We start from the raw sequence: 285348 nt of genomic DNA on the forward strand, positions 1-285348 counted from the left end.
CTTGGAAAATGATTAGATCAAGAGGGCAGAGCCCTCCTGAATATGATTAGTGCTCCTACAAGCCCTGGGGAGCTGTCTTGTCCCTTCCACCACATAGACACAATGAGAAGATCCAATAAGACTTTGGCCCTTCTCAGGCATTGAATCTGCTAGTGCCTTGGTCTTTTTTTTTTTTTTTTTTTTAAGAGAGAGAGAGAGAGAATTTTTTAATATTTATTTTTAGTTTTTGGCAGACACAACATCTTTGTTTATATGTGGTGCTGAGGATCGAACCCGGGCCGCACACATGCCAGGCGAGCGTGCTACCGCTTGAGCCACATCCCCAGCCCCTAGTGCCTTGATCTTTAACTTCCAGCTTCCGGAACTATAAGAAATAAATTTCTGTTGTTTATAAGCAACCCAGCATATGGTATTTTGTTATAGTAGCTGGAAGGGAATAAGATAGTTGGTACTTTACTATATTTGTTGACTTTCTCCCATGTTTTAAATGGCTGTTATTTGTAACAATGATATAGCATTTTCCCTCAACACTACGATGAACAGCTGGGGATATGCACTTTGTGTGTGTTGGGGGAAATTTGCCAGAAGTGGAATTTTAGGGTTAAAGGTATGTATGTTAAGGTTAATAAGTACGGGGGCTGTGGTTGTAGCTCAGTGGTAGAGCACTAGCATGTGAGGCACTGGGTTCGATTCTCAGCACCACATAAAAAAAAATTTAATATGTATGGTTGAGCCAGGTGGTGAACGCCTGTAATCCTAGCAGCTTGGGAGGCAGGAGGATCAAGAGTTCGAGGGCAGGGCTGGGGATGTGTCTCAAGCGGTAGTGCGCTCACTTGGCATGTGTGCGGCCCGGGTTCGATCCTCAGCACCACATACAAACAAAGATGTTGTGTCTGCCAAAAACTAAAAAATAAATAAATAAATAAAATATTAAAAATTCTCTTTCTCTCTTTAAAAAAAAAAAAAGAGTTCAAGGGCAGCCTCAGCAACTTAGTGAGGCCCTGTCTCTAAATAAAATATTAAAATAGAAAAGGGTGGTACTGGGGATGTGGCTCAGTGGTTTAATCCCTGATAAAAGGAAGGAAAAAAAGGAAGAAAAAAGATTCATATGTATGAATAAAATACCCTCCAGCAAGATGGTACTTGTCATACACTCCTGCTAGTGGTACATAAGTGCTATTTACTCATGTTCTCAATAAAGTTAGATAGAATTTTTATTTTTGGCATCAGTGATTGCCCCAGGGGTGCTCTACTGCTGAGCCACATACCCAACACCTTTAATTTTTTTTTGAGATAGGTCTTATTAAGTTGCTTTGGGTCCTCACTAAGCTGCTAAGGCTAGTCTCAAACTTGTGATCTTCCTGCCTCAGACTCCCAAGTCACTGGAATTATAGGCCTGGGCCACCAAACGCAACTATACTATTTTTTAGTTTGAACAATTTCATGGATGTACTGGTTTCCTAGGGCTACTGTAATGGATTATCACAAACTAGGTGACTGAAAACAACAGAAATTTATTATTTCACAGTTCTGGAGGCTAGAAGTCTAAAATCAAGGTGTCAGTAGGGCCATGTTCCCTCCAACGTCTTAGGACAAGAATCTTCCTTTGCCATTTTCCCTGCTCACGGTGTTTGCTGACAATCTTTGGCCAAAGGTGGCATAATTCCTTCTCTATCTCCATATTTAGATGTATCTTTAGGTGATTTTTTTCCTTCTTTTTTGTTTTATTTCTTCTTTTGGCACTGGGGATTAAACCCAGGGGTGTTTTACCACTGAATTATAGCCCCAGCCCTTTTTATTTTTTATTTTGAGACAGGGTCTTCTTGGGTTGCCAAGGCTGACCTCAAACTTGTGGTTCTCCTGCCTCAGCCTCCTGAGTCACTGGGATTACAGGCATGTATTACCATACCTGTGGCATCCGTGGCTTTCATATAAGGACACCAGTCATTGAATTGAAAGCCTATCCCAATGGTATGACCTCATCTTAACTTATTACATCTGCAAAAACCCTATTTCCAAAAAGGTCACGTTTTAAGTTTCTAGGTAGACCTGAATTTTGGCAGGACATGGTTCTTCTAGGACAATACATAAAACAGGGTTAATTATAATTTTAGTGTTCATCTCTTATTGAAAGAGCACACACACTACAGTAGCCTAGAAATGCTGGTGACAAATAATGGGGCATATTATGGATATACTTGCTGGTTGGGCTGAGTCTAGGAATGTGCCCCACTTGAAAGCTCATCATTATCTACTGTAGAATAACAGAATAATGCCGCAGTCTGGCTGGGCACAAAATAACCGAGCCACCACAAAGCCTTGTAGATTCAAACAGCAACTCTTTATTCCCGAACTCTCACCGACACTCTACCCACACTTCCCGTGAACATCCTGCCCCCTGCCCCCCCCTCGCCAATTCTCTCAGAACCCCTCGAGAACTCAACTGGGAACGGGTGCCTGAGGCAGCAGGATCTCCCCTAATCCCAGCAGGATCAGCAGGATCCGCCCTAATCCTGGAGCCGCCCTATTCCCAGCAGGATCCACCCTAATCCCTGAGCAGTCACCTTTCAACCCAAAATGCCATGCGTCATTCCTACTTGGTTATGGCTCTCAGCAGAATAACTCTTCAAACATGTTCATTGCTTTGTTTTTTACCAGCACACTACCAGACACTTTGGGCAAAGTAGCAATCTTCCATGTCCAGAATTATACTCTTCATGATGCCAAAATCACTTTTTATTTTTCTTGGTACGGGGGAACCAAGGAACCAAGGAACACTCTTACCATATAAGAGCTACTCCCCAGACCTCTTTTAAAATTTTGAGATAGGGTCTTCTTAAGTTGCTGAGGCTGACCTCAAACTTGTAATTCTTCTGCCTCAGCCTCAAAAGTTGCTGGGATTACAGGCCTGCACCACAGTGCTGGTACTGAATTCATTCTTAAAAGTCAGACTAGAGCTGGGGATATTAGTTCAATGGTGGAGCATTTGCCTAGCATGTGTGAGGCCCTGGGTTTTACCCCCTGTGCTGCAGAAAATAAATGAAATCTTAGACAAGGCTCTATTTCAGGTCATGATTTGAACCCAGAGCTGTACCATCTCTGGCAGGACAATTTCTCTAGGCCTATACCTCATGAAAATATGCCTTAGGTAGAACAAATATTTCTAGGATCTCTTCTACCTCTGTATGGGTGGAGATTTGAATGTTCTTCCATCAGAGAAGATTCTGGATGATCTAGCTCTGTCTGGTTAAATCACTCCAGATTCAGGGTGGTAGACACTTACCAGGTCAGTCATTTTCCTTCCCAGATATAAAAACAGGGAGTTCTACACTTTCCAGTGTTCTCCACGGCCACCCCAAACCAGAGTGCTCAGTTTTCAAGGTCTCTTTATAGCCATGAGCTTTAACTAACAGCAGGGCATTGGCCTCCTAGGTAGACGCTTCTCTCCCACCTGCTTCCAATGTAATCATCCCGCCCTACCAGAGTGAGGTTTTTAATAAAACAGAACTTATTGCTCCCTTGCTTAAGCCATTTTCAGTTTAATTTTTACAAAATCCAGAATCTTCACTGACACGTCAGGTCCTGAATGATCACTTCCAATCACCTTCAGCCTCCCAGGCTTAAGTAAATCCATTCCTCAATATGGTGCCTTCAAACCTGCTACTTCCTGTTTTGCCTCCAATACCCACTTAAGTGACTCAGCCTTATCACCTCCAGGTCTCGGCTCAGTTACAATGCACTGTTCCCCAACCTTTGCCCCAGTCTGTAATCATGTAGGATGGCATTTATACTACCTCGTCCTGTGGGAATTCAAGCCCCACAGTGCTACTTTCCCCAAACCTCCTGCTAGCACAGTGGCTACCCAAACTTTTGAATTAATGACCAGATGATGTTCTTGAATTCCCCTTCCTTACATTCCTATTGCTCCAGGTTTCAAGCAGAATGCTCAGGTTTTTCTAGTCCTTAGCAACCTTGTCTCTGCCAGCAGTTTCCTCCAACTACCAGCATCTATAACTTCCCCAGCTCCATTAAAGTACTTTAAAACTCACAAAACCCACATGCAATAGGTATTTGTATTATCTCAATTTTAAAGATAAGTTCAGCAAGGTCAAGTGCGTGCCACTGGTCCACACAGCTAGAACTGCTGGAGTGGAATTCAAACCCAACTAAGCATTCTAATAAATTGAACTCCTCAGTGGAACTTTGACAGGAGGCCCTGCCCCAGCAGCTTACCAAGAAATTCAGCAAAAGGCAGAAGGCAGACTAAAGACTGAGGCAGGTTTGGCTAAAGGCCCCAAGGCCAATCTCTATTCCCCCAGAGGCCATAGTGCTTCCTATAGCCAAGAGAGTAAGGTCACCTCTGTGAAACTTAAGAATGTAACTAACAGTTTTGAGACCCAATGTTGAAGGTAATATCTCCAACTCAGGCTGTTCTGAAAACCAGAATTCTTTGGAAGTTAATGGAAAACTCCACGTGGAGGAGTACGTGGTGGAGTCTGTCCTTTAGGTATTTGTAGAGGGCTTTAACTGACAAGTAAAGATCAGGTAAACAAAGCACCCAGTGCAGAAGCAAGTCTCAAGGATAATTTACATTTATTTGCGGATGACTCTAAACACACTTCAAACCCGGCAGAAGTTAGAGTCTGTTTGTTAGGTGGAGCCATTTCTTGCCAACAGCTACCAGCGGTCCCTGAAGAATACTTGAAAATCATCTTCAGGCTGAGGCCCCAGTTCTGGGCAAACAGCTGGTGGGTGGATCTGGTCCTTTCATTTCCTTGGAGGTGAGAAACTACTCTTTGTTCTCGTACTTGTGCTTGATATGTTTCCACAGTTTCTGCATTTAAAAGACAAGAACCATAAACTGTAACCTGTGCTCTCACATTTTACAACTACTCCACAAACTAAGCAACTAAAACAAACTTGAGAGAAACCAGTTTCATGGTCTGATTAAAAATGTGCAGCTGTGGTGGGCAGAATGGAAGCAACACTAGGTTTGACACACAACTCTAAATATTTATAAAATACTTTGAAGCTGGAATGGACAATCCTACTTTTACAGGGAATGGAAACACATATTAAGAGAATGGCTCCGAAGAACACAATTATTAAGAAACAGCTTGGAAGCCAGGTGTGGTGGCACGTGCCTGTAATCCCAATGGCTCAGGAGGCTGAAGCAGGATGATTGCAAGTTCAAAGCCAGCCTCAGCAACTTAGCGAGACCCTATCTCAAAATAAAAAATAAAAAAAGGTCCGGCATGTGGCTCAGTGGGTTTAAATGCTGTGGGTTCAAACCGTGGTTTAAAAAAAAAGGCCTAAAAGATGTCTCCATTCTTTGACTCCCAGGTACTACTGTCCTACGTGCACAGTTCCCAAATGTTTTACATTAAGTTTTGTTTACTCAACCTAAACTGAGATCATCATTCTTTTTTTTTTTTTTTTTTTTTTGAGACAGAGAGAGGGAGAGAGAGAATTTTTAATATTTATTTTTTAGTTTTTGGCGGACACAACATCTTTGTATGTGGTGCTGAGGATGGAACCTGGGCCGCACAAAGCCAGGCAAGCACGCTACCCCTTGAGCCACATCCCCAGCCCCGAGATTATCATTCTTAAAAGCACAGGAAAATAGGTGGGTTGGGCTGGGGATGTGGCTCAAGTGGTAGCCTGGCATGCGTGTGGCCCGGGTTCGATCCTCAGCACCACATACAAACAAAGATGTTGTGTCTGCCAAAAACTAAATATTAAAAAAAAAAAAAAACCTCTCTTAAAAAAAAAAAAAAAAAAAAAAAAAAAAGAAGAAAAGAAAATAGGTGGGTTATGACAGCATACTTAGATGCCTTTCCAGATCAGTGGGGAGGACCTATGGAAATGCTTACAACAGAACACTTGCCTAGCATGTGCCAGTCACTGGGTTTGATCCTCAGCACCACATAAAAATAAAATAAAAGTATTGTGTCCAACCATAATTGAAATAAATTAGTCTTTTCTTTTCTTTCTTTTTTTTTTAATGATGGGGCAGCAGCAACACTTTCATGTGGGCAGGAAGTTGTCCTGGCCTTGGGCAGTTTGGCATTGGTGGACAGAGCCTTCCTAGACTGTAGACGCATACAGCCTCAAATTAAAAACACAGGGAAATGGTGAACAGGACTATCTGCACCAGGCCTTTTCCAGTACAGTCACAATTTGATGATATAAAACATGCACAGAACCTAGCACAGCGCCTGGTACACAGCAAATCTAAAAAGGTATTGTGGTTGCTTTCTTGTTTCCTTACTTTCTAAGTAATGAATGCTGTTTTTCCAGTGGTACCACCTATCAGGCACTGACACTAGATCTATATTCCCTGAGGTAGTTACTATTATGATCTCTATTTTAGATTAAACTAAAGCTCAGAGAAGTTAAGTAACTTAATAGTACCGTTATTAAGTGACAAGGCCCAGTACTCCCAGATAGGCTCTTTTATTTTTCCTAGCCTCCACTCTTTTTTTTTCTTTCTCCACATTTTTTTTAATTAGTGCACTATAGTTGTACATAATGGTGGGATTTGTTATTATATTTTCGTATATGCACACAATTTAAGAATATAATATGGCCAATATTGCTCCCCAGCTAGGCCCTACTTTTAGTCATAAATACCACGTTGCCGGCGTGGCACACCTTGGGAACTGAAAGAGCAATCCTTTAAAGGTCAACCACGGTGTCTAAGATGTCCTGTTCACGATTGTTTCAATCTGCTGTTGACACTTTCAGGAGACAAGGGTCCGGGTTCCAGCTCGGAACTGCAAATGACTTACTGGCGGTGGGGTCCTAGTAAATCCTTCGCTCTAATCTGGTTTTAGTTTTATGCAAACGGACGTGTAGGCACGTGAGGTGGGACATTATCAATACTTGCAACCCCTGCAAAATGGGGTCTATGGATTTCATTCATCGTTTTAGGATTCACACCAAACCAAGCGGGGGGATATCAGTCTCTCGGCAAAAGACGCCTATGGTTTGCCCTTCTCCAGGTGAAGACAGACTGAGCCCCGTCCCAACTCCACTCCCACCGTCACCCCTCAGCGGACCCAAGGTCAGCATGGCTCAAACCCTCACCCCCTCGTTGATGTGCTCGTAGATCGCGTCCGCGCCTTGATCGAAGGCGCGCTCGAAGAACACAGCGCCCACCGCGATGGTGAGAGCGAAAGTGGAAGTCCTGCGGAACAGCAGGGAATACAACTTCGCAGTAAGCGCCGGGGCCGCCATGTTTCCTCACAGCCGAACTCGAGCCACCGCGCCTGCGCTGAGGCCGACCTCGCTCTCCAAAGGCCTCCACATGCAACGCTTTCTGGGATTTGTGGTTCCTATGAATAGACATGCTCGTCGTTTTGAACCATGGAGGTAACTAACAAAATGCACAGGAGAAAAAATATCTCATGAAATTCAGATCCTTATAGCCCAAATTTGATAACATTTAATACTCAGTTTTTTTCCCAGTCCTTCCTTGATGCTTGAATATTTTAAACTACAACTCCCAGAAGCCCTCGTGTTCCCCACCTCCTCTCACTCTGTCTCGGCTTGACTTCCCGAAGCTTTCTGGGAAGGGTAGGCCCAAGGAAGGACTACGAATACCATCAAGCAGTGCGCGACTCGAGGGCATTGGAGGAGGAGCCCGCAGCCGTCCAGCCCCGCGGAGCGAGGTACCTTCTTTGGCTGGACGTGAGGGGCGAGATCTAGTTAGTCTCTTTCCCCAGCTAGAAGGCTCTTGCTCTTGCATTTAAATCTGGGCGTCCCGCCATTTCCTGGCATGGGGAGGGGTAAAAAGTCTAAGGGAACTGAGCTTCCGGGACCCCATCTGTCTCTCCGCCACTGCCTGCCCCAAGTGCAGGCCTAGAGCTGGCGAAAGTCCTTAGGGTCTTGGGGCCGAGCTGTTCAGCCTGGCCTCAGGGGAAGGAAGGACTCGAATGCGCTTTCTCTTCTCACTTCTGGGCTTCGAATCCAAGAATGCAGGCGACCTGGGACTAGAAAGAGCTTCTTCGGAGTAGAAAGAACAGGGCTTTGGGGGTAAAGTGTATTTCTCAAACGTTTTCCGCCGTGAAGAAGGCCCTGAGCTAGGGGCGCTCAATCTACTTTGTATAGGCAGATGGGGAGGGGACAGTTAACAAAATAGTGCTTTGAAAAACAAGAGAATGGATGTTTAAGGTAGTAGTGGTGGTGGGAGTTTTGCCTGGGTGGCTGCCTCGAGGGTGACAGTTGACAAGAGTCCTGAATGATTATAGTAGAGGGTCAAACAGGAAAATGTTGGTGCAAAGGCCCTGGGGTGACTGCAGTCCTGGGATGTTTTAAAGAAAATAGGATAGACTGTGAAGAGGTAGGCTGGAATCAGCTCAGTTTAGCCTTGCAACCCATGGTACGAAGTCTTATTTTTTTTTCTTACTTGCATTAACAAACCATTGAAGGGTTTTAAACAAGAATGCTGCAAGATTTAATTTATATTTTAATGTCATCGTTCTGGATGCTCTAGGGAGAATGAATGAAGAGGGGAAATTATTGCTGGGGATCAGTTGAAGGATGATGATGATTTAGATTAGGTTGTGGATTAGAGAAACCATCCGACTTTTTATTATTTTAGGGAATAGGGCAGACAGAACAACTGGTAGATGTGTGCAGGAAAGAGAAATGGAATTTTGACCACAAAATGACTTAAAAATCAATGGGAATGATCTTAAGTTCTGCTTTAACCACATTCCGTTTATATCGGAAGTGGAGATGTCACAGGTGAGTGGAGATCTGTCTCTCTGAAGTTTAGAGACATATGAGCCTGAGATAGGAGCCATCAGGATGGAGGGGCATTCAAAACCATGGACCAGACTTCAAGCCTGGCCCTGGCTCTTACTAGTGACCTTAATCAGGTCTGGACTTCTGGCCCTATTTAATTCATCTGTAAAGAGCAACAGTTAATTGGCCCATGCCTATATTCCCAGTTACTCTGGAGGCTGAGGCAAGAAGATCACAAGTTGTAGGACAGCCTGGGCAAATTAGCAAAACCCTGTCTCAAAATCAAAACTGAAAAGGGCTGGGAATATATCTCAGTGATGGTGGTATAGTGCCTCTGGACTCAATCCCCATGGGATTGAGTCGGGGAAGTAACTGTAATCCCTGGTTAGGTGAAGTATGAAATGCTCTACATCTGGGATGAGTTATCATTAAAGTGTTATTTACTATTTGCAACGCATCCTGGTAACTCCTTGGGGCAGAAAGTAGTGAGCCTGAAGGAAAAGATTACTTACTTCTTGCTAATCACCTGCAACAAACAAACCTGGCTGATGGACAGTTCAGAGGCAATTATTTTAGGTGGGATGAATAGGGAAGAACACAGGGAGTGAAAGATATGGCTTATTCTCCTTTTTTAATTTTTTTTTATCTTTTAAACTGAAATTCTCATTTTGGAATAACAATTTTTATTTATTTATTTATTTTTTAATTTTTATTTTTTTATTTTTTTTTTATATTTATTTTTTAGTTCTCAGCGGACACAACATCTTTGTTGGTATGTGGTGCTGAGGATCGAACCCAGGCCGCACGCATGCCAGGCGAGCGCGCTACCGCTTGAGCCATATCCCCAGCCCCAATTTATTTATTTTTTGATACTGGAGATTTAATCCAGGTGCACTTTCACCACTGAGCTACGTTCTCAGCCCTTTTTAATTTTTATTTTGAGATAAGGCCTCGCTGAGTTTCTGAGGCTGGCCTTGAACTTGCAATCTTCCTGTCTCAGCCTCCCTAGTCACTGGGATCACAGGCATGCACCACCAGGCCCGGCAGAATAACAGGTTTGTTTTTTGGTACTGGGGATTGAACTCAGGGGCACTCAACCACTGAGCCACATCCCCAGCCCTATTTTGTATTTTATTTAGAGACAGGGTCTCACTGAGTTGCTTAGCGCCTCACCGTTGCTGAGGCTGGCTTTGAACCCATGATTCTCCTGTCTCAGCCTCCAGAGCTGCTTGGGTTACAGGCATGTGCCACTGCACCTGGCCAGAATAACAGTTTTTAAAAACCTAATTATCTTTAAGCCTTCACTTTCAACTTAGGAATTATTATTCTGTACATAAATCTAGAAAAGTAAGAAAAATGGCCTTCACTTTTCCTTTGATGTTTGATCTCAAGTTTAACAAACTAAATTCCTTTAAACACTCAGCCCTATTTGCAGCTTAATTACATTCCCTTAAACATTTTAACTCCATTTATAAATTTAATATATTTGATTTTCTTTTTAAGCACTTAGATGTATAACCTAACAAGCTCAATATCCCCGAGGATACGTGGTTACTAGAAAATCTGATTAATTAAACTTATAAACATACTGAATTTCAAGTTCTTGTAAACAATTTAATACTTTTTACAGACTTAGTAAAATTCTCTTGTCAGTGGCTTTTGTCTGTCTAAAAAATATAGGCTCTTTGTCTGACATGAACTCAGAATATGGGGGGCTTCCTTAACTAACCTTTGTAGCATCCTGGGTGATTCTAATAGTCAGTCAGTGTTCCAATTATTGCTAACCTCTCAAACTAAAATCACAAGTCTAATATCAATTATTGACATATATTATATCAATTACTTAACTGTACATTTTAACTTTTATATCTTAAATCAGAATCACAATGCTTATCTGTTAAATATTTAATGTCAAATTCTTTTCAATATTACTGATACTTTTTTTTTTTTGTATTAGGAGATCGAACCTGGGGTGCTTTACCACTGAGCTACATCCCCACATCTTCAGCCCTTTTTATTTTTTGAAACAGAGTCTTGCTAAGTTGCTGAGGCTGACCTTGAACTTGTGATTCTCCTCTCTCAGCCTCCTGAGTTACTGAAATTTCAGGTGTTCACCACCATGCCAAGCAATGTTACAGATACTTTTGGTCCTGGGGATTGAACCCAGGGGTGCTTAACTACTGAGCCACATCCCCAGCTCCGCCCTCCTTTTTAAAATTTGAGACACAGTCTCACTATGTTTCTTAGGGCTTAGTAAGTTGCTGAAGCTAGCCTTGAACTTGGAATCCTCCTGCCTCAGTCTCCCAAGTCATTGGAATTACAGTCATACACCACCTAAATACCAAGTACATGCTGATTTTTACTAGACTTAGTTCAGGAACCTTAGTACAGTGAACTTGATTTACTCTTCCACCTCTGTTTTCAATTCAGAACTTTTCTGGAGTATATGACAAGACACTTATCCAGTAGAAAATAATTTCTTACTCTGTAAGTTGTGCTTTGCATCTAATTGAGATAACCATTTCAGTGAGCTGAGTTCATTTGTAATCAGACTGATTTCTGTCTGCTGGGACACAAATCCAGGGCTGGAGATGTTTACTGGGAATGACTCCCCACCATAGACTGCCTTTGGGAGTCAAGGGGAGATTCTTTCTACAGGGTTTTCTTTCTTAGAAGATCCTTACTAGGGGTACTAGACTTACTAGTTAAAATGCACATTTCTGAGTCCCCTTCCAGATCTGTTAATTCAGGATTTCTGAGGGCTTGACCCTTACCCAGGAGAAATGTGGTGGGGATTAAGCCCAGGGCCTCATGCATGCTAGGAAGCACTCTACTGATGAGCTACATGCCCATCCCTGAAGACTTCATTTTTAAAATGGTTCCCCCCTGGGAGACATGGAAAATTTTGAGCAGGGGTGATTTAAGAGAGTTGATCTGATGCAACCCAGGTGGGTAAACTGAGGAAGCTGGTCCAGATGTGAAGGGGTGGGATTTGACTTGGACAGCAGGAACAGTGGTAACAGAGGGTCAGATGGTATTTGAAGCCCAGACTGGGAGCAGAAGAAGGAGGATACAAGGCAGTCCATGTATCTCTTTTAGAAGTCTCTTCCAGACTATTTTTATCTTTCCTATTTGGAAACTGAGCTCCTGGGACCTGTAACTATTTAATGAGAAACTCTTGTCTTCAGCCTGTAGTCCCTGGAGCCCAGATTTGGACTCAGCCAACTTTTCACTGGGCCTTGGGGCATGCTAGGCCAGGTTGAGTTGGAATATCAGGGCTTACCCTGTCAGTTTTCAGCCAGAAGCCGAGGGAACTGTCTATTCTGTCCCTTTCAACCACCAAACCTAACTGATTTATTTAGGCAAATCAGGTCCCTGGAACCATCCCTGGCAGTCTCCTGAGGGAGGGAGAAGGAATAGGATTTATTCTTGCCTTTTAGATTTCTCATGTGTGTGTATGTGTGTGTGTGTGTGTGTGTGTGTGTGTGTGTGTGTTGCTGGGGATCAAAGCCAGGGCTTCATACATATTAGGCAAGAGCTCTCCCACTGAGCCACATCCCCAGCATCCACATTTTTTAAGGGATTTCTGATTTTAAAGCAATACAACTAAATGTAGAAACTGCTTAGAAAAATGGAAAAACACAAAATGAAAAAAAAAAAAAAGATCCACATGTAATCCTATTACCCAGACATAAGCACAGTAAATATTGTGTCTGTTCTAGTCTTTGTATATATGGGAAGAGGAGTCTTTCTCCTTAAAACAGTAGTATCATTATACATACTTATGTGATAATGAGCCATTTTATTTATTTATTGCTTTCATTTAACAATATAGAATGAACAATTGTTTAAATGAAGAAATATTTCCTTTGACTTGATTTTTTTTTTTGAAGTACTAGAGATTGAACTTAGGGTGCTGTATCACTGAGCTATATCCCCAGCCCTTTTTATTTTTTATTCTGAGACAGGGTCTCTTTAAGTTGACCAGGTTGGCCTCAAATTTCCTGTTCTCCTGCCTCACACTCCAGTCATTGGGACTGTTGGCATGTGCCACTGTGCCTGGCTTTTGCCTTTTTAATAGCTGTATGGGGTATCATTGAACTGATTGGCCCATACCCTGCTCTTTTTTTTTAATATTTATTTTTTAGCTATATATAGATGGACACAACACAATGCCTTTATTTTTATGTGGTACTGAGGATAGAACCCAGGTCCCACCCATCCTAGGTGAGCACTCTACCACTGAGCCACAATCCCAGCCCACCATACCCTACTCTTGATCCTTGCCAAATGTGAGCTTTCTATGGCCACAATTTTTTTTTTCAGGGTAAGATGAGAATAACAACAGAATTGACATCTCAGGCTTTGTGTACATCATCATTAAACCCTTGTCCCCACCTCATGCAAGACTGAGCAGTGGCTAAGTGCCTAGCATTTAGTGAGCAGTGGATAACTTCTCTTCCTATTGCTGTACATTAGATTTCTGTTTTAGGATAAATTACATTTGTTCTGATCATTGGGGTACAGATTGAGTATCCCTTATCCAAAATACTTGAGGCCAGAAGCATTTCATATTTCAGAATCTTTCAGATTTTGGATTATTTGCATAAACTTTAACAGTTGAGCATCCCTAATCTGAAAACCTGAAATATGAAACTTTTTGAGCATCATGTCAGTTCTCCAAGTTTTGAATTTTGGAGCATTTTGGATTTCAGGTTTTCATATTTGGGATACTCAATCTGTACCCAAGAATTTTGTGATTGTTTCTGACCATTCCTCTCCACATGGGCCTCACCATAGGGCTGCTTACCATGTGGCAGCTGATGTCCCCTAGGTGAAGTGATCAGAGAAGGACACTGAGAAGGAAGTTGCAGTGTCTTAGAGGAATTGGATACAGGTGCTCACTTGGTACTACTGGGCACAAAGTGGTACCAAGTGAGCCTACTACGGGTATCAGGGATGTATCTGTCTGCTACCCCCAGCACATAGTCGGTCTACATTTTTGTGAGAGCAAGGCCTCTGTGGTGAGATGTGAACCATTATCTGGCAGAGATAAAGTACTGAGCAAATGTTTGACTGGTCAATGAATGAATGAAAAGGGACCCGTGGAACCTTGGGGTTGTGCGTGTGGGAGTGGGGACAGGGGCCTCCTTTGACTTGACTTAGGGGTGTTTTGGGATATGGAGCTCTTTGTTCCTGTAGCTGCCACAGATCTTAATTTTTTCATTCATTTATACCACTGTATTGGTTATCTCCTGCCACATAACAAATTACCCCAAAACTTAATGACTTAAAACAACAAACATTTATTTCCTGCTGTTTCTCAGGATCAGGAATTTGGGAGGGTCTTCAAGCTTTCTCACTATTATACTCAGCCTTTTTATTGCTGTGACCAAAAGACATGATATGAAGAATTTTAGAGGAGGAAAAGTTTGGGGCACACAGCTTTAGCAGTCTCAGTCTGTAGACGACCAGCTCCATTGCTCTGGGCCCAAGATGAGGCAGAACAGCAGCATGGTGGGAGAATGTGAAGGAGGAAAGCAGCTCAGGACATGAGAGTCAGGAAGCAGAGAGTGAGCTCCACTCAATAACAACAAAATATGAGTCCCAAATGCACACCCCCAGTCATCTACCTCCTCCAGCTACACACTACTGCCTACAGTTATTACTCAGTTAATCCACTTAAGTGGATTAGCACAGTGATGAGATTAAGGCTTTCATAAGCCAGTTATTTTACCTCTGAACTTTTTGCACTAACACATGAGCTTTTGGGGGACACCTCATAACCTGAACTATAACACTCAGCTGTTGGCAGGGGTCTCAGTTCTCTCCACATGGGCCTCACCATAGGGCTGCTTACTATGTGGCAGCTGACGTCCTCTAGATAAAAGTGATCAGAGAAAGACACTGAGAAGGAAGCTGCAGTGTGTTTTATAACCTGCCCATGGAAATGGCGTACCATCACCTCTCTTCTCTAGCTCACACAGACTAACCTCTGATGCAGCTCTTGAGGGATCATACAAAGTGGAAAAATCAGGAAGGAGGATCCCTGGGGGCCATGGAGCCTGGCTCCCATCTCCACAAATGCACAGTGAGCACTATTTGTGTGCCAGAAACTGTGCTCAGCACCCAGCACTCATGACTGAGTGCTCATAGTCATCTTTTAGAATAGCATTATTACTCCTGTCTTCCAGATGAGATGCAAAGGGTGATTAGGTTGTTGAGATTTATACAGTCAGTGTCAGGGATGAAATTCAGACCTGGGTTGGTTGATACTGCTTGACTTATGGTGGGGTTACCTCCTGATACATCCATTGTAAATTGAAAATATGGTAAATCAAAAATGCATTTAAAGTGCTGGGAGTGTGGCTCAAGGTTAGAGCACTTGCCAAGCATTCATGAGCCTCTGGGTTCAATCCCCAGCACCATACACCCCCCCCCCAAATGCATTTGATACAGCTAACCTACCAAGCCTCCCAACTTAGCACAGTATATTGTGTAGAGTCAGGTCGTTTCCTGTTGTGCCAGCAGCACTGACTGGGAGCTGTGGTGCACCGCTGGAGCCCAGCGTCGTACTGCATTATAAAGTCAAAAATCCAAAGCTGAACCATTGTAAGTTGAGGACTATCTGTGTTTAAGGAAAAATAACTTCCTAGGCTAGACCAGGGTGGTCTGCATGACTTCAGGAGACTGTCACCCTCTCTGTTTTCCAGTCTGTCATCTGCCACCGTAGTCTAGCATTGCTTGGAGGATTTTGGAATCAGCCTGCTTAGATCCCGGCCCTATCCCAGACCTGCTGAGTTTGAAATTTCTGTGGGTGGGGCTCCCACTACCTTAGACTGCTATGAATAAGATGAAGCACCTCACCCCAAAATGGGCAGGAAGCAAACATCCAAACAAGGTCAGAATGAGAAAGCTGTGTAGTTGCAGTTAAACACTGGGACATCTGAAGGATGCCCCTAACATATGGGAGCTCCTGTCAGGAAAGACATCTGCATTTTCTTGGCACTTCTGTTGGAGCAGGGGCCCGAGCAGGCTGTTGGTGGGCCACCCCCACAGGGCAATTCTGTTGCCATCAAACTCCAGACAGCAGACATACGTGGCACCGGGACATTTCCGTGCTCCTAGTGGGTGTGCAATAAAGCTGTCCTCTGGCTGTGGTTTACTGTTTACCTGGACTCTGGTGGTGCCATAATTAGAAGAAATGACAGGTGAGCTTGAGGGCAGCATGTGGTGAGCACAAGTCCAGGATAATTACAGTGTGCATCCCAGCGCCTGGCCAAGGCCAAGCTGTTGGCTTATTTTAGCCCTGTGCCAAAGCCAGCTCTGTCCCTGAGATGCACACAATGAAGTGAACCAAGAGAATGATGAAGTACAAATGTTTGCCCTGCAGCAGCCTCATAGTGGGGCAGGAAGAGAATGGGCTCTGGGGTCCGCCAGACCCAAGAATGAATGTTGGCTCTGGGTGCCTTGACAGTGGGGCCTCCAGCATGTACCTTTGCGACATTGTGGTGAAGACTCCAAGAGATGGAATGGGGGGTTCTCAGCATTGCTAACCCAGAATTCAAGAGAAGACATTAGTACTGGTACAAGCATCATTGTTATTTTTTTTTCTTTAAAAATGTATAAATTAGCAATTTTATTGAGGTAAACTTATACATTCCAAGAAATGATCTGGCTCTGAAGCAGGATATTCAAACTGCCTAGACTTTTATATCATTTCAAAAACATTATATAAAATATTTCAAGTGACACTTTATAAAATTATAAATATAAATCACATATAAATTAAATCTCATATTTAAATTATCAATAAATTAAAAATAATTAAAATAGTGTCCTAACGCTCATACTGTCAGTTCTTCGTAGAGAACAAGATAAGGTAGGTACCCAGTGGACAGGACATGTTTTCTGACCATAGGAAGCAATACCCATGAACCAATAAGCTTAGATGCCCACTATGCTTTCCGAACAGCTCTCAGGGTGAACTGCAGGAAATCCTCAAAGTTGCTCAAGATGAGTTGCATGGTCATGACCTTCTGCCAATCATTCTGTGACTCCAGTTTTGCCAACAGGTTGATATTTGCAGTTGGGCTAGGGAAGACTATTTTATTGGGATCCTTCACCTCTTGTTTCAGAATCTCAATCAGGGCTTTGGAACTGAACTGCACATGTTCAGCTCTGTCCCTGTTATTGCCTTCCTGAAACTTGTTCCGGATGTACCTCAGGTAGACCTGAAACTCCAGAAGCCCAGAGGTGATTCGCACAAGGCAGTTGTCCCGATTGTATCCAGTTTGGAAGCATCCATCTTTTTCAGTCATCTTTGGAAGGTTCAGATTGTTTTCGGACACTGCCACATGGCTCCTGATACAGGTCTCCTCATTCTTGCACAGCTCTTTTCTCATTTCCAAGACTTCCTTAATGAGGTAGGAAATCTGTCCTGCGGTTTTTCCAGAAGAGGCACGTGTTGGTTTATTTCGAGTGACACTATTCTCTCCATCTCCTCTCTTCAGTTCTGAGGCGGGGAAGGCAGTGGCCACCACTAGGAGCAGCCCCAAGGAGGCAATTGAGAAGAACTTCATGGCTGTTCCTGGAGGGCAGATGGAGCTCTCTTTCTTTCCTGGTGGGCTCAAGAGCTGAATGTGTCGCATCATTGTTATTGACACTACTTTTTACCATTATTTTGTATCTCTCCTGCCCATGGCTGTGAGTAGATTATAAGTATTTCTGAGGCTGTTTCCTTATCTGCAAAAAGGACCCCACGCTGTCTACTCAGAGGACTTGATGAGGATTAAACAAATCTGAAGTGATTTCCCCTCACCTCACCTCCAGTCTCTTTTCTTCCCTATTCTTCCCCTCAGTGTCTCAAATAGTAGGTCATCATTTCTTTGAGTCTAGAGGGCTGAAATCAGGTGCCAGGAGATAGCCAAATGAGGATTAAGTCAGTAGACCAGGTTCCATGGGCAACGGCACAGTGGAGCAGGCCAGGGCTCTGGTGGACACAGACGTCCTGTGAGATGAAGCTAGGTGGCAGTGAGAGAACTTCGGGGCTTTCCTTGTCTCTCCTGCGTGCTCCTCATCTTTATACCCAGATGGTTGAGAAGAGGGCCTGGGAAGTACTGGCATTGAGCAGAGTGGGAGTCCTTAACTTTTGCAGGCTGCTTGCTCCTTCATTCCACAAGCAGCAGGGGGCCCTGGAGTAGGCCAGGCCCTGTTCCAGGTGCTGGGGAGCAGCGGTCGGATAGACAGCTCTGCCCATGAGAAGCCTGTGTGCTAGTGGAGGAAGCAGGTCCTCAGGACAGTGATCAGCATGTGAGGAGACATGCTATAGAAAACAGCCAGGTGTAAGAGGGGCCAGGGGCCTGTGGCGTGGACTTTGCAGTTATGTTTTCCTGCCTTCCATATTTTTGTTTTGAGAAAGGGTCTTCGTAAGTTTCCCTGGTGTCCTTGCTCTTGTGATCCTCCTGCCTCAGCATTCCAAGTAGCTGGGATTATAGTTGTGCACCATGGTACCCTGCTGATCACAGTTTTAAATTGGCGTCAGGGTGTGCTTACCAAGTAGGTGAGGGAATGAATACCTGGGTGATACCATAAAACGAAGTAGTTTGGGGGAACATAGGACTTTGCACATGCTAGGCAAGGGCTCTACCACTCAGCTCTAGCCCTACATCTCCATTCTCGAGCACTTACTGTATGTTGTTGCTTTATATCCATGGTCCTTTCTGTCAAAACACTGAGATTTTTTTCATCATTATTCCCTAAGCAATATAGTACAACAACCATTTTCATGGCTTTTACATTGTATTAGGTATTATAAATATTCTAGAGATGATTTAAAGTATGTGGAAAAAATTGTGTAGGTTATATGCAAATATACCATTTTATACAAGGGTCTAGAACATCAAAGGATTTTGATATCCATGAGGGTCCTGAAACCAATCCCTTATGGATACTGAAGGATGACAGTGACCTTGGTAAATTCTCTGCAGCTGTGGGATCCTTGTTTTATAACCAAAGACAGACTCAAAGACATGAAATAACTTTCAGAGATCACATAAGTGTAAATGGCAGAACTGGAATTCAAATCCAGACCTATGTGACCCCAGAGAGTTATCCTGCTCGCATCCCTGTGCCTCTTGGCTATGAGGAGCCAGCTCTGGCACCTGGCAAAGCTCTGGGAAGTCAGCAAATGTTGTCTCAGCCATAGACCTGTCCCTGGAAGTGAGTTGGTGGCACCACCTGTGTTCCCAGTGGGAAAGTGGGGCTGGATCATTCTGTGTTCTAGACAGGGGACAGGGGCTTGCTCACATGCTGCTAAACACACCACCCTCAGAGGATGAGGATGAATCATAGCAGAGGAGGCCAGCTTAGTCAGCACTCCCTGCTGGTATTTGGGCCCCACCACCTAGAGATGCTTCAGCTGTCCCCCTCCATCCCTGTCCCTGGACCCTTACTCAGGGTCCCTGGCCCCCACTCAGGGCTGCAGTGTGGTAGTATTGGTTGTCTTGTGCAGACACCTGGCTAGCAGGTGAGTTGGAGCTGAAATTGGCCAACATTCTGTTTGTTAAGGTATGCAGCTGGCAAGACACTGTGTCTGTCGAAAGGCTTCTGCAGGTCGCACCTTTTCCTAATGTGCACTAAAGCGGGAGGCAGTTGGCAGTTGGTCTAGAAGTTGGTGCTTAGGGCGGTGACCTTGCAGAAGCCAATTCCTGCCCAGGAATTGGGCTTTGGGCACATGACTATGGGGACAAGCTCATGAGGTAAGTGGGAAACACTGGCCCCCAGTGCCATCTGCAGGCAGAGGGGTTCTACAGAGCTATTGTGCAGGGCAGGGGACTGGGCCTACCATGTTTCAGTTCCATTTCTGCCTCTTGTGCTGTGGGCTTTGGGGGACTCACTTCCCCTCTCCTGGCTTCCCTTTCCTCATTTGTAATGTGGACCAGCTGGCCCCAGAGGTCAGTTGGGCACTGACATTCAGTTTCTTGTCTGAGCCTTTGTTTTCTGGAAGCCAATAATAAAGATGGTGATGGCCAACATTCCTTGAGCATCTCTAATGGACTCAGCTCTGTGCATGCACGTGGATGATCTGATCCTCACAGCAACCCCTTGAGGAGTATGACTATCATAGCATTAACTGAGGCCAGAAGTTAAATAATGATCAAGATCACCAAATTACAAAGCAGGATTTAAGCCCTGAGGTTGACTCCAGAGCCCAGCCCTTATTCCTTGCCTCATGCAACCTAGCTGTATGAGGCCATATAATTGCAGGGCCTTGTGCTCAATGCTGTCCCCAGCTGGGACAAGTGGGCAAAAGGCACTATCATGGGCATGTTCTCATCTGATCAGTGGATATTAGAAATGCAGAGGTCCTTAGAGATCACCAGCCAGCCTCTTGCCACTTTACACATAGTGCAGCTAAGGCCCAGAGAGGGCAAGTGATGGACACAGTCTCACCTGGCAGAGCTGGAACTACAATGTGGGGTCCTGTAGACCTATAGACCTGACCAGGATGGCCAGACATTTGCCTGTGGCCTCAATTTCCTGGTGAGTTGGGGTTTGGGATAGTTAGTTAGATGGCATGAACAGACCTTCCCACCCTGAAGCTTTCTTTGCTCTTCCTATACATGTGACCCAGGGAACTTCACAGCACATCTCTGAACCTGAGTTTTCCCATTCGTAAGTAGGTTTATAATATATACCTCTTAGAATTCAAAGAGCCAGCATGGTCCTGGGGGTGTAGTGAGTGAATAATGAAGGAAAACTGCCATTGGTCTGATTTGTTGGAGGAGACTTGGATTGAATGGTTAGGAGTGTGGGCCTTGCTGCCTGGTTATAAGCCCAGCTCAGATGCTTTCTAGTGGTGTGATCTTGACCAAGTCACTTCACATCTTGGAGTCTCTATGCCCTCATCTGAAAAGGCATCATAGGTCCTATTCCCACAGGTTATCCTGAGGATCAAATGAGATGATGTATATATTTCTTAGCATGGTGCTAGAGCATAGTAGGTGCTCAATAAACTACTAACTCTAACAATAGTTTAACACTTATTGAATACTTGCTAGTCAATTAGTGGTCTTTGTTATTTTATTTATTTAGTGGTGCTGGGGATCAATCCCAGGGCCTTGCACATGCTAGTCAAATGCTCTATAGCTGAGCTACATCCCCAGCCTTTATAATCCATTCGCATTAATAAACTTCTCTGTACACTTCTGAAATAATCAGATCATTTAGACCCACTGCCTCATATTCTCACAGTGAAATAGAGTCCTAGAGAGAACAGTGACTTGCCCAAGGTTACACAGCCAGCTTCTCAGTGCCTTGTGTGGTCCAGCTCAGTCTGCTTCAGAGCCATTGTTTGAGTCAGTCTCCCAGAGGGACACTCCCCTCCTCCGCTCCCTTCCCCATTATTCTCCAGAATCAGCTGCTCCTTGGAGCTTCAAGCTCCATGAATGGTTTGGTTAAGCACTGGGCCGTTAAGCGTTCATCTCTTACAATTTCAATCCAATTCCTATAAGTTTATTGGCAAGACGGAATGTATTAGAGCTGCCAAATTTAATATATCAAGTCCGCATGTCTGAGATGTGGTTTCTCAGCAGTAATGGGAGAAGAGAGATTTTATACGTTTTCATTTGGAATGACTGGCTGTTCCTGATCCCATTACAGCCCCTGACTTAATGGCTGCTGCCCCTGTCTGCTGCAGGAGCAACTTTTTCCATCAACCTGCTTGGCTGTCTGGACTGCCCAGAATGCTTGTTTGTCTCTGCATCTATCCCTAGTCTTTTCTTCCCAAGAAGCATTCCCCCATCTGTCCCCTCTACCTCCCCACTCATCCGTCTGCTCTGTGGCTCAGGTCCCAGCTTCATCCTTATTTGCCAGGTCCTGGGAATCTGGGATTTTGGCTGCCAGCCTGGGTAGCCACCTTCTGACCTCAGGGAAATCATTTCCTATACTCCTTTGGGCCTCAGAAGCCTGCTTTGTTAAGTGAGGGACCAGATCCCAGATTGAGGGACTGTTCTAGGCTCAGCCTTTGCACGTCCCACTTGACAGCCTCAAGTAGACACATCCTCCCTCTGATCTTGTGACATCAAGCTGGAGGACCCAAACACTGGGCATGAAAGCCATAGAATTGCCACCCACCATGGGCTGCAGATCTCCTGGAAAGGAATGGCAGCTGTGGTCACAATGACAGGGTTTTTATGTTTGGTTTGGTTTGGTTTGGTTTGGTACTAGAGATTGAACTCGGTGCTTAACCACTGAGCTACATTCCCAGCCCTTTTTGTGTTTTATTTAGAGACAGAGTCTCAGTGAGTTTCTCAGGGTCTTGCTAAGTTGCTACTGCTGGCTTTGAACTTGTCATTCTGCTGCCTCAGCCTACTAAGCTGCTGGGATTACAGGCATGTGCTGTTGCACCCGGCTTCCCTCAGTCCTTTGATCTTTGCTCAAATGCTATCTTTTTGACAATCTACAGTAATCACTTTATTTAAAATTGCAGAACTCTCCCCTTAGCTGTCTCCATTCCCAGCTTGATTTTTCCTCATAGCACTTATCGCCTTTGAAATAATAAATTACTTGTTATCGTTTATTGTCTTCCTCTCCCGACAAGAATATAAATCCATGAAGGCAGATATATTTTTGCTTTATTTATTGCTGGGGCCCCAGCACCTAAAATAGTACTTGATACAGAGTAGGCAATCAAGTATTTGTGGAATAAATGAGTTAATTTTCATTTTTCCTTTGGGACAACCAGAGATTCAAGAGAGGAAGAGAGATTTGTCTGAGGTCACATAGCTGGTCAAAAGAATGCAAATGCAAGTCCCCTAAAATCATGTTCCTGGGTGTCCTTTAAGCCAGAGAGCTTAGGCAGCAGAGGCTAATAGCTTCCCAAGAAGATTACTGAATTCTTAGGTGGCAGGTCCTCATTCAGTCCCAAAGGGAAATGAGAACATTGTAAGGTCTTAAGACCCCTCTGTTGGCTGGGCATAGTAAACCCAGAAGGCTGAGGCAGGAGGATCACAAGTTCAAAGCTAGCCAGCAAAAAAAAAAAAAAAAAAAAGGACCAAGGAAGCAAGTATGGCAGGCAGACATCACAGGGAGAGCATCCAGGCCAAGGGGACAGCAGATACAAACCCATGTGCCTGGAGGCAGCCATGTTCCTGGCTTGTGTGAGGGGCAGGGAGAAGACCCATGGGGCCAGCATGGAGAAAACCAGAACAAGGAGATCAGAAGTCAGAGGTGTGCTAGGGATGAGGGAGGCTGGCCAGAGGGTATAAAGTGGGGGTCCTCCAGCTTAGCTATATATTAGAATTACCTGGGAGCTTAAAAAAAAATACTAAAGCCAGGCATGGTGGTGCATGCCCTATAATCCCAGCAACTCAAGGGGCTGAGGCAGGAGGATAGCAGTTTGAGACCAGCCTCAGCAATTTAGCAAAGCCCTGAGCAATTTAGTGAGATCCTGTCTCAAAATTTAAAAAAATAATAAAAAGGGCTGGTGATGTGGCTCAGTGATTAAGCATCCCTGGGTTCAGTTCAATCCCTAGTACCAAAAAATAAAATGAAATAAATAAAAAATACTAAAGTCTGGGGCTTACCTTCTGAGGTTCTAGTTGTTTGTTGTTATTGTTTTTGTGGTTAGGGATTGAACTTGGTGCTGTACCACTGAGCTGCATCTCCAGCCTTTTTTTTTTTTTTTTTAAGAGAGAGAGAGAGAGAATTTTTTTAATATTTATTTTTTAGTTCTCGGCGGACACAACATCTTTGTTGGTATGTGGTGCTGAGGATCGAACCCGGGCCGTACGCATGCCAGGCGAGCGCGCTACCGCTTGAGCCACATCCCCAGCCCCTCTCCAGCCTTTTTTGAGACAGAGTCTCACAAAGTTGCCAAGGCTGGCCTTGAAGTAGCAATCCTCCTGCCTCAGCCTCTGAGTAGCTGGAATTACAGGTGCTATACCCGGTTCTGTTTTAATTGGCTGAGGTTGGAGGCTGGGCATCAGAATTAAAAGATCCCTCTAGAACTAGACGTGTTAGCTCTAGAAGTTTCTCATGGTACAAGGCACCTTAAGAAAAGCTTGGCTCAGGCCTGACCCTCAGGGAGTGCTCAGTCAGGGGCCCTGTCCCCAGAGCTCTGACCTCTGGCCTTTTCTCCAAAGGTCTGACCAAGAGCTTTGTGACTTTCCAGGCAGCCTCAGCACCTGGTGTAGGCGGCCATGGGGAAGCGGTACTTCTGCGACTACTGTGACCGGTCCTTCCAGGACAATCTCCACAACCGAAAGAAGCACCTGAATGGGCTGCAGCACCTCAAGGCCAAGAAGGTGTGGTACGACATGTTCCGAGGTGGGTGATGCGGGCTCTGTGGCCAGGCTGCTGGAGCTCGCATGCTGATCCCTCCAACCATTAGGTTAGCACCATGGTGGGTCAGTCTGGGCTCTTTGAGGATCCAAAAGAGGAAGGTGTTGGGCCTGGTAGCACACGCTTGTAATCCCAGCAGCTCAGGAGACCAAGGCAGGAGGATCATGGATTCAAAGCCAGCTTTAGCAAAAAGTAGGCACTAAGCAACTCAATGAGATCCTGTCTCAAAATAAAATAAAAAATAGGTTCAATCCCCAGTATAAAAAAAAAAGAGAGAGAGAGAGAGAGGGGAAGGGGCTGGGGTGTATGTAGTTCAGTGATAGAGTACATGCTAAGGAAAAAAAAAATAGAAACAGTACCCAAAAAAAAGGAGAGAGCCCCAGAGACTGAGAGGCAATCCAAAATGGAAGGTCCCTTCGCCGATGACCTTGACTGAGGGCTCTGTGCTTCACCCACAGTGGAACATCCTTGGGATACAGATAACAGACAGGCTTCTCCAAGGAGGTGATGTTTGAGCCAGCAGCTGAAATAGGGCCAGCCATGTCATTTGGGGCCAAGGATATGCAAAGAAGACTCTGAAACAGGTAGCCATGAGCAAAGCATCGGATGCCCTGGGAGGAGAGGGTATAGACAGTGATGCGGAGAATGGTAGGGGCCAAAGCTGGGTATGGGCAGGGACTACATCCTTCAGATCTGTGGAGGCCACAGCAAGGAGGTTGCACTGTCCTGAGGGCAGAAGGCAGCTTCTGAAGAGCTTTCGACAGATGTGACGTGGCCAGGCCTACATTTGCCAGCAAGAACTCTGTGTGGGGTAAACAGTGTGGTGCAGGAAGAGTCTGTTGAATGATTGGCTGGAGGGAGGAATGAATAACCCAACTGCTGCGGTGGGGGTGGGGACTCTTGCAAAGCAGGTGTGACTGAAGTGAAAGAGCTCTGGTCAGAAGCATCCATCATGGCCTAGCCCCCAGGATGCCTGTGGATGGGAGTTATGCTGCTACATAGCTGTCACTAGATGTGCACATCAAGGAATGGTCAGGGAGGGGCCAGAGTGTGGCCAGGGAGGAGCTGAGCTGAAAGGAGAGGAAGCTTGGTGATGCAGCAGAGGTGCTTGGACAGGTAGGGAGCAGTTTTCTAGGACAGGGCTCAGAGCCTGGGAGGAACAAACTGAGTTCAGGTGGCCAAGGAGAAAGGGGAAGGGAGACAGAAGGACTTCTCTGTTCTGAGACTCAAAATTCACTAGAAGGGAGTGAGCCTTTATTGAGTACCTGCTACATGCTGTGCTTGCTATGGTTTGTCATTTACTTCTCAGTGACTCTCTTAGGCACTTAGAGACCTTTAAATAAATAAGGCTAGTTGGTCATGGTAACAGTGATCTCCCTACCCTACTGGGTTTGGGTGAATAAAGACTAGGCATGGTTTTTGTTTTTGTTTTTTTGTTTTCTTTTTTGAGTACTGGAAATGAAACCCATGGCCTTGCATGTGTTAGGCAAGTACTTTCCCACTGAGCTACATACCTAGCTATCCCCTTTTTAATTTTTTTATTTTGAGACAGGGTCTCACCAAGTTGCCTGGGCTGGCTTGAATTTCTGCCTCAGCCTCCCAAGTTGCTGAGATTACTGCATGTGCTACCACACCTGGCTTAGGCATAGTATTTTTTATTTCTTGGTACTGGGGATTGAATTCAGGGGCGTTTAACCACTAAGCCACATCCCCAGCCCTATTTTGTATTTTATTTAGAAACAGGGTCTCACTGATTTGCTTAGCGCCTCACTTTTGCTGAGGCTGGCTTTGAACTCGTGGTCCTCCTGCCTCAGCCTCCCGAGCCACTGGGATTACAGGTGTGTGCCACCAGACCCGGCACTTAGATTTTATTTGGAGACAGGGTCTGGTTGAGTTGCTTAAGACCTCACTAAGTTGCTGAGACGACTGGCTTTGAACTTTCCATCCTCCTGCCTCAGCCTCCCGAGTCTTGGGATTATAGGTGTGCGCCACCACACCTGGCTTAGGCTTAGTGTTTTTAAAGCTCTCCTAGGGCTGGTGATATAGCTCAGTTGGCAGAGTGCTTGCCTTACATGCACAAGGCCCTGGGTTCAATCCCCAGCACCATTAAAAAAAAAAAAAAAAAAAAAAAAGCGTTTTCCAGATGCTCCCTATTTCAGGCAAAGAAACTGAGGCTTCTAGGTTTTGGGAGGAAGGTGGCCAACAAGGCTGCTCAGCAGGGCCAGCACAGCTGTGATTGGGAGGGTTTGGGAATAGAGACAGATGGGGAATTTCAGGGCAGTGGGGGCTCCTAGCTGTCTGAGAAATCTCTGATCCTGACATCAGGCTCCCTGTCTTCCAAACCCAGTGAGGGGCTGTGCTTTGGCCTTAGCTAGGCCAAGATCACCTTGGCGTTTGCTCCTTATCCCAGACGCTCAGCCAATAATAGCTGGGCCCTGGAGTCCAGAAATAATGGGTAGAAGTCCTTGTGTTCCTTACAGAAAAAATGAAAAGGCAGGTGCTGTAGTCCCTTTCTTAGGGCTCTTGCATTCCCATCAACCTCTCACATGCCCAGCCACTTCTAGTCCTTAGAACAGCTGTGCAGGGAACTGGGCATGGTAGCACATGCCTATAATCATAGCAGCTCAGGAGGCTGAGGCAGGAGGATTGTGAGTTCAAAGCCAGCCTCAGCAACTTAGTGAGGCCCTCAGCAACTTAGTGAGACCCTGTCTCAAAACAAAAAATAAAAAGGGCTGTGGCTCAGTGGTAAAGCTCTTCTGGGTTTGATCCCCAGGACCAGAAAACAAAACAAAACAAAACAAAACAAATCAGCTCTGCTAGCGGGGCTGGCGGCCTGAGTTTCCTCACTTACAGATGATGAATTTAAAATCCAGACCATTGGGGCTGGGGTTTTGGCTCAGTGGTGGAGCACCTGCTTAACGTGTGTGAGACACTGGATTTGATTCTCAGCACTGCATATAAATAAATAAAGGAACATTGACAACTAAAACAAAATTTTTAAAAATTTAGACCAGTGGATTGCCTTACTCATTGTCCCCAGGTGCTGGTGGCCAAGCTGGCACATGAGCTGTCTTCTTGTTCAAAAGGTTTCCCTATGCCTGCACTTACCCTGAGCAACTGGTTCTCAGCTCCCAGCTTCATGGCCTTTGACAAATTCCAAGGGCCTCAGAGTGGCTGATGATCCATGGGTCACAGTCAGGACAAACACAGGGCCTGGAGCTAGGCTGCCTGGGTTCAGTCCCAAGTTGTGAATCACTAACAGTGTAGCCCTAATTTTGTCACATGTAAAACAGCCATAGCAACAGTACCCACCTCCCAGGGATGTGATACAGGCTCAGTAATCCCATGATGACTGTTCTGCACATTAGGGTTTATGCTAAGTAGGAATGATGCTTTTGTATCCTTAGAAGGAGTGGCCTCAGGCCTTTTATCTGATGGGCACATTTATTCAGCCAGTGCTCAATGAGTACTTGCCTGTCCTTAGTCACCAGACAGGCTCTGAAGATTCAAAGATGGATAAAACAGGCCCTTCTAAGTGACCTCCCACTCACTCACAATAGTGTGTCCTGCCTGAGTTTCCATGTTCTGCTGGCCTCTCCCTCCTGGCTCTGGCCACATTGATCACTGCATGTACTGTTCTTTCTGTGGGCATGTCCTTCCTTCGGTCCTCCCCATCCCAAGATAGTTCCTTTGTCCCAGAACTAAACTCGGGCAATAAATCCTCAGGGATGCCCTTCCCATGCCCTAGGCCAGGTCAGGTCATTTGTTCGTTTTCAGTGTTTACCCCATTTATATCCACATGGATTACTGTGGCTATTGGACTGAAGGAAGGACCCGCTCTGACTTGATCTCCACTTAAATCCTCATCCTGGCATAGTGCCTGGCACACAGGATGTGCTTTGTGAACATTTGATAGATGAATGCCTAAATGACTAGGTAGATAAACATGGGGCACCAGGGGCAGCTGTTAATTTTGGGAGATGGAGTGAGAAGGACCAACAGGTCAGATCACAAGGAGCCTTGAACACCATGTGGAAGAACAGGGGCCTCTTTGTGCAGAGGGTAGGCTGGGTTTTCTTAATCCTAGGTGCACTTTAGAGGTACCCAGGAGCTTTTTTTTCAGGGGAGGGTACTAGGGATTCAACCCAGGGTCACTTGGCCATTGAGCCACATCCCCAGCCCTATTTTGTAATTTATTTAGAGACAGGGTTTCACTGAGTTGCTTAGGGCTTCACTAAGTTGCTGAAGCTGGCTTTGAACTTGTGATCCTTCTGCCTCCGCCTCCTGAGCCACTAGAATTATAGGTGTGCACCACCCTGCCTGACCCCAGGAGCTTTTAACAATTGTGATGCTCCTCCGTGCTGATGAATTAAAGCAGAACCTGAGAAGGGCAGGTGCAGGTGTCCATGTACTTTAATAGTTGCATGGTGATCCTAAAGCATGTCAGAGTTGAGAACCACTGGCCAGCAGCACCACAGAATAGAACTCTTCTACACTGAGCCACCTAGCCAGTGCCTCTTGTCTGGGACTTAGGCTCAGTCCTCCTGCCTCCCTCAGTGGTACTAGCCTCAGGGAGGTCCTAGGAAACATCCACATAATCCCACCAGCTCAGCTTCCCCAGGAACGACAGGCAGGTCAGGCCATGGTGTCTCTAGCTCTAGTGGTTGAACTGAGCCTGACAAGCCTGGTGCTAATGGATGGACCCTTCTCCACATTGCTGGCTTCACTCATGGCTCTGCCAGGCCCCCTGGAGTGAATCCTGCTGTAACCAACTCCCAGCCCCTAGCAGATCCTCTCCCTTCCCAGCCACCAGCTGCCCTGAAGGGAGGCATTCCCCATTACTGGGCCATTTATCGAGGCATCAGGAAATCAGCAGCCACATGGAAAGAACAAAGGCTCTAGATTTCCACATACCAGGGTTCAAACCTGGTGCTGCCACTTTCTGATCATGTACCCTTGGGAAGGTCATTTTCCTGTCTGAACCTCAATATTACCCCTCTGCAGAATGGGGACATTAGTACTGTAAAGTGGATTCATGAGGAGAAAATAAGAATTATTGCCATTTCTGAGCACCCTCTTACCACCTTTCAGTACCAAGCTGAGGAACAAGATCTTTGGAGAGCATTCAGTATAGCAGCTGAGAACATGGCTGCTAAGCCAAATAATAATTTGTCAGGCTATTTGCAACCAGGGGGCCATAAAACTATGTCCTGTTAACTGACAGTCCCTAAAATGATGAATTCATCTGCCAGGTCAAGTTTTTACAGAGAAGAGCAATAAAATTATTTAAAAACTTCTAAATTTTATTAGGGAATAAAGAGAAGATGGAGATAATACATGAGACATATGACACTCTTGAATGGGGAGACGAAATAATGTCTACATGTCAGTTCTCACTTGGTTAACCTATGTTTTGATTAAAGTTCCCTAAAATTTCTAGAAGTTGTTCTGAGAAAGCCAGTTATTGCTGTTTTTTGTGGTGCTGGGAATCAAACTCATGGCCCCACATATGCTAAGCAAACATTCTGCTGCTGATCTACATTCCCAGCCCTAAGATGTTCTGAAACTTGAAAAATGATTTTTTTAAAAAAATATTTATTTATTTTTTAGTTATTGGCGGACACAACATCTTTGTTTGTATGTGGTGCTGGAGGATCGAACCCGGGCCGCACGCATGCCAGGCAAGCGCGCTACCGCTTGAGCCACATCCCCAGCCCGAAAAATGATTTTTTAAAAAAATTTTTTTAGTTGTAGATGAACACAATATCTTTATTTTATTTATTTGTTTTTATGTGGTGCTGAGGATCGAACCCAGTGCCTCACGCATGTGATGCAAGTGCTCTACCAGTGAGCCACAACCCCCAGCCCCTTCAAAAATGATTTTATATGGAAATAAAAGAGCTTTTTTTCCCCTTCCCCTCTGTTTGGTTGGGGAAAAAGAAAATTCCCTATGTGAGTCCATTGTGCAGTCAAAATCAAATACCTTTGACCTAAAACCTATTTCTTGACTTTGGCTGGCCCTAGGTGAGGTGAGGGATGGAGGTCACCCTGGATCCCACTGCCAAGCATCCCCCTCTATGGTCAACCAAAGCAATGCTCCTCCATGTGTGGGGAGCTCTTTTCTTCCCTCAGTTCCCTGAGACTCTACCTCCCTCCTTGGCGGAGCCATCTGAACCCAGTCCCTTTCTTCTCTTATAGATGCAGCTGCCATCTTGCTGGATGAGCAGAACAAGCGGCCCTGCAGGAAGTTCCTGTTGACAGGTAAAGTGCTCTGCTGGTTTGGGTCCCCTCAGGGACCAAGAATACCTTGTCTGGCTTGTGTGTGTGGATCTCTGTAGAGTATCCTCTCCAACTCTGGACACCATCCTGAGTCCACTTTGCAGCCCGGCTTCAGCTGACCAGTCAGTCAGGGCCTCCCCATGGTTTGGAATTTGGGTCTTTCCCTGGTCTAGTCCTCAGCTTTTCAGAAGTATTGATTTGACTGCTCAGTACTCATCTCACAAAGACAACTGTACTTCAAAGAGATACAGACCTTAGTAAGCAAAGGCAGCAAAGACAGATGAAAGTAAGGGTAGGAAAAATAAGACAAGCCAGGAGAATAATTAGTCTCCATGTTTGCTCTTGAGGTCTGTGTACTAGAAAGTTTGGCCCTGAGCTTCCTGGAAGCCAAGGCAAAGAGGAAAACCACAGTGGTTTGTAAGGGAACTTAGCCCTGGGGAGAGGTACTGTGGGTGAGCTAGGGAAGCTGGATGAAAGGCCGTGTTCTTCTCAGAAAATGGTGTTGCCCCCCCAAATAGTCACCAGGCCTGCAGATCAGGAGCTCTCCCATAGACTTGGCTTTGAGGTACATTTGACACTGAGAGGTTACACTGATGTAGGATACCACCATGCTCCTGTTATTTCCAGACACTTTGGTTTCCTTGTTTGAGCCTGGAAAAACCACCCAAACTTTGGTTCCTCCATAGCAAAGGTGCTGCTGAGGACTTTTTTTTTAGAGAAAGAGAAAATTTTTATTTTAGTTTTCGGTGGACACAACATCTTTGTTGGTATGTGGTGCTGAGGATCAAACCCGGGCCGCACGCATGCCAGGCGAGCGCTCTACCGCTTGAGCCACATCCCCAGCCCCTGAGGTCTTTTTTTTAATAGATTTTTGTTGTTGTTGTTATAGATGGACACAATACCTTTATTTTATTTGTTTTTTATTTTTATGTGGTCCCTGGGGATCAAACTCAGTGCCTCACACATGCTGGGCAAGCACTCTACCACTGAGCCACAATTCCGGTCCCTGCTGAGGTCTTTTGGAGGAGCAGTCCAGCTGCTCATGCAAGCCAGGCGGGCGGGTGGGGCTTCAGGTAGGGGCACAGCATGTGCAACAGCCTGGCATGGAGGAGAAAGCGTGTTCTTTCAGGAACCCACATGTAATTCAAGGAGGTGGGGAGGAGGGGTTGGTGATGAGAGACAGCCTGCAGAGATCTGTGCAGCCCAGTCCTGACTCACTTTGATCAGATTTGGTCCACCAGGACTGCTGAGTGAGAGTGGGACCAGAGACCCTAAAACCTTGTTTCTAAAAGGTCAGAACCCGTCATCAGGGTGCCCTCAGCCTGTAATAGGTGCCCTTCTTGAATGGCAAGTAACTCTGTCTTCTTGTTGCAGGCCAGTGTGACTTTGGCTCCAACTGCAGATTTTCCCACATGTCAGAGCGAGACCTGCAAGAGCTGAGCATCCAGGTGGAGGGTGCGTCTGGGCAGGGGCCCTATGCAGGGCGGGAATGGAGTGCGGGCAAGAGATGTGGGATCTGTGACTGGGGAAACTGCTCTGCACCTCCCCTTCTGTCCCTCAGTAGAAGCCATCATGTGGGGCAGACCAAGGTCTGCTCAGGGTGATAGGGAGTCCCCAGTTCCACAATGTGAGGTGGGCGTCAGAGACACAGCTGTGTCTTCTGAAAGTGAAAAATTTATGGCTCCCGCCTGGGAGCTCTGAAAGTGCCCCACTGCCCACACACTAACCCGGCAGGTGTGGTGGGTCCCTCCCTCTCCCCCTCCATCAGGCACCATAGGAATCCCTATTCAACACTTGGCAGATCCCCTTTAGTGCACTTGGGCAAGGGGAATGAAGAAAGCACTTTTTACTCCCTCAGGATCCTCATAGCCTAGTGACTTCTGGAGGGGCAGGGCAATTTCAGCTTCTGTAGAAACAGGCCTGTGAGCCATTGGGCAGCTCAATGCTGGCTTTCCAATTACAGAACAAGGAGGTTCCCTCTTAGAGGGCTTTTTTTGGGGAGGGGGAGTAAGAGGTATTTTTTGGCAGGATAGGGGGTACCAGGGATTGAACTCAGGGGCAGTCAATCGCTGAGCCACATCCCCAGCCCTATTTTATATTTTATTTAGAGACAGGGTCTCACTGAGTTGCTTAGTGCCTTATTGTGGTTAAGGCTGGCTTTGAACTTGCAATCCTCCTGCCTCAGCCTCCCAAGATGCTGGGATTACAGGTGTGTGCCACTGCACCTGGCCCTCTTAGACATCTTAACTGATCTCCTATGGCCCCTTCATTGAACAGATGAAGAAACCAAGGCCAATACTCAGACCTCAGACCATAGGACCCTGAGAGAGCCCCACAGTGAGTTAGAGACTGACTCTGGGTCTCCCAGGAGGCTGCTATCCATTCTTCTCTCTCTGGCTGCCTTAGGGAGCTCTTGAATGCCTGGGGCACTTTGATCTTTGTCCTCATCCCTTGTTAGGCTTCACTTCCCTCTGCCCAGTTGGACCCTATGGGCTCTATGCCCTCCCCTGGAGAGCCAGTACAACAGCTCTGGCACTGACACCGGGTTTCCAGGAGCTCTCTCTGGGTGGAAGTGAGGCCTCAAGGCACCAGCCAGCAAGTCCTGGCAGTGCTGATGTCTCCAGCTCCCCATGCGCCACAGGCTCTCAGGGAATGGTTAGCTTGTGGTGGGGAGCTCAGGCTGAGATCATATCTAGTAGAGATGGAGATAGGGTGAGGCCCAAGGAGGCTGGCATTGTGGATGGTCTTGGCTCTTCCACATCCTCTGTAACCTTGGCACATGGCTTGACCTCTTGGAGACAGTGTCCTGACCTGTCAAACGTGATGATGCCCCAGGCAATGATGCCCTGTGCAGTGAGCCCAGGGCCAGCCCCCAAGTGTTGTCATGCCATGAGTTTGTTTTCCTCTGGCCCATGGCCCATCCCAGACCACTTGGAGATAGACCCCATCACCCTCTCACACCCAGGTTGTATGAACTCAGACCATTTGTTTCCTGGCTTTAGTTCAATGGCAGTGTTTTTTTGTACAACATTATATGAGAAGAAAAACCAGAAAACTGAGGCTCATGCCTTGTCTGGAGACCTGGCAGGTGGCAGAACCAAGACTCAACCTTGTTCTACTGCCGATTTTGACCCCTTGCACCTGAGATTTGAACCCCTCCTGAGGGCTAGGCTCTTTATACTCATTGTCCTGTTTCCAGCTCCCCAAAGCTTGGGAGGCAGCCGTCGCTATCTCCCTTCAATGGGGAGCAGAGCCAGGCCTGTAGCACCAGGTCATGGGATGCAGATAGGCTCAAGCAGTAGGGGCAGTAAAGGGACAAGCCAGCAGCAGTGCTCCTGGCCTACCAGCCTGCATTTCTCTGGAAGATTGCTGTGGCATCCCAGGACTTCCCCCGAGCTGGCCAGTTGCTGTTACTTTGCGGGAGGGTGGGGTTCAGGCAGGCAGAATTGTGCCCCTCATCTTCCTTTTGTCTCCCTATTTCCCACAGAGGAGAGGCGGGCCAGGGAGTGGCCTCTGGACACCCCCGAGCTCCCTGAGGGCCACCTGGAGGACTGGCTGGAGAAGAGAGCCAAGCGACTGAGCTCAACCCCGAGCAGCAGGTATAGACTCCCAGGTGTTTCTGTGCTGCTGGGGGCAAGACCCCAGGCAGCCTGTCCTTTGGTCTTTTGCTAAAATTGAGGAATCTCCATGAACTTCCTAAATTCAAAGGCCATGGTTAGACTCTTCCCCTACCCTCCTCCAGAGATCCCTATGAGTAGGGCTACAGTGGAGGGTCTTGGGTCCCCAGGCACTGGCCAGAGGGGGTATACATTTAAAGGTACCTGTCCTTGGTCCCCACCTTTTATGTCTCATCCCCCTCTGGCAGTGTGTGCTGGTGGGAGGGGAAGTGTTGGCCAGGTTGACTCTACAGCACTAAGTCCATTGCTAGAGAGATGGACTTGAGCTGTGGTGGCCAAGCTCCCAGTGGTCCATCATCCACTGCCTGTCCCAGGGCCCCACAGATGGGAAACTGAGGCTCATGGAGACGTTCAACTTGCTCAAGGGCACACAGCTAGGAATAGGCAGAGCAGGGACTGTACAGGGGCTGACAACATCATTCTCCCACGCCTCCCTAAGGGGGAGTGGCCTGAGCACTCAGAATGCTCAAAAATGGACAGGAACTTCTCATACAGGGAGCATGCTGGGCCAGGGGCCCTCAAATGTGGGCTGCATGCCATCTCAGACCCTCCCCTCTCAGACACAGCCCACACTATACATTAACACAGAGAAGCACAGAGATAGGCAGGAGCTTCCGCAGCCACCTAGCATCACAGCCAAAGTCCAGGGCTCCTGAGCTCCCCGCTGCCAGTAATGGAGAGGGGGAGGAAATGGGAGGAAGAGAGGGTACAAAAGGGGACCAAGGGGTGTGCTTGTGAGCTGCACATGACTGTGTGCAAGTTGCCCTACCCTGGGCCACCTTGATTCCCCATCTTGCAGTAGCACTTCAGGCCCTAGTTGCTCTGTGGTATGGTCTCATGGGATGACAACCTGACCTGAGCCAAGAGGGTCTGGTCAGAGAAGTCCATGGACTTCCCTCGGGGCTGTGCCAGAAGGTGAAGGCAAATTTCTGGGTCCAGTTGAAAGAGATGATTAAGGTCTTTTAAAGTTAATTTTGTATTTTACCTTTATTCTAAATATGTGCCCAGTATATCCCTACCTTAAAACTATATAGTTGGACAAAACTCAAATGTTGGAGTATGCCATCCCTGCCTTTTGGACCTGTCTGAAGGGATTGTGACTTTGGTCATCTGGGTGCCCCCTGTTGTTACCAGCCATCTTCCAGGGATCCAGATCCTGAATGCCAAGTTACTTCTGCTCATGTGGTGGAGGGCTGGTCTGACTAGGGAGTTCTGGGGATCCCCATTTTCCTGAGATCACTTCAGTTCAGTCTCTGCTCTGCACCACTCTTTGGAACTGGTCCCATATGAATGAGTTCCTCCCAACCTCATGTTGTCCTGGCCACTTACAGCCCTGCTTTTGCCCTGTGGTGTCTCCTGGGAGTGAGTTATACCCTGAATACCTCTTAGGGCTGTGAGGAGGATCCAGGAAGACCCTGTGGTCTACAGTCTAGCTGGATTAGAGCTGCTAATATGGCAGTAGCAGTTTTTGGAATGGTGCCTACAACTGGAACCTGCCTTGGGCTCTGGGGAGCAGGGTCTAAACTGCTCTGCCAGGTCACTTTTCCTCTGGCCAATCAACCTGGGCACTTCCAAGAGATCTGCTTTCTCCACAAACATTCTCTGCCCCTTCCCCACCTGTTCACCTGCCTCCTGAAGGCTTCAAGCCAATATGAATCATTCTTTGGGCAGAACAGACCTGTACAACCTTAAGAAAAAAGAGTTGTTGGAAAGGAGGTGACCTTTTATTCTTGCTGTTGCCATTGCTACCTTGGTCTCCCATAGTCCTCTCCCTGCAGGGTAGTTTTGGGAAACATGACACCTCTGCTCATCGGGGCTGTGCTTCTGCGTCCATGAACCCCTCCTGTGGGGTTGTAGGGAATTAGATTCCAGCCTCTGGGTTGTCCTATTGTGGCTCTCCTAGCTGGCCATAACAGCCCTCTCCTAGGTCTCTCCCCTCCCCTGAGCTCTTCCAGTTCATTCTCCATATTACAGCCCCAGACAGCTTCCAAAACACACTCTGGCCCTGGGCCTCCCCTGCTTAACCCCTCCCAAGTCCACCTCCACTTTGGGAGGGCCTGGATTCTACAACCTAGTTCACAGGGCCTATGGGAATCTAACTGCTGGCTACCAGACTCATGGGGTCACCTGATCACCTGTCATACTTAGCCTGTCAGTCACAGTGGACACTTTAGCAGCCTCTTAGATGGACAGTCATTTGTGATTTCTGGGAACCCCATGCATGCGGTTTCCTCTGCCTAAAACTGCCTCTGCCAACCCCACCAGCCTGTGAGCTTTAGCACTCTAAGACGTGGCCCCTTCTAGCCCCAGCTCCCCTTCACAATCTTGAGCAAGTGTGGGTGTCCCCAGGGCATGGTGACTACATGTGTGTGCATTTAGGGGAGCAGTGTGGCCAGCCTAGATGCCTGTTACCTGAGTATTAATGTGTGGGGACCAGTCTGAGGACTTTAGGTAGCCCCCTTTTCCTCTTTGGGTTTCTGTTTCCTTCCTGGGGAACAGATGGCTGCCTGACCCACCTGGGACCACATAGACCTACAGACTGAGCAGAACCCCACAACACACAGTGAGCTGAGCCAACTTTCCTTGTCAACATGGTGCACGGAGGCTCTTGAAGGTGCAGCCTGGTGGCATTTTTGCTCATTCCCTCAACAGACTGACCCTGAGGGATCTGCCAAGAGCAGACAGTGGCAGAGGGAGGGAGCAGCTGGCCTTAGACACACAGACTAATCCCCAACCAGTTCAGTGCTCGGCCCTGCTTCCCATTGTTGGCTCTTCTGATTGTGACTTTATCCCTCTTAATCTCCCCTACATACCCCTTTCTGGGCCACAGCTACTGTTCTGGCCCATCCACCTCCATAAGACTCTATTTCCTTTTGGTAAGGACCACAGCTGGGGATTTGCCAGGGAGCTGCTTCTGTCCTTACACACAGGGCAAACAGGCCATGCTGGAAGCCTCAAGTAGAGTCCTACCCCATGTACCTGTGTCTGTCTACTCTGTGCCAGGGCTGCAGGTATGGGCTGTAAGGCCCAGGGCCTGGCACATCTGGGACCCTAGCAAGGCTTCAGTATCTGTGAGCAGACTCGGGGGTTGCCCTTTCTCTGTTGGGTGCCTCAGGGCAGGCAGGGACACTGGACTGAGCCTTGAACCCAGTAGCTGGATCCCAGCTGCCTGGAAATGTGCCCTATTTGCTAGAGGAAGGGCCTGAGGCTTAGAGGCTGGGGCTTCCCAGGATCACACCCCTTGGGGAGCTCTACTGTCACTGTGACTCCATAGAGAGCCCCAGCTCCCGCAGTTGTGGCCTCCTCCACCCTCAACCTTCTATTTATGAAATTTCCCCAGCACCATAAATCATGTCAAGAGCTGCTTTCTGTGCTTTCCAGCAGGCGGAAGCCCATTGAGTAGGGGATGTCCCTGTTCCTCTCACAATGGGAATCCTAGAGGCTGCAGTTAGGGCTCCCAGAAGTCCTTGATCCTGTACTATCAGGCCCAGAGAAGGGTAAGCTGAGTGGGTGGGGAGAGGCAAACTCTCAGGGCTGCTGAGCACAGCCGCCCACCCCTGCCTCTACCTCGGAGGCCTGAGACCTGTCCTGACCTCTCACAGAAAACCCAGGCCCTTCTCTTTCTGCAGAGGGCTGGCCACTGGGCCCCCAAGCCTGTTAGAAGCTTCCAGGGTTCACCTTTCATGAAGGTTAGGGCATGGGGTGGGGTGTGGCTAGAACAAAGGCAACTGAAGGGGCAGGGAGAAATGTCTGAATTGCATTCTAGCCCTTCGTCCTCCATCCCCTGCGTCACCTGGACAAGTGAGGACTCCTTGCACCTCTCAGTTGTCTCATCTGTCTCATGTGAGATTCTTGAGTTCTTTCTAGGCCCTGGTCTCTGGTCCACAATAGTGCCTAGTCTGTAAGAGTTTTTGGTATAGCTGAATAACTGTGTCATTCAGCACACAGTTACTGTGTCGCCTCTGCATGTCAGGCCTGGCTCTGGGCACTGGGGTAAAAAAATGCCATTCCTACCCCAGTCTTTACCCTCTGAGCACTGCAAGCCCGAGGAGACAATACACGAGCTCCCAGGTGAATTCAAAGTGCTTTGTAGCCTGAGGGAGGTCCGGTATGGACAAGTCTGAATGTGGCATAGTTGAAAGGGTGGGGGGAGGCTGCCTCCGTCTCAGTCAGCTCCTGTAGGTTAGGGTACCACAGTTTGGGCACAGAAGATGCCTTTCCATCGATGGCACTTCCCATGGGCCCTGGGGTGGTGGTTTGGGAGAGGTGAATGTTAAGGACATGAGTAGCATGAGAAATGAGGCTTTTTAAAACATTTTAGACAATATTTTTTTCGGATTTCAAAGGCTTGCGTGCTTGCAAAACTTTTGGAAAGTATAAAGAAGTAAAAAAAACCACCCATAATTGCACCACTCAGATAGAACCAGTTAACATTTTGCTGTGTCTTCCAGGTTTTTTTATGCATTTATATATGTTATATATCTTTAAACAAAAATAGTATCATGCTATATACATTATTTTATAAGCTGCTTTTTTCCCTACTCACATAGTATGTCTCTCCTCATCAGTGCATATATGTCTGCCTAATTTTTACACAGGCTGCATAGCATCATTCTTCACTGGACGTGCATATGTATTTAATCAGTCCCCCACAGGTGGACACTAAGGTTATTTTTGTTTTTCTCAAAGCCATTCTTGTAGCTCAATATCTACCTACAACCTCACTGTTTCCTTGGGCTCAGTTCCTGGAGAGGAGGTTGCTGCCTCTAAGGGTCTGTGTGTTTTCAAGTCTCTGTTTCCAGAAGGGCCATGCAGGCAGTTGACCCTCCCTAGCCAGGGTGGTGGGAGGGAGAGCTGGATCTGGGCTGTGCTCCAACCCAGGCCTCAGTTGCACCTGCTCTAATTCTCTTTCTCCTTCTTTCCAGGGCTGAACCCATCAGAGCCACTGTCTTCCAGTACCCCATAGGCTGGCCGCCGGTCCAGGAGCTGCCTCCATCCCTGAGGGCACCCCCACCCGGGGGGTGGCCCCTGCAGCCAAGAGTGCAGTGGGGTTGAGCCCCTTGCCCCTGCTACCTGGTCAGCGCTTATCTGTCATAATAAAGACAATTGCTCCTACTGGGGAGGCCGAGCCCTCTGCCTGTTATGTCCCCAGAGCCTCTGAGACTGTAGGCCTGGTCTCCCCAAGCCTCAAAAGTCCCCCATACCAGCTGCAGACCTAGTCCCAGTCTGTGCTGGGCAGCTTCACCCTCTGCTTCACCCACCCGCCCTTCTGGAATGTCTTGAGAAGACGGAGAAAACTTGCAGGTGTATATAAAGAAAGCCTCCCTTGGTTTGGCTGTGCTTCCCTAAACCCGTGTTCTCAGCTCCTCCTTCCAACCCTTTCCAGGGGACAGGCAGGGCTGGGATGAGACAAGGTCCAGGGTGATCTGTCCTCTCTGCCCTTCTTCAACAGAGACCAGCAGAGGCTCAGTTCAGCCAGGCAAAGGGTGTGCCAGTGTGGCTCCCTCGTCGCCCAGGTGATAAGTGGCCCCAAGGCTGGGGAGAGGAGCGCAAGGACTCCATCTGCCATCCCAGCCCTAGCAGAATTTGCAGCCCCTGCATCTTCCCATGCTGAGCTAGTGCCACAGGTTTGGGATGGCATATTTGGGGCAGGGACAGGAGCTGGGTCTCTGGCCTTGAGGGTGCAGAAGAATGGAGGGAGGAGGGGGCAGAAGGCGGGCCCTGGGTTTGGGAGAATAGCTTGGTCACACCTCCTGGCACTGACAGAGTTGAACTATGCCAGCTCCTCCACCCAAGGGCTGGCCCAGGGGCCCTCCCAAGGTCTGCCAGGAGGAGTACTCAGGCCAATGGGGAGATCACACAGGCTGCTCAGGCCAGTTGAGGCCTCCTGGCCCTAGCTCTGTTCCCTTCCTAAGCTGGACTACAGCTCTGACTTCTGTGCTGGGGACCAGGATACCCTTGGTCACTGGGCCTTTGCTAGGATGGGTTGGGGGCAGAAATTCAGGGGCCTCAGGGCCATCTCAGATGCCCCATCCTACCATGAGCTTGTGCCCTTCCTGAAAATCCCTGAGGAAAACCTGAGGCCAAATCTGTCCCTCTGAGCCTCAGGCTCCTCACCTGTGAAATGGGCAGGCTCAGGCCCTAGCAGGTACATGGGGGAGGAGGGCTAGTTTGGGTCAGAGGAAAGGACTCAAGAGACCCAGCTTTGTTTCCTTCTCTAGAGGAGCTTTCTGCCCCCACCTCCTCCACCCTGCCCACAGCTCTGGAAAACCTCAGGGATTAGAGCTGCGGTAGGCAGGTGCCCTCTCTGGGCACAAAGACCACAGCAGTGGCTGGGTCCTGGGGTTCCTGTACAAGGCCCTCATTTCCCAGGAGCCCCTGGACAGCAGGAAGAGTTAGCGCTACATACAGGCTAGGTAGGGGTACGGGCATGGTGTAGGGGCCGGGGGCCGTCCTCAGGGCCACCACCAGGTTCTCCGCAGCCTAGCCACAGCTCCATGCAAGGGCCATGGGGTGAGAGGGGTGGGGGTCACCAGATGTCCAGGCCCCGAAATACACAGGATATTGGTCCAGAGCCAGCTGAGGGAGAAGGGCTGCAGGTGGTGGTGGGTGGGAGTGGGCCCAGCACTGCACGTGCCAGACCAGGTGCCCAGGTGGCACTTATTTCATGCCGCTGCGCAGCACCTGGTTGGCTGCAATGAGCATGACGCTGATGATGAAGGCAATGGCGAAGGCGCAGATCAGACTCTTGCGGACACATGTCTGGCGGATCTGCTGGTTGGAGCAGGCTGTGGCCACCCACGGGGAGCACCAGGGAGCAGAGAGAAGGAGACACAAATCGGTAGAATCAGAAGCTGCCTACACTTTGGCACGCAGTCTCAACCCATGGGAACACAGGGACACAAAGCTTGGGACACACAGGAAACCACCCCCCACCCCGCCAGCCCACTCTGCAAACCCCTGGTATGTCCTTCTGCTCAAGTGGCTGAGCTGTCCCAGGGGCCTGTCACTCACTTTCCACATCCACAGGGCACTCCTCGGCTGTGCCCAGGTGACTCTCCTCCTCTGTCATGATGATGTTCTCTATGTCCTTCATGGACAGGTGCTCACAGAAGGTGTCGTAGAGCAGCCGCTTCAGCTCATCCACCGTCAGCTTCTGCATGTCGCACTTGGGGCAGGAGGAGGAACAGTGCTCTGGCCACCACCCCACCCAACACCCTGCAGTCACAAAAGCCCAAGGACGGTCCTCCAGATTCTGAAGGACTGGAAACTCTTGCTTCATTCCTGCGGCATCCTTGACCGACACCTGCCTCTCCCAGTGAGCCCATGGCTCCCCAATAGAGACATGCAGCGGACAGAAGCCTGGAGTGGTCATCTCCCCTTTACAAACCCCTGAGTCTCCAAAGCCCTGAGTCCCAACCAACCAGGACATACCTTCCAGAAGACAGTGTCAAAGTCAGTGCCATGGAACTTCTCTGGGATCCCCGAGGTGGAAAGCTTGGGTCCCAGGAGGGTCACAAACTCCTCAAAATCTACCTGGCCATCACCTAGAGTGGGCACAGGTCCAATCAGATTGTCAGGCTGAAACCTACCTGGGGCGGGCAGGGCAGTTCCTGCCCTCCTTTGGGAGTTGGGATGGAGTCCTGGCATATCAGGCAAGTGCCCTTTTTAAGTCTTGAGTCAATTTCAGGGGCACCTAACATGCCACGCTCTGGGCTAATATGGAGACCACCAAGTGTGATGAGGCCCCACGGGGGAGGGTGGAGGTGGAGAGCAGCAGGTGGCCCCAGAGTTCACTCAGTTTACACAAAACCACCCAGGGCTCCCCAGCACCCTGTTGCTGACCAGGGCAGGTACAGGGCCAGACATCGCCTCCACCATACAGGCAGGAAATGAGGCTCAGGAGGGGGTGACCTGCTCTCTTGAGGTCTCTGGTGGGATGAAGCAGAGGGGACTTGGCATTATTGGTCTTTCTCATGAATTTTTCCTTAATAAAATGTCAAGTGGTAAAAACAACTCAATGATTTTGTTTGGGATGGTGGAAGCTGGGGATATATTTATTATAAACTCTCAATTTTCCACATTTCTCAGTCTACAGAGATGAGAAGAGCAGTCTTTGAGCCCTGCATGTGGCTAGGGCTATCTGGCCTCGATTCTCCAGGGTGAGAAATGGGGCCAGATCTGGCTACAACCTGCAACAGACTTTGGGGTAGCTTGGAGAAGGGGAAACAAGAGGCCCAGGGTAGACTAAGCCTCAGTGACTCAGGCCCCAGACCCTCCCCCATCCCTGGGGCCCAGGTGAAAGGGCCAGTGCTCACCATCCATGTCCAGCCGTTGGATGATAACCTCCAGCTCCACCTCGTTGGGCATGTAGCCCAGGGAGCGCATGGCCGTACCCAGCTCCTGCTTGGAGATGAAGCCATTGCCATCACGGTCAAACACCTTGAAGGCCTCGCGGATCTCTGTGGGGGGAGCAGAGCAGTCTGGAACCTCAACCCTGACCCCAACAGCCCCCTTGTCAGACCCCTGGGATCCAACCAAACCAAAATCTGCAGATCTGGTGAGAAACAGTCACAGGATGGACCAAGGGTTCACTAGTGGTACTGTATTCTGGGGTCTCTGGGCAGGCCCAGCCAGGCTGCAAAGGAGTACCTGGCCCTTTGCGGTGACTGTCCCCTGGAGTCTGAGCATGCCAGGCTCCCAGAGCCTCTCCTGATGAGCTCACGACGCCCCCGTGTGGTAGGTACAGGGAGGATGCCAGGCTTGCCAGGCCAGGGCTTCTCCTCTCATTCCCACCCCTTCCATCTCTCTCTCTCCTTCATCCCCACCTCCTGAGCTTCCTCCCAAGACTCAGCTCCTTAACAGTGGCCAGCACTCACTAATGACAGCCACATGAGGCGGCAGCAGCTCCAGCTAATGGGCTCCCAGCTGGGCACATACTGCCTACCAGTTTCGGGGAAGACAGAGGTGGGGTGGAGGGGCCCCACCAGGCTCATGCTAGATCCGATGTGGGAGTCTCCTCCCCATTGCACAGAGGGAAAAACTGAGGCCTGAGAACCTGGATCACTTAGTTGGGGAACAACACACTTGCAGAGTATGACCTTGGACCGGCCTCAGTCTCACCCATAGCAAAATGGGTGGAATTATGTGGGGATGACATCCAGGAACCATGAATGAGGTCCTAATTTCTCACCTTTGTTCCTCCTCTGCTTCTTTAATTATCACAGCCCCAAAGGGCCCCTCTGGGGGACAAATCTCAGTCCACTAGCTCCAGTTCCCTGGAGGTCTTTCTTCACTTAGCAGCCTGCTGGTCTTTGCCTAAATTGTCCCATGGGTGGGTTTTCAGCATGCAGAGTTGAACTCCTTAGAGACACAGGAATGCCCCGTGCTCCCCACCTAGACACTGAGTCCTGAAGAGGCTGGGCAGCCAGCTTCCGGACAGGCTGATCCAGGACTTAATGCCGGGGTCTGTGAATCCTAAAACTGCTTTAAGAATCCTACACTTTGGGGTTATTCCTTGGTCTCTGGGGGACAGGGGAGCCCAGCTCAGCCTATTGGTTCTACCACAGACCAGGAGCCATGGCTTACAGCCAGATGGTTTGAGCTGAGGTTAGAGTCTCACAAGTATGTCTGAGACAAATACAGGGAAGCCCCTCGAGTTGCCTAGGTACATTTCAAGGAAAGCTGAGAATCTGGAGCTAGGGAAACGGCTGAGCTGAGAGATTTGGGCCAGGCCCAGGGTTTCTGCAAACTTTAGACTCTGGAAACTCTAGGCCAACTCCCACCAAGCATTTTCCTAAGCCACCAAGGAAGCAGTGTGCTCCCCCTGACCAGAGCGTGTAACAGGCATGGCACCCACAAGGCTCACTCTGAAGAGCCTGGGAGTCTCTGGGTAGAGATGGGGCAAATACGCACACACACAAACACACATGGGTTTCTGGCCAGTGCCAACCCAGCCCTAGGCTCTGGCCATTCCAAGTACTGAACTCTAGCCCCCAGGGGCCCCTCTCAGGCCTGGACATCAGCACTGCTCTATCTCCAGGAATATGCAGCTCCTTTTACCTGGAACGCTCTTCCTCTCCCTATTGCTACCTCCCATGCAGCCCCAGTTCTCAGCCTGGACAGTCCATCTCCCTGATGCCCTCCCTGCCCCTGCCTGACCTTGGCTCTCCTCTGGGGCCCCACAGACCTGCTCTTCCCCCACACTGAATGGTGAACTATGACTGCTGTAACGGCAGGGATCGGGGGAATCTTAGTCATGACTTATCCCCGTGACCTGAGACAGGGCCTGTCACTCAAGCATAAACATTTGCTGGATGAATGACGAAACTGAATAACTGATGTGGGGACCCACCCACAGGGGCACACAGAGAAAGCAGCTGAGCAGAAGTTCATGTACCGCACCGCTCGACGTGAGGCCGTCACTCGGAGCCTGCTAACAGTCAGCAATCGGAAGAAGCAGGAAGGGAGGCTGAGGAGGCTGCCTGTCCCCTTGCCCAGCCTTCCAAGGGCAGCACCCTCACCCACCCTGTGAGCCATCCACAGAAGAGGGAAATGGAGCAAAGGCAGAGGTGGAGGACCACCCTCGGGCCGCTGACCCAGAGACTTGATTGGGGCAGGGGGACCCAGCATCGGGTACCACGTTTCTCCAAGTCTTTGGTCTCCCCCTCTCTACAGGCTTCTTTGGGCATCTCAGGGTGGGCTGGCAAAGCCCTGGACACTGAAAGTTGCAGAGGCAGCCCCCTTCATCCCTCCCGTGAGCTGAGTTCCCGGATGTTCCTTCCACCTTGCCAGAGCTGCTTCAACTGGAACCCAACTCCTTTCCCTGGAGACCCTGAGGAAAGGCACCACACAGGAGCAGAGGCAGTGGAAGGAAGGCAGGCGGACAAGAGGCTTTGAGGCAGCCCAGCAGGTCCCAGGGCCATGACTGACCTCCCAAGGCCACTAGGTAAATCCACAGCCTTCCACCTCCCCATCCACGTGTCTCTTCACGCACCCTTCACTGCACAACCAGTTCGTACCACAGTCCGGGAGCCCCGCCACCCTAAGCCCCTGTGCCCACACAGACCCAGTTCAGGCTCCACCTTCCTTGGTCAGGGAGGCATCCTGATATCACACAGACCCAGGTTCAAAACCCAACCTCCTCTACCCTGGCTGGGTGACCTTGAGTTTGCTCACCTGTACAATGGGACTTTCTGGGATGATTAAGCAAGAAAATCAAGCGTGTAAGTGCTGGCCAGGCCTGGCTGTAAATCAGACTGTCCCAGATGGTAGAGCCAGAAGGAGAGGGAGAACTTGGGATGCCAGGCTGGTCTGCCCACTGCTGGGGCCAGGACCCAAGGCCTGGGCTTAGGTTCTGGCTCTGCTGTTCCGAGCCAGGTGACTTGGGCAAGGCACTTCCCTCTCAGAGCCTCAGGTGCCTAGTCTGTGAAATGGGGATGAGACTCCTGCCTGACAGCTGAGGCCTGGCCTCTGTGTGTGTAGGGGGCGGAATAAGGAGTAGGTGGTCCCTGAGAGGCATAGATGTCATGACTCCCAGTCACTGTGTGCCATCAACATATCACAGCCCAGCACATTTCCCCGAAAGCCTTGCTCCCTTCCTGCCGCATGAGGCCAGGGTAAACCTGCTGTGCTCCATCTTGGCATGGGGATGCCTGGCTCAGGAATGGACTGGCAGGGCCACCGGGTTTCCAGGCTAACATTGTACCCCACCTGACACCCCAGGCTAACATCCCCCAGCCCCCTCCCTAACCTGTAGAGTTATGTCAGGGCCTGAGTCCCTAGCAGGCCCCAAAGGCCACCAGCGCTCTGTCAAGAGAGCCCGAGTCCAGAGAAGGGGCACGGAATGGAGGTCACTGGAAGGGGCAGTGTCCATCCTCTGCAGAGGCTGTCAGTTCCGCGGCATTGGCCCTGCGCCCCACCTCTTCAGCCTCCCTGAGTTTTTCGCCTGTGCAGAGGCGGCTGCTGGGCTCAGGTTGCAGGGACCAGAGGCAGAAAGGAGACTACCCAGGCTCCTCCTCCCCAGAAGGTCCCCACTTGGCCATTCTCAATGCAGTCTTCACTGTCTTCCTGGACAACCCCAAAACCCAGGTGGCCATCTCCCTGCCTACATACTCTTTTCTCCTGTCTCTGGCCAGAAAGGGTGATGGCTTGCAGCTATTTCATTCCCACCCTCAGGTGCTCAAGCCCACTGATGCCTTGGGACCCCTGGAGGCCTCTGCTGTGGGTGCCTGGCAGAACGGGGGTGCTTCGCAGCCATAGTGTGTCATACAGAGGGAATGAGACGGAGCTCTTCCCATTCCCTCAGTGGGGCTGCGTAGGCCCCAGGCCAGCTCTGCCCAGCCATGCCCCTACCCTATCAACTGCCATCCAGAGTTCCCCAGGGCCACAGGTTCCCAAGTGCCTCTGCCAGACCTAGCCCCCCAGCTTGCCTTCCTCACCCAGTTTCTTGAACACCCTACAGCCCCGCCTCACGGACACTACACACTCCAGGCTTATATTCCTCCAGCGTCCCCTCTTCAATCTCCCCGGCTGTGATGGTGGGACCCCTGACACGCTGCCAGGCCTTGTCCTGCGTACTTTCAATGCATCCTCTACCTGCAGGACCCCCCGGGAGAGCAATACCAACCCCTTCCTTACATACAGGGAAACCGAGGCTGAGAGAAGCAAGAGATTGTCCAAGGTCACTCCATGAGCAGAGGGTTCAGAAATCTGAACTTAGCTTTATCTGGCTGGGAAGCCTTCATCCTAAGGCTGCCCTCCCCATCTCCTTTCCTCCTCTTCCTCCCCACGCAGACTGACTGCCCCCTGGATTTCAGTGAAGGCAGGCACAAACGGCAGTGTTTCATCCCAGTCTGCCTGGCTCCCTCTTTCTGGCACATGTGGCTCCCCCACGAAGGGCCTCCTCCCAGCCAAGGGCCTGGGTCTTATCCATACAGTCCCAGGGAAGGAGCACCAGTGGAGCACTAAAGAGGCAGCAGAAAAGGGATCGGTGCCAGGGATGGCCACTCTTTTTACCCTGCCCTGGCATTCAAGGACCCCTGCAAGGAGCCTAGGACCTTCGAGGGCTTCTGAGGTTCCTGCAGCGGAGAAGAGGGTCAGTCAGTCTTTGTGTCTTCATCTGTAGATGCCCGCAGGCCAGGAGATGGCCCAGAGCCACCCTGGTATCTGCTGGTCCCATGCCCTCCACCCGATGGCTTCAGGGAGGTCCCTGCCCTTCAGGTGCCCCCTGCACTAGGGCCCCTCTGCTGGCCCAGGAGAAGGGGGCGGGAGAGAAGCAGGGAGTGTGTTTGGTGTGATGGTGACTAACGCCGCTGGGCTCCTGCCAACATGTCGTCTAGGTGGCCCAAGGGGAGCCTGCAGCCTCCTTGCCCCTGGACTGCCCACCCTGTGGCCCACTCACCCCTGCATCCCAGCCGGCTCTCTGATTCTCTCAGAGCATGCACTCCAGGATTGAGGATCAGGGAAGGAGGGACCCAATGAGGCTTAGAGCTGGGGTGCCAGGGTCATGTTGGAGGTGCTTGGAGCAAGGGAAGGGAATGAGGTAGAAGCTGCCTGGGGTGTGGGGAAGCATGTGGCCCCCTGTTTGAGTCACCAGGAGGAAATGACCAGGATGGGGGTCTCTGGAGGGGGAAACGGACAGGAGGTCTGGTTGGCCCAAGGCAGGAGGGAATGAAGATGGGAAAAAGATAGCCTATGCCCCTTCCCTTGCCTCTTGCCCCTCATCATGCCCCCTTCTTTTCCCAGGCCCTAGAGGAAGCTCTGAACCATGGGCTTTGGTCTAGAGAGGGTGGGACTTGGGCTTTGGGAATGAATGATAAGGACAGGGCAGGGAAACCAGTGTCCCTCCATCTGTCCTGCCTGCACCAGAGCTCAGACCTGGTCTCCAAAGCTTTCCTAGAACCCAAGGGTTTGTGTGGGCTGTTGGTGAGGAGCAGGTGGCTCCTGGTCTTGTGGTGCAGTGAGTGTGATGATGTCTGCCTTCTCTGGATCTTCCCCAGACCCAGTCTGACTCCCCAAAGATCTGCCCCATTCCAGCTTAGGGACCTGGAGGGAACTCCCTTCATGGCTTCCCACCACCATCCCTAACTGCACTGTTCCCTAGGTTGTACATTAATCGGCCCTAATGAGACCCCAGATCTGAGAGACCCTTCAACCCAAGATACCCAGAGAGGCTCATCCTTGAGGTGATCTCAGCCCCTCCCCCAGCAGCAGACAAGCAGATCCTAAGAGGCCAAGACTCCCATCAGCCAAGAGCCCCCAACTCCACTCCATATGGGGCACCAGGAGGTCTGGGGGAGGGGAATCATGAGCACCTCCCCCCACCTCAGCAGAGAAAGAGTTGGGCAGGCCCTAGGGGTCTTACTGCTCCCCAGAACACTCTTTCTGAGGACCCCAGCTGCGGTCGCCTGTTCTGATTTCTTCTAGACAGTTGCCTGCGGTCCCCATTCATGTCTGAGAGGCCGAGGGACTGGGGTAACGGGCAGGTTTGGGTCCTTGCCTCTCTGCCTTTCCCTTCTAAGCTTGGCTATCGCGACTGAGCCGCCCAATCCGGCCACTTGTTGTCGCCACCGCCTCCCCGGCCGCCTTCCGGGCGCTCCGGGCTGGGGGGTCCCCGCAGAGCTGAGGGGAAGGGGCTACCGCCTCAGAAGGGGCTGGGGGAAGCCCCACAACCCGCAAGAGCAGGGCAGTCGCCCTCTCCCCTTCTCCGGCTGCCCAAGCAGATTGGATTTTTAAAGCGACACGAGCGGAATGTCAATGCGAGCGCAGAGCCACGGGCGGGCGCCGCGGAGGGGATCGGGATGCGGGTACTCTGGCCCGGCCAGCGCGGGGGGCGTAGCTCGGACTCCCACCCCAGTCCACCGCGTTGCCGCACCGTCACCGCGGGCTGCGCGGCCCGGTGACCCTGCTGCGGGGCCCGGCAAGTTTCCGCAGCGCAGGGGACCACGCGGCCAGGGGCTGGGCCGCCCCTCCGCCTCGGCTACCCTCACCGCGGCGCCCAGGGGTGCGAACCGATCCTGCCTCCCGCGCAGCTGCTCGCTGGAGCGGTCCACTTGGTTGCCGGTACCTGCGGACAGCCCCCCGCCCCGCTGCGCCCCTCGCCGGCGCTTCACCTGGGCGCACAGGTAGGAGGGCCGGCGGGCAGGGGTCCCGACGGGGCACTCACTCACCCTCCAGCTCGTCCTCAGGGATGTCCACGGGGCGCTGCTCCGACAGCAGGTTGGGCACGGTGTAGATGCCCCGGTACATCAACGCCGCCGTCACCGGGTGGAACGGCATCTTGGAGGCTCCGCGCCCGCCCGCCCGCCGCAAACTTTGAGGCCGGGGCTCATGGGCCGCCGGTGGCCCCCGGGGCGGCTGGAGCGGGCGGGGCGCGCGGCTGCGGAGGACGGCGGCGCGAGGCTAGGGGCGCCCCTCCGGGGGCCTAACGCCCCCGCGCCCCGGGCCGCCGGGCCATGCCGCCCCCTCCCTCCTCGGGCTCCCAGCCGGGGCCCCGCAGGGGCGGCGGGGGCGGCGCCGCTCCGGCCTCTCGGCTCCGGCCGCCGCGCGCTGCGCCCGCCGCGCCCGCTCCTCAGTGCCCCGCGCGCTCCGCGCTGTTCGCCGCTTGCTCGTCCGCTCGCCGGCGCGGCCGCCCGGCCAGCCGCTCCGGCTCTCGCCGCCTCTCCTGCTCGCTCGCTCGCTCGCTCTGTGCCGCGCTAGCTGCGCTCCCCGCCTCCCCCGCCCGCCGCCTGCCCGCCCCCTCCGCGCTCCCCCCTCCCGCCCCTGCCCGCCGCCGGCCCCTGAGCGGCCGCCCCAAGCCCTCCCGGGCTCCATCCTCCCCTCGGCCCCGGATTCTCCTTTTTCCCGTAGGTCTCCCTCAGATTTCTCGTCTCCCACACCTCACATTCGCAGCCACCAGGACCAGGATGGGGGTGAATTAGGATGGGGCCCTTCCTTCGAACCCCTTGACCCACCTTCCCCCACAGTCCCTGCCCCCCTCCCCCAGGAGCTGAGACCTGGAAACTGAGGACCAGAGATCCAGAAAGGTGAGGTTAGTCCCAGATGCCTGGTTCCTCAAGAAGTAGCCTGGTGTTGGTGCCAGGAGAAGCTCAAGGTAGGGAAACTGAGGCTGAGAGAAGGACGTTGACCAAGGTCATAGAATGTGGGCAGCAGGCAGGAGAAGGGGACAGGTCTGGGGCAGGTTTCCTTGTCCTGTGGTTGACATTAGCAGCTGACCTTGTTCCCCAGAATGGGGCCCCAGTCCTGGATCCTCCCCAGCTTCTGTCACTCCATTTGCAAATGGGGAGCCCTGATCTGTCTCATGGCCTCAGGGCCAGGGAGGGACAGAGATGGGGCCTCGAGCCTGTGGGGTCTGGTGTGAGGGCCTGTGTGTTCAGGTGGCTGCAAGTCACACCTAATGTGCATGCAGGGCTTCCCTAGGCCCAGAGCATGTGTGCGTGTGGGGGTGGGGGTGGGGGTGGGGGGTGGCAAGTGTTTGAGGGAGCAGCATGTGCATGCGTATATCTTTTTTCTCAAAGTGTACATGTGCCACCGAGTGTTCGTACATGTGTTTTCCATCTACGTTTAGATGGATGAGTGTTAGGAGTGTTGGTCACTTGTGTATGCCATGGTTATGAACTAGCAGGGGAGGGGGAAGGGGCAAGAGCCTATGGGAAGGTGGGGCCAGATGTGCAAGTCCTTGGGCTGGGAGAGCCCTGGGTGTATACAGGATGATGACCTTCTGACCTGGGTTGGCCTCAGTCTAGGTCTTATCTGTGAAGCCCCCAGCAGAACTATCTCCCTGCCCCCTTGGGTCCAATCAGCCAAAGGCCCCAGCAGGAAAGCTGATTGCCATAGCCCTGCCCGGCCCTGCCCTTCCCAAGCTGATTAAATTTTTCTGCTTGTTTCTGCTTTTGTCGCTGATTAATCATATCCCTGTCTCCAGGCCTGGAGAGAGGGGACTCAGTAAGCCAGTCCTGGGCCTCAGCACTTCTTGGGCTACTCCAGTAGCACCCACAACCTGCAGAGGATCCAGGAAAGACCCCAGCTGTCCATCTATCTGTCTCCCCAGGCATATGGGGGGAGACCCTGTTAAGACCTGGGGCTGGAGGTGTGAGAGGCCCCACAAAGTCCCCACCCCAAAGCTCTCCTCTCCCACCTGTTCCATTGTCTGACTGTCCACCTATACAACTGAATGCTTGAGCTCCTTTGGGGTTTCTGATGCAGCAGAGAGGGGAGGAAGAAAGAATTCAGACCTGGCTCCTCCCTCTGCTTCCTCTTTGCCATAGTACTTTAATCATGCCCCTTAACCTCCTAGGGCTTCAGTTTGCCCACCTGTGAAATGAGAGTGGCAATGCCACCCTCAGGCAGCAATGAGGATGAACAAATTAAAAAAAAATATGAGTGCCTTCCTCCATCTCTTGGGAGTTTCTTATTAGAATGAACCCCCCAGGAATATGAATTAATAATAATTATAGCATTGAGTATTGATTGAGAGCATGAGCTGCAGTAGTACTCAGTTTGCTGAGTGTCCAGGCTGCCCTGGCCCAGCCAGCCAGTTGGAAATTGGGCTGAGGGAGGGCTGAGGGGCTGGCAGGAAACTCAGCTCCCGGCAACTCCCTGGGAGGCTGCTGCAGAGCACGTTGGCACTCGCCTGATGGAGGGGCAGCTCCCCCTGAGTCCTCTGCAGCTCCTGGCTTTGCCACCCGGGTGGGGAATTTTCAAAAAGAAGGGACAGAAAAAGTCCCTGAGTGAATCAAGCACAAATCAAGTGAGCCTCCCGAGGATGGCCAGGCCCTGTGAGTCTGTCCTAAGGGAGGATCTGGATATCCATGGAGACATGAGCCTCCCCCCAGATTTTGGCCTTGGTCTGTCTGGTCTAAGGGGTCTGACTGTCTGTCCTGTGACCAGGGTACTCCCCGAGGCCATCTCCTTCCAGGCCAAAAGTGCATGGCTTGCTGGGGATTATAGCTCTAACTCTGTGGTGCACCCCACTATTTGGGCCATCTTTGTCATCCCAGTCCCCTGGTGACTCAGTCCCTGTCCTCTCGCCTGATGCAAAGCCATAGCCCATGATGCTGGCTTTCCACACAGTGGGGGCTGCTGGTCAGCACCACACCTCCACATGCCACAGCTGTATCTGTTCCTCTTTCTGACTCCTTGGGGAATACATGGGACACCCTCGGGCTGTGCATGGGACTGTCCAGCCCCCATTATCATGCCTTGCCCCCGTTCACAGGCAAGGACATGTCTGCTGAGGGAGCCGAAAGGACCAGGTTGGGCTATACAGCCACAGGCAGAGCTGGGGGATTGGAGTCCAGGTCAGACACAGGGACTTCAGGGAGCAGGCTGGGTCATGCTGATCTCTCTGTGCTCTCCCAGGCTCAGCTGGAGCCCTGCTGCCTCTGGGAACCACTGTTGACCTCCTCAGCCCTCCGCTGCTGTGTACCAAGGTTCATTGGGCAGACCCTGGGTGCCAGGCCCTACATCTCAGGCCAGAACTCAGAGGATAGAGCTGCTTCCACCTGGACTCACAAAGCAAGGGTCAGAGGGCTGAGCAGTATCGCAAGACTGGAGTTCATGTGCTCTGCTGAAAGGCTGGGGGAGGTGTTTTTAGAGAGAAACATGGTGGCAGGATTTGAAAAGTCTCTGGACGAGGAGTCGGGAGGCAGTGAGTGTCATGAGCAGTCAGAGCTCTACATGGAGAAGCAGAGCTTTCTGTGTGACCTCTCTGAGTCTCAGTTTACTCATCTATTCAATGGGAATGCATCTAGCCCTTGAATGAACAATAAGATCCTGCATGTAAAGTGCTCAGAACACAGAATCTGGTGGCTCTTATTACAAATCTGATACCCAGGGAGAGGAACCAGAGTGGGCAAAAGCTCAGAAGGGCCGGGTCTGGGTCTGCATCCTCCGGGGTCTCCCATTCCCCATAGCTGGCACAGGGCTGAACTGAGCTTGGGAAGATGATCTGTTGAATGAATGAATGAGACAATGAATGGAATGATTGTTCACCCACCCGCCCTGCGGCAGGGCAGTCTTGTCCTCTCCTCTACACGTCATGGGAGCAGATGGCATGATTTCAGGGTGTGAATTATGTCTGTCGCTCCCCCATCTGGGGAAGGTGCTGCCGCTGTCACACTGCACTCCCTGGGTGCCCACCGGAAGATGTGCGGGCCTTGGGCCTCCCCAAGAAGAGGCTCAATGGACCTCACCTACTAATCTTTGGCTCAGGGGGCTAGAGATAACAGGAAAGGTGATCCACTGAAACCTGTGACTCTGGGTTTCCCCAAGTGGCAGAAAGGCAAGGGGGAATTACAGTGTCCAGAGACCAAACTCCTTTCTCCAAGGACCGGCCTGGTCCTTATCCTCCCGAGACTGGGATCTTCCCCCCAGGACACTGGAACTTTCTCTCCTCAAGACCAGCACAGGCCCCTCCTAGACCTCTCATCCCACACCAGCATCTTGCCACCTGTGTTCAGCACCAGGGAGAGCTCCCAGAAGAACCCAGGGTCCTTCAGGGGAAGATGATATAGCAGAGGGCCCTTGGACAGCCTGCCAAAGAGATCCATGAACCCACTGTCCAGAGGAGGAAATCAAAGTGGAGGGCGGGTAAGCACCAAGTCCAAGGTCATGCCTAGACCACTGACTGCAGCGCTGCCCGAACCAAGGGGCCTGCTGGGAGAGAAGGTCCTGGGAGATGAGGAGGTACAGGTGGCAGGGAGGGGGTGTCCAGTGACAGCAGAGGCTCTGGCCTCTGCTCCTTGGCTGGAGAACAATATTGTTCCAAGAACCCGCTGGGGACAGTGTCTGGAGGTGAATAAAATATTCATCGTCCAGGCAAACTCATGCAATCACTTGATGAATAATGGAATTTATGAACTTGCAGATGCAGGCTGGGGCCGAGAGAGGGTGTAGTCCAGAATCTGGGGCTCCTGTCTGCTCTGGTCCCTGCCTTTTTCTGGCCACCCTCTCTGAGCCCTCAGAGGCCCAGCTCCTAAAGGTGGTGGGAGTGTACAGAAGAGCAGGGAACAAAGTCCATATTTGGAAACAGGGCAAAGAGGACAAGCCCTTAAAGTCCTTCTCCTTGAGAAGCAACTTGGGGATAGGAAAAGAGCACAGAAGGTAGAGTGATTGGGCTGAAGCCTGACTCCTGTCCCTAGCCTCGTGCCTTGAGTGTGTCACCTGTCCTGGCCTCAGTTTTCTCTCCTGTAAAATGGGGTTGATGCTGCCGTCACGCAGCCTGCTGAACAGATCTGCCGAGATGATGAAGTTCACAGTGCCAGGGCTGCTGTCCCTGAGCCTGGTCCTTCTGAACCTCCCTCAGTGGCCTCTAGATTTCCCCCAAGCCTAGGAGTGATCTCACTTGGCTGCCCTGGGTGGAGCTGGAAAACAGGGGAGATGTGTGGCCCCAGAAGTGGTGAAGCTTCAGACTCTCCAGGCAGGGTTTGACACCCATAACTGGAAAAACCCAGACCAGTTCATCCAGGCACAGCTCCTTCTCTGAGATTCTGCTCCCACTGGTTTTCCCAGGATTTCACACATACTAGGAAAACTCTCTAACACTGAACTACGTCCTCTAGACCTTTTTAAATTTTTTATTTCGAGGCAGAGTCTCACTAAGTTGCCCAGGCTGGCCTCTAACTTGGTGATTCTCCTGCCTCAGCCTCCCAAGTAGCTAAAATTACAGACATACGCACCCCTACTCCCAGCTGGGCAAGACCCTTTCTTCCTTCCTTCCTTCCTTCCTTCCTTCCTTCCTTCCTTCCTTCCTTCCTTCCTTCCTTTCTTTCATTTGTTTATTTATACATACCAGGGATTGAACCCAGGGCCGCTTAACCACTGAGCAACATCCCCAGCCCTTTCTTAGTTTTTATTTCGAGACAGGATCTCACTAAGTTGCTTAGGGTCCCTCTAAGTTGCTGAGGCTTTGAACTTGTGATCTTCCTGTCTCAGCCTCCATAGCTATTGGAATTACAGGCATGTGCCAATGTGCCCAACCAAGATCATTTTTTTTTTTTTGGATTGAACCCAGGGTCTCTCCACCACTGAGCCACACCCCCAGCCCTATTCTGTATTTTATTTAGAGACAGGGTCTCACTGAATTGCTTAGTGCCTCGCTTTTTGCCGAGGTTGGCTTTGAACTTGTGATCCTCCCATCTCAGCCTCCCGAACCACTAGGATTACAGGCTTGTGCCACCATGCCCAGCCCAAGAAAATTCTTAATAGCTCCCTAGGAGCACTGAGGGCCAGCCAGAGTGAGAAGCCATGCTCTAGACAAAGAGGGCCTGCGGGGGTGGGAACTGAGGCTGGGCAGAGGTGAGAAGAGGTTGGGGGTGTCCTGCCTAAGAAACAACAGAGGTCCTTGTCCCTGATATTTTTTAAGTTTTAGTGTTTCCCTCTGGGAAGTGGGAGCCTATACCTGGAGTCTGGTCAGGCTACAGGATGGGAGGTTGCCCCAGGGATCAGAACCCTAAATAGATGAGACGGGGACCATGGTTACCACTGCCCTAGTCCTTGCTCCAGGCTTGCTTCCTAAGTGACAGCTGTGGCAGCTGGTGAGAGTTGAGGCGCGAGACGGCTCCTAATTGCTCTGGGTTCCCTAGATTCCTGCCTTAGTCTGTTGCCTCTGATGAGAAGCTGGACTGTCTGCCCAGGTCAGCCTCTCCCCCAAAGGACACCCCATCTCCAGCCAGCCCAGGCGCCCTAGCCTAGGGTGATGGATCGCCTCTCCTAACCAGGATCCTGACACCCTGGATCAGGGTGAGGCTGGGACCCCCTCCTCTCCAGATCTCTTTGTGGGATATAAAGGGCTTGTGTGTGAGCTCAGAGGCTGAAAAACGCAGAACAGTGAGGTGGGCTCTGTGGCCTCATGTGGCAACCCTGTCCACACTTGTGGCCACATCTGGGCAAATTGGACGTCTGAGATTCTGGGAACCTCCCCAAGGTATAAGGGAACCTGGAACCCATTTCTTAGGGTGAGCACCAAAAGAATAAGGCACAAAGGCACTGAACCCGGGATCCAGGACTGCACAGACAGACCTGCAGTGTCTCACGATGCCACAGACCCCTGCCCTCAGCAGAACCCCCTTGGGCTAGGTTTTCAAGTTGGCTGCATTTCCAGTTCCAGCTGACCAGACTCCCACCCTGTGGGCCCTGCCCCTCTTGTTTTCTGGAAGCATCTAGAAATGGTTGGAGAGCATGAGACTGAGCATTCATTCCAAGTTCTTTTTTAGAAGGTCCAGGCTCCGGAGGCAGCCTGTTTGTACACCACCAGGGAGTGGCCAGTACTGGTCAGGGCCCTGAGGTTTGCCTTTGTGCTCAAAGATCTCCGCTGCTTTGAGACCAAGCACTGAGGGCCTCTAAAGGGGCACCTGCTTGTCACCTGGGAGAGGAACAGTGCTAATCTGTGCCTGCTCATCAATCAGAGTGACACCTCCCCTCCAAGCTGCGGGATATCATGTGAGGTTGCCACCTTGAGCCTGTGGGCAGAGAGGGCTGTGATGATAGAGAGAGGGACAGGAGGAGTGGGGGACAGGATTTCAGATGAGGAATCTCCACTTCTTTATTTTTATTTTTTAGGTACCAGGGATTGAACCCAGGGGCCCTTAACCACTGAGCCTCATCTCCAGCCTTTTTAAATATTTTATTTAGAGACAGGGTCTCACTGAATTGTTTAGGGCCTTGCTAAATTGCTGAGGCTGGCTTTAAACTCACGATCCTCCTGCCTCAGCCTCCTGAGCTGCTGGGATGACAGGTGTGCACCACTGCACTGGACAGGAACCTCCACTTCTCATCCTAAGACTCAGTTGCTTAGATTAACCTGGCACTGAGACTGGGACATAGATGGATAGTTTTGTCCAGGGGGAATGCGGGAGAGGTCTGGGCTGGAGACACCTCCCAGGGAGGGGCTAGGCTAGAGGAGCACCTCAGCCCTCTGCCACCACCAATTCTATGGAGAACTGGACTATAATCCTTCAAAGTCCTCAATGGTGGACGGAGGAATGTCCCCTGGGGCCAAGCTAGGCCCATGTCCCTGGCCAGCCCCCAACCCGAGGGTCCAGTAATGGGCCTTGATGCCTGCGATGCCCCGGTCATGTAGAGCCTAAGTGATGATAAAATCGACAGCAGTTTAATTGGTGATTTTAATCCTGGACAGAGCAGTAATGGTGTTACTAATTGGATCGTTAGAGATTTGTGCTTTATAGCTGTGTAATTAGAGAAGCTGTGGGGGGCCGGGGTAAACTGGGGAGCCATGTGGGGCCAGGGGCAGGGGCTTTTCCTAGGCTAGCTGGGTCACACTGCTAGACCCTTCCAAGCTGGGGCTCCGGGGTGGCTGTGGGAGGGAGGTTTGGCCAGGGATCTGCATGTAGCCCCTTCTAGGTCTGGGTCCCATCCCACCGGGAGAAGAGCAGCCCACAGGGACCCCAACACTCACAGCCCAGTCCTGTAGAGAACAGGGACGGAGGGTTCCCCAAGATTGGTCTCTCCCTGTGTCCCCTGGGCTCACAGGGCTCATGTAGCTACACCTGAGGTATCCAGTGTCCCTGCCTGCCCAAGGGACCCCAGTCCTGGGCCCTCACACCAGTGGCTTCCAGGACTCAGGGCAACCACAAAGTGTCTTTGTTTTTCTTTTTTTGTTGTTGTTGTTGTTGTTTGTTTTGTAGCACTGGGTATTGAACCCAGGGCCTTGCATATACTAGGCAAGTACCATACCCTTGAGCTACATCTCCAGTCCCCAAATGTCTTCATTTTAAAATGGGAAGGATTCTTAAGTCCCCCTTCCCCAGTTGTTTGTCACATGGTGAAACTGAGGCACAGGAGGGCAGGGATACCCTGTGTGTGCTGCACAGCCAATCTCATATTGCAAGGGAAGGCACATTCTCACCCTGGACCCCAATCTGTGGGTGCTCACACACGCCATCTGCACCCATGTGAGGTGGCACCTAGGCTGACCTTCCAGGGCCTGGAGAGGGGCTAGGGGACCTGGCACATGGGGCAGACCTTGTGAAGTGCCTCGTGGAGGGGTTGGTAGAAGCAGTGTCCTTTGGATGGAGTTCACAAGGGCTGGAAGTGTCTTTGGCCCTCAATAAATATATGCTGGGTTAATAAATAAAAGGAGAAAAGAGGAAGGAAGGAGGGAAGACAGACCAGGGCAGAGGGTGCCTGTAACATGCCCAATCCAGTGGTCCTGCAGGCCCCTCCCATTGACCTTCTAGCATCTTCCATTGGTCACCTAATCTACCACAATCACTCCCCTAAACTCTGCCAGTCATCCCATGTCACCCACCTTTATTCCAAGGAAAAGCTGAAGTGCCCACAGGGGCCCCCAGGACCTCCTCCCCACCTCCTCACCTCACTCCCTGGGCCCTCGTGGCTGAGTACCAGGCACCTTCCTGCCTCCAGACCTTTGTACTTGCTGTGTCCAGAAATGCTCTCCCCTCAGATACCTTCACTGCTCACTCCTTTGGGTCTTTACTCAAAAGTCACCTTCCTATTGGGACTTCTCTGGCCACCCTAGCTTTAAATTAAACAAACAAAGATAAATAATGCCTGTCCTCCCTATGCTGCTTTATTGACCTGGTTTGCATTTAACCCAGGGTAACACAAGCCAACTCGCTTTTCTTGCCTGGTGCTGGATTTTGTTCACAGCTAGCGTCAAAACATACAGTAGGTGCTTATACATGACTGTCAAATGAATCAAGAACTGGAGGTTCCGCTGGGCACGGTGGCACATGCCTGTTATCCCAGCAGCTAGAGAGGCTGAGGCAGGAGGATCGTGAGTTCAAATCCAGCCTCAGCAATTTAGAAGGCCCTAAGCAACTCAGTGAGACCCTGTCTCTAAATAAAATATGAAAAAAGGGCTGGGGATGGGGCTCAGTGGTCAAGTGTCCCTGAGTTCAATCCCTGGTACCGCCCTCTCCCAGCAAAAAAAAAAAAAAAAAAGACCTGGAGGTTCCTTACAGAAGCAGCCCTGGGAGACGAGGCCAGGTTTGAGGGGGTATAGAGAAGCTGAAGAAGACAGGAGGCTGACATGGGGCCAGGGGAGTGACTGGGACACCTCTGGCTGTGGGCCCTTTCCTTCTGGCTGACCTGGCTCCCACCCCCCAGCAGCAGCTCAGTCAGGAGACGATGCCCCAGCGACCTACATCAGCAAATTACTCGGGGAGGCAGTGGTGGGGGAGATAAAAATCTCTGTCCTCCTGCCAAATGCTGCAGAGCTGCACCATCTCTGTCCCCTCCACCTACAAGGCCATCACCCTGACCTACTCCCCCCTTCAGCCAGGTCACCCTGGGGCCTCCAAGTGCCCCCTTCATATTCCCCCCAAAGAAGTGGCTACTTGTGGGGTGGCCTGTGGGACCCCAAGAAGGCCCCTTCCTTGCTGGCCCCAGATCCCCACTCACAGGCAGATGACAGTGTCAAATCCCACCATCAGCCCTGAGGTGGGTGGCACCAGAGCACAGCAACACCCTGCCCACCCGCCTGGCCCTGCCGCCTCGGTGTGGCCAGGTGATATATGGCCACTAGCCCAGCCAGGAAGTGACAGAGATGGATGGGCTGCGCTGGGGGCAGGCTCGGAGCCAGGTGCTTCTTGCAGGGGGTGGGGAAGTGCCTGGCTCTGGAGAAAGCCATTCCGGGAACGTCACCTCTCTGACCGAGGGCAGGAGATGTCTTGGGCATGGCTCCCACACTCTGACCCTCCGTGTGGGACAGTGCAGGCAGCTGGGAGCTCTTGGCACTTTATGGGATCTCTCCAGGCCTCAGTTTTCTCATCTGCAAAATGACCAAGCAACACCACCGGGAGGCAGAGTGGAGATCACTGAGAATCGCAGCCCCAGTCGCAGGCGGTCTGCCCTCCCAACCCTGGGGTCCCTGTCCCTACCACCCTGCTCCCGCCTTCCCACCTGACCCCCTTCTCTTTCCCTTTCCTGTTCTCCGAGAAAAATCACCTCGCCAGACCTGGATGGGGCCGCCAAAGTTTCTAGCTTGCCCTTCCCCCCCATTTTCCAGAACAGAAAGCAGGTGTGTGAGAAGGACCTACCCAAGGTCATGGGGAGGTCTAGGGAGACCTCTCCTGGGCAGTCCTGAAAGAAGTCCCCTCCTCACTGTGGATGCGGGAGGGTGTCTGGTGGCAGCTGCCTCCCCTGCTCAGCAGGTGGGGAAGGACAGGAGGACAGCGCTGAGCACGGGGGCTAGAGGCCGGTGCAGCTGCTGTGGCCGAGTCAAGATGCGCCAGACGCCTCCGTGGGCTCTGTCTGCATCCAAGGAGACCAGGACACTGGGCGGACGGACGGTGTGTCCTTGCAGGCTGGGCCTGGAGGAGGGATGGGAAATGGGGGGGTCATTCTGGGAACCGGGGCTGCCTGCAGGGCTGGGCCGTGTCTTCTGTTGCCTGCTTACCTGCCCTGCTCCCTACAGGAACCTGGACCCCACATGGGGCCTCCAGTGGCTAGGGGCATGACACAGAGGAACATGCTCAGGTCTGTGTGGCCTGTCAGTGCAGATGCGTGTGTCAGCAGCTGGGTGTGTGGGCACACAGGTGCTTGTGGCCACTGGATGCCAGGTGCATATGTTCCTCCACTCAGGGATCTGACATCTGCCCCAGGGACCCACAGCCAGGACAGAGCAGGAGCCCAGTCAGGGCAGACACACGTGTGTCAGCGGCAAGGGTGAACACCTCTGCAAAATGACCAGGTCATTTCTGTGTGTGCAGGGTTCACTGTATTTGCACACACGTGGGTGGGTGTGACTTCATGCTCACTCAGTACCCATCAGGCCCTGCTCAGACTCAGCCTCAGTCAAGAGGACTAGGAGCAGCCCCCTTGTCAGAGGGGAGACTGACAGTAGCTCAGAATAGAAAGTGTCCCTCCAAGGTGGGTGCCAGGGTTGACCCTAAATATGGGCTCTTCAGCAGAGCACACCTGGGGACAGTATTCTAGAATGTCAGTCTTTTGGGGGGGTGGGGGGGTTACCGGGGATTGAATTCAGGGACACTTGACTCTGAGCCCCATCCCCAGCCCTATTCTGTGTTTTATTTAGAGACAGGGTCTCACTGAGTGGCTTAGCACCTCGCTGTGGCTGAGGCTGGCTTTGAACTTGCGATCCTCCTGCCTCAGCTTCCCAGCTGCTGGGATGACAGGCGGGCGCCACCAAGCCCAGCAGGGGATGTCACTCTTGCTTTGTCCTGTGAGCAGGGACAGGGACATGGACTGTGAAATTGCAGACTTGAACGGGGTCTCTGTTGTCTCTTGGAGCAGCCCCGTGCTTGGAACCAACAGGCAGGACCTTTGTGGGGGGCAGGGGGCACCCCATCTGTAGGATTCCCTCTCCAAGCCTCAATTTCCTCACCTATAGAGTGGAGCCCCCCACCCTACTCCTTTCGGGTCCCTGCTGGGAAGGGCTGATGAGGCCCCTGTGACACAGCCCTTCCAATGAAAGAGGGCTGGGGACCCAAGGTCACCTCAGGGACAAGGCAGTGGTCCCAGCTGTACAAAGCTGTACCCTGAACAGTTTCTCTTGCTGGCCCGCTGATCTGGGAGAAGAGATGAGCCCCGGGTGGGGGGAACGGGGGAGTGAAGGGATCCAAGGCAGGGCGGCAGGGCTTCCGGTTCAGTTAGTGAAAAGATTTGTCATTTTAATGAGGTGATATTTCTTGCCTGGCTCCTGTCCGTGGAGGCGCAAAGGGGACAGCTGCCTCCATGAATGAGGAGGTGCTGGGGCTGCTGGGGCTGTCTTCAGACTTCGGAGCCTGTCTGGGCTGAGGAGGAGGACACCTGGACTCAAGGGTTCCAGGAGCCAAGAGCCTCTCCCTCCCTACACGACCTTGGGCAAGTCCTTTTGCATATCTGAGCCTCAGTTTCCTCAGCTTTAAAATAAAACTAATACCAGGGTGTGGTGGTGCACACCTGTAATCCCTGCAGCTCGGGAGGCTGAGGCAGGAGGATAGCGAGTTTGAGGCCAGCTTGGGCAACTTACTGAGAGCCTGTCTCAAAATAAAGAATAAAAATAAAAAGGTGGTGGTGGGGTGTAGCTAAGTGATAGAGTGCCCCTGAACTCAATCCCCAGTACTGAAAATCATTAGATAAAAATTTTAACTAAATAGGGCTGATCCACCATCCCCCTGCTTTGGGCACTGACCACGGCTGGTTCCAGTCTTCCTCGGAACTCCTGCCCTGCCCCATCTCACCACCACCCCCCTGCCCCTGTCACCTGTAAGAACCCACCCCGCCTTTCTCACTTTCAGGACTTGGTAAGAACTGCTCTGTTGGCCTAACTCAGCTCCGTCACTCTGGTCCCTCGAGACTGGTAAAGGAGGCCTCCTTTGACTCTCACCGCCACCTTCCATCTGCCTTGTGAGCACCCTTGTCATATCTAGAGGGTGACGGCTGGTCTCCTAGCTGATGTGCTCATTGCTCTGGTCTAGCACCTAGTAGGCCCTGGATGAATGTGTTTGCTGAATGACTGAATGAGCAGCTGCAGGCCTGCCCTCCTGACCTTGGAGCGCAGCGTCGAGGGTGCTAGTGGTGGCGGTAGCGAGGGTGGCCTGGCGGGCAGCCCATCCATCAGCCTGGTGCCGCACCTGACCAGATGGAGCTGTGCCCCTGGGGGGAAGGAGGGGGAGAGAAGATGCATCACCTTCCCCGTGGGCTGGCGGGTGTGTGGGCCTGCCGGTCCCCGCCCCCCACGGGTCCTCATCCATCATGCTGTCTCTGGGATGCTGCGTGGAGTCAAGCAGGGGTGTCCTCTCCACCAGGCTCCTCTGGGCGGAAGACTGCAGCTCTCTAGTTCAAAGGGGAAACTGAGGCCTGGGGGACAGCATGGGTTAAAAGTGGGGGCTTGGGGACAAGCTGGTGTTGGAGTGATAGCAATGGGACTCCTCTGGGACTTGCTTGTGTAGCTCTGGGTGAGTCTTTGGGGGCTTGGAGCCCATTTCTTTTTTCTTTTTTTGGTCTCGGTGCTTAACCACTGATCCCCAGCCCCAGCCCTTTTTTACATTTTATTTAGAGACGGGGTCTCATTGAGTTGCTTAGGGCCTCACTAAGTTGCTGAGGCTGGCTTTGAACGTGTGATCCTCCAGCCTCAGCTTCCCAAGCCCCTGGGATGACAGAGCTGTACCACTGTGCCCGGCTTGGAGCCCATTTCTTCTGTAAAATGGGTACACAGCAGTGTCCCGTCACCTGGAAGAAGAAGATTCACAGAAATAGGTCCAGTGCCTGGCACATAGATAGTGCTTAGGAAGGGCCAGCTTGAGGTCATGCTCCCACTCAGCCCCTGCTCCTCAGGCTGATGGGAGGAGGAAGAGGCGGCTATGGGGACAGGAGCAGTAGATTCAGGCAGGATTGCTAATCTGTCTGGGTCACTGAGGGAAGGAGACTTTGACGAATGTTCCTCCTTCCCAGCCAGAGAGGCTGGGGGAAGGGGCAGCTGAGTGATGACTGGGCCCTCAGTGGTGATCACAGCTCAGCTGGCCTGACCAGCTGGCCCAAGGGAACATCGGGCACCTGGCTCTCTCCCAGCCCCACACCATTTTGCTGGGAAGTTAACACCGCCTATCTCCTCCCCAGCCTTCTCATTATAAAAACAAGTTCTTCCTTAGCCCGTATTTCACCTGAATTGCACAATGGCCTAGGGAGTGAGCTGAGACCCTCTGGCACTGAGATTCTCATTCCTCCAACTGGGATTCATTCATTCACTCAGCAAACTTTTACTGGGCACCTACTATGAGCCTGGCTCTGAAGAGGGCATTGAGAGAACCAGACAAGCGGGTTCAGGCCACCTGCTTGCCCTGGGCACCCGGGAGGTTACAGGTGGATCTGGTCTGAGTGCTGCATCCTGCCTGAGCCTGCCAGATAAATGAGAGTGTTACGGGATATCATCCCTTCTGGTGGCGGAACTGCCTGGCAGTTATGGGTACTTGCCCAGTGCCAGGCGCTGTGCAAGCACTTTACGGGCATTATTTCATTTACTCATCCAAGGCAGACATCAGTGACCCTGTTTTCCAGCTGAGCAAACTAAAGCTCAAAGAGGTGACCTGACCATTTGCGTGGGGTCCCCCAGGTGGGGTAGGCAGAGTGGCACTTCCCCCTCCCATATACTCTTTCCTTTCAACCACGGGGCACTAATGCCCCATGTCCCCAGCTCCTCCCCTGCTGTGGGGGGAGAGCTGGGTTCCCCCAGAATGCCACCCTCCCCTGGATAGCCCAGGTCAGGCTGTTGGGCTTGTCCCCACTGCTAAGCCCCTCGGAGGGGTGTTGGCCACACCCAGGTGACAGGAAGGAAAGGACTCCAGTCCCTTGGCTCTGACTGGGGCTGGAGGGCTTCCTTCTCCCATGAGGGTGAGTTCTAATGAGCCCAGGCATCGCGGAGGCTGGGCTTCGGATCTCAGTTCCGAGAAGTCACGTGGCCTCCCAGAACCTCAGTTTCCTCCTCTGTCTCACACAGGAGTCTCTCCTCTGTTGCACAGGGCTCTCCTAGGGGGTCCCTCATGATGCCACCAGGTAAGGTGCTAAGCAGGAGGCGCTGCCAAGTTCTTGGGCCCTGGTGTGTGCAGTGATGAAGGCCCTTCTCAGAACCGCCGTGAGGACCGAGAGCTCCCATGTGCCACGGCCAACACAGGTTCCTGTGATTGTCATTATTTTCAGCTTTTCTCAGGGTCTGACCAAGGCAGGTGTTTAGGAGACGCTGCGACCCTGACCCCATGCACACAGAGTCGGTGCTGGGATGGGGGACAGCTCCCCTGACCCAGGCAGGTAGGGCTGGGTTGGCTTGGAGGAGCTGGGGAGCTCGAGGAAGGGGCTCTGCCCATGCTGATCTACCCAGTGGAGCAGAGCCAGCTCTAATGAAGTGAGCTAGCCCCAGGCTGCACTGATTTCACGACTCGGTGGCCACTTCCCAGCTGGGAAATGTCATTGGAGAGAGCAGCAGAGGCTCTTGGCATTGGCCCAGTAGAGGGTGGGGGTGGGAGGGCAGCTGGAGGGGCTGGGGATGCCCAGGGAATGCTGATGCTGGGCCAGAGCCCCCAGAACCTCTGGACTCCCTCACCAACCCCTCAGGAGGGGTGGTGTCCTATTGGCTGAAGCTGTGTCACCTACTTTGTGACATTTGCAACCACCTGCTCCAATCCTGCTGTCCATCTATAGTAATCGGAACCTCAGGGCTAGTAGGTTTCCCCTAGGTGGCCACATCTGCCCTTTCTTCTTCTTCTTTTTTTTTTTTTAATATATTTTTTAGTTGTAGATGGACACAATATCTTTATTTTTATCTGTTTATTTCTATGTGGTGCTGGGGATTGAACCCAGGGTCTCCCGCGTGCAAGGCAAGCGCTCCACCACTGAGCCATAACCCCAGCCCCATCTGCCCTTTCTGCACATGGGGAGGGGGGCTCAGGGTGATCCAGAGGACACAGCTGCCCTGGGTCCCTAAGCAGGAGGTGGAGCCGTGTGGGAACCTTCTGGCCCACATCCCTCTCCGCCCTGAGCTGTCTCCTTTGATAAGTGATCCAGGACAAGTTAATAGTAAGTAGCTATAACCACACAGCAGCTCGCCTGGTTTAATAAACTCTCGCTGCAGCAGGGGCTGCCTCAGAACCCGGGCTCCGTGATCTCATTTAACCCCAGGATGACCCTGTGGTGGATTCTGAACTGACTCCCTTGTTGGGGTGGGGGATGAGGCTGGGAGGCCGAGCCCTGGACTCCGCGCAGCCCTGGAGGCTGGACTCCTCCTCCTCACCTGCAGCCCTCACCCTCCCCTCCTCTGCCCACTCCCTGCCCTGCATCGTCTTCCCCCTCCTCAGTTGCATGTGTGCACCCTTTGTCAATCAGACAAGCTCCTGCCTGGACAGAATATGGGGGTGGCTGACATTAGTCGTGTTGCTGGGGACTGGGAGCAGTGCCCTCGGGGACAGACAGACAGCAGCCTGAGTCACACCCTGCTGGGTCACCGTGACTTCCACATGGAGACCTCCCTGGGGCCATAGTCTAGTGAGAGCTGTCTCTGGAATCCCTGGCCTCTCCTTCTCACCCCTCCTACCCCAGGCTCAGCGCTGCCTGGCCACAGCAGGGTTTCTGTGGAGGGTGGGAAGGAGCTTGGGTCGGGGCTGCCCCAGGAGCTTCGAGGGTGCCCAGAGAGGCAGCTCCCAGCCCACCTTCACCCGGAAGACCTCTCCATCAGAGCTGCTCCATTTCCCCCTTCTTGGCATTTCCAGGGACCTTCCCATGTGGAGTGGGGAACCCTGGCATCCCCGGCCGCTGTCTCCTTTCCAAGGGAAAAGAGGAGGGAGGAGAGAAAAGCCGTATTAATAAAAGAATAGGGTACTGCGCCTAACGCCCTGGTGTGTGCAGCTCAGAATAGCAATGTGCTTTCTCAAGGCAAACAGAACTCCCCAGGTGTTAATGCAAATTCACTCCAGTTAAGATGAAAGAGGGTTGTTTCCCCCTTTGCTGGTTAATATGAAGGACTTAATAGATTCAGCCTCAGGAGCTAGGGATCTCAGGCTGGAAGCAGAAGGCTAGGAGGAGAAATGGGGGAGGGATGGGGCATGGGCAAAGAAGGTAGGTCCCCAGTGGGTTTCAGGGCAGAGCAACTGTCACAGCAGACCCGGCCAATGCTGCATGTGGCTCATGTCACCCCCACCTTATGCCCGGACTTGACAGGGGCTGAGACTCGCTGCTCAGGAGGACGGGGGTGGGAAAGCTCAGAGTAGCTATGCCAACCCCCTGTCCTGGCACCTTCCTATTAAGCCAGGGGCTGGTGCCACCAGGGACCTTCCCCAATCTGTGCCAGAGGAACGTAGAGCGGGGCCCCAGGGGACTGCCATCACAGGCCAGGCTGGCTGTTCCTAAAGGCACCAGCTCTTGGTTGTGGCTGTGGGCCACCCCCCTGGGGTCCTGGGCTGGTAACCCCCTTTTGTTTCCCAGAGGGTGATGCTGGGTTGAGAGGGCCTGGGGAGACAGATGGTAGAGTTGGAACTTGGGAGCCTTGGAGTTCTTCTGGTTCAAACTTGACCTTCTGCCACTGAGGCATGAAAGTCCAGAGAGTGAAAAGGACTTAAGGCCACACAGTGGAAGCAGGAGCTGGGGGAACCGGAAGCCCCTGTGGCCAGCTCTCCTGAAGGACGAGCTAAAGGGGCAGGAGGGCTGCTCTGCCGGCCATGGGGCCCTTTCTCCCAGCGTGAAGCCCTTCTCCACCCTGGGGCTCTAGGGCTAAGCTGTGCATCGCCTATGCCTCTCTGAGCGTCATCCTCGCCTGAAAAATGTGCAGAACCCCAGCAAGGGAAGGCTGCTGTTGCTAATAGCGAGACTCCGTGTGTGGCTTGGCTGTAGCAGATGTGCATCGAGGACTGGGCAGGGTGTCGCCTGGGCTCTGCTGAGGATAAAGGGAGACTTAGGGAGGCCCAGGCCGGGCTACCCCCATTGACTCAATTTAACTTCTCTCTCTCTCAGGGTGAATGGTAGAGCAGGTGCCAGCCACAAGACACCTCCGCAGCCTTCTTCGCTTTTGTTTACTGACTTAATTCCTTCAGATCAAAGGCTGCCCCTTCCTCCCCAGAGGAGGCAGGCGGGGGAATTACATTATTTATATTGGAAATGGGCAAGGCTCCACGGGGACTTCTTTCTTATGCTTGATAAGAGAAAATTAGGTCACCGCTGTGCCTCCCTGGTGTCTGCAGTTGGGTTTTTGCAGCCCAGGTACCCACGGGTGCAGGGAAGAGCTCCGTGTGCAGAGTCCAGTGTGGCCCACCCAGCTCCTCTCTCATCCTGAGCCTCCAGTAAATTATTGACCCAAGCAGAGGGTATTAATGTGACAAAACAAGAACATCCTTCCCGGGTTGCCCCTGTCCAGGGTTATCTATCATCTCCTGGCCTTTGCAGCTGGCACTGGGCAAACAGCAAGGACAAACAGGCCAGATGCAGGTTCATTAAGCTCCAGGTACAAGTGGTAGGATGGGGGCCCATATGGGGACGGTGGGTGGGCCTAGTCCCTCTGAGCTGTGATATCCTTTGGTCACTGTGGCTCTTTTTTTCTGCGTCCTTCTACCCCTGATCCCAAAAGGAAGTTTTTAGAGACAGCCACAGCTGAGAGTAGGGACATGTGTCTAAACACTGTACTCAGAGCTTTCCAGATATTATTAACCTCCATGAAACCTTCTAAAATTCCCATTTTACAGATGAGATAACTGCAGTGCTCTAAGGTTGGGTACCTTGCCTAGACTCAAAGGGCTGGTAAGTGGTCAAGCAGGGATTTGAACCTGGGCTTGTCTGAATTCCAAGTCCAGGAGGGCCCTGAGTTCCCCAGCTTATCCACAGCTGGTGGTGGAGTTGGTGTCTCCTGTGCTAGCTGCCTGTCACTTGTAAATAATGGCAGTGCTGCTACACATCCACACCCTCTTTTTCTTGGAAATCGAAGTACTTTTTGCTTCAGTTCTTCATGTTATTCTGGCAACATCCCCAAGACACCCAGAGGCACCACTGTCAACCGTCTTTACTGAGAGGGCAGAGTGTGGCCCTGGGGGAAGACAGGGCCAGGTCCCCACCTTGGCCGAGAGCCATGCAGCTCGGAGCTGCTTAGCGGAGTAGCAGGCTGAGCAGCCTCTGGGGCTCCCACTGCGGAGTTCTCAGGAGGTGTCTTGATTTCGACTCAGAGGCAACATGCCAGGCGCTATTCTGAGGCCACCAGCCCAGTGAGAAATGGGCATCAAGTGGAAACCGGGAGAGGACACGGTGGGGGACCCGCTCTGAGTCAGATGGAGTCCTTGCAGTGCTGATAAACGGCCCTGTCATTTGTCTGGGCTGCCCTGTCTCAGCCTCGAGGGCCGCCAGAGCTGTCTCCCTGCAAGCCAACTGCGGTCTCCCCAGCAGCGCTGGGACTGCGGCCGCAGGATCCTGCTGTAATGCAGTAATGACAGGCTGCCAGGGAGCCCCGCACGGCTGGGAGGGGAGGGGAGCCCTTGGCCTCTCTCCCTGGAGGAGAGGAGGCTGCCTGGGCTGTCTGAGAGGGAGCGGGGGATATGCAGACGCTTGTCTTTCTCGTCCCCAGACGGCGAGATTGGATTAGACACAGTCGCAGCAATCTTCTCGGGGTACCTTTCCCCCCAGAGTTGGGCTGCCAGCTCCTCATTACACGTGGGTGGCTCCTTATCCTCTCCTCCACAGGGAGACTTCAGGGGCGGGTAGCCCTGGGGAGCAGCTGCCAGGCACTCCCCACTCAGGCACAGCCCAAGACAAAGTAGGAAGCACTGGCAGGGAGGTCAGAAGGAGCCACGGAAGGGGGTGGGGGGAATCCCTTGGGACCCAGCTGCAAATGCCACAAGGAAGCGCTCAGGTCCGGCCAGCAGCTCTGCGTTCAGAGCACGATCATACTCAACTAAAAACACCAGCAGAGCTCAACCCACTTCCTCAACACCCAAATACCTGGCAGTGTTGTTATTTCGAATCCTGCTTAATAGGGACCTTGGGATCTCCGTGTATGTCTTTTGAGGGTCAGGGTTGTCTTTTTTAAAAAGGGTTAGGAAAAAATGTTATCAGGACAACCTAAAATAACAAATATGTACAAAGTGCTTTCTCTGGTTTGACCACAAAGAAATCAGGACTACCTCCACTTATTAAAAATAACAATTTACATGTGAGAAAGTTCTGTTATTATTTATCTAATAATTACTAACTCTATATGTTAAAACCTAACAACGTATTGCTGTTTTACATTTCTCTAATTATATATATTTCCAAAATATATGTCAAAAACTAGTGATATTTTCAAAGTAGATTTAAAAACTAATAATATTTAACAAGGACATTTGGGGAATATTTTGTATGCAGCCATGTATCACTTAAAGATGGAGACACATTTTGAGAAATTTATAATTAGGTGGTTCACGTCAATGTGTGAGCATAGTACACTTACACAAAGACATCACTAGACCATATAATCTCATGGGATCACTGTGGAATATGTGGTCTGTCACTGACCACAACTTTAGGTGCCATGTGACTATATTTTGACGGGCTATTTTCCTTGGCTTGAATGATTAGAAATATATTCTTACAAGAGACAGAAAGGTCTCCTCGAAATACTGATAATCACATTAGCCACTTGGCTTTCTGATTTTAGGCTGCAGTGATTTGGAGAGTTATCCAATGATAGTTTTGGTCTTAATAACAGACTTTTGTTGATTAAAAAATAAATAAATAAACATAAGCTCTGCATTCAGGGATGGTTCCCAATTTCAAGTGCAGATGTTGGGTAGCCCTGTAACAGGAGCCAAGTCTCTGCCACCCTACAGATGGTGCCTGGGTCTTCATGGCTCTATGTGTCCCCCACTTTCCAGAGCACAGAGTTATAAACCCTAGAAGCAGAAGTGCCTAGAGGGATTCCCCACTCCAGTGCCCTATTCTCAGGTCTGGAGTTGAGGACAAGCAGGGCCCTTCCCACACCTCAGTGTGATCCACAGGAAGAGTCCCTAGGTGAAGGGGTTGTTAGAGACGATGCCACAAGCAGGTGATCCCTGGCCCTCAGAGAAGAGGAGCCAGAGGTGAAATCTGGGCAGTCGGGGGGGGGGGGGGAGGGAAGACAGCTCTTGTCCTCATGGAACCACAAAAGCAGGCCCCACCACCCAGCCCTGGTCTTGCCACCTCAATAGTTTGAGCGACAAGCAAACCGAGGAAGCCCGTGACAAACTGTTAGAGCTTAGAATTTTTATTAAAACAATCACTTAAATTACAATAGTCCCCAGAATAGGAAAAAGCCTTCCAAGGTCTGGTCCTGACAGGAGGTGTGAGTCAGGCCCTACAGGAAGAAGTGCTGCTTGACATCTCTGAAAATGGATGCAGCGTCCCTGGAATCCCACGAGGGCCGGCTTGGCCCCAGGGCCACTGGGAGAGGCTGAATCCTTGCCAAGGCTGCTCCGCCAGGGGCTGTGAGGCCCCAGCCCTGTCAGGGAGGAACACTTAGTCACTGTCGCTGGTTGTCAGCCTCTGGACTTTTGAAAAAGAGAAGGAGAGCGAGAAACCTGTCCCCTAGATGACAGAACAGTCACTCACAAAATGTTATGTAATGCCACAGGGCGTTGTCTAGCAAGGCCTGGCAGGTGCATGAATAATGGGGGGTGACCACGGGTCAGAGTGCTGCTGTGGCTGAGGTGGGGCCTCAATTAAACATGTGGGAATGGCTATGGGCCAACAGCATGACCTCACAGAGTCCCGAGCTGGGCAGTGACTTCACGACTGCTTTCAGTATTGGTGGCACTTCTGCCTAAAAGCCACCAGAAGCACTGGTAGTGAAATAATCATGGCCAGAACCTTGCTCTCTATGAACTTCCGAGACTTCCTTACTTGACAAGCTCCCAGGCTCTACAAAATGCTCACCAGAGCCAGGCGTGGTGGCACACGACTGTAACCCCAGAGTCAGGAAGCTCTGGCAGGAGGATTGCAAGTTCGAGGCCAGCTTTGGCAACTTAGCAAGACCCTGTCTCAAAAGAAAAACAAAAAAGGACTGGGGACTTAGCTCAGTGGTAAAGTACTCCTGGATTCAATTCCCAGTACCCAAAACAAACAAAAACAAAAAAACTCTCAGGAGGCTGAGGCAAGAGGATCATGAGGTCAAAGCCAGCCTCAGCAAAATGCAAGGCGCTAAGCAACTCAGTGAGACCCTGTCTCTAAATAAAATACAAAATAGGGCTGGGGATGGGGCTCAGTGGTCCAGTGCCCCCTGAGTTCAATCCCCGGCACCAAAAAGACCACCCCCCCTAAACAAACCAAAAAACAAAAACTCACTAGACAGAACAGTCACCTCGGCTAAGGCACAAGTCTCTGAAAACCAAGCACTGCTCTCATTCTTTCTCCTTCTACTGGGGCTCAACATTCTGAGGACCCCATCTTCTCCCTCCAGAGAGGGCCGAAGGGCTTCTGGCTGTTAGCGTCACTGGCAGGCCCTCCTTCCTGGGTCAGCTGGGCCCCAGGTGGCCATAGCTCAGCGTGGCCACATGGCTTGGCATTTCTTGGACTTCAGAGATACACACAGCAGTTAAATTAAAAAACACAGCCTGACATCATTTTTATAAACGACTATCATGCTCCTGTGCCCCACAGCCACTGTTAAAGATTAAATTTACAGATCGGGAGGAAAGTAAGTCCTGGTAGAAATTCAGGGATGGGTTTTACACCCAAGAAGACAGAGCCAGGCACAAAAGCCGGACCTGACTTTGCAAATGCCCAAGGCTTCAGCTCCTGAGGACTCTCCCTATCTGCCACAGGCATCTGCTTTCAGATTCTTAGACTGGAGTCCCTCCCTGAGTGCCCAGAGCTGGTTTCCTAGGGGCAAGGTGGCTCAAGAAGGGGGCAGCCAGCCCAGGACCTTGTTAGATCAGCCTGACAGTGGAAACAAAGCCGGATCTCACGAGCGAGTCTCAGTTTCTCAAAACCAAATGGAATCACCTGAGATGGCCTCTGCCCTCGGGACATCTCGAGGCCCTCATCTGTCTTCAGTTAATAAGTGTCTTTTCCCTGATTAAGACATATCACCTGCCCTGCGTTAAGGCCCAGGTGTTAGGACCTAAGGGCCCTGGTTGGCCTCAGCTGCAACAGGAGTCATGGAGAAAAGGATCCGAGGTGGCCCCAGACCCTGGAGTGAGTGAATCATGGGGTGAGTGCTGCCAGGCACCTGTGTGAGCACCGACTTCGAGTGGACACCTGAGTCAGGCGCCAGCTGGAAGGGATGAGAGAGACCTCGCTGGGCCCTCAAGGGGACACAAAATAAAGGGGCTTCAGTGGGGGGGGGGACAAAGAAACAGCAAAATGAAGCCCAGGTATAAGTGAAGGTCCTGCTGGCATGTGGCCTAGAGGAGGGGTGAGGCAGGAGGACTGGGGCTCTGAAGCTGGTGTTAGGACAGCTAGAAGTACCTGTGGGGCCTCGGAGCTCATGGAGTACCCCCCACACTCCTGGTCATGCCTGGGGTTCCAGGCACTGATGAGAACATGACCAGGAAGCCCCCCATCCTCCATAGGCAGGGGGACGGGGAAGACACATGTGGCTCCCACCTGCCTCTCTGACCAGGGCTGGGGTGGCTGTGGGGGCAGTGAACACTGTACCGTCAGATCCCTACACCGCTCTATTTGCCTCCCAGTCGCTCGGCTGGCTGGTGGCCATTCATCACAGCTTCTTCCCCGAGTCTCCCCAGTCGCAGCTGGCCTGCCGGTCCCAGCAGCTGGCAGCGGCACTGTCTCGGCGCTGCCTCGCTGAGGACTCATCGCTTTGCGGGTCCCGAGCTTCAGGCTGATGTGTGGCAACAGGCTGCTCTGGGCCCCCGGCACAGCCAGGCCTACTGCTTCACTGTGCCAGGTCCTCGCCTGTGGAGGGCAGGGACGTCCCGGAACCCTGGGCAGGGTGGAGTAGCAAGACTAGCCTCCTGGCCTCCAGGCGGCCTCTGCACTTCACTCCCTACAACCATTTCCCAGACAAGGCTCTGGAGGTCAGCGCTGGGCAGGCAGGCAGGCAGACAGACAGACAGAGACACACATACACACACACACACACACCATGGTGCTGGAACAGAGGAAGTGTGGGATCCCACATAAGACAAAAAAGGACAAACACTTCTCAAAAAAATTAAAGTCGCAGGTCAGGAGAACTAGAACGCCATGAGAGAAATCTCTGCAGGGTCGTAGTTCAAAGGCAATTGCACATGAAGGGGGCTGGGCTCTCCACTAAGCTGGGGGAAATTCTGGAGCTCCCACAGGAGCCCCCAGGTAGCCCCTAGGGGTGGTTTCCATGGTGTTGGACCCATCCCGTGGTGCCAGAAGCAGCAGAAGTGGCAGATCCTGGGGTGGCCCGGTCACCTGTTAGAGCTCTTCAAAGAAGGCCACTCGAGACTTGGCACTCTGCAAAGTGAGCTGTAAGAGAGCAGAGAAGAAGTGAAAGGGGCAGTGTGTTTCTGTCCTTTTATGTGGGATCCCTTCCTGCTGCACGGACTAACCTCAAAGGTGGTCTGGAGTGACAGGGAGGCCTGTTCAAGGAGACGTTCACGAGGCTGGTGGTCAAGTTCAAATAGGATTCCAGACTTGCCCCAGCTTTCAAATTAGGTGACAAAGGAGGACATGCCAGGAGGCATGGATGGTGGGCAGAAGCCATGTTAGCAAGAAAATGTCATCAGTGTTGCCATTTCATAGAAGATAAGGGTCCCTAGATATTTTACCAGATTCTCATATATTCTTGTCTACAAAAGACTGACACGTCACCTCTGTGGTATCTACAGCAACACCAGCCTGGGATTCTTATCATTTCTGGACCAGGAAGACCCAGCTCAGCAGGGCAAACCTCTCAGTCCTGACTCCCAGGTAAGGTAACCCATACTTGGGGAAGGCAGGCCCGGGTTAGACAAGGAAGGGCTTGTCCCTTCTGCTCCTAGTGGCCTCAAAGCAGACTTGCTTTGAGGAGCTGAGAGGGATGTCTCCTGATGAGCACGGAGGCAGCAGTTTCCCCATGTGGGACAGGCAGGGGGGACAGTGTATATGGGCAGCATTCTGGCCATCAACTGTCAGGCCTTCCCAGGAAGAACACTGCCCAAGAAGAATGGCGTCAGAGAAGTTCAGAAGGGGAGAGGTGGATCAGGAGCCACACTCATGGTAGAGTTTGTGCTTCCTGAGTCCCTGACTCTGAGGCCACTTGGTAGCCTTTTCCCCAAACAGAAGGATCTGGCACAAGTGTCTTCCTGATGCCCTGTTCTGCTCCTGAAATAGACCCACTGGGGCAAGACCGTGCATTCTAGATTTAGCTCCAGAACTTTCCATAGGAGAGATGGCAAAGGGACAGCAGGGAGTCCATCTTCATATCCCCAAAACGTTTTAGTTTAGTGCGTGGCATTGGGTAGGAGCGCAGAGCATGTTGAGTGAATGATGTGAATCGTAATGACAGATGAGTGGCAAGACAGGAGGAAGGCAGGAGCTCCGCAAGGAGCTGAGAAAGGCCCAGGCGAACCCGCTCCACCCTCAGCTCTCTGGGGGGCCCCAGGGAACACCCTTAACCTCTGAGTCTCTCTATTCAGAAGTAAGCCATGGGGCAGGCTAGCTGGTCATGCCCTCCTCACCCTCCAACCTCAGGCCGTCTCCAAATCTGAAGAGCCCTCAGTCTTACCCAGGGCTCTACAAAGGGCACGGGAGGGAGACTCCAAACCAACCACTTCACCATCAAAAGACAGGCAGCATTAGCGAGCTCAAAATGAGACAGCTTGAGAGCCGACTCTTTAAATCCTGCCAAATCTTTTGGCCTTGAAGTTCCCGACTAACAAGCGGAATGCAGGGAGCATCTGAGCCGTTTCCTTCAGTGGAACCAATTCCAGAAGCCCTTTGGAAGCCCAGTTCTGATGGGAATGGAGACAGCTTTTCTTTGCTGAAATGGAACTCACTCCAGAAGGGAGCTGCGTGTGGACGGGCTTCTCCCTCAGTGCCATCAGAGAAGGGCCAGCAATTGTGTGCCCCGTGATAATGGGAACCAGGAGGGTAACCAGAAAGACAGATTCAATTGCCAGAGAACTTCTGGGACAAAACCCCTCTCAGCTCAGGGTTGGAATCAAATGGTGTGTACCCACATTTCCACTCTGGCTTCCCCCACACTTCTGAGAAGACCTCAGAAGGCTCCTTAGGGGGCAGAGGCCCTGTAGGGGACAAAGCCATGCTCACAGCCTCTTTGAGTCAAACATAAGCACCGTTGACCCAAGGCCCATGTGGCCCATTGACCAGCTGGGTGGCCCTGGGTGGGTCACTGAATCCCTCTGGCCTCAGTTCCCAGCACATGCAGGGTGTGGCAGGCCCTTCCTCACAGAGGACCTGCAGGGAACTGGAAAACGCTTGTGAAGCTCTCAGCGCCACTCCTGGCACGTGCTGAGAGCCTGGCAGCTGTTATTACTAATAGCAGCATCACGTTCCTTCCCTCCCCCAGCGCTGGCTCCTCTCCTCCCGGGGGCAGCAGAGCAGAGTGCTTGTCAGGAAGGGCTGCAGGCAAAGGCAGGGTCATAGCCTCTGAGACAGGGCAGGCGCTGCCCCAGAGGCCTGGCTACTTCCCCAGGCAGGGAGCCCAGGCTGTGGGGGCCTCCGAGAGCCTCCTGTCCGTTTGCACAATGCTGGCTCCAAGAATTCCTGGATCCTCTACCAGAGAGTGTGCTGGCTGTCCCCTCGAGGTGCCAGGGGAGGGTTTTGGCAGCGCTGGCAGCACCAGATTCCAGTTACTCAAGCATGTGCTTGTTAGGAGGCTAAGCGCTCTTTGGTGGGCGGGCCACTTCCCAATCGGTGTCCACCCCTGCTGCAGGGCAGGGCAGGGCAGGGCAGGGCTCAGCCCACCTCTTCTCTTGCCAGACCAGGAATTTGTCTTCAGCTTCACAGAAAGGAAAGGCTTGTAGTAAAGTTGATATTCTGACCATGCAAGAGAGAGAGAGGGCATCACAGTTGTCCATAAGGTCCTGAGGCTGTTAGGCTCACTGGCCAGAGGTGGCTCAGACATGGCATCATGGGTCACTGAGGGTGGCAGACGGAGGGCAAGGAGAGTCTCCCACCCACAGGCAGACCTGGCTGCTGCAGCCCCCATCTTCCAAGTTCTGGCAATTTCCAATTCCACTAGGAACCCCAACGTCTGAGGAATTCATAATATGCGCTTACTTCCCAGGGCTAGGAACCCTTCCAGGCCCCACCATGGCCTCTGCCTAGTTCCCCCCACAGCATTCTTCATCTTAGACATCAAATGCCCTCTTCCTGGCAGGACCAGGAGAGCACAGGGGGAGGCAGCAGCGACATGAGGTTCTGTGTGGAAAGGCTTTGGGCCTCTTTCCTCCAGATAACTCAGGAGCCCCTTCCCTCCCACCACTGCCCACTGCTTCTGCCAACTGTGCTCCCTGCAGGGCACTCCCCTCACCTGTGGGAGCCTTTGCCACTGCAGGGTCTGTTCTGGAAAGCTTACTGTCACATTTACAGCAGAGTTGCAGCAGAAGCATAAAAGAGAAAGCAAAGACTCAGAGAAAATGGCACAAAACAAACTTTGGGTCTTCTTCTTCCACTCAAAAAAACCAGCTAAAAAAAAGCTTCTTGGTTTCCCTGTGGCTCTTGCACTCCAAGATTCACCAGCCCATGGCGATACTTAGTCTGTCTTACTGCCTGGTGGCCAGCCTGGCTGTCTCTGCACAACACAGCAACATCTCTGCTTGACAGAGCCACAAGACACCATGGAGATGATCCTGCGAAGGCCCTCACCTTGTCCTATGTTGCACTGTGAGTTGAGAACTGAAGAAGCCCCATGAGTCCCACTTGTCACCAGAATTTCAAGAAAAGACGTTTGTGTTCCCTTTGGCAACACAGCAATAGCTTGCCTGTTCCCAGCCTTGCCTGCTGGGGGGAAGTCTCCAGGCAGAAGTGGGCTCTATGTGCACACTGCAGTGTATCTAGAAGGTCACCCAGAAGAGGTCTTTGCATTTCAGCAATTAGGGAAAAGAACGACCTCAGCTTACAGATACACAACCAGGATCCAGTTGACAATGGCTGCATCCGTGGGGCCTCCCGGTCTTATGGACCTCCTTCGACTCCTTCTGAGAAGTGAGCAGAGCTCTGCTGCACATGAATGGTGACCATGTCCTCCCAGCACTGTCCTTCAGAATTCATAGTCAAATCCAACCATGGGAGGCCTAGCAGTCAAACCCTGCTCCTTTGGTAAGACTGTAAACCATGAGGATCCTGCTCAAAGTCTCCAACCCAAAGTGCTCTTGCCAGTTTCCTAAAGATGACTAAAAGAACACCAAATCTCTCACCAGGCCCCAGGCTGACCTGCTGCTCTCTTCCAGCTGTCTCTTCACATCTGATTAGAATCAGCCATGTGAATAACACAGGAGGAATTAAGTCCTCTCTTGACGGAACCAGTTGTTCAAGTCTGTCACTAATCCAAGTCCATTCTGAAGAGAATGACTTCCTTTCCTTTGTGGCAGATCTATAGGGCTTTTTTTTTTTTTTTTTTTTTTTTAAATCTTATGGGGCCTCTGATCCACCTGCGAGGCTGGCTCTTACCTCCTGCCCAGCATCCACAGACTTGACCCTGTCACAATCACTTTTCATCCTACCTTCTGCTCCATCAAACAACCAGTTGTTTGTGACAGCTGCCAAGCTGTGGAAGAATAGGAAAGGAAGCCACTCAGCAGATCAAGGCCTCCTTTTGTTCCACAAACTATGTGATAGACAAAAATGGCCCTTACACCCAATTTAAACCAGTTCAGATTCAGGAGACAAATCTGTCTCCTTGTAAGTCAGGAGGCCGGCTCCTCCCAGCCCTAGAAGAGGACCTGGTCGCCAGCTGGGTCTCCTTAACCCAGGCATGCAATCTGATGCAGCCGGCTCTTGCTCACTGCTATGTGACAGCAGCCCATCAAGATGCTCTGGAGAAATGTCCCCAGGGCCTGGAGACAGCAAGCCTGGAAGGTATCTGTGACAAGCACTCTCACCTTCTTGGTGGCCCACGTGGAAGCACAGCTCCTTAAAAATCGCTCCTAAGAGTGCCCCCTGCTGGAGACCCACAGTGCTGGCGGGCTGCCAATTCCTCTAGTTCTCCTCTAAAAGTCCTTTTAGGGGACTGTTTCCCAAAGTGATGGGAGGGTAACTAAATGTATTCCGGCACGGAGCCTGCAGCGGCAAGGCTGCTTGATTAAGAATGAATTACACTTTCATCAGCACAGAGAGAAAATTGATTCACAAGGCCGCATTGTGATAATCTTGTTCCTAAAGCAAAAGGGGGTGGAGGGGTGGGTAGGACAGAGAGCCACTTGGGCTATCAGTAGTGGAGAAAGGAAGCGCTACATTTAAGCTGGAAGACTAAAACTAATCAGAGTTCCAGGATTCCTTCAACTAGTCTCTGGGGGCCTTGCCTCAATCCACTCATCCCAAGAGAGGGGGGGTAAGGAAGGGGGAGGGGGCTATCTAATTCATCTTAAACAATAATGCCAATAGCACTGAACCCATTTTAGATACTAACCTAATAACTCCTGGCACGAAGACTCTGCTTGTCCCATAAAAATGCAGTGAAATTGAAATGCAGGCTCTAAAATCATGTTATACTTCCTCTCCGCCACTACATATTGAAAATGAAGGAGCAAGGGACAGCGAAGATACAAAAGGACATGCAGATTGTTTGGCATAAGGATCCACAGGGGGGAAGCAGACTCTGGAGCAGAAAGGTGGCAGCCACATCTAGGAGCAGGAAATTCCAATCTAGTCTTTGGTTTGGGGTGTGGTAAGCATCCCCCTTCTAAACTGGAGCCAAAGAGGGGTAGGGCTGCTGAAGGGGGTTGCTGCTATAAAGTGGCCAGATGAAGCTCTTCTGCAGTCTTGCTAGGGATGGCTTGCACCCAAATGCCATCTGGTGATGAGCACAGGGACAGGGCTGCCTGCACGCTTATTTCTAAACAGGGGTGGAATGAAAAGCCACGTCCATCCCAACAAACAAATCCAATTTGGTATTAGCTCTAAAAAGAAATGTTCCCAGGAAAACCCAGGGGGCCCTATTGTGTATTAATCCTTCAGGGACCTAAGGCAGCAGAAAGATGCCTGGAAATGTGTCTGTCCGTGTCTTCAGCTGCCGCTGTGAGGCTGGTAGGGCCTTTTGCTACTTTGTTCTTCCATCTGACAAATGGACTAATAGGCTTGATTCACCTCACTGGGCAGGTGGAGGCTAAATGGTGTCTACTGAGCCCTGAGAGCAAGAGCCTTAGGAAAGAGGTCCAGAAATACTCATGTCACTTTTAAATTGCCAATCTCAAAAGAGAAATCATGGCAAGGCTCATAAGAACGGAACCTCGAGCCAGCAGAATGAGTTTGCATCCCAGCTCTTCCCTCCCACTGTTGCAGCAACAAATCAGATGCCCGTGGAGAGCCGCACTGAAACATATCTTCAGAGCCCAGGGGCCAAATGGGATGTTTTACTGCATCAAATAAGGCCCAATAATGGCCTCCGGCACTTCCAAATAGTCATAAAATATCCTAGGCCAGCAAGGCAGTTTGTAGGCTCAACACCTCCTAAAGAACAACTGCTTGACTGGGTAAAGCATCTTGACCAAAACCAGGCTTGGATTGACATCCTTTGGAAAAGAGGCCAATAGAATCCACTATTGAGATGGGTGCAGTGGTGCGTGCTTGTAATTCCAGGAGCACAAGTTCAAGGTCTCAGCCACTTACTTAGACCCTGTCTTAAAATAAAAAATAAAAAGAGCTGGGGATGTAGTTTCATGGTAGAGTGCCCCAGGGCTCAATCCCCAGTATTGCATGCATGTACGCATGCATGTGTACCTACACACACACACACAATTTTCTCTTGAGAGTGTTACCAGAAACAAGCAAGAAAACTGTGTGCATGTTTTTAGGAATGGCCTTCAGGGACAGGCCCACAGTGTCACATCTAGGAGGAGCCCTCCTAACATCAGCCAATGACTCCTAATGCCTTCCATGTGCTCCTACAGAGCTGGGAGCTGAGTCTGGGTGGCCACTGTAATTTTTTCTGGGTGTGCAATGCCCACAACTTGCTCTCACCCCAGTCCACACTCCTCTTTCTTCCCTCCTCCTTTGAACACGACAACAAAGGGAAGGTTCTGGAACTGAGAAGCCAATTTGCTGCCTTTTGTGTCAGGGCCAAGGATGCTCTACCAGACAAGATGCCCAGTTCCTAATGCAGTGGCCTACAGGGTCATAAGGACAGCTGGACATAGGAACCACGTATTAAACATGAATTACTTAGCATCCATCTTTGAGGCTGGTGATGTACACCAGGGGTCACTAGGGAGGCTCTGGCTGCTTGTTTTAATTGTGGGAGATGCCTTTCACGCATATTCACTCTCTCCCTGTGATTTATCACTTCCCTGAGTGTCTGGAGTGTTCTACTTCACTTCGCCAGCCCTGAATCTCCAAGGGGATTCAGCAGAAATTGAAGATGACATTGGACTTTTATGTCTTTCTGATCAAGGAGTGGGAGCTGAGCTTCCCATGAATGTCAAGCCTCCTCTGGTTCCGTCTCTTCCCTCAGTGGGACCCACAGCTGGACCTAGATGATCTGATTAGAAAGCTAATAAAATAAGCTTTCTAAGCCTCACAACCCTCATAACTTCTCATCTGTTGATTTCTTTGAAATCCTCTGCTCCATTTGAGACCATGGACACAAAAATTATCACTTGTTTGCTGGCACCTTGGGCTAGCCCAGGACCAAGAGACTGAAACCAGTCTCTTGAAAGAGGATGACAGCAAGACCATGAAATGTGCATGGTCTGGGACCATGTTTTTATCTCCAGGTTGTGGTAGCACAGCTAAACCCCAACCTGAGCACAGCTCCTGCATTAGCACTGCGGATCTGAGGGCAAAGCACTCAGGACTCAAGGAATACTATGTGCCCCACCCCCACCCAAGTCTGGCTGATGCCAGTAACATGTGTAGCTCTCTTGGACAATGAAACAAATCCAGGTTCCCCAGTGTGTGTGGTGTGTGTGTGTGTGTGTGTGTGTGTGTGTATGTTTTCATTTTAGGGATTGAACCCAGAGGTGTTTTACCACTGAGCCAACCATTTTTATTTACTATTTTAAGACAGGGTCTCACTAAGTTGCTTAGGGCCTTGCTAAGTTGGTGAGGTTGGTATCAAACTTGTGATCCTCCTGCCTCAGCCTCCTAAGTAGCTGGGATTACAGGTGTATACCCTTGTACCTGGCTTTATTCCTCTCAAGAGAGGAAAAATTATAGAAAAAGAAGTGGCAGAGCAATGGTAAAACCCTGAGTAACCAACTGTCATAGCCTCTCAGCATTCCTAAGGGATCACGGTAACACTTAAATTAGCTTCAGCTTTCCACAGCCCCCGTGGGAACTGCTTGAACCACACCGGACACTGAACTTCTCAACAAGGAGGAGGAATATTATATACCTGGACTGCAGTAGGTGAGAGAACCATTCTTCCATTGAAATCTAAGATCTAAAATCACTAAAATAGAATAAAAACCCCAATAGGCTGGTTTGGACCCAGGTTAAGAAACGTTTAGGAAACTCTGCAAGTCAGCACTGGTCTTTCCATCTCTCATCTCCAGATATTCTAGATGGAACTCTGCCTTTGACATCTAGGTACTCACATTTCCAAAGCCTGAGGTGGCACTTCTTCTCTGCTAGGCTTGCATTAGTTCACCCTGTGGTAGGCAAGACTTCAGAGCCACCTTTGCACAGATATCTGGCTGGTCATGGAGTCACCAGTCACAGGGACCACCAAAGTCTAGAAAATGGAGCATGCCTCAAATATTGAGTGCAGCAAAAACCACCAATATGTAATCCAGTGATGCTGAGAGTCCAGTCTTATTAAAAGGCAGACTGCCAGGCATGGCGGTGCACACCTGTAACCCCAGTGACTTGGGAGCCTTAGGCAGGAGGATCACAAGTTCAAGGCCAGCCTTGGCAACTTAGTAAGACCCTCAGCAAATTATCAAAATCATGTCTCAAAAAAAAAAATCAAAAGGGCTGGGGATGTAGCCTAGTGTTAGAGTGCTTCTGAGTTCCATCCCCAGTACCACAAATAAATAAATAAGTGAAGTCCACATTTTATTAACCCTTGATTAAACAGAATTCTTGATTATCTAGAGCTTGACAACATGTTTAAAAACAAGTTCACAAGAAGACATTAAGCGAATGAATGAATGAATGCTTCCATATACAGTTCCTCATAGCTTAATGATGGAGACACATTGTGAGAAATGTGTTGTTAGGTGATTTTGTCACTGAGTGAAAATTATAGAATGTGCTTACACAAACAAACTGCTATGATGTCACTAGGTGATGCACTCTTAAGGGACCATAGTTGAATACTCAGTCCTCATTGACAAAATGTCATTATGGGGGACCTGACTATTTATTCTAGAAATGGTACAAATTTGACTAAAAAATGTAACTTCAAATTATTTATAATAAAAATTCAATTAGAACTTATGGTTAAAATTTAGGATATTGGCTGGGCATGGTGGTGCACACCTGTCATCACAGCAACTCGAGAGGCTGAGGCAGGAGAGGATTGCAAGTTCAAAGCCAGCCTTAGCAACTTAGTGAGGCATTATGCAACTTGGTGAGATCCTGTCTCTAAATAAAATACAAAAAGAACTAGGGATGTGGCTCAGTGGTCAAGTGTCCCTGAGTTCAATCCCTGGTCCACCACCGCCCCAACCCCCGACAAAAAAGCAGTTTAGGAAACTGGAGCATTTAAATATTCTGCATCATTATAGAAGGAGGATAAAATCATATTCAGATGAACAGTATGATCATATGCAGAGAAAAACTGAAAGTATAGGCTGAAATGAATCATAATTTTCTGTTTGTTCCTGTTTAACCAAAGTTTAGAAACCATAGTGGGTCCCTGTGGTACTAGTTGCATGGGGTCACCACTTGGACAGAAATCCCCCTGACTTGCCCATTCTGATGCCGGTCATAACTGTTCTGCTCAGAACACACACTGGTGCGTGTCAGGATATCAACACCAATGTGAAGCATGAAAGAAATAGTTTTCAAAATCAATCAGGGCTCAAGTTACACCCAAATCAGGGTTCATGCCATGGATTCTTGGAACCACTGACAGCTCTAATCCATCTTATTAAAGATCTATCTGGGACTTTAATAGCTAACTTCTCTCGCTAAGATAATGACTATAAATATGATCTATCTTATGCCAGATCTTATTTTTGGTAGAAATTTCCGATTAACTTATTCTACTTGACTAAATGAGGACGCCGATGGACACATATTATATCCCGTCGGACAGTGCAGGGCTTACTGGCATGGGCGTGACTGGGGATTAGGTGAGAAGCAGGGGCAGGATGTTATTTTATTACCAGACAAAATAAATTATCTTCACCACCTAGGCATTGGAAGAATAAGCAGCAATCATTCCATTAATTCACTAAACAACCACTGATCGCTCATCTTCTGGGTGCCTGCAACAGGACTGTTCCAATGTGAGATCACCCGGAGCACAGCCCCACTCCACACTACAGAGAAGTTGAAGCTAAGTTGCCTTAAGAGCTGAGATGGGACAGACAGCCCACCAGACTGAGAGATGAAGCCCCTATGCTCTGAGTTTGCTGCACTTGAAAAGAAAAGGGGTCTGTACAGAATGGGAAAGCTCTAAAGGAAAATGAATGAGCGTGGGTGACCCCTCCCTTTCATGACCAGAAGCTGCCAGGTGTGGCCACAGGCCTGCAGAGCTTACCACCACATGATAGGTTGTGATCTTCAGTTAGAGACACAGTCTGGAAAGCACCGGAATTGGCCCCACTTCCATGCTAGGGTTATTTATCGAAGGAGTACATCACCAAGACAAAGGGCTTTTAGACAGACCTGACTGGACAAGAAGCCATGACCTTTCCCAGCCCAACAATGACACAGATGGGAAGGACAACCAGTCCTATAGTCCCGTGACATGCTCTTCAGAACAAGGCAGCCATCTGGGCTCTGGAGACTGGCCTGGCCCCACAAAGTGGACGCCTGCTCTCAGATCAAAGCATGCTGTGGCCAGTACCCAGGTCTCACCTGCCCTCAGGAGGGCTCCTGGTGGCCCGAGGACAGAGACAGGCAAGCTCATGCATGGGTTAGTATCACAGAGGGCAGTACCATCACCACAGACAGAGTACCTGGGAATAACCTACTTTGAGGGCTCAAATGCAGATAGGTCTTCTGCCTTGGGCTTGAGGCTAAACCAGCAAAATAAAATGAAGAAAAACAAAAACATACCCTGTGATATCAACAATGCCACATGTGCCATTTGCAAAATGCTCAGACAGGCCTGAAATAATGATGAGTGACTTCGCTTGTTTTAATGGCTTGAAAACAGGTCTCTCTAACTTCAGCACTCCAAGTTCTCATGGCTGAAGGTCCAGCTCACTACAGCAGCAGTGGCAAAGAGGAGACCGCTTTCGGTGCTCAGGGGAAAAGAGCATGGGGTGGGGTCTGAGGAACCTCCTTCAAAGTGGACTAGCTCATTGGCCCAATCATCGTTTTACCTCTTTGCTTAGTGGTAGAGGCCTCCTTTTAACTTTTTAATAACTTCATTTGGGCTAGGGATATGGCTCAATGGTAGTGTGCTTGCCTGATTCAATCCCCAGCACCGCACACAAAAAAAGGGAAACCACTTTAATAACTGTTTTAGAAGGGATATCCAAGAAAGGACAGAAACCAGAGGAAAGAACAAAGAACATGGAAATGCCTTTCCTTCTAGGTTATGCTATTAAAAGTGATTCTCTACCTGGTGCCAATTGTAACTGGAGTCATTAGAGAGAAGTGGGAGTTCCCTACTGTACCCATCAATGATGACAGGCAGATTCAGTCACAGCTTAACCACTGAAAACAGAGACAGTCCTTAAACTGGGAGACCATTTTAGAGAACATTTTAAAGGTAAAGAGTAAAACTTGAACCAGATCAATGAATTCTAAGATCATCTAAACCCAATAAACAATCTTATTTTAATAACACCTATTTTAAGCTGGATACAGTGGCTCATGTCTGTAATCCCAGCAACAAGGGAGACTGAGGCAGGAGGATTGCAAATTTGAGGCCAGCCTCAGCAATTTAGCAAGGCCCTAAAGCAACTTAGTTAGACCCTGTTTCCAAAAATTAAAAAAAAAAAAGGGTGAGGATATACTCAGTGGTAAAGTACCCCTGAGTTCAATCCCCAGTACAAAAAAAATTTAAAAATAATCAAAAATAAAAAAAACCCACACACCTATTTTATAGTAAAACCTGGTCCTATGCTATCAGTTAAAAACAGAGCATTAACTGACTGGTAAAGACCTTTTGCTTTGCCTATATAAGGGAGTTACGCTCTTGGGCTGATAATATGTATGGAACTTAACTTCTAAATATCTAAAATGCCGAGAGCTCCAAATATCAGGCAAGGAAGACGGGCTACTGTGAGCCTCGTAGATGAAAGCTCATTTTTTAAAACATTAATGTTCTCCTAGGTAATTCAAGTATGAAAAAAGTTGAAAATTCAGAATATGATTTCTCTATCAAGTCCTTGCCACTTAAAAATGCAAAAAGACTAGAGGGGACTCCATTCTTCATTGTGCCTTCTCATTAAGCAAGGCAGTTCCCTGGGCATAACTCCCCTTGGCTTAAAAGACAGAACCGCTTAGTGCTCAATGATGAATCAAAACCCATCTTCTAACAGGGATTCATCTCATCAGAGCTTTTAACACAAGTTTCACTTCCATCAAGCCAGTGGGTTCATGGTCGCTGGTAGATTAAATTCCTTTTCTGGCAGGAGTTGAAAAATTTCCTCAACTAAGTACATGTAAAAAATGACAACAATCTAATGACTCGCCTCCTGAGGAAACCAGATGCCAACCTCACATTTCGCTAATGAATGTCCTGATCAGTAAAATCCAAGAGACTGGGTACCTTTTTAATGGTATTGTGCTTGCTGCTGGTGCCACCTCTGTCCGAATTCTCATTGTGCAGAATATCCAAAGCTGTTTCCCTTTCTTTTAGTTTCAAGGCCTCAATTTCTGTCTTGAGCTCATTAAGCTGCTCCTGGAGATGCTTGCTCTTCTCCATATATTCCACTCTGTAGGCAAGAGGACACTGTGGATCAGGGCACAGATGAACCCTGAGGCATAAGTGAGATGGTTTGTGACCCACAAGCTGCACAGCCAGGGTCTAAGGTCATTCATAGGCCAGCCATGGGAGCTTGGGCTGGTCACTTAAATGCAATGAATGAATCTGTTTCCTCATTGGTAAAATTGGAATAATGATCACAGGGCTATATGGTCAGGATTAAACAAAGTACAGGAGCTTGGCATGGTGGTACACATCTGTAATCCCAACAACACAGGAAGCTGAGGCAGGAGGATCCCAAGTTCCGAGCTAGCCTCAGCAACTTAGTGAGACCATATCTTAAAATAAAAAATTAAAATTAAAGGGGCTGGGGCTATAGCTCAGTGGTAAAGTGCCCCTTGGTTCAATCCCCAGTATCTCTCTCTCTCTCTCTCTCTCTCTCACACACACACACACACACACACACACACACACACACACACACAAAGTATAGGAAAGAAAGCCCTCTGTAAATTCTTATAGAGCACTCTACAATTACTATTCGTCATAGATAGATTTCAGTTTTGACAAAAAAAAAAAACAAGATTCCTATCACTGCAAACACTCTTTGTCTCAGCCATTCTTGAAGAAGTAATTCAAATGATCTCTTCTGATAGACCATAATGCCCCACTTATTCTCAGACTTCCTCTCCTAAAGAGGACAGAAGCTCACTCAGCCAACACCAGGAGAGGAAGCTCTCCACCCCCACCTGCAAGTAGATACACTGAGCAACAGTATGTAAAATGATAAAAATCTAGGAATTGCCTTTGAAGAGTCCAATGACAAGGGAATGGTCTGGAAAACTATGCAACACATATGTGAAGGAGGCTTCTGAAGGGATAACCATGGCTAGAAGATGGGCTCTGCCAATATGTGCAAGAGTAACAAGTGCTAGAGGCCCCGACTCGATCCCCAGCACAATTGATTGATAGATAGATAGATAGAAAAAATTAGAGTAGATCAATAAACACACACATACACACACACACACACACACACACACACACAATGAATGTCTGTGACTCCCCCAAATTCACATCTTAAAACCAGATCACCAATGGGAAGGTGTTAGAAGGTGGAGCCTTTGGAAGGTGATTAGATCAGAAGGGTGGCATTCTCATCATGGGATTTGTGTCCTTACATAAGAGACTCCAGAGAGTCCTCTGGTACATGTGAGTGCACCACATGAAAACACAGCAAGAAGGCACCACCTGTGTGGGCTCTCACACTCTGTTTGACAGTGCCTTGATCTTGGATTTCCCAGCCTCCAGAACTGTGATAAATAAATTTCTTCTGTTTATAAGCCACCCAGCCTCAGGTATTTTGTTATAGCAGCCAAACACACTAAGACAGTAAGAAAATACAAACTATAAAACAGCGGGACACAGAACAGGATGTAGCCTCACATGGATCACAACCACATAAATATGCACAGCTGGACAAGAGTGAAAGGAGTGCAGACAGCAGATGCTTCCATAAGAGGCTCTCGGTCACTGGCTTCTTTGCTGTCCCCTGAATATGAGGGACTGAAGAGAAAGAGAGCCTGGCTTGCTGGGCTCCATGGAGGCACTTTCCCAGAGGCTTATCCTGAGGATGCCACACATGGGTGAGGGTTTTCAACCACTGGTCTGCTCCTCCAGCTGCATGATGCTGGGTGAGCTCATTAAACCAAGCCATTATAAAATGGGAACACGAAAACCTTTGATGTCAGTGTGATGATTGTTAGCAGGAATTAAATGACACAAAAATCTCAAATAACCTGATAAAGTGTGGTAGCTATTGTGATTGTTCTCTGACAGCCGTGGCATCATTAACCAGTTTACCTCCAGCTTTGGGAATGAGGGCTCCCTCACTTCGCCTTCCTGTGCAGCATGACCCCTCTCTATGTCTAATCTACATTTGTCTATTGACTTCCCAAAATTCATGTCTTGAAACCAGGTCATCAGTCTGAAGGTGTTAGGAAGCTGGGCCCCACCCTCTAACTCCTTCACATGGTGTTAGGGGTGGAGGGCAGCTTGGCAGAAGCTTCTGTGGTCAGTCCATGCCAGAACTCCACTCAGGGCTGCCCAATGCAGCAGAGCTGGCCCATTCCAGCCACTGGCTTTCCTGAGACTTTAGCCCGAGTTTCTTCTCTTCTCTTTATTCTGGCCATGGGAACCAACACAGATCTGAGTCACTGGAGAATGTGACCAGGTGAAAACCACAGCCTACTAGGACAGGAACAGCAGCAGTCTGACTTAGAGACCCTGGACAAAGTAGTCCTGTTCTTTTTTTGTTTTTCAGTTGTAGGGATTGAACGCAGGGCCTTGCATGTGTTACGTGCCCGGTCCTTTTACCACTGTGCACGGCCAGTCCTATTCTTCAGTCAAGGTTTTGAGCCACTATAAATTCCAAGCCACCAATCAAGTGTTATTTTTATCCTGTAAAATTGACTGCTGATATGTCTTCTTTAATTTCTAATTAGGAAACTCATCCTCTAGTATATGACAACAGAGCAAATCTTTGCAGGAGTTAGTGACAGGCTGCCACAGCAACCCTTTGTGTCCCTAGGCTCACATCCACTGACTCTTGTTCATGGCTGCCCCAAGCAGGGCACAGGGGGCTACATACTTTTCTTTCTCTATTTCCATGGAAAGCCGCTTCATGTCAGTATCCTTGAAGTCGAAAGACAGGCTGTCACCAATGAGGTTGAAGCTTGGTATGTCAGGAGGCAACGGTGCTGGAATTGGGTTCATGGGCTATAATGAAAAAGCTCAGATTAGGAGGTTTCAGTTATACATGAACAAACCTTCCACACTCAATACTGCCAGGTGAATGGTCCCACAGACAGGAAAATCATCCCTCTTCCCCTCACATTTGACTGTTCTCATGCTCAGCTGAATCAAACACAAACTCCCATTCACTTAAAAAAATTTTTTTTTTTTAGTTGTTGAAGACCTTTATTTATTTGTATGCGGTGCTGAGAATCAAACCCAATGCCTCACTCGTGCCAGGCAAGTGCTCTACCACTGAGCTACAACCCCAGCCCACCCATTCATTTTTTCATTTAGGAAACTCCCAGGCCCTGTGCTAAGAGCTGGAGACACATAGAACAAGACAGCATCCCTGGCTCTGAGCAGCTGCAGGTCTTATTCAGGAAACAGATGTGTTCACAAATCCTCACAGTTAAATAAGATAAACACTGTAGCCAAGGAGTGAACAGAGGCCAGGAGGGCTGGAGGAGGTGTGCTATAAGAAATGCTGCTTCTGTTGGAATCAGAATATGCCAGAAGGAGAAGGGTACCAGGTGAGAGGCACATCAGTGGGTAAGGCAGAGAGTGTCCAGCCAGAGTGCTGGGTGTGTGCAGAGGTATATGGGGAGACAGGGAGGAAACTGGCCCAGACCAGACTCTGCCAGCTTGCTGAGGGGCTGGGACTCAGAAAACAGAGTTGGAGGATGGCTTAAAGTATAGAATGAAGTCATTAGATTTGGTTTAGGACTTTCTCATCCCAGAGCATAGAGATCTCTAAAACACAGCCCCAGTCTACCTCCCTACCTCCCTCTATTCACCCTATTAAATCGTAAATGCTACTATTTATTGTCCCTTGAGCCATGTTGCCTCTCCATCTTTGTACTCATGCCTATCTGTGTCACTTCTCCTTGTGCCCTTTCTCCTTGTGCCTTTTTCAAGGACTTTCTTAAATCCCTCAGTCTCTCACTATGTTGTCCCTTAACACTGCAGGGAACTCTGTAATGGGCCTTTTCAGTAATTCTGCCCTAAAAGATTCCTTTTTGGCTGTGTATTCGTTTTTCTATTGTCTGCAAGTTTCCTGTGGGTAGGATCCTTCTCTTTTTTATCCTTGGATCCTGTATTGAGTCCAGGATGGTGTCTGGGGAAGAATGGAGCCTCAAAATGTTCATCTGTGACAATAACAAGGCCTAAGGCAGGGTGTCTGGAGGATGTCAGAAGTGGCGTTTAGTGAGGGTCCAAAACACATTCTGTTTTCTGATCTGAATGTAGGGTACATGGGTTGTTTTATGAAAATTCATCATGTTCAGCCACAATTTGGGTACTTCTCTCTATATAAGTCATACTTCATAAAAACTTCCAGAAAGGATAAGCATTGGCTGCCACATCACTGGAGAGAGCAGAAACTGGCACAACCTCATTGAAGCACACCAAAATTGAATATCTGACCACCCAACTCTATTTACAAGAATTTATTCTACCAATATAGCCACACATGTATGTATGAAGATATTCATTCAGGGATATTGAAACAGACTAAATACCCAACCATAAGGAACTGGTTAGATAAATTACAAACTATCTGTACCATAAAATGTGATTACAAAACTGATTGGGGGGGGGCTGGGGTTGTGGCTCAGCAGCAGAGCGCTGTCTACCAAGTGTGAGGCGCTGGGTTTGATCCTCAGCACCACATAAAGATAAATAAATAAAATAAAAGGTGTTGTGTCCAACTACAACTAAAAAATATTTTTAAAAAATGATATGATCTCCTTCAGGGTTTATTGCTAAGAGGTCTATCTTAGAATAGCTTGCCCCAATGTAAGTTTTAAACACACATATCCTGAGGGCCCAGCTGAGCCTTCAAGGTGACCCCAGTCTCTGTGTAACCTGTGACCACCCCAAACAACCTAAGACATTAAGCCAAATCAATTCACCATGCTGTGAGAGGTATAATGAATGGTTGTTTGGAGCCACACAGTTGGCTTAGGGTGGGTGTTAACACAGTAAAAGACAACAGCAAACTGCTCCCACATCCCCCATCCCAAACCCCAAGCAGCTTGTCTCTTGTGCCCCACCTGTATCTGTCTAGGTGTGAATGTGCTGTGAAAGCACACACAGTGTTTGTATGTGTGCTGTGTACTTGAATGTGCAGTGTGTGTGTTGGTGCCATGCACGTGAATGGACTGTGTGTTTGTGCTGTGGGTGCACCTGTGTTTTTGCCCAGAACATTCAATTGTCTCTTTCCCATCTGGATAGTCTCTGCTCCCACCCCAAGACTCAGCTCAGATGCTATCTTGAGCCTCTCCTGCCTCCAAGGCTGGGCTGTATTCTGCGTACCTGTGCACATCTATCTGGATACAGATTTCCACGTGTGTGGTATTATGTGGACACAGAATAGGTATGCAAAGAAAGTTTGCTGAGAAGATTGCACAGAGGAAAGGAAGGGAAGCAGCTTCTATTTACTTTGTGGCCCAATTTAGCAGAAGTCTGTCGCCCTGTCCACAAAACTGAGGTTGGCAGCTGGTTCTTGCATGGCAGTTATTCACTCTGAAGTAAATTCCAGAACTGGAGAAGGCCCTTTTGCCCATTATCTATGTTACTGTCTTTTATCTGGTTATCTAGCTAATCAGAGAGGTAAATAACTAGTCCAAGGCCAAAAGCCCCTCCCGACTGCATTCGATCATGTGTTCACTTGAATGGTCACCCTGAAGGTACTGTTAAATGAACCAAGGGCTGGGAGGGACAGGAAATCACCAGGTCTCTAAAGCAATCACAGGCTGGCAGCCTCCACCAGGCTCACCGGGTATGTGGGCTTGGTGGCGATTTCCAGAAGCTTCTGCTTGGCTCTTCGCTCTGCCTCACGGGCTTCCTGCAGGTCCTGCTTCAACTGATCTGCCTCCTTGGCCCTGCAAAGGAAGGAGGAGATGTAAGCTCCACAGAAAAGAATAGGTAGAAAGAGCATACCCCTACTCTCACTCAGTCCCTAGAGAGGAGGGACATGGGTTAACTCTGAGGATAACAGTGACATTTACAGGAAGTCAGAACTCCCAAAGCAAGGTCAACATTCCTGGGCATTATTTATTTCAATTGGTAACTCTAGACTGGGAGAGAAGCCAGTGGGGAGAAGAGCCAAACAAGGAGTTCTGCAAGCCAGCCAGGTACAGAGGCACATGTCTGTAGTCCCAGCTACTCAGGAGGCTGAGGCAGGAGGATCAGTTAAGCCCTGGGCAACATAGCAAGATCCCATCTCATAACAAAATCAAAAACACAAAACAAAACCTCTGTAATAGGTGGAGACAGAGGAAGGTAGGAAGTTGGGGAGGAGCGAGAGGCACATTTGCTTATTTCTGGGTGACAATGGGCAGGGCAAAGGAAGTACACAGGAGAGCAAAAGTCTTTTTTTTTTTTTTTTCCCCCAAAAGTCTTATACTGGACCATAAAGGGCAAAAATAGGAAAGAATGTTTCTTCACAGCCTGCAAGTAAAAGAGTCACAGGTTAAGCACCCACTTTCCTCAGGCAGGAAGATCAAATCTGCCACTGAGGGCAACTGCTTCTTGGTGCAGATCCCCACCCTAAAGGACACATGTTGGGGGCAGCATGTGAGGCCTGTTGTGGGGACCCATACTGAGATCCAACACTCACAGCAAATGTGACCAACATAGAAGGAAAGGGGGCCAGGACAGGGCCAGCCACCAGGAACCATTTCTCCAGAATGACATGCAAAGAGTGATGGGGAAAATCGTAGTGAATGAACCTTGGTGCCTAAGAGCCAGATTCAAGTGTTCTAAATCAATACAGCCAGATGCTGTGGGGAATGTTCCAGTGTTTATCTGAAGGCTGCAGAACAATCCAGATCCTAGAATAGTTTCTGAAAAGTACAGACAACAGCAGTTCCCTTCAACAGTTCCCAACTTGGTCCCAAGGAGAACCCTGCCTCCCTCTCCCCGCTATCTACTAAGAAGGCTGCTGGGACTTCAGATGCCTAATTTCCCTTTCAAGGTAAATAACCTCTGTTTTCCCACATCACCACCACCATCCCAAATAAAAAGGAGGAAAGAACCACATTTTTTTAAATACAAAAATGACTTCTTTAATTTCCTTGACTAAAAGCAGTCTGGAGATGCTCAGAAGTTCTCTTGCAAAAATGATTATCAGATAGACAGGGGTTTATCACAGATGCAGGACCAGAGAGGTCTACTCAGCAAAAAAAAACCAAAACTGTTTCTGGGTCCTTCCAACAGCTTCAGCTACCCAACCCTGTCCAGGAAGGAATGTCCCCATCCTTGCCCCACAATGGAGAAGCAGCTTGAGGATGGCTGCCACCCAGCTCAAGGAGAGAGAGTCCCTTAGCCAGGCCCAAATTTCCAGGACACCCCCCCTCACCTCCTCTCTGACTCCTCAGCCATCTTCAGTGCTAGCACCTCAGCCTCCAGCACCTTCTGCTCCATGAGGCGCTTCTCTTCCTCTGTCCGAATGGCTGTGGCCTTAATGCGCTGCATCTCCTGCTCTGCTTCTGCGGCTTTCTGGGCCAAGAGTTTGGCCTCTTCCTCGGTGATCTGGGCCTTTTCAGCCAACAGGTCTGCTGTCTCCTCTGACCGCATCTAGAGAGGAGTGTGCTCAGCTGGACTGGGTTCCTACCTCCTGCCCAGATCTGCCCTGGAACACGCAGGTCAGCAAGAACCAGTCTTGGACTCCTCGGGCCCTGTCACCAAGTGTCTCCTCAGCAGCACTCGTGCAACAGATGATATGTCACATCACCCAAATATTTAGAAGAGCCTTTTGGGCTCCACCAGAGAGAAACAAAAAGAAAGGCCACTTTTTTTGAGTACCCATTTCAACTAAGGCTGATGCTTTATGAGGAAGAAGAACAACTTAAACACTGCACTTCTTTCTCTTTAAATCAGTGGTTCCAAACCAGAGGAGGCCGGGAGGCTGAGGCAGGAGGATTGCAAGTTCAAAGCCAGCTTCAGCAACTTAGTAAGGCCCTAAGCAACTTAAACAAGACCCTGACTTAAAACAAAAAGGGCTAGGATATGGCTCAGTGGTTGAATGACCCTGGATTCAATCTCTGGTACCCCACCATGACCAAGAAAAGAAAAGAAACAAGAGGAAGGCTGGACAAGATGGAGCATGCCTGTAATCCCAGCAACTCAGAAGGCTGAGGCAGGAGGATAGCAAGTTTAAGGCCAACCTCGGCAACTTAGCAAGGGCCTAAGCAACTCAGTGAGACTCTGTATCAAAATAAAAAATAAAAAGGGCTGGAGATGTGGCTCAGTGGTAAAGTGCCTCTTGGTTAAATCTCCAGTATCAAAACCAAAAACAAAACAGAAGAGGTTCTATCTCTGTCCCCCACCACCCTGAGGCACATGGCAATGTCTGAAGATACCCACCACCACCCCACCCCACCCCTCAATACTGGAAAAGGCACCCAGGGCCTTGTGCATGCTAAGCAGGCACTCTACTACTGAGCTACATCTCCAGCCCTGGAAACATTTTTGATCGTCACAAATGGAGGTTAATATAATCAGAGATATGATCAATTATGATATAATGGTGCATTAAGAATTGTAATGCAAAAATAAATAATACATAAATATACAAATCCATTCTTGCAATAAGATGCATATAATTATCAATTGGATTATAATACTCATCATGTACTTACGAAGTTTGTACTTATATATATTGCCATATATTATTAGCTAGCAGATTTTTAAAACATAATAAAATAATGATACTATTAATTTTAAAAAATGGAAGTTAAGGTGGTATTTTTAGCATTTAGGAAATAGAGGCCAGAAACAATGCTAATCATCCTTCGATGCCGAGGACAGCCCCAGATGAGAGGTCCCCCCATGTCAGTAGTGCCAAAGTCAAATAATGCTGCTTTAAAGGTAATCCTGTGGTAAAAGTAGAGTCTGGATGCACATGAACTCAACCTAAACCTATTTCTGGCAAACAGGTGGAAAGAAAAGGCACTGCCTTTTTAAAAGCTGAAATAAAGTCTGCCACGGGAGGCTGAAGAAGTAGGATCACAAATTTAAGGCTAGTTTGGGCAACTTAGTGAAAGCCCTTCCCAAAATAAAAACGAAAAGGGCCGGAGATGTAGCTGCATCTGCAGTGGTAGAGTGCTTGCCCCGTATGCACAAGGCCCTGGGTTTAATCCCTAGGACTGAAGAAAAAAACAAAACAAAACAGGGGAATAAAAGCTGAAATAAAGTATATCAAAGCAAATATTGCTAATTCAGTCCCCAGGAGGCTCCCTCCAGAAGTCCCCATGTGACCTCCTGGGACCCCAGCCCTCAGAAAATCACCAGTGCTTCATTGGCCATCGTGGCTTCTTCTTTCATCTGTAGCAGCCTCCTCTCCAGCTCATCCCTTGTGCGTTCAGCCTCCTCCCGCATCTGTTTCTCTCGAGCTAGGCGCTGCCTCTCCATCTGGAGGGGTGAACAAGAGCAGGGGTGAGTCATGATGCTCCAGCATCCCCAAAATGCCCAGCCTCCAGAGCCTCTCCTTTGAGGATCAATCTCTTTTCTTGGGGCAAACTTAACCATTGCTCTCTGTCACTTCTAAACCAGTGGCAGAGTTGAAAGCTGTGTGCCTTAAAAAAATTCTACTAGTGAACAAACAAATGAAGAAACAACAACAACAACAACAAAACCAAACTTGGTCTCCATCTGGAGAGAAGCAGCATTCTTCCACAAAGTGCCCTTGTAACACCCTTGTTAGTTAGGAAACCTCATGTGGCTCTGCCCTGTGGCTGGTGGTTTGTGACGCAGGTTCCTCCTTCCTGAGATGGAGCAGCTCTCAGCTCTCTCATCTCTCAGATGAGCCACTTCACCATTTCTAATCCACACAGATTCTTCACACATCTCTGATTTCATCCACAACAACTCTGCTCCTGTCTGGGCCACAGAGAAGATGGACCTGTGTGTCAAGCATCAATGGCTCACGCAACTATTTCACAGGTGGAAGCTGCAGCAGCCACAGCACAGCTCTGCACAGCCCCACGCAGAGGCAACTTCTGAGCCAGGCAGGGAACATAGCCCAATCCTTAAGGCAATGGTACAAAGCCACTGCCACCTCCCTTGTCCGCTAGATCACTGTGTTAATTGGGCTACCTGCCGAGCTTAATAAGGGGAACAAGACTGGGACAGCACCATCTCTGTGATCCCAGAATATGAACTGAGTCCAGAAAGCAAAAGCTAGAATGATCACTGTGCTATTTTCTGCCTTAAATAATGAAGGCATAGTGAATTACTACCTTCTTCCTTTAATCTTATCCCAAACTCTAGTAGTACAAGATTTCTTGGTCTAGGGCTGTAGCTCAGTGGTAGGTCCTTGCCTAGCATGTGTGAGGCTCTAGGTTTGGTCCTCAGCACCACACAAAAGTAAATAAATAAAATAAAGGTATTTTATCTAAAAATATTTAAAATTTTTCTTTTTTTATGTGTGTGCATGTGTGTAGTATCATTGTTGGACTGAGGGGTGCTCTAACACTGAGCTGCATCCCCAGCTTTTTTTTTTTTTTTTTTTTGGAGACAGGGTCTCCTTAAGTTGCTCAGGCTGGCCTTGAACTTGTGATCCTCTTGTCTCAGCCTCCCAAGTAGCTGGGATTACAGCCCTGTGCCACCATGCCCCACTGGTAGGCTGCTGCATTTCTAAATACAAAGCCAAAAAAATGCACTGAAATTTGAAAGGATAATGCAAAGATAAGTAATAAAATACTGTAAGCTCTCTAATTTTCTTCTTGCTGGTCAATGAGAAGCATGGCCAATTTGTTCTCTAATTTCCATCGTATTATAATTTCCATCTCTATTATCTTCCTCTTGGGGAAAAAAAAATGGCCCAGGCAGCCCCATTCAGTTCCCAGCACTATATTTTCCCTGAGACCTCTACCCCAATAATAAAGGACTTCCCATCTACAAAGCAGTCTATCACTTACAAAGACTTTCTTCAGGCACAATATGTCCTTTGATTTGAGAAAAGACAAGAGGTCTCATTAGCTCCACTTGATGGAAGAGAAAACTAAGTCACACACTAAGTGACTGATCCAGCTCCAAGGTCACTGTTTTACTGAGCCATGGAGCCCTCTGACCTGTCAAGTCCCCTGACCCTTTGGTTTTCCAGATGCCTGGGTCATGCCTCTAATGTCTTATAGGCAGTACAGGCCGAGGGGTAGTCATGCTATTCTCTGCCAGGGGCCAAAGCCTACACCCTCCTTTATGTCTTTAAATCTGTCATTTCTAAGCTTTGCTCTGCTGAGAAAGAGGTCAAAGGAAGCTCTTCTCAAAGTTGCCACTATGACCTTATGCTGGCCAGGAGCATTTCTTTGCCCAACAAAACCTATCTCATCACCTTTAAAGCATCCCAAAGAGTACATTGAGCCTATTCTCCCAGAAAGCAAAGAGATGGAGAGCTAACAGCCCACTGGATCAAACTGGGCATTTCACATTCAATTCCAGGGCTGGAAGCTAGCTCTCTAGGGTACCCAAATCAGAGAGCAGCACACAGACTAATCATTACACCTCTGAGCTTGCTAGTCCGGAGGGCAGCCGACTGCAGCTGCCACTACTCTATCTAACAGTTCATCCAAAAACAATTGATATTCTCAGCAGCAAGGCTCAAATTAGTTGTGTGGGTTTTGGTGAGTAGAGAAGGTCTATGAGTAGAAAACAGCAATGCAGCTTGTCCAGTCTGCTGATAGGCCCTCTCCGAACCTCCCACAGTGAGTGATGTGCACCCAGGCTGACCTGCAGTGAGGAAGTGTGACCAGAGTCTAATTAGTATTCCAGCAGCAAGCACTGAAATGCTGCCATGTATTCCATCACCATCTAATTAGAAAAGGAGAAGGCCAGGCAAAGGAGACAGACAGGCAAAAAGAAAGCTAGCTAGCGAGGTGGATGGAGAGATGAAAGAACACTAGCTACATCATCCAAACCTGTGTTAATCACACTTAATTTCACTGAAGTGTAGAGATATTTCTCTTAGATGGCTGTTAGAATTTATTGCTCATTTCTAAAGCTGACATTCCACCAACTGGGTATTAGCTAATAAAGATTCAACAGGGGTCTGGGGTTGTAGCTCAGAGGTAGAATGCTTGCCTTGCACATACGAGGCACCAGGTTCAATCCTTAGCAACACATAAAAATAAACAAATAAAATAAGTTTAAAAAATATAGTTTAAAAAAAGATCCAACAGGGATGAAGTAGGAGCAGGCATGTCCATGGCCAAATGGTTCTATCAGTCCACAACTGGCCTTACTTTCCAGGGCAAGACTGACCAAGCAGCAACATCATCCTTAAAATAAGGTCTTGCTCACCTGCTTTCTAGCCTTCTCCTCCCTGGCTTGGGCTTTCATCTGCTGAACTTCCAAAGAATCGGCCTTCCTTCTCCTCATAAATAGGTCATGGTTCCCAATACATAATTGAAGAATCTGTGGGCATGGAGCATGAGAAATGTTAAACCCACAAATTTACTTTTCTGCCTATCAGACCAGTCACGCTACGCATCACAGCCTCTGGTGAGTGGCACTAAACCTGAGGAGTAAAATGGCAAAGCACGCTGACAGCTTCTAGTGCTCTTAGCTCTGTAGGCACGCAAAATGAAGACAGCTCAGATAAGCTAAGAGGTAAAAATCACAAGTGGAAAGAGGAGAAAGGTCAATTATCATGTCTTCTAGATGTATACCTTACTCTCCTAAGCCAAGATATAGCTCTGCAGATTAGGAAGGGCAGGAAAGCTCATTCAGTAAGTTGGGCTAGGACAAAAGGTTATTCATGTGGAAAAAAAGTTTGTTGGATCCCTCCCTCACACCATACACAAAAATTGATTCCAGAAGGATTAAAAACTTAAATGCAAAGATAAAGTCCTAGAAATTGTGATTAGAAGATAATGTTGGGGCTGGGATTGTGGCTAGCGGTATAGAGCTCACCTAGCACGGGCGAGACCTGAGTTCTATACTCAGCACCACACAAAAATAAAGGCATGTGTTGTGTCCATCTACACCTAAAAAAATTAACATTAAAAAAAGTAATAAAATATAGAAGATAATGTTTATAATCATAGGAAGAGAAGATATGCCAAGTAAGGCACATAAAAGCACAAATAATTAAGGAAAATATTTTTATATTTGTCTGCATTAAAATTTTAAAAACTTGTTAGAACTGGGCATGGTAGTGCATGCCTGTAATCCCAGCACCTTAGGAGGCTGAGGCAGAAGGCTCACAAATTCAAAGCCAGCCTCAGCAATTTAGTGAGGTTCTAAGCAACTAAACACCCCGTCTCAAAATTTTAAAAAATGGGGGGGGCGGCTGGGGATGTGGCTCAGTTGTTAAGTGTCCTGTAGTTCAATCCCTGGTACAAAAAATAAAAGATAAGATTACCTCTAGATAGGGAACAGGTGTGGGAGGGAACAGGAGGGAGAAGGGGAATAGCATGGATGGTGAAAGGAGACCCTCATTCAAACACATGTATGAAGATGTGAATTTGGTGTTAACATACCTTATATACATACCTTACATGATAAATTGTGGTATAAAGGTGTATTAAGAATTGTAATGCAAAAATAAACAAATTAATTTTTAAAAAAGATAAAAACAAATAGGGGCTGGGGCTGCAGCTCAGTGGCAGAGTGCTTACCTTACACATGTGAAGCACTGTGTTTAATCCTCAGCACCACATAAAAATAAACAAATAAAATAAAGGCATGCTGTCCATCTACAACTACAAAAAATAAAAATTTAAAAGTAAATAAATTAAAATATAAAAAGGGCTGAGATGTAGCTCAGTGGTAAAGCACCTCTGGGTTCTATAACTAGTACCAAAAAGAATAAAATTAAAAAACAATTTTTTATTAGTCATGATACTATTAAAAAAAGAAGAAGAAAAACAAGACACAGGCTGGGAAAAGGCATAATCAATAAAGAAAATAAATGACCTAACAGGAAACTGGCCAGAAGACAAGAAACAAGAATTGAATAGAACGGGAAATAAGATTGGCCAAAAAAATATATGAAAAGATGTTCAATTTCATTAGTAATTATAAAAATGCAAATTGATATGACATTGAGGGTTAGGGATATAACTCAGTGGAAGAGTGCTTGTCTAGCATGTGTGAGGCCCTGGGTTTGACACCCTATCTCTGGGGGAAAAAAGAGATAGAGATACTGAGATATAATTTATATGTACAAAATTGGCAGGAAAATTTAAAAGATGATAACTTAAGTATTGAAGATACCAATCAAAAAGAAATCTCACTTACTGCTATTGGGTCTGTAAATCTATTCCGTTTACCTTCTTTGAAAAAACAATATATTATGTACAACTATAATGCACCAGTTAAAAAATATGAAAAAAATGTGTCATAAATTTGAATCTGAATACATACTAAGCCCTGTACTTCTATATATACACTCTAAACTCTAGAGAAACTATTGCCTATGTGTACCAGAAAGCAGAGACAAGAATGTTCATAGCAGCCTGCTAAAACAGTACAGAAGTCCGTTATTAATAAGAGAATCAAGAATTTTTTTTAAAAGTACATATATTACACATATATGTATGTATGTATGTATGTGTGTGTATGTATGTATGTGTGTGTGTATATATGTCTATCTCCATATAATAGAGTACTATACAGAATTTAAAATGAAAAGACTGTCTTTTTTTTGTGGGGTACCAGGGATTGAACTCAGGGACACTTGACCACTGAGCCACATCCCCAGCCCTATTCTGTATTTTATTTAGGGTCTCACTGAGTTGCTTAGTGCCTCCCTTTTCCTGAGGCTGGCTTTGAACTCGCATTCTTCCAGCCTCAGCCTCCCAAGTCACTAGGATTACAAGAATGTTGCCTGACTAGCAGACTATATCTTTTTTAAGCATCAACATAGATAGATCTCACAGAACAATGTAGAAAAAAGGCACTGGGATTACAGGCATGTATCATCATGCCCAGCAGAAATGTGTTATTTCTTAAATGTGGTCATGAGTAATAGTATTCATTTTGTTATTCTTTATGCTTGATATATAATTATGCATATATATGAAGTACCTCCACAAAAATCATTTTCAAAACTTAGTTTTGGACTGGGAGAATAATTCAGTGTATATCAACATGTTCAAGGCCCTGAGTTATATATTCAGTGTATATCAACATGTTCAAGGCCCTGAGTTAAAGCTCCCCAGAACTGGGAGGAAAAATTTAGGTTTGACTCTGTAAATTCAGGTAAAGAGAAAGGTGTGTACCAGATGAGCTCTCATTTTACACCTCAAAGACGTCACTCTGATATTCATCAAAAAACAGTATTCAAGCCAGGTGCAGTGGCACATGCCTGTAATCCCAGTGTCTTGGAAGGCTGAGGTAGGAGTATCCCAAGTTCAAGGCCAGCCTCAGCAACTTAGCAAGGCCCTGTCTTAAAATAAAAAATGAGGGAGAGTGTAAGGGGGTAAAAAAAGATGGTGAAATAAGATGAATACCATTGCCTTAAGTACATGTATGAAGAAGTCACGAATAGTGTGAATATACTTTGTATACAGAGAGATGGAAAATTGTGCTCTATATCTGTAATATGAATTGTAATATATTCTGCTGTTATTTATAACAATTTTAATTTTTTTTTAAATAAAAAGATACAAAACAAAAAGGGCTAGGGATGTAGCTAAGTGGAAAAGCAATGGGGAAGCTGGGGTTGTGGCTCAGTGGTCACTTGCCTAGCACATGTGAGGCACTGGGTTCAATCCTCAGCACCACAAAGAAGTAAATAAATAAAACAAAAGTGTTGTGTCCATCTACAACTAAAGGGGAAAAAAAGCAACCTTCGGTTAAATCCCTAGTATTGATCCCCCACAAAAATTCAATTTCTTAGAAAAGCTATAGTTATCAATAATGAAAATCAGTATCTAAACTTACCAGCTTATTAACACGGAGTTTTGAGGAATTAAATTTGAAGACATCAATTTTCTTATCCAGTGGTTTAATAGTAAACTGAAAGAAGAAAGTAGAAAATAGTTCAATTTGGAGCTAGGGCTGTAGCTCTGTGGTGGAGTGCTTACCTAGCAGGTGTGAAGCACTGGGTTTGATCCTTAGCACGCCTTAAAATAAAGGCATGCTGTCTATCTACTACTACAAAAGAAGGAGGAAGAGGAGGAAGAGGAGGAGGAGGAGGAGGAGGAGGAGAAAATAGTTCAGCTTGATTGCATAGATTCCTACCACCAACTGGGAATTCCACAAAAGCAGCAACCACACTGGCCATGGTCCATCATGATGCTATGCCTTGTCCTGGCTTCCTGGTTCCCAGGCTCTAAGCCTCACTGTATTAGGAGAATGGAGAACAGCAAGTCTGGGGCTTTGGAAATTCAGGATCCTAAAGGTATGATTTCTGTACCATATTGGGTGGCTGTGAGGAAGGGATGCTTGGGCCAGCCCTCAAGGCCAACACTGGGAGAGCAGCACAGTCTAAGGCATAGCCCCTGCCTCATGAAGCTCCCAATCTAGTAAGAACCAGACTAACAAGAAATGGCACTCATTGGTGGCACATATCACAAATGTCCTGGGGGCTGAGTAGATCTACCAAAAGTAGAAAGGGACTGGATCTGGTCTTAGAATATGACAAAGTAGTTAAAAGGCAGCGTGCAGAGTTATTCTGGATAGTTAGGAGGAATAAGGGCAGTCAAGAGGAATAAAGTAGAGATGGGAAAGGGGCAGAGAGTGTGTGTGTGTGTGTGTGTGTGTGTGTGTGTGTGTGTGTGTGTGGTGTTATTAGCTTTTTGGGGATTGCAGTGGCTTAGATGGAGGGAGGCAAGGGTGGACTGGGAATGGAGGTAAGGAATAAAAGAGAGGTTTAGATTTGATGTGACAGGATACAGGGGGTTACTACAGTTCTCTGAATTTGGGCAAACTTGATAAAAGCTCTTAATAGAAGGGATAAAATATGAAGAAGATAAATGGACTGCTATAGAAGATCAAAACCTAGCTCCTGAAATCAAAGTACAGAAAAAGATGAATGATAAGGCCAGGGTGGCAGCCAAGTAGTACCAGGACCAGATCCTTGACAGAAAGAACAAATATAATTTCCATGCTTAACCATTCCTAAGGGGGCCAAACAGATACTTGATTTCAAAGATTCATTTTAAACTACATATTCAATTCCAAGAAAGACTGCTTAGCCATCTTTAGCATTGCAGGAGTTTAAAAAAAAAAAAAAAAGCATCAGTGGTAGTGCACTTGGCCTAATTCGCTTGAGGCCCTGGGTTTGGTCCCCCATATTACAAGATGAACAAGCAAAAACCCTAGCTTGATTAGCTGATAAATATGTTGGGGAAGATATATTTCTGAGTATTTCTTTCACATGATATATTTTTTAACATTGAGGACAGAAAATGATCCTTTGTTTAGCTTTTTGGCCAAGTTAACTCAGAAGCAGTATAGCTCTTGTGTAGGCTGCTATTTGTAAATTTCATGAGCTTATTTCTGGCCCTGCTGTCAAACCCAGAGGCTGTCAATGGGAAACCACAAGTACTGGGGAAACCACAGGCTCTGCGCCATAGCAGGGTATACACAAAGAATCAATGGATGACTTAAAATAAACTAACATTTCTGTTTTGACAGCATGGTTGTCAAGCATAACTACCGAGACTACTTCCTATTATGCCAAGACAGCTTGAGGTCTGCTTACCATGAGTTATCAACAGGATGGAACATGACAGTGTCTGGCCCCTGGAGAGGGTAGGTAGATTAGAGTTTGTTATATCAGGCCATAGTAAGGGAGACTTTAATCCTTGGGTTCTCTAAAAATGAGTGTTTGGGGAGCCTTTAGTTAGCACAGAAATGTGTGATGTGCAGTAAACAGAGCTTTATGAAATTGGGAGATAAAGGACTACCGTACTGTGGCACATCTACTGCTTTAAGTCACATGGAGCTTTCAATTCAAATACTTTCAAAAAAGAACTACCTGATGTTTATTTACCTCCTGGGCTAACTACTTACAAAAACTCCAAGTCAGAATGTTTGGGATTAAGATGCTCAATTGGCCTCATCAAGCATGGCTGAGTAGATTACAACAGAGTGGAAACCAGAGCGTGGTGTTCCTTTCCTCAATTTGCTATGAAGAAAGAAAGAAAAAAAAAACAACAGGAAATCTAGCTAGGTGCAGTAGCACACACTTATAATCTCAGTGACTCAAAAAACTGCTGAGATGGAGAATCACAAGTTCAAGGCCAGCCTCCTTGGCAACTTAACAAGATCCTGTCTCAAAATAAAAAATGAAGAGACTGTGGATGAACCTCAGTGATAGAGTTTTCCTCCACACCCTGCCTTAGATGTGCAAGTACCAGGAAAACACTGAGCACAGTCCAGGCTGCCACTTCTCACCCCCTGGTACCTGTTATCTTGTGCTCTCAAGGGCCCAGCCTCTGGGCCACCCTGAAAAGCTGGAACTGTGGCATCAGCCACTCTGCCTCCCAGCTCCTGCCACTCTACTCAGATGCAGGTCACTGTATCCCCTGCACCTCTGCTTCCTGGAGTGACATGGCTACTGAAAATACAGTTCCTGTCTTCACAGCAGGGTTCTTATAAGGATTACATCAGAGAATCAGAGCAAAAGTGCTTGTAAGTAGAAGCTCTCTATTATTGTCATCTTTGTCATCAGTCCCTTCAATTGTATTTATTTATTATATTGGTTGAGTCATTACTTGACTAGAACTTCCTGGTTTGGGTTTTCTTTTCTTTCTTTCTATCTACCTACCTACCTACCTACCTACCTTTCTTTCTCTCACCTTCCTCCTCCCCCTCCCCCTCCCCCTTTCTTTCTTTCTTTCCAGTGCTGGGGACAGAGCCCAGGGAATCACACATTCTAAGCAAGTACTCTACCGCTGAGCCACATCCTCAGCCCTGCATCTGATTTTTCCCCGTTTTGGCATTACTGGCAATTGAACACGTGAGCCTGGGCTTTCTACATCTTTGTAATATGAAACCTAGCACAAAGCAGATTCTCAATAATTCTTTTAAAATAATTCATAGGAGATGTGGGTCGAGTTCAGTGGTAGAGTACTCACCTAGCATGTACAAGGCTCTAGGTTTGATCCCCAGCACAAATGGAAAAAAAAAAAGGAGAAGGAAGAGGAGAGAGAAGGAGGAATGAATGAATAAATAGAGGATTATAGCAGTAGGGAAAATTCATTAGTATCCTGTATAGGAATATTTGAATCCTATGAATATTCATTATTTATTTATTGTTTGTTTTTAATATTTATTTTTCAGTTGTAGTTGAATACAATACCTTTATTTTATTTACTTATTTTATGTGGTACTGATGATCGAACCCAGGGCCTCGAATGTGCTAGGCAAGCGCTCTACTGCTGAGTCACAACCCCAGCCCTGAATATTCCTTATTTAAATTGCCAATGCTGAGAATGATATTGGCCAAATTATATTGTTACATTGTGTGAATATATATCAATATGTAACCACAAATCCCATCAATGTAGAAAAAAATAAAAATAATCACTCAAAAATAAATAAATTGTGAATGCTGTGAGAAACACACACACTAAAATATATATATTATATATAATATTATATATATTATATATATAATAGTATATATATATATATATATATATATCACCCCCACACACACACAATGGTATGTGTGCGTATTTATGAACATATATATTTTTCCCACCACATGGATCAAGCACTAGACAGAGAAAGAGGCTCAATATAGACCATGCTTAAAATACAAAGAGAATTCATCACCAGAAATAGAAAGCTAAGTAATCAGAAAATGTTCCTTTTTTCTTTTTTAACTGTTCTTTTGGGGTTTAACCCTGACATGTTGAGCTTCCCATTCTTTCTTTAGTCAATAATGGGGTTTAGTGATGCCCTTTGAAAAAAAGGATGCCAGTTCTGTTCTGTAAATACTTTAAAAATCAACAACCAAAACCCCAAAGCCTGAGAATTAGAGGGCTTTTCCTAATAATAAAGAGATGGCCAAGCTGGGGCAGCTTTGGAAAGCAGGGGAGATGGGAAAAGACATTTTACTGGGCCACTGGCAGCATTTGTATTTCAAACATATCCTACCTCCTTGTCGCTGTATGAGATGTTTCGGATTTCATTCCACGGGAAGGAGATCTTGGGGGTCAGCCTGTTCTCGGGGTCATAGATGTGAAGTCCCAGAGCATCTACTCCAAGCAGCAGCTCTGTGCCCTTTTTATTCTGTAGAGTCAATAAAGAGCGGCCACTGTCAACTCCAGCTCAAGATTTTATTCAACTTTCTAAAACCTAGCACACACTGCTACAGCTGACAAGTTTCAACAGGTCCCAACAGAAATCACAGCTGTCTTATAACCCAGGAGGCTTTCAGCTTCCAGGATTGGGGCAGGCAGAGGCACAACTATACCTTTGTGACTTATATATCTCCCACAAAGGTCACTAGGAGCTCCTATCATTGGCTCAATGGCTAAAGGAGGGGCAATCTAAGTGTTACTGCCTCTAATTAATAACCAGATTATCATAGATGTAGAATTAAAACCTGTAGATTTGGGGCTGGGGATGTAGCTCAATGGCAGGATGAGTACTGAGCATAAGTGAAGGCCTTTGTTTGTTTGAAAACACCGCCAGAATCCCCCCACACCCAAGAACATACAATCAAAACCTGTAAATTTAAATATTTCCCATGTTAAAGAAACAGGTTGGCCAGATGTAGGGGCACATGCCTATAATACCAGCAACTCAGGAGGCTGAGGTAGGAGGACCAAAACTTTAGAGACCAGCCTCAGCAACTTAGCAAGGCTCTAAACAATTTAGTGAGATCCTGTCTCAAAATAAAAAATAAAAAGGGATGTGGCTCAGTGGTTAAGCACCCCTGGGCTCTATCCTCAGGACCAAAAAGAAAGAACAGACTGTTGGATTACTGGAAAATTTTATATGTCAGGACTAGATGGTCTCATTTTAGCTTACATTCAGTCTCAATGTAGTCTTACTATACTCAAAGCTGATAAAATGTTAATTGTAGAAACTCGTTAGTGAGTATATCTGGGTATTTCCTCTATGTTCGAACTATTTAATAACTAAATGTTAGAAATAAATGTCTGATGAATTATATATAAATTAATTAAATTTAATATATATGTGTGTGTGATACTGAAATGTCATGCTACTTCATATACTAAACAAGTATCTAAAGAGTATTCCATTATAAAGCAAAGTTTTAAAAGTTTCATTAATTTTATTTCTTTAAATTTTTGGATCAATAAGCTGTTTAAAAATTTAATTGGCTGTTTGTATGTTATACCTCTGTCAGCCATCCCGGTCAGCAGTCCAGAAAGCCGGGAGCAAGTGTTCTGGGCCCCGCATCACTGACTCGGCTACGGATCTGTCAGCCACGTCCTCAAGGACAGGCTCACCTGCCAGCACCATGGTCCAGCTCTTGTCTGGCAGAAGAAAGAAACTCCCCATACAAGGACACTATAGCTCCTGACCCCATGCTGACAACAAGGAAATTGAACCAAGACTCAAGGGTAGGAAAACAGATCTGCAAACTGAGAAGGTGCTTGGACTGTGACAAGAAGTACCAATCTAACAGCAGGTGTCAGATGGAGAAGCGAGTCCTCTAAGATAAATCTCTTTACTCCTTCTAACACCTGAAGTTAGGCGCTATCACCAAGCTATGAGAGAGTCTCCTGTTTGTCTGCAAAGCTTTTAAAATAACTGTGTTAACAAAAATGAGGCTCTGTACTCTTACATCTATAGCACATTTTGGAAAATGAGATATTCCATTATGTTTCTGATTATTAAGTTTAAATAAAAAAAAAAAAAACAGATTTTGCCCGATGCCTCCTATCATCATGACTCTGACACTTCTATTCATTAAACGAGAGATGGGAACACAAGCAGCTCCTTTTAAATTGTTTTTATCACACAGTATCCCGCTATACTATAATTTTTTATGTTTTATATATCAGTTAAAAATAAATTTTAATTTTAAAAAATTATTTTAAGCGTATATCTTCCTTAGTTAATGATGAAATTTAGGAACTCTAACAGTAAAACCTCTAAAATAATCTTTAACCTGGTCTATTGATCAATATAAGAAATGTACATACTCAATAGTATACATTAGCCTGACTAATGTAGACATAGTACCTGATAAGAAACTGTTTTTTGAGGATTATAAAATCCTAGTTTAAAGAATCTAGGTGGTAGGCACATGGGACAAGAGTAGCTGGGTTGACAAAACCACAGTGTTCTGTTAAATTAATTTGACCTTAAAAAGGCGAGGGGTGGGGCTGGGGTTGTGGCTCAGCGATAGAGCGATTGTGTAGCTCATTCGGGGCCCCGGGTTTGATCCTCGACACCACATAAAAATAAAACAAAGGTATTGTGGTAAAGTGCTTACTTAGCATGTGTGGGGAACTGGGTTTGATCCTCAATACCATATAAAAATAAATAATAAATAAAGGTATTGTATGCATCTACAACTAAAAATATTTTTAAAAATATTTTTAGTTGTAAATGGAGCTTATGTTTTATTTATTTATGTATAAGCGGTGCTAAGGATTGAACCTCAGGGCCTCACACATGCCAGGCAAGTGTTCTACCACTGAGCCACAACTCAGCCCCTAAAAATACTTTTTTAAATGAAGAAACCAAACAATTAGCAAATACTAATTAATGAAATTTTAAAAAGCATATTCTAGGCACCTGTTTAGTATATGAAATAGCATATTTTAGGCACCTGTTTTGTATATGAAATAGCATAACATTTCAGTGAGCTTATTTGTTATGCAAAGTAATCCATCAAAACCTGTATTTAGAAGATAAATAAAGTAAAAAGCTACTCTAGAATACTAAAAATGTTTTAATTCACCCAAGTTTAGTACAAATGTTGTAGGAACTTGCAAAGAGGAAAGCAAAGAATAACTGTAGTCATAAAGGTAAACCACTGTGGCAGATGTCTTTTAACATCTACTCATCTACCAGTCGTGAAATGCCTGGACACATCACATGTATTCCTTTGGAAGAAGCTGCGGATACACTGCGTCTGCCACCCAAACCCACCCACAGGAGAAAGGCAGGCTAAAAGGCCAGACTTTGGCTGCACACAAAGGCCTCTCTCTGAAGAAGCAATGGGTTCCCAGAGGAGGGTAGATCATTAATGTCTGAATAGAAAAAAATAATTAGCTTTATAGAACAAGAGTCCCACCCAAACAAATCAGTAATCTATAAAAGTCGCTTCACTCTCAGTGGGCCTTGGGGAAAGAGTATTTCCGGGTGCTCTCTGGATCTCACAGAGCTTGAAATAATCAAATGTTACACTCCCAGCATTCCAACAGGCTTCTGCTAGGAAGCAAAGCAAAGGCCCCAGTCCCCCAAGGCTCCACAGCCACTTAATTACCTATGATCTAATCTGAAGTCCAAAAATAGAAAATCGAGCTCTAAGACCCTTTCCCTTTGTCTTTTATTCTTTACCACTGAACCACAAAAGACTACCACCCTGGGATACAGAAGTAACCCGTTTTGACCATCTGGCCCTGGTTCAGCATCTATTTGCTAGCTGGGGAACTCAGGAAGTTCAACACACCCGAATTGCAAAGTAGTTCACACCATACATCTCCAGGTCCTGAGCTATCTTCAAGTACTCCATTTCAGCTTCATCCCTGTGAGGAGAATGGAAGACACTGTCACTGGAGCTAAGAGGCAAGGGTAGAGGGCAGGTACCCGCCAAGCTGAGCATTCTGAATCTGCCACTTCCCTGGACCCATATTGGCAACCCTGAGTCTATTAAACACAGCAGAATTTCTCATCCCAGTAAAAACAGGAAAACAGATTCATTATACTGTCTCTTGGCTTCAATTTCACACTTTGACCTTGGTAAACGGTGACATTTGTTTCAAGTGATTCAAGTAAAGTACATGGGGGCTAGGGATGTAGCTTGGTGGTAGAGCACTTGCTTAGCATGCACAGAGCCCTGACTTCAATTCCCAGCATGTCAAAAAAAGAGAAGTACATAATATGTTATCTTCTATCCTTAAATGGGTCTGGATATTCAAATTTTATTTAAGTTGTTGCCTTATCTTTGTGTACTTCCTTAACTTAGAAGGTTTTGGTAATGAACAACTCTTTCTGCAAGCCACCTGACAGCTACTTTCCTGATTTTATTTCTTGACGTATTGTTGGAGGTTAGGGCAAGAGCTATTGGGACTGTAAAATCCAAGCCAGGTCACCTCCTTCTAAGTTATAAGTCAAATTTAAAGGAAGCTCTTGAAGAAGCAATGACTTGCAGAAAACTCCCAAATAGGTAATGGTATTGAAATATTTTAACTGGAGTCTCCCTGTGACCTTGTCCTTTTCCCTCTCGCTCTGATCTCAAAATGCTCTCAAATGGATTTTAAAAATTCACCCTGAGAGAACGCCAAGTGTTGGCAAGCAGGTGGAGGAACCAGAAATCACACACTCCTGATATAAATTGATACAATTACTTTGGGAAATTGACATTATTGTAACAGCAAAAACCAGGAGACAACTGAACAACCTCAATGTCCTTCAATAGTAGAATGGATAAATAATTTGTGGTGTATTAACACAGTGGTATTCTGCACAGCCATGAAAATGAGAAAATTATTGCCACATGCCACAAGCCCAAATTTTGCAATATGATGCTGAGTAAAAGAAATGAGGAACGAAAAATAGAAACTGATTGTATTTATCTAGAGTTTAAAATGGGCAATGCTGGGCTAGGGGTAAAGCTCAGTGACAGGGTGATTGCCTAGCATGCAAGAGGCCTTGAATTCAATCCCCAGCACTGCAAAAAATAAAATAAAATAAAATAAAATGGGCAATGCAAATCTATGGAGTTAGAAATCAGGGAATCAGTTACTTTGAGGGGAAAAGGAGAGTAGATATGGGCTATTTCTTCTCGAGGGTAGATGGTGTTTTCACTTTGTGACAATTGATCAGGCAGAATACTTATAATTTGTCTACTTTTCGGTATTCATATAACATATTTTTAAAAGTAAAAAAAAAAGGACACATGATAGGAAGCTAATTTAAAGAAGAGATTAAAAAAATTAAAGACTAATGCAAAGACGATCAATTCCTACAGTGAATAGCAGAATGCTAATTTTAACAATATGAATTTTCACCTTTTAGTTTACAAAAATTATAGACTGATAAACTTTGTAAACTAAACAAGTGCTGAGTATAGAGTGGAGTGGGCTGACTTGTTACCAACAGGAAAAGCCTTTTGGAAGGGCAATTTGGTGGCACCTTTTAAAACACAAAATGTTCACATCCTTTATCCAGCCATTTCCTTCTCTGAGAATCTATCCTTACACTACTCATACAATCGTGTAACAATATGACCTAGGCACTTCAGAACTTTTTGTAAAGGTGAAAAATCTACAGATACTCCAAATGCCATCAATAGAGGGCTGGATGCAACAGCAGTGCCTATCTATACAATATAAATCTTAAAATTGAACTAAATTACTAATGAATGCATTAGGTCTGTACATCCTGACAGGCAATACATATGCCACTTGACACCAATGCGCTACAGAAAAGATGCACATGAAACTGAAGACTGACATGACTCTCAGCTCCCCCTTTATCTTTATATACTTCAGTACCATATTTTGTTCAACAGACCTGTCCTAGTTTTGCAGTTCTTTAAGGAAAAAAAAAAAAGGCCATAAGAATGTAAACAATTAAGGGACCTTACCTGGCTCGGCCTCGGTGCTCTGCATACCAAGCTGTAATTCTCTCCTCCCACATTTCTGGAGTCATCTGATATAGATTTATTACCTACCCAAAGAGAGAAAAATAAAATCTACACACAGGGCTAGACGTGGTGGTGCAGACCTATACTCCCAATGATGCAGGAGGCTAAGGCAAAAGGGTCACGAGTTCACAGCCAGTCTCAGAAACGTAGCAAGGTCCTAAACAATTTAGTGAGATCCTGTCTCAAAATAAAAAATAAAATGGGCTGGAGCTGTAGCTCAGTGCAAAGCATCTCTGGATTCAATCCCCAGTACCAAAAAAAAAAAAAAAAAAAAAAAAAAAAAGTAGAAAAATCAGAATCTACAGATAATATGATATAGGGACCGGAAATGTAGTTTATTTATAGTGTGTGCTTAGCATGTATAAGGCCCTAGGTTCCATTTCCAGAACCAAAATAAATATATAAATGAATAAATAGTTTTTAAAGATCTATACACAAAGTAAGTTTGGGTATTTTTGCCATTTTTATAATTATGCATCATTTTTACAAAATAGCAAAGCTATTTTTAAAAAAGCTGCACACAGGGAAGAGTCATATGCACAAGTAGGTGTGTAAACAAGCAAAATTCAATTGGAGGAACAGCCTGGAAACTGCAGAACTCCTCAGGCCTCAGTGCGTGCCGGGGCTGGCAGCAGCCCCCCTTTCCTGCCTGGGCTGTGTATCCCAGAGACCACCTCTAACAGTGAAGCAATGCTCACTAAGCCTGTGCCTTTGTCTGCATGGAAGCCATCAAAGGACAGGCAAAGGCCAGGAGAGGTGAGAAGTAGACCTTTATTATCCCACTGACAGATGAGTGGGGCCATAAAATCAGAAGCAGCCAAAGGGAAGGAGGGCCTGCTTCTGTGGCTAATGAACAAGATGAACAATGCTGAGGATTAAAAATCACAAGGCCCACCCCTACCTCACCTTTATCCACCCCTTGAGGCTGCAAACGGCTTAATTCCCAGAGCTGAACACAAACTGCTCCATACATCTCCCTGGAAATCAGTGCCACTCAAACACCTTTAAAGAAATCACCACACTAGAGAAACAGGCCATGCTCATCCCAGCAACACCAAACTAACCTTTGTTTTCTCGTATACTTAACAGAGATGCCATACTCTTTACTCAAGATTTATTCTTTACAAAGTATTTAGGAAAATGCGCTTGCCATATACTGCCAACATTTCTTTAAATCATTTGGTTAGCTTTCTTTAAGACCACGTCTCTGCTATGTTTCCCCAAAAAGAAAATTTGTTTTCTTACCCTTTTTGGAAGCAATTCTTCTTGGGCCAAAAACCCCCGTTTGTGCACTGAGGGGTCGTAGTCACCATACTGGAAGGAGAAGAAAGGAGAGCAGGTGATTGAGATTCTAAAGACTACTGCCATTTCTGAACAGAGCTCTACTTAGTCTTATTCCCTTCTCCCAGCTCCAGGGAGCAATTCAATTCTGATGACAAGTCAAGATTTCAACCTTGCTAGTTTGTTATCCTTGAATGAAAATACAAAGCTGATTATATCTATGAACACAGTTGCAAAATCCCTCAAGGCGATGGATGGGCCGATGTGCTAATAAGAATCTGACATTTGTATGGAAATGTAGTCATGTTTTCTAACTCTCGAAGAAAGCAGTCACTTCTAAAATGTTAGTTTTTAAATGGAAACAACAAAACACAACTGTGAAAGTTGTGATTAGCAAGGTGTGATAAGAGTCTTACCTACAAATGCTTCTAAGTGGCTGGTAATTGGAGCCAATTGCTAGGTGGGAGCTGGGAATAATGCAGACAATACTTTTAATACCTTTCACTTAAGGCTCAGAAAAATGCTTTGGAAAAATCTGATGTTAACACTGTCATTCCTACTATACAAAGAAACGAGTAAAAGGTTAACTGATTTTGCAAAAGCTGCACAGCAAGTCACTACTGGGGCTGGAAATAGGTCCTGCATTTTAATTTATTCCTCCAGGGACAATGACTTAGAAATTTGTTCTCTACTTAAAAAAGGAAAAAAGTGTTATTTTCTTTATTAGAAAATTTAAGCCTGATCAGGAAGTCATCAAAAATGAAACAAGGGGGCTGGAGGTGTAGTTGATGGAGTACTTGCCCTGCAGCACGCAGGAGATGCTGGGTTCGATTCTCAGCATCACCTAAAAACAAAACAAAACAAACAAACCTAGAGAGAACCCAGGTTTCTCCCTACTTCTAAAAGGCCCAGAGACATAAAAAGCCCAAACAGTATGGTTCTTTACTAGTATTTCAGAGGTAGCTGCAGAATACAAGTAAGAGGCTAAGCATACTTAAGTTTCACCCCAGCTCTTTCACTTGGTAGCTAGATGATCTTAGAAAATTTTCTCTTCTGTAAAATGGGGATATCTTACAGGACTCTTGTTTGGATTAAATGAAATAATATCTGCAAAGTTTTAAAAACCATCTTTGACACATACAACCAGATGTCAAAGATCTCAGGCCCCTCCAAGACTGTTTTCCTATTGGTCAAATGAGAACACTGGCCTTGGAGGATCTAGAAGGGAGCTCTGGAGTACTGACGCTGTGGTTTTAAGTAAGGTGCCCTCTCTCCAAACCTAGCTTCCTTATCTGTAAAGCAATGGGTGTAAAAGCACCTAGCAATGAGGGTGAAGTAAAGCAATACAGGTAAGCCTTTAGCCCAGTGCCTGGATCCTGGTGGAAGTCAGCTATGATTATTATTTAGGTTATCACCTGTCACTGTTTGCCTCCCCAGTTTTTGAAGGCATCTGATGCCAAAGAAAGCCCTATTAGTTGCATTTCCAAACCTCTCAATAATGCCCACCAAACTTGAATGCAAAAGTAAGCAGATATGCAAAGTTAAAGTTGTAAATTCAGGTTCTTGCAAGATTAACGGTCCCCATTATTAAATTATACTAAGCTCCCAGCTACTCCACTGATCAAATATATTACAGCTGAGCAATGCAGAGGTAGCAAAGACTGCTGCAAGAACTACTCCACTGGACTAACTCCACTCACAACATTAAAGCCACCTTGATGTATGTGCCTGCTCTTCAATGTCTCTTTAAAAAACAAAGGGGAAAAAAATCCTGAAATTGTAGCAGTGGTGAATATAAAAAAGTCATATCACTCTATGGATGGAGATGGCAATTCCTCATCCTTTTATGTAACAGATGCATTCTGATAATATATCCAGGGTGAATTTACTGTGAGGGTAAGAAGTTGAGATTTCAGCTCTCTGTACCTGCATGGGCCTCTGCCTAATTTTAAGAGTCATGATTTGGTATTCTTTATTAAACAAAAGTCCCTAAATTATATAAACTTCAGGTCTACAATACCTGGATCTACACCTGATATAAAATAATTGAATTTAAATTCAAGAAGGGAGCACACCATTTAAAGGACTCTTGAGGTCTTTAATTATTTTTTTTTCCCTTTTTGTGGTGCTGGAGATCAAACCCAGGGCCTCACACATGCTAGGAAGCACTCTGCCAATGAGCTTCATCCCCAGCCCCTATAGTCTTAAGTGGGACTCTTTATGGATATTAAATGATTTCCTATATTTTTATGTATGTAAAATCAGGTTGTTGTAGGGGACAGATGAGGCAGGGTACCGAAGATAGCAGGAAACAGTTTTATTTAGCTGCAGTCAGGTTCAGAGGGCACAGCTTTCTCTGTAATCAATTAGTCCCCTGAACCCCAAGTTCAGGTAGTTTCAGAATTTTATACCCAGCATGTAAGGGGAGGGGCTCAGAAGTTCACAATCTGCAGAAGTTCACATTCACTATTCTGGGCAAGTTAACCCTTCAAGGACAACACCTGAGAAGGGGAGAGCTAGACAAAATGGACAAAAGATCAATACCCTTTTTTTTCCTCCCCCTGCCAGCTGTTATGGAGCCCAACTGGTAACTTCGCTTATCTTAGAAATGTTGGCATCTTTGTGAAGCTCCAGCTCAAGGCCAGAGGCCTTGCTAAAGGATCTTTTTTTTTTTTTAATCACATTTTGCATTTGCAAACAACTTCTTACAAACTACTATCCTGGATAAATGTTTGTGAAAAACAGGTAAAGGGGCGTTCAGCAGTTGGAGTGCTGATTTCTTCCAGGCCAGTGGCCAAATAAAATGGAGCAATAGGAAAATTAGGAAGTTTACCTACACTGAACTCTTTTGTAGAGACTCTTTTGCTGATAGTCCTAAAATCAATTATAGTAAAGATTTCTGGAGAAGCTTAGTTAAGATTTTCTGTGGAGGAGGGGGTGCCACTACAAGGTTGAATATTCTGACCAGGATTTCACAATAAAGATTTGCTTAAGGAATATATAGAAAAATGGATCCCTATCACTAAAAGTCACTAAATTCCAGATGGATTAAAGACTTAAACCTATAAATGAAAATCCATAAAAACATCAGAACAAAATAGAGAACATGTGGATAATAATGGTTGGTGAAACCATTCTATGTGACTCCAAACAACTACAAAGGACTGACAAGCTTAACATGTAAAAATAGACAAAAGGTTGATACCTGCAACAGATGGTGCTTCAATAAATCAATCAGAAAAAGATAATCAATACAGTAGAAAAAGGTACAAGTCATAAACAGTTGATTCACAAATAAAAAGGCTGAGGCAAGAGGATCACAATTCAAGGCCAGTTTTAGCAACTTAATGAGACTCTGTCTCAAAACAAAGAATAATTTTAAAAAGATGAGTGGGGGGCTGGGGATATATAGCTCAGTTGGTACAGTGCTTGCCTCATATGCACAAGGCCCTGGGTTCAATCCGCAGCACCACAGCGGGGAGAAGGGGCGGGCAGGGAATGTCACTCAGTGATAGAGCACCCCTAGGTTCAATTCCCAGTACCACATTAAAAAAAAAAAAATCTAGTTTCCTATCAGATTAGCAAAAATTTAAAAGACTGACAGCATCTACTATTGGAAAGGATGTGCAAAAACAGGTCATCTAATGCACTATTGCTGAAAATATTCCTTCAGAGAGTAGGTTGAAATTTGAAGTTTTTAAAATTTTTATCTATATCTATTTGAAATTTTTGAAATAAAATGTACATACATAAAATTTACCATTTTAAGTGAATGATTCAATGGTTTTTAGTATATTCATAATGTTGTGTAACATTCACTAATTCCAGAACATTACCATCACCTCAAAACAGAAATCCCATATCCACTAGCAGTAATTCCTAAATTTCTAATGCCTCCCGCCCCCTACAACCACTAAATCTACTTTCTGTCTCTGTTGATTTGCTTAGTATAGACATTTCATTTAAATGAAGTCATATGATATGTGGCCTTTTTGTTGGGCTTCTTTAACTTAGCCTTACTTAAATTTTAAATGTTCTTATCCTTCAACTCGGTTGTGCCATTTTTTTTGGTATTTATCATAACAGAATATAAGTAATATATGCCCAAAGGGGAAAAATACAAGGATGTTCACTGCACCTGTTTAAAGAAAGAAAGAAAGAAAGAAAGAACAAAACAAAACAAAAAACCCCACAAAGATACCTTTAAATAATCCACAGTTCCTCCCTTCCATGATATACTGTACAGTAGGTAAAAAAATAAGGCAAGGGCTTTGGCTGTGGCTCAGTGGGAGAGGACTCACCTAACATGTGTGAGGCACTGGGTTCAATTCTCAGCATGACATAAAAATAAATAAATTAAATAAAGGCATTGTGTTCAACTAAAAAAGAATAGGCAGGTCTATCTGTTCTGACATTTTTAAATGAAAAGGATGTGATGTGTAGGAGCCACGTATTGTATGATTTCATTTATATGAAATGCCCAGAACAGGCAAGTTCACAGGGACACAAAAGCAGATTAGCAGTTGTCAGGGTACAGGGGTGGGAGCAGAGGGGTTAGGGGAACCTGCTAGTGGCCGTGGGATTTCTTCTGGGGGTGATGGAAACATTCTGGAATTAGGCATTACTAATAATATCAAACACCTTTTTATTGTATTTATGGGCCATTCTTACTTTCTTTTCTATAAGACCCCTATTCACATGCTTCATGCCTACTATCTTTTTCCTATAAACTTAAGACTTCTTTGTATTTAGATAGACTTTTCTATTGTCAATTCTATTAAATTCTACTTCTAGAAATTTGCCTTAAAGGGGGGAAAAAAACTTTTGTGCATGCATATGAGGAACAATGTAGGAAGATTTTCAGCAAAGCACTGTTTATAATAGGGTAAAAGTAGAAATAATCTACCTCTTCTCGGGGGATGTAAATAAACCATGTTTATTTACGAATGGTACCAAATAGCAGTTCAAATCAAGGAGCTACACCTACACATACAACATGGATACATCTCAAAATCCAGGCTGAATGGGGACAATATATCAATTTGTAAAAGGATATGCAGAGTATAGCACCACTTAACAACTTTTACCTCCTACGTATTTTTAAGTCAATCTCTTCCTATCCAACCAACCATTGCCCACTTTAATTCAATCTCACTGTGTCAATACTGGGAAATTTAGGCTCTGTCGAAAAAATAAATCCTTCACAGGCTCTGAGGCACCCATAGGATAAGATTAAGACCTTTTATGATCTGTTCCTCTAGAGATAACTCCAGCCTCAATCTATGCCAGTCTCTACCTATACTCAGTGTTCTAACTGACTTGCATTTTGGCACTAATCATATTAAAGAGAAAAAGGAAAATTAAGCCTCCTCTCCCACCATTCTTTTCTTCCTTCAGAATGTGAAAAATCTGCATGTAGCACCAGAAGCCTTATAAATCACATACCATTCTCTTCCAAAGTCATTTTTAATTAGGACATATTTCAAACCCTAAATTATCAATATAAAATCCAACAGGTGTTTTAAACATTGCAAGATGGTGGTGTCGTGTGACTAGACCAAAGAAATCCTTCCCATACTTTTGACTCCAGCCTAACTCAACTCCAACCAAGATATATGGTTCTTGTTCACTGAACCATGTGATTAATATTTGTATTCATACCTTAAGAGGAATTGTTTCTTTATGCTTTAGAATCAACTGTGTCTATATCATTCGAACAGCTGAAATACTATAATGAATACATTTGTGCATAATTACATTCCATGTGTTAATGAGCTCAGTTCACTTTCCCCTCCATACTTCGAAAGTTCCTTTCTGCTTCAGAAAGATTGTGAAAGAAAACAAGCTGCATACTGGGGAACCAGTATGACTTACTGAAAAGCTTGGACTACCTGTAATCACATAAATGAAACTACAATTAGTGAAAGGCAATGTCTGATCTCCATAGACCTTCCTCTCACTAGACAGTGAGGGACGAGAGCAAAGTGCTAATTCAGGCAGCTGGAACACCAAGGTCCCCAACCCAGCTCCTCTCGGCTTAAAACCCTTTCCATCAAGAAATGGGCAATAGCCAAGCACGGTGGCGCATGCTATAATCCCAGCGGCTTGGGAGGCTGATGCAGAAGGATCATGAGTTCAAAGCCAGCCTCAGCAAAAGCGAGATACTAAGCAACTCAGTGAGACCCTGTCTCTAAATAAAATACAAAATAGGGCTTGGGGATTTGGCTCAGTGGTTGAGTTCTCCTGAGTTCAATCCCTGGTGTCCCTCCCCGCCAAAAAAGAAATAGGTATAGGACTGGGGTGTAGCTAAGTGGTAGAGTGCTTGCCTAGCATACACAATGCCTGGGGTTCAATCCCCAGCACTGCAAAAGAAAAAAAAAAAGAAGCAGCAGCAGCAGCAACACAACAACAAACGAAAGAAAGAGAAAAATAGATGGGCTATATCCTCTGTAAAACAGAATTAACTTAAAAGTATTGTGACTTTGGACAAATCATCGATATTTTCTGAGCCTTAAATTCTTCATCAGCAAAACAGGCACAATACTCTCTAGCTTGGCTTCCAGAAAAGACTACATTGAGTAACTTGCAAAATATTCTTGTTACAGCATTTTGGCAAATGCCACAAGCCAGGCATGGTGGCACATGCATATAATCCCAGCTATTTTGGAGGCTGAAGCAGAAGGATCACAAGTTTGAGGTCAGCTTGGGCAACTTCATGATACCCTGTCTCAAAAAAATTAGAAGGACTTTTTTGTAGCCCAAAATGAAAAATAAAAAGAGTAGCCCTGGGTTCAATCCTCAGTACCACAAATAAACAAACAGAACAACAACAACAAAAAGCCCAGTATGAACATGTAAAGTCTTATTATAATCAGATATATCTCCTTTTAATATTAAGCAGCTCCTAGAAACTGGAAGCATGCTACAGTGAGAATTTCCCCAGTGCAGATTTAAGCCATAGATTACCTTTATTTGTAAGATCCTTAAAATTTACACCGGAAAAAATAGTTAGAACATCCTCCTCCATATGAACCACATATGCTGTCTGTGAATCACTTTCATCTCCAAATTAGTAGAATCCAAATTAGTAGGGCTTTCCTACAGTGAAATCTGTTTAAGCAAACATCTGCTGGTTCCCAGAAAAGTGATTCCCCCCACACACACACAGGTGGCCTTTGAATTTGTGGCCTAAAATCCATACTAAGAAAATATAGCCTTTGTGACCAAGGTAATGTCCTTGAAAGCTTGGGTCTCCCCTAAACTAGAGCAAAAATGTGCAAAAAAGAACTCCACTCTGGGCCAGGCAGTGCCCAGATTTAATGAAAGTGACAATGACTGCTTCATCACTGTTGGGGCGATACTGATTGAAAGGACACATTTTTCCTGTTACTAATATTCTTGATCAAAGCATAAAAGGAAGCATATGTTTTAGTTGAATCAAGGCCCATTTTCTGTTTTCTCAATTACTCATTTTTCAGAGAAGTGGAATAGGGGAGGCACAAAATGCAATCCCAAAGCCATGAATTCTGTCCTTAGCATTACCCAAGATTGCATGAATGACCTTGGGCAAATCACAGAGGGCAGATAGTGCTTCAGCGCCTACATCTTTAACCGTCAACAAACCCCCTCCCTCAGGCCTGGTGAATGCTCAGCAAATATTCCACGAGTCATCATATGATGAAGCTGTGTTTCTATTGGTGTGATCATCAAGACAACGTACAGCCTTCCCCCACTCACCCACTCAAATGACAGACCAGTTACTTCCTGGCTTTGATCTGAAATTGTACCAAGCTACCCAAAAAAAGTGAGCGAAGAAGAATGTCATATTGATTTTTCTAACACAACAGGGGTGGCTTTACAGATACCTGTAATGAAAAAGGAAAATAACTGAAAAGATTATGCTTTACAATCGCAAGTCATCAGTGTCTGAGGACATCTTATACTTCAGTGAAAGGCAGGAAGCTGGGAGACTAGGAGAAGGTGGTATGTGAGTGAAATGGGAAATCTGAGGGACATGAAGTACCCTGGGCTAACTCTCTTGTTGGTCTTAAAAAAATAGAACGGAGGGCTGGGGATGTGGCTTAAGTGATAACATGCTTGCCTGGCACACTCGGGGCACTGGATTCGATCCTCAGCAACACATAAAAATAAAAAAAATAAAGATGTTGTGTCCACCAAAAACTAAAAAAATAAATATTAAAAATTTCTCTCTCTCTCTTTAAAAAAAAAAAGAATAGAAGGGACAAAAACCCAAGATGGGCCAGGGTTGTGGCTCAGTGGCAGAGCAGTTAGAAGATTAAAAAGACACACCACATGTGAGGCATTGGGTTCGATCCTCAGCATCACATAAAAATAAATAACATAAAGGTGTTGTGACCATCTACAACTAAAAAATAATATTAAAACAAAACAACAGGGGCTGGGGTTGTGGCTCAGCGGTAAAGCACTCACCTAGCATGTGCGAGGCCCTGGGTTCGATCCTTAGCACTACATAAAAATAAACAAACAATATAAAGGTATTGTGTCCAATTAAGAAATAAATATTAAAAAAAAAAGAAAAGAAAGGAAACACAAACTTGGTGATGTTCCTCTCCAATCCCTCCTGGTCTGTAGTGAGTGAATGAAAGTGAATGATTTTCAGCTAGCTGGACAGCTCCACAGGCAGAGTCTAGCCACACAATCAGTGTGCATGCCCCTGAGAGGTGAAGGAGGCAGGGCTGTGTCTGAAGGTGTGGTGGGGTGCCTCCACATAGGACAGCTGGCTTTTAGAAGATGGAGGGAGAATCTGGGCTCTTTTGACCTAAAGGCCACATTTGGTCATAACTAGAGATCGTAAATTCATTTTTCCTGGTTAATAAATAGAGGTTGGTGTGGTGAATGTAATGACCCACATGTGCATAATGAAATTTCACAGAAAATTTATCTTTCTGAATGAATTCCCATAGAATGAATTCTATTTCATTAGAAGGATATACTTATCATTTGTACATACAAACATACATATGCCCACATACAGAAATTAGGACAGTGACAATGGATTCCCTAATCCACAAGTCTTAGGACATCTCACTTCCTAGGACAAGTCTTTGTTGAAAAAATCCAAAGAACCAGAATATAGAAGCCATCCTGTGACACAAGTTAATGTCCAGGAAGTTGCATTTTTCTTCTTTGAGCCTACCTTGGCCTGGACAGCATAAGAAGCCAGGAGCACAGAAGCCTCAGGAGGGCAGTAGATCTTTTCCTCTAAAATCTGCTTCTTCACCTAAAAGGGGCAATGAGGGAGACATGAGACTGTGCGCAAGGAAGTGAGTCGCGCAGGCTGGTCACAGCAGATGGCTGCAGGGTGTTCTAAATGAGGGCTGTCAAGGCAGCCTGTTAATGATTTTCTGACAAAGGGGACAATTTTTTTTTTTTTTTAACTGCTGCAGACCACTTGAGAGTTCAGTCACTGAGAAGTTACTGCTAAGATGGCTACACATAAAACCCCCCTCATCTTGGACTGGGAGGTGCAGCTCAGTGGTAGAACACTTGCCTAGCAATGGGTTTGATTTCCAACACTGTAAAAATAAATAAATAAACAACACTCATCTCTTCAAGATCAAGGCTGATGAGTAAATGTGATCTTCATGGTTATTACAGAGACTGACCTCTGGGCTGTGGCAGAGAGGTGTGAACTAGAGAAGTGTCAGGAGCCCTCTGAGGATGACTACAGCCTAGGTCCCTGCTGAGCACTCAGAGCATGGAGGAAATGAAGTCTACTTTTAAGTCTAAAGACAAAAGCTACCAAGGCAATGAGTTATGACCGCAGAAAAAAACATCACTTTCAATGTGCTGCTCTAAGGAAAAAGGAAGCAATAAAATTTGATCGATTCAACACTTTTAAGTACACGTGAGGTTCAGGAAATAGAATTCCTAAGCCATAATGTTGAATTAACATATTTCATTGCACTTAATTTCTTGGAATGGGGCAGTGTATGATCCTGACATAGAGACAAGAAAACTGCATGATTCGGAGTACACTAAAATAAACACAAAAGGAAAGCCAACTCTTTTTACAGATGTCAACAGTCACCAGATTCATAAAAGTAGTAAATTTTGCCTTGTTCTGTTACAAAAACACCCTAACATTTCAATGAAGGAAAATCAAACTAAAGTCATACGAGGGATAGATTCTGCTTTCAAGCACTTACAGGAATGCCATTTCTATAACACTAAGACATTCAGGGACCTTGGAGGTCTTTATGTGGCTTCATTCACACAAAGAAATTCTTTCCAGGTTTTAAAACTCATTTTATATTCTTACAGAGAAAATGAAACCTGAGCTGTTTTGAAGCAGTGCAACTTTTCAAATCCTTGGATTCTTTTCAAAGGAAAAAGAAAAAGAAGTCACACTACAGAAAAACTGAAAGGGCTATCTTTTGACTTGAAAATACTGGAAAGAAATCTGACACATACTCTGTGTGTGTGCATGTGTGTGTATGTGTGTGTGTGTGTGTGTGTGTGTTGTGTGTGTACGTGTTTGTGTGCATGCGCACATGCACATGAGAAGAACTTTTGGTAAAAGAAATTATTTAGGGGGCTTATTACATTTCACTTAATATTTACCAAACACAATATTCTGAGGCTCAAATTAATTACAAGGATGCTGTGACACACCACATGTCTACTTCTGGAGAAATCATGTAATTAACAACCTTGCTGCAATCTTAACGTCACTGACAGTGGGCACCTTCGGTCACACAGGCAGCCCTGGTGCCAATCACTGCAACTAGCCACAAAATCAGGGAGGTGCTCTGGCCACAAGCAAGCACACAGGCAAAACTGACAAGGTTTCCATCATCCTCTAATTCCCCTCCCCATCCCCCTAGAGGGTCAATAACCTATAATTATGCATCTCCTAATTTCTTCAATTTGGATGAGTGATTACTTAGGAATGCCTATTGAACACTTGATGACTTTTGCTTTTAAGGGGCTTACACTCCAACAAGGAAGCAAAGGAGCAAGCAGACAATTATAGAACAAGATAGCATGAAGCAGAAAGCTGAAAGTATCACAGGCACGAGACAAATCAAGCATCACCAGCATTTTGAAGTTCTGTCTTAATGAGATCAGATTTTGAACTAGAGAAGAACTACTGCTTTATAAGCCTCTCTCTTTAGACTTTCTTTGCACTTTCAAGTTAGCTTGAAGCAAACAGGACCCATCTTCTGGGAGGTTTTAGGTTAGGCAGCTGCTTCTATCCATGCTTCATCATCACACCTTTGCAATTTCATCTGACACCAATTCTCATCGCTCAGGTATAGTTCTATTTTGAAGATTTTTTTCCATTACAGATCCAAAGGGACTGACGCTCTAGAGGCAGAACATTTTTGCAATGTGGAGGCGTTTGTGGTCAACTCTGAGAGGTTCATTCAGGATGCCTCTGCAACCACAGAGAGGGTGGGGGGTATTCTCTCAGAATTTAGGGGGTAGCACGGGCTGATGTACCTGCAAGAAGAATAAGTGTTGTGTGATCTCCTGCACCAGCTCCTCCTCAGCATTCTCAGGATAAAATTTGGCCAGGAAGTGAAAGGTGACCGGCTCCTCCTTTGAAACATCATGATCCAGCACCTGCAGAATTGCAAAGCAGAAGACACACGTGTTGTGTCAGCCCCTCTTCTTCCTGTGCTACCAAAGAACTTTTTGCAGGGAGAGTATATAATTTTTTCCGTTAATTTCTTCATATTTCTCACAAGTGTTGATTCCCCAGCTGGAAGCATTCACAGAGCCATCCACATGAGGTAATACCTTCCTCACACAGGGTTTCTGAACCAAACTAATCCATACCCTAAAAGGTGAGTGAAGCTAAGATGAAGGTTCAAATGTTCTCGAAGCCACAGGAAAAAACCTAGAAATATAATTCAAAGGTCTTGGCCACTGTCTTTTATGGGAGACTGAAATGTTTTTACATTTTTCTGAAGTAGTGAAATGTCCCTTTGTTCTTTTTCCTTATTGCCCACCTACATAATGTAGATCCAATTGGAATACACCTTAGAGATGATGAACTAGATTTTTGCGACACCATTTAAATGTTAACTGAACAACAGAAGTGAAACGTGTCCACAGAACAATCCTTTGTTTCTAGGACCCTCCAGAGATGCCCCACAAAATGCTTGCAGTGTAGTCAGTAAGCCACTGCCTTTAATCTTCTAACAATTCCATCCACCCCCTGAAAAGCTTGAACCATCTGCTCTCCAGAGTGAATTTCATTTCAGGACATAAACATGCCATGTGACAGGCTACCAGGCTCCATTAACATGTGTCATAATTTATTTCCTTTGAGCAGCGGTTCCATGGCTCCTGATGCCCTCAATCTAATATCCGTTTGGCCAACACTCAGGTATGATTTAAAATTCACTTTGCTGAGAATCATAAAAACATATGGAAAGTTTTGCTGTCTCTGACACATAACTCTCCTTACTCCTGCCCAAATTATAGGGGACAGTGGCCAGTAACTCAAAATCAACCTGATCTAGGATACCCTCACTGACATTGGCACTTCACAGAACTCAGATCATGAAGAATAACCATTTGAAATTTACAACCAGCAGGGATTTCAATGTGAAGACTTGAGATTACCCTGTACACATATAAACACAATTTGAACACTTCAGCTTAGGATCACACTGGTAAAAGACAGGAGGCTTTCATTATTTATCATAACATGAAGTATGTAATAACTTCAGGCAGACAATTGCAGAGGGTACCAATTAGGGCAAGAATTAGACACTGACTTATTTAAAGATTCAGGTGTCTTTTTAGGAGTGACAGACAAAAGCACATGGTCCTGTTCCCCAATCATCTTCATAGTTAGGTGGGCAGGTAAATATATAAGTGTGTCTTTATGTGAACATATGAGCCCATGCAGAGGGCAGTTCCTCTAGGCAATATCCATTTTCAAGCCATTTTAAAATTAGTAGGAGCCCAGACTGCACGTGCCCCAGAGAATCCCAAGAACAAATGGGCATTGTTCCTTCACCACAGGCACAGGCGCGTCCTTTATTCCTTGGATCACATTAATGATTAATTCAAGTTGGGCCATGGTGTTCTTAAAAAGACTTAAAAATTCCCTTAAGAACATGAGCCCCAAGAGAATCTTTCAAAGACAATAATCTTTTTTTTTTAAGTATAAGATAGTAGTCATTTTTATTCATAAAGCCTGCCTCCTGGCTCAATAAATTGAAGGGCATAAAGCTGGAAGCAATCGGGCTGGGGATAACAAGCAAAGAAGCCAGGACTTGTAAGGGTTGAACCCCAGTGAACTCCACTTGCCTAGGACAGGCTGGGGAAGGGTAGGGCACAGCACTGCTGGGACCTGGTCTCTGCACCACTCAGTTCAGGAACTTGACCCCCTTTCTACCATGTAGCCATGAAGTCCTGATGATGAACAAATAAGCTAAGCATTTGCTCAGGGTAAAACCCAGAAAGCACACATCCGCCCCACTGATTTTGTGCAGTTCCAAGCCCAACCTTCTTGTCCATTTTGAGCCAGGCCACGGTGTCCTTGATTGTGTACTGTAGTCCAAAAAACCAGGTTTCCCGCAGCCCCAGAGTCCGGCACACCAAATCAAACAGGTCCTTCCCTTTCCATTTCACCTGCAATATAACAAACCAACAGGGAAGGATGTTGTGAGCAAGAATCATAACCTACTCGCCTACAAAACGGTTCTCTGCACTCTCTATTGATACTAAGATGGCTGATGAGCATTGAATTCCTAAATAATTTTAAAGCTTCCCACACAAAACCATGAGTGGGAAAATACCAATTAGAGCTTAATGGCTTAATCACTGCAGAGCATACACAATACCTCCCTTGGACACTTCCTTACAGATCTTAATATCCCCAAAGCTGCTAATTTAGGAAACCTGGTAAATAAGCATCCTCATTTAGGAGAGCTGAGCCTCCTGAGTTAACCCAGGGAGATGGCCAGCGTCTGAGACATCAATTCCCTTGAGATTTTGTTGTTGCTTTTTAAAAAATCATTCTGCCCTTTGATAAAAGACTAGTGGTGTGTGTGTGTGTGTGTGTGTGTGTGTGTGTGTGTGTGTAACTTAAATATTAGTTTTACTAGAAGTTTTTTAAATATAGGGGAGGAAGTTGCAATCAAAGTCATAAATCAGGGGAAAAAAGAACCATGAGAGATCAGCCAGTCCAATCACAGGTTTCCTATCATAGATGCTCAACTGGACTAAAGGCAAAGTAACTCATCCATAGTCAACAGAGCAATTTCAAACTCTTGGTATCTGAGCCTAGATGACAGACACCCATATACTATGGCGTGTTTACCCTAGAGACTCACTTTCAAAAGAACCTGAGCTGGACACAGTGGCATATGCCTGTAATCCCAGCAGCTTGGGAGGCTGAGACAGAAGGATCCTTGAGTTCAAAGCCAGACTCAGCAAAAGCAAGGCACTAAGTAACTCAGTGAGACCTTGTGTCTAAATAAAATACAAAATAGAGCTTGGGGATTTGGGGATGTAGCTCAGTGGTTGAGTGCTCATGAGTTAAAAAAAAAAAAAAAAGACCTGAAACAACAGCTGCTAACCCCTTTTCTCAGCTAGTCAGTCAATCGTAGCTGGAAAAACAAATTCAATATCTGAATAGGGGAAAAGAATGTCTAGCAGCTTAGTGAATGTTGCCACCTAGTGGCTTTGCCATTAAGTCTCCCAGGATGTTCCCATACTACCCCCTCAGCTACCACTTGCCAGATTCCTGCCCCATCACCTCCCAAGTTATCAGTTGAACACAGAAATACACACTTAGTTGCAGGTATGAACACCTGAGGCACATCACAGAAACAGCAGTCATAGAGTAATCCTGAGACTCAAATGCAAGGTCGCCAAACATGGAAAGAGTGAGACCACTTGATTGCAAAAGCCTCGGAACTTCTACCCTCATTGGAAATCTCCAAAGTCCTGGCACACAGAAGATGCATGATGAAAAAGGAATGGGGAACATGTAGGTTTTAGAGACTTATTAGAAAAAAGAAAAAAACAAGAAGGAAAAAATATCTGATTGACTTTTTGCTAAAACCTAGTTCCACAGGGGAGTTTTCAAGTAGGATTTCTGTTTTTAATAGCTGTGAATGAGGGCTGGGGTTGTGGCTCAGTGGTAGAGCACTGGCCTAGCATGCGTGAGGCACAGCATTTAATCCTCAACACCATATAAAAATAAAAAATTGTGTCCACCTACAACTAAAACATAAATGTTTTAAAAAATAGCTGTGAATGAATGGTGGGTTCCCCACAGGTACTCAAAAGGAGAGACCATCTCTTCTCTGTGTTACATTCCAGCATTCCAAGTCAGCAACCCAGATGGAAGATACCAAGACCACAGCAGACAAGTGCTTGAGTTGCAGTGAGCTTTTGTTCTTTCTTTCTTTCTTTCTTTCTTTCTTTCTTTCTTTCTTTCTTTCTTTCTTTCTTTCTTTCTTTCTTTCTTCTCTCTCTCTCTCTCTCTCTCTCTCTCTCTCTCTCTCTCTTTCTTTGGCGAGGGAGGGCTGGGGAGGGTACTGGGGATTGAAATCGGGAGCACTGGACCACTGAGCCACACCCCCAGCCCTATTTGTAATTTATTTAGAGAAAGTTGCTTAGCGCCTCACTGTTGCTGAGGCTGGCTTTGAACTCGCGATCTTCCTGCCTCAGCTTTCCGAGCCACTGGGATTACAGGCGTGCCCCACTGCATCCAGCTAATTTTGTTCTTCACTAGGGCTTTTTTTCCTGTCTTTCTCTGACTATAGTAGAGTCCCTGGTATACAACAAAGATTATTAAGATTAACAAGGTCCTTAGAGATTATTTTGAATAAAATAAATAAAATCACGAGTTTTATTTTTAAAAGATTATAGTCTTTCCCCATTTATAATGCTGAACAATGGCCACACCCATTGCCCCATCTGACAACTGGACAAAGGGTTTTTAATTCACAGCAGGTTTTAATTCCTACAGGCTGACTTCACTGAAGAAACATTATTTTGGAAAACTGGAAGCTTCAGGATGCCGATTATCCTCTTGTCTCTATTTTAAGCAGCACACAGTATATAAATTATAAATGCCTACTTTGCTACAAGATAATGTACCACTAAAGAGCAGGCATTAATGTGGAGAAGTTAAACACTCATGGGCCAAGAGGATCAAGGTAATGATTCCCAACGTGCCTTTACTTACAGCCACAGCCAGGGCTGGGTTTTGGCACGAAGGGGCTGTCTGCAAGTGGGATGGGCAATGCACTGCAAGAAAAGCTGCCAAGGGAAGATGAGTGAATTTCCCAACTTGGGAGTTTAAATCCTCAACATAATATCATATTAATGCAGTTTTCCTGCATTCCCTTCTACTTCTTTGTTTTGTTTGTTTTTTTTTTGTTTATTTTTAATTTTTTCTTAATTGTAGATGGACACAATATCTTTTTTTTAAAATTTGTTTTCATTTTTATGTGGTGCCAGGGATCAAAACCAGTGTCTCACTCATGCTAGGCAAGCACTGTACCACTGAGCCACAACCCTGCCCCCTACTTCGGCCCCTACTTCTTCATTTTTAAAATGCAAAACTATCTTTGTTGAATGCAAAGACAATGTCTTTGACCCCATGGAGCTTGCAATAAAGTGAGGAGGAGGGAAAGAATTTTCATAACAATTCAGAATGCCCTACTTAGGGGGGTTTCCTACTTATATTTTTAACTTTGGTGTGAAGAATCTCAGACTGTCAGGGTTGAAAATGAGCCTGAGTAATTAACTATCACAGACCCAGCCCCTTTTGTACAAATAAGGGAACTGAGCCACAGATTATTTGGCAGGCTGACAAAAGCAGACCCTGGCCTTTTTCACGGTGACTCAAGGTAGGCAAACCCCCAGTCCCTCGAGCACCTCTTTCCCTATTCTGTGGTCCTCCTTTCTTCTTGCTTTCCACCTTGTTTAGAAAGTGACCAGTGTCTGAAATGACACCCATTCTCAGAAGAGTCAAATGTGGCTCATCTACAGCTTCATGTGAATTAAGTCCCCTGGTTACTCTCATTTATTTTTACAGTTAGTACTGCAGAGCACACACGCTATGTGCCAGCACTGTTGGACATCGGGACTACAAAACGATACAAGCAGGATGCATGCAAGAGAAGCAGGGGAGAACTCAGGTCCGAGAAGACTTAAAGAACAAGCGAGAGTTCATGAAGTAGGGAAGGAAATACACCTCTTAAAAAAAATCATAATTGTGCTGGGCGCGGTACACACACCTATAATCCCAATGACTCCCAATGAGGCTGAGGCAGGAGGATCGTAAGTTCAAAGCCAGTCTCAGCAAAAGTGAAGTGCCAAGCTAGTCAATGAGACCCTGTCTCTGAATAAAATACAAAACAGGGCGGGGATGTGGCTCAGTGGTCCAGTGCCCCTGAGTTCAATTCCTGTGCCCCTCCACCCCAAAAAATCATGATTGCTACAGGAAACTGCAAGTCATTTGCTGGAGCTGAAACCAACAGCCAGGCTCTGGAGGAGGCATGGTGGAAATAGTGCTTAATGCCCAACCAGGTGACTTGACTTCAGCCAAATTCCATAGAGGCTTTGAGGACTTGGGCAGAGGAGTGACAGGGTCAGATCTGCATTCTGGATGTGTTCTGACAACAGGAGAGATAATTAGTTGGAGGAAGGAGCCTAAATCATGAAGGACAGAGCGAAAGCCATTCCTACAATGGGAAAGGTGGTGGGAGGGAGAAAAGACAGTCTGAGAAATGGAAAGCGAGCAGTCACAGAACTGGTGCCTGAACGGGGACCAAAGGAGAAGGAATCAAGAGGGACACCTGCATTTCTAGCTCAAGCACCAGATGGTTCCACTAAAGGAGAGATGGAATACAAGAGAAACAGCAAATTTGAGAAAACAGATGAGCAATTAAGTTTTAGACAAGATAAATTAAGCTGCCTGAAGAAACCAGGAAGAGATGCCTTAAATAAATTTGATTTAAAGCCTCCATTTATAAAATAACATGTTTGAGGCTGAGGCGGGAAGATTTTTTGAACCCAGGAGTTCAAGGTTAGCCTCGGAAACATAGTAAGACCCTGTCCACCCTCCCCCCAGAGTAATAAAATAGAAAGTTCTGTCTTTAAGCAATTAAATTTTCTTATGGTCTGGAGTTGTAGCTCATGGTAGAGCATTTGAATAGCATGCACTAGGCTGAGATTTAATCCCTACCAAGGACAAGGACATGGAGGAAAAGTTGTTTTCTGTTTGGCTAAATCTAACCTCAACATGTTATTACCTACCCAAAGTTGTTTTTGGTTTTTGTTTTGGTTTGGTTTGGTTTTGGTACCAGGGATTGAACCTAGGGGTGCTTACCTGCTGAGCTACACCCTCAGCCCTTTTTATTTTGAAACAGGGTCTCACTAAGTTACCTAGAGCCTTGCTAAATTGCTGAGGCAATAGGAGAATTGCAATTCTCCTATCTCAGACTCCCAAATCGCTGGGATTACAGATAAGCACCACCATACCGGGCTGATGTTGTACTTTTCAATATGCCCTTCCCCAAATGTCTGAGGCTTGCTCAGTCTTCCTGATTTGAGTCTCCAGTTCTTTACAGACAAAAGCTGTTGGTCATAGATACTGTAGGTTTTCAGGATCCTTGAGAAGGGAGGTATTTGGTTATGAATGGTTATGAATGATGTGGGCTGACTTGACAGAACATGACAAATTTGTCCTTTTTAAAAATGTTTAATATTTGTTTGTTTATTCATATTTTTTGGTACTGGGAATTTAACCCAGAGGCACTTTGCCTCTGAGTCATATCCCAAACCTTTTTAATTTTATTTTTTAGACAAGGTTCCACTAAGTTGCTGAGGCTGGCCTCACACTTGCAATCCTGCTGGGCTTGGTGGCACACACCTGTAATCCCAGTGGTTTGAAAGACTGAGACAGGAGGATCGTGAGTTCAAAGCCAGCCTCAGCGATTTAGTTAAAATAAATAAATAAATAGGCCTAAGCAACTCAGCAAGACCCTATCTCTAAATTTAAAAAAAAAAAAAAAAGGCTGGGGATGTGGTTCAATGGTTAAGCGCCCCTGGATTCAATCCCTGGTACCAAAGCACAAAACAAAATTTGCAATCCTCCTGCCTCCACCTCCAGAGTCACTGGGATTACAGGCATGTGCCACCACTCCCAGCTTGTCTTCAGTTTTGTTGCTGGTCCACTGCATTGGGCTGATGCTGTGAGGTGGCTCACTGTCATCTGAAGGTCTCCCTAGATTGTAGACACCTCTGACTAGGAGCAACATTCACCACCTTCCTATTCCCCACAGCGCCCAAGTGAGTATCTACATACAAGACACGGCAAACAGTGTCCATGTGACAAAACTGAACTACTTCAAAAATCCAAAGCTTAGAGACTTGGAGCACAATTAGTCCCACACACCACTCCTTCCACAGATATTTAGTGAACTCCCATTGTGTCTAAGCACCATGCTAGGTGCAGGGAGAAATAGGGAATAAAAGATGAGTCCCCACTCTCACAGGTCTAGAATACAGCCAGTCAGGAACAGGTGGTCACCTCCCTAAGCCCACACAAAATCAACTCCAGGTGTTTTTCAGCACTACACTTGTGCCACAACAGGGACACTAAGGGCTGTGGAGACCCCATAAAAAGGACCCCCCTCATCTGAGAGAGTAAGGAAATGTCATCTAAACAGATTCATGGTAGGAAAGAGAAGCCAAGTGAAAACTGGGCTTGGAAGAGGAGAAGCCCACGGATAAGTGGTGTCCCAGGTAGAGGGACAGTATACACAAATGTCTACAGGCAAAAAAAAAAAAAAAACAAGTTTAGATTGTTCATATGGGAAATAACAGTACTATAGTTCAATTGGAGATGAGAATTCTACCCTGTTTCCGAAACTACATTTCAATTCAATACTTTTGTCAATTGTCCAGCTCCTCTTGCATCTGAACCACAGAACACAGTGAGTTATCTGGTGACTATTTTCTCCAGTTTCCCAAGAATGGAACATAACTAGTATCATTCTAAATACACAGGAGACAAGTTGAATCATTACTGAGATGGATGCCTCAGGACATTGGGGCTTAATTCTTTCTAGGAACCACTCTAAAAATCATAGATAAGTTGGTTATCTACCATTGGTATGAATCTCAACACTGTCACTATATGACCTTGGGCAAGTTATTGAATTTCCTTGAGCTTTGCAACAAGGATAATAAACAGAACCTGTCTTAGCAGATTGATCTAAGGATTAAGTGCATTAATATATTTCAAAAGATTAAGACAGTGCTCAACCTGGAGTAAATAAACATTCAATAGGGGTAGTTATTACTAATTCTCATCCTGCCTCCTCTCCTTGGATTCCAAAGTGGTACACTTAAAGCCTTCCAGCCCTGATCCACACCAGGGATGATGGATGACAGATCGAAAAGGGCACCATCAATTCTCATTGAGCTAACCATACGATCAGTCATTTGACAAACATTTATTGAGCACCCACTACATCCTAGTCATTGTGTTCGGTACAGGAGATAAATGATGAATCAGAACAAGACATGGTCCCTGTTTGCATCTGACAGGGAAGACAGGTAAATGGATAACAAAAATGAACCTGGTTAAGTGCTAACAGAACAGGATGCTGTGGGAACACAACTCAGGCTGGGGATCTTGGGCATGGGGGGTTTCACAGAGATGCTGTCTGAACTGGGTCTCAGAAGCCAAGTAGTAGTTGGGCCTGTGGTGAAGGAGCTGACAAAAAGGAGGTCACACCAGGAGGAGGAAACAGCACGTTTGCTGCTTGGGTCCAAGCTGTTGCAAAGTGAAGGAATGTTCTTTGCACTTTTCTAGTATCTGACAAACAGCATAATTATCTAATCTGCAGTACTGAATGTTCAATGCAGTACTGAATATGCAGCTTTGGCCCAACGTGTAAGATTCTGACTCCACGACTGATCAGGAACCTGGCTGTTCAGGCTCTGGATCAGAGCAGGTACACATCCTGCAAGGGTACCTGCAGGCCTCAAAGAAGCTAAGATGACAGGGATGAATCCCTGCTTATTTTCCTGGGCTGAGGGTGTAGCTCAGTGGCAGAGTACTTGCCTAGCAGCATGAGGCTTTGGTTTCAATTCCCAGCACTGGGGGGGAAAAAATCCCTTTTTTGACACCTAGTGGTACGTAAGCCTTTCAGGCCCTGCATTCACACTATTTACAGACCTTTTTGTTAGAAATTGTAATTTTTTCTGAACAGGCTGCCAAAATTAGAACAGCTGCTGGTCCTGATGAAGTATACACTGAAACCATCTCTTTCCACCTGGCCAAAGTGTTCAACTGCTCTATGTCCAGGACAGTTCCCTGCCTCATCTGGGTCCAGCAAAGAGGATGGAGGCTAAGAGGCAGGTGTTTGTTTTGCAGAGAGAAAAAGAGAGGTGGGGGGAGTGAGGAAGGTGGCTTGCAGGGAGAGGAGAGGCAGGAAGAAGCATAGATCTGGACTGCATCATGTGGAAGGAAGTGCCCCCTCTGCAGGCCTCATCCTCAAGGTGCCCTTCAGGCGCAGGGGCTACAGGGAGAGAGTGTGCAAATGCGATGCTGCTCGGCTTTGTGGCTGAGCTTTCCTGTTACTTTTAACAGGCTGTGATGCAATTTCATAGATATATACTTGTGCCGGTATCAAAGATAGATGTGTATGAACTTTATAAACAGGACTAAGTGCTGTCAGCTTGTTATTTTTTGTAGGAGCTGAATTTATGAGCTTTATCCAGAGTAAAGTACTTGTCATTTATCAACCTGGAATGTTTTAAGTAAATAGCACTAAGCACTTACCCTCCACAGCAGGAACATAACTAGAATGCAGCACTTTTCTGAAGCAAATGGCAACAATAACCTGCAGGGCTGATTGGGGTCTATTAACTGGGGAAGCTTTATGAATAACTTCTACTGATAGCCATCTTATAGTTGGCCAGAGTTATACTCAATCCTGAAGATGCCTTTTTTTTTTCCCCCTTTGGGCTTTGGCAGTCTTCACATTGCATTTCTCCCATTTCTTTGGGCCACGAAGTCAATGACAATCAAACCCCTTGAACTTGCTGATAACAACATGGCAGGGAGAGGTGGAAACCAGACACATGTGGGAGAAAGGCCACAGTTAGACAAGGTCAACTCTCTTGAAGAAAGTGAACCCAAAATGGCTGTTAGATGTAAAATGCTTAAGAATTGGAACCCATAAAGACACGTGGGCTTTTTAGAAATGACTCACATCTGGAAAAAGCTAAGAGAGAAGCAATATTCTGTTTCATAGAGGTCTGGAGGGCTAGATTACCAGTCACACAAGCAATGCTATTTAACTGGTTGTCTCCTCCATAGAGGACGAAAGAGAATTGACGACCCCAGCATTCGCTTATCAGGCTTCCTTCTAATTAGCTCACAAGCTGCCATAGCATTTGCCATAAAAATTGTCAAAAGGTTAGCTCCCTTGCAGATACAGCAACAGAAGGAACTGTGCCTCCCCAGGCTCAGGGAATGTGCCACATGTTTGCCGTTATTTCAGAAATGGAAAACTAAGGATGACTGCAATTTCCCTGTTCAATGTTTATCCATAACTAACTACTGCAGTCATAGCTGGCCTTTGAGAACAGATTTACAGACTTGAGAATTTAAGACAGTTATGTAAAGATTTAAACCTAAATACAACTTTTATTTGTCTGTTTTGGAAAAAATAGAGGGCAAATACCTCAATTTACAAGATAAACGTGATTGAAAGAGGTATATGGGAGCCAGGCATGGTGGAGTATGCCTGTAATCCCAGCAGTTTGGGAGGCTGAGGCAGGAGGAACACGTGTTCAAAGCCAGCCTCAACAATGGCTGGCACTAAGCAACCTGTCTCTAAATAAAATACAAAATAGGGCTGGGGATATGGCTCAGTGGTTGAGTGCCCCTGAATTCAATCCCAGTTATGCAAAAAGACAAAAGAGGTACAGGGGCTGCTGATGGGGATCAGTGGTATAGTATTTGCCTGGGTTCCACCCTCAGCATCCCCCTGCAAAAAAAAAAAAAGTAATAAAAATGATTTTGCTATGCAGTAAGTGAATAATAATGAATCCCATTAAAATCTCTTCTGATTAATCAAAGATTTAAAAAGTATAGTATTATGGCTGTAAAATCAACACTTCAACTCAGGATGTAGTATCACCACACCAAAAAAAAACAAAAACAAAAACAAAAAATAGGTTCTTCTGTCTCATGAGCTTAATGCAAAACCACTCTGCCATTTCCTTTTGAAACTAAAGGATATACCACTCCTACACAGGCATTATTTCAACATGAGGGAAAAAGGAATCCTCCAAATAGAAACAAGATCATAGCAAAAAGAGATTTGTTTGCTCTGCTCTGCTGAGTCTGTGCAAGATTCAAACCTAAAGCCTCTTTGCAAAAAATCCCATCTCTAATCTCTTATCTTGTCAGTTTCTGTCATAATGGACTATGGTAATTAATTTTCTTCTTCCAATTCTCTAATCATCTGTTATTATACCGAATCTATTTAAATTATTGGTTTCAAGGCTTTCCACCAAATCCTTCCTCCCTCATTCAATCAATTACCTTGCCTTGTTACAATCCAGCCTGTGTACTCCCAAGACAGCAAACCTGTGTGCTTCCAGCCTGGCCTATGCATGTAATCTTAGAGGCTCGGGAGGCTGAGACAGGAGGATTGAAGTTCAAAGCCAACCTCAACAACATAACAAGGCCCTAAGCAACTTTGTGAGACTGTCTGAAAATAAAAATAAATAAATAATTTTTAAAAGGGCTGGATTCAATACCTGGTACCAAAAAAACTGAAAATAAAAATCTATGTACTTCCATTCACCTGTAATCAGAACTTTGATAAGATCTATTTCTTTATCTCAGTACTGCCCTTCCCTGATACAATATCACAGACAAGTCAGTATGTATTTTACAAATATGGAAAAGTGTACAGTCTGTCTTTCCCAAGATTCCTGTCTTTCCTCCAACTCTGTAGATCACAAACTCCTTGAAGGCAAGGTCTACCACAAACAGACATACACATACACGCACACACGCACACTCACACACACATGCACACACACCTGCATGCCTGTATATGCTCACACACTTAAGTCTCCCAGAACCCAAGCAAGTGCCACATAAATGCTTGTGGTTGGCTGGGGATGTTGATAATAATGATGATGATAACTAGATGAGGCTTCTAAGTAGAACAGACTTCTAAGTAATGACTGCAATGAGGCAAGAATTTATGACACTCCTTATTAAAATTCTAACTGCATAACTAGACCTTAAGGTATATATTTTTCCCCTTTGGCGACACATACTGATTTACTCTCTCTAAAAATACCCTGGCAAAGAAATCTAAATCTCAAAGAACTGAGGAAGAAAATTTTCCACCAAACAGAAGAGACTAGTAAGAAACAAATCACAGCACCTTGGGAAGCCACAACATAGAGGTTTTTAACTCTGATGAGTCTCTAGTCTTTCAAAACAAAATGAGTTACAGTTTGTTAAGGGAGAAAAGTCCTTATGTCTGCAGCTTCTGACATCTTTCCCGCTGAAGTAGAAAGCAGTTATGGGATCAGCAGTGAACCCAGAGGAGAAATCTGGATCCTAGACACCCTCCTTCCACCACACAAAAGCCTGTGACTTAAGTGAAGCACACAGTTCAAGGAGGCCCCAGTGTCTTCATCTGTAAATTTCTTATGCCCCGTGCAGTCCCTAGATTTTATGATGCTCTGAATAAAAAAAAAAAAAAAAAGATGTACTTGCTTCAAACTTGGTTGACAGATGACAAAGCAAAAAGAAACAACACAATTATAGTGCTATAAAAGCAAGACAGTCCCCCCAAAAGCAAAAAAAAAAAAAAAAAAAAAAAAGGCAATCTCTGTAGGATTTAGTTCACAACATGAGAGCAATCACAGCCCTGTCAAACAGCTATAAAACACCAAAACCTGCTGTGTTGGGTAAGTCACTTAACCTCTTTGGGCCTCAGCTTCTGCAATCATCAAGTGGTCTTTCAGAATTAATACCACCCTCTGAGTCCACAAGCTTGAGATGGTTTTTGTATAAACCATGTAGTACTTTTATTGCTGCTATAATAATTTCTTTGTTAATCCTGTAATGCCTCATTCTATACCTTAAAATCATTTTACAGATGTAAATGACACTTAACATTTCACTCCTGTGTGGTTTTTCCATTCTCTTCCCTTGCTCTGGTTCTGCTATCATGTTCCTTACTCCTAATAATCAAGAGTTGACTGTATAATAATGAATTCTCCAATGCAACAAAAATGATAATTAGAATGCTGCTAAAGAGTAGAAGTTTTCAGGACTAGAATGCTGTTGATTCTCAGCAATCATCAGTGATTACAAATGTTTGAAACATTGAAAATAAAAATTCAGCAGAGAGCTACAGATAGGAAATAATAGTAAATTCAGTGAGATAAGACACAGGGCTAAATTTCAAATGTCTAATCATTAGAGAGAACTAGCTCATTATGAAACACAATTCACCACAAAGTATTATCCAATGGATATTCCTGTCTTGGACACTGTAAAAAAAAAAAAAAAAAAAAAAAAAGGAGATTATATGTAAAAGTCTATTCCAGCAGGGTACAGCTCAGTGGTAGAGCATACACAAGGCCCTGGGATCAATTCCCAGCAAACCCCCCAACACACCCACACACACAAAAAGCTTTTTGCACAATAGAGCCAAAATATAATCCATTTGTGCAAATTAGCTTGTGTAGTATGCTGACTCTAGCCACTCTAATTGCAAATAAATTTTAAATGTTCTGTCTCTGTTTCTAGCTTGATGTTTTCATTATGCTTCCCGATCATCAATGATAATGACACTGACTTTTAACAACACTGGAAGGTATGAATGGGTAAGACTGGGTGAAAATTTCTGCAAATGGTTGAGAAAAATCTACTATGGGCTAGAGACATTTTTTAGACATATTTATGAGACTGACTGATATAATCTCAAAATCGACAGGAATAGGATAGTAGATAAATGCACTATTGGGAAATTTAAAACCACAGATGGGTCCAGATAAGCTTAGTAATTTAGTAATTACTTCAGGCTTCAGTTTTAAGTTTCATCTGAAAGTCAAACTATAGAAACTACCGAAACTAGGAAACTAAAAATGGCAAGATATTTGGGAAAGCCATAAGCAACATCACTCACTAAACAGAGAGTTTCTGTGAATTTTCTAAAGCCAGGTCCAAATTTGGCAGAGAAGCAAAAAGAAGCAATGAAAGCAGAAGAGGAAAAAGGCCCAGTGTCTTTAGAAATGATGTGCTCTGCCGCCACCTAGTGGTGCCACCATGATTTCTAAACCCAAACAAGCACCTTAAGTCTCAGCATCTTGAGTCAGCACCGTGACTAAAGGTTTGATTAAGGCTTTTCCCCTTGAAGTCAGCACTAATTCAGTAATAAATTTGTGTGCTAAAAATGTCCTAAAACATGTGGATTTAGAATCTAAATTAGACAAAGCACATACAGGAAGAGAGAACACTTCATCCTGTAACAAACCAGAGAAGGCTTGTCACCAGCTGGCTAAAAAGATTAGCAGCTCTGAGAAAACTTAATTCTGGGTTTATAAAACTTAAAATGTTTTAACTTCTGAAATTAAAAATAAACAAGCACCAAGAATGTTCTTGGACAGGAATGCAAAACTAGCATGAATAATTGGAGGAGTCACCAAAAACAAAGAAAAATGTCAAAATGACATATTGGGGGGGGGGCTGGGGTTGTAGCTCAACGGTTAAGCACTTGCCTAGTATATGTGAGGTAATGGGTTTGATCCTCAGCACTGTATAAAAATAAATCAATCAATAAATAAAGGTATTGTGAAAAAAATGACACACTGGGGACAAATGAATAGAGAATAACAAACAATGGCAGAAATCAGAAAAGAATCCTGTTACCACAGTGGACATCAAGCTAAATGGAGATCAAGTCATATTGTATATTATAAAAAAGAACATCCTTCAATAGGAATATGGCAGGCTGTGGATGTAGCTCCGTGATAGTGTGCTTGACTAACTGTGCAGGGCCCTGGGTTCAATCCCCAGCACTGGGAAGAGAGAGAGGAAGAGAGAGAGAGAGAGAGAGAGAGAGAGAGAGAGAGAGAGAGAGAGAGAGAGAAACAAACCAGGAATATGACATAAGATAAGCTCATTATATTTAGGTAAACTATAGAAAACTTTATAAAAATCATAAAGGCGTGAATAATCCGAAGGAGATTAAAAAAAAAATGAAGACAATAAGTAAAGGAGAAAAATTCATATAGCTGCTAATAGGAGACTTTTTCTTCTTGTTCCCACATTCCCAGCTTAAGATGCTAACATTTACCAAAGGCTTATTATGGGTCAAGTAGTAGACCCAATTCTTGCCAAGATTCACCTCATTTCTCAAACAACCCTGTAAGAATGATACTGTAGGGGGTGGGGCTGTGGCTCAGTAGTAGAGTGCTTGCCTAGCACATGTGAGGCACTGGGTTCGATCCTCGGCACCCCATAAAAATAAATAAATAAAATAAAGGTATTGTATCCATCTACAACTAAAAAAGATTTTTTTAAAGAATGATACTGTATTATTCTCCCCATATTATAGATTCAACAACTGAGTTTTACAGTGTTAAAACCAAGATTGCTTCCAGAACAGATGGCAGGGCATTTCCCAGGCCAATTCACCCCCTTTACTAGAACTAATAGCTAAACTCTTATTTCCTAAGCAATATTTTTCCTGTTCTTTGGCAGATTATTCTCACATCTCAAAATCCTGAGATGACATCCTAAAAAGAAAGTACAAAAAGGGGGAGCACAGTGGGCCTCTTCCACCTAGATCATCTTAGGTGATAAGATGTGGAGACAGAGGGCCTTAGAAATCACATTTTTTTTTCCTTTTTCAAATGAAAGAACTGAGGCCTGGAGGAAAGAGGTCATACCCAAGGTCACACAGAAGAGCTCTACCTGGAAGCCAGATATTCAGACCCCAGCCTAAGGCTCTAGATGATTCTATGTAAGTGACACTTTGACCACGCACTGGGACTAGAGATGAGAAAGTGTGCTGACTTTTCTGAGCTCGGTTCTGACCAGGTTTGCCCCAAGAACTCCATCCTACCTGGCTGGCTTTCCTACTCTTGGGTCTGCTCATTCTTGATCTCAGAAGACCCGGATGTCCAAATTCACTTGATCCTTACATCTGCATAATTATGTTCCAACCCCCAGATGGTCCCACAGCTGCTTTGGTTCTTATTTTTGTTTTTTGAGTTTTTTTGTTTTGTTTTGTTTTTTATTCTTTAAAGAGATGAGGTCTCTGTTACCCAGGTTTCATTTTAGGCCAAAGGCAAGGAAACCCAAGTGAGAAAGATTCACTATGGAAAATGCCCATGTGATTCAAAAAGACAAACTAGACATTGATTCAATATAGTACGGGTTGTCAGTCTTATCCTTCACCCAGAAAAATATAAGCCCCTGGCAGTTTGGTTATTTCATTGCTTAGCTATATATAGTAATAGGATAATAGGACTCTGTATCAGCACAACAAGAAACTTATTTCAGAAGAAAGGCCAACATCTCCCTTTTTAACTGCTTCAATCCCATTCTGCCCTCCCAGAATTAACATCCCCCAAAATCTTAGGGAGTCAAGGAATTAAGATCTTAAAGAAAATAGCAGAGTTGGTCTTTTTGTCTTCTCCTTTTGAAGTTTCCTTCTGTTATGGACAACTTATGTCCATTTTTTTTATCTTGGAATAGCCCATTATGTTGATATTCAATCTGATTATAATTCCATTTGGGTATGTGAAAACAATTAGGATGCCAATCAACAGGAGAAGGCTTTGTTTTCAATATAAGATGGTATTAGAATCTCCCACAACTCAATTTTGAGAAATCTTTCATATCTGGTTCTTTTTGCTGATAGATTGAATTATTAGAGTAAAATTCCAGGCGAGATAAGAAGTAACATAACCGTTTAGCCTCCTGGCAAATTACATTCAGCACCCACTTTCTCAAAATGACAAATATCAAATCTTTCAAGTGGAAAAATCTTCCAAAGCACCAAGCCAATTGTGCAATGCAGCAAGTAGTGCAAGAAAGAGATCTTTCCCCCTATGTCTGCAGCAAAAAGTCTTATTACCATAAAGTAACATGACTCATAAGTACTACCACTGGTTCTGCAATTGAGTCCTTCTTGGAAGGCCACCAACATTTGACCTTAATAAAGCCAAAACTTCCACAAGTGCTATCTCTCTTTTTTATTTTCCAAAAAATGTACCTGCTATCTCCTTGCATCAGCACCTTGCCCAGTTAATATACAACATAAAAACAGGGCAGGGGAGTAAGACTAATGGCCTCTCTGAGTTCCCTCTATCATCATAAATCAAACTACTATTGCTTTTGAACAGAATATTCTAACAATGTTTACAAATGGGTGTTTCCTCTAGAATTTACAGTTTTGGGAGATGCAACCTGACAAATCACAATAGGAAGTACCCAAGGTGACCCAAGTCTCCTACTTTAGGCCAATTATAGTCTCTTCTCCCCTACACACTTTTTTTTATTCGGGCGCTATAGTTTAACATAATGATGGGATTTGTTGTTATATATTCATACATGTACACAATTTAACAATATAATTTGGCCAATATCACTCCAGGCTCCCTTTTTTCTATTGATCTCCCTTTGATTTTCATGAGCTCCCCTCTCCACCTCTCTTTTCCTTTTTCCTCTCTAGTTTCTACACATGAAAGAAATTATAGTCCCTTTTAATTCCTCCTCTCTGCCAGGCACTAAGCATTCTAAACCCCTTATAACAAATGTGCAGAGTCCGTACTATTAGTCCCATTTTATTGATGTAGAAACTGAGGGCCTGAGCACTTAAGCATCATGTCCAAGGAAATAGTGTCACTAGAATTCAAGCCCGGGTCTATTTCAAAGGCCAGGTATAGGATAAATCCAAATCAATATCTTACTGTGCATTCTGAGAGCTAAGAATAATTTTTATATTTTGTATTTTTTATATTTTATATATAAAAATATAGAAATGGTTAATGTAAAAAAATGGTTTTAAAAACCCAAAATATTTCATCATTGTGAAATTACACGGAATTCAATCAAATTTGTGTCCCTCAAGCTTGATGGCCATTGATTACATTTTGTCTAAGGTTGCATTATTAAAATAGTTTTATTGAAATGATTCATATACCCTTAAATGTCACCTTTTTAAATTGTACAATTCAACATTTTTAGCATATTTACAGAGTTGTGCAACCATCACCAGCCAATTTGAGATCATTTTCATAACCTCAAAAGGAAAACTCCTAGGGGTTGGGGTTGTGGCTCAGAGGTAGAGCGCTTGCCTAGCATGCATGAGGCACTGGGTTTGATCCTCAGCACCACATGAAAATAAAATAAAGGTGTTGTGTCCACCTACAACTAAAAAATATATGCTATAAAAAAGGGGGAGGGAACTCCTAGCTTTTAGCTACCATGGCTATGTCCCCATCCACTCTTCCTGTTCTAAGCAACTACTAATCTACAGTCTGTCTCTGCAAATATCCCATTTCTAGATTTGCATTATGAAAGGAATCATACAACATGTTCTTTTGTGACTGGTTTCTTTCACTTACATAATGTTTTCAAGGTCCATCCATGTTGTAGCATGTATTGATACAGCATTTTATTTTATTGTCAAATATTATTCCATCGTATTGATATACCATGTTTTATGTATCCATTCATCAGTTGATAGACATCTGAGCTGTTTCCACCTTTTGGCTATTGTGAGTTATGCTTCTGTACATGCACGAGTTTCTCTGGCATGGCTTCATTTCTCTTGGGTAGATATCTACGAGTGAAATTACTAGGTGATACAGTAACTCCATGTTCAATTGAAGAACTTCGAGACCATTTTCCAAAGTGGTTGCTTCTTCACATTCTGGCCAATACTATATGATTTTTTTATTCCAAACATCTTAGGGGTTAGCTCTATTATGGTAAAGTCCTCATTGTGTTTTTGATTTCCATTTTCCTACATATAGAGCATCTTTTCATGTGTTTTATTGGATATAATATCTTCCTTGAAGAACTGTGTATTTAGAACCATTGGCCATTTTTAAATTGGGTTATTTCTTTTTTATTATTAAATAATATTAAACTGTAAGGTTTGATTTTGTTTGTTTGTTTGAGCTACTGGAAATTGAACTCAGGGCTCGCATATGCTAAAGCATGATTTGTTTGAGATAAAACATAATTTGCACTGGGCGTGGTGGCGCACACCTGTAATCCCCGCCACTCAGGAGGCTGAGACAGGAGGATTGTAAATTAAAACAGCCCCAGCAACAGCAAGACGCTAAGCAACTCAGTGAAACCCCGTCTCTAAAAAAAAAAAAATACAAAATAGGGCTGGGGATGTGGCTTGGTGGTTGAGTGCCCTTGAGTTCCATTCTCAGTACAAAAAAAAAATATATATATATATATAAAATTTGCTACTGTATTCTTATTTAATGATGGCCATTGAAGTAAAAAGTTTTAATTTTGCTCAAGTCCAGTTTATCTATTTTTTCTTTTTATTGCTTATGCTTTTGCTGTCATATCTAAAAAAAAATATGTAAGCCAAATTCAAAGACATAAAGATGTATCCTTATGTTTTCTTCTAAAAGTTTTATAGTTTTAGCCAGTGTGGTGGCACAAAACTGTAATCCGAGCGGCTCAGCAGGCTGAAACAGGAGGATCACCAGTTCAAAACCAGCCTCAGCAAAATCGAGAGGCTAAGCAACTCAGTGAGACCCTGTCTCTAAATAAAACCCAAATTAGGGCTGGGGATGTGGCTCAGTGGTCGAGTGCCCTGGGTTCAATCCCCTATACCGTGCCCCCCCGCCAAAGAAAAAAGAGTTTCATAGTTTTAGCTCATACATTTATATCTTTGATTCATTATGAGCTAATGTTTTATACATGGCATAAAGGTGTAATTTCATTCTTTTGCATGAGGCTCTTCTGTTGTTTCAGGACCACTTACTTTCCCCCACTCTATGGTCTTGACACCCTTAGCAAGAAAACAATTGACAACAGACCAATGGATTTATTTCTGGACTCTCAATTGTGTTCCATTAATCTATATGCCTATCCTTACACCAGTACCACACTGTCTGGATTATGACAAATTTTTGGTAAATTTTGAATTTGGAAAATGTGAGTCTTCTTGCTTTGTTCTGTTTCAAGATTGCTTTTTAGCTACTCTGGGTTCCTTGAAATTCCATATGAATTTTAGAATTGGCTTGTCAATTTTTTAAAAATTTTGCATTAAATACGTAAATTATAATACTACCAACTTGACACTGAAAAGTGCCTGTAATCCCAGTTACTTGGGAGGCAGAGGAAGAAAGATCCCAAGTTTGAAGTCAAGCTAGGCAACTTAGTAAGACCCTGTCTCAAAATAAAATTTAAAACGCTGGAATGTAGCTTAGTGGTACAATGTTTGCCTGGCATGTGTGAAGCCCTGAGTTCAATGCCCAGGACCAAAAAAAAAAAAAAAAGTTTTTATAGTTTTAAAAGCTAAATTTTGCCCTTCTTTTGTTAAAAGTATTTCTAAGTATTTTGTACTTCTTGATGTTATTGTAATTTCACTTTCAGATTATTCATTGCAATTGTACAGAATCAACAACTAATTTTTTCATATTGATTTTTTAAGCCTTCAACCTTGCTGAACTCATTAGTTTTAATAGTTTTCCTGGATTTCTTACAGTCTTTCTACAGCATCATGTCATCTGTAAACACAGTTTTGCTTCTTCTTTTCCAGTTTGGGTACCATGTATTGAGTTTTCTTGCTAAGTACTTTAGTTAAAACCTCCAGTACAATGTTGAATAGAACTGGTAAGACTAGATATCTAAGCTGGGAATATAGCTTAGTGATAGGGGGCTTACCTAGCATGTGCAAGGCCCTAAGTCTGATTCCCAGGAATGAAGAAAAAAATGGATATCCTTGTCTTATTCCTGATTTTAGAGGATAAGCATACAGTCTTAAAAAAAAAATGAAAGGAAAAAAAACACACAAAAAGTATTGCACGCCTAAGACATGTGAGTATTAGACTCTAGCACTGTCTTTCATCATTAAATATGATGTTAGCTGTGGGTTCTTCATCGCTGCTGTTTATCAGGTTAAAGAAATTCCCTTCTATGGGCATAGTGGTGCACACCTGTCAACCCAGCAACTCAGGAGGCTGAGGCAGAAGTATTGCAAGTTCAAGACTAGCCTCAACAACTTAGCAAAGACCCTAAGCAATTTAGCAAGAACCTGTCTCAAAAAAATAAAAAGGTTCAGTGGTTAAGCATCCCTGGATTCAATCCAGGTACAAAAAAAAAAAAAAAAACTTCCCTTCTATTTGTTGAGTACATTATCATGAAAAACATGATAGATTCTGTCAAGTGCTTTTTCTGTGTCTACTAAGATGATCATGTTATTTTTACTTTTTATTTTACTGATGTATTATATTATTTACATTAATTGATTTCTCCAATGTTAAACCATCCTTGTAGTCATGAAATAAATTCCAGTTATTTGTGGTATATAATTCTTTTTATACATTGCTGGATTCAGTTTGCTAGGTCTTTTGTTGTTTAGTTTTGTTAGGATTTTATTTCCACATTCATAAGAGATTTCGGTCTATGGTTTTCTTGTGATGTACTTATCTGGTTTTGGTACTCACGTAAAGCCAGTCTCACATAATTATTTGAGCTGGGCACAGTGGCACCACAACTGCAATCCCAGCAACTTAAGAGGCTGAGGCAGGAGGATTGAAAGTTCAACGCCAGCCTCAGCAATTGAGCAAGGCCCTAAGCAATTTAGCAAGACGCTGTCTCAAAATAAAAAATGAAAAGGGCTGGGGATGTGGCACAGTGGTTAGCACCCCTGGATTCAATCACTGATACCAAAAAAATAAAATAAATTTATTTGAGAAGTGCTTGCTCCAACTCAATGTTTTTAAAGAGTTTGTGAAAAACTGTACTACTTCTTCCTGAACTGTTTTGTAGATTTCAGTGGTCAAGCTAGATGAGTCTCTAAAGAGTAGACCCTGAAATTTTCTTTGTAGGTAGCTTTTTGTTACTAATTCAAATTCTTCATTTGTTATTGGTATATTCAGATGGTCTCCTTTTTAAATTATTTTTTTAAGTTGGAGATGCAACACCTTCATTTATTTGTTTGTTTATTTATTTTTATGTGGTACTAAGGATCAAACCCAGTGCCTCACATGTGCCAGGCAAGCACTTTACCACTAAGTCACAACCCAGCCCCTGTTCTCTCTTCTTGAGTCAATTTTGGCAGTTTCTTTCTTTCAAGGAATCTATTTCAGCTGTCTATTATTTATCATCAACTGCAGTTCTATTTCTTCTGTTTCATGTCTTTTGTTGTTGTTGTTCCTCTATACCTCCATTACTCCTTGATCTTTTTTTTTTAATATTTATTTTTAGGTGTAGATGAACACAACACAATGCCTTTGTTTTTTTATGTGGTGCTGAGGAATGAACCCGGGTCCCGCCTGTGCTAGGCAAGTGCTCTACCACTGAGCCACTATCCCAGCTCCACTCCTTGATCTTACTTTAAGTGAATATTTTTAATAAAACATTTAAAATTTTCAATGATTATTTCACTATATTTTAAATTTTTTTGTAGTTGTTCTAGCATTTACAATATAATCCAAACTTATCAGAGTCAACTTCAGATTTACACTAGTTTAGTTTCACCAACATATAAAACATTACACCTAGCTGGGCACTGTGGCAAACATCTATAATCCCAGCAACTTGGGAGGCCAAGATAGGAGGATCACAAGTTTGAGGCCAGACTCAGTAACTTAGCAAGACCCTCAGAAAATTAGTGAGACCCTGTCTCATAAATAAAAAATAAAATAAAAAGGGCTGGGAATGTAGCTCAATGGTAAAGCATGCCTGGATTCAATCCATGGTACCAAAAAGAATAAAAAAAAAATTATACTTCTGTAAAATTCCATTCCCTTTCCCCTTTTGAAGGGTATTATTGTTGAACATCTATACAGTACAACTATTAAATTTACATACCCAATAATTCATTGTCATAATTATTGCCTCACCATCTATCTATAGCCATTTCCTTAGTCCATTGATATCTCTGCTCACACCCACTTCTTTTGTGTTGTTACTGGCAAATATATTACAGGTGCATTACATTTCTACCCATTATAAGCCAATAGTACATTATGTACATTTATTTTATATAATTGTTTCTTAAATCCAGTTAAGAGAAGAAAGCAGGAAGATATGCATTTCTATTTTTTTAAATATCTTTATTTTGTTTATTTATTTATTATGTGGTACTGGGGATCAAACCCAGTACCTCACACATGCTAAGCAAGCGCTCAACCACTGAGCCACAACCTCAGCCCTGCATTTATATTCTTTTATAATTATAATGATTACCCTTACCAATGCTATTTTTATCTATGAATTTAAATTACTGTCTGAGGTCATTTGCTTTCAGCCTGAAGAATTCCCTTAACATTTTCTTGCAAGGCAGGTCTTTGAACAAAAAACATTCTCTCAGTTTTTAAACAAAAAACTGTTAAGACTTCATTTCACCTTCATTTTGAGATGTCCTTTTCCTCCATATCCAGCTTCTGTATGGATCATCTGTAGACACATGATTTTCAGTTGATAGGATTTTTCTTCTGTCAGCTGTTAAAATTACTAGGCTCCCCTCTAATGAGTCTGTTTTTCTCTTTACACGTTCCAGTTTTTCTTCTTGTCTTTGACTTCCAGCATTTTTACTAGATGTATCTTTTTGTGGATCTCTTTGAATTTATCCTACTCAGAGTTCATTGAGCTTTCTGGCTTTCCAAATGTATAGTTATTATTTTTAAAAAACTGGAGAATAGGAGTTTGTAATGAGGTTGCGGCTCAGTGGTAGAGCTCTTGCCTAGCATGTGTGAGGCACTGGGTTCAATCCTCAGCACCACATAAAAAATAAATAAATAAAATAAAAGGTGTGTGTCCATCTACAACTAAAAATATATAGATGTTTAAAAAAAAAAACTGGAGAATAGTGGGCACAGTGGTACATGCCTCTAATCCCAGAGGCTCAGGAGACTGAGGCAGGAGGATCATGAGTTCAGAGTGAACCTCAGCAAAAGTGAGGTGCTAAGCAATTCAGTGAGCCCCTGTCTCTAAATAAAATACAAAATAGAGCAGGGATGTGGCTCAGTGGTTGAGTGCCCCTGAGTTAAAAATAATAAAAAATAATAAAAAATAAAACCTGGAGAATTAGATAAACTCCATGCTTATATAAATACATCAAAGTATACTCTACTGTCACGTATAACTAAAAAGAACAAATAAAAATTTTAAAAATTGGAGACATTTCAGCCATAGTTTGTTCAAATATTTTTCTGCTCCTTTTTCTCTTCCTGCTGCTCTCGTTATGCACTCACTGTTGTGCTTAATGATCTCCCACATTTCTAGAGGTTCTGCTCATTTATCTTCATTATTTTCTTTTCCCCACATGTCAACTTGCATAATCTCTATTAATCTATTTTCAAATTCACTAATTCTTTCTTCTGCCAATTCAAATTTACTATTGAGTTCCTCTAGTGAATTTTTTATTCCAGTTATTGTACTTTCAACTCCAGAATTTTCATTTGGCTCTCTTTTATAATTCCTATCTTTTTGCTACTAATTCTCCATTTGATGCAACAGAATCATAATTTCCTTTACTTCTTTGTCATCATGCTTCCCTTTAGTCCTGTGAACACATTTATAATGACTTGGAGGGGTTAGTTTTTGTTTTCTAGTACCCAAGAGTGAACCAGGGGCACTCAACCAGTGAGCCACATCTCCAGCCCTTTTTACATTTTAGTTTTGAGACAGGGTCTTCCTAAATTGCTTAGGACCTCACTAAGTTGGCAAGGCTGCTTTGAACTCGTGATCCTCCTGCCTCAGCCTACTGAGCTTCTGGGATTACAGGTGTGCACTACCATACTCACCCCTATAATGACTTATTTGAAGACTTTTTTGTTAAATCTAGCCTCCATTCACTCTCACAGGCAATTTCTATTGCCAGATTCTTTCCACTGTATAAGTCTTACTTTCTTGTTTCTTTGTATGACTCATAATTTTTGGTTGGAAATTGGACATTTCAGATAATATACTGCAACAACTCCAGGGACTGGAACGCCCTCTCCAGACCTTATTATTTGTTTGTCTATTAGTTCAATGACTGGCTAGATTATTTTAACAAAATCTATTTCACCCACATAGCATTAAGGAGGTGTAGCTTTGGGTTCCCAAAGCTTTAGGTTCACCCATAGTCCCTTTGGTATGACAGTGGCTTTAGAAGGGCTCTCTTCTCTCCTTCCCATGACTACATTCATTGTGGCTTATTGATCTATTATTTTCAACAATGCCCCGAGGAATAACTTATTATACATACTAATCCTAGCAAACTATGATTGTTTTGAGGGAACTGTTTCTGAGGTCAATATTTGATATTTGTTCTAACCCCAGGAGGGCTCCTCCCCTTTGTCTTGTTTCCTTATTATTTCCTGCAAAATGAAACACTTTCTGTCTAAGCTATATCAATATTAAATTCACAAATTTCCTCCCAATTGCTCTTTTTTTTTGAATGTTCAAGATTGGGTTGGCAAAGACTGAATGTTGTTTCTGATATGAGGATGCTAATCCATAATGGGGATGGGCAAGGGGAGCATGGGAAGAATGGAGGAACTTTAGATAGGGCAAAGGGGAGGGAGGGGAAGAGAACGGGCATGGGGGTAGGAAAGATGGTGGAATGAGATGGACATCATTACCCTAAGTACATGTATAAAGACACGAATGGTGGGACTCTACTTTGTGAACAGCCAGAAACATGAAAAATTGTGCTGTATTTGTGTACTATGAATTGAAATACATTCTACTGTCATATATAACAAATCAGACTAAATAAATTAATTTAAAAAAATGGGTTAGGATGAGGCAAAGGAAAAAGGTGAGTGTGAAGCTTAGAGTTAGGATTAGAGTTTTGGGGGCTGGGGTTGTAGCTCAGTGATAGAGCTCTTGCCTGGCACATGTAAGGCACTGGGTTCGATCCTCAGCACCACATAAAAAGAAATAAATAAAATAAAGATATTGTGCCCACCTATGACAACAAAAATTAAAAATAAAAGAATGAAGGTTTGAGATTTAGAAATGGGATTGGTGTTAGGTGTCAGGATAAGTGGTCTGGGGTGAGGGTGAAGGTGAGTGGTGGTCAGGGTGGTGACGGGTTTGAGTTAAGTTTTGGGTTGATTTGGGGTTAGAAAGTTATTTGGGAATCATGGCTGTGTTAGAGAAGAGGTTGGTGCTGGGAATTTCATTTTGTGGTTTTTTTTAGTGATTAGGGCATAAAATATAGTGAAAAGGCTCATGTTAAATATGAATAATTTGGGTTGAGGTTGTACTAAGCCACAAATCTCTAGGAATTAGGGAGGCAGGCTGGGGAGGGACCTTAGCTGAGAACTCTCCACTTAGGAAACGGGGCCTCAACTGCTTGTCCTTATCTATGTTCTCTTTTCCCTATATGTACTCCAGATCCATTCCAAAGTTCAACTACCTTCATCCACGGCATTTTTCTTTCTTTTTTTAACTTCTAATTTTTTTATTTGTTCTAATTAGTTAGTTATGCATGACAGTGAAATGCATTTTGACATATTGTACACCAGTGGAACACAACTTCTCATTCTTCTGGCTGTACATGGTGCAGAGTCACTCCAGTAGTGTAATCACATATGTATATAGGGTAATAATGTCTGTCTCATTCTACCATCCTCCTATCCCACAGCTCCTCCCCTCTGCACAAACCATAATTCCTTCATTATTCTATCCCCCAGCCCCACTATGGATCAGCATCAGATTATCAGAGAAAACATTCGGCTTTTGATTTTGGGGGAGTGGCTTATTTCACTTAGCATGATATTCTATAGTTCCATCTATTTACCTGCAAATGCCATAATTTCATTCTTCTTTCAGGCTGAGTAATATTCCATCATATATATATATCACATTTTCTTTATCCATTCATCTGTTGAAGGGCATCTAGGTTGGTTCCATAGTTTAGCTGTTGTGAATTGTGCAGCATTTTCTTCCACTTGCCACCCACCATTTGCCACCCAGACATTCACCTACACCCACTGCCCTGTCTGCCCAACCTGTGATGCTTGCAGAACTTCAAATTTTCCCACTATTTTCAAGTGTGTATAAACTGCTCCACACTGCTTTGCAGATGAAGTTACTTCCTTTGGGTTTTTGGTTGGTTGGTTGGTTTGGTTTTGGTGCTAGGGACTGGACCCAAGGCTCCCTGCAGGCACTCTACCACTAAGCTATATCCCAACCAGGAGCTCTCTGTTTTAATGCCAGCTTCTACTCTCAGCCAAAATCCCTGAGCCAGGGATCTGGGGATGGGGAAGGGGCCCATGGCAAGCTTCTCTGTGAGTGATATCCCTGACTCTAGGACTAAGTACTTCATGGAGGGGGACAGGTGGGGACACACTAGCTCAAGGTCTCAGCTTGCCTATCCTGCTGTGGAACCACCCCCTCATAATCCAGGATGGAGACAAAAGCAGTTAGGGCTGAAGTTATTTCAATATGCCAAGCCCTGTTCCACAAATAGGGACTAAGTGAAAGAAGGGAGCCCCATCTCTGAGATGCAATCACCCAGGACTTAGCCTCAGCAACAAATAGGTCTGGTTAAGATGAGAAACAGTGAAGTTCTAAGTAAAGAGTAATCTTGGTCCAAACACCACTGCCTCTCACCTTTCTTACCAAATTTTCATACTTTTTTCTTGAATAAATATATCACCATTTGCTGTTTTACCTTTGGACATTTCCAAAGGGTTTAAATAGTTGTTAATAATTTTCACCAGTTTTGCAAGAAAATGGGTCAATGGCGCTCCTTAACACCATCATGCTGGAATTCCAATCAGGTCTAAGGCTGCTTTTGTGTATAACAACAGAATTGAAGAGCTGAGTAAATCCAGCAGAAATCCTATGGCCTGCAAAGTTGAGAAGCTTGACTATGTGGCCCTACTATACGGAAAAAGTCTGCCAACCCCTGACTTAAGTTACTGCTGCCAATGCTACTGATCCATGAACCAAACTGAGTAGTAAAGACTCAAATTACTTAGTCCAAAATCTACCAAGCACAGTGGTGCACGCCTGTAATCCCAGCCTCTCACAGGCTGAGGCAGGAGGATTGGGAGTTGAAAGCCAGCCTCAGTAGCATAGTGAGACTCAGAGAAACCCTGTCTCAAAATCAAATATAAAAAATGGGCTGGGAATATGGCTCAGTGGTTAAGCACCCCTGGGTGCAAGCTCTGGTACCAAAAAAAAAAAAAAAAAAAAAAAAAAAAAAAAACAATCTTTGTGGTATTTTGTAGATACAGGCAAAATACCAGTGTTTTTTCTATGCCCCCAACAATAAACACAGAAGATTTATGTGACCTCTGATCACCAAGAAGTATGTAAGAGCCAGGCATGGTGGTGCACACCTGTAATCCCAGTGACTCAGGAGTCTAAGACAGGAGAAGCACAAGTTTGAGGCCAGCCTCAGCAACTTAGTAAGGCCCTGTCTCAATATAAAAAATAAAAAGGCCTGGAGATGTAGCTCAAAGGTTAAGTGCCCCTGGATTCAATCCCCAGTACCAGAGAGAGAGAGAGAGAGAGAGAGAGAGAGAGAGAGAGAGAGAGAGAGAGAGAGAGGGGGAGAGGGAGAGAGAGGGAGGGAGGGAGGGAGGTAGGTAGGTGTGTGGTGTGTGTTTGTCGGGATTTCCCTCATGAGTAACTAATCAATTAGTCAATTCTTTTCTGCAGCAGACACCAGCTGGATGTCCTCTAATTCAATTCGATCCTGATATTGTTTACCTAGAGAACTCAATCTAGAGGCAATTCAGATCCCACAGGTTGAGGTCTCAGTCCCACAGACTGTCTCCCCCATAGTAGCCAATCACTTGCCCCTGAATTTTTTTGTTTGTTTGTTTTTGGTACTGGGGATTGAACTCAAGGACACTCAAAAACTGAGCCACATCCCTGCCCTATTTTGTATTTTATTTAGAGACAGTCTCACTGAGTTGCTTAGCCCGCCTCGCTTTTGCTAAGACTGGCTTTGAATTCGTGATCCTCCTGCCTCAGCCTCCTGAGATGCTGGGATTACAGGTGTTCACCACTGCTCCTGGCCCCAGGATGTTCTACCTGTGCTTCAGACCAATCAGATATAAATCAGAGTTCACACCACCTCTCTTTGGGGTGTACTTCACCAATCTCTGGGAAACATTTATGTTTACCTATTTATTAAAAAGGATATTGTAAGGGCAACAGATGAAAAAACACAAGACATGTGGGAAGAGGCACAGAGCTTCCATGCCCTTTCCTAGGTAGGACACCACCTCCTAGGAACCCCTTGCAGCTTCAGCTGGAAGCTGAAGATTTGGAAGCTCTATACATCCTGTTCTTTTAGGGGGTTATGGAGGCTTCATTACACAAGAATGATTAATTACATCTTTAGCCAAATACCTTTAGCCCCTCTCCCCTCCTCCAGGTTAGGTGGAGCTGAAAAACTCCAACCCTCTAATGGTTTCTTGGTCTTTCTTGTGATCAGCTCCTATCAAGATAGGAGCTACCTAGTCAATTCATTACCATACAAAAAGCCACTTATCACTTCAGAGATTCCAAAGATTTTAGTTGTGGTATGCCAGGAAATCAGACCAAATACATATTCTACAATGTTACAGGTACCTGCCTCACTGAGTTATTGTGAAGGTTAAAGTATGAATGTCAGCGGTGGCAAACACCCATAATCCCAGCAATTCAGGAGGCTGAGGCAGGAGGATCACAAATTCAAAGCCAACCTCAACAATTTAGCAAGGCCCTAAACAACCCAGCTACATCCTCTCTCAAAATTAAAAAATAAAAAGGGCTGGGCATGTGACATGTGATTCAGTGGTTAAGCCCTTGGGTTTAATCTCCAGTACAAAAAAAAAAAAGTGAGTACCTGACCCTTCAACAAAGTGATAGTTGTTATATCAGGCTGGACACTGTATGGAAAGTATTAGGTACTCTCTCTTAAAGAGCTTTTTGAGCTTTTTGTTTGTTTGCTGGTTTTGCCCTACGGTAGTCCCAGGCTAAATAGTTTGAGGCAGGATGATTACAAATTCAAGACCAGCCTCAGCAATTTAGTGAGGCCCTAAGTAACTTAGTGATACCTTGTTTCAATTAAAAAAAAAAAAAAAAGGCTGGGGATGTAGCTCAGTAGTAAAGCGCCCCGGTTAAGTTTCCAATACAAAATTATATATATATATATATATATATATATAAAATCTTTTCCAGTTTGGAAAAGGGAGCAAGTATAGACTTTCCAATAACGAAGTTTTAACTTTTAATACCTGGGATCTATAACATTACCTGGGGTGGGGACAACTCCCTTGAGTTTAAGTTAAAACCTGACACTGTAAACCAGAATTCTCTACCACGGAAGCTTCCAGCCTCCACCAATAACAATGAATGAAAATAACCCTTAGAAATGCTAAACCCCAAGCGAAAGAGCCCCAAGCGAAAAAGCAGTAATTAGCTTTAACTTGTGGATTTGGGCCTGTATGGCCCCTTCCGGTTCTCACGGTCTCTATCAATGCCAGAGGAGAATAAAACAGAATCCCTCAAGCTTCCATCTCGACTGTCACCGCGACCCGGGCTCCCCAGTAGGTGCCGGATGCGGGGACTCAGCGGGGCTCCCTTCGCCTCAGCCCGTCGGGGCTACTGGCCAGTTACCTCGCAATTGAACTCCATCTCGGCGTCCATGGTGACGATCCGCACTGTGAACGTCTTGGGCTGCTTCCTCTTGAGCGAGCTGAAGCTCATGCGGGAAGCGATGGCCCCGGCCATGGCGCGGGGCTCAGGCCTGGGACCCTCGCGCCCCAAAGCCTGTGCTCTGGACCTGTTAGCCCCCCTGGAGGAGTTGCACAGGCCTCAGGGCCACCATGGTGGCCGGCTGGCCGGCCCAAGAGCGAGCTGGGTTGCGTGGGTCCCCAGCGGCCAGCATGGGCCGCGAGGACCCTGCCCCCAGAGCGAAAAAGGGGAGTTGGGGGGCAGGCCCTGACGGCGACAAGGGGCAGACGCTAGCAGGAGTCGACGGGGCGGGCGAGGCCCGACACTCCGAGACTGGGGTCGGGGACGCCGGGCACGCCCGGGAACAAGAATCCTAGACAGCGGCCGCCCAGACCCGGCGCGCCTCTGGGCTGCCGACGGGGGTCGCGGGGCCGCGCCGCAGCAGGGCACGCACGCGCGCGCGTGGCTGTCACCGTCCTCGCTCCGCGCGCCCGCGAGAAGCGTACCCGGCCCGCAGCTCCCAGCCTGCTCCCCGCCCCGCCCTCAGGCCTCCCCGAACGCTACACACGTCTCAACCTAACTCGTCAGTTCTTTCCCAGACGCCTTGATTGGTTGAGAACTCCAAAGAAAACAGGACTTTAACTTCGTCCCGCCTCTTTTAGGGCGACTCCACCAATTGGAAGTTTAACTCTGCCGGGAGGTGCTGACCTATGCTCAGCGTTGAGTGGCTACAGCAGCAGTCACTCCGAACGCTTTTGTTCCTAGAGGGCCCGCCTACTCTAGCAAGACTGGTTGAGACGGCGGAACGCTGCGCGCCTTTCCCGGGAACCCAGGTAGAGACTAGTCCCTGCGGCTCTGGAATGAGTCGCTCCCAGATCAAAGAGATACTGCGGTCCAACAAAGTATGCGCCGTAAGCGGCGCCCCAAGGGAGCGCGTTTCTGACACCCGGCGAATATTTCTATGTAGCACTTAACGACTTACTCACTTCTATGTTTGTCAAACTTTTACAACCCTTCTGGAGGCCTAGTAGGTTGCCGGCCCTTTCCCGCCTGATCCTTCTGCTTCTCTGTAAAAGAATTACAGTTGCCAAAGGGGAGTAATGACTGTATCTACTTCATGGAGCAGATGAATTTAAGAGTGTTTAGTTACATATAAAGCCTTAGAGCAGAAACTGGCACATACTAGGTTGAATTCTATTAAATTGCTCTGTTTGTAGAACAAAAAGGGTGGGAAGGCTGGCGGGGTGGCGCACACCTGTAATCCCGGCCGCTCTGGAGGAGGCTGGGATTACAGGAGACAGGAGTATCTCAAATTCGAAGCCAGACTCAGCAACTAACGCAAGCCCGAACAACTTATTGAGACTCCATCTCAAAAATAAATAAAACAAATAAAAAGGGCTGGGGATGTAGATAAAGCCCCCTGAGTTCAATTCCCAGTTTAAAAAAAAAAAAAAGTGGGGGACGGGAAATGAAAATATATATCATGAGGACCGCAAATTCAAAGCCAGCCTCGCAATTTAGCGAGGCCCTAGGTAACATAGTGAGACCCTGTCTCAAAAAAAAGGGGGGTGGGGTGGGGGTGGGAAGGGGGGCTAGGGATGTGGCTCAATGGTTAAGCACTTCTGGGTTCAATTCCTGGTTTAAAAAAAAAAAAAAAGAAGTGTATTTCATGTTACACCCTGTATGATTTGTTTTTAACCATGTGCAAGTGTATTTTTCAACGTCATCAACGGATATAACGTGAATAAGAAGGGTATGCTTTTCTATATTTTTTTTTAAAATGTTTTTTTAATTTTTAGATAGAATCTTGCTATGTTTTCCAGGCTAACCCAGAACTCCTTGGCTCAAGTGATCCTTCTGCCTCAGTTTCCTGAGTATCTGAGATTACATCCTTGGACCACTAGACTCAGCTTTAATTCAATTTTAAAACAGCTTTTAGTGGTGGAACAGAGACAACTTGCATGTGTTCTGACTGAATTGTAACACTCCAGAAGTGTTAGTTGTGGTAGCATCATCCTTACTCTATAGATGAAGAAATTGAGGCTCAGCATAATAGAGTCTCTTGCAGACTATCACCTAGAATAGGAGGCAAAGTTAGGGTTCAAACCCAGGTCTACCCCACCAGAGCCTGCTGATATTACCCACTGTGCTGCCCTGATTGAGGCTTCTAAATTCTTCCATCTGCAGCTTTAAGACACCGTCAACCTCAGTTCTGCACCCCCGCAGTGCCAGGAAGCACCAGTCAGGACCCCAGGAATCATTTACTGGCATACCCAATGGAGGCTGCTATTGCAAAACTTTATGTCCTTCATACCACTAGCAAATTCCTGCCACCAAACTGCTCAGGGAACTATGGACTTAGTTAGGACTTGGTAGGAGTGTCTTCATTTTCATGCCTTCAATTTTTCCCTGCAGGTAGGAGAACCAGGCTGAATTCTCCTCTGGGCTCCCCACGGGGAAGAAAAATCAGGTCTTTTAACCCAGGGCCAAGGAGGCTGTCAGAAAATAAGTGAATTTGAGAAACCACTGAGTAGCAGCAAAAAAAAAAAAAAAAAAAAAGTGGATCAAACAGCAGGGGCTAAGAAACATCAGTGACCAGTAACCACTCATTTTTATGGAAGACTAAGTGCTAGTTGCTGAGCTAATTGGCAAAACATACCCAATTCAAAATTCCTGGAGGACGTCCAGGAAGGTTCTGGATCTCATAAAGGAGGGCCAAGAATAAAAATAGATATGATGAAAAATCATATTGATATTTAAAATTCCCTTTACAAAGAATAAAAAATACATAATAGTTACCAGGTAGAGACTGAAGAATAATTTTGGGGGTGGGGATTACTTATTTATTTTATGTATGTGTGTTGATTTTTTTTTTTTTTTGACAGGCTCTCATTATGCGGCCCAGGCTGCCTTTGAACTCCTAGGCTCAAGTGATCCTTCTCATGAATAATTCAGGTTGAGCACATCAAAATCTGATACAGATACCACATAATAAATATCTCTGGAATGAATGAGGGAAAGATGTGAGGAAATGGTTACAGTCTCAGCTGTGGTCTGGACAATATTAATAGTGATCATATATAATTGCTTACCATACAAAACCCTGTGAAGTAGCTAGGCATGATGGAGCACGCCTATAATCCCAGCGGCTCGAGAGGCTAAAGCAGGAAGATCACAGATTCAAAGCCAGCATCAGCAATTTAGCAAGGCCCTGAGCAACTTACCAAGACCTGTCTCGAAAAAAAAAAAAAAAAAAAAAGGGCTGAGGCTGTGGCTAAGTGGTTAAGCACCCTTGAGTTCAATCCCTGGTACAAAAAAAAAAAAAATGTGAAGTGTTCTGCATGCTTTAAAAATCCTATTGGCATGATGGTGCACATCTGTAATCCCAGTTACCCAGAAATCCCTTACTGACACACCTAGTTGAGCTACTGCTGTGGAGGATGAGACAGGAGGATTTAAAGTTTGAGGATAGCCTGGGCAACTTAGACCTTGTCTCAAAATAAAAACAAAACAGGTTAGGATTTAGCTCAGTAGCAGAGTGCTTGCCTAACATGTGAGATCCTGAGTTCCATCACCTAGTGCTAGGGTGTAGCAGGGGATGATTTTTGGATATTATCAGTTTATATGTCAAGAAACTAGATAAGGCTGAAATAAAGTCATTTACCCAAAATTGTAATTTGGGTAAATTATGATTATAGTTATGTCGCAGTTTGTATCTAGGACTAGTTTAATCCATATCTCACCTGATTTACATTTTGTTCCTCCAATCTTCAGAAGCTCAGGGATTCTCAAAGGTGATCTCTGTCCCATAGGTGACATTTGGCCATGTCTAAAGACTGTTTTGATGGTCACAACTGGATGTTCCTGCCTTCTACAGATAAAAGCTAGATGTGCCATTACAACCTAAAATGCACATGATACCACCACACAAACAACAAAGACCTATCCAGATCAAAGTGACAATAAAGCCAAAGTAAAAACAAACAAACAAAAAAAAACCCTGCTACAGAGCAATAATTCTTCCATCTTTTAAAGTCAGAAACAATGGAACCAAAGTACCTCACTCCTCAAGGGAGTACATATATATAAACAATTTTGCATGTTTTAGGGGGTTCATGGAAAGACCCATCCAAAGCATGTCTATGAACTCCAGTGTATTAGTCAGTTTTCAGTTACTGTAACAAAATACCATAGGTAATCAATTTCTGATAAATTAGGGCAGAGGGAATGTAGTGGAGTAAAGCTATTCGCCTTATGACCAGGATGTAAGAGAAGATAGAGGAGGAATGAGAGGGTCCCATTTCCCTCTTCAAAGGCATGTTCCTAATGACCAGAAGACTTCCCGTTAGGCCCTACCTATTAAACAGTTCCACTACTTTCCAAATGCTTCAGGCTGGAGACTAAGCCTTTGTATATTTCTTTGTTGTTGGTTTCGTTTTGTTTTTGCAGTGCTGGGGTCAAATCCAGGGCTTCGCAAATCTAGACAAGTACTCCACTGCTTCATACTCCCCTAGCGCAGGGACTAAGCCTTTAGCATAAAGGCCTTGGGAGGACATTGAAGATCCAAATGTAGCACCCAGATTAAATCAACTCATCATACAAATGCCATGAGTGAATTTTAGATTGTGATTCCTCTGCCAAAAACTGCCCTTTCATTCTTTCATTTCTGGCTACTTTCAGAATTACTTTCACTACACGTTGGCATGAAGCCAGCATCCTGCACCACAACTGTCATAAGTAACAGCCCCAGGGAGTTCTGACTGTCTTTATAGTAGAGATTTAGCTGACAGTTTCATTCAGCCTCCTTTCAGTGGAGACTCATGAGAAAAAAAAAGACTTTATGCACCAGCACTTCTATCTTTCATCTAATCCAGGTCTGGGGCTGTGACTTAGTGGCAGATCGCTTGCCTAGCACGTGCGAGGCCCTGGGTTCAATCCTCAGCACCACACAAAAAATAAATAAATAAAGGCTAAAGTAATCCACATGCATTATAAAAAAGATACAGAGGGCTGTTGTTGTAGCTCAGTGGTAGAGCACCTGCCCAGCATGTGTGAGGCACTGGGTTCAATCCTCAGCATCAAATAAAAATAAGTAAAATAGAGGTGTTGTGTTCATCTACAACTAAAAAATTTAATAAATAAATTATTTTTAAAAAATAAAGATATTAGTCTGGGGGTGTAACTCAGAGGTAGAGTACAGACTCAGCATTTGTGGGTTCCATGTCTAGCAACAAAAAAATAAGAAGAAACTGAAAACTATATTACTCTAAAATTATCAGCAATGATTCACAGCCTTGTATAATCCACTATTTTTTTTTTTTTTTGGTACTGGGGATTGAACCCTGGAGCACTCAACCACTAAGCCACATCCCCAGTCCCTTTTAATATTTTATTTAGAGATAGAATCTCACTAATTTGCTGAAGCTACCTTTGAACTTGAGATTCTCCTGCCTCAGCCTCCCTAGCCTCTGGGATTACAGGTTTGTACCACCATACCCAGGTATAATCCACTATCTTGAGAAGGGGAAAGACCTATAAATATGAGAGGGTACTTCTTGTGATTTTGTTACTTTACATGACAAAAGGGATTTTTGTAGATATAATGCTTAATTTGATGAGTTAACAGAAAAGGCCTAGCCTAGGTGGGACTGACCTAATCAGGTGAGCTCTTTTTTTTTTTTTTTTTAAAGCGGAGTAATCACTTGGATTACATGCATTTGCCACCATGCCCAATGTGGTTTGTATCTTTTTTTTTTTTTTTTAAGAGAGAGAGAATTTTTTAGTATTTATTTTTTTTAGTTTTCGGTGGACACAACATCTTTGTTTGTATGTGGTGCTGAGGATCGAACCTGGGCCGCACACATGCCAGGCGAGCGTGCTACCGCTTGAGCCACATCCCCAGCCCTCAGGTGAGCTCTTAAAGAAAGTCTAGAAATGGGAATGGAAGAAGCCAGAGAGTTGCACTCCTGCCCAGCTTGGTGGTGCATGCCTGTAGTCCCAGCAACTCAAGAGGCTGAGACAGGAAGATGGAAAGCTTAAGGCCAGCCTCAGCAATGTAGTGAAGCCCTAAGCAATTTAGAGAGACCCTGTCTCAAAAAATAAAAAGGGCTGGGGATGTGACTCAGTGATTGAGTGCCTCTGAGTTCAATCTCCTCCTGTACCCCCCCCCCCAGAAATAAAAGCAGGGGGGGATTGGGGCAGGGGCATGCACTTCCATCTGCTTGTAAATCACTTATCACATAACAAGGAATTCTGTGGCCTCTGGGTATCAAGAATGGTCCCTGGTCAACAACTAAAAAAAGAAGGGATCTCAGTCCTGCAACCAGAGGCAGCTCAAATGTCAATAAGCAGATGAGAACTGCAGTATGGCTGATACCTTGACTGCAACTTCGTGAAACTCTGAACCGAAAATCATGCAGAACTAAGCCTGGACCTGAACTCCAGACCTATGGATACTGTGAGATAATAAATACATGTTGTTTTAAACCACTATATTTGTAGCAATTTGTTACACAGCAATAGAAAACTGAAGCTGGGTGCAGTAATAGCACAAGCTGTGATGTGGGAGGCTGAGGCAGGAGGATCTAAAGTTCAAAGCCAGCCTTAGCAATTTAGCCAGGCTCTGAGCAACTTAACAAAACACTGTCTCAAAATTTTAAAAAAATGAAAAAAGGGGCTGGTGATAACCACTTTGGCTCAGTGGTTAAGCATCCCTGAGTTCAATTCCCAGTACCACCCTCCCCAGAATTAAAAAGATTGGGGATTTAGTCAGTGGTAGACTGCTTGCCTAGCATGTGCAAGGTGCGGGGTTCCATCCCTGATACTGAAAAAGAAGAAAAAAAAGCAAGCAAATGACATGAAACACTACCATTAACTGAAGACCTGACTGAAATTTCAAGAACTTTTCCATTACTATCTTTTTTCTATTCCTGGATCCCATCCAGGATCCCACATAGCATTAATTTCTCCTTAGTCTGCAGTCTGTAATTGTTCCTCAGTCTTTGCTTGTTTTTCATGACCTTGACACTTGTTTGAAGAGGGTACTTGGCCAAGCATCTCTCAGTGTGGGTCTGTCTTATGTTTGCTGATATTCTGCATATATTTTTGTAAGCTGCCCTACACTGTTTCCAGAATGTGGTGAAATTTGAAGCCAAGTAAACTAAGAAGTCCTTGCCTACCTGCAGCCTGTGTCTCAGGGAGGTGACCTGACTCATTAAACATCACCTGGCCCAGGAGATCTATGCAAGGCCAGGATGTTCATCCAAAGTGCCACCCCTAGGGCACTGAGTTTGAATGAAAGCAAGTTGCAGGCAATAACTCCTTTGTGAAATAATAGTGAGACACCCCAGAACAATGGTAGAAAAACTACAGTTCCTCAGCCAGCTGCCATTTGAAAATATTAAATGGAAAATTCCAGAAATAAACCACACATTTTAAATTGCAATGTTGTGAACAGTATAATGAGATCTTGCCCTGTCCTGTCCTGTCTTGCCTGGGAGGGACTCACCCCTTTGTCCAGTTTATTGCTGAATAAGCCTGTTAATCACTTAGTTGCCATCTCAGTTATTAGACACAATGCTTGTGTTTAAGTAATCCCAATTTTACTTAATAATGGCCCCAAAGCTCAAGAGTAGTGATGCTGGCAATTCAGATATACCCAAGAGAATCCAATATTTTGTCCTTGCTGAACAGAGCTGTCTCTCTGCTTCCAGATGGCCACATCCTGAGCCACTTTCCTTCACCACACTCTTCTGCCACACCTTGGGCAGTCTATGGACTGAGATTTCTGAAACCATGAGACCAAATAATATTTTTCTCATCTAAAGAAAGAGAGAGAGAGAGAGAGAGAGAGAGAGAGAGAGAGAGAGAGAATCCATAAAGTACTTCCTTTAAGTGAAAAGGTGAAAATTCTCAACTTAATGACAGAAAATAAATTATATGCTGAAGTTGTGTAAGATGCCAGGTAAGACTAATTTATCCATCTGTGAAATTGCTCTATATTATTATTAATTATTGTTGTTAATCTCTTATTATAACTAATTTATAAATTAAACTTTATTATAGGCATGTACATATGAGAAAAAATAGTGCTATATATATGTATGTATATGTATATATATATATGTATATGTGTATATGTTTGTATGTGTGTGTGTATGTATACATATATATATGGTTCAGCTGGGCAGGGTGGTGCATGCCTATAATCCAATGACTTGGGAGGCTGAGGCAGGAAGATTGCAAGTTCAAAGTCAGCCTCAACAATTTAGTGAGGCACTTAGCAACTCAGCAAGATCCTGTCTCTAAATAAAATATTAAAAAGGGCTAAGGATATGGCTCAGGGTTAAGCACCCCTGGATTCAAATCCTCAGTACCCCCCCCAAAAAAGTGTGTGTGTGTGTGTGTGTGTGTGTGTGTGTGTGTGTGTGTGTGTGTGAGATTCAGTACTATCTGTGGTTTCAGACATCTAATGGGGGTCTTGCAATGCATCTCTTGCAAATAAGGGAAGACTACTATAATTATCCTATTCCCTTCAGGCAAATATTTGAGTCTTTCCAAGATATCATTTGTGGTATTAGAGGGAGAGAGGCCTGAGGTGAGATTTCTATTTCTCTGAGACCTTAGGCAACTTAATTTCTCTGAGCCTCAATTACATCATCTGTGAAAACAGGAATAATAGTGAATAATAGGACAAATTTACAAGCCCTTCATAAATAGTAATTATTCGTTGAGCCCTTCTACATCCAAAGTGCTGTGTGACCTTCAAAAAGTTTTTTACCATTTTTGGGTTTCCATTTCATCATCTCTTCAAAAGCAGAGAATATTGGCTGGAGTTATAGCTTAGTGGTAGTGTGTGCTTAGTATTCAAAGTCCTGGGTTCAATCCCTAGCATCCCCCGCCAAAAAAAAAGGAGGGGATAGGAAATGATTGCAAGTAGCAAAGCCTAAAGCACACATTTATTGAACTGTTTTTTACTGAGTGCTCATTTTAATACACATGCATTTTCATTTAATTCTCAAGATCATGGAGGTTATTATACTTATTTCATAGTTAAGAAAACTGAGGTGAGGGGCTGGGGTTGTGGCTCAGGGGTAGAGCACTCACCTAGCACATGCAAGGCCTTGGGTTTGATCCTCAGCACCACATAAAAATAAATAAATAAAATAAAGGTATTGTGTCTATTTACAACTAAAAAATTAATGTTAAAAAAAGAAGTGGGCTGGGGCTGTAGCTCAGTGGTAGAGTGCTTGTTTAGTATGTGTGAGGCACTGGGTTCAATCCTCAGCACCACATGAAAATACTAAATAAAATAAAGATTAAAAAAAAAAAAGAAAGAAAACTGAGGTAGCCAGAACCCAAATTACTGCCTAAAGATCACATGATTTCATAGAGATAGAGCCTGGTTCCTTAACCCATAGTCCCTGGTTCTGGGTCCATAGTCTTTCAAGAAGAGCTTGCTGCCAGTAGAAAAGGGCCTTTCCACAAGAGGGACTGAAAAATGACTGTTTTCTGTCCTAAAATTCATCCCTGTGTGTAATTTGCAATTTGCTGTTGTTTCTATGCTCCTTAAAGTGGCAGATAATTTTGGGTGTTGATCTGACATTCTGCATTAGTTTCCTAAGGCTGCTATAATAAAGAATCACACCTTGGGGTGGGGGGCTTAGAAAAACAGAAACATGTCTCTCACGGCTCTGGCGGCTGTATGTCCATATGTCCAAGATCAAGGTGTCAGCAGGCTGCACACCCTCTGAAACCTACAGGGGAAGGGTTGTCCTTTTTTTTTTTTTTTTTTTTTTTCCTGTACTGGGGATTGAACCCAGGGGTGCTTTACCACTGAGCCACATTCCCAGCCCTTTTTTGTATTCTATTTAGAGACAAGTTCTCGCTGAGTTGCTTAGGGCCTCACTGAATTTCTGAGGCTGGAGTTGAACTTGCAATCCTCCTCCCTGAGCCTCCCGAGTCACTGGGATTACAGGTGTATGCCACCATGCTCAGCTCTCCCCTTGTCTTTTCCAGCTTCTGGTAGCCAGAGGTATTCCTTGGCTTGTGGCAGCATATCCTCAATCTTCACACCACCTTCTTCCTATGTGGCTTCACATCATCCATCCTTTATGCCCATCTGTCTATGTCCAAACCCACCCCCTCTTTTTTTTGGGGGGGGGAAATTGAACACAGGGACATTATATCCCTGTATCCCTGAAATCCATCCCCAGCCCTTTTTACTTTTTTATTTTGAGACAGAGTCTCATTAAGTTGCTGAGGCTATCTTTGAACTTTCAGTCCTCCTGCCTCAGCCTCCCACGTGACTGGGATTGCAGTCATGTGCCACTTCACCCAGCTCCACATTTCCCCTTTTTCTTAGGGCACCAGTCATATTGGATCAGGGCCTTTCCTACTGACCTCATTCCCCCTGTCCAAATAAGATTTCCTATTTCCAAATAAGATCACATTCTGAGGTACTGGGGGTTAAGACATCAACATCTCTTTTTGGAGGAACACAACCCCACCCCTTTTCAGAAGTGAGTTCCAGCAGTTATATTTATGCCAAGGTAACTGTGGAGATCCAGGGAAGTCATATTTTATAAGAAGACTATTTTCTGTAAAAGTTCACATGATTCGAAATTTAGTATTCCAAGACCTGTTCCCCCCATAGGAATGAATGTAAAGATAAAATGCACTCACACTGCTCATAAATCTGCACAACTATCTCACTACATTTTTGTATTTGATGGTGCTTTGTGGTTTTGCTGCATTATCTTGGCTTGTGGGGACTCTTCTAAATTAACAGCACCACCTGTGCAGAGGTGGATCAGCTCCTTGCTTCATTGTCTTTATCATGCCCAATATCTACTCCAAAGGTATAGATTTGGTGGGCAGGGTGCTTTCTGGCTCTAACATCTTTACTTTGTGAAAGCTTAAATGAGGTTGTTAAAGCTTTTGAAAATGGCTTATACTAGCAGTGAATGACCAAATAACAGCTCAGTAGTCACAAGAAACAGTTGCCAGCCAGGCATGGTGGCACAAACCTGTAATCTCAGCAAATCAGGAGGCTGAGATAGGAGGATCACAAGTTTGAGACCAGACCCAGCAATTTACTGAAAACCTGTCTCAAAAAAAAAAAAAAAATGCTGGGGATGTGGCTACGCAGTTGCTAGAGTCAAAATAATGCCAACAGCGGTATGATTTGCTCAGTCAAGACAGTATGCGGAGCCAGGCAGGGTGGCACACTCCTGTAATCCCAGCAGCTTGGGAGGCTGAGGCAGGAAGATCATGAGTTCAAAGCCAGCCTCAGCAAGAACGAGGGGCTAAGCAACTCAGTGAGACCCTGTCTCTAAATAAAATATAAAATAGGGCTGGAGATATGGCTCAGTGGTTGATACCAAGTTCAAGCCCCAGTATCCCAAAAAAGAGTATGTGGGCATTTGTTTCCTGGTCTAAAGTGGTGCCACTGTGGCATAAACAGTTTATAATTCATTCTACACCAACAGCTTAGAAATTGTTCAAACTGGAGATTATATTGTGCTTTTGTATTATTTATCTTTTTATACATGGAAAGCTAATTTTTATGTGTCACTGTGTCAAAATTGTATAATTCATACATGTGATGCATAGTACAGAGGGACTGGGACTTGGTCTTGTGGCTCATGCCCCAGTGGAGTCATAAAACCTTTGTTGTCCCTGGCCCTCCTGTTTGGGGTCCCCTGGGAGCTGGAGGATACAGTTCTCAGAGAGCCAGTGGGGCCTGAGCATAAAAGCCCATCAATAAGAAGCAGGTGACACTGCCACAGCTGGGTAATTTGTCTCTTTGCCCTCTTGCAGCCTATTTGGTGATGATCTATTTGTCCTAGGGAATAGATGATGGCAGGTTTGTTCATATATTACACTTATGAACCTGCCTGCTCCTCTCTGCGCAGTGCTGCTCATCTGTCTCTGTCCCTAGCTCCCCTCATTGCATTACACAAGTGGACAGCAGGCCTTGGCGAAGAGTTATGAAGGCAGATTCCAGGAGGGCAGCTGTGAGGGAGGGAAGGAGAAAGGCAGGAAAGAGAAGAGGCTGGATCCACACCCTGCAGAGAGGAAAGGGATGGGTGGGAGATATGCATAGGAGAAAGAGATGTCACAGACTTACGAGTGGACCGGAAGGGATCTCTGGGAGGAAGGGGATAGGGAAGCCAATGGCGAGGTCCTAAGACAGAGGAAAAGGTGGGTTCTGAGAATTTTTGCTCATAAAATAAAGCTTAAGGGAGCTACAACAGCTCAGTGGCTGAATATTTGCCTGACATGTGCAAGACCCAGGGTTTGATCCCCAGCGCTATGAAAGAAAGAGGAAGAAGAAAAGAACAGGAAGAAGAAGGAGGAGATAGCTTGAGGAGCTGAGTCCAACCCCAACAATTAAATTGGGCCTAGTATAATCTTAATTTGGAGGGCAGGGGCTGTAGATCAGTGGCAGAGTGCTTTGCCTAGCATGTGTGAAGCACTGGATTTGATCCTTAGGATCACATAAAAATAAACAAATAATGGGACTGGGGTTATGGCTCAGAGATAGAGTGCTTGCCTCGCACATGCAAGACCCTGGGTTCAATCCTCAGCACCACATAAAAATAAATAAATAAAATAAAGTTATTTACAAAATAAAAATTAAAAAATAAAATAGGGGCATTCTCTCCATCTGCAACTACAATTAAGAAAACCCCTAATTTTAATAACCATTTTCCAAAATAGTCCCAGCAGCTCTCAAATGTTGGTATTCACACTCTTATATAGGCCACTCCCATAATGAGCAGTCATACCATATGTAACCAAAGGAATGCATAGAAATATCACCACTGACTTCTTAAACCTGGTCATAAAAGTCCACAAAGGTTCCACCTTACTCTCTCTTGGATCAGTCACCTCAGGGAAAGCCAATTGCTACGCGTCAGGACATCCAAATAATCATTGGAGGAGCTCATGCGACAAGGAACGGAGGCCTCCTGTCAATGACCAGCACTAACTTGCCAGGTGTGTATGACCCACCTTGGAAATGCACTCTCCAGCCTCATTCAGGTTTCCAGATGACCATAGCCCAGGCCAACATCCTGACTGCTACCTTGTGGGAGTCCCTGAGCTAGAACCACCCCCAGCTACCCTGAATTCTGGACCTCTACAAACTGTGTGAGATAATAAATGTTTACTGTTTCAAGCTGCTGAGACTTGTGGTAATTTATTCCACAACCATTGGATATGGTCTAATTCCTTATTTGTGGAATTTTTGTCAACTGATTGGCTACCCAGAATGCATGGTCCATGCGGCAGGACCAAGTTTATAACAAGTAGGAAGTTCATCAGCCACAAAGCAGCCCAACAAACCAGCATGGTGGCACATGCTTATAATCCCAGTGTCTCCAGAGGCTGAGACAAAAGAATCACAAGTTCAAGGTCAATCTCAGCAACTTAGTGAGACCCTAGCAGCTTAGGGAGAGCTTGTCTTATAATAAAAAATATAAAGGGTAGGATGTGGTGGTGCCTGTCTGTAATCCCAGCAACTTGGGAGGCTAAGGCAGGAGAATCGGGAGTTCAAAGCCAACCTCAGCAACTTAGCAAGATCCCTGACTCTAAATAAAAGAGAGCTGGGAATGGAGCTCAGTGGTTAAAGTGCCCCTGGGTTCAATTCTCAGTACAGACTACAACAAAAAGCAACTCTGAGAAAGTCCAGGATAAACCAGGATAAGTTGATCACCTGGCTAGGTGAAGCTGTCCCTAGGCAGCTCCACATTGTTGTTTATAAGGGATGACTTAGTCTGTTGCTATAACAGAATATCTGATACTGGATCATTGATAAAGAAAAAAAATTATTTCTTACAGTTTCAGATGCTGGGAAGACCAAGGCTGAGGGGCTGCATCTCTGATGAGGGCTTTCTTGCTGGTGGGGACCGTGTGTGTGTTACTGGAGACTGAACTGAGAAATACTCTACCACTGAACTCTATTTGTTACTTCCTGACAAATTCTTTCTAAATTGCCCAGACTGGCTTGAATTTGCAATCCTCCTGCCTCAGCCTCCCAAATCACTGGGATTACAGGTGTGTGCCACCACACCCAGTCTGGTGGGGACTCTACAGAGTCTAGAGGCAGTACAGAGCATCTTATGGTGAGAGTTCTCAAGAGGAGTCAGACTGGTTGTGTGTGTGTGTGTGTGTTTGTGTGCATGCACAGGCATGCTGGGGACTGAACCCAGGGCCTCACACATACTAATCACATGCTGTAACACTGAACTATATCCCAAACCCCAAACTGGCTTTTTTTTTTTTAATTCTTCAGCTAAAACAGAAGGGATGATTTATTGTACACTCGTTACACTGGCCACAACTGATAAAATGAATTAGTCCAGAATGCCAAAGGTCCCAGGCAAAGGACCAATAGGGAATGTTAAGAGCAAGGTGGGTCTTCTCTCAGTGGTAGTCTTGGCGACAGAATGGCGATGTAAGTTTTTAAATCCACCGAGACAAAATGTGGACAGTAGGAGGCAGTCCAACTTGTACCAACGTCCCCGGCCCCTGGCATTCCGTATCTCTACTCCTTTGGCTTCCACGGTGCCCAGCTAGTTTACTTAGAACTCTGCCTCATCTTTCTTCTTTTGTGCTTCAGCCTGCGCATTTGCTTCTTCCTCCACTTGGCTCTCATGGCGCAGAGGTTTCCAAGAAGATGGCAAGAAGATGGCGCTAAGGCCGAGAGCCCAAACTGGCTTTTATAACAGACCTACCCTCAGGATAATTAACCTACTCTCGTGATAATCTATTGATCCATGAATTGATTAATCCATTCATGAAGGCAGAGGCCCTATGAACAAATCACCCACAGGTTCCATTTCCAAATGCCATTAACATATGAGTGGGGATGAGGTTTTCAACATGATAATTCTGGGGGACAAACATTCAAAGCATAACATGTAAGCAGGGATGGAGGCCTATCTTCCATCTCTCCCAGTTAGGGGCTAGAAGGATGCTCCAGGAGCCTGCCTGTTTCACCCTCCTGCCCTACTTGGGTGAAGCAAGATGGAAAAACCCTTCTTGGAAATGCCAAGACTAACAGGAGAAGGCAGCAGCCAATCATTCCTTCCTCCCTGCTGCAGGTGAGGCAGGCAGAAACACTGAGGCTTTAAGGAGATGCTCTCCCCAGAACAGCAGGGCCAGCCCCTCCCGGTCCATGGGTCTTGATTCTGTGATTTGATTACCAAATGTCCTCTACCACATGACCAATGAGTTACTATGCACACTGTGCTGGCATTATTCAGTGACAGGTCACCAAGGGTTGCCCATTCCATTGTCAGAAAATTATCCTTTGTACTGAGTGAGAAGCTGCTGCCACATACCAACATTTGTTTACATTCTATTGTGCTTTCTCCCTGGAAGACCCTTCACATACCATCAGTCCTTTGCACTATGGGTTCCACATCTTGGATTCAACCAATTGTGGATCGAAAACATTTGGGAAAAAGTGTCTAGCCAGGCTTGGTGGCACATGCCTATAATCCCAGCAGCTTGGGAGGCTGAGGCAGGAGGATCGCAAGTTCAAATCCAGTCTCAGCAACTAGTGAGGCACTTAGCAACTCAGTGAGACCCTGTCTCTAAATAAAATACAAAATAAGGTTGGGGATGGGGCTCAGTGGTTGAGTGCCCCTGAGTTCAATCCCTGGGATCTCCCTCCCAAATAGTGTCTGTACTGAACATGTACAAACTTTTTTTTGATCACTATTCCCTAAATAATACAGCAAAATAATTCTTTTTTATTTTAATTTTTGGTACCAGGGAATGAATCCAAGGGCTCTTAACCACTGAGCTCCATCCTCAAACCTTTTTATTTTTTTTTATTTTGAGAAAGGGTCTCATTAGGTTGCTCATAGTCTCACTAAGTTGCTAAGGCTGGCTTCAAACTTGTGATTCTCCTGCCTTAGCCTCCCAAGCCACTGAGATTACAGACATGCTCTACCATGCCTGGCTTGCCTGGCTTGTCTTATTTTTTGTTACTAGTTTAATAACTATCTACATTAACATACACATAATCTTTGATGTTAGACACACATAGGTTATATGAATATTATTGGTATATAAAGGACTTGAACATCCATGGGTTTTTCTTAATATTTATTTTTCAGTTGTAGTTGGTCACATACCTTTATTTATTGATTGATTGATTGATTGATTTTTATGTGGTGCTGAGGATCAAACCTAGGGTCTTTTTTTTTTTTTAAAGAGAGAGTGAGAGAGAGAGAGAGAGAGGGAGAGATAGAGATAATTTTTTTAATATTTATTTTTTAGTTATTGGCAGACACAACATCTTCGTTTGTATGTGATGCTGAGGATTGAACCTGGGCCGCTACCGCTTGAGCCACATCCCCAGCCCTAAACCCAGGGTCTTGCACATGCTAGGCAAGAGCTCTACCACTGAGCCACAACCCCAGCCCCACCCATGGGTTTTCTTTTTATCTATAAGAGGTCCTAAGACCAACCCTCCACAGATTTTCTGAGGATAACTGTACTGTGTACACATTGCTTCTGAGGTTTTCCCTTCCCTCTATTCCTGGAAAACTTCTATTCATCCTTAGAAATTCAAGTCCAAAGTCAGGCCTTCTGCAAGTGGTTGCTTCTGTCTCTTACACTCAGTTTGTCATACTTGGTTCCTAAGGGAAGAACAGCTCCCACTGCATGACTCTAGTGATGTCTCCATTTGCTCTTCCTCTGTCTACCCATCTGGTTTTTCCAGAGTGGCTGTAACTTGGGGCCCTGTAGAGAATACACCGATTTCCAGAATGAAAAATCCACTGCTTTCAGGTTTTCTTATAACCTCAAACAGCAATTAGGGCCAGGTGCCAGTGGTGCTCGCCTGTAACCCCAGTGGCCTGGGAAGCTGAGGCAGAAGGATTGCAAGTTCAAGTTCAACCTCGACACTTAGTGAGTCCTAAGCAATTCAGTAAGACCCTGACTCAAAAACAAAAACTAAAAAGGGCTGGAGATGTGGCTTGATGGTAAAATGCCCCTGGGTTATATCCCGGGTCCAAAAAAAAAAAAAAAAGAGAGAGAGAGAGAGATACAGAGACAGAGACAGAGAGACAGAGCACATGTGCACATAAATGGGGCACAGTTATGCCTCTGACCCCTTCTAGGTGCTTTACTTTGTTATCAAAGGGCTCAAGCTATAAACTCATAGCCTCTGCCTTAGCTACATTGGAACATCAATACTGTTGTTTTCATTGCATTTATTTTGATGATTCCACCTGCTTATGACAATTAATTCTGCTTTCCATTTATCAAGTTGATATACAGTTTCCTTTTTAAATAAGTCACAAAATACATGTTCATTGTAACAACTTTAGACAAATTAGGGAAGGCACCAGAAGAGAAGGCTGACACCTGCTTAGGAGGCTGAAGCAGGAGGATTGCCAGTTCAAAGCCAGCCTCAGCAATTTAGGAGGCCCTTAGACTCTGTTTCAAAATAAAACAAAAAAGGGCTGGGGATGTGACTCAGCAGTTAATCGCCCCTGGGTTCATTATGGTAACCCCCCTTCAACTAAAAAAAATAAAGAAAAGAAAAAAAAAAAGAAAGAGAGAAAGAAAACTTAGGGAAAAAAGAAAAACATCATTCAAATCTAACTTCCTTACAAAAGTCATCACAGATATTGGAAGTCTTTAAAGAACTTCCCTATGCTTTCCTCACCCCCATCACAAGTTCTACCCATATTTCTTCATAGCCTCTATCACAATTGGCAAATGTATCTGTATGCATATTTTTCACTTATTTGGTAAATCCTTAATACATCAGGCAGGAGAGATGAGGGAAGGATAAGCGGCTGAGGCCTCTGCCCTGGAGGGGTTCAAAGTCAGTGGTGACTTGATATTCTTCTGCCCCGCTGAGCAGTATGGTGCTTGTACAGTCAATTTTTGGTGTCTCAGAGCACAGGGCCTAGCCAGGCAGATTCACTATTTAAAACAATCAAGAAATTAAAGCCTGCCCTCCAACTCTCCACCCAAGCACACCAGGAGGAAAACACCAGTGAGTGGGTGGACATTCTTTTGGGGGAGGTGTAGCTCTGTCCCTGGGTCCGCCCACTGTGGGATCTTTAGGCTTTCCATTCCTGTCTGTTATCTGAGGGATTATGGGTTGAGAAGGAATTAATTTGGACGACAGGCAAAGGAACTTTGAAAGTGTATGTGAGATCCAGGAGGTTCGTACAGAGAAGGAAAAGGAAGATTAAAAAGCAAAAGATGCTGGAGAGAAAACACAGTGGTTGTCCAGAGTCTTGCCCAACTGTCTTAAATTGTTAAAAGAGTTTGTTTCTTTGATAGTATGATAAAGGGTAGTCATGCCCCAGAGGGAGGGGTGGGCAGAGCACATTCTTAGCATGTGTGAGCACCTGAGTTTGATTCCCAGCACTGGGGATGGGAGAACTCACATAATCTTGTATACAATTTCAGGGGGCTTACTGACTTTCCTTGGCCCATTCTCTGGACCCCAGGTACACTGTTTGAGGCTCCCATTTTATCGAGTTGAACACTGAGACCCAGAGTGGGAAAAGGCTTGTTCAAGACAACAGAGCGAGTCAGCCGTAGAGCCTCAGAACTCAGAAATCTGCACCAGGCTCTCTACCGCGCACCTGCGGAGCGGGAGAACGCAGGTGCCCAGCGCCCACCCGGCCAAGAGCAGAGGGAGGCCGGGCGACTCGAAGGGGCGGAGCCGACAAGCGCCCCGCCTCCGCCGCCGGGTTCGGGGGCGGGGCCTTCCTCCAACCTGCGCCGCTACAACATGGCTCCGCGTCTGTGCAGCATCTCTGCAGCGGCGCGGCGGGTGCTGGGGAGCCCGGGACCCCGCGCAGGGGACGTCGCGGCTGCGGCTGCGACGCGGTGAGAGCCTGGCTGGGAGGCGGCGGCCGCGCGCTGAGTTGCAGGGGCGGCGGCCAGGGTCTGGGCCTGGGGGAGGGGCGGAGACTCGGGTTTGGAATCCAAGGATTAGAGGCGGAGCCAGGATCTAGGCCTGGGGAAGGTCTGGGAAAGAATGGGGGAGGTGAGAAAGTAAGGGCAGGGTCTTTGTGCTGGTGGGAATCTGGCTGTCCGTGAAGAATGAAAGATGGATTGAGTGGGAGGGGCAAGTTCTGAGGGAACCGAGGATAGTAGCATTGCCCCTTTCCTGGGGCCTTTGCCCGAGACTATGATTTAGCACCCGCTGGGGGTTTCTGGGCGAGGCACTTTCTCTCTCAGCAAGTTCTAGGAGGAAGGGCGAGGGTGCCCCAAGGACCATTGCCTTACAGATCTTTTGCTTCCCCACTCTGAACTGTATAGGTGGGTCAACAGAAACCTAAGATGGGAATTGTCCAAGGTCAGTCTCCATGCTGTGCAGTGGCAGTAGTGGAGCCTGAGTGTACCTTGCACTTTGCACCATAACTGATGGCCTTCTGGGGGAGGGAGGCTGGCCGGACCATGTGCTCACCCCAGGCTTTTGTTTGTCCTGGGCTAAGACAGGGCTTGGCTTCCCCTGAGTGACTCTAGGCAACTCCTCCCTCCTCCATTCAGTGCCCTGTACTTCCCCCATATCTGCACATATCACCCTGTGTACTTATGACTTGGTGCTTACCTATCTGCCCCATTAGATCATTACCTAATTTTTCTGTTTCCTCAACTCCCCACCCCCACAGGGATCAGGACAGTATGTGCTCAAGAGTATTTGCCAAAGAAGTGAGAACACTTTCTCCCACTTGTGAAAAGGAAGCAGTATTTCCTCCTGCCCAGCAGCCCAGGAGTGAAGCTGCAGAGTTCTGTTAAACCTGTGAGATGTTAGAGCACTATGCAGTGAGCCCTTTAGACACTGGGAGATAGGAGCCAAGCATGTGCCCCTCACCTGGACTACCTGATAATGAGAAGGTTGACATCATGAAATGAGCCTGGAGTTTGCCTGGCGCTAGCAAATTTAAATCAGCCATTTTTTGAAAGGTGCCCTTCAGTATGACATTTGACTTCTTCAAGCCTCAGTTTCCTTATCTGTAAAATGAGGATGACAAATAGGATGTATATCATAGGAGTGTTGAGGACTGAAGAGGTCATGCTTGTGATGTGTCACCTGATGCACTCAAGTGTTATCACTTGCTCAAGCCTGTATCTCAGGCAATTTCTACCCTAGACCCCACAAAATGTCAGGGTTGAAAAGGCCTCGTGGAGATAATCTTTTATAGGCCCATGTTTTCTAGATGAAGACATTGAGATTGGGGAAGGAACAGAATCATTTGGTGATAAAATCATTTGTGTGGATACCCAGGGGCTACAAAAGGAGTGGGAGACTTAGAGACAGCCTGCTGTCCTCAGTTGCATTTGGTAACTTGGGATGTGTCATTGAAGCTCCACTGAGCTATGGTTTCCTTCTCTGTAAAGTGGGCATGGTAATCCCTGCTTGGCACTTTTCACTGGATTGCTGGGAAGGCATATAGATTAGTATTTATCAAGTCCCTCAAAAACTGTTTTGCCGTTTTGTAGTTTGTGGTCCCACATTGGGTACCTCTTGCTGATCCTCTGCCTGCCACCTTTCTGGAGTCATTAGTGGGGCCATCAATAGCCCTTCTGGTTTCTTGAGGTTTGGGGGCAATGAGGCTGCTGGGATGGAAACAGAGGCGGGGCCTTGAGATCAGACAGACCTGAATTGGAAACATCTCTGAGCCTCCTTGTATTTCATGTGTAGGTGGGTGGATGGGTGGTGCTGGGGATCAAACCCAGGACCTTGTGCATGCTAGGGAAGTGTTCCACCACTGAGCTATATCCTCAGTGCCAGACTCATTATTTTAAAAATATGCTGTGAGAATTAATATTTAGCATACAGTAAGTGCTCATAATAAGTAACACTGGTTACTTTTAACTGCTGCTTCAGTTATCTTGTTAACAAAACTTCAGTTCTTCTAGCTGAAGACAGCCCTCTAGAACAACAAGCAGAAATGCAGCCCCTCTCTAAAGTCAAGTTTTTCAAATGAGACATGCATAGAGCCAAGCCTTTTAGTATATAAACTAGAACATTCTGGGTTTTATGTGGGGAGGCATCAGACTGTTGATCACTATTGGCAGGATGAATATATCATCTACAATAGCTTTTCCTTAAGAGAGAGAGAAAAGTTCTCATTTGGGTCAAATATTTATTGTGCAATTACTATGTCAAAAGCACTATATTGGGTATCTGGGAGATGGAAAGACATTAACTAGTAGCATCCCATGTGCCTAGGGAAAAAGACATATACAGATAACATTGATGAAAGAGTTGAGAGATATTTTTGTGGGGAAGGGCTGGAGCAGTCTAGCTGGGGCAGATCCTTCTAACAGATTGGACAAAACTTTATCTTGTTTTTCTGAGCTTAAGTGGCATTCTTAATATAGTTTAGATTCCAGGATTTTTGGCATTTCTGGGATGATTTACTGAGATTACATGAAGAAAAGATGAAATTGGAACAGTTCTGAAGCAATGATCCTCAACCTTGTGCCTATATCAGAATCCCCAGTGGGCTTATAAAAACTCAGACTGCTAAACCTATCCTTAGAGTTTCTGTTGCATTACTGGGGTGGGGCCTAAGAATTTCTCACAAGTTCCCAGGTAATACTGACACTGTTAGTTTGATACCTGCTGAGATAGGGAATCCTGGCTCTCTAGTTGCCAACTTCAAAAAGGAATTCACTCTGGAACCCTCACCAAAGTAGATAAAAGCTAGAATCCCCAGAGGAGACATTCAACCTTTGTTTTAGAGGCTTTGGACATCTTAAAAATGGTGCTTGGGCTGGGATTATAGCTCAGGTAGAGTGCTTGCCTAGTACTAGGTTCGCTCCTCAGCACCACATAAAAAATAAATAAAAGTATTGTGTCCATCTGATTATATATATATATATATATAGAGATATATATCTATATCTATATATATATATATATACACACACACACACACACACACATACATATATGTATATACATATATATACAAACACACACATACATACACACATATGATGATGCTTTAAAGGGTGGGACTGTAGCTCAGTGGTAGAGCACTTGCGTAGCATGCTGGAGGCACTGGGTTCCATCCCCACCACTTTAGGAAAAAGCAAAAAAAGAAAAAAGAAAGAAAAAGGTAAAAGGCACTTTAAAGATAGAGGAGCAGATTAGGAAAAGATGGGGAAAGTGGGAGCTGGGAGATCCAGTAGGAAGGTAAGTAGGTAGGGATAGTGATATTAGTTGCACTGTATGTTAGGCCCTTTCTCTAAAGACCCGTTCAATGGCTCCTATTTTACCAATGAGGAAAGTGAGGCCCAGAAAGATGAAGCTGAGCTAGGACTAGAACCTGGGTTTGTCCAGAGTCTGTGCTCTTAGGGGCTAATTCTGCTGTTGTTGAGAATGAAAAAGGTGCTTGATTCCTGAGTCTGTATTCTAGGCCAAGTTCCAAATTTCTTTCCTTTCTTACTCCAGCTTTCATCATTTTCATTGCAACTATATCTTAACCCTTCCTGCTCAGCCCATTTTTTGATTTCCCAAATACAGATTGAGTCACAGATACCATGTACCCAGTCCTATTCCAGAAACTGGGGATAAAGTGGAGATGTAGCAGACAGACCAGGTCCCTGCCTAGTGGGGCTGCTTCTGATGGGCACACAGACAATAAACTTAGTATATAATAAGTAACAAAAAAATTTTTTTTGATACAATGTGTTTTATTTTTTGTAGGGTTGGATGTCAAACCCAGGGCCTTATGCATGCTAGGCAAGTTCTCTACCACTGAGTTACACCCCCTGCCCTGGTATAATGCTTTTTTTTTTTTTTTTTTTTTTTTAAGATGGACACAATGTCTTTATTTATTTGTTTTTATGTGGTGCTGAGGATGGAACTCAGCAGTGTCTCACATGTGTGAGGCAAGCATTCTACCACTGAGCTATAACCCCAGCCCCTGGCATAGTATTTTATTTTGTTTTTGGATTGAACTCAAGGCATTTAACCACTGAGCCATATCCTAGTTGCTTATGGCCTCACTCAGTTGCTGAGGCTTGCCTTGAACTTGTGATCCTCCTGCCTCTGTCTGCTGAGCTGCTGGGATTACAAGTGTGTGCCACTGTACCCAGACATGGTGTTTTAGAAGTCACTGCAGACAAAATAAAAGAGCAGTGTGAAAGGGGTTGAGAAGATCAAGGATAGGACATTGCAGATTCACTGAAAAAGTGAAACTTGAATTCTTCAAAATATGTACTTGAAGGTGCTGGAGTTCAGATCTATCCCAGGATTTTGGACAAGTCACTTGTTGGATTTTACCTTAGAAAAAGATATTTCAAAGTGGGTTGCTCTGCCCTGCTCACTTAACAAATGCAGAAACTGAAGCCCATAGGCAGAAAGGATTAGAGGATAGTGGGAAGAGATGGGAGCCCATCAGAGCTCCTGGGTCCTTTTCTCCTCCCCAGCATTTTAGCTCCCTGGCACTTTCCTCAGGACTAGATAACTGCCTATTTATCTTGGTACTACTGATGTTAATAAATTATAGGAAGCCTAGCTGTGGAGCAAAGGTCTTAGTTGACAAATAGAGATCCACTCTCTTCCAGGAATTAGCAGCCCCTTTACATTCAAACCAAGGTCAGGTCCCTCAGTGCCTACATGAAGTGAGAGGGCTGACCTTCAAGGAAAGAGCTCTTGCCAGGTGCAATATTGCATGCCTGTAATCCCAGCTACTTGGGAGGCTGAGGCAGGAGGATTGCAAATTACAGGCCACTCTTGGCAATTTAGCAAAACCCTGACTCAGAATAAGAAAATAAATAAATTGGGCTGGGCATGGTGGCACATGCCTATAATCCCAGCAACTTGGGAGGCTGAGACAGGAGGATCACAAGTTCAAAGCCTCAGCAACAGCAAAGTGCTTAGCAAAGTGAGACCCTGTCTATAAATAAAATTTTAAAAAGGGGCTGGGAGTATGTTCAGTGGTTGAGTCCCTCTGAGTTCAATCCCTGGTACCTAAATAAATAAATAGAAAGGAAGGAAGGAAGAAGACAGAAAAGAACTCTGCTTCCTAATTTTCTGTGTGACTTTGGCAAATCCCTTGAACTCTGAGCTTCTATTTTATCCTCCTGGAAATGGGGACAGTGGTAGTACCAACAATATAAGGTCATTGCATGGATTCAGTGAGATTATATAACTGAAAATTTCATCGGGGTCGGGGGGGCCCAGGGTTGTGGCTCAGTGGTTGAGCGCTTGCTCATGTATGAGTTACTGGGTTCGATCCTCAGCACCACAAAAAATAGAAACAAAGGTACTGTCTCCATATACAACTAAAAAAAAATATTAAAAAAAAAAAGTTCATCAGGGATCCCTGGCTTAGAGGCTTCTAATTTCCCAGACCATGCTATCCATCTATTGATAATTATCTTTTTGCTTTTTGTTAATAAAGTAAATATATGTACAGTGACTGACAGGTAATTCAGAAATGCTTAAACCAATAGTTTTTATCTTTTAGAAAAACTTAAAATTAATAGAGAAAAATTTAACCATCTGCCTCTTCCCTCTCCCAGGAAAGCAATATAGTAGTCCTCCTTTATCCCTATTTTCATTTACCATGATTTCCATTATCCGCCACCAACTGTAGTTGGAAAATATTAAATGGAAAATTCCAGAAGTAAACAGAGATGACATTCATGATTTTATTACAGAATATTGTTATATTTCTTTTAGTTTATTATTAGCATTGTTAATCTCTTACTGTGTCTGGATTATAAATTAAACTTTAGCATAAGTATACACATAGGAAAAAAACATAGTTTATATAGGGTTTTGGGGTCTTGGAATATATCTCTCAAAGATAAGGAGACACTACTGAATTAACAGTTTTGAAAAATAATTTCTTATCTTTCTGTATGCTCCTACAAATATATTGCCAGTATAAGATGATTTTTAATATTATTGCTGAGGATTTTATTGCCTCAAACGCACTAACTACTCGCTCTACCATTGAGACTAACTACTCGCTCTACCATTGAGCAATACCTCTGGTCCCATGATCATATATATATATATATATATATATATATATATATATATATATTCTTTTAGTTGTAGGTGGGTGCAATATTTTTATTTTTATTTATTTTTATATGGTGTTGAAAATTGAACCCAGGGCCTCAAGTGTACAAAGCAAGCGCTCTACCACTGAGCTACACAACCCCAGCCCTCTAGATCTTTTTATTTTATCAGTCCCAGAGGCTGATCCATATTTTGGTACCAGGGATAGAACCCAGGAGCTTTGTACATTGCCAGCCCTTTTTACTTTTTTTTTGAGGCAGGGTCTCACTAGGTGGCTTACAGCCTCACTAAAGTTGCTGAGGCTGGCTTTGAATTTGGGATCCTCCTGCCTTAGTTTCCCAGGCTGCTTAGATTAAAGGGGTATACCACCATGCCCAGCAAAAGTGATGTTTTTATTTGCTAGAGGCTTGAAAAGGAAGAGGGCTTGCTGCTGCTACACACCATCTCTCCAGCACATTTGCTTTTCAGGCCAGGCCATGAGACCACAGAATAAGGAGACAGTCTCAAAATAAGCCTGCCCTTGCTGGGACCTTGCATATGTATGGGGAGGTAACAGTCCCCAACTGGCAGGATCTTCCACAGGTCCCTCAGCTCTAAACTACAGTCTCATAATCAAAATGCATAATCATGTTCACTGGTTCACTGGTTCACCGCACCCTATCTGGGTGGGCCAGCTTTGGCCCAGTGAATAAATCAAGGCCTTGTAATGCTTCTTACCCACCCTCTGCCTGTATCTGCCAAATCAGCCCTGGAGACTGACCAGCTCATCTCCTCACTTCCCAGACTGCTGGAGGCAGAGTTTAAGGCCTGCTCACCCGGCATCTCAAAGTGAACTGTGACCTCCTCAAGGACAAGGCTTATTTGTGTTTGGCTCTCTGTAGGACCTAAGGGGGCACAGGGCAAGTGCAGTATGAGCTGAGGGGAAGACAGTGAGTACAGTCTTCCCATCGGAAGGGACAGAAATTACAAAGAAGCAACATAGTAAAAGAGCCTGGTGTGTTCAGGGTAGAGTACACCTGGAAAGTGGCAAACACAGATGTATGTGTGGGGCAACGAGATAGGTTGGGTTGTCAAGGACTTAGGCAAGTCCTTGACAAGACCCCAATCCCAGCAAATCTCAAGCAGGGGTTGATTCTCTTGTAAGTGGCTACAATTGTTGGCCCAAGTAGAAGACCCTTTGGGAAAGGGGGAAGTATATGAAAGGAGGCTAAAGAGAAAGGTTAGAGGTGAGGCTGCCTCTCCCATACTTCTGAGGTCCTACAAAGCTGCAGACTGGATAGCTGGGATCTCAAGTCAGCCAGGTTGTTGGCATTTCACACTCAAGCTGCAATGGGATTCCATGGCCCTGTTTCCAGAAATGTAGGTCACCAGCCTTGGGGAGTAAGACATCTGACACTTTCTTTTTTTTTTTTTTTTTGGTGGGAGTGTTAGGGATCGAACCCAGGTTCTCATGCTTGGTAGGTAAGTGCTGTACCACTGATCTACATCTCTAATCCCAGAGCAAGACATCTAGGCAGATGGAATTACTACCCGTGCATGTTTCCCTAAACTTTTCTGTCCTACAGTTTCTATTCCAAGGACAATGAAGGCAGCTGGTTTCGGTCCCTCTTTGTCCACAAGGTGGATCCTCGGAAGGATGCCCACTCCACCCTGCTGTCCAAGAAGGAGACCAGCAACCTCTATAAGATACAATGTGAGTGGCTGCTAGGCTGACAGTCCTTCTCTCTCAGGGTCTCTGGGAGCCTTTGAGGTTCCAACATGGAGATGAAAGGTTGGGAACATTCTCTGCTATCCTGGGAGCTTTGGCTTTAATGGTTCCACCCACCCCAAATGAAGACACACCCACACACACCCCATTTCACCTCCCACTATCTGTCCTCTGTTGCAGTTCACAATGTGAAGCCTGAGTGTCTGGATGCCTACAACAGCCTGACGTGAGCATCTTTTCTCCATTGGCCTGTCATAGCCCCTGCTTGAGGGACCCCAATCCCAGCAAAGCCTCAGAACATCTTCTCCCTCCTTCTTGCCAAAATCCAGGAGATGTGGATTTCCTTGCTGGAAGTCCTAAGGATGTCTTGTCCAGCTGTGCATCTTAGAGATAGACTGAGCCCTGATTCTGGGGGCCTGATTTGGAATCCTTATTCATAGAGTCCTATTGGCTGGTGTGAGCCTTGTCCTCTTTGTGCTCCTCCCACAGGGAGGCTGTGCTGCCTAAGCTGCACCTAGATGAGGACTATCCCTGCTCACTTGTGGGCAACTGGAACACATGGTATGGGGAGCAGGACCAGGCAGGTGAGGTGCCCATCTCCCCAGCATCACCTACACCCCGGAGACCCTGGCCTCTAGACCTCTTGCATCTCTCTGCCTTGTACTCCTTTCACAACAGCTCCTAGCAGGGGAGGGTCTTTATCAACACACATCTTGTTGCCTCACTCCCCTGCCAAACATGGGCCGGGATTCTCCTGTACCCTCTGTGACCTGTGAGTCCTTCTCCATTGAGCCTTATCTCCATGCACACTGCCACATCCACACTTGCATGAGCCAGGCAGGATCCTGGAAGTCCACTGATCTGTACCTCCCCACAACAGTGCACCTGTGGAGATTCTCAGGTGGATACCCAGCCCTCATGGACTGCATGAACAAGCTCAAAAACAACAAGGTATGTCAGTGTCCACATGACAACCTCTTTGGATATTAGCTGTGGCCCAGCCCTGTTGCTGGGGGCTCCTCCACTAGCCCACAGGACATACTGCTGGGGTGGAAGGCACTTCCTAGCTGCTATACCCATACTGCCATGCCCACAGGAGTACCTGGAGTTCCGAAAGGAGCGGAGCTGTATGCTGCTGTCTAGGAGAAACCAGTTGCTCCTGGAGTTTAGCTTCTGGAATGAGCCACAGCCTAGAGCGGGCCCCAACATCTATGAACTGAGAACATACAAGCTCAAGGTATCTCCCTCCCAAAAGATCCCCTTTGTCCCCCACCCTCCCTGCTGCAGTGTTGCTCTGTAGATGCCCCTAGATGGTGGGCCATGTGCCCCAGCACATAGTCTGTATTTCTGGCCTTTTCCTTCCTATCTGCTTGGAACAGAGGTGTGTACATTCATGTCTGTACCTACATACCAGGTGTAAGTCAGGGCTCATGAATGGGGCCTAGTTCCAAGTTGCTCCCGGAGCTGGGGAGATAGGACAGTTTTTCATCTCTGCCCTGCTATGATGCTAGGAATCCAAGGTGGGGACTCATTTCTCTCCTCTTTCTGGTTCTCTTTCAGCCAGGAACCATGATTGAGTGGGGGAACAACTGGTGAGTGGTGGCATCAGGGCTGGGAAATGCTTGCTGTCCTGTCCCAGCATGGCCTCTGGTGGACCACTTTCCCAGGGCCATGTCACAGGGAACCCAGCATCCTCTGTCCCTCCCAGATCCTGAAGAAAGATCCTATGAGGAGATGCAGATCTCCTAGAAAATGGTGAGGTTTCCCTTTGTAGGAAAGCAGCCAGCATCTGTATCTCCATTATCCTATTCCCTCAGCATCTCTGAGAGCCACGGGCCTCACCTCAGCCCCCTGCTGTGAGGTGTGGCCAAGGAATCAGCCTGGGTCCAGCTCAGGAGGCCCTGTGCACCAGACTGGCTCCTGCCCCACACTCTCTGCCATCTCTAGGGCTCGGGCCATCAAGTACCGACAGGAGAACCAGGAGGCAGTGGGCGGCTTCTTCTCACAGATAGGAGAGCTCTACGTTGTGCACCACCTCTGGGGTAGGTCAGGGACCTTCCAGGAGCTTTCTGATTGTCCCCTTTCTCCATTAGCACTCTGTAAACCAGAGGGATACATTAGTACCCTCATGGAACTTAGTCTAGTAGAGGGAGACATTACTTCAGATGTAAACAAGCCAAAGTAACTCATTTCAGATGATTACAAATATTATTTGTAGAAAAGAGACTGGGGGAGATGCTAGGAAAAAACACAGAGAACCTACATGGGCTTGGGTAGACAAGGCCTCTCTGAGGGGTAAATGTAAGCTCAGAATTAAAGGATGAGAAGGAGCCAGCTGTGAATTGCATTGTGAATGGAGAGAACAGCATGTGCAAAGGCCATGCAATGGGGAAAGGCCTTTGAGGTTTTGAGGTAGAGAAAGGAGACTGGTATGGAATGAGTGGGGAATAAAGTGAGACAGGATATGAGAAGTAACAGACACCAGATCAGGCTGAGCCTTACAGGCCACAGAGAAGAGCTGGGATTTATCATAAATGGAGTGGGAGGCTGGAGCAGCCTTCTAACAGGATTCCTCTGGCTGCTGTGTGTGTTACTGAGAGTGCTTGGTAGGGATGCAAAAGAAAAAGCTGGGCCTCAGGAGATGCTCCCATCAGTTCATGCAGACAAGGATGGGGCCTAGCCTCAGGAAGTGGCAGTGAACTGCTGAGATGTCCACAGATTCATTAGTCTAGAGGTTCAAACAGTGGAACTTGAGAATGAATCATCTGTGGTGGAGCAAGGAGAAGAGCAAGGAGGAGGAGTCAGGAGTGTTAATTTTGGCCCTCAGAATGTTCATTTAAGATACTGACATACCCAAGATGTCACCTGGGCACTGCATATGCAGTCTGGAATCCACAGGAGAGTTTGGGGCTAAACATATACATTTTGGAATTGACAATATGTCCTCGCCTTAAAACCCTGAAGGCGATTCCCCACTGCAGGGCCTTTGCAAGTGCTCTTCCCTTAAGAATGCCATCCCCCAACAATTCACAGCCAGCTCCTCCTCCTGTAGCTCTGAGCTTCCATTTCACCCTCTCAGAGAGGCTTTTCTTGTCTTCTTTATCTCCCTGTCTTTTTTCTAATAGCATTATTTGTGGTCATCTGAAATTAATCTTTTCTGTACATCTGGTTGAATAAGATTGACAAAGTAGACAGTGTTTGCTAATAGTCCAAGGGAGGCATCTGGGGAAGAAAATAAAAAAGCAGGGCAGAATTGGCACAGTGGAAAGGGGACCCTGTGCTGGAGAAGGGATCAGATCCTTTGTGCCTTTCCCACAGCTTATAAAGACCTGCAGTCTCGGGAGGAGACTCGAAATGCTGCCTGGAGGAAGAGGGGCTGGGATGAAAATGTCTACTACACAGGTGAGCACCATTCTGGCAATCACTGGGACCTTTGGAGGTCATCTGCTGGGAGCCCTATCTGAGAATGAAAGGATGCAATCCCTTCTACGAAGAGATCTAGTTTCACACCCAGTAATGGGGGAATTCATTTCTTTTTTTTTTTTTTTTTTTTGATACTGGGGATTTAACCCAAGGGTGCTTTACCACTGAGCTACATCCCCAGCTCTTTTTCTTTTTTAAAAATTTGAGACAAGGTCTCACTAAGTTTCTTAGGGTCTCACTGAATTGCTGAGGCTGGCTTTGAACTTGTGATCCTCGTGCCTCAGCCTCCCAAGTCACTGGGATTACAAGGACATACCACTGTGCCTGGCTTCAGAATTCACTTTTAAACAATAAATTTGTGTGTTTCTATCATAGTGGCACTTTCCACATGATATAAGCTGTCTTAAGTGAGTACTCTAGGGGGATGGAGATGTGTTGGTGTTATAGCTGAGTGCCTGAGGCTGCTTCCTCATCTGTGAAATAGTGATGATACTAGTTTCCCTCAGATGGCTACAGAGAGGACTTCATGAACTAATGTATGAAAAGTGCTCCTCACCCCTTTTGTACAGCAGATTGAACCCAGGGGTATTTAACCACTGAGCCGCATCCCTAGCCCTTTTTTATTTTTTGAGACAGGGTCTCACCTAAGTTGTTTGGGCCTCACTAAGTTGCTAAAGCTGGCCTTGTGTCGTCCTCCTACCTTAGCCTCGCAAGTCACTGGGATCATGTCTGGCTAAAAAGCGCCATGTCCTGACTCTGGCATAGAGAAATCATTCAGCAAAGTTTTTAAGCAAGTTTTTTGCTCATGGTGTTTGCCACTAGAACCCTAGAGAATCACCTAGAGTCAGTAGATGTTGACTGAGTCCTCACTATCTGTGGGGAACTGTGGTGGGTAGGTGGAGGCTCATAAATAAGAGCCTGTCACTTCTCTTGAGCATAATTAAGCTTCCACACTTAACAGTTAGTGTCAGGAACAATGTCTTTTTTCGGGGGGAAGCAGAGACCAAGGATTGAACAAGGGTACTTAACCACTGAGTCATATCCCCAGGTCTTTTTATTTTCTATTTGAGACAGGGTCTCACTAAGTTGTTTAGGGTCTCCCTAAATTGCAGAGGCTGGGCTTGAATTTGTAATCCTCATGCTTCAGCCTCCTGAGTCACTGGGATTAGAGGCATGCACCATGCCTGGCTAAGAATGTCTCCTCCAAAAAAGGTAGCTGCAGCTTGCTATTCAAAATATGGTCCCAATTGACAATGTTGGCATCCTCTGGACACTTGTAAGAAATGCTGAATCAGCCTCCCCCAACCTACTGAATCAGAATCTGCACTGTAACAAGAAATTACAGGTGATTTGTATGCACATTAGAGTCTGAAAACCTCTGAGCAGGAGGAAAGAGTCTAACCTCCTGAGTAACCTTGAGCTGACCCTCTTCTCTCTGGGTTGCATATTCCCCATCTGTAAAATGAGGTGGTTGAACTAACTCAGTGTTTTTCAAACCTCAGCACCTTGAGGATCCCCTCACAGCTTTTGTTCTCCATTGTACTACTACAATTTTTTTTTTCTTTTTTGTACCAGGGATTGAACCCAGGGGCACTTAACCACTGAGCCGCATCACCAGCCCTTTTTTTAAAAAAGTGTTTTATTTAGAGACAGGTCCTGCTAACTTCCTTAGGACCTCACTAAATTGCTGAGGCTGGCTTTGAACTCACCATCCTCCTGCCTCAGCCTCCCAAACCACTAGGAATATAGGTGTGCGCCACTGTGCCTGGCCTACCAGTTTTTTTTAAAAAGTTGTCTTAGGGCTGGGGATATAGCTCAGCTGGTAGAGTGCTTGCCTTGCATGCACAGGCCCAGGGTTCAATCCCAGCACTGAAAAAAAAAAAAAAATGGTGCCGAGAATTGAACTTAGGACCTTGCACATGCTCATAAGCATACACACTCTCACTGAGCTACACCCCCACCTTTACAATGACTTTTTGATATTTTTCTTTAAATCTCCCTACTTTGTCCTTAGCAATAATATCTGTGAAAGCATTTTTATACTATGCTAGTTTTTTGTTTTTTTTTTCCTGTGGTGCTAGGAATGAACTCAGGGTCTCATGCATGCTAGTCAAGTGTTGTCCCACTGAGCTAAATCCCTAGCCCTATGCCACTTATTTTTCCATATATACACGAAGGTAAATTTTTAACTTTTTGTGCACACCTAAAATCCAGCAATTTTGGATGCTGAAGCAGAAGGATCACAAGTTTGAGGCCAGCCTCAGCAATTTACTAAGAACCTCTCTCAAAATAAAAAACTAAAAAGGACTGGGAGGTAACTTAGTAGTAAAGTGCCCCTGGGTTCAATCCCCAGTACCAAAAAGCAAAACAATAAAAATGTTCATCTCATTACCCTGAAAGTCCTGTCTCATTCCATAATTTGGGACACCTGATGCTTTCAATCTGCCTTTTTAGGAGGGCAATGAGTCTTTCCTGTTTCAGCATCTCGGCTGCCTCTTCTTTCAACGGCTTGTGTGTCCATGAGTGTATGAGGGGTTGTTGGCTTGTCTACACCCCTATCCCAACCTCTTCCTTTCTCCACAGTCCCCTTGGTGCGACACATGGAGTCTCGGATCATGATCCCCTTGAAGATTTCGCCTCTACAATGATGCTGCTGATGGCTCTAGCTCCTTCCCCTTCTCCCTCAAGGCAGCCAGGACAGAGGAGTTCCTAGTCCTGATTTCTCTTGGCTCTGGGAAGACTCTGAAGGGTAGTGCACAGCTCAGACAAAGATGACAAGGCTCTGAGGACTTAAGCTCTGTCCAGATCCATCCTTCCCTAAGCCTTTCCACTCACCTCTTTCCCCTCTGCTGGTAGTTTCTAATTTCCCTAAATGAAGAATAGCAACCTTTTAGGACTTCTCACATTTCTCTCCGAGATTCCTCATAATCAAGGCCACCAGTCCCAGGTATCAGCATGGAAACCCTTGGGTTAGCATAGTTGCACAGAAGGTAGTGTGAAGGGAGGAGGTCAGACCAGGCCAGGCCTTGAGGAATTCCCTGATCTCCACTGTGCCATCCTTACTGCATAAGCAAAGATTGAGTCAAGTCCCACTTGTTGGGGGAAAGCCTGGTATTGCCATAAACCCTCAAATCTTAAAGGTTAGAATGAAATCCAGAATCTATCCGGAGAGGCTGGGAAAAGGGATTGGAGCAGGATTGATCTGGGAGCAAGAGACAGACATGAAACAGAAACCCAGAAACTAGAACTTAGAACTCAAGAGAACTTGCACAATTTGTAAAACAGAACTGGGAAGATAGAATAGAGGTGACCAATTGGCAAGAAGGTCCATAATACTACATAGAGAAGCTTATCTGGGATTGAGAACTTAAATATGTAGTTCCAGCCCTTCTCCTGCCCTCCCTCCTTCCTGCAGGCAAAACTACAGGACAGGGCCTGTATTTCCCTCATCCAGCATTCCTTTTCCCTTACTTGACATTCATTATACAGGGCCTGAAGCCTGTGGAGTAGGGTCAGTGACTCTGGGGACCTCCTCAGTGACCCCCATACCTCATGAACCCTTGGGTAGCCTGAATCTGCCTCCTTACCAGGAAAATGTGCTGGAGTTGCTGATGGAACCAATTAAATATTTACTATAAATTATGGTGTCTTTTCCTCATTTGCAAGTAATTTCAGCCCAAAGCAGAACTGGCAGGCTTCTCAGTTTCACCTGGTGATCTGTTCTCTGGAGGGTACTGTGTTCTGGAGCTACTCTCAAGGAGGGCATCTTCATCCTTACTCAGAGCACAACTGTCTCTGCACAACATGGAATTCGGGATGAATATTGAATGTAGCTCCAGATAAATGGGATTTACATAAAAAATCCTGGACCCTTACAATTCATGCTGGGGATAGAAAACACTTGATGCATCCAAAATCTGCGTAAAAGTTGTGATTCTGAACTGGGCAAATCAAGACTAACATGGAGAAATAGGTGATGCACACTTGTGGAAAAAAACAGTGTAAAATGGAATTCTACCCTTCCTGAATTGCCACCTTCATTGGTGTAGTGTGTTATGGGGAATATGGTCGTAGTCCGGTTATGGCTGGGTGACGGTGAAGTGGCGCGCACCCATAACTCCAGTGAAGCAGGAAGATTACAAGTTGGAGGCCGGCCTTGGCAACTTATACCAGATCTCAAAATAAGTTGAAAAGCTGGGGATGTAGCTCAGAGGCAAAATGCTGCTGGGTTCAATTACTAGTGCCATTGAAAAAAAGGAAGGGCCCTATGTGGGAGGCAAATTCACTAGGGACCAAATTAGACACTGCCACGCTCTTGTGCTAATCTTCTGCATATCACAATTATTTAAACAGTTTGGGAAGTGAGCGCCCACTAGTAGCGCGACTGCTTTACGCTTTGGGGAAACAACTAGTCACCGAAGAGCCTAACCGCACAGCCTAAGTTAGCCGGTTTCCGAGAGCGAGAAGGGGCAACCCCTGATCAGAACCGCCACTTCCTTTCCTCCCACGCACACCCGCCTTTGCTTCCGGCCCTCGCCTTTGCTTCCGGTCTCCGCTCCTTACTTCCGGCCGGCCGCTCTTTCCTTTCTTCCGCTTCTCTATGGTGTATGCGCTTAGATTGCCGGGCGGCCGGAAGTAGCTCGCAGTCCAGCCGGGGACCGGTCGGTGAAGCAGTGTGGTGAGGAAGGGAAGAGGTTGGTGTGACCCGCCGAACGGCGGAACCTGGTCGGGACTGAGGTGCAGACCGCGCAAGAGGTGTCTCTGGGCTGGAGTACCAACCAGATTATCCTCCCACTCCTCCTTGTGTTCCTGGTTCCCGGGCCCCGCGCTGTATCCTCATCTGGAAAATGTTTGCTGCAGCATCCTCAGGCCCTGCTTTGTAGCCTCATGATGTTAATGATGGTGGTAACAGCTCACATTTATTGTGCAGTCTTGTGTGCTGGGCACTCTGTTGTGTCCCAGTGTTGGGATTTCCCACACTGAAGCCTTTCGGGTCCCACCTTTGTGGGATTTACCAATTCAGTTTGCCACTTGTACAATTTGTTTACTAAAGATTTTTATTCCAGTCACTTTATTTATTTGAGAGCGGTGGTTATTGGGGCTCGAACCTAAGTCTTTAGGCATGCTAGGCAAGCGTTCTACCACTGAGCTACACTTCCAGCCCCGTTTCACTTTTTAAACATAAATACTTGGAGAAAAAATGTCAAGTTATTTTACCATGAAAATTGCTTTCATTTTTTTTTTATGCAGAAGATAATGATACAAATATATTTAATATAATGAAAACAGGCCTTTGTTAACAAATTCTGCCCAGATTTCATTGTCTAAGTCTTGGAGATAAAGTCCTGTTTTTTTTAAACAAGTGAACTTTGGTATTCATAGATGTCAAAAGTAAATTATGGAAGACATAAGTTCCTGAAACAATTGGAAGTTTCAAAAAAGAATTGAAAGGGATTAATTTTCTCCTTGGGTATTCAGTGTTATGTAATATCACCCATGTACCACAGCTCCAGCTCAAGTTTACATCTTTCCTTGTAGAGTGTTTTTTGTGTTAATGCCTTCCCTCCCCATGAGCCCTGATATAGGGACTGTTATTCTCATTTGATTTGTGAGGAAACAGATCCAGAAAAAAGTGAAGTGACTTGACCCAGAACTTATAACTATAAAATAGTAGAGCGGAGATTCTAGTTAGTGCACTTTTGACTCTGCTTCAACACACTGTTGGCTCTCCCCAATAAGTGTGGCAGCTAACTAAGAGGGACAGTGCTGCCCACCTGGGGGCTGAGGTGATGACTACAAGGGAGGATGTTTTGTGAGCCTAGAACCCCCTGAAATGTGTGTTCTGTTCTTTAAATTTTAGGTTCAGCCAGCATGGCATCACCAGATGAAATGCTGTCAAGACTAGGAGGCCTAATACTATAGTTGTCAAGAGCGTTGACAATGGGCTGAGGTAGCTCACTCGCCTAGCATGTGTGAGGCCCTGGGTTCGATTCTCAGCACCACATATAAATAAATATAATAAACATATTGTGTCCAACTACAACTAAAAACTTAATATTTTTTTTAAAAAAAGAGCTTTGACATTGGTCCAAGTTTTAGTGTACTAGTTTTAGTGTGGGATAGGCAAGATATTTGCCTTTGTAATTCCCAGTTTTCTCATTTATAAAATGTTAGTGGTTCTTATCTGAAAATTTTTTTATAGTAATCAAATGAGAACATACCCATAAAGTGCTTAGACCAAGGCCCACCACACAGTGACCAGTTAACGGTAGTGGGAACGGATTTATGTGAGACAAGTTCATTTTGGACAGGCTGAAAGATGAGTCCCTGTTTTACAGAGGATTACACTCAAGCTTTAGAGGTTGAGTGGCTTTTCTTGAGTTACCACATCTATAAATAATTAGAGTTGCTAGATAGACTTAGTATTCTTACTTCAGAAAAATCCTGAAAGCTTTTTCCTCTTACTAGCTCTCTATTGTTTTCTCCTAACCTTAAAGAACAACCATGTCATCAGAATCCAGCAAAAAACGGAAGCCTAAAGTGATCCGAAGTGATGGAACTCCAGCTGAAGGAAAGCGGAATCGATCTGACACAGAGCAGGTGAGATCAGCCAGGTTGCCACGGTGCTGAGAGATGTAGCTTGTGCTGGGCACAGTAGTACACTCCTGTATTTCCAGTGACTCCAGAGGCTTAGACAGGAGGAACACAAGTTCAGAGCTAGCCTCAGCAACTTAGTGAGACCTGACTCAAAATTAAAAAAAAAAAAAGCAGGTCTAGGAATATAACTCAGTGGTAAAGTGCCCCTGGATTAAATCCTTAGTACCTCAAAAAAGAAAAAAGAAATTGCAGCTATCTTCAAGCACTTACATAGGGGTTTGTGTCAGCTCAGGTTTGTATCTACCAGGGACAGTCCCATGGTGGTCTCTGTTTGACCAGGTGACTAGAATTTCTGTGGCCCCATAAAATCTGTGTCCACATCAGGTTTAGCTGCAGCATCCCAAGAACCAACAAGCCTGTATTAAACATCATTGGTACGTACACAGTGTGATGTATGTCTCCAATTTCCTGATGGTCAGAAGACAGGAGCTTGACTACCGCATAGCTCTGGCGTTTCAGAGATGTTACATCCCCAAGTATGCTACTAAGATGGTACCAGAACCTTAAACCCACAGAACCTGTTCTGTGGCCCGAGAGCTTTTGTGGTCAACAGGTGGTTCTTCTTTTTGTCTTTCTGTCCTTGAGTCTTTCAAGCCAATTCATGACTTGGCTGTTTTTGTTTGGCTAGTTGGTTTTTTGTTTGTCTGCTTGTTTGTTTTAAGTAGAATCATGAAACACTAGCTTAAATTTCAATTAAAACAGGATCTGGGGTTGTGGCTCAGTGGTAGAGTGCATGTGAGGCCCTGGGTTCAATCCTCAACATCACATATAAATAAACAAATAAAATAAAGGTATTGTGTCCATCTACAACTAAAACATATATATGTATGTGTGTGTGTGTGTGTGTGTGTGTGTGTGTATATATATATATATATATATATTTTAAAGTTTCAATTAAAACACAGTATGGGCTGAGGTATAGCTCAGTGGTAGAATCTATATTAGCATATGCAAGGGCTTAGTTTTAATCCCCAGCACGCACACACACACACACAAAAAATCAAAACCAGAAAACAATGCTTTTAGCACTTTGTGATAGTTTTGTATTGTATTATATATATATGTGTGTATATGTATATGTACATGCATGCATACACATATGTATGCATGTGTATGTATATATGCACATATATATTTCGTGTGTTTTTCATTTAACTCATGGACAAACTTATAAACAGGTGCAAATATTAAACCTCTTTTTTGCAATCTAAAACTTATTGTTCAGTATGAGTCTTGATACATATAAGAAAGAATATTATGAAAGATAAAAACAATGCTTTTCTCTGATTTAGGAAATCAGACGGCTGAAGGACCTTATTTTTTTTGAGTTTTGATTATGGCACTCTTGTCTTAGTTTTGATATTATAGTCTGCCAAAGCTTGGTATAACCATCTAAATATCTATCAGTAGAAATTTGATTAAGTGATTTCTGGCTTATCTCTACAGTGGATTATTTTTTTTTAACTGTAGATGAACACAATACCTTTAATTAATTAATTAATTAATTTTTATGTGGTGCTGAGGATTGAATCCAGTGCCTCACATATATGAGGCAAGCGCTATACCACTGAACCACAACCCCAGACCCATACAGCTGTTTTGATAGAAATCTATATTTATTTTTATGAGAAGTTACACTGAATAACACAGACAATGATGATTCTGTCTTGCTTAAAAATATATATTTATTCATAGTATTCACAATGGAATTGTTTGGGGCTGGAAAGTGAAATTATAGGAAGTTATTTCTTTCTTTCTTTTTTTTTTTTTTTTAAGTAGTGGGGATTGATTAAACACTGCCATTAGCCATATCCTCAGCCCTTTTTATTTTTTTATTTTGAGATAGGGTCTCACTAGGTTGCTTAGGGTTTTGCTGAGTTACTGAGACTGACCTTGAACTTTGTGATGTTTCTGTTCTTAGACACCAAATTTGCATACTTTGTAATAAAAGAAGTTTCAGTTTTGAAAATAAAAACATTTGATATGAGGACCATTTTCTTTAGTGATCTAATTTGGGGCTTCATTGTTAATTGTACATGTTTAATAAGAGATCTCAGTCAAGTGTCTCTAATCCCAACAGGGAGACTCATTTCTCACCTGGGGCCTCTCTCCTTGCCTTCACAGGAAGGTAAATACTATAGCGAGGAGGCTGAGGTGGACCTGCGGGACCCTGGCAGAGACTATGAGCTGTATAAGTACACGTGCCAGGAGCTACAGAGGCTGATGGCCGAGATCCAGGATCTGAAGAGCCGGGGCGGCAAGGATATGGTAAGGAATGGAACCAGGCAAACTTGAACCTGGTAGATCTGCGCAGAGGGGTACCTTTTGCACCTACCGGGGCCCTTCTTGATCTTGATCTTCTGTTCTAGCCATAATCAGGTGGTTGGAGCCTACAGGTTCCAGAGCTACCTATTAATTAATTAGAACCTGTCATCATTACCTGATTACCCATTATGGTAATGAATGTACAGGATAATTATTTTTTTAAAACTTTGATTTGATCATTCTTTGACATAACATTTATTACATAAGTAGCCAGCATTTTTACTTAGTGCTGAGAAATGGTAGTACATATCAATTCCCTTGATGTGATAGCATGAGTATGCATAAGTAAATCGGTAGAGACCAAAAATGAAGTTATCGTTTGTGTCTAAAAACTAGATAAATTAAAAAATACTTTTCGTCTTTTCCCCAGGGATCTTATTTGTACTTAAGCTGGCTAACATTACTAAAGTTATTACATCATATCTGTTTTATTGTAGCCAAACTTTATGACTGTACTTTTGTTATTATCACTTAAATTATTCTGTAATGCTATTGATAGAGGTCAGATTTTGAGTCACAACGCTACTATTATGAAGTTCTCTTTAGGATCTTAGGGAAACCTATTAATCATATATTGGCTGCATCTGGTCTATCTTTAGTTCTTGTCACTCCAGTCTAAGTAGAAATTGCTTTTCTGCCTTAGTACCTTAGGCACTTCCTTTGTACAGTCATCCCTTCTGTTGGTGTTTCTCTCATGACAGTACCTGTGGTTTAGAGCTCCCCCTGGTGTCTTCCTTTGGTCCTGAATGGGAATGGGTCGGCAGGGAGGGACTGAAGGAAGCTGAGACAGCACCTATTCTTAGTGGTCTTTACCTTTTTCTTTGCCCTCAGGCAATTGAAATTGAAGAACGAAGGATCCAAAGCTGTGTACATTTCATGACTCTAAAGAAGCTTAACCGATTAGCCCACATAAGGTTGAAGAAAGGAAGGGATCAGACCCATGAGGTAGAGTTGAAAGATTTAATGAATCCTTCTTCCTGCTTTTCCTCATCCCCTTATCTATCTCCTTTTCCCCTTTTCTGACTTTGCAGATGCTCTGTCCCACCCCAACTTAACCTGCTCTCACCTTCAGCCTTGTCTTTCCTTCAGGCTAAGCAGAAAGTAGACGCCTATCACCTGCAACTACAGAACCTGCTGTATGAGGTGATGCACCTACAGAAGGAGATCACTAAATGTCTGGAATTTAAGTGAGTTTGGGAGCACAGGGCTTTGATACACCTGGTCTATTGTAACTGCTTTTTCCTACATAGCTCAGTGTGAGCTAGTTTCTTTGAAAAGAAATTCAATGAGCTTGAAGGACTGCAGGATCTGGGAGAAGGGTGAATAGATCACTCTGAGTGGTAGAATTGTAAGCAGTAGTTTGGGGCTGCACAAAGAACCATAGAAGCCTCTCTGATCCTTTTGAGTTTGTGAACTCTACAGTTGGTAAAGAGTGCTTCTCTGTCCCCAGCAGGAGCCTTTACTTTACCAGTTTGATTCCTGGGCACATTATATGGGAGCAGGTTTTTTTTTTTGGTACTAGGGATTGAATCTAGAGGTGCATTACCACTGAACTACATCCTGAGTCCTTTTTGTTTTTCATTTTGAGCCAAGGTCAGTACAACTTTTCCTTCAATCTCCCAAGTTACAATCCTCAATCTCCCAATCATATCCTTTTAACATTTTGGCCCAGTTTTCCTCTCTGAAAGCACAGCGGTTCATTTTTGCATATGAATCTTATTCTTTGGACCTGAACTTCTTGCTCCTTAGCTATATTCAGGTGAACAACCTACAGTTTATTAGTAATCTTAGGATGTGATACCTCTTGGCAAAACCAAGCTGAGAGATGAGATAGAGGAAGGAGTAAACGGGCAGAGAAAGGAAGGAATTCTTGCTTGGACAGACATTGTGCAAACTGAAAGAAGGCAGATCTTATTTGTAACAAACTTGGTATGAATGGGGACACATTTGACATCAGGGTCCAGCATATCTTTAGTGATGATAATGCTGAGTTTTGTTGTTATTTTTTTTTAAGTACTGGGGATTGAACCCAAGAGTACTTAACCACTCAGGCACATCCCCAGCCTTTTTTTATTTTGAGACAGGATTCACTGTTGCTTGGGGCCTCACTAAGTTGCCGAGGCTGTCTTTGAACTTGCAGTTTTCCTGCCTCAGCCTCCCAAGTGATGATGCTGATTTTTGAGGCACATATTACATATTAACACTTAAATACTAATAGAGATCTGGACTTGGTGGCTCATGCCTATAATCCCAGTAGTTCAGGAGCCTGAGGCAGGAGGATTATGAGTTCAAAGCCAACCTCAGCAAGTTGGACTCTAAGCAACATGGTGAGACCCTATCAAAGTAAAACATAAAAAGGATTGGGTATGTGACTCAGTGGTTAAGTGCCCCTGGGTTTAATCCTTGGTACCTGTGTCCCCACTCCCCCCCCCCCCCGAAAGTACTAATAAAAAATTTGCGTTAGGTCTGGGGATGTGGCTCAAGCCGTAGCGCGCTTGCCTGGCATGCGTGCAGCGCTGGGTTGGATCCTCAGCACCACATACAAATAAAGATGTTGTGTCTGCCAAAAACTAAAAAATAAATGTTAAAAAATTCTCTCTCTCTCTCTCAAAAAAAAAAAAAAAATGTATCAGTTAATACTATTGTACCATCCTTAGTTTCTTGGTTTTGATAGTGTACTATATTTATTATCATTGGGGGAACCTGGACAAAGAGTACACAGAAAATAAACTTCTCAGTACTTTGACACATAATATTTGTACATGTTTATGAGGTACAATATGGTGTTTTGATTCATGTATACATTGAATAATAATCAACTCAGAATAATTGGTACCCATGACTTTAAACTTTCATCATTTGTTTATGGTAAGTACATTCATACTTCTCTCTTCCAACAGTTTGAGAAACTTAAAAGTTCATTGAACTTAACCCTGCTATACTTTAGAACACTAGAATTTTTTCTTCCTGTTGAACAATAACATTGTACCTATTGATCAACCTCTTCCTCTCCCTTCTCAGTACTATGTTAGAAACTTCTTGTGAATCTTAAACTTTATCAGAATTTAAAAAGTGTGAAAACAAAATAAAAGAATACAATGCACCATTCCAAAATCATTGCTCAGATGGAAGCTGACAAACTCAGAATGCAGTGGAATTCGGGCCTGTCTGGCAGTAGGCAGCCATGTGAAAAGAGCTGTAGTTAGATAGCCTGGGTCCATGTCTGAGCTCTACTATGCACTGAATAAAAGCCTCCATCTCACTTGAAAAATGGAGATAAAAATCCCCACATCCTAGAATTGTTATAAGATTAAATTAAGTGAAGACACATATATAGGGTGCTAATTATTTTTTTTTCTGGGGGCGGTTGATGCGGTATTAGGGATTAAACTTAGAGGTGTTTTACTACTTACTGAGCCACATCTTCAGTCCTTTTTTATTTTTTATTTTGAGACAGGGTATTGCTAATTTGCCTAGAGCCTTGCTAAATTGCTGAGGCTGGCCTCAAACTTGTGTTCCCCTCTGCCACAGCCTTCTAAGTCCCTGGGATTACAGGAGTGTACCACTAGCTGGGTGTTGTGGTTTATGCCTGTAATCCAAGTCAGCAACAGCCAGGAACTAAGCAACTCAGTGAGACCCTGTCTTTAAATAAAATGCAAAATAGGGCTGGGGATGGGGCTCAGTGGTTGAGTGCCCCGGGTTTACCCTGGTACCAAAACACAAAACAAAGAACAGGAGTGCACCACTGCGCCCAGCTGGTGGGTACTAATTAATACGTAGTAGTTGCTGACCATGACCACGATAATGTGGCCTGATCTGAGCCCTCAACTTTGTTGATGCATCAAAAAGTATTGGATTTATTTTCTTTTATACCAGTATGTCACTGTTCATGTAACGATTAAAATCTTTTCTTTTTTACATCTGGTTCTGGCATGCTGGATCTCCCTCCCTCCTATACTTATACTTAGTGTTTTGAACTTACATTCAGACTCTTACATTTATTCTTGTTCCAGGACATGTCCTGCTTTCAACCTGACAGTTTAGGTCTAGGCTGTATTGATTTTGACTTTTAGCTCTCCTGCTCAACTGGGAGATATTTGTAAATTCAGTAAGTATCCTTTCCAGGTCTTTAGCTAATTCATGGATAAAAAGGTTGGACAGCATGGACAAGGATCCTATTGCATGTCACCAGTGACCTCTCATCATACTGAAACATCTGCTAATGAGCATATTCTGAAATTGGATTCCAGTATCTTGAGTAATTGTGGATTAGGGCTGAGTGAGTGCAGTTGAAGGGACTCCCAATTTAAACCACAGTTTGGGTTCATGAGAACAGCAGCTTGACATCTGTTTTATTCCTGTAGGTCAAAGCATGAAGAAATAGATCTGGTCAGTTTAGAGGAATTTTATAAGGAGGCTCCACCAGACATCAGCAAAGCTGAAGTCACCATGGGAGACCCTCATCAGCAGACCTTAGCACGACTGGACTGGGAATTGGAGCAACGGAAAAGGTAGAATTTACTTTTTCTTGGCTTCTGCTGCTGCTTTGTTTGTTTGTTTGTTGCTGAGGGTTACACCCAGGGGCACTTAACCTCTGAGCCACATCCCCAGCCAGTTTTTATTTTTTTATTTTGAGTCAGGGTCTTGCCAGTTGCTTGGGACCTCACTAGATTTCTGAAGCTGACCTTGAACTTTTGATTCTCCTGCCCCAGCCTCCTGAATTGCTGGGATTACAGGTGTTTACCACCATGCTTGGCTTCTCCTTCTTGATCTTCCTAACCATAGAGTGATAGTGCTTTGTCATGATCCAGGATCAGTCAGCCAAGTACTGTGCAATTAGTAGAATAATCTCCAAAACAATTTTTTTTTTTTTTTTTTTTGTAGAGTTGGTGACTGAACCCAGGACCTCTAGGCTAACACTCTTCCATTGACCTACATTCCCAGCCCATTTTATTTTATTTTGAGACCAAACCTGACCAACCTCATCATGGGTGGGATTGTATTTGCTTAAGGTTATTAATAGAAAGTTGGAGTGGTGTTTTTTGTTTTTTTGTTTTGTTTTGTTTTGGTTTTGGTTTTGGTTTTTGGGTTTTGTTTTTGAGATGGAGTCTCACTGTGTTTTTCAGGCTGGCCACCATGTTGTGGACTCAAGTGATCCTCCTGCCTCAGTCCTCTGATTAACTAGGAGTATAGGCAGGAGCCACCATACCTGGCCATTAAAGTAACTTTTTTTTTTTTAGGGGGGTAGTGGGGATTGAATCCAGGGACATTTTGCTACTAAGCTACATACCCTATTTATATTTTTTTAGTTGTAGATGTACACAATATCTTTATTCATTTATTTTTATGTGATGCTGAGGATTGAACCCAGTGCCTCACATGTGTGAGGCAAGCTCTCTATCATTGAACTATAGCCCCAGCCCCCCACTTTTTATTTATTTTTTTTATTTTTTATTTTTTAAGAGAGAGAGAGAGAGAATTTTAATATTTATTTTTTAGTTCTGGGCGGACACAACATCCTTGTTTGTATGTGGTGCTGAGAATCAAACCCGGGCCGCACGCATGCCAGGCGAGCGCGCTACCGCTTGAGCCACAGCCCCAGCCCTTATTTGTTTATTTTTATTTATTTATTTTTTTTTTTTAAGAGAGAGTGAGAGAGGAGAGAGAGAGAGAGAGAGAGAATTTTTAATATTTATTTTTTAGTTCTCGGCGGACACAACATCTTTGTTGGTATGTGGTGCTGAGGATTGAACCCGGGCCGCATGCATGCCAGGCGAGCGCGCTACCGCTGAGCCACATCTCCAGCCCCCCTTATTTGTTTATTTTTAAAAAAATTATTTTTAGTTGTAGGCAGACACAATACCTTTATTTTGTTTATTTATTTACTTTTATATGGTGCTGGGATCAAACTCAGTGCCTCACACATGCTCTGTAAGTGCTTTAGCACTGAGCCACAATTTCAGTCTGCCCTTTTTGTTTATTTTATTTCGAGGTAGAGTCTTGATGAGTTGCGTAGGGCCTTGCTAAGTTCCTGAGATTGGCCTCAAACTTGTGATCCTCTGCCTCAGCCTCCTGAGCTGCTGGGATTATAGGCATGCACAATCATACACAGCAAAGTAACCTTTTTTCTTTAAAATTTCAATACCTTTGTGGCTCAGCGGCAAAGTGCTTGTCTAGCACGTGTGAGGCCCTGAGTTCCATCCTCAGCACCACATAAAAATAAAAAAATAAAAGATATTGTGTCCAACTACAACTAAAAAATATTAAAAAAAAAATTTCAATACCTGAGACCTAAGTGTCTTTTGTACCATAAATCTAATTTTAGTTTTGCCTTTTCCCCCATCTTTAAGCATAATCCTGCAGCATCATATGCTTTCTGTTATTTTAGAAAGTTGTACAACATTTTAGTGTATAGAAAAATGTAACTTAAAAAGTCCTTTCCCCCTTTGAACTTTTAGGTTTTTTCCATTTTTGCTACCATAAATAATGTTGTTTACATATTAAATTTTTCTATACTAATAAAGAGCTTTTCTTTATTAATCATAAATAGAATGTTTTTAATCTGCAAGTTAATCTAGGTCAAGAATACAGTATATGTATTTTTCCATCTGGAATTTTCATGGTTGCTTCTCTCCTGTTGCCGATTTGTACAAGAATTCTAGGGTTTTTGATTGGCAAATCTGTCCTCTTTTTCCTTACATAAGCAGCACTTTCTATACTTGCCTTTTTCTGTAATAGGAGATATTCTGTCCCTTTGGTCCATGTTAGACACTTTGCACTGAGTCTGGTTCTTAGGGAATTTACGTCTGTGTTTGAGCAGAGGGACCTGGACTGTCACTCCCCTGTTAAGTTGACTTTTTGACCCAGGCATAGGCTGAACCATGAGTGCTGCAAACCTGTGGCACTGATCCAGAATCCATGCCCATCCTGCCTCACTCAGGCCAGTCTATGGGCTTTGTATTAATGAAGAGCTTTTATAGAATGTCCATAACTGCTTGATCCAGGTTTATGGAAGTTCAGAGGTATTCTCTAGTGGTTACAGGTGGAACTTCTAGAGAGAAACAGGGATGGATTCATTTGTTTGCTCTTAACTAGATGTCTTTGGGCAAGTTAATGCCTCCTGGAACCTTAGTTTTCTCCTTTAGGGATAAGATCTTCCTGTGTTTGTATAAGGACTAAATGTGATAGTTCTTATAAAGAGTTCCCTAAGGGTCTTGCACATGGCAAATGTTGGCAAACATTAGCATTTAAAAAAATTTTTCTTAATTATCAATGGATCTTTTATTTTATTTATTTATATGCGGTACTGAGGCTCAAACCCAGGGCCTCACACATACAAGGGGCAAGCACTCTACCACTGAGCCACAACCCTAGCCCCAAACATTAGCATTTAATTGTAGCTGCTATTATAGGTAGAGTCTGACCTGTTCTCCTCTCTTATTACACAAAAAGGCAAGTATGGAAAATGCTGCTTATGTAAAAAAACAGATGTACCATTCAAAAACCCTAGAATTCTTGAACAAATATAAAAAGAAAATTCCAGTATGAAAAAATATATATACTGTATTTTTATACCTAGATTAATTGTTGGGATGTCCCTTCAAGGCATCAGGTGACAGCGCTCTGTTTACCCTCTCAGGCTGGCGGAGAAGTACCGAGAGTGCCTGTCCAACAAGGAGAAAATCCTTAAGGAGATTGAGGTGAAGAAGGAATACCTGAGCAGCCTCCAGCCTCGCCTCAACAGCATCATGCAGGTGAGGCCTGCTAGTCTTTTGCTTTTGCCTTTACCACTGCCCAGAGGCAACCAGAAGCTACATCACCCTTTGGGCTTTGCCAGGTCTTAAGCTAATTTGAGTACATAATAGGAATGTCTTATGTGAAGTCCTACCTGGTTGTACAATAAGCTTACGTCCTGCAGTAAGGAAATGCTTACGGCTAGGATTGTAGCTCAGTGGCTGAATACTTATCTAGTATGTGAGGCACTGGGTTCAATCCTCAGCACCACATAAAAATAAACAAAGTATTTTGTTTATCTACAACTAAAAAAACATTTAGGAGAAAATAGGGAAGAGAAAGAAATTCTGGCCAGGGGTTAAAGGGTAGCTCAGTGGTAGAGCATTGCCTCACATGCATGAGACACTGGGTTTAATCCCCAGCACTGTAATAAAAGAAATGAAGGAAGGAAGGAAATAAATAAATAAATTCTGGCCAGGTGGTTTTAGAAACATATATACACATGTAATGGGCATTTTCTTTATATCTAGAGCCCCCTCTGCACTGTGTCATACTTTTTCAGATTATATAAATTCAGTTAACCCCCTTCATGGTCCCCACTAGCCCTATAGTCTCTAGGTGCCCTTTTTTTTTAACCTAGGGTCTCACATATACCAGGCAAGTGCGCTGCCACTATATCCCTGTCCCATCTCAAGTTATCTAAACATGCTTCCTGTGGATGTCTGTTATATCCCACTGAGGAGAGCTCAGGGCAGACCGTTCAGCAGATCTGCTTCCTTTGTAAAGAACTTGACACATTTGAAATTCATTATGTTCCTTAGGAGGAAAAGTTCCCACTTTACCTATAAAATAGATTGTCTTTCTATACAGGTGACCTGATTTTTGTTTGCTTTGTAAAGCTAGATTTGTTCTAAAAATCGTTATGGTTTTTTGAAGCAGGATAAATGGTAATATGGAGGAGCTTTGTAAAAGGACCCTAGAGAAATTATAAATTCACTTTTCCCAGACTTGGCAAGACCTGCATTTCCTCTCTTCAACTGTAGGCATAAAATTAGAATTATTAACAAATATTTTCCAGTAGCACTAAATAACCAGAGAAAAAGAAAATGGAAATGAAAAGGTTTGGTTGTACTCAACACTCCAAATCCTCTGCATGGTTAAATTTTCTTCAGTTAACTGGACACAGTAAATAGGATCTAGGTTAAATAAACTTTTTGTGTAGTATAGCCTTTCTTTTTTTAAATACCAGTGATTAGAACCCAGGGCCACTTAACTACAGAGCCACATCCCCAGCCCTCCACCCTTTCTTTTTGGTTGGGGTCTCAGTAAGTTGCTTAGCACCTTGCTGAGGCTAGCCTCAAACTTGTGATCCTCCTGCCTCTGCCTCCCAAGTTGCAGGGATTACAGGCATGGTGCTACAATACCTGGCGTGTAATATGGCCTTATAGCTGTGATGGAAGTATGGAATGGCATACTACTAGTAGAATAACTGGACAGGAAGGAAACCTATTAATAGCATTAAGAAAAACAGATATAAATTGTAGAGTGTATAGTATGGTCTCATTTTTATGTTTTGATCTACAAAGAAGCTGTGTGGATTTACGTGTGTATGTTTTGTGTATGCTTAGAATAATCTATATTTACACAAAACCATTATCAGTTACCTTTGTGGGGCTATAAACTGAGAGATTTTACTTTATAAAATTGCCTACAACTTTCTGATACAACATACACCTATATTACTTTAAACAATAGTTGGGTGTAGTCATGCATGTCTGTAGTCCCTGCTATTTGGGAGGCTGAGGCAGAAGGATCACTTAAGTCCTTGAGTTTGAGACCAACCTGGCAGCATAGTGAGCCCCCACATCTCAAAATGTAATAATAGTAATCTTATAGGGCTGGGGGTTTAGATTAGTGGTAGAGTGAATGCTTAGCATGCACAATGCCATGGGTTTATTCCCTAGCACCAAAATAACAGAAAAGTATACAGGTGTACAGCTGAATGAATATTTACTGAGCAATCACATCTCTATTGCCACTCCAAAATCAGGAGAGAGCATTACCAATTTTCTAGAGTTCTTTATTACCACTCTCAGACACTATTTACTACTCATAACCATTATCTCAACTTCTTACATGGTAGTTTTGTCTACTTTTTTTTTAATATTTATTTTTTAGTTGTAGTTGGACACAATACCTTTATTTTATTTATTTATTTTTATGTGGTGCTGAGGATCAAACCCAGGGCCTTGCATGTGCTAGGTGAGTGTTCTACCACTGAGCCACAACCCCAGCCCCTAGTTTTGTCTACTTTTGAGTTTCATGCAAATAGAATTGTATATACTCTTATGTGTCTGATTTTTGTTGCTCAATGGTATGTTTGTGGAATTTATCTTTTAAAAGATCAGTAGTGCTGGGCAAGGTGATGCATGTCTATAATCCCAGCAGCTCAGGAGGCTGAGGCAGAAGGAATGCAAGTTCAGAGCCAGCCTCAGCAACAGCAAGGTGCTAAGCAACTCAGTGAGACCCTTTCTCTAAATAAAGTACAAATAGGACTGGGGATGGGACTCAGTGGTCGAGTGCCCCTGAGTTCATCCTAGTACCGCCCGCCCATTCCCCCCCCCCAAAAAAAAGGAAAAAAAAGCTAAGTAGTACTCATAATAGTTTGTGCCACTTTGAGTACCAATTCATTTCTTTTTATTGATGTTTAGTATTTGATTTTAGTTAGTTTCAATTTGGGGCTATTGTAAGTAATGCTGCTGTGAGCATTCTTACCTATGTCCTTTGGTGAACCTGTATGTACATTTCTGTTGGATATACAGAGGAATGCAATTGTTGAGTCATATAGAATATGCTGTGCATATATTTAGCTTTGGTAGACACAGAATCACTTTTCTAAAGTGATCATACTGATTTATGGTAATTCCCACCAGCACCATATGAAAGATCTGATTGTTCCATATCCTTGCCAACAGTTTGATATTATTCTGGAGGGTATCTCATTATGGTTTTAATTTTCCTTTCTCTGGGAACTAGTGATGTTGAGCATGACAAGTCTTTTTCTTTTTTTTTTTTTTTTTTTTTTTTTTTGTGGTGCTTAGTCTCAAATCCAGGACCTTACTTATGCTAGGCAAGCACTCTACCACTGAGCTTTATCCCCAGACCCTTGATGTTTACTTGATGCTGTTGGAAATGGTATATTTTCATAATTTCATTTTCTTTCTCTCTGACTGGTATAAAAAATACAATGGATTCATTTATTTGGCCTTTTTCCACCTATACATTCTTTTAGTCAGGCATAGTGGCAGGCCAGGCATAGTGGCACACACCTGTAATCCCAGTGACTTGGGAGGCTGAGGCAGGAGAATCAAAAGTTCAAGGCCAGCATCAACAATATAGTGAGGCCCTAAGCAACTTAGTGAGACTCTGTCTCAAAATAAGAAAGGGCTGGAGCTGTAACTTAGTGGTCAAGTTTCTTGGTTTTTGATCCCTAGTACAAAAAAATAAAAACTACATACAGTGGGCACAGTGTTGCATCCTGTAATCCCAGCTTCTTGGGAAGCTGAGGCAGGAGGATTCCAAAGTTCAAGCCTAGCCTGGGTGATTTAGCAAGACTTCGTCTCAAAAAGAAATGGGGCTGTAGCTCAGTGGTGGAGCATTCCTGGGTTCAGACCCTGGTACCCCAGCTACATACAATCACAAAGTAACTGCATGTTCTTATGTGGGATCGGTTAGAAAAGAAAAAAACAAAAACACTCTTTTTTGTTGCATAGGCTTCCCTTCCGGTGCAGGAGTACTTGTTCATGCCATTTGACCAGGCTCACAAGCAATACGAGACAGCTAGGCACCTGCCGCCTCCCCTCTACGTGCTCTTTGTCCAGGCTACTGCATATGGGCAGGCCTGTGGTGAGTATGGGGGCTGGATGAGGAGGAGGGCTATGGGAGGAACAGCCATGACCTACTGAGTCATTTGGAAGTATTGCCTGCCAAGGAGCTCCCCAGCCTTGCCAGAAGCTTTCAGGTGACAGATGCTACCTTCCCTCTGCACCACACCCAGCATGGCTGCTTTGACCAGCTGACCTGAGGCTGGACTCACCTAATGGGTATTTCAGAATGGATGGCTTTGAAACTTTCTTAAGCCTGTCTGGATGGCCCATGGGTGCAGTGTCCAGGAAGCCCCTTTGGGCTCCCAGGTGCTCACTCTATCAAGGCACACTTGGCAGGTAGATCAGTGCTTCCTAACCTGCTTTGGGTGGGGGGTGGAGGGTGGTGCTTGTGAAGACAGGTCCCGGCCAGCTCTCCCAGGCTTTCACGATGCTTCAAAACAGGCTGCATGTCGTTACAGTGAATTACCATGTGAGAAGATGTGTCCTCATTATGCTTAAGTGCAGCCTGGGACTCTGCTAAGGTTTTGAGAAATTTTTGCTTTTGTCCTAATGCAGCTCCACCCAGCACCTAAACTTTTCTATCTCACCCCCCATCCCACTGCATTGCATCAGACAGACTTATATTGAGCCAGTGCATGCTCTCCTCCCAGCCACGGGCACCAACACATTACTGTCTCTCTTCTTGTGTCTTCCTGGTCCTTCTCATCTCCCTCCCCTTTGTTCTCCCTCCTGTTTCCATCATCAGCTCATATGAAATCCTCCTCCCAGCCCCCTAGACAGGGTGAGTAATTTTCTTTTCTTTTTGTATTTAAAATTTATTTGTTTTTACTCCCATTTTGCCCCTACAGAATTCAAGCATAAACAACCAGTGTGGAGCTTGGGATGGGACTCAGTGGTGGAGCACTTGCCTAGCTTGCGTGAGGCCCTGGGTTCAATCTCTATAAACATTTTTAAAAGAGAATGCTCTATAATTTGCCATTGCTTGATGGGGGTGATCCAGTTGATTTGGGGGCGGGCTGTGATGGTTTGTGTATGGTTGTCGGAGATAAGGCAGTAGTCAGCTACGTTGAGGGACTTTGCCTTTCTTCCTTAATGCAGCTGGGCAGCTGGGAGACTATTTCAGGCATATGTGACTTTCTATACCCTTAAGGATAGAGGAGGGTCTGGGGCTATAGCTCAAGCTCTGGGTCTCATCCCCAGCACCACAAAAAAAAAAGGAAGGGTGCCTGACTTTGTAGCACTAGGCCCCCAGAGTTCCACAAAGAAGGACCCAAGGAGTCACTCAGTGTGTCTTCAAGCCAGGTATGTGAAACAGGCTGTTAACTCAGTTTTGAGAGAGTAAGCTCAGGTTGCACAGACCTGTACTTGAATCCTGGTTTATCTACTTCCTGGCTGTAGTTTCCAACTTCTCTGAGCCTTAAGTTTTTCATATCTAAATAGTTAAAATAATATTATTCCTTCTATAATAGGGTTGAATAACAACCTCCTACAAGATTGTTATAAAGATTAAAAACTTTATTTTTTTTAATCCTGTCCTCAGATCCTCAGTTTCATCAAAAAAAAAATGTTTTATTTTTTTATTTTTTGTTTTTTGGTGTTTTTTTTTGTTGTTGTTGTTGTTATTTGTTGTCCATGTTGGGATAGAACCTGGGCCTCACATATGCTAAGTGAACCCTGTACTACAAAGCTATATCCCCAGCCTCAAAATTTAGTTTTAAGTCCGGGGAGGTGGCCCACACCTGTAATCCCAGCAGCTAGAGAGGCTGAGTCCAGCCTTGGCAAAAGCGAGACACTAAGCAACTCAGTGAGACCCTGTCTCTAAATAAAGTGCAAAATAGGGCTGGGGATGTGGCTCAGTGATTGAGTGCCCCTGAGTTCAATCCCTGGTACAAACAAACAAAAAATACCTGAGTCTTAAAAAATATTTTTACTTTTCTTTTTGTTTTTGGTCCCAGGGATTAAGTCCTGGGGTGCTTAACCATTAAGTCACATCCCCAGCCCTTTTTTATATTTTATTTAGTGATAGGGTTTGCTGAGTTGCTTTAGGGCCTCATAAAGTTGCTGAGGCTGCCTTTGAACTTGTGATCCTCCTGCCTCAGCTTTCTAAGACACTGGGATTATAGGCCTGTGCCACCATTCCCAGCTTAAAAAATAATTTTATAATTAAAATTATATAAACATCATTCAGTTCTTACCACTCAACAGGGCAGCTACTACTTATTTAATCTCCATTTCGTAGATGTGGAACCTGAGACCAGTGGACCCTCAGAGTAGTGATTTAACTTTGCAGGCCATGTGCTCAGGCAAAGTAGGAATGAGGGACTTAGGTCTGGGACTGGACTATAGCATCCATATCCCTACCAAATGAGATGATGCCAGCCAAGTGCTTGGAGTTATGCAGAAGAGAGTAAGCACTTAGGTGAGAGCTGTTGTTTCAGGGTGGTAGACAGGTGTAGACTGGTTTCATTTATTTTTATTTTTTTTATTATTTATTTTTTTGCCGGGGGCAGGGGGTACTGGGGATTGAAACCAGGGCATTCAACCACTGAGCCACATCCCAAGCCCTTTTTTTATATTTTATTTAGAGATGGGATCTCGCTGAGTTGCTTAGGGCCTCACTCATTTGCTGAGGCTGGGTTTGAACTCGAGATCCTCGTACCTCAACCTCCTGAGCCGCTGGGATTACAGGCATGTTCCACTGCACCCACCCGGCAGGTGTGGACTTTTTGATGAGAACTTATAGCACAGCTAACTGAAGAGTTCCATGGGGCTTTAGCCCTGGGTTTGAATATCTGTGCCTTGGTGTGAGCCTAAACAGAGAAGCATTCACCATTAGCCTCAGGGGATTATTGTCTGGGAATCTGCACATTGAATTTGGTGTACTCAGTAAATGATGGGGAAAAGATTTAAGTTTCCAATTTTGTTCCTGTCCTTGTGGAGAAAGGGCTTTTGCCCTCCACCCGAGTCAGTGAAAAGGTGGGGCAGAAGCAGAAGACACGCAGCCCCTGAGCTGGCTTGCCTGCATTGCCTGGTACCCTTCCCAGCAGCTTTCCCATGAAACTTTTCTTGCCCCCAGATAAGACATTGTCTGTGGCTATCGAAGGCAGTGTGGACGAAGCCAAGGCTCTATTCAAGCCTCCTGAGGACTCCCAAGGTAACATGGTGGTTGGGATACCTCCTCCAGGGATACCCTAGTCACCACCCAAGGGCATTCCTTGTCCTTTGAGAATTAGCTGGACTGGTTCTTTGTAGTAGGAAGCTTGATATTAGTGTCAGTGTTTGGGGTAGACAAGAGCAGAGCTCTCAGTCCCTGGAGTCAATAGTGCTTGACTTTGGATTTCAGCCCTGCCACTCACTAGTCCACTGACCCTAGGGAAGGTATTCAACATTTTCGAGCCATAATTTAGTTACAGTAGCCTCATGTAGATATGCAGATTAGATGAGGTAATAATGTTTGCAAGGCCCTTAGTATCATCCTTGGCACATAGCAGCCACTCTTAATTATTTGAGTATTTATTATTATTCATATCACTATTACTGGCTCATGGAAATATACTTCTGCTCCATAGAAGTGATATTTAAAAGCCCTGTAGAGATCAGGGGTGGTGAGATTATGAGACATTCTTTTTTTCTTTTTTTCCATCTCCATGTTTTTTATACTGAATAAGAAGCAGCATATTAATATTTATTCTAAAGAGTCTGGGCCTCTTGGAGCCTCTTGGTTGAGGGGCTTCAGGGAGCCTCTGGAGGCCTCTCATCTCTCACTGCCTTCTCTGTGTAACTGCAGATGACGAGAGTGACTCGGATGCTGAGGAGGAGCAGACCACAGTGAGTATCCTTTTATCTTGTACGGGTGTCATTCTCCCTAGAAGCAGAAGAAAGATGATTGAAGACAGGGCTCCTGGGAGGGGAGCTGGGCAGCCTGGGGAGTTGAAGCAGCAGGTCCGGAGGGAGCAGAAGGGGAGAGATTGCCATGATCAGTGATTATTATCTTGGTTCATTCCTTTGTCCAGAAACGGCGGCGACCCACACTGGGGGTTCAATTGGATGACAAGCGCAAGGAGATGCTAAAGAGACACCCGCTGTCCGTCCTGCTTGACCTCAAGTGCAAAGGTCTGACTGCACTCATCTCATTCTCCCATAATTTTTTGGCCTACCATAGATGGAGGGGGTCCAGCAGGCCAGAGCCTCTCTGCCCCCAAAATTATTTTGATCTCCTATTTCTGTTTTTCCTCTTTGTTATTCTTTGATTTTTTTTAAAGTCGTAACCATAATAATGTAGCCAACAAAATCCCAAACATATAAGAGAGGCAAGATAAAAAAAAAAACTATACTTCTTTCTGAATTTAGCATGTTAAATCCAAAGAATAAGTTGCAAGAGTATGCAGATTTTGAGTACAATTAACATCTTTAATTTAGTAAATATATATTTAAAGCTTGGAATTCCACAGAGAATATATTTGGAAACTGTTTTTTAAGGAAAAAGTAGAACATGATAAAGTATTCTGGCAGTGTAAGAGTTAACAGTGAAATGTTTCCTTCTTACCCAGACTTTCAGATGCTAGTCCTTGGTCTTTCTTCCAAGGACAACCATTGATAGAGATTTCTTATCCATTTTCTAAAAGTATTCTATACATCTAGAAGCTTTTATGCAACTGTGTATCCTCTGCTTCTTTATTTTGTACAAAAATGACATGCTCTACACACTGGTCCTTCCTTTGCCCTTCATTTAAAAAAAAAATTTTTTTTTTTTAAATATTTATTTATTTTTTTTAGTTATTGGCGGACACAACATCTTTGTTGGTATGTGGTGCTAAGGATCGAACCCGGGCCGCACGCATGCCAGGCGAGCGCGCTACCGCTTGAGCCACATTCCCAGCCCCTTAAAAAATTTTTTATCTTGGGGTAATTATAGACTTGTTGAAGTGTTGTAAAGATAATAGAGAACATCCCCGTATGCTTTTGGTTTGGGGTTTTGGGGATACTGGGGTTTGAACCCAGATTCTTATGCATGCTAAGCATGTACTCTGCCATGAGCTATACCCGCAGCCTTCCCATATACTCTTTATCCAGCTTCCCCTGATGTTAACATCTTAATTAACCACAGTATAGTGATCAAAGCCAGTGTTAATTTCATTGGCCTAATACTATTAACTACAAGTATTATTATTATAACGTTATTGTAAATTGTGTCCTTTTTCTGTTTCAGGACCCAAGCCAGGATACCACATTACATTTAGTTGTCATACTCCTTAACCTCCTTTGGGCAGTGATGGTTTCTCATTCTTTCTTCTTTCATGATCTTGATTAGATTGAGATTATAGAATTGGGAGAAGAGTAGCAAATATGTGGTCATCATCACCTCACATCGGGAGTACATGATATCATTGTTACGAATGATTTCAACCTTGACACCTTGGCTACGTCTCTATATTGTATTTGTTAGAAGCAGAATAACCAAGTTCAGCCCATACTCAAGGGTCAGGAAATGAAGCTCCTCCTCCTTTTATGGGGAAGAGTAGCAAAGAATTTGTAGACCACTGCTCTTTTTTGTTCAACATTATTGCAATTGCATTTTTGTTTTCATGGTAGAAGATCGTAAAGCCTGTTTGAATTTCCTTTCTGTAATACTATAGACTTTGACTTTGTTAGACCCAAAAATGATCCCTTCTTTTCCTCTCCTCTCCAGATGACAGCGTGCTTCACCTGACTTTCTACTACCTCATGAACCTCAACATCATGACAGTGAAAGCCAAAGTAACAACTGCCACAGAGCTGATCACCCCCATCAGTGCAGGGTATGAGGCAGTCACTATGGGTATGGGGTGTGAGATGGGGTGTGATGACAGCCTGGAGGCTACTCTTGATTTCTCCCTCAGGCCCTGAGGGAGCCCACTGCCACTTTGTTTTCTGTTGTCCTGTCCCTGTGGCCTAGGAGTCCTGGCACCTCATTGGGTTTTAGAAATGTTCTCTGATTTGTATTAGTGAACTCCTCTTACTACATAGCAGATGATAAATCCAGCAGCATATATGCAAATTGAGTTTGTAGGGCAGAGCCACCAAACTCTTGAAACCAGTGGAAAGCATGTGAATACAAAAATGAGATTTGGCAGACATGACAGGGTTGACAAATGAGGCCACTCTTTCTCTTTCTGTCCCAAGGTGCTGGGATTTTTGCTCTCCATCTCACTCAATCCCCAGGTTTGTCCTTACCTGGGTGGTGGGTGGAGGACTGAAGCATCCCAGTGGAGATTTTGAGGAGGGTAAGCAGAGGCATGAGAATGACCGCCATAGCATCCCCAGGACTCACCTGACCTTGTCAGTCTCGCTCTGCAGCCAGGTGTAGGAAAAAGGGAGGACAAAGAGGGCCAGCCTGGGGATGGACTAGCTTCCACTGAAAAAGAATACCACCCCAGCCCAGTACTCCTGGCCCTGCCCAGATCAGGGGGGCACAGGTTTGGCACTTGGTAGAGTGGGGCTCTTCCCACCCCTTCTCATTCTGCTTGACAATAGAGTGACTCCTTTATTATTTGTTTGTATATGCATTTAATTTTATTCTTTTCAGGTGTCTCCTTTAGTCCCCTTTTGGCATCAGTATTCTCTACATTAAGAGTGCTGTAGAGGGGCTGGGATTGTGGCTCAGTGGCAGAGCACTTGGCTCGTACGTGTGAGGCACTTGGTTTGCAGCACATAAAAATAAATAAAATACAGATTAAAAAAAAAATAGAGTGTTGTAGGGCTGGGCACGGTAGTGCATTCCTGTAATCCCAGCGACTCAGGAGCCTGAGGCAGGAGGATTGCAAGTTCAAAGATAGCCCCAGCAACTTAGTAAGACCCTGTCTCAAAAAATAAAAAGGGCTAGGGCTGTAATTCAGTGGTTAAGTGCCCCTGGGTTCAATCCCTGGTACAAAAAAAAAAAAAAGTGCTTGATTACCAGGGGACACTAGATGAAATTTACCCTGTTCCCAGCAGAGGGAGCCCAGGACTTGCTTCTGAGTGCCCAGTTATACTGCTCAGCCAGGGCTCTTGGTTTAGTGAGTAACTCTAGTGCTCTCTGTATGGGATGAAGCTTTTTTAGTATGTGGAACTGGAGATTTAACCCAGGGGCATTCTACCATTGAGCTATATCCCCAGCATTTTTTATTTTTAGCTTGAGACAGGGTCTCACTAAGTTGCTGAAACTGGCCTCAAACTCCTGCCTTAGCCTCCTCAGTTGTTGGGGTTACAGGTATGTCACCATTGTTCTCTCTCTCTCTCTCTTTTTTTTTGGGGGGGGTGGGGGTGGGGGTGGATGGGAACCGAGGATTGAACTCAGGGGCACTCAACCACTGAGCCATATCTCCAACCCTATTTTGCATTTTATTTAGAGACAGGGTCTCACTGAGTTGCTTAGCGCCTTGCTTTTGCTGAGGCTGATTTTGAACTCGAAATCCTGCAGTCTCAGCCTCTCAAGCTACTAGAATTACAGGCATGCACCACTGCACCCAGCTCACCATTGCTGTCTTGTTAGGAGAAGTCTGCTTGATTGATGCTAATGACAGGGCTGCTGTCTGGCTTAATTTAATGCTTTATACCAGTTCCTCAGTAAGCTGTATGTCTAACCTCAAACTCTATTTCCTCACTCTGTTCATTAATTGTAATATCCCCTCCACTAGGGCCCTAATGAAGAGGCAGGTCATGTGTTTAGCATAGATGAAGCATTTGGTAAATGACAGCTGGTTTCTCATTATCCACTCTTTCTTCTTTTTCTTTTCTGTTTTTTGTTGTTGTTGTTGTTGTTGTTGTTATTGTTGAGGATGATGTTTTGGATGTTGGGGATTGAACTCAGGGCCTCCTCTGTGCTAAGCATTGACTCTACTACTAAGCTACAACCCCAGCCCTGTTAAACTTTTCTTAATCATTTTTACTTTTCTAAGGTTTTTTATTTTCATTTTATTTTTTTATTTTTTGGTACCAGGGGTTGAACCCAGGGGTACTTAACCACCTAGCCACACCCTAGCCCCCCCACCCTTTTTTTTAATGAGAGAGAGACATAGAGAGAGAGAATTTTAATATTTATTTTTTAGTTTTCAGCAGATACAACATCTTTGTTTGTATGTGGTGTTGAGGATCGAACCTGGGCTGCACACTTGCCAGGCGAGCACACTACCGCTTGAGCCACATCCCCAGCCCCCCCAGCCCTTTTTTATATTTTAATAGAAACAGGGTCTCACTGAGTTGCTTAGAGCCTCAGTACGATGCTGAGGCTGGGTTTGCACTCATGATCCTCTGGCCTCAGCCTCCCAAGTTTCTGGGATTATAGGCATGTGTGACCACACCGACTTTCTAAGGTTTTTTTGTTCTGTTTTGTTTTTTGGTAGTTGTAGATGGACAAAATGCCTTTATCTTTTTAAAAATATTTTTTAGATGTTGAGATGTTGATGGACCTTTATTATTTATTTATTTATTTATTTATTTAAATGTGGTGCTGAGAATCAAACCCAGTACCTCACACATGCTAGGCAAGCATTCTACCACTGAGCCAAAACCCAGCCCTTTTATTTGTTTATTTTTATGTGATGCTAAGGTTTGAACCCAGTACCTCGTGCATGCTAGGCAAGTGCTCTGCCACTGAGCTACAGCCCCAGCCCCTTTCTAAGGTTTTTTAATCCCTTTTCATCAAAATTTTAAAATAGCCTGGCAAAGTGGCATTTACTTATAATTCCAGTGACTCAGGAGGCTGAGGCAGGAGGATTGTAAGTTTGAGAGTAGCCTGAACAACTTAGTAAGACTGTGTTTAAAAAGGGCTGGAGTTGTAACTCAGTGGTAGAGCACCCTTGAATTCAATCCCTAGTACTGTTAAAAAAAAAAAAAAAAAACCCTTGTTGTTGCAGACATGGTGGTGCATATCTATGATCCAAGCTACTCAGGAGACTGAAACAGGAGGATTGCAGATTCAAAGCCAGCTCGGGAAATTTAGACACGCTCCCAAAATAAAATAAAAAAGGTTAGGTGTGTTGCTCAGTGGTAGAGCACTTGTGTAATAGCACATATGTGATGTTTGAGGACCCAGGTTTAAAACTTTTTGTCATGTACTTTATCTGTTTTCTTTTATTAGGGTTGATTCAATCTGGCTAAAAGACTGAAAAACTTAGCTGGGTGCAGTGGTGCATGCCTGTAAGACCAGCAGCTTAGGAGGCTGAGGCAGGAGGATAGCAAATTATAGCCAGCCTTAGGAATTTAGTGAGGCCCTAAGCAACTTGGCAAGCCCCTATCGCAATAAAAAAGGATTAGAGATGTGGCTCAATGGTTAAGCACCCCTGGGTTCAATTCCCAATACCCCCCAAAAAATGACTAAAAGATGGGGCTGGAGTTGTAGCTCAGTGGTAGCTTGCTAGCTTAGCATGTTTGACATGCTGGAAGACTGAAAGACCGAAAAACTTAAGTTTTCTGGCCAGTTCTCTGTGTGAGACAGAGAAAAGAGCAGAGGCCCAGGGGCAGCAGAGAGACTCTGAGGCAGAACAGGGAAGAGCCAGCAGTTACCACTGTCCTAATGTTAAGTTCCTAAAGGCATTCCTGTGACTCAGTAGCACGTTTTTCATGTCCTGATGAGTAGCTCCTGATGCTGTCCTTAGAAAGATGAAGGAGAACCCCTGTTGGTTCAAGAAAACAATGGCCTTGTTGTCCTTTGTGATAAAAATTACTACATTATCCCCGCACCATCTCTTCTTGCTTGTCGCATTTAATTACATGCTGTCTCCTAACCATCCTAGGTCGGTGGCAACAGTGAAACTGTCTTTCTCTGCTTATAGCATTGCGTCACCTTGTCTCTAGCACCTGTAATGTTATCTTTTTCTAGGATTATAAAGGAGGGCTTTTTCTGTGATTATCATGAGATTAAGTCAAAGCTCTATACTTTTTCTCTTTGGAATGGAAAGGGATGTGTTGTGCTTTGTGAAAATAATATTTATTGGGAAGGGAGTATGCTGGGAAATTGGATAACAGGTCCAAAATAGGAGGGATAACTTCTACAGCATAGTTCTACAGCATAGTAGAATGATAACTTACTATACGTTTTGAAGGACTAAAGAACTAGAAGAGAGGAGCTTGAGGGTTCCCAACACAAAGAAATGATAAACATTTCAGGAGATAGAAATGCTAAGTACCCTGATTTGATCATTACACATTGTATGTATATATCAAATTATCATACTGAACACCATAAATACATGCAGTTTATATAAATAAAAATGTAGGTCTGGGATGTAGCTCAGTGTTAGAATGATTGCCTGACATGAGTGAGGCCTTGGGTGCTCACAAAAACACAAAAAACAACCAGAAAACCTAACTTCACATGTAAACAAAATTAATTATTACTATAATTATTGCTAGCGTGCGCAGGTTTGCTCCTCCAGGGTAAGGCCCTGGCCACCATACAATTCTTGAAGTGAAGAGGTTGGGTTTTTTTGTTTTGTTTTGGTTTTTTTAGGGTTTGAACTCAGGGACACTCAGCCACTGAGCCACATCCCCGGCCCTATTTTGTATTTTATTCAAAGATAGAGTTGCTTAGCACCTCGCTTTTGCTGAGATTAGCTTTGAACTTGGGCTCCTCCTGCCTCAGCCTCCTGAGCCACTAGGATTACAGATATGCACCACTGTGCCTGGTGAAGGGGTAGGTTTTATAAAAGACTTGGTGATGGGCTGGGGATGTTGCTCAAGCGGTAGCGTGCTCGCCTGGCATGCATGCGGCCCAGGTTCGATCCTCAGCACCACATACAAACAAAGATGTTGTGTCCGCCGAAAACTAAAAAATAAATATTAAAAAAAAAAAAGACTTGGTGATTAAAAATACTATTCTTAGCCAGGTGTGGTGGTATACTCCTGTAATCCTAGTAGCCTAGAAGGCTGAGGCAGGAGGATCATAGATTTGAAGCCAGCCTCACCTACTTTGCAAGACTTTAAGCAACCTAGTGAGACCCTGTCTCAAAAAAAAAAAAAGTTTAAAGAGCTGGGGATGTGGCTCAGTGGTTAAGCGCCCTTGGATTTAACCCCTGGTACCCCCACAAAATATCTATATAAATTATTACTCCTTTTTATCAGACTGTGCAAACCCTGCTCCAGCACTTACCAGTAGTGTAAGCTTGGAGAAGCCATGTATTTCAAAACGGAAATAATATTTCTCCTTACCTCCTATGGTTGTCACGCACATAAAAGGTTTGGCCCGTAGAAAGCACTCACCTTCGGATGCACAGGTCTACCTCAAGGCAAGATTCTGGCTGGCATTCTCACTGTGGCCTCTTCTCCCTTTTGCAGGGACTTGCTATCTCCTGACTCCGTCCTGAGCTGTTTGTATCCTGGAGATCATGGAAAGAAAACTCCGAATCCAGCCAATCAGTATCAGTTTGATAAAGTTGGGTGAGTCTGCTGTGTCTTATTCTCTCCCAACCTCTATGCTTTTGAGTATCTCTGGTGGCTCAAGCCCAAGGTGGAGATTTGTTAGGGCCAGTGGCCACCCAGGGGACAAGACAGATCCCAGGACAGGAGGCAGCACTTTTCTTGCTTTCAAGGCAAAGGAATGTCATAGAAAAGTTGAAAAGTATGTTATGATAAGAGCAGGGGTTGTAGCTTCCCATGATTGCTTAATATGCACAAGGCCCTCAGTTCAGTACCTGGCACCACAAAAACAAAAACTGAAAGAACACATATATAGCCAGGTTTGGTGGTTTACACCTGTAATCACAGCAACTTGGGAGGCTGAGGCAGGAGCATCACAAATTCAATGCCAGTCTCAGCAATGTAGTGAGGCCTTAAGCAACTGAATGAGATCCTATCTCAAAATAAAAAAGGTGGGGCGGGGGTGGGCAACTGGGGTTGTAGCTCAGTGATAAGAATGCGTACCTCACATGTGTGAAGCACTGGGTTCCATCCTCAGCACCACATAAAAACAAAATAAAGGTATTATGTCCATCTACAACTAAAAAAAAAAAAATAGTTAAAAAAAAAAGCAAACAAAAAACAAGAGAGGGGGCTGGGGCTGTAGCTCAGTGGTAGAGTGCTTGCCTCACATGCGTGAGGCCCTGGGTTCGATCCTCAGCACCACATAAAAATAAATAAGTAAAGATATTGTGTCCTGGGGGATGTGGCTCAAGCGGTAGGTAGCGCGCTCGCCTGGCATGCGTGCGGCCCGGGTTCGATCCTCAGCACCACATACAAACAAAGATGTTGTGACCGCCGAGAACTTAAATAAATAAATAAATAAATAAGTCCCCCCCCCTCCCCCTCCTCTCTCTATAAAAAAAAAAAAAAGATATTGTGTCCTTCTACAACTAAAAAAAAATCAAAAAAGGACTGAAGATGTGGCTGAATGGTTAAGAACCACTAGGTTTAATCCCCAGTACAATTTTTTTAAAAACCTAGCAACAACAACAACAAAAAAAAAACATATTAAAAATATGTAGCATTTTTGTTTTGTTTTGGTTTTTCAGTGTGCTGGAGGATCACACTCAAGTCCTTACACATGCTAACAAGTATTCTGCCACTGAGCCATATCCCTAGCCCATATGAAACATTTTCTTTTTTTTCATGGTGCTGGGGATTGAACCCAGGACCTTGCACATGCTAGGTAAGCATTCTACCACTGAGCCAAATCCCCAGCCCCAGCATTTTATAAATTGGTAGGCCAATGAAGAGATCAGTGCACCCTTTGCCGTTTTGGTTTTTATTTGCTTTTGACTTGGGGCTGCGGGGGGAAAGAAGAAAGCAATTATGGGAGAGATGAAATTCCCAGTAAGGAACTGATGAAGTGAAGTGGCTTTGTGGGCTGCCTGTTTGTGAACATGGTTCAGTCTGTGAACCCTCCTGTCTATAGGACATGGGAGGATGGGAGAAGGCTGTATCCAGGGACTATAGCAGACATTATTTAAATAATTTTTTTTTTTTTTTTTTTTTTTTTAGAGAGAGAGAGAAAGAAAGAGAGATTGATTTAATATTTATTTTTTTTTTAGTTTTTGGCGGACACTTTTTTTTTTTTTTTTTTTTTAGAGAGAGAGAGAGAGTAAAATCTTATTGTGTGTTCTTTTCTGTAGCATCCTGACTTTGAGAGACTATGTACTTGATTTGGGTCACCCCTATTTGTGGGTACAGAAGCTGGGTGGCCTCCACTTCCCCAAAGAGCAGCCCCAGGTATGTACACTAACCCTGTCTCTTTGGACAAAGGGCTCTATGTCTCCTCTCCTGTATAGATTCCAGAAAGTCTTCTGGTGGCCTTTGTGGGCTTATTTTAGCAGAATGTCTTTATTTGGGACTGTGATCTGTTCTCTGTCCATCCACTCAGTACACTCAAATGTCTGGGGCTATGAGTATTAATGTGCCTTTTGCCTTCTCTGTAAGCCTAGTGGCTTTCTAGACCAAGGTAACTTGGATTCTTCCTCTGGGTGTAACATGGCTTCAGGTTCTGCCACCCTCAGTTTTGTGTGCAAGGATGCCAAAAATGAGGTATGAACAAAATCCCAGAGGACCAGGCACCTTAGCAGAAGCCTGCTTTTTCTCAGGAGCTGGCCACAGTCTCTTGAGAACCCAGCAACTTATGTTGTTCCTTCGAGGACTTAATGTGTGGCCATTCATAGTGGGTAAACCCTGCCATTCCTAAGTGGCATGCACCTTAGGGCATGGATGATTCAGGCTGTGCAGGCTGGCAAATCCCTTGAGGAAGTGGGGGAGCTGTCAGGTATGTGCCTCTCATTGTCATTCACAGCACACGGTGATCGCTGACCACTCACTGAGTGCCAGCCACATGGAAACCACGATGAAACTGCTGAAGACCAGGGTACAGTCCCGTTTGGCCCTCCACAAACAGTTTGCATCCCTGGGTAAGTCACTGTTGGGACTGGGATTTAACAGCCACTCAGACAACACAGGACAAAAATGATAAGCTTTTCCTAATTCTAATCAAAGAGACATGGATTTATGGCTTTACTGAGCAGGGATGTTGTCAGGGCCTTTGGGGAGAGCTGCAGACCCTTCTAGGCAGAGTTCTGAGCTCCCTGCAGAATCATGAGGGCTGTCCTGCCTTCTCAGAAGAGGCCCCAAACCTTTGGGTGTCACAAGTTCATGGGCTGATCAGGGCAGCTCATCCTAGATCCATTCATCACAGATGATGATATGATCTGACAAGTATTTAATGAGAATCTGGTTCATGCCAGGTGCCAAGCATAATGAAGGGGAAAGAACAGTAGAGCCCCTGCCTTCATGGCGCTCACATGCAGCTCATTTGAATACCATTGTACTGTGGATCTACACTCTCATCTCTTTTTCAAGACCTACTGATCTGATACTCCCTAGGGTAGTATGAGTCCTTGTGTTTTCTCCTAGGCTCTTAGGTGATTCTGATGAACTTCTGACCTAGGTAGTAGCCATCTGGGGCTTTTAATTTATTCATTTGGTAAATACTTAACTGGTTTACAGAGTGTACAGCACTTGCAGGGTGGGAGTCAGATCTTTCTGAGTCACTGTCAGGAAAAGCATTGTTTTTCCATAACCCATTAAGAGATCCCACCTCCCAGGCTATTTCACTGGTTCCACATGGACCCTGTTCCCTGCAGGGCAGCATTGCCTGTCCATTAGGCCTTGCTCCCTATCAGCATTGCTGAATTTGTTTTGTCCCAAGGTTGAATGATTGTCATCCAGGACAGCATTTACTGTGTTGGCATATTTGCTTATTGAATTGCCAGCAGGAATTTACCCTGGAGCAGTTCTCCAGCTCTTCTCCCTTAGAGGAACTGACACAGAACACTTCACTGGCTTCCTCTATCAAGGTCAGCTGTGAAAACGGCAGCCCTCTCAGCTATTTGATCTAATTAACAGTCATTGCTGCAGAGTCCCAGAAACTAGTTCTGGCCTCAGGGTTTGTTTTGCTGGCCAACATTTGCATTAAGGATAAAGCACTGTGAATGCTGGTGCTGGGTCTGTGCATATGCACATAGTTCTGCGTGAAGGTCAGGTTGGTATGCCTGTGTCTCTTGAGTGCCAGGTGTACCTGGACAGATAGAGGGCCACCATAGTCCTCCAGAGAGCCCTGGACAGATGCTAGCTATGGTACATGATTTCCACACATGACATCACCTGTCTTGCTATCATTTAGAACATGGCATTGTGCCAGTTACCAGCGATTGCCAGTATCTCTTCCCTGCCAAGGTTGTGTCTCGCCTGGTGAAGTGGGTGACAATTGCTCATGAGGATTACATGGTAAGTGGAGGAGTGACAGGTCACAAATACTGATCATGTCACCTTTTAGCTCCTGCCCATTCTAGAAGTGCAAGGGGCTTAACTAGAGAAGACAACAACTGAATCTTTGTCCATGGTGCTTATTCTAGGATCTGCATTTTACCAAAGACATTGTAGAGGCAGGACTGGCTGGGGACACCAATCTCTACTATATGGCGCTTGTTGAAAGGGGCACAGGTAGGTGATTTCTCTGCTCTTGACAATGGTTCTAGATAAGGGGAGCCACCAAGAATCAAACATGCCTGGGGGTGGCCTAAAGGAAGCAAAAGATCCTGGAATCCTGCCAGCAGAGACTTAGCAAATAGTGATTGTGAGAGCTTCTCTCAGCAAGCACTTGTTCTGAAATGCATTCACGTCTACCCTTTATCTCATTTAATCCTCACGATAGTCTTGGGGATGATAGGATCTTTCCCATTTTATAGATCACCTGGGATGACCTCAAAGCCTGAGCCCTCCACTCTTTGCTTAACCACTGTCAAGCATCAGACCCCCATCCTCTCCTCAGAAGGGCAGAGGTGTCACTCTCAGGTTATAAAGAGCAGGTCCAGGCTGGGATTGTGGCTCAGCGGTAGAGCGCTCACCTAGCACACGTGGGGCCCTGGGTTCGATCCTCAGCACCACGTAAAAATAAATAAATAATACAAAGGTATTATGTCTGACTACAACAACAAAAAAATATTAAAAAAAAAAAAAAAAAAGCAAGTCCTAGGGGCTGGGGTTGTGACATAGCAGTAGAGTGCTTGCCTAGCGTGTGCAAGGCTCTGGGTTCAGTCTTCAGCACCACATAAAAATAAAATAAATAAACTAAAGGTATTGTGTCCAGCTACAACTTAAAAAAAAAAATTAAAAATAAATAAAAAAGAGCAGGGCCCTGGATCCCCTTCCTTTTCTCCACTCCTGTATTCCTCTTGGAGGCATCAAAAGCTGTGATTCCTCACACCTCTTCCAGCATCTGGCTCTGAGGCTTCCTGCTGGAGCTACTCAGATCCTGTGCTCAAGGAATTTGTCTCACCCCAGCCTCAGCAAGCCTGGCCCTATTCACAAGAACTCACTTCCTAGGTTTGCTGCTATAATCACCAAGCTATAGAAGTTGTTTTTAGTTCTGTATTAGTCCATTTGGGGACTCTGTGACAAAATTCCTAAGGCTGGATACTTTATAAAGAAAAGAGATTTTTTTAGCTCACATTTTTGTAGGCTGAGATTCCAAGATTAGGTGGCCCATCTGTTTGATCTCTGGTAAGGACTTAATATTATCAATGGTATCACAAGGACAGGAGCATTTGTGGAAGAGAGCTCATGGTGAAACAGGAAGCCAGAGAGATGGATGGACCAGGCTTGCTCTTTTTATAGCAACTTATATGAGAACTAACCAGAATCCCACCAGAACTATGTTAATCCCTTCTGAGGGCAGTGTCTAACTCCAAGACCTAATCATCTCCCATTAGGCCTGCCTCTCAAAAGTTCTACCCCATCTCAACACTGCCACACAGGGAACCAACCTTCTAGCACATAAACCTTCAGGGGACACACTCAAACCATATGCAAATCACAGCAAGTTCTAAGACAGTGCCCATGGGTAGAGAGGATAAATGTCATCCCGTTGAAAAAGACAAAGGCTGTCACCAGAGGAAAAATGAATATAGTTAGAAATACAGATATTTTGTTTAAAAATTATGGGTGCAACTCTGACATCAGGCAGTTCTGGTTCAACTCAGCATTACTGCTTTGCAGCTCTTTGGTGGTGAGGTAGTTTCTGTCAGCCCCAGTTGCCACATAATAAACTGTATATCAGGATTATTGTACCCATCTCACAGAATCATAGTTAGGATGGAATAAAATGTGTTTAGTAGTGCCTGGAATACAGTAAGGACTCAACAAATGTTGGCTGTTTAAAAGAATTTCAGGGCTAGGGGCATAGCTCTGTGATAGAGTGCTTACCTAGCATAAGCCCTGAGTTCAGTCCCAGAACTGGAGAAAGGACAAGAGAAAAGAAAGAAAGAATTTTATATAACAAAATATAAAAAACAAAAGAAAGAGAATAGACAAAATGTTTTATATAACTGCTGGTATTATATAACAATATTATTATTTTTTATTTTTTTAATTGTAGTTAGACCTTTATTTTATTTTTATTTATATGTGTGCTGAGGATCAAACCCAGGGCTTCCCACGTGTTAGGTGAGCGCTCTACCACTGAGCCACAATCCCAGCCCCTATAACAATATTGTTGAAAAGAAAAAAACAATAGAATAAGTTTCATATGAAAAATCCTCAACAACTTAGGTGAGATCCTGTCTCAAAATAAAAAGGGCTAGGGGGCCTGGCATGGTGATGCACACTTGTAATCCCAGCCACTTGGAAGGCTGACAGGACCATCAAAAACTTGAGGCCAGCCTCAGCAATTTAGACCCTCAGTAAGGCCCTAAGCAATTTAGACCCTGTCTCCAAAGAAAAAATAAAAAGGGCTGGGGATGAAGCTCAGTGGTAAAATGGTACTGGGTTCAATTCACAAAACAAAACACCACACCACACCTTAACCTGGCATATGAAGAAATAACAATAAACATTCTCTCAGAATGGCAAATTGAGCCTGTGGGTAAACCCAAGGTAGGCCAGATGCTGGAGGGTTCATAGCTCTGTGGCACACCAAGTAGAACAAAGTCCTTGAAGGGACCAGAGTTACCAGACCTCACATTCTGCAATTCCACTTAGGAGATTCTAGAACAATTAGTGCCAGAGTGTACTCTGCAGCACTTGGATTAATAGGAGACATCTGAGCTGGCCTTGGGTACTGTGGGAAGGCTGCCATACTGGGAAACTGGGTGGTAGAACTAATTTTTCCTCTCCTCTCTTCCCAGCCAAACTCCAGGCTGCTGTGGTGTTGAACCCTGGCTACTCTTCCATCCCACCCATTTTCCAGCTCTGTCTGAACTGGAAAGGGGAGAAAACCAACAGCAATGATGACAACATTCGGGTGAGGCCCATGGGGTGAGGGTAGGAGGTGAGGGGTGACAGGAGGAACAAGAAAAGCCTTGTGGAGAGGTGGGCAGTCACAACCTGTCTCAGCTGAGGTCATGGGCACTAAGTATGCCAAAGCCTATAATAAGAGAAGGCTTAGGCTCATCTCACTTGCTCACCTACCTTGGTGCTCATGGGTTTCCCCTTTTATAAAATAGGAATGCTTGCCTTAAAAGTTTGTTGTTTTGGACTTCTGTGAAGACATGAGTAAACTCAGAAGCATTACAGAAGCTCTGGAATGAGAAACTGATGAAATCACTTTGTTTAATTAGGGTTACACCTGCTGATATGACTTGGTAGTACCCTTATTGCTATAAAGGATGTCTTTAATACTAGTACCTTCTGACTTGGCTATTGTCTCAAGATTCTTTCTCTCCATACATGTGTTCCTGGCTGTGGGTATTTGAGGCAGGGAAAGTCATGGGTCAGGATCAGGAAAACCTTATTGTATAGAGGACAAGGAGGCCTCAGTAGGAGGCAGTCTGGCTTTATCTGCAGGCGTAGCTCATGTTGAGGCACAGCCACAGTTCCTGTGGCACCCTCACACTCACCCTGGGACAAAAGGCTGGCCAATGCAGTGAGCCACCCTCAGGAAGGTAGTGCTAAGGTGCTGGCTTTCCCACCCACACAGGCCATGGAGAGCGAGGTCAATGTGTGCTACAAGGAGCTGTGCGGTCCCCGGCCCAGCCACCAGCTCTTAACCAACCAACTGCAGCGGCTGTGCGTGCTGTTGGATGTCTACCTGGAGACAGAGAGTCACGATGACAGTGTGGAGGGGCCCAAGGAATTTCCTCAGGAGAAGATGTGTTTGCGGCTTTTCAGGTGAGGGAGGGCCCAGGCCTCAACCTTCTGGTGACCTCTTGAAGGGAGATGGAGCAGAGATCAGAGTCTTGAAGGAGACCAATTCTCTCAGGGCCAGACATAGAGGGTATGTGCTTTTTGAGGTGCGTTTACCTCTGTTCAGAGCAGAAATTAAAATCCTACTGCCAGATTTCCTGGAGGAGAGCTATGCCCTCCTTCCTGAGTCCTGCAGCCTGATTCACCTGTTCTCCATGAACAGCCAACCAAGGAAACAGTGCCAGGCCACAAACCGAGAGGATGTGGCTGAACTTCCAGAACTTTCTAAGGAAAAACAGTAGGGTCTGTTTGCTTTTAACTATCTGAATAAGTATTTTAAGAAATGTGCACATCATAGTCCCCGGGTAGTCTTCTAGAGTGCTCCCTGTCTGGAGATTCTGGTTGTGCATAGTCAGCAGCACAGAGGAACCAGCTCCCAAGTGAGACAGATGAGTGCAGAAACCACAGAAGAGTCATTGCAACTACTCAGCCCTGAGCCTCTTTCCCTACGGCTGAAGTGGTAAAAGCATATCTTTCTAGCTCATTGTGAATCCAAGATGATTCATGTGGTTTCCAGGTAGTTCCTGGCATAAGACAGCTCCTCAGAATATGCCAGCAGATCCTAGTACCTTACCTTGATGTTTAGTATCTGGGCTCACGTCAGTTCTGGCTGTTTTTCCTTTCTCTTTGGCATTAGTTTTCTTTTCATCCATTAATTCCTGTTTTTATACATTTTAAAACTGAAGTTACTGCTCAGGCCTCCTTTCCAAGTGGAGTTCGAGCTAACTCTTTCTAGTTGGGCCACCCTTCTTGTCCCTGTCAGTTTGAATGGTGCTATACCTTGCCCTCACCTTGTTCTCAGATGCAGTTCCATCCCCAGGAAGCAGTCCCAGCACCTCCACTGGGTTGGTTTATTGTGTTAACTAATAATAAACTCCCATGTGGCTGCAGGGAGGCAAAGCTGGTGACTCTTGTAGAATCTTCTAGGATCTGCTATCCCTTGTGGGTCAGTGTGAGACCTCAGCTCTTCCTACCCTCCCAGCTCACTGTAGCACATTTCCAGGGTAGGAGCCCCCATATGCCCTGTGCTTATTTCCTCTTCTCAGATCTCTCCCAAAAGACCCATTTCCTGAAGTGTTAACTCCTCTGTCTACACTGTGGAAAGGTGCTGCTTTGATGACTCAGATCTAATTAACTCCATGACTGGCAGATGGGAGATGTGAAGCTTTTGGCCCAGAGTCCAGATGATCACTGGGATTGGGACTGAACCAAGGGACCAAGTTCAGAGTGCTGGTGTGAGCAGCAGGAGACCTAAGATGCAACTTAGCCCGTGGCCAGGGACTGCCAGGCTAAGGCTTCTCCATCAGCACTGTACCTAAACCTGGTGACTCTGTGCTCTTATAGTGTTGGAAGACAAGTGATGTCATAGATGTGAGCCAGGACTCCAGTGCCAGAAAGAGGCTCTGCAAAGTTCAAATTCCAGCTTCTGACTGTGTGATTAGGCTAAGCTTATGTTTAACCCCTCTGAGCTTTAGTTTCTTCATCTGTAACAGCACCTGCCTCAGGTGTTACTGGGAGGATGAAATTAAATGAGATGGAGTGTGTCAAGTGCCAAGCACTGCAAGCTGAGTACACCCTCAGCCACTGGTGGTGGAATAAAAATCTTTCTCCCCTCTTTATAATCCCTGCCACACATTCGTACATGCACATGCACACAAACAAGACGCAGGACATCACTTTGGTTACCATTGAATTTCAATCATAGACAGACAGAAATGGGGAAGGAGTCTTTTATTGCTGGGCATCCACTGCTTGTGGAGTTGTAAGGAAGAGGCCCCATGTGAAGTTTTGTTAGGGCACCCAGAATTACAGCTGAAGCACCTACATTTCACAGGATCAAGGCTTTGGATTCAGGTCCTGCCCTGCCCAGCCATGACTCTCAGCCTTCCTGGGGCAAACAGGCTTGGCATCAGACCTGTTATCAAATTTTGGCTCTGTTTCTTCCTGGCCATACAGTGTTAGCAGATAATTTAACCCCCCCGAACCTGTTTCTTCATCTGTAAAATTTGTACAATGATAGAAGTGGCACCTAAGAGGTAGTAAGTATAAACCCATAGCTCTTGGCAGATAGTGCAGATCTTTTTTTGGTACCAGGGATTGAACTCAGGGGCACTCAACTGCTGAGCCACATCCCCTGCCCTGTTTTGTATTTTATTTAGAGACAGGATCTTACTGAGTTGCTTAGGGCCTCATTTTTGCTGAGGCTGGCTTTGAACTCATGATCTTCCTGCCTCAGACTCTTGCTTGCATGGGAATCTCCCTACAAGGAATATTTAATTTTTTTCTTTACATGATGTAAATTATAGAAACAAAGCATGTTTGTTATTTTATATATATATATATACACACACACACACACAATACACACATATAAACAATAATAATTGGGTTGGGGATGTGGCTCAAGCGGTAGCGCGCTCGCCTGGCATGCGTGTGGCCCAGGTTCGATCCTCAGCACCACATACAAAGATGTTGTGTCCACCGAAAACTCAAAAATAAATATTAAAAAAAAATTCTCTCTCTCTCTCTCTCTCTAAAAACAAAACAAAACAAAAAAAAACAATAATAATCTAAAAAGTGAGGGTGCCCAATCCCTGTCCCCTCAGTGCCCATCTTCTTGAGGGCCCTTCCAGGTTTTGTTTACACATTTGCAAGCACATAGGGACTTTTTACAAAAATAGTGTCACACCTTATTGTATTACAGTCTGTTTTTCTCACAATGTCCTGTGTCATATATCTCTGTCCCCCTTTCTTTTTTTCTAACAGCTACATGATATTCCCTCTGTGAGTGAACTGTAACTTATCAGTCTGGGAGGCATGGTATTAACTGCTTTTCCTTCTCCTGTTTCTCTAGGGGTCCAAGCAGGATGAAGCCGTTTAAATATAACCATCCTCAAGGATTCTTCAGCCATCGCTGACCTGCTACTCTGCCTGTTGCTGCCCAGAGTATTAGGCCTCTGCTTTCTGCTTTGGCCACATGTAGCTCTTGATAGTTTCTGGAGATACAAGGTTATTAAAGTGTCACCTGACCAAACAGCCTTTGTTTGTGCCTCCTTGAGGAGCTGGTTTTATGATTTGAGGGCAGCTGGGAGCCATGATACAGTGTGAAAGAGCGTTTTAAAAGGTGGCCAAGAAAAGCAAACAAGAGATTCTGATTCTGTAAAGAGATGCCATCTTCTAGTACGAACATACCTTTTTTGCAGGGAGCGGGGTCCCAAGGATTGAACTCAGGGGCACTCAACCAATGAGCCACATCCCCAGCCCTATTTTGTATTTTATTTAGAGACAGGGTCTCACTGAGTTGCTTAAGGCCTCACCATTGCTGAGGCTGTCATTGAACTTGCAATCCTCTTGTCTCAGCTGCCTGAGCTGCTGGGATTATAGGCATGTGTCACTGCACCTGGCTTGGGGCAGAGCGTTTCTTATCTTCATATTTATTTTCCTAGGTCTCAGCTGTTAGGTGGAGAAGCCAAAGTCAGAGCCAACAAGCACAAGCTCCTGTTCCTCCTGCTCCAGCTCTTCACTACTACTTTCATTATCCATGATGGCTGGATTCTCTCTGATGGGTACTTTAAATATTTGACAGTGCAGGGGCTGGGATTATGGTTCAGTGGTAGAGCACTCGCCTAGACAGCCCGGACCTGGGTTCGATCCTCAGCACCACATAAAAATAAAGGCATTGTGTTGTGTCCATCTACACCTAAAAAATAAATAATAAAAATAAAATAAAATAAATATTTGATAGTGCAGTATAAATAGAAGACAAATACATCATACAACATAATTATAAATCTTGCAAGATTTCATGAAGTCAGTGAGAGTGATGTTAAGAGAATCATGTGCAGAGTTGCTGGCCAGTGAGACAATGGCAAAATGAGTCCAGATGACATTTGTGGAGAATCTTCATGTAAATAACATTATAAATGTCCCCCTAGATAATGATTTGATTCTTGGGATTAGGAGAAGTCCTGGGAACATGTTTCTAAGCTTAACTCCTTCGTGATCCTCCATCAGAAGACAAAGTGAAGGATGACACAGAGTATTCTTGGATAGTTTTGTCAGAAAAATTATATCTGCCCTCCACCCACCCCCCAAAAAAAAATCAATACAGGAAAGGCCTCTTAGGGCCCTTTGTTTTATATATGGAAACTGGAGCCCAGCCAGAGAGGAAAACAGTACCTTAAGTAGCCACCAAATGACCACCACTACCTGAGCCTCTCCTTCACCTTGGCCTGTCATAATTCCTTTGAGTGCCCAACACAGGTGCTTTCCTGCCCAAAGGCCCTCAAACTGCACCTGCATCACCTATCCTGGGAAATGAACAGAAGTGCACATTCCAAGCTCCACTCCCACTATTCTGACTCAGTTGACCTGAGATGGGCCAAGGAAGGATATTTTTAACAAGCTCCCCAGGTGCAATGTGCCCTAGTCTTTTTTTGGAAGGCACTGTACTTTCCTCCCTTATTTTTCCCTTATTCAATTCTCTGAGCAGCTCCCCTCTTCTGTCTTTTGCACCTGGTCTCCTGTCTTAGGAGCTCAGTGATAGGCCTCTCCCTCAGAAAATCTTAATCCTGGGATGCTCAGTGATCAGCTTAGCAGGCAGGAGAAACAGTCAATAAACCCACTTTTACCGAATGTGTTTATAATGGAGACCAAAGTTTGTTTATTGTTGTAAAAGGAAATTTTTTTTTAATGTTTTAGTTGTAGATGGACACAATACCTTTATTTTTATGTGGTGCTGATCAAATCCAGTGTCCCACACGTGTGAGGCAAGCATCCTATCACTGAGCTACAGCCCCAGTCCCGAAAGGAGAAAGTTTTACTGGGAATATCCCAAAAAATAAAATTTTGTCTCCAGCCTCTAGGTACTTCTTTCCTTCCCCATTGCAAAATCTTGTCTTTTTCCTGACCTACTTACCTGGGACTTTGTCCCTGCAGGCATCCTCTTGGTCTGGCCACCTTCAGTCCTTGTATCTCACTGCCTGTGCTGAATACGATTAAAATGGAACCTAAAAATAGTTTCTTAACTGGCTCCTGCATTGCAGCTTCCACTTCTGTTCTTGGCTGGAAGACGGTCAGTCTGACTCAGCACAAAAGCTTGCCTCCAAAGGAAATAGGGACTTGTGGGGACTAGGAGGAAGCTCTTTTTCCTAGGTAGGGCTCATTGCAGCCTGTCACCCTCCCAAGGAGATATTTCTCTTTTAAAAGAAGCAGGCTGAACAAAAGAATCCCTTGGCTTTAAGAAGTAGTTCTTTTCTGTGTGTGTATCCGGGATTGAACTCGGGGGCACTTGACCACTGAGCAACATCCCCAGCCTATATTTTATTTAGAGACAGGGTCTCACTGAGTTATTTAGCACCTCACTTTTGCTGAGGTTGGCTTTGAACTCAAGATCCTCCTGCCTTAGCCTCCTGAGTGGCTGGGATTACAAGTGTAAGCCAGTGTGCCCTGCTAAGAAGGGTTTTAAAGCAAATGAGAAATCCAGGACAAAGACCCCTTTGAACTACTCAATTGAGCCATTCATGACAAGGGTGGGCAGATTGAGGAAAGGGGCCTAAAGGGAAGGGAGCACCTAGAATCTATTCAGTTGAAATTGTCCATGACATTTCTGTAGTTCCCCTGCTGGGGCACATTCCAAACTGCAGCCCCTTCTTTACTTCAGGCTCAGTGTCCATCCAGGCTGGCACACTTGCTGGGCCATATATTCATTTCAGCAACAGAAGTTGTACATTTCAATACACCCAGAGTAACAGCTGTCAGGAGCTAACAGCTTGGTGTCCAACTGACTCATCTAGGTCCTCATTCCAACCTGAGCAGCTACATAACCCTGGTTATTTGACTCACTTTAAGCCTTGGGGGTCCTCCCCTGCAACTGGAAGTAGCCACAAAACCTTTCTCACAGGTAGGTAGTATCAACTCTTGGTACCATAACCAGTATTTAGGATTGCTCAGCAGACAGGAGAGACTCATCCCTGCCCTCCAGGTTTCAACCTAGAGAAGGGGCCTCTTGGATGAGGAAGGTCTTTCGCACTGGATACTTCCTTCCTCTGCCAAGGGATTCCGACTCTGGAAGCTTTGGTCCCTCCTTGCCAGCACATGGCCTATATTAGGGTCATATGGATGCTGTAACAAAACACCTCAAACTTAGTGAGATAACAGATTTATTCTCTTCAAATTCTGGAACACATATGTCCAAAATTAGATTCATTGGACTACAGTAAAAATCTGGTTCCTTTTGTAGGCTTTAGGGATGAATCTGTTTTCTGCTTTTCCACCTTTTATAGGCCTTCTTGGCTTGTAGCTTTTTGCTTCATCTGTGAAGTACGTCACTCTAATCTGGGCATCCGTTAGCATATCACCTCCTTTGGCTGATCCTCCAGCCCTTCTCTTACAAAGACCCTTTGGATGGCACTGGGTCTCCCCAGATAATCCAGGACCATCTCCACATCTTGAGACACTTAACCTAATCATTTCTGCAAAGTCCTATATACCTTATGTGATAACATGCACATAGGTTTTGGAAATTACAACCTGGGGGCTGGGGATGTGGCTCAAGCGGTAGTGCACTCCCCTGGCATGTGTGCGGCCCGGGTTCAATCCTCAGCACCACATACCAACAAAGATGTTGTGTCCACCGAGAACTAAAAAATAAATATTAAAAAAAAATCTCTCTCTCAAAAAAAAAGGAAATTACAACCTGGATGTCTTTAGGGGACCATTATTTAGTCTACTACATGGCCTGAGAGTGAGGAGATGTGGTTTCCCAAATAGAAAACAAAAGGATAATTAGAAAAAAGGAGATAGAGGCTAGGAGCAAAAATCCACAGAGGTCCTAGAATAAAACATAACACATTTAATTACATAATAATTTGTGTGCTCTTTTTTTTTTTCTTCTTTTTGGTACCAGGGTTTGAACTCAGCCACTGAGCCACATCCCCAGCCCTGTGTTGTATTTTTTTTTAAAAATTGAAAATAAAAATTATTTATTTTGAGAAGTAGTTATCTTTCCATGATTTTGTCTCACTTTAAATCTATTGTTTTTACACGTATTCAAATTTTAACCCTAAGATATATTTTTCTAATTGTATAATTTTACCAATGATGATTTAAAATAATAGCAGCCACTTTGAAGAATTTTTTGTAAAGATAAAGTTTTCATTTTAGAGGTATATTTTTAAAAAATGAGGAGAGAAAATTTCCAAACTTCTAGTGACCTTCATTTTTCGTCGATATGAAGGAAATTCTAAAATAATTTCAGATTATGATATTGCATTCTTAACATTCCCTGGGGGTCAGGGGGCATTAAATCTGTGAAAATTTAAACCTCTCCTTTTTTATTTTTTTATTTTTTTTTCCAACTTTAAATTCAAGGGATTTATTTAGATGAATACAATTTCTGTAGTATAGAGCATGTTAAAAAGAAAGAAAAATGGGACTTGGACTGTGTTGTATTTTTTTGAGAGACAGGGTCTCTCTGAGTTGCCTAGCACCTCTCCATGGCTGAGGCTGGCTTTGAACTCTCGATCCTTCTGCCTCAGGGATTACAGGCATGTGCCACCTCACTCAGCTGTACTACTATTTAATATTTGTTTTCCCATTAGATTGTAGGCTTCAGAATGGGCAGAAACCCCACTTGTGTTTTGTTTACCTCTAGAGCTCTCAGGCCTTACACAGGTTGGTGCACAAAGAAATCAATAGGTATTTCTTTTTTTTTTCTTTGTGTTTTTTATTACTGGGGATAGAAACCAAGGGTGCTTTACCACTCAACCACATCCTCCAGACCTTTTTATTATTTTTTTTTATAATCATTCATGTACTACATAAAGCTGACATTTATATTTGACTATTGTTTTGCAAAAGTCATATCAACAACAAAAATACCTCCCTCCTCCCATATTTTCTTGGTAGAAGAAGGAAATAGACAAAATAAGCAGACAAACAAAAAGGATCATACGATGATCTAATTTATCTGAAATGTCCAGAATAGGCAAAGGCATAGAGACAGAAAGTGGACTGATTAGAGACTGCAAGGGACGGGAGGAGAGGAAAACAGGGAATGACTGAGTGCTAATGGGTACTGGGTTTTCTTTTTGAGAAAATGACAAAAATATTTTGGAACAAAAAGTGATGGTCGCACAACATGGTGTATGTACTAAATGTTGTCACTCGTGATAAATTTTGTTATGTGTATTTTGCCACAATAAAAAAGTTTCAGGGGCTGGGATTGTGGCTCAGTAGTAGACCGCTCTGGTAGTGCACAGGAGACACTATGTTTGATCCTCAGCACCACACAAAATGAAATAAAGATATTATGTCCACCTACAACTAAAGAGAAATTTTTTTAAAAAAATGTTTCAAAATAACCTATTGAGGTGAAATTCACATAACATAAAATTAATCATTCTGAAGTGAACTCAGTGACAATTTAGTCTGTTAGGAGATTAATAAGATAAAATGGCCATCATAAATCCTTTGCCTGTTTTTGGATTAAACTCTTTAAATATTCTAGATACTAGGCCCTTATCAGGTATATGACTTTTGAATGTTTTCTTCTATTCTGTAGGTCTTCATTTTTATTTTTTAAATGTTTTGCAAAGGGGGATCAAAGTGGGCCTCCAGCAACTAGCCAAGCTCTCTACCATTGAGTTATGCTCTCATTCTCCTTTTCACTCTCTTAACAAAGTTTTTTGGTACACAAAATCTAAAACTTTTCATGAAGCTCGGTGTATCAATTTTCTAATCTGTTGCTCATGCTTTTGGTGCCACATCCAGTCTAGCCTCAAATTTATGATCATCCTGCCTTAGCCTCCTGACTTGTTGAGATTGGTATATGCCACCATGCCCAGCTATGGTTGTAATTCTTTTTTTTTAAATTTTTTTATTAGTTGCTCAAAATATTACAATGATCTTGACATATCATACATTTGATTCAAATGGGATACATAATCTTATTTTTCCACGTGTACAGATTGCAGGATCACATTGGTTATACAGCCACTTTTATACATAGAGCCATACTAGTGTCTGTTGTATTGTGCTGCCCTTCCTATCCCCCCTCCCCTCCCCTCTCCTCCCATCACCTCTTTCTACCCAATCTACTGTGACACGTTTCTCTCTCTTTTATCTTCCCCCTCACACCATCTTATATGTAATTTTGCATAACCATGAGGGTCTCCTACCATCTTCCATGCAATTCCCCTTCTCTCTCCCATTCCCACGCACCTCTCATCCTTATTTAATGGTAATCTTCTTCTCATGCTCTTCCTCCCTGCTCTGTTTTGAGTCGCCCCCTTATTAATCCATCAAGAGTTAACTATTTTATTGCTGAGTAATATTCCATTGTGTAAATGGATGGAGTTTGAGAAGATAATGCTAAGTGAAGTTAGCCAATCCCAAAAAACCAAATGCTGAATGTTTTCTCAGATGTAAGGATGCTGACTCATAGTGGAGTAGGGAGGGGGAGCATGGGAGGAATAGACAAAATCTAGATAGGGCAGAGGAGTGGGAGGAAAGGGAGGGGGCGTGGGGTTAGAAATGATGGAATGTGGTGGACATTATTATCCAAAGTACATGTACGAAGGCACAAATTCTTGTGAATATACTTTGTATACATCCAAAGATATGAGAAATTGTGCTCTATATGTGTAATAAGAATTGTAATGCATTCCATTGTCATATATAAATAAAAGAAATTAATTAAAAGTTAACTTTTTATATGGTGTGAGGTAGGGGGCCAACTTCATTTTATGTATATGAATATCCAGTTGTCTCAGCATCATCTGACGAAGTGAGACTATTCTTTCCCCCATCAAATTGTCTAGGCACCCTTGGCAGAAATTAATTGCACATGTCTATGATCTCAGCAGGATCACAAGTTTAAGGCCAGCCTCAGCAACTTTGTGAGGCCCTAAGCAATTTAATGAGACCCTGTCTCAAAATTTAAAAAAAAAAAAAAAAAAAAGATGCCAGGGATGTAGCTCAGTTGTAAAGTGCTCCTAGGTTCAATTGACTACAGATGAATAGGTTTATCTCTGGACTCCCAGTTCTATTCCTTTGGTCTATATGTCTATCCTTATGTCAGTACCACAATGTTTTGATTACTGTGGATTTGTAGTATATTTTAGGAAAGTAAAATTAGTAAATATGGTTGTTCCAATTGTGTTATTCTTTTTCACTTTGTTTTGGTAATTCGGGGTAACTGGTAAGTTTGGTAATTTCCATATAAATTTGAAAATGAGCTTTTCCATTATTGGAGGAAAAAAAGCCATGGGAATTTTGTTAGGGGTTACAGGAAATATGCAAATCACCTTCAGCAGTATTGCCATCAAAACACTATGAAGTCTTCCAACCCATAAATATGGATGTCTTTTTATTTACTTATCTATCTATCTATCTATCTATCTATCTATCTATCTATTTTCCTTTTTTTTGTACTGGGAATTGAACCTAGGGGCCTTTACCACTGAACTTCATCCCCAGTCCTTTTTATCATGCCTCAGTCTCCTGAGTCACTGGGATTACAGGTATGTATCACTGCACCCTAATTTTTTTTAATTCTTTAATGTCTCTGAATAAAACTGAAAACAAGGAGTCTTTTGCCTCCTTTGTTAAATTTATTCCTAGTTTGGGGGCTGGGGTTGTGGCTCAGTGGTAGAGCACTTGCCTTCCATGTGTGAGGCACTGGGTTCAATTCTCAGCACTATGTATAAATAAATGAATAAAATAAAGGACCATCAACAACTAAAAAACAAACACTTTAAAAAATTTTATTCTAGTTTGTTTGTTTGTTTTCCCCCAGTACTGGGGATTGAACCCAGGGCATTGCACATGTAAAGGCAAATCCTTTACCATTGGGCTATATCCTCAGATCTTTTTTATTTTGAGAAAGGGTTTTACAAAGTTGCCCAGGCTGACCTTACACTTAGGATCTTCTTGCCTCAGCCTCCCTAGTAGCTGGGATTACAGGCAGCACCACTGTGCCTGGTTCTACATCTTTTCTTTGATTTATTAATTTTGACCTTTTCCCCTAAACTTTCTATTAGGAGAGATGAGTGATTTGTTGTCATGGTGGTGGTGTTGGGGGATTAAACTCAGGGACTCACATAGAAATATCTTTGATCAATCACTTACACCCCTTCTCCTTCACTCATATATTTATCGTAATTTTGTTTAATCCAAATTAATTGCTTTCATGATGTATTATGTAAAAGTTGTGATCTTTAAATTGGCTAGTGTATCATAATTATAATTCCTTTTATACATGGTTTTTTGATTGTCCTGAAGTTGATAATTGCCTTGCTTTTATTGTCTGTTTTGTTTTTGAACTTGACTAAATCCTCCTAAAATCTCCAAAAGCTTCAGTGAAAGGCTTTCAATTCAACTTTGCACCTAATCAATCAAGTCAAATAATTTATCAGTTCAATTTTTTCCCCTTGGAACTCTCCTTCTTCCTATACACCCACCCTAGTCTGGATATATAGGAACTGCACAGTTCTTGTCCTTTAACACTTCTTTGTTATTATTCCAGAGAGTCAGAGAGTCCGACTCTACCTCTCTCTTCTTGGTTGTAGTCTGTGTGTCTGTATAGCTGTGGATCAAGCCCAGGGCCTCATGCATGCTAAGCAAGCACTTTACTACTGAGCTACATTCCCAGACTGCTGTCCTTGTTTTCTGTATTGCTAGAGATTCTGTTTCTTGGTATGTGGGTCTTTGTTTTTCTGTTGTTGTTTTTGTTTTTTGTTTTTTTTTCATAGTTCTGGATATTGAATGCAGGGCATCACACCTGCTAGGGAAGCACTCTACTACTACAAAGCTACATTCCCAGCCTATGATTTATGTTCTTTTGTTGGAGCACGTCCCCAAGTAATTTATAGGAAGTAAATTTTTGAAAATTTGTATGCCTGAAATTATCCTTTTTCTACTCTTACACTTTGTTTATCAGTATAGACTATTACTTTTTTTTTGGGGGGGGGTATTGGGGATTGAACTTAGGGGCATTTTACCATTGAGCCACATCCCCCGCCCTACTCTATATTTTATTTAGAGACAGGGTCTCACTGAGTTGCTCAGCACCTCATTAAGTTGCTGACACTGACTTTGAATTTGCCATTCTCCTGTCTCAGCCTCCTGAGCCGCTAGAATTACAGGCATGTACCATAGTAGCTTATTAGTATAGATTTCTAAATGGTCCGCCCTAACAACCCACTCTCTCTGGAATGAATATATATTTTTAAACTTTATTTATTTATTTATTTTTACATAGTGCTGAACACAGTGCCTCACACATGCTAGGCAAGCACTCTACCACTGAGCTATAATCCCAGCCCCCTTTTTCTGTATTTAGAGACAGGTTCTCACTAAGTTACTTAGATCCTCGCTAAATTGCTGAAGCTGGCGTTGAACTCACAATCCTCCTGCCTGAGCCTCCCAAGCCACTAGAATTACAGGTATATACCACTGAACTTGGCTTCACATGGTTTCTAGTAGAATTTAGTTCCTTGTTGGACAGAGACCTTCAGGTCCTCACTAACTTTTGGCCAAGACTTCTTTCAATTCCTTGCCATGTGGGCCTCTCCTTGGAGCAGCTCACAACAAGGAAGCTGATTTCCATCAGAAGGATCAAATGAAAAAGCCTCAAAACAAGCCTGAGGGCTGGGATGTAGTTCAGTGGCAAAGCGTCTGCCTTGCATTCACAAAGCCCTGGGTTTGACCCCCAGTTCCAAAAAAAAAAAAAAAAAAAAAGACAAAAACAAGCCAGAATGCGGGCTAGGGTTGTGGCTCAGTGGTAGTGTGCTCACCTAGCATGCATGAGGCACTGGGTTTGATCCTCAGCAACACATAAAAATAAAGACAATAAAGTCCATCAACAACTAAAAATATATTTTTAAAAAAATTCTATAAAAAAAAAAAAAGCCAGAATGCTTTTGTAACCTACTCTTAGAAATGACATCCCATCCTTTGATACGGTCTCACCATTAGAGGCAAGTCATATTCGAGGGGAGGGGATGACAAGAGCATGAATACCACGAGATGGGGATCACTGGAGCTATTTTAGAAGATGCCTATCACAGAAGCCAACACTGAGATAAACAGAGCCAAGAACCAAGATGGTGACCCACTGACTTCCCTACAGCTCTTGAATCCAGACGTCAGGTTTTGTCACCGGCAATATTTTGAAATGTGCTGAAGTGGTTGCCCAAACATTGGGGTGGGAAGAGTCATCCCCATTTGTCTAAGACATTCCTGGATTTAGCATTAAAAATTGTATGTCCTAGGAAACTGCTCTATCCCAGGCAAACTGGGAGAGTTTGTGTTCAAATCCTGGCTCCACTTACAAGCATTGGGCAAACCACCTCACCTGTTTTCTTACTTTTATAATAGGCATCAAAATATCTACCTTGGAGGGGCTGAGGTTGTGGCTCAGTAGCAGAGTGCTTGCCTAGCATGTGTGAGGCACTGGGTTTGATTCTGAGAGCCACATATAAATAAACAAAATAAAAGCCCATTGACAACTAAAAAAATTAAAGAAAATCTACCTTGGAAACTGCCCATGTGGATTAGAGAGAATTTATGTAAAAACATGATTATCTCAAAAAATGATAACTTCTTATTTTAAGCAATTGGAGGTACTCAGGTAACTGTAACATTTTTCAGATAAGACACGTGAAGATATTTCCTGGGTTCCAGGTTACCAGCTTGATATTCAGATGCTATAGCTGTGTTCTAGGACCTAAGGAGGTCTGTTTGATTTCTCTAGGACAGAGCTGCTTAAAAAATTGATGCTTAGGGGCTGGGGCTGTAGCTCAGTGGCAGAGCACTGGCCTAGCACGTGAGCCACTAGGTTTGATCCTTAGCACCACATAAAAATAAGCAAGTAAAATTAAGGCATTATGGGCTGGGGATGTGGCTCAAGCGGTAGCGCGCTTGACTGGCATGCGTGCGGCCCGGGTTAGATCCTCAGCACCACATACAAACAACGATGTTGTGTCCGCCGAGAACTAAAAAATAAATATTAAAAATTCTCAAAAAAAAAGGCATTCTGTCCATTTACAACTACAAAAAAATTTTTTTTAAAATTAATGCTTAGGTTTTTGTGGAGTGCTTGAGCATGTTTGGTAACTTGGAGCAAAAGCAAATCAAAATCACTTCTAAAGTGGCATTTAAACATTTAAACACCCCTTTGTTTAAATGTGACCACCCTAGACAGTCTAAAGTGCTCTTCAGAACTTTTCATAGATGGAAAATGGGTGTCGAAGGTGACATGTGGACCCTGATACAAAGAGTTGATCATGGATAGCATTTTAAAGAGGTTACTTGCTTGTTCCCTGAGAGATCACCCCTGGTTTCTAGCATAGCAACAACCATCCCTTTTAGTCACTATCCTATTCAGAACTCTTATGGTTGCAAATGACAGAGCTATAACTCAAATGATTTGGCAGAGGGAGATTTCTTGGCACAAGTAATGGCCAACAATCTATGGAAAGGCCACGAAATCTACTATGGCTTTCTAGGCACCTTGTCTCTGTCCGACTAACTTGCTTTGTTTCTACCACAAGGCTAGAAACATGGCTACTCACAGCTCCTGATTCCCAATTGACTGCCTTCCACAATCAGACGGCTCCCAGCTACTGTGATCCCAAGTTCAAAACCCCAAGAAAGAGCTCTCATTGGCTCAGGTGGCCATCCTTGGATCAATCATCAGTGACCAGTGATACAGAGAAATTTGAAATATAGAGGCTCCCTAAAAACCACCTGGCTGAGGAAAGGGCAGAAGCAATTCCTGGAAAGGTGTCTAGTAAAAAGGCCTGAAATTAAAAACTGCACAAAGATTTAACAGTAAAAAGACACCTGTGAATCTAGAAGAGGATCACAAACTCAAATTCATCTCCAGAGAAGCACATTGGAGGTCAATTAGATGGCTATTGATAAATTATTCCTAAAGAAGTGGTCACTGTAGTTTGCACTACACACCTACATATAGCCCCTCATGGTAAGGTTCCTCCCACCTAGCATGCAGAGCCTATAAACAGTCCAAAGTCTTCCTAGACCCACATTGGTATGTACTGTAATCAACTGGGAGTTGGTAAATAGGCACTTTCCCAGGCTTTCCTCTCAAATTGTGATTCAATAGCCTAGGATGGAGTCAAAGCATCTCCAAGTTTACAGAGCTCCCAGGTGATGCTGCTAAAGATGGTCTATGGACCATGCTCAGAAACCATGTCCCAGGCCAGGTGTAGTGGCGCACACCTATAATCCCAGCGGCTCAGGAGGCTGAGGCAGGAGGATTGCAAGTTCAAAGCAGCCTCAGCAAAAGCGAGGCACTAAGCAACTCAGTGAGACCCTGTCTCTAAATAAATACAAAATAGGGCTGAGGCTGTTGCTCAGTTCAATCCCCAGTGCCCACCCCCCCCCCAAAAAAAAAACCATTCCCCAGGCCAGCAGTCCACAAATCATAAAAATAAAGCACCCAGCATATATATGTGGTATGTGGTTTGTGCCCAGGAAATAGCCCCAGAGAGGCCAGTGCAAATCACCCCAGAGTCACAAGAGAACTCTGATGCTCATTCAGTCCCCATGAAGTGTTAAGTGTGCACCTGGACCTCCCATGTCCTGCCCTGAGCCTTCCCAGGTGAACAAAATAAATAACGGCAACCACATTTTCATTTTAGAAGCACTTGGTTTTATTGCACAGAAGCAATTGAAAGTGGACTCCAGTGGAAAGTGCGCCCTGTTGTGATTCAGTGGCCAGTGCCCAGCCTCATGGGCTCCCGCTCTTGCAGAATAAGAGAGTGCTGGGCAAAGGGCTTGACCACTCCTTTGGAAAACAGAAGGCATTCGGGAATAGGTTAAGACATCTCAAGCATAATGTGTTTCTAACTGCTCATTCGTTATTGCGGTCATCTGTCAGTACATACAGGAAGTAAATGCACTTATTTGGAGAGGAAGGGGGCAGTTTTTGTAGTCAAGTGTTTACGTGTAGCATTCAGCATATTATCACATTCGGCTACGTAAGCTATCATAACATAGTTGTCCATCGCCCGGAGAGGGTTTGGGACACGGGGCGGGGAGAGGGTCAGGAACTGGGAGTGCCCTCTCTTGCTACCATATTGTTAACAGAAAATCCTGTTTGGTGAAGGAAGGCCCGACATCAAAGCATTTTTTTTTTTTCTTATAGAACAAAAAGGGAGGAAAAAAAATGAAAATTCATTACACTGACCCTTGAGTTCTGGGACCCTCCTGAGTTTCTTTGGCTGCTCTGGGGTTCCTTTCTCGCTGCCTTACTTTTCCCCCTTGGTGGCCTTGTCCTCTGTGGCCTTCTCTGCAGGCTTGCTGTCTTTTTGGTCCGTGCTAGAGGATTTTTCAGCCTTTTCCGTCTTGGGTTTGCTGGGTGTGGGGGCCTCCTTGCTGGGCTCCTTGGAGGCACCCTTGTCGTCCTCCTTGGCCTTGGCCTCCGTTTTGGGTTTCTCCTCCGGCTTCTTGGCCTCTGCGGCCTTCTCCTCCTTGGTGTCTTTCTTTTCAGGTACTGCTGCTGCCTCTTCCTTCTTTGGCTTTTCTGGTTCCTTCTCTGCTGGTTTGCTGGGTTCGGCTTCCTTCTTGGGTACCTCAGTCTTGTCTTTGGGTTTAGCTTCTTCCTTCACCTCTGCCTTGGCAGGAGCCTCCTTCTCTGGGGTCACTGCTTTCTTCTTATCCTCTGTCTCTTCCTTCTTGGCCTCAACTTTGGATTCTTTGGGCTTCTCAGCAGCTTCCTTCTTGGCCTCCACCTCAGGCTTTGGAGCCTCCTTCTTAAGAGCCTCGTCTTTCTTGCTGTCCTTCTCCTCAGTTTTGGGTGTGGCTGGAGCCTTCTCTTCTGCCTTCTTTGGGGACTCTTTGGGTTTCTCCTCCTTCACGGGTGATTTCACCTCTTCTTTCTTTGGGACCTCCTTCTCAGGGGATTTGACCTTCTCTGGGGACTTGGCCTCCTCCTTGACAGGGCTTTTGGCCTTGTCAGGGGATTTGGTGTCTGCAGGGGACCGTGCTTCCTCCTTCACTGGAGTCTTGGCTTCTGGAGACTTTACATCTAGAGTCTTGGCTTTCTCTGGGGACTTTGCTTCTTCCTTCACTGGGGACTTGGCTTTCTCTGGGGACTTTGCTTCTTCCTTCACTGGGGACTTGGCTTTCTCTGGAGACTTTGCTTCTTCCTTCGCTGGGGACTTGGCTTCTTCCTTTGCTGGGGACTTGGCTTTCTCTGGGGACTTCACCTCCTCCTTCACTGGGGACTTGACTTTCTCTGGGGACTTTGCTTCTTCCTTCACTGGGGACTTGGCTTTCTCTGGGGACTTTGCTTCTTCCTTCACTGGGGACTTGGCTTTCTCTGGGGACTTTGCTTCTTCCTTCGCTGGGGACTTGGCTTTCTCTGGGGACTTCACCTCCTCCTTCACTGGTGACTTGGCCTTCTCAGGGGACTTTGCTTCTTCCTTCACTGGGGACTTGGCCTTCTCTGGGGACTTCGCTTCTTCCTTCACTGGGGACTTGGCCTTCTCAGGAGACTTGACCTCAGCTGGTGATTTTGCCTCTTCTTTTACTGGGGACTTGGCCTCAGCTGGTGACTTTGCTTCTTCCTTCACTGGGGACTTGGCCTTCTCAGGAGACTTGACCTCAGCTGGTGACTTTGCTTCTTCCTTCACTGGGGACTTGGCCTTCTCTGGAGACTTGGCCTCGACTGGTGACTTAGCCTCTTCCTTGGCTGGGGACTTGGCCTCAGCTGGTGACTTGGCTTCTTCCTTCACAGGGGACTTGGTTTCCTTTTCTGGGGATGCAGCCTCTTCTGCTGGGGGAGACTCTGCTTCTTCTTCTCCCTCTTCTGCTTCTTCCTCTTCTCCCTCTTTTTCTTCCTTGCCTTCCTCCTCTTTGGCCCCTTTCTCCTCTTCTTCCGTCACTTCTTCAGTTACTTGGATCTCTTCTGTCTGTTCCTCCACAATCACAGTTTCCTTCTCTGACTTTTCTACCACTTTGATCTTCTCTTCACTTTTGACTTTTATGTGAGTGGATATGGAGGGAATTTTCGGGAGTGCCTCTGGAAGAGAGAAAGGACTTGGGCCAAAGCCGATCCGACACTCTTCACCTTCCAGAAGTTTTCTGCAAAATGGATAGTGGAACATATTACTTTTAACTCAGAGCAGATTTGTTGGTTTGGGGTCTTCCTAGGGTATCCTGAAGCTCCTTGGCATCCAATGACATGAACTTTGGTGAGAGAAGGAACATGAATGAATGATGATAGTTTTTTTGAGGGGGGTGGGGGCACGGTAATAAGGATTGAGTCCGTGGCTGCTTTACCACTCAGCTACATCTACATTTCAGCTTTATTTTGAGACAGGATCTCACTAAGTTATCCACACTAACTTTGAATTTGAAATCCTCCTGCCTCAGCTTTCCGAGTTGCTGGGCTTATCAGTGTGTGCCACTGTGCCTGACATTTTTATTCCTTTTTATTAGTAGTTTGTTTATTTATTTATTTAGGTGCTAGGGATCAAACCCAGAGCCTTGCACATACTTAGCATGCACTCTACCCCTCAGCGACACCTCCAGAAATAAACATTTTGGAGAATGGAGAAAGTCATTCAGCACATCATCCAAGTGACCCCTAGACCTATACTCCTATGGGGTTGTTCTTACTTAATGCAGTGGACACTGCAATTTGTGAAATTAAACAACTCCCCTTTCCACACCTGAAGAATGGTCCATAATAGAGAGCTCCTACATAAACAAAAGTGGTAAAAGTGGTGGATCTCAGCAACAGAATACTTGCCTAGTCCTGGGTTTGATCACCAGTACTGCAAAAATAATGATGATGATGATAATAATAAATAAAGGACAGAGAGAGAAAGAGCAGGAAGCAAGCAATTCCACATAAATTTAGTTGAAGAGGTCTTACAATATTGCCATTTGAATTTTTCCTGTCACTCTTTATCATTATCCTTTAGGTTTTAGAAAGAGGGTAGTAGAAACAGTTCCTCCTGTTGGCTTTGCTACTAACTAGATGGTGACATTGGCCAAGTCATTCAAGCTCTTAAGGGTTCAATTTCCTTATTGATAAAAAGAAGATCATTTGGGCTGGGGCTGGGGCTCAGCAGTAGCGCACTTGCCTGGCATGAATGAGGCACTGGGTTCGATTCTCAGCACCATGTATAAATAAATAAAATAAAGGTCTATCAACAACTAAAAAATATATATTTAACCAAAAAAAAAAAAAAGGATCATAAGAGTTCCTACTTCAGAGGGTTGTTTCAGTCAAACAGTGAATAAAAAGGATTTAGCAGAGTGCTTGCCTTAGAGTGAATGTAGGGGTAACCCCTAGAGACTGGTGCTTCCCAATTTTTTAAAATATGTATTTATTTTAGTTGTAAATGGACCTTTATTTTATTTATTTATATAGTGCTGAGACTTGAACCCAGGGCCTTGCACATGCTAGGCAAGCGCTCTACCACTGAGTCACAACCCTAGCCCCTGGTACTTCCCAAAGTTAATAGCACACAAATCACCTGGGAGCCAAATGCAAATCCTGATCCAGTAGCCAAGAACAAGGCCTAAATCTAACTAGGTACTAGACGACATTGATTCTGCTAATTCATGAACCACACTTTGAATAGCAAGATTAGAGATTAGAGCCAGGGGTTGTGGCACATGTCTGTAATCCCAGCTTACTGGAGAGGCTGAGGCAGGAGGATCACAAGTTTGAGGACAACCTGGGCAACTTAGCAAGACCCTGTTTCAAAATAAAAAAGGGTTGGGGGTGTAGCTTAGTGGTAATGTAACTTTAGATTCAATCCCTAGCATGGAGGGCGAATTATAGACTAAATAAAGTCAATAGGTTGGGGGACTAGGGATATAGCTCAGTCGGTAGAATGCTTGCTTCACATGCACAAGGCCCTAGGTCAATCCCCAGCACCTCAGGGGAAAAAAAAGTAAAGTCAACAGATGGAAAGTCAAAAATCATCAGTCTGCAACTAGGAAAGGTCCTCATGGGGGTCAGCCCTGTTCCTCAGACCTGCTAAACCAGAAAGGCTCATCCAGGGGGACAGGCTTTCTCAGAGCCACCCTTACTAAGTAAGGATGATTACCATGTACATGTATTACTTCGATTAGTTTAATAGGATTAGCTCACCCAACAACCCATGATATGGATCCTGTTACTATCATCTCCATTTTACTTCCCCAAGAAATGAATGCTTAGAAACCAAAGGAACTCTAAAGGAACTGGGTGTAGTTGCATGTGCCTACAATCCCAGAGACTCAGGAGGCTGAGACAAGAGGATTGTAAATTCAAAGCCAGACTTAGTATTAATGAGGCTCTAAGTAACTTAGTGAGACTCTGTCTCAAAATAAAAAATTTAAAAAGGCTGGGGTGTGGCTCAGTGGTAAAATACCCTGGATTCAATTTGTAGTACCAAAAAAAGAAAAAAAAAAAGAAAGAAATTCTAAAGGACAGAGTTGTAAAAGCCTCTGACAATTTAAGTATCTATTTCTCTCCAGAGCAGGCCTCTGGCTGACTGGACTTGATGAAAAGAAGAGTTTTAACTCCTTAAGTCACTGTCGGGATTTCTGCCTTTGCCAGACATGGTGGCACACACCTGTAATCACAGCGGCGGGAGGCTGAGGCAGGAAAATCTCAAATTCAAAGCCAACCACAGCAACTTAAAGAGGCCTTAAGCAACTCAGAGAGACCTTGTCTTTAGATAAAATATATAAAAAAGGACTGGAGATGCGGCTCAGTAGTTAAGTGCCCCTGGACTCAATCCTCAGTACCCCCCGCCAAAAAAAAAAAAAAAAAAAAAAAAAAAGATTTCTGCCTCTCAGAGGGGTAGACTGGTGGTTACTAGGGGTTACTAGGGTTACTAGGGGCTAAGGAAAGGGGAAAACAGGGATGAAGTTTGAGTTCAAGATGATAAAAAACAGTTTTGGAGATGGATAGTGATAGGGCTATACAACAGTGCAAATGTACTTAATACAACTGATATTTAAGATGGTTAATTGGCAAATATTATGTAATTTATATTATCAAAATTTTTAAAAAATGGCTTCTGTCTTTAAATAGCCATGTTGCCTAAATAGAACTTGAAACCCAAGGTTTCACCTAAAACACAAGGGCTCTCCACCATTCAGCAGCTCCTGGCCCAACTCACCTATAAGCAGCAATCTCAATATCCAGAGCCATCTTGACATTCAGCAGGTCCTGGTATTCTCGGAGCTGGGCTGCCATCTCCCACTTGGTGTTCCTCAGCTCAGTGTCCAGCTGCTGAATGGCTTCCTGGGGATGACAGATCATATGTGTCACTCTCTAGTCAATGCCTATCCCTTATCACTAGGATATCTGGGGCTGGCTGTGTAAGCCCAAGCTGCCCTTCTCAGAAAGGCTCACTTGGGACCAAACCCCACCCTATCAAAGCTTCAGGGTCCTCATTTGTGGACATGGAAAAATCTGAAGCAAAAATCTCAGCTTGAGGAAAGGTCTAGAATGAAATGTCTCAGATGCTAGCCTGGTCATGAGATGATGTATGAATTTTCACAGATCTCTTAAAATTAGAAAATGTTCAGTGGGGGCGCTGGGGTCATGGCTCAGCAGTAGAGTGCTCGTCTCGCATGTGTGAGGCCCTGGGTTCAATCCTCAGCACCACAAAAAGATAAATAAAATAAAAATATTGTGTCCATCTACAACTAAAAAAATATATATTAAAAAAAAAGCAAATGCTCAGTGGGACCAGAGCCTTATCTGCATTTTCTCCTTACTGCTTCCCCAGTGCCCCAAAGAGCCTGCCTGCCACATCATCAGGGCTTGAAAACATCTGTTCTTGATGATCTAATGACAGGGACATACACAAAAGCATATTAAATACAAGATAAAACTTGTCATCTCACCCTAGGCCCACTGCAGCCACAGCTTAAAGAGAACTATTATCACTTTTTATTTTCTCTTATTTGTTTCTCTGCTTCCTAAAATCTCTACAATCACTATATATTACTTATATGCTGTTTTTTGAAAGTTATCTTTAATTGGAGGAATCTGCCAAGGCCCTCCCCAGGCTACCCACAGGTTACTATTAATTGGATGTCCCACTGAGCACTTCAAAGTCTCTCTCTCTTTTTAACCTTCAAAGTTCTGTAAAGCAAGTGTTACTTTTTGTCTTTCTTTCTTTACCTTGTCACTTTGGAGAAGAAATTTAAGTTCAGACAGGCCGAAAACTCTCCTGGGTCACACAGCTACAAAGTCCTGGTATGTCTAACTCCAAGAACCATGGTCTTAACCACTGCATCCTGCTCAGGGAGGGGGAGTGACTTGTACAGGTCACTCAACCAGGAGAGGCAGTTTGTCCCTATGTCTACCTGGTAGGATGCAATGTCAGCCTGATGACGGTCCTCTAGCTCAGAGCGCTGCCTCTCCAGGGAATCCTTGGTGCTTTTCAGAGCCTCCAACTCTGTGGTCCTGGCCTGCAGCTGACGCCGGTACTCAGTTATCTCCTCCTGGGCTGAGCGCATGGCATCTGTATTCACTTTGGCTGCCTCTGACAGTCGGTCCAGCCTCACTAGGTAGAGAAGGGAGCAGGGCACAGGGTTAGACACACCTAGATTTGGGTTCCAATGCCTAGATCTGGAAGGTGACACACATGGGTTGAGGAGTTAGTGTGTGCCAGGCACCATCGTGGATGCTTACCTCACTCTATGCTATGAGAAAGGCAAGTGATCCAGCCTAAAGCCACCTAGCTAGTAAGTGGCAGAGTAGGATTCAAATCTAGTGATTATCTGGTTCCAAAGACTAGACTCAGTCTCCCTCAACCTAGAAATTTATATCAACCTTCAGGGGACAGGAAGCTCTCATTTCTGGTCCCAGTACCAGGTCCAGCTCCCCAGCAAGGGGCCGGCACTGCTGGAGACTCAGATGTGAAATTTTGCCCATGACGTTTAACTGAGCTAAATAATGGAGGCTTGTGGCTGAACTTGTTAATGAGCCTGTGACCTTTGAAGGCATGAGAGCTCTGAGCAATCAGGTCATCATGCAGCCATGGTACCTTCCTTTCAGACTTCTGCGCAGAGTCCAAGATCACTGCAAGTCCAAGGTCCTGGGTGTCAGCCCTTCTATTCCTTCCTCAACTTGGCTGCGCATTGCATAGCACAGGAACCTCCCAGTTGATGGCAGCCACACCCTGGCCCCTTCCACCCACAGGCTCCTAGTTCTCAGAAGACCTTGAGGGGGCCAGTGGAGGCCTTTAGATTGGTTTACATCCCCTGAAAATGAACATCCTGAATCCCCACATAATAGCACTGAGAGCCTGAGTCTTGGTGAAGAGAAGCCAGCTGTCTGGACCACAAGCCCTGGGATGGTTTGCCTGAGTGAAGGGCAAATTCAAGAGAACAGAATTCCCCTCTGGGAGTGGCCTTGCTGCAGAGATGGGGGAGGGGTTCTGCCACTGCAGATGGGTAGAAAAGGAATGGGAAATTCCAAGCATCCAACTGAGCATTCCTGGCTTTCCCTGCCAGTACTGGCAAAGACTTAGAAATCTGTCCAGGTGGGTGAGAATTCTAACCTATTGTGAATTGCAAACCCATTTGAAAATCATTGAAGCCTCTGCACTCTCCCCAGAACAAAGCAGTTTTAAAAACAGTTTCAGCTGGGATCATGTAAGTTTCCAGACTGAGAAGGTCATTTGGTCCACCCAGCTCTTTCAATCAAAAAGAAATGAAAACCAGAGAGGGCTAATGTTGGTCAAGGTCACCCTGTAGCTGCTGGGCACAGCTTTGGGACAGCTGCAGTCCAGCTGACTCAGGACTACGTGGAGTTGGGTGGTGGTGGGGACTTGGGAAGGTTCCAGGTTGCTTAAGAGAGGGGATTTAAAATAGTGAAGAGGCCAGCCTCAGCCAGTCTTGGTCATTGGTTGTGGTGACCCACCTCGGGGAGAGAGGATGTGAAAATGCCCCACCCATTTCAACCCGCACTGCGGATTAAGATGGGGGCATTAGGCACGGAGCAGGTAGTGGGGCGGAGCCTACTAGGGTAGGGGCAGAAGAATGGAGACCCAGCAGAGTGCAGGAAAGGGAGATGGGCGGCACTTGCAGGTTATGCACTAAGGACCAGAAGCCAGCGCTACTTTGGAACTAGAGACAATTTGTTTTGTTCCTAATGGGCAAAAATCTCAGACCAGGGGGCCTCAGAGTGGAAGCACAAAGAAATCTGGAGGAGAGCAACCAAAAGAGAACCCAGAGTTGGTGGCGTCCTACAAGAAACCTGTGAAAGTTACTTAAGTAGGGGGCATGCACTTTCCGAGGGAAGCTGAGTTGTGAGCCCTCTGATTCTGCTACACGGAATCCAACAGCACTCCCTTGGGTCAACCCAGGGGGCAGCTAGCTGCAGGGGCACCCCTCCCCAGCCCCCGCGCGCCTGCGCACCTCGAAACCACTCCTCTGACTGCAGCGTGCTCTGCACCGCATGGCCTTCGAGTTGCGCGCGGATCTCACGCAGCGCCGACGTCACGTCGCACTTCAGGGCGTCGCGCGCCTCGGCCTGCGCCTGCGCCTGCGCGGCGCCGCAACCCTGGATCTGACCGAGCAGCTCGCCCACCTCCTCCTGGTGGTGGCGTCGCAGGTAGCCGCACTCCTCCTGCAGTGCCTGCGCCCTTTTCTGCAACTCGACTCTCGCAGCTTCGGCCTCCTGGGCGAAGCGCGCTAGTGCGCGCGCCGCAGCCTCAGCCTCTTCGCGCTGCCGGGCCTCGTCGTCGAGGCGCTGGCGCACGTGCGCGATGTCCTCGAGCAGGTGCTCCTGCTCCAGGCGCAGCTGGCCCCGCGCCGCGCCCAGGCGCAGCACTGCACCGCGCATCTCGCGCACCTCGCGCTCGTACAGCTCACCCATGGCTGCGCGGCCTGCCTGCTGCTGTCGCAGCGCGGCAGCCTCTCCCTCCAGGCTGCGGTTGTGCGCCTCAAGCTGCCGCACCTTGTCGATGTAGCCCGCGAAGCGGTCATTGAGGGCCTGCAACTGCTCCTTTTCGCTACGCGCCGCAGCGGCCGCCACCACGCAGCCCTCTGGCCCGTTGCTCAGCGTATCTAGCGAGTCGGTGCTTGAGGCGGCGCCTGCGCCACGGAAGCGGCTGGGCGAGGCTGACACGGAGCTCACGGACGTCCGAGCCCACGAGTGAAATCCGCTGGAGGAGCCGGCCGCCGAACGCGAGCCACCCTTCCGGGTCAGCACATAATGCAGGCTGCCGCCTCCGTGCAGCGGCGCGAACGGGGCGCCCAGCAGCGCGTCCGCGCCGCCGAAGCTCATCATGGCCAGGCAGGTGAGGGCCGCCGGCAGAGCCGGAACGCGGGGCCGGGACGGGGTGGGCGGCACTGCGACAGCTCCAGGACGCCAGCTCTTTTATAGCCGCCTTGGCCGGGTCCAGCCCCTTGGCAGTGGGGGGCTGGGGAGTCGGGCCCCGCCCTCTCCACCTCCTCCCCCGCGGCCCGGGGCCGACCGGCTTAGCCGCAGTGAGAGGGGCGGGGCAGGGGGAGCAAGGAGTGAAGGGGAATCGTCGCAGCGACTGAGGAGTCTCCCGAGGTCAGGGCAAGAGGTAGAGGACTTCCGGAGAAGACTAATGGGGACCCTCAAGTGCGGGCGGGAAGACCCTGCTAGTGTGTTCAGAATGAAAGAGGGGACCTGATATAGGGGGAGTTCAATTAGACTTGGTGGGAATCGGGGGTGGGTGCCTTCGGGGTGGAGCGTTGAGATATGCTGTAATCGTTAGGATGAGGGGACCCTTGCATGGGATGGAGCACAAGGTTTTCCTAATAGTTAGGCTTTGGGGATAGGAGATGCAGAGAATCTGTAGCGGGTCCGAAATAGTGAGGGAGCCAGGCAGTTGAATGGGGGCACGGTGTACGCTATAGAGAATAGATAGGGGACTCCTACCGTGTTCCCCTAATTGCTAGGGCAGCCACTGGGAGAGGACTTAAGAAACTCTGCAGCTGGCTCTGGAATAGGGAAAGAGGACCTGGAGTTGGAAAGGACAGTAAGGCTATCCTGAATTGGGGTATGGGAGACACTGCAGAAAATGGAGAGAGGGACCCCTGGGTGGTGGTGAGGAAAGAGTATTCTTCAAAAAGTCTGCAATGGTGGCCAAGATTGGAAGTGGGAGGTAGTAGCTGACCTCAGTAATAGGGCCTCTAAATGAAGGGACAGAGGGGTCTCCTGAACCACGGGGAGGTGGGCTGTGTTTGAGGGGCAGAGTTCTGTATGCTGGGGTCAGCTCTATAGTTTGCTGGCAGAATGACCTTGGACAAGTTCTGTCGTCCAATTCTAGTGAGGGGGTCTTGCCCTAGGGACCAGCTGCAACTCCAGAACCCAGGACCATTGTGGAGGAAGGTCTCCAGCTGAATTAGAGGGGAGCCCACATATTGCCTATGGGTATGACAACAGTTTTCCCACAACTAGAATATCCATCTTTCTCCTTCTCTTTTTCATCTCCTCAGTCTCAACTTTTCACAGCCCAACCCCCACAACAGACAAACTGACACCTCCACAGGCATCCCTTCTCACTCCCAAGGAAGTGGTGGGATGCTTTCTTACTATCAAGTCCCTCATCCCTGTGAGCCCTAGTGGGGAGTCAGGCAGAAAAAGGGGTTCCTTGGGTTTGGGGACTCTGCAACTGCTTTGTTATGGGGCTCTTTCTTGGCTTTGCTTCATGTCAGATGCATTGGGAGTGGGGGTGGCACTGCGGCTGGCATTTCATCAGTGACAGAGCCTGCTTCTTGTTGGGGACATAGGGGTTAATCTCTGCCTTTGCCTTTACCTTGGAGAGGGGAGGGGTGCAAGCTGTCTCTTGCCCTGTGCTATGCGGATAAGAACCGATGACGGGGTGGGTGAGTGGTCCAGAAAGTTACAGTGAGCCAGGGACCCACTCCTGGATGTTTCACTAGGGATCTATTTTCTGGGAAGTTCTCCATGCAAACCTGGCCTGTACCCCTTTTCCATTGGGAGCTGAAAGGACCCCCAGGGATACCCTGACATCCTCTGGAAATCAGAATAGACTCCCCTTCCAGATCTGAATCTCCCCAAGGCAGTTATTTCAACCCCCACTGCACCCCCAGCTTATCCTCTTTTTCCTTCTCTTAGGATCCCCAGGACAGAGACCGACAGACCCTCCAGAAAAAGATCCCTGCCAATCCCTTTCTCTTTGCCCTCTCTCATGCCCAGACAACTGGTGTTAGGCAGACCCTCAGAGCTGGGGAAGTGATGGTGCTGTTCCTTTAACCATGTTTTACTGGAAGGAGAGTGCGCTGGGGAGCAGGGAAGAGGGGGAAGGGAGTTTCTGGCTTTGCATGGAGAAGCAGAACATGATGAAGCATTTTTCCCCCACTTAAAGGTCCAGTCATGCTTTGGTTTGCAGGGGCCAGAGGGGCTGGTTTGCAGGTGATGCTGGGAGAATGAGATGAGTGGTTGGTCTGAGGTACTGGAGAAAGGCATGGGGTAGAGGGGTGCTTGGGCAGGACCCTCTTGCTGTCACATGGCTCCCCAGTTATTTTTCATTCTGCTTGGAATTTTGCCATTTGATCCTTCTTACTTTGAGTCTCATCAGTCCTCTGCAGAATGCAGATACTTGCTCTGGGTGTGGGAAGGCTGATAGGAGGGATGGGAGTAAAATAGGAGGGGGCAAGATAGATTTGTTAGGGCCAGAGACCTCACCCATCAGATTACAGCTTCCTACAGATTCCAGAAATCCAAAGTATGATTTTTTTATAGCTGGAAAATTGGCACAAGATCTGGAACCCTGAGATCATTCCCCCCAAAGACCCTTCAGGCTTACTAGAAAGCCATCCTTGGCCTCCTGCCCCTCCCCACATTTAGGTAATTGTCCCCTCCTGAATGTTCCATGGTCCCCAATGTTAAGTCTTAGCAGTACATTCACTCTGTGTCATTGTGTGAATGAATGATGAGTGAATGAAAGAATGAATTCCATTAGTCCTCCAGACAAACTTTCGGTCTAGAAGAACTAAGAATGATTCTGCCCTGAATCTGTGTGCCTCAAATCACTTTCACCTTCTTTCCTATGGTTCTTACCACTTGGAATTAAATAGAACAACTTATTATTTCATCCATCCTTCATCCTTCCATGCTCCATCCATCCATCTCTCCCTCTCTCCCTCCCTCCTTTCCCTCCATCCCTTCATTGCTTATTGAGCACCTGTTATGCTATAGGCACACACCAAATGTTGAGATTATAATATCCCACAAGCTTCTAAAATTGTCTCTGGATTCTCAAGTTCTTCTCAAATCCCAACTCATCATTTCCTAAGGCACTTTTTAAAAAAATTTTTTTTTAAAGAGAGAGTGAGAGAGAGAAAGAGAGTTTTAATATTTTTATTTTTTTAGTTCTCGGCAGACACAACATCTTTGTTTGTATGTGGTACTGAGGATCGAACCCGGGCCACACGCATGCCAGAGGAGCGCGCTACTGCTTGAACCACATCCCCAGCCTCCTAAGGCACTTTCAAGATGATCATAAGTGCTATAGGCTGGATCTTGAATACCCCTGAAAGGCCCGTGTGTTAAAGACTTGGTTTTCAGGGTGGTGCTATTGGGAGGTGTGGCCTAATTGCAATGCCAGATAGTCCTGCTACTCTGGGCTACAAGTTCAAGACCAGCCTCAGCATCTTAGTGAGACCCTGCCTCAAAAAAAATTTTAAGAACTCAGGACCATCTCAGGGGTCAAGTGCCCCTGGGTTCAATCCCCAATCTGGGGGAGGGAAGGTGGGGGGGTAATGGAAGGCCTTTAGGAATGTTTCCTAAGGGAATTGTGGGACTCCAGTCTCTTCCTCTTTCTCTCCTTTGCCTCCTGGCCATGAGGTGAATGGTTTTGCTCCATCATGTGCTCCCACCATGATGTGCTACCTCACCACAGGCCCAAAGCAGCCAACTTTGTGAACTGGAACTTCCAGAACTGTGAGCCAAAATAAACCTTTTCTCTTTATAAATTGATTGTCTCAGATATTAGAGTAACAGAAATGAGACTAATGCAATAGGTATACCTCCAAAAAGAACAATAAAGCCATAAAGCTCTCTGTGAACATCTGCGAGACATTGCTGCCACTCACTTCATTCATTCCACTAGATGGGATTAAACCCCACAGTGAACTCAGAAAACTGAGACTCCAGTGAGATGGAATCCTTTACCTCCCTTGTATACAACAGAGAAGACTCACCATGTTTTCTTTGGTGCCTCTTCAAACCTCCTCACTTGTCAGGGATCACTGTTCCTGTTTTATATACTACTTAAGTAAATTGAAGCCAGAGTAAGGAAGTGGGTTATCTGGGTTAGCGATAGCCCAGTGTCTCAGGTCATCCAGGTCTAAGCTAATGCTGGACACACAGTGTGGAAACCAATTTCTCTTGTACAGTAGAGGCCTTGGTAGTCTGAGGGTAGAGGAATGAGAAGTCCCCAGAAAGAGAATGAGCAACTTTCTGGGGGTGAGATTGGGGAAGGAGTCTGACCTCTGACAGGTTGCTCAGCTGAGATTCCCTCTGACCCATGATCCAGTGTCAGCACATCCTGTATTTTGTATTGTTTTGGTGCTAGAGGATTGAACCCAGTACCTTGTGCATACCAGGCATACGTTCTACCACTGAGCTGCACCCCAGCCCCTCAACACATCCTATATGAGGGCCCACTCCCTGCACCACTGTATCCTTTATAAGGAACAGCATCGACCATTGCTTGGGGTGCATTTGCTAAACCTCATTTTCTTTTCCTGCTTTTTCTCCATAGGACTTGACTTTATTTTCCCTCTTTGACTCCTCCCATTACAAGGTAAGTTTCATAAGGACAGGGATTTTTGTATGTTTTATCCACTGCTGCTTTCCTCAGTGCTTGGAATAGTGGCTGGCATACAGCAGGTGCTTAACAAGTACTTGTATGATGACTGCAAGGTTCTGCCCGAGAGGCTGGTGATCACCTGGATATTTCAGCACCGGGTCATGGACAGTTCCCAGCCTGCTTGGCCCTGGGAGGGAGGCCCCCAGAGGAGTGATTGGGGAAGGGGGCCCTGAAAGTCCCCAGACTGAAGCCTCCTAGCTCCAGCTGTGCAGTCACCTTTGCTGAGGCTCAAGCCCTGCCACTGCATTGCAACTCGCCCCACTCCTAGAATTGCCTATACGGGTTTAGCGATTCTTTCTGCTTCTTCGTGAAGTGCTGAGCGGAGTTTCACCTCTCTCCCTCTAGTGGTCATGGTGCCTCATATTCTCTGCCAGTCCTTCCTCTGCCTTTCTCCATTTCTTTCCCTTTCTCCTCTCCTTTCCCGCTGCGTCATGTGCCTTTCTCCCCGGTTTCTCTGTCTTCCTTATCCCTTCCCCCCACCTTCTCTGCCCCATCCCACTAGACTTGCCCTCTTTTTGCTTGGTTTGAGTCCGATGTGTAGTAAAGGAGAGACAGCCTCCCTACCCCTCCTCCCTTTAGGAAGCAAACATTAAAGATTGAACTACGAGCTGTTTTGCATAAACCCCCTCCTGGGTTCCACCCACGTACCTAACCACTGGGGACTGCCTGCAGCTCATGAAGCCTGCAGGAGGCCTTCCCAACCCCCCATCCGCTGCTCTGGGACTATACAGTGTGGGAAGCTGAATCCTGCCCCAAAGGCCAGGAACTGGTGGGCGGATTCACAGCTCTGCTCCAGCACTTGTTGTGGGCAACTATGGTTGAATGACTTTTGGCCTGTGGTTCCCAAGAAGGGGAATGAGACAGTTCATTGATCTTTCCTAGGGGACCCTTGTCTTGTAACCACATGGGATTTGCTAATCACACATGCTCTATGGCTGTCAATACTTTTTTGTTATCCAGACTAAGAGGCTAAGTAGCAATAGGAATGAAGGCGGTCATCTAAGAAAAAGAGAAAGTGCCTCTGCTTTTATGCCTGGTCTCTCTTCCATTGCAACTCTATTTAATAGATGTGACTACTAGTACCGCTTCCTGGATTGGGAAATGAAGACTGAGAGATTGAGTAACTTGTCCCAGGTCACACAGCTAGCAAACAAAGCAGCTGGGATTTGAACCTAGTTCTGATGGGCTCCACAGCAGGTAAGCTCAAGTATAAGACTTTGCAGTCATGTGTCACATTCACTGGGGTCCAACACTTTCCCAGTTCCATTACAATTGACTGGAAACCTTGCTTTAAGGGTTACTTCTCGCACATTGGTGAAAGCATGCGGAGCTGAGAACTAGCTCTGGGTTTTTATCTTTTCTCTGGGTTGTTCTGCCGGGGCAGAAAGGCAGGAGACTTTCCAGGCAATACAGTCAGGAAATTGAAGTGATGGTCAACTCAGCTTTCTGGACATCCGTGGCTGAGGAGTCAGATAAATAGAAAGTAGTCATAGAATGATGATTGATAGTCACAATGTAAACCTGAGTCATCAAGAAAACAGTTTTGGCAGCCTCCATGTGGTGAGCACCTGCCCACTGCGTTCTCTGCTTACATACGTGGTTTCTTAGTGGCTCTGCCAGGTGTGCAGGATCACCCTTTTCTATGGAGTAAGACATTTGAGATCAGAGAAAGTGACCTTCCAAGGTCACAGGGTAGGGTTCTGTGGCCAGGTTCTAGTGATGCTTCATCTCTATGCTAGAAAAAAAGAAAATCATAGTCCATTTTAGAAAGATTCTATGCCAAAGAATTTAAATTGAAATGTTGGGTCTTGAGATGAATAGCAAATGGATAAAAGTTCATTCCTCATGGTCATTGTTGGCAGGTCAACAAGGCATAACTGGGCTTTAAAAGAGGCTCTTACAAGTAAGTGGACCCAGCCAGGCATAGTGGCATACAGCTATCATCCCAGCAACTCAGGAGGTTGAGTCAGGAGGATCACAAGTTCAAGGCCAGTCTCAGCTATTTAACAAGGCCCTCAGCAACTTAGCAAGACCCTGTCTGAAAACAAAAAAATAAAAAGGACTGGGGGTACAGCTCAGTGATAAAGCACCGGTTCAATCCCCAGAACAACAACAAAAAAAGTGGGCCCATCTCCAGGCTCAATGGACGTGAAGCTTGCCCTTCTCAGGGACAGCTACACTGTGGCGCATCCCTCTGTAGTTAGGCTGTGTGGGGACATATAGGGCCTGGCAGCGGCCTGCCATCACCCAAAGGTGGCAGATGCCATCATGAGAGAGATGTGCCAAGAAAATTTCTGAAACCTCTGTCTCAACCCTAAGGCAGTCACTTGCTATGGTCAGAAGATTGCAGGAACTCAGACTGGGCCTGGACCAGGGACCAGTCACACACACCAGAGCAGGCACTCTGCTTCTGCCTTCTAGCATCTGGAGAGGTTAGTGGTGGAGGAAGAAGCCGACCTTGAGGCCTTACTGTCTGTGAGGGGGACTTAGTGGACAGACCCTGTCTTTAAATAAAATACAAAATAAGTCTGGGGATGTGGCTCTGTGGTTAAGTGCCTCTGCATTCAATATCCAGTACCAAAAAAAAAAGAAAATCACAGACTTGCTCTGAAATGCCACTGTGTCCCACTGGAGAACTGGCTGTCTCCTGGAATGCCTTCCTCATCCTCCATCACTACTATTTGGTGCTGGGTGCCCTGCTCATTACCTAGGTGCACATCTAGTACCTAGCTCATGACTTGAGCTAATGGAGTTCCTGGTGCCTGTGCTTTCTGACCCCTGCTAGACAAAGAGCCCCCCATGAGAGCAAGAAGTAGTTCTTTTACCTGGGCAGTGGGTGAGCAAATGGAAGGACTTGAGGCATAGATAGGACACAAGAATGTTCCCTGTTGGGGGCTGGGATGGATCGTGGTTCAGCGGTAGAGCACTCACTAGCATGTGCATGGCCCTGGGTTCGATCTTCAGCACCACATAAAAATAAATGAATGGAATAAAGGTATTGTGTCTAACTACAACTAAAAAAATAAAAAATAAATCTTTAAAAAAAAAAGAATGTTCCCTGTTGGTAGCTTTGGAGGAGGCAGGGGTGGATGGAGAGAATTGATGGGCCCCCCTGTCCAAATCTCCTCTACTTTCCAGTCCTGACGCTATGAAAGTCTTGATTGTGCCACATCTGCTTGCACCCTAGGCTTCCTGTCTGAAATCCTTTCCTTCATCTCAATATTCACAGAACCCCTTTTCATTCCGTAGATGTTCCACATTTCCTCCTCCTCCAGGGTGTTTTCACTGACTCCCAGGGATCTGACAGCTGCTTCCTTTGGGCTCTTCCAGCCCCCAGCTTTTCCTTCATTCTAGCCTGATGCTGTATTCATCTCCTAACTGGACTGTGAGCTCCACAAGGTCAAGAGTCCTGTTAGTTAACATTGCATCCCTAGGGCTTAGATCCAGAGTGTTAGCAGAGTGTGTTGAATGAGTAAATATCAGTCAGCGGTGACTTCCCATAGGCGGCACTCCATGTCATAGATTAGTTGTAAGTCATCCTCTGGGCTCAGAGGACCTGAGATCCCATCAGTGGTGTAGACAGACTGGAGAGGTCAGTGGCAGGTCTGAAGCAGCCTGGGCTTTCAGTGTAGCTAACAGTTGCCTTGTTTCTGATTCTGCAGCTGGAACTCCAAGAGGCAGGAGACAAGACCTGGATATGATGTTCTGAATCGGCAGGGCACTTTGTCTCTTATCACCACCTGCTGGTGCTTCCAAGGTACCAGACACTTTATTTTTTTTCCACATGTTTGGATATCCACAGGGAGGAACCTATGGTTATCTCCCTTCATAGATGCATAAACTGAGATGTAGAGAGGTTAATTTGTGCATGTGTGTTTTGCTTTCTTTCACAAACTTCTCTGGGTCCCATTGAAGCCTCACAGATTTGTTGTCAAACCCACTTTCTAAAGGACAAAAACGAGGTTCTGGAAGTACAGAACCAGTTTCTCTGGCTCTGAAACTGGCTTGGCTTTCCACTTGACAGAATTGCCATGTCAACAGCGCCCCCTGCAGGCAATGGCGGGGAAGCTCCTCATGTCTAAAAGGACCTACCACTCCATCCTCCCACCGGAACAAGGCCATCCTGCTTCCTTAGGCACAGGTTGCTGAAGAAGGGTATCTTCCTGCAGAATTGTACCTTAAGCATGGACATGGGTGAATCAATCCTGGGCTTGTGTCTTGACATTTCTGTGTCTGTGAGCAGCAGGGGCTCTTCCAGGTCATTGCCATGCTTACAAAAATCATTTTCAGGATGGGCATGGTGGCACAAGCCTGAAATCCCACAGTTTAGGAGGCTGAGGCCTGAAGATCATGAGTTCAAAGCCAGCCTCGGCAACTTAGCAAGGCCTTAAGAAACTCAGTGAGATGCTGCCTCTCAATAAAATATAAAAAAGGGCTGAGAGCTGGGTGTGATGGCACATGCCTATAATCCCTGCGGTTTAGGAGGCTGAGGCAGGAGGACTGCAAGTTCAAGGCCAGCCTCAGCAAAATTGAGGTGCTCATCAACTCAGTGAGACCCTGTCTCTAAATAAAATACAAAATAGGCCTGGGGATGTGGCTCAGTTGTCAGGTGCCCCTAGGTTCAATCCACAGTACAAAAAAAAAAAAAAAAAATTTTCAGAATTCTTGACTTCAAGCAGGCACCTGAAAATCAGCTAGATCAGGTGAGTTGATGTCTTTCCTTGCTGCTTGGCTGATGGTTGGGGACCAGCCTCTTCCTGATGGGTCAGGAGCTCTGCAGCCTGTATTGGTGATAGATGAGGCATAGCTGTGGAAGTAACAGGTAACAGAAGTAGCTCACATTTACTGAGCACTTAACTGGTGAATTTTATGAAGTACATTCACTTTAGTTGTGTCCCCAGGACTGGGTGTGTCTCATGAATAGGGTTCTCAACTGTAGTACAGGGACATGAATCCCATCGCATGCGTTATTTCCACCTCACTACTGTTTGGTAGATACTGGTAATACATTCCCAATTTACTGATGAAGCCCAGAATCTGTAAATAGTAACCGGTGCAAGATCACCCTGCTAACAAGTGGCTGAAGCAGTAGTCCCCAGTATTACCTAATGCACTGTACTGAGAAGTGCTTGACCTGGGAGGCAAAATGTTAGAGAGGAGAAATGGCAAAGAGAAATAAATGAATATTAGATACTGCAAACTGAACACCCACTAACTGCTGGGTGCTAATCTAAGGCCATTCCATAAGTCATTTACACTCCTGTTATTTGCATTTTGTTATTTCCATCATTTTCAAAGATGAGGCTGAGCAAGGTCTTCTGATATGCCTTAACATGGTGTTAGAACTCTTGGGGCTGTGGTGTGGCTCAGTGGTAGAGTGCTCACCTAGCATGCGCGAGACACTGAGTTCGATCCTCAGTACCACAAAAATGTAAAATAAAGCTTACAACTTAAGAATAAATATTTAAAAAAAAACTAGAACTCTTAGGTTCAACAGTGGTGTGTTGTACTTGCCTATATGTCAATCTTAGTAGGACACCACTCCCCCCCCCCTTTTTTTTTTGTAACAGGGATTGAACCACTGAGCCACATACCCAGCCCTTTTTATGTTTTGTTTTGAGACAGGGTCTCACTGAGTTACTTAGGGCCTCACTGAGTTGCTGAGGCTGGCTTTGAACTCGTAATCCTCCTGCCTCAGCCTCTCCCAAGTCACTGGATTACAAGAGTGCACCACTGTGCCCAGTCAAATTGACCTTCTTGGCACTCTTGACTTATGTTGGGAAAGCTGGGTTCGAGAGCTGATCCCAATTATCTGTGACTTGGACATGATTTGACCAAGTTTTCTAGGCCTCAGTTTCCCCACTAGTAAAGTATAGAAACTAGGCAATTCTAATTCCTACCACCAAGGTGTCTTCAATCTTTTTTTTTTTTTCTTTAGTACTAGGGAGTGAACCCAGGGGTTCAACCAATGAACGACATTCCCAGTTCTTTTTATTTTGACACAGGATCTCATTAAGTCTTTAAGATCTCGCTAAATTTTCCAGGCTACCTTGAACTTGGACCCTTCTTTCAATTGTCCCTAGATGCTGGCATTAAAGATGTGCATGAGGGCTGGAGTTGTGGCTAAGTGGTAGAGTGCTCGCCTAGCATCTGCAAGGCCCTGGGTTTGATCTTCAGCACCACATATAAATAAAGGTATTGTGTGCAACTACAACTAAAAAATAAATAAACATTTTTTTAAAAAAAAGATGTGCATGGGGGCTGGGGTTGTGGCTCAGTGGTAAAGCAGTTGCCTGGCATGTGTGAGGCCCTGGGTTTGATCCTCAGCATCATCTATAAATAAATAAATAGGTAGGTAAATAGATAAATAAAGGTCCATTGGCGTCAAAAAACACTAAAAAATAAAAAAAAATGATGTGAATCACTATGTCCAGCCCTTTGAGAATTTATTTCTTTCCTTCCTTCCTTCCTTCCTTCCTTCCTTCCGTGGTGCTGAGCATCAAACTTATGCTACACAAGTATTCTACCACTGAGCTACATCTCCAGCCCTGAGAATTTCTAATGAGTATAAATCTGCCTCCACTCAGAAGATCCTTGGCACCCCATGTGTGAAGAGGAACAGCCACCTCCAAACATCAGCAGTGACTTCTAGAGGGCATTGCTCACTCCCCTCGGGATCTAGAGCCTCCCTCCGAGGCCAGACTAACCCAAAGCTGAATGCCAGCACTCCTGCCTCCCAGCTGGGCTCCTTAAGCAGGCGACCTCTCCTTTCTGTGCCTCAGTTTTTTCTTCTGTAAAATGGAGTGCTAATTGTAGGGGCTTCATTTGGGAATCAGTGAGAAAACAGGCAGAAAAAATTGGAGGCATGGAAAATTCTCGGTAAACAAATGTGACTCCTGTTGTGTCTACACCACCATTCTGGGCCCTGGGGAAGTTCCTGAATCTTGGACCCTGCCTCCTCTCTAGCCCCTGGGACCAAGATGGTGTTGGGGAGAGGGAGGAGAGTCAGGGTCCTGCTGAGACAGTGGAGGGTCTCAATTTGGGTCTCAAGTAGCCCCTACCCCTGAAACTTGAGGAGCTCCCGGCTCAGCCCAGGTGGCATTACCAGGCATTCTCACACATCCTTGTTCAGCAGCCGCCTGTGGGGAGAGGCAGCGGCCCCGTGAGGACCGGGGGAAGAATGGTGCCAGGACTGCCACACTTCAAGCCAGGGGCTGCCACCTACTGTGGCCTCAGCTGAGAGGAGATGACTGAAGTGCCCATGTGCTCCGGGCTTGTGAGGTGTGCTGTGTCACCAGGAGTGGTCTGGGACAGGGTCTTGACTGTAATCGGGGACCCAATTCCTAGGGACGTGGGTGAACTACAAGGGACCAGGAGCCCCCCAAACTGCAGGATTGTGTGGGTGATCCTCCTTGGGCATAAGACCCCAAAACATCAAAAGAATTCTTGATTTATTAGGCAGAAGAACTGGCTTCCAGACCTCATTTATCCCTTCTTCCCTTCCTGTCATCGTGCAACCCACAGAATGGGACCCGCGTCCGGCCCTTCTCTGTACTGGGACTATAGCCCTGAAGAAGATGGGCCTCTAACTCCTCTTGTCCAGAACCCCAATAAGTACGAGGTCAATTTTATAAGAGCTGATAGAGGGGCAACTCCAGGGGCCACAAGAACCTCAAACTGGAGCTCCTGACCCAGTAAATGGTGGGAGGCAAGTTGGAAGTCAGCAGATGAGTCTCCGCTCAGTGTCCATGACCTTGGGAAGAACTCCAGCCTTGCTGAGCCACGGTTCTCCTGTTTCCCATGAGCTGATGGCACTACTTCTCAGGAGGGGGCAAGAGTAGAAGAGATGAGCCGGGCGCAGTGGCACACACCTGTAACCCCAGCAGCTCAGGAGGCTGAGACAGGAGGATCATGAGTTCAAAGCCAGCCTCAGCACCTCAAAAAATACAAAGGGCTGGGGATGTGGCTCAGTTGTTAAGTGCTGCTGAGTTCAATCCCTAGTACCAAAAAAAAAAAAAAAAAAAAAAATGGAAGAGAGAAGGGCCTATCTTGGATCCTGGCCCAGGAACTGTGCTGGAACCCCTGGATATGGGACTCATCCAGGTGCCCAGCTCAGCTCAGTGCTCGTTCCCCTTCCCTGGAGCCAGAAGGGCACCCATTTAAAATGCTCCAGGGAAAAGAGTGCTGGTGTGGGAATTGGGGATCTGGTCCTTGTTCCCACTCTGCCTGGACTTACCAAGTGACCCTGACACTTCCCACTACACAGAAAGAACCAGGCTGCCCATTTGGCCATGGGCAAATGCATTCAGGTGGGGGAAGTGCCAAGACAGGTGAGCAGTCAGGGGGCTTCCAGAGGAGATGGCATAGCTGAGGACTGAGCTGGGGTCACAAAAACTGAGTGGGATCCCTGGACCTGGAGTCCTGGCAGAACCTCTGGGTGTGATGGAGGAAGTTGGAAGTAGGGTCCTGGGAGGATGGCTCCATTACTCCACACTCACTCACTGGTGAGGTAATGACAGAGAACAGGGCCTCTGGGGTTAGATGGACCTGGGTTTGAATCCCTCTCATCTTTGCTTCATCAGGGACCCTGGGTAAGGATTTCACCTACTCACACCTCATTATTTCCATCTGGGAAATGGGCTTAGTAAACATACCTATTCAAAAGATTGTCAGATTATGACATGACTCCATTTATATGAACTCTCCAGAATAAGCAAATCTAGAGAGACAGGAAGTAGATTAGAGTGGTTATGCAGAGCTGTGGGGGTAGGGCGATCGGGTTGTGGGATGATAGCTAAAGAGTGAGCCTTTGAATGGTTTGAATGATTGATGTGTTCATTATATCTGAATAAATGTGTTTCCCTCCTGGTCCCCCTCCAAAAAATCCCAAGAAGTTGTTGGGAGGGTCAGATGAGCGGCTACATGCCTAACACACTCTTAAGTGTCCTTAAATGTTCCCTACAGCCAGTCCCACCCGCCCCCAGGGAAGGCTGATAGGGTTTGGGAGGAAGAGAAGGGGCCTGGCTGGCCAGGGGCTGGCTGGGGTCTCTAAGCAAGGTACATAAGGTACATAACCTCCCTGAGGCTCACTTTTCTCATCTGCAACGTGGGGGTGACTTTCCAGGCATTGGCCACCTCTAGGGACATCAGGAAGCTCCCAGGAGACCATAGGTTTTGACAGGTACAGAAACAAGGTTGAATGTGGAAGAGCAGGGAGTGGGGAAGGTGTAGTGCCCCTTTTATCTGCCCCTCAAGGGACTGGCCTCATGCAGCCACTCCTCATGTCCTAAGTGTGGCTTTCATTCAGGACACTACATAGGGAATAGAGCAGGAACCAGTGTCCAAAGCCACCTGGAGCTTAGAGCCCCAGAGAAGGTTCTCCTGGTGCTGGAGTGGAGACCAGCATGTCACCACTCTGGGCCTCCGTTACCTCATCTGTAAAATGGGGCATAAAGAAATAGGGCCTTCCTAGGGCTGTGCTGAGGCTCACTGTGACTGGCATGGTGTCGACAGTTAGTACATTGCTTTTTTTTTTTTAGAATCCTTATTCCTGATTGCCGTCATTATGAAATCATCATCCAGCAGATGCTTTTTATCACCCCACCCCAGCTACCTTCTCACACACTGTCAAGTTCCCCATGACAGGGCCGAGATGCTCCCTCCCAACCTAAGGGGGCTGAGAGAAGCTCAAGGAGACCCTGGCTCCCTTCTTTGTGCCCCTTTCTCCAAGTTCAGCCACAGAAGGCACAGCCCGTGGGTCCTGCAAGGACTGAAGCCTCCTCTTTGTCTCCTTCCACCCAGCTACAGGGGAAGGTCACCAGGCCACCCCCACCCCCCCAGCCGGCCTTGCTGGACTTCTGCTCTCACTTTGATGGGAGCCCAGCTCAGCATTTCCTGCTGCATCTCTCCCTCTGCAGAGCTGCGGCTGGCCCAGAACCCAGCCAGGGCCACCCCAGCTCTCCAGCATCTGTACTATGCCGTGGGGGCAGAGGATAGGGACCTGCTTCCCCAGCTCCAGCCCAGCAGCCGCAGTGCCTGATTTATGGCTCCCTCTGGGCTCACTCCAGCAGAACTGCCTACAAACCACTTCTGGGCCCTTCCTGTCTGGGTCCCTGTTTGCAGGCAGTCAGGTTGTCTCAGGCCACAGCGGGTACTCGGGACATCCGGGCAGGTTGTGGAGCAAGAAGGACAGGCATCCATCTTAGCAGTGCAGTGTTGGACTGGGCAGCCTGGAGTAGCTTGTGGGACCTCTCTGGGCCTCAGTTTCCCCATTTGTACAGTGTGAATGACCTTGAAACTGCCATCACTGATCCCATGCTTCTAATTGCCCTTCAGTTCCCTTCTCCCCCAAGTCTGTTGCGTTGGCACTGATTTACGGGAACCTTGGCAGGCAAGGCAAGCAAGACAGCAGTGGGCCATGGGGGTGGTAGAGAAACCCAGCTTGGGAGTCCAGGCTCCTCCCTTTCCCTGGGGCCACTGCCTCCATCTCCGCAGCTCTGGGTCCTCATCCATAAGTTAGGGAGAGTCAGACCTGAGCTCTAACAGGTGACAGTTAAGTTACTATGGGCTTCCTTCCCTTTGAGGTCAGGCCCCACATCCCCTAGCCTGGTTCCCAGAGGCTGTCCAGTCCAGACAGGGAGGAATTGGCTGCTGGAGGGCAATTTGCAGCCAAGGTGGTGGTGGTGGTGCAGCACCTGGGATGGTGCCTCCAGGTGATCTGCAGGATCTCAGCTCAGGGGTGAGCAGGAGGAGGGGAGGCCAGAGCAGGCTCCCACACAGGATCTACAAGGAGGGTGTGGGACTATTAAAACCTTGATAATCTATTTGCTCATTTGTTCATCTTCCCAGCAAATATTTAGTCAGCATCTTCCCCTTAATGGCTCCCGCGTACCTGGAAAAGACAATCCTAAGCACCTCCCACGTATTAACTTGCTTTTATGATCACAACACCACTGTTTTCCTCATTAGGGACAGAGAGGTTAAGTCACTTGCCCAAGGTCACACAACTGATAAGTGATAGAACCAGGTCTGAAACCAGGGGGTCCTCTGAAGTCCAAGGCCAAAACCTTTATTTTTGCAGTGCAAAATAAATAGTGAATACCCAAATCTTGATTGTTGATGACGTTGGGAATACTAAGGAAATTCTAATATCTCTGTTTCACAGAGGAGGAGACCAAGGCATAGAGAGGTGATGACATTTTTCTTTTTTCTTTTCTTCTTCTTCCTTTTTTTTTTTTTGGTGGGGAGGGGTACCAAGGATTGAACTCAGGGGCTAAGGGGCACTTGACCTCTGAGCCACTTCCCCAGCCCTATTTTGTATTTTGTTTAGAGACAGGTCTCACTGAGTTTCTTAGGACCTCACTAAGTTGCTGAGGCTAGCTTTGATTTCACGATCCTCCTTCCTCAGCCTCCCTAGCTGCTGGGATTACAGGTGTGCACCACCATGCCCAGCAGTGATGTGATTTTTCTAACCCACAACTAGTGGTGACAGTGCTGGCATTTGTTGAAATGGCCTCCATGTTGAGAACAAGACCCTGGAGGGTGAGAGAAGACTAGTGGTAGCTTTTGCTTGGGGTCAGTCAGGCAAATGGCCAATAATAGTTATAATAATAATAGCAGTGCTTTTTTAGGAGCTATTATTGTGTGTTAGGCACCATGATAAGCACGTTATACTCATACTTTCAGTTATACTTCACCACTATGCTATTAGGCAAGTGCTGTGTTTTATAACCTTGTTTTTTTTTAATATTTTTTAGTTGTAGATGGACACAGTGCCTTTATTTTTTAAATTTATTTTTATGTGGTGCTGAGGATCAAACCCAGTGCCTCACACATGTAAGACAAGCGCTCTACCACTGAGCCACAAACCCAGCCCCTATAACCTTGTTTTATAGCTGAGGGAATAAAAGCTCAGAGAGGTCGTGTGACTTGCTCAAGGTCACACCGCAATGATTTACCAAACCAGGGTTTAAAAATTCGTTGGTGTTTTTTTTTTGGTCGTGCTGGGAATGGAACCCAGGGCCTTACATACACTTGGCAAGTGCTCTACCACTAAGCTAAATTCCTAGCTCTAGGGTTTAAATTTTTAAAATTATTTATAAATGGTCCAAAAAACTTTGGATGAGGAATAGACAGTTCCAAGTCTTTCTCCTCCCCTTCTATCCCCAGCTACCCAGGCCCTCCCCAAGAGGCAACTGGGATGATTTGAGTCTCCCAGATCTTTCCAGGCAGGTTTTTGCATTCTCAGACAAACCCAGTGGGCGCTGTTCACAGCCAGGTTTAAACGCAGGCCTGTGAGGTGACTGTCACCCCTAGGGCTGATCGGGACTTGGGTCAGAGTGCCCACTGTGCCCTGGCAGAGATGTGGGACCACCAGAGGCCTATGTCCCCACCTGGAGTGCTCCTCCCTCTCCTGGTCTTCTCACTGTCGCTGTGTCCTCCACAAGTTGGCTGGGCAGCCTGCCTGGCTCTGCTCCGAGGCTGCAGCAGACGCAGGACTGGTCCTCGGTGCTGGCTGGCTGTGCTGGTGCAGGGCTGCGTCAGCTCAGGGAGGGCCTCCCTTCAGCCCTGTGACACCTGATTCATTCACCTCACAGAGGCAGCCCCGTGTGAGGAAGCAGCCACTACAAAGGCAAAGGGGCCAGATGGAGTGGGCCCTGGGCGGGGCAGGAGCTGGGACATGTGGGTGCAGGGCGGGGATGCCTCCTTTGGGGCCAGGCTTTGGACTGGGGCTCAAGTCCTTGTTGCACCCTTCTGGATGGTTCTACTCCCCCTCCCCCAGGAGCCTTCGTTTTCTCTGAGGATTAAGAGATAAAGTGCCAAACTGCTTGGGGAATGTGAGCCCCCCCTAAGTGATAGCTGGACTGTTTTAATTAAAGGCTCTGGGCTTCTCCACTATCACAAGCCTCCATCTGACCCCTGAAAAGCAGTACCACCAGACCCGTGGGGCCTGCACCCAAACTCTTCCTTCCCTCCCCACATGCAGAGAGAAGTGCGTGTGCCTTGACCTTGGGTGATCTTACTTAGGTATATAGGTAGCAGAGATCCAGGACCCCACTCCACTCCCTAGGTGACCCTCCACAGGAGGCCTAATTGGTCTTTACCCTCACTGGGGGACAGGGCAGCAGTGAATATGTGCACAGGTTTAGAGGGCACTAACAGGAAGTGGAAGCTGATACAGACAGCTTAGTGCTGGGAGTCAGATGTCTGGGGCTGTCTCTTGCCTACTTGGGAGCCTTGGGCTTGCTTGAGCCTCAGTCTCCTCCTCTGTGAGATGGGCATGATCTTCTGTCCCATGAACTTCATGGGATTTGGGGTACTCAGGGGAGGAAATGCATGACCAGCACATGCCACCTGTAAAGCAGAGGTGGTGAGCAGGCAGTCCCAGGCTGAGGACCAACTTGGTTTAGTCCCCAAAAGCCATTAAAAAGATTTCAGGGCTGGGGATGTGGCTCAAGTGGTAGCGCGCCCGTCTGGCATGCGTGCAGCCTGGGTTCGATCCTCAGCACCACATACAAACAAAGATGTTGTGTCTGCTGAAAACTAAGAAATAAAATATTAAAAAAAAAAAAAGGATTTCATTTGGAAATAGTAGTGATGGTCAAAGAACACTGTGAATGTACTTAAAACACTGAACTGTACATGTAAAAGCTAGGGCAGATGGTACATTTTAGGCAATATATATTTTGCACTTTTTTTCCCTTTTGAGAAATATTGCCCAGGCTGCTCTTGAACTGGTGGGCACAAGTAATCCCTCTATCTCAGGCTCCCAAGTAGCTGGAACTTAACAGACAAATGCCGCCATGCTGGGCTTTTTCACACAATTTAAAAAAATATATTTATTTTTTAGTTTTTTAGGTGGATACAATATCTTTATTTTATTTTTATGTGGTGCTAAGAATCAAACCCAGGGCCCCACACATGCTAGGCGAGCGTACCACTACTTGAGCCACATCCCCAGCGCCCCCTACAATTCTTTTTAATGTGGGGGAGAATATCTGAAGCAGTTGCCCTGTCAGAAAAACAGCTCACTTTTTTTTTTTTAATTAAACCAGGAATTGAATCCAGGGGTACTTAACCACTGAGACACATGCCTACCCCTTTTAATGTTTTAAGACAGGGTCTTGTTAAGTGGACCAGGCTGGCCTTGCACTTTCAATCCTCCTGCCTCAGCCTCCCAAGTTGCTGGGTCTATGGGGATGCACCACCACACCCAACTAACAGCTCATTTTAAGAAACTCAATAAGGGCAACCTGGAAAGACCTTTAAGAGGTGGGTGGGGTATGAATATACCCCAATCCATGTGCTATCTAAAGGGAACTAGAACTTTGGAGCTGGCCCAGCCACTACAACCACAGGCCTCTTCCCATCTTCCAGTGTTTCCCATTGGCTGGATCTAACAAAGGCCATTGGCAAAGGAGCTTGGGAAATGTAGTTTTCAGAGGTAAACCCTTCAGAGGCTGAGTAGGGCAGAGGGAGGACAGCAGATGGGTCTGTGATCACAAGGCGGATGATCAAATGACCAGAATAATTGTCAGTGTTAAACAACTGAGCAATTGAGCATTAAAATTGAAATTTCTAGCTCCTGAAACACCAAAGGCCCCTTTGGGTCCACCATCAATCAGTGGTAGACCTAAAGGTGGGAAAAGGAAAGGAAGATGGGGTGGACGTGACTGTTTGTGAGGCCCATCTCTGCCTAGTCATGCTGTGGCCTTGGGGAGCCTTGCTAAGGAGTCCTGAGAAGCCTGTGCAGGGTCACAGGGTTCTGTCCAGCACTGTACAAGGAGGGAGGAGCTCCATGCGCTTTAGGGAACAGATAAGGGGAGAAGAAGCCATGAGGACCCTGAGCTGGATAGACTGAGCAGGCAGGACCTGGGGAGCCAGTGGGGCTCAACTGATCCCCAGAGAACGCACTTGGTATCTGGGACTGTGGGAACCTTTCTTCTGTAACTTTTGGGGAACTGTCTGGCTCCTTGGGGGTTTCATTTATTTTAGTTTTCTTTCTGACCTCATGTTCCAAGAAAGCCCCATGTGTAGTCTCACCTTGGAGGAATAGATGGGAGAACCTGGGAATTCCCTCCGAACATGCCTGAGAGGAATCTAGAAGCACTCAGGAAAGGTCTCAGACCTGCCCAGGGTGGCATGTTGAAAATTTTTTAGCTTCTTTTTCTTTTGCTATCCTGGGGATTGAGCCCAGGGACACTCTACCACCCTTCCCAGTCCTTTTTATTTTTCTGAGACAGGGTCTTGCTGTTGTTATGCCAGATTCGTGGGACCCCAGTAGACCTCCAGGAGCTGAATCCGATGCAATCACACAAGAGTCTTTATTGCAAGCTCGAGCCTGGACTCACAACCGTTCCTGACGCAGCGGTCCCAGGGAGTGAGTCCCGGTCTTTTCTTCAGTGAGATTTTATAGGTTTGGGGGGATACTCTATACATCACAACATCACACAGCAAATCATTCCATACCTCGGGAAAGTCATTGATTAGCACATTCAATGGCGAGAACAATTTGGGTAAGTGTGATTGGTTAGTATAAGAGGGGGATTCATTTGAACTGATTGGTTAGGCCACGAGGGGTGTATGTGCTAAACTACATGGTTTCCCAACATGTTATCGACCACCATAAACTACTTGGGGGTCACCTGGCATTCCAGGTATTTTCTCTGTCTTATGCTGATTGGAAGTTGCTAGGGGGGTTGCTATGGGTTCTCACCTAGCCTAACTGAGTCAGGGACACCTGGCACCGCAGACCTCTCCTGTTATTTACAAACAACTCAGCAGGGTGGGTATGTGCTTAGGAGTGCTCTGTGGGTTTTTCCAAGGACAAGGGTCATGCCCCCTTCCTTAGGACAGGTCTTGAGGTAGAAGCTGCTGTTATTTATTTATTTTTAAAACCATGTAGTTTAGCATGTACACCCCTCGTGGCCTAAACCAATCAGTTCAAAGGAATCCCCCTCTTATATTAACCAATCACCCCTACCCAAATTGTTCCCGCCATTGAATGTGCTAATCAATGTTAAGAGTTGTTGTTTTGGGCTGGGGATGTGGCTCAAGCGGTAGCGAGCTCGCCTGGCATGTGTGCAGCCCGGGTTTGATCCTCAGCACCACATACCAACAAAGATGTTGTGTCCGCCGAGAACTAAAAAATAAAAATATTAAAAAATTCTCTGTCTCTCTCTCTCTCTCTCTCTCTCTCTCTCAAAAGAGTTGTTGTTTGACTTTCTCGCGGTATGGAATGATTTGCTGTGTGATGTTGTGATGCATAGAGTATCCCCCCAAACCTATAAAATCTCACTGAACAAAAGACCGGGACTCACTCCCTGGGACCGCTGCGTTGGGAACGGTTTTGAGTCCAGGCTTAAGCTTGCAATAAAGACTCTTGTGTGATTGCATCAGATTTGGCTCCTGGAGGTCTATTGGGGTCCCAGGAATCTGATATAACACTGTATTGCTGAGGCTGTTCTCAATGTTGCAATCCTCCCGCTTCGGCCTCCTGAGTAGCTGAGGTAACAGGCATGTGCTGCTGTGCCTGGCCACATGAGGAGTTCGAGGAGAGCTATGCTTAGACCATAGTTCTCTTGGCTCCCAGGAAGCCCAGAGCACTAGCTGTAAGCTAGTGACACTGGGGGCAAATCCTGACTACTGCTCAGCGAGCTCATACAAGCCTCCTATAACTTGAAGAGCAACTTCTTTCTATTAGAAGGGGATACAGTACCTCCCTTGCATGGTTGTGGGATGGAGTGGAGGGGGTTTCTGCTTGTCAGGTGTCCACATGGTACCTGGAAACTACACTCTGACCCCTAAGAAGAGAACTCCCCAGGGCTGGGGTTGTGGCTCAGCGGTAGAGCACTCACCTAGCACATGCGAAGCCCTGGGTTCAATCCTCAGCACCACAAATAGATAAATAAAATAAAGATATTGTGTCTAACTACAACTAAAAAATAAATATTAAAAGAGAGAGAGAGAGAGAGAGAGAGAACTCCCCAGATTCCCTACTCTGTTCTTTCTTCCCCCACCAGGCAACACACTAGCAGGAATTTGTCCTCTAACAGGGATGTGCAGGAAGAAAGTCTCCTTTTTTTGATGAGACAGCAATGAGGTGATGTCTGGGTTTTTTATATCCCCATTGCTGAACTGGTGCCAGCTGCCAGAGTCCAGGCATATCCCAGGAGCCACATTTGTCCTCTGGGTTCCCAATGCTTAGGGGTACCTTCCAGGGCTCCACTTTGAGACGCACCATCTGGGAAGAAGTTGACCAGGGCAAATGACTCAGTTCTGAAACCTACCAACTTTATTGGGGACCCAGGCTCTATGCTTGAGAGCTGATCTCACTGAAATCTTTTCTTTAAGAAATACTTAGATTTCTTTTTCTTAACAAAGTAAGAAAGCCTTTGAGGTATAGGCAATACTGCTAACCCCACTTTGAAGGGTAAACTGAGGGCTACATAGGTTAATTATCTTGCCAAAGGGAGCCAATTTCATGTCAAATTATGGCTTTGATCCTGTGGATGGCCTGTGGATCAGACGTGGGAGCCTAAGTGCTCATTACCTTGCTGGGTCACTCACTGATCTACTCACTTTTCACAACGAAAGGACCAATGGTCTGGAGATTCTGAGATCAATGCTGATGATATTATAGGATCACATTTTAAATGGGAAAAGAATTTCTAAGCCAGTTGTGGTGGCCCATGCCTGTAATCCCAGCAATTTGGGAGGCTGAAGCAGGAGGATCATGAGTTTGAAGCCAACCTCAGCAACTTAGCAAGACCCTGTCTCAAAATTAAAAAATGAAAAGAGCTGGGAAGGCTGGGGCTGGGGCTCAGTGGAGCACTCTCCTAGCATGTGTGAGGTACTGGGTTTGATTCTCAGAACTACATATAAATGAATAAAATAAAGGTCCATCCGAATGGATAAAAAAAAATGTGGCATTTATACACAATGGAGTATTACTCTGCATTAAAAAATGACAAAATCATAGAATTTGCAGGGAAATGGATGGCATTAGAGCAGATTATGCTAAGTGAAGCTAGCCAATCCCTAAAAAAAAATGCCAAATGTCTTCTTTGATATAAGGAGAGTAACTAAGAACAGAGTAGGGAGGAAGAGCTTGAAATGAAGATTAACATTAAACAGGGAATGATAGGTGGGAGGGAAAGGGAGAGAGAAGGGAAATTGCATGGAAATGGAAGGAGACCCTCAGGGTTATACAAAATTACATACAAGAAAAAGTGAGGGGAAAGGGAAAAAAACAAGGGGAAGAAATGAATTACAGTAGATGGGGTAGAGAGAGAAGAGGGGAGGGAGGGGGAGGGGAGGGGGGATAGTACAGGATAGGAAAGGCAGCAGAATACAACAGACACTAGTATGGCAATATGTAAATCAGTGGATGTGTAACCGATGTGATTCTGCAATCTGTATACGGGGTAAAAATGGGAGTTCATAACCCACTTGAATCAAAGTGTGAAATATGATATATCAAGAACTATGTAATGTTTTGAACAACCAACAATAAAAATTAAAAAAATAAAGGTCCATCAGCAGCTAATAAATAAATAAATAAATAGAGCTGGGGATGTGGCTCAGTGGTTAATCACTCCGGGTTCAATCCCTATAACCCCCTTCCCCACAAAATAATATGCACCTGTTAAAAAAAGGAATACAGTTACAGAATGTTCCGGGTATGCAGTGAACGCTCTTTAGATTCCAGTCTCTAGAGATTAGCTCTGAAACCATTTATTATATAGATTTCTACAGTTTTTTCTTTGCATTTACAAGTACATGTTAATACTTTTTTGGAGGGGTACTGGGGCAACCCAGGGGCACCCTACCACTGAGGCAAATACCCAGCTCTATTTATTTAGCAGGGTCTTGCTAAGTTGCCCAGGCTGGCCTCAAACTTTCGTTCCTCCTGCCTCAGCCTCCTGAGTAACCTGGGATTATCTTTTCTAACATTTTTTAATATTTATTTTTTAGGTGTAGTTGGACACAATACCTTCATTTTATTTATTTATTTATTTATTTTTATGTGGTGCTAAGGATCGAACCCCGGGCCTCGAATGTGCTAGGCAGTGGTCTACCGCTGAGCCACAACCCCAGCCCCCTTATTTTTTAAAAGGTCATGTTATACATTCTGTTTTGTAACTTATATTTTACAAATAACATTACCTGTTTGGGCCGGTGAAGATAGCTCAGTGGTAGAGTGTGCACTTGACCTGCACAAAACCCTGGGCTTCAATCCCCACACAAAAAACAAAACAAGACAAAAAAATACAGCAGCTCTTAAAATGCAGAAATGCTTGCCTGGCAGATTCATCAAGGATCTGGTAGGGGAAGTGGCTGGTAAGGTTTTGTGCAGAATCATGTGTCATGTGAGCATTTTTTAGAGAAAGTGACTGTGACTCTCATCAGAATCATAATAAATATCCAGATCCAAGTCGCTTGTTTTTCATATGGGAAAAGCAAGGCCAAGAGAAGGGATCCAGGCGAGGTGAGTGGGGAGCCCAGCCCCTCGCAATGGCCTTGGGATGAGGACAAGAATGCTGCAGTAACCTGCTCCTGGGCATCCTGCCCTGGCCTCGGAAAGGAACTGCAGCCTGCAGAACCAGAAGGAGGGCAAGGGAGTCAGCCTGCCCAAGCTACCACGCTGAGTCTCTGCAGTCCCTGCCAGGAGAAGATTCACAGCTGCCAGGAGCTTGGGAAGGTTCCAGAGAAAAAGCCCGGTGCAGTACCTGGGGAGGCTGCAGTGCCTGCAGTGGGTGGGTCTGGCTCCTCCAGGCTCTGGGAGTTCCCCTAAGGGGCAGGCCCTGCACATGAAGGTAGGTGAGGGCAGACCAGAAACCTGGTGCACAGACCCTGGGCAGAGCGCTGAGCGCCCGGCTCCTGTTACTTGGGTTGTGTTATTAATCAATATAGTCAGGCAGCCTTTATGGAGCTTGAATGCACAAGACTTTTCTAACAGCAGTGGCATGATCTCAGATCACCAAAAACAGGCACTATCCATTGAGCAGTTCTCTCCTGTGATCCCCGAGCCAAGCACTGCATGTGTGCACACTTCAGCCTCCAATCAGCCCCGCCTCCCCAAAGAAGAATACCAGGGCCAGGGAGAGGCCCTGATATTCTTCCCACTTTACAGTGGCTCAGGGAGACCAAATAAGCTGTACAAGAGACCTGGGGGTGTGAGTCAGCGGTAGAGCACTTGCCTAGCACTTGCTCAATCCCCAGAACTGCAAAAGAAAAACCAAGAAACAGCAAGCATAAAAATCTTGCTCAAGGCCAGCAGGGTCAGGTCAGCAGGTATGGATTTGAACCTGGTATCCCCCATTCTGGAGTCCCAGGCTTCAACTTCGGGCTGTCTCCTGGGGCTTCCTGGGAGGTGCTGCCACCTGGTTCAGCGATGACCTCTGTAGGGTGGAAGTAGAGGAGTTTTTGCTCTGTTAAAAAAAAAAAAAATGGGGGCTGGGGATGTGGCTCAAGCGGTAGCGCGCTCGCCTAGCGTGCGTGCGGCCCGGGGTTCGATCCTCAGCACCACATACAAAGAAAGATGTTGTGTCCGCCGAAAAACTAAGAAATAAATATTCTCTCTCTCTCTCTCTCTCTCTCTCTCCTCTCTCTCTCTCTCTCTCTTAAAAAAAATATGAGCACATGTCACTTGTGTAGTTAAAGGGAAAAACAATTTTTAAAAAAATCTGTATTTCTGAAATAATTAGTAAGGAGCCTGGTCAGCTTGCTGACTTACACACATAGGGCCCACTGACTTTGAGATGAGCAGGCCTCCTGTTTACGGGTAAGCCTCCCATGTACCTCCTTCCTCAGACCCAGCCTTTGGGGCCTGGAGAGACTCCTTCCAAGGTGTTCTTTTTTGTATGTGGAGGCGAAGTACCACGGATTGAACTCAGGGACATTCAACCACTAAGCCACATCCCCAGCCCTATTTTGTATTTTATTTAGAGACAGGGTCTCACCGAGTTGCTTAGTGCTTCGCTTCTGCTGAGGCTGTCTTGAACTCATGATCCTCCTGCCTCAACCTCCTGAGGAGCTGGGATTACAGTTGTGGGATTACAGTGTTCTTGGCCTTAAAGCAGGGCAGACTTTGCAGAGGAAGAGGCTTGTAGGCTAGGAGGAGGTTATGGGCAGCAAGAGAAAGACCTAAACCAGATGTACAGCCTAGAAAAAGGTTCAAAGATGTGGGCTGGGGATGTGGCTCAACTGGTAGTGCGCTCGCCTGGAGTGCGTGTGGTCCAGGTTCGATCCTCAGCACCACATACCAACAAAGATGTTGTGTCCGCCAAGAACTAAAAAATAAATATTAAAAATAAAATTCTCTTCTCTCTCTCTCTCTCTCTAAAAAAAAAAAAAAAAAAAAAAAAGATTGGTGTTCCTTTAAAAAAAAAAAAAGGTTCAAAGATGCGCATGAGTGTGGGCTGTTCTCTGAATAAGAAGATTGGCCCCAGAGGTTCCAGTCTGCATGAGGGGCTCGTAGGAAAAACTACTTTGCATGCAGTTCTTGGGACCAAATACTCCTGACAACTGGCCTGGGAAACCCAAGCCCAGCAGAGGATGGGCACCATTGAAGAGTTAGGAGCAAGGGCTTTGGAGCCAGAGGACTGGATTTAAATCCGTCTCCACCACTGACTTGCTCTGTGACCTGAGTCACTTTACCTGATGGAGCCTTAATTGTCTCACTTGAAAAACGGGGATGCTTACTTCTGTCCCACTGGCCTCCTTGGGGATTGAAGGTTTTCTGTGGCAGTCAAGGTGGTACCAATGTCAGAAAGTATTGCTTGTGTTCAGTGGATCCCAGCATACAATAGTAGGTCTCTGTAAACCTTAGATAATGATTTATGAGCCAGACAGAGTAGCAAATGCCTCTAAGGGATTTGCTACTCGGGAGGCAGGAGGATTGCAAGTTCAAGGCCAACCCTGGCAACTCAGCCAGACCCGATCTCCAAATAAGTAAATAAAATGAAATAAAATATGCTAGAGATGTGGCTCAGAGGTTGAGTGCTTGCTTAGACTGTGCAAGAGGCTGGGTTCAATCCCCAGTATGGGGATGGGGAGGGGGTTTATGAAACATTTATATGAAAGTAATACATTTCACTATGGAGAATTTGGGAAATGTATATAAGCAAAAAAGAATATAAATATCAAAGCTATCCATGATGTCACTGTTGCTAACATTTAGGTCTCTGTCAATGTCTATGTGTTTGAGTATGCTTATGGGACTGGAATGACACTGCACATCCTGGGCTCTTGTTCATTTTTAAAAATCGATGTAAAATTCACATTATAAAATTATCCATTGTGAAGTGGTCAGTGGTATTTAACATATTTACAATGTGTTATGCTTTGGATGTGAGGCGTCCCCCAAAAGCTCATGTGGAAGACAATGCAACAAGGTTCAGAGAAGAAATGATTGGATTGTTTGAGTCTTAACTCAATCAGTGAATTAATCCCCTGATAGGGGTTAGCTGAGTGGTAACTGAAGTGGTAGGGTATGGCTGGGGAGGTGGGGATTGGGGCAAGGCTCGGGTGTCTCTCTCTCTCTCTCTTTCTCTCTCTCTCTCTCTGCTTTCTGATCATCATGTGAGTTTCTTCCCTCTGCCATACTCTTCCGCCATAATGTTCTGCCTCACCTCTAACCCTGAGGAATGGAGCTGGACTTCTGTGGACTGAGACCTCTGAAACTGTGAGCCCCTAAATAAACCTTTCCTCCTTTACAGTTATTCTGATTGGGTCCTTCGGTCACAGCAGTGAAAAAGCTGACTAAAACAAATGTTTTGGAACGATCACCTTTATCTAGTTCCAAAACACTTTCATTAGCCCAAAGCTTTGCAGTATGCCAGCTCCCCGTTCTCCCATTCTCCGCTAGTCTGCTCACTGTCCCTATAGATTGGCCTATTCTGGATATTTCATATGAATGGAATCAGTAATTTCTGTCCTTTTGTGGCTGCTTCCTTTGCTTAGCATGTTTCCAGGTTTCATCCATGCTGTAGCGTGTAACATTCCTTTTTAAGGCTGGACAATCCTGCATTTGTTTGGATATACCAAATTTTGTTCATCCATTCATCAGTTGATGGGTGTTGGGTTTTACTATCTTTTGGCTTTTATACATTCTTTTCAATTTTTTTTGAAGAAATCCTCTTTTTCAGGGGGAGGTGGGTACCAGGGATTGAGCTCAGGGGCACTTGACCACTGAGCCATATCCCTAGCCTTATTTTGCATTTTATTTAGAGACAGGGTCTCACTGAGTTGCTTAGTGCCTCCCTTTTACTGAGGCTGGTTTTGAACTCGTGATCCTCTGCCTCAGCCTCTGAGGGATTACAGGCGTGCGCCACTGTGCCAGGCAAGAAATCCATTTCTTTTTAACAGGAAAAAGAGCACACAAAATGTATTGCATGCTTAAGGCATGGGAGTATTAGACTCCAGGAATTCTTTTTTTTTTTTTTTTTTTTTTAAAGAGAGAGTGAGAGAGGAGAGAGAGAGAGAGAGAGAGAGAGAGAGAGAGAGAGAGAGAGAGAATTTTTAATATTTATTTTTAGTTCTCGGCGGACACAACATCTTTGTTGGTATGTGGTGCTGAGGATCGAACCCTGGCCGCACGCATGCCAGGCGAGCGCGCTACCGCTTGAGCCACATCCCCAGCCCTCCAGGAATTCTTTATTAAAATAGTTATACAGATAATTGCAACAAAACAAACAAATCTATCAAGACACAGGAAAAAGAAATGCAGAAATTTAAAACAACTTTCTTACCTTCAACTTTTCATTGCAGAAGAACTCTTCTCACAGTGCTTTGCTTCTCTGCAATAATTCTTCTGTCTGAAGCAATAGGATGCTGGGAGCGAGGGGACCTGATGCACAGGCCGTGAAGAATCTCTCCAGAGGTCTGATCTTCTCAACCTGGGCACAGTGTTCTTGGGCAGTTTTGAGTTATGAGTCGATCGTGTCTGGCATTTGTTATATGAACAGAAAGCTCAGTAGCACATCACCCAACAGAAGTGGTCCAGTGAGTGTTCCCACGCTGGCCCAAGCTTGGCTCACTCTGTCACCCTGATGAAGCCTGGGGAGGTGGGCCCCGCTCTGCTGTCGGGGTCTCTGGAGCATTTACCGGGGTTCCTCTGTGCTCCAGCCCAACATGCAAGTCCCCCAGTTGGCCCCTATGACACCCTGGGTCCCAGCTTTACCTGTGGTGGGGAAGAGGGAGACTGATGGAGCAGGGGAGCGGGCTGGGGGCGCTGGACAAGCCCAGCTAGCCAGTGTGGCCGGTCGTTTCCCTCTTCAAAAAGAGGCTCAGGGAAGGTAAGTGACTTGCCCCACATCACCTAGGCAGACCAGATTCGATTTCTGATATCCTGTTGCATAGTGGGAGGGGTCTTCCTTTGGTCCCCCCTCCCAGCCAGGGATTGGCTGAAACCAAGGTGGACATCATCCCAGTGCTTCACCAGTACCATAACAGCTAGGCACAGTGCTGTGTGCACCACATATTAAATCCTCCCAGCAACTATTTTTTTTTGGGGGGGGGCTATTGGGGATTGAACTCAGGAGCACTCAACCACTGAGCCACATCCCCATCCATATTTTGTATTTTATTTAGAAAGAGGGTCTCACTGAGTTGCTTAATGCCATTGCTGAGACTGGCTTTGAACTCGCAATCCTCCTGCTTAGCTTCCAGAGCTGCTTGGATTACAGGCATGCACCACCATGCCTGGCTCCCCCTAGCAACTTCTAAAGGGAGAGATTATTATCTTCATTTTGTAGAGGAGGGAAGGAAGGCAAGTTAGGAAATTTGCCTGACCACTGGATGTGGTGGTGTATCCCTCTAACCCCAGCTACATAGGAGGCTGAGGCAGGAATATCTCTTGAGTCTAGGAGTTCAAGGCCAGCCTGGGCAACATTGGCCTTGTCTCAAAAAGAGAAAAAAGGAGGGGCTGGAGTTGTGGCTCAACGGTAAAGCGCTCACCTTACATGTGTGGAGTCCTGGGTTTGATCCTCAGCATCACATAAAAATAAATAAATAAATAAACAAACAAACAAATGTATTGTGTCCAATTACAACTAAAAAATAAATATTTTTAAAAAGAGAGAGGAAAAAAGGAAAGGAAAAATAAACTTGTGATGTCATACAACTAGAACCAGCACTGCAACCCATATCCTCTTTTTATAAATTGAGATATAATTCATGTCACATAGTCACCACTTGGAAGTAGAAAATTTATTGGTTTTAGTATATTCACAAGCTTGTAAAAGCATTACCTAATTCCAGAACATCTTTGTCACCCCAGAAGAAAGCCTCATTCTCATTAACAGTCACTCGCACAAGTTATGGCTTGAGTATCCCCTAAAGGTGCCTGTGTAAGGGTTTGTTCTCAGGGTTGTGGGATTGAAAGATGTTGTGACCTGTCAGGAGGTGGGCCTTCTGCGAGATTCTTAGGTTGTTGGGTGTGTGTGGGATTGGGACTAGGGGACCCTGCCTATCCTCTTTAACATTTCCTGGCTTGTGATATGACCAGAGGCTCCACCGTTGCCATGTACTGCCCTCACCAGAGGCCAGCCATCTCAGGAGGCCAGGTCTGACCCAGGGCCTGGCACAAGGATTTATCAAAAAGAAAGAGCAGGGCTGGGGCTGAGGCTCAGTGGCAGAGAACTCGCCTGGCATGTGAGAGGCACTGGGTTCAATACTCAGCACCACATATAAACACACATAAAATAAAGGTTCATCAACAACTAAAAAAAGAAAAAAAACTTGCAATCATTGTGCATTGCTGGTAAGAATAAAAATGATATTGTTTTTAAAAAAAGAATGAGCAGGGCTGGGTATGGTAGTGCATTCCTATAATTCCAGTGACTTGGGAGGCTGAGAAAGGAGGATCACAAGTTCTAGGCCATCCTCAGCAACTTAGGAAGGCCCTAAGCAACTTAGCAAGACCCTGTCTCAAAATAAAAAATTAAAAAATGGTTAGAGATGTTGCTCAGTGGTAAAACATTTCTGGATTTAATCCCTGGCACCAAAAAAAAAAAAAAAAAAAAAAGACAGGGCAAGATGATCACACCACTCAATCTTGGACTTCAGCTTTCACACTGTAAGCTCAATAAACTTTTTTTCTTTATACATTAATTGCCTCCAAATATTTCATTACAGTAATGGAAAGCTGACTAATGTACTCCCAATTCCCCCATCCTCCCAGCCCTAGGCAACCACTGATCTTTGTTCTGTCTCTATTGATTCTCTTACTCTGGACATTTCAATAAATGACATTATACACTATTTTGCCTTTTTTGTCTGGCTTCTTTCACTGAGCACAATGTTTTCAAGCTCATTCATAGCATGAATAGTGCTTCATTCCTTTGTCTAAGTATAGACATTCCTACATTCCATAAATACATAAATATTTTCTATTTTTTTAAATATATTTTTAGTTGTTGATAGACTTTCATTTTATTTATTCATATGTGGTGCTGAGAATCCAACCCAATGCCTCACACATGCCAGGCAAGTGCTACCGCTGAGCCCCAGCCCCAGCCCCAAATATTTTCTTTATCACTTTGACCCCAAGCCCAGTGATTTTCAAGTGTCCTGAATGCCAGTTATGTGACCTCAAGGTTATAGGGGCTATAATCAGCATTGCTGGGGTCTCACTGTTTCACCTTGCAAATGAAAATGTTGTCCAAGCCAGTTACTTCATGGCTGAAGAGCAGAGGTGCTACTAAACCAGCAAGGACTCAAGAGGAAGACTGGCCAAATGGTATGAACTTGGAAGGCTCCAGGAGTGGGCTCCAGGGGGCTCCTATCCTGCACCCAGGAGTTGTTGTTGGAGTTCAGACTTACTGTGAAGTTTCCTTGGAGATGAGCCCACTGACACACTACTTCATGTCAATGATGATAATATCTTTAAAAGTAATAAGAGTTGGGCTGGGGATGTGGCTTAAGTGGTAGCGCGCTGCCTAGCATGCGTGAGGCCCTGGGTTTGATTCTCAGCACCACATAAAAATAAAATAAAGATATTGTGTCCACCCAAAACTGAAAAATAAGAGCAGGGCTGGGCATGTAGCTCAGTGGGAGTACACTTGCCAAACCTGTGTGAGGCCCTGGGTTTGATCCCCAGGTAAGAGTAGTAAAACTATTAATTGTAAAAGTTCAAAACAGGCCCAGCCACCTACCCTGGTAGTTGGCTCACTTTCCTGAGCACCTACTATACACCCAATCTCCACTGGGACCTGTATGAATCATACCCCCTGGTTCACATTGATTATTTCATAGCATCCTCATAATAGCACCTTCTAGGTAACTTAGTTTCTACCCATGAGTAAGTGGAGGCCCAGAGAGGTGAAGTGACTTGCCCAAGGTCACAAAGCTATTAAATTGAAAACTTGGTCTGTATGATGCTCAAATGTGGGCATGATGGCAAGGGCCTGCTCAGATATGTCTCCTTCAAAGAGCCCTCATACCAACCCTGCGCTTGGATCTCAGAGAGTAGTTTTCTGTTGTCAGGGCATGATCCCAGGAGGCCAGGTCTGGCACAAGGCCCAGTGTAGAATCCACAAATATTTATCAAAAAGAGTGAATGTGGAATTGTGGCTCAGCGGTAGAGCACTCGCCTGGCACGGGTGGGACCCGGGTTTGATCCTCAGCACCACATTAAAAAAATAATAATAATAAGGCATTGTGTTGTGTCCATCTACAACTAAAAAACAAATATTAAAAAAAAAAAGAGTGAATAGTGGGGCTGGAGGTGTGGTTCAGTGGTAGAGCACTTGCCTAGCATGTGTGAGGCACTGCGTTCAATCCTCAACACAGCATAAAAATAAATAAAATAAAGGTATTGTGTCCATTTGCAACTAAAAAAAAAAAATAACAAAAACAGAGAGTGAATGGTGCTGGCCCCAGTGGCACACACCTGTAATCCCAGTGACTCAGGAGGCTGAGGCAAGAGTATCGCAAGTTCAAAACCAGCCTCAGCAACTTAGTGAGGCCCTAAGCAACTTGGTGAGACCCTGTTTGAAAAAAAAAAAAGAAGAAGAAGAAAAGAAGAATGAATGAATGGGACTAGGAGTACTGCTCAGTGATAAAGCCCATGCTGAGCACACACGAGACATTTGGATTCAATCTCCAGCACCAAAAGAACACATGAATGAAATTCCCCTGGTCTTATTTCAAGCAGAGGAGACTCCCTCCTCTCCCTGGGTTCACAGACCCTTCTACCCTTCGGACAAAGGCAACCAGCACATCCATATATTCCTTCATTCATTGACCAACTGACAGGTGATATGAGACAGAGTGCTAAAGTGAACATGATTCCAGTTCTGACTGAGAGAACAAAACAGCTGAGCAAGGGCTGGATCAGGCCCTTCCCCAGAGGAGAAGGTCAGAGACTCGGAGGTGTTCCCTGGGGGAGAGATGAAGGAGATACAGAAGCTGGATATCAGTGTGGATTTGGGACTAGACCCACCTTTTCTGAACCAACACATCCCGTCTTGTTCAAAGTTTGAAAAACAGAAACTCTAGAGTTTGAATCTATATAATCAAGAAGTTTCTGGAAGGTTGTCATCCTTGAGTCTGATGTGGGAGCTTGAAGTCCACAGGAAGGGAAAGGAAGAAGGATGCAAAGTGGGGAACAGGAAGAACATGCTAGAATCCACAGGCAGGAGCTGAAGACCAGGTGGAGGGGTGGAATGCAGTGTCTGTTTTCATTGCTGCTGACTTTGATGGTATGCATGGGTGTCTTGGGAGGCAGGGCCCCTTCTACACACAAACACCGCTGATTGAGAGTTGGAGAACACAAAGCTGATCCAGGGCAAAGTGGAGCAGTTACAGGTTGGCTGCCCCCTCTTAGCGAGCAGTGAATCAGTGTTAATGTGTGTGAGCTACAGAGAAGGCAGTGATTTTACTTCTGCCCTCCAAATCTTGTACAAGACACTCTGCTCTGTCCCACCCAAGGTAGGGAATTCTGAGAAATGTGGTTCAGCCCAGCCAAAATGACACGTTACAAATCCACCCCAGCCTCTGAGGCATCTATCTCGATCCTCCCAGCTGTGTATGTAGATTTGTTGGCACTTCCTTTCTTGCCTCCTGAACTCCCACTATCCATTACAGGAAAAAAAATAAAGAAAAGAAAAGAAAAAGAAAAAGGGCTGGGGATGTGGCTCAAGTGGTAGCGTGCTTGCCTCACATGCGTGAGGCA

At 45.4% G+C, this 285348-nt stretch overlaps 8 protein-coding genes, 2 non-coding genes and 1 pseudogene across 17 annotated transcripts; 6 read left to right on the forward strand and 5 right to left on the reverse strand.

Moving 5' to 3' along the window:
- Positions 1 to 4576: 4576 nt before the first annotated feature.
- Positions 4577 to 7285, reverse strand: Uqcr10 (ubiquinol-cytochrome c reductase, complex III subunit X). Its single transcript, XM_026413347.2, has 2 exons — positions 7090 to 7285; positions 4577 to 4834 (listed from the first exon to the last, which is right to left on the reverse strand). The coding sequence occupies exons 1-2, from the start codon at positions 7237 to 7239 to the stop codon at positions 4790 to 4792; spliced, it is 195 nt and encodes a 64-aa protein (XP_026269132.1). The 5' UTR covers positions 7240 to 7285; the 3' UTR covers positions 4577 to 4789.
- A 309-nt stretch (positions 7286 to 7594) lies between these two features.
- On the forward strand, positions 7595 to 39172 carry Zmat5 (zinc finger matrin-type 5). Of its 2 annotated transcripts, none has more exons than XM_026413349.2 (6): positions 7595 to 7673; positions 23927 to 24081; positions 30295 to 30357; positions 31750 to 31830; positions 33863 to 33974; positions 38978 to 39172. In XM_026413349.2, the coding sequence occupies exons 2-6, from the start codon at positions 23955 to 23957 to the stop codon at positions 39105 to 39107; spliced, it is 513 nt and encodes a 170-aa protein (XP_026269134.1). In that variant the 5' UTR covers positions 7595 to 7673; positions 23927 to 23954; the 3' UTR covers positions 39108 to 39172. The 2 variants fall into 2 exon arrangements, with proteins under 2 accessions (XP_026269134.1, XP_026269136.1); XM_026413351.2 differs by having other exon boundaries at positions 7628 to 7673; positions 23898 to 24081.
- Positions 16710 to 17393, reverse strand: LOC113200063 (interleukin-6). The gene has a single exon (XM_026413348.2). It carries the CDS (start codon positions 17331 to 17333, stop codon positions 16710 to 16712), a length of 624 nt encoding a protein of 207 aa, XP_026269133.2. The 5' UTR covers positions 17334 to 17393.
- Positions 26133 to 26205, forward strand: Trnav-uac (transfer RNA valine (anticodon UAC)). Its single transcript has one exon. It is a non-coding gene; the product is annotated as a tRNA-Val (tRNA).
- A 1540-nt stretch (positions 39173 to 40712) lies between the features above and the next one.
- Positions 40713 to 49331, reverse strand: Cabp7 (calcium binding protein 7). The gene is made up of 5 exons (XM_026413368.2): positions 49223 to 49331; positions 42371 to 42514; positions 41487 to 41599; positions 41067 to 41220; positions 40713 to 40840 (listed from the first exon to the last, which is right to left on the reverse strand). The coding sequence occupies exons 1-5, from the start codon at positions 49329 to 49331 to the stop codon at positions 40713 to 40715; spliced, it is 648 nt and encodes a 215-aa protein (XP_026269153.1).
- Positions 49332 to 70701: 21370 nt separating this feature from the next.
- Nf2 (NF2, moesin-ezrin-radixin like (MERLIN) tumor suppressor) lies at positions 70702 to 156883 on the reverse strand. 3 transcript variants are annotated; one of them, XM_026413323.2, is made up of 17 exons: positions 156288 to 156882; positions 126947 to 127072; positions 124925 to 125047; positions 122616 to 122699; positions 113402 to 113470; positions 112097 to 112179; positions 109958 to 110033; positions 106456 to 106590; positions 102286 to 102360; positions 98698 to 98811; positions 95689 to 95811; positions 93758 to 93975; positions 92174 to 92279; positions 89252 to 89379; positions 86446 to 86611; positions 84695 to 84739; positions 70702 to 73913 (listed from the first exon to the last, which is right to left on the reverse strand). In XM_026413323.2, the coding sequence occupies exons 1-16, from the start codon at positions 156399 to 156401 to the stop codon at positions 84704 to 84706; spliced, it is 1776 nt and encodes a 591-aa protein (XP_026269108.1). In that variant the 5' UTR covers positions 156402 to 156882; the 3' UTR covers positions 70702 to 73913; positions 84695 to 84703. The 3 variants fall into 3 exon arrangements, with proteins under 3 accessions (XP_026269108.1, XP_026269109.1, XP_026269112.1); XM_026413324.2 differs by having other exon boundaries at positions 84680 to 84739; XM_026413327.2 differs by lacking the exon at positions 70702 to 73913 and having other exon boundaries at positions 84627 to 84739; positions 86439 to 86611; positions 156288 to 156883.
- An 18213-nt stretch (positions 156884 to 175096) lies between these two features.
- On the forward strand, positions 175097 to 190132 carry Nipsnap1 (nipsnap homolog 1). Its single transcript, XM_026413343.2, has 10 exons — positions 175097 to 175220; positions 182955 to 183082; positions 183278 to 183323; positions 183587 to 183681; positions 183978 to 184048; positions 184194 to 184334; positions 184658 to 184689; positions 185045 to 185139; positions 186416 to 186499; positions 189104 to 190132. Exons 1-10 carry the CDS (start codon positions 175123 to 175125, stop codon positions 189166 to 189168), a joined length of 855 nt encoding a protein of 284 aa, XP_026269128.1. The 5' UTR covers positions 175097 to 175122; the 3' UTR covers positions 189169 to 190132.
- Positions 190133 to 191132: 1000 nt separating this feature from the next.
- Positions 191133 to 229323, forward strand: Thoc5 (THO complex subunit 5). Of its 5 annotated transcripts, none has more exons than XM_026413339.2 (21): positions 191133 to 191198; positions 193018 to 193120; positions 195302 to 195445; positions 196334 to 196447; positions 196592 to 196689; positions 199867 to 200013; positions 203142 to 203256; positions 207010 to 207142; positions 207869 to 207904; positions 210200 to 210277; positions 210911 to 210951; positions 211137 to 211236; positions 212813 to 212921; positions 218416 to 218517; positions 220188 to 220284; positions 220856 to 220970; positions 222242 to 222345; positions 222474 to 222561; positions 225243 to 225358; positions 226034 to 226224; positions 229154 to 229323. In XM_026413339.2, exons 2-21 carry the CDS (start codon positions 193025 to 193027, stop codon positions 229215 to 229217), a joined length of 2088 nt encoding a protein of 695 aa, XP_026269124.2. In that variant the 5' UTR covers positions 191133 to 191198; positions 193018 to 193024; the 3' UTR covers positions 229218 to 229323. The 5 variants fall into 5 exon arrangements, with proteins under 5 accessions (XP_026269124.2, XP_026269122.2, XP_026269125.2 ...); XM_026413337.2 differs by having other exon boundaries at positions 191156 to 191214; XM_026413340.2 differs by having other exon boundaries at positions 191173 to 191257.
- Positions 194300 to 194434, forward strand: LOC113200074 (small nucleolar RNA SNORA40; annotated as a pseudogene).
- A 13253-nt stretch (positions 229324 to 242576) lies between the features above and the next one.
- On the reverse strand, positions 242577 to 251587 carry Nefh (neurofilament heavy chain). The gene is made up of 4 exons (XM_077795646.1): positions 250714 to 251587; positions 248656 to 248855; positions 247458 to 247582; positions 242577 to 244413 (listed from the first exon to the last, which is right to left on the reverse strand). The coding sequence occupies exons 1-4, from the start codon at positions 251585 to 251587 to the stop codon at positions 242577 to 242579; spliced, it is 3036 nt and encodes a 1011-aa protein (XP_077651772.1).
- Positions 251588 to 261524: 9937 nt separating this feature from the next.
- Positions 261525 to 261596, forward strand: Trnaa-agc (transfer RNA alanine (anticodon AGC)). Its single transcript has one exon. It is a non-coding gene; the product is annotated as a tRNA-Ala (tRNA).
- Positions 261597 to 285348: the final 23752 nt, after the last annotated feature.

Source organism: Urocitellus parryii, chromosome 3, assembly GCF_045843805.1.
Source record: "Urocitellus parryii isolate mUroPar1 chromosome 3, mUroPar1.hap1, whole genome shotgun sequence".
NCBI classification, from domain to species: Eukaryota; Metazoa; Chordata; class Mammalia; order Rodentia; family Sciuridae; genus Urocitellus; species Urocitellus parryii.

What these genes read in the sequence shown, in the direction of transcription:
- Uqcr10 (XM_026413347.2), bottom strand. Translation starts at nt 7,239, where the DNA reads ATGGCGGCCCCGGCGCTTACTGCGAAGTTGTATTCCCTGCTGTTCCGC. An exon ending in ACGAGCACATCAACGAGGGG is followed by an intron (nt 4,835 to 7,089) that starts GTGAGGGTTTGA and finishes TTTTAAATGCAG; the next exon opens with AAACTGTGGAAACATATCAA.
- LOC113200063 (XM_026413348.2), bottom strand. Translation starts at nt 17,333, where the DNA reads ATGAAGTTCTTCTCAATTGCCTCCTTGGGGCTGCTCCTAGTGGTGGCC.
- Zmat5 (XM_026413349.2), top strand. Translation starts at nt 23,955, where the DNA reads ATGGGGAAGCGGTACTTCTGCGACTACTGTGACCGGTCCTTCCAGGAC. An exon ending in GTGGTACGACATGTTCCGAG is followed by an intron (nt 24,082 to 30,294) that starts GTGGGTGATGCG and finishes CTTCTCTTATAG; the next exon opens with ATGCAGCTGCCATCTTGCTG. An exon ending in AGCTCAACCCCGAGCAGCAG is followed by an intron (nt 33,975 to 38,977) that starts GTATAGACTCCC and finishes CCTTCTTTCCAG; the next exon opens with GGCTGAACCCATCAGAGCCA.
- Cabp7 (XM_026413368.2), bottom strand. Translation starts at nt 49,331, where the DNA reads ATGCCGTTCCACCCGGTGACGGCGGCGTTGATGTACCGGGGCATCTAC. An exon ending in CCCTGAGGACGAGCTGGAGG is followed by an intron (nt 42,515 to 49,222) that starts GTGAGTGAGTGC and finishes CTCCCCCCACAG; the next exon opens with AGATCCGCGAGGCCTTCAAG. An exon ending in GTGCCCTGTGGATGTGGAAA is followed by an intron (nt 40,841 to 41,066) that starts GTGAGTGACAGG and finishes GGGTGGCCACAG; the next exon opens with CCTGCTCCAACCAGCAGATC.
- Nf2 (XM_026413327.2), bottom strand. Translation starts at nt 156,401, where the DNA reads ATGGCCGGGGCCATCGCTTCCCGCATGAGCTTCAGCTCGCTCAAGAGG. An exon ending in AGATGGAGTTCAATTGCGAG is followed by an intron (nt 127,073 to 156,287) that starts GTAACTGGCCAG and finishes GTTATATTGCAG; the next exon opens with GTGAAATGGAAAGGGAAGGA. An exon ending in GAGCACCGAGGCCGAGCCAG is followed by an intron (nt 110,034 to 112,096) that starts GTAAGGTCCCTT and finishes TTCTCCTCACAG; the next exon opens with GGATGAAGCTGAAATGGAGT.
- Nipsnap1 (XM_026413343.2), top strand. Translation starts at nt 175,123, where the DNA reads ATGGCTCCGCGTCTGTGCAGCATCTCTGCAGCGGCGCGGCGGGTGCTG. An exon ending in GATGCCTACAACAGCCTGAC is followed by an intron (nt 183,324 to 183,586) that starts GTGAGCATCTTT and finishes CTCCTCCCACAG; the next exon opens with GGAGGCTGTGCTGCCTAAGC. An exon ending in TGAGAACATACAAGCTCAAG is followed by an intron (nt 184,335 to 184,657) that starts GTATCTCCCTCC and finishes GTTCTCTTTCAG; the next exon opens with CCAGGAACCATGATTGAGTG.
- Thoc5 (XM_026413339.2), top strand. Translation starts at nt 193,025, where the DNA reads ATGTCATCAGAATCCAGCAAAAAACGGAAGCCTAAAGTGATCCGAAGT. An exon ending in GCCGGGGCGGCAAGGATATG is followed by an intron (nt 195,446 to 196,333) that starts GTAAGGAATGGA and finishes CTTTGCCCTCAG; the next exon opens with GCAATTGAAATTGAAGAACG. An exon ending in GCCTCAACAGCATCATGCAG is followed by an intron (nt 203,257 to 207,009) that starts GTGAGGCCTGCT and finishes TTTGTTGCATAG; the next exon opens with GCTTCCCTTCCGGTGCAGGA.
- Nefh (XM_077795646.1), bottom strand. Translation starts at nt 251,587, where the DNA reads ATGATGAGCTTCGGCGGCGCGGACGCGCTGCTGGGCGCCCCGTTCGCG. An exon ending in GTCAGAGGAGTGGTTTCGAG is followed by an intron (nt 248,856 to 250,713) that starts GTGCGCAGGCGC and finishes TTCTCTACCTAG; the next exon opens with TGAGGCTGGACCGACTGTCA. An exon ending in ATTGAGATTGCTGCTTATAG is followed by an intron (nt 244,414 to 247,457) that starts GTGAGTTGGGCC and finishes TCCATTTTGCAG; the next exon opens with AAAACTTCTGGAAGGTGAAG.